General features: G+C 46.0%; 20 protein-coding genes, 3 long non-coding RNA genes and 1 other non-coding gene across 55 annotated transcripts in view; 12 read left to right on the top strand and 12 right to left on the bottom strand.

Moving 5' to 3' along the window:
• Positions 1-5,511, bottom strand: part of MCTS1 (MCTS1 re-initiation and release factor) — a 6,574-nt gene extending 1,063 nt beyond the window's left edge. Inside the window, exons 1-6 of one of the 3 annotated variants that reach the window (XR_012624604.1) lie at positions 5,353-5,511; positions 4,392-4,544; positions 3,549-3,646; positions 2,310-2,476; positions 1,616-1,688; positions 1,247-1,324 (exon numbers count right to left, since the gene is read on the bottom strand). Coding sequence is in view for 2 of the 3 variants with exons in the window: in XM_074835234.1 (XP_074691335.1) it covers positions 1,653-1,688; positions 2,310-2,476; positions 3,549-3,646; positions 4,392-4,544; positions 5,353-5,363 (465 nt within the window). In the remaining variant the exon portion in view is untranslated. The remainder of the gene's footprint in view (positions 1-1,246; positions 1,325-1,615; positions 1,689-2,309; positions 2,477-3,548; positions 3,647-4,391; positions 4,545-5,352) is intronic. The other 2 variants (XM_074835234.1, XM_074835233.1) reach the window with 2 other exon arrangements.
• A 1,305-nt stretch (positions 5,512-6,816) lies between these two features.
• On the bottom strand, positions 6,817-10,126 carry LOC141927697 (uncharacterized). Its single transcript, XM_074834950.1, has 4 exons — positions 10,113-10,126; positions 9,791-9,855; positions 8,920-9,547; positions 6,817-8,636 (listed from the first exon to the last, which is right to left on the bottom strand). The coding sequence occupies exons 1-4, from the start codon at positions 10,124-10,126 to the stop codon at positions 8,492-8,494; spliced, it is 852 nt and encodes a 283-aa protein (XP_074691051.1). The 3' UTR covers positions 6,817-8,491.
• Positions 9,527-35,376, top strand: CUL4B (cullin 4B). Of its 5 annotated transcripts, none has more exons than XM_074835224.1 (20): positions 9,527-10,653; positions 13,317-13,432; positions 18,096-18,199; positions 19,122-19,191; positions 19,676-19,749; positions 20,790-20,952; positions 21,048-21,137; positions 21,421-21,503; positions 22,618-22,685; positions 23,831-23,949; positions 24,743-24,935; positions 25,947-26,051; positions 26,360-26,470; positions 27,228-27,313; positions 28,105-28,212; positions 28,470-28,583; positions 29,541-29,646; positions 29,729-29,901; positions 30,448-30,600; positions 31,796-35,376. In XM_074835224.1, the coding sequence occupies exons 1-20, from the start codon at positions 10,125-10,127 to the stop codon at positions 31,889-31,891; spliced, it is 2,661 nt and encodes an 886-aa protein (XP_074691325.1). In that variant the 5' UTR covers positions 9,527-10,124; the 3' UTR covers positions 31,892-35,376. The 5 variants fall into 5 exon arrangements, with proteins under 5 accessions (XP_074691325.1, XP_074691326.1, XP_074691327.1 ...); XM_074835225.1 differs by having other exon boundaries at positions 31,009-35,376; XM_074835226.1 differs by lacking the exons at positions 18,096-18,199; positions 19,122-19,191.
• A 1,639-nt stretch (positions 35,377-37,015) lies between these two features.
• Positions 37,016-39,699, bottom strand: LOC141927881 (uncharacterized). Of its 2 annotated transcripts, none has more exons than XR_012624605.1 (2): positions 39,391-39,699; positions 37,016-38,502 (listed from the first exon to the last, which is right to left on the bottom strand). It is a non-coding gene; the product is annotated as an uncharacterized LOC141927881 (long non-coding RNA). The 2 variants fall into 2 exon arrangements; XR_012624606.1 differs by lacking the exon at positions 39,391-39,699 and adding an exon at positions 39,090-39,373.
• Positions 39,700-44,786: 5,087 nt separating this feature from the next.
• On the top strand, positions 44,787-59,063 carry LAMP2 (lysosomal associated membrane protein 2). 2 transcript variants are annotated; one of them, XM_074835229.1, is made up of 9 exons: positions 44,787-45,082; positions 46,183-46,301; positions 46,826-47,039; positions 47,651-47,812; positions 48,607-48,824; positions 49,348-49,467; positions 49,740-49,818; positions 50,617-50,784; positions 58,368-59,063. In XM_074835229.1, exons 1-9 carry the CDS (start codon positions 44,947-44,949, stop codon positions 58,508-58,510), a joined length of 1,359 nt encoding a protein of 452 aa, XP_074691330.1. In that variant the 5' UTR covers positions 44,787-44,946; the 3' UTR covers positions 58,511-59,063. The 2 variants fall into 2 exon arrangements, with proteins under 2 accessions (XP_074691330.1, XP_074691331.1); XM_074835230.1 differs by lacking the exon at positions 58,368-59,063 and adding an exon at positions 52,026-54,370 and having other exon boundaries at positions 44,879-45,082.
• Positions 59,064-61,601: 2,538 nt separating this feature from the next.
• ATP1B4 (ATPase Na+/K+ transporting family member beta 4) lies at positions 61,602-72,681 on the bottom strand. The gene is made up of 8 exons (XM_074835231.1): positions 72,615-72,681; positions 69,723-69,885; positions 66,903-67,031; positions 65,968-66,072; positions 65,496-65,692; positions 64,816-64,872; positions 63,990-64,085; positions 61,602-63,075 (listed from the first exon to the last, which is right to left on the bottom strand). Exons 1-8 carry the CDS (start codon positions 72,675-72,677, stop codon positions 62,914-62,916), a joined length of 972 nt encoding a protein of 323 aa, XP_074691332.1. The 5' UTR covers positions 72,678-72,681; the 3' UTR covers positions 61,602-62,913.
• A 2,661-nt stretch (positions 72,682-75,342) lies between these two features.
• TMEM255A (transmembrane protein 255A) lies at positions 75,343-107,340 on the top strand. Of its 2 annotated transcripts, none has more exons than XM_074835222.1 (9): positions 75,343-75,481; positions 79,847-79,989; positions 84,419-84,481; positions 90,068-90,157; positions 92,052-92,114; positions 93,171-93,259; positions 98,059-98,218; positions 99,508-99,651; positions 104,636-107,340. In XM_074835222.1, exons 1-9 carry the CDS (start codon positions 75,424-75,426, stop codon positions 104,792-104,794), a joined length of 969 nt encoding a protein of 322 aa, XP_074691323.1. In that variant the 5' UTR covers positions 75,343-75,423; the 3' UTR covers positions 104,795-107,340. The 2 variants fall into 2 exon arrangements, with proteins under 2 accessions (XP_074691323.1, XP_074691322.1); XM_074835221.1 differs by having other exon boundaries at positions 98,056-98,218.
• Positions 107,341-108,624: 1,284 nt separating this feature from the next.
• Positions 108,625-119,441, bottom strand: ZBTB33 (zinc finger and BTB domain containing 33). Of its 4 annotated transcripts, none has more exons than XM_074835217.1 (2): positions 119,328-119,441; positions 108,625-113,353 (listed from the first exon to the last, which is right to left on the bottom strand). In XM_074835217.1, the coding sequence occupies exons 1-2, from the start codon at positions 119,353-119,355 to the stop codon at positions 111,312-111,314; spliced, it is 2,070 nt and encodes a 689-aa protein (XP_074691318.1). In that variant the 5' UTR covers positions 119,356-119,441; the 3' UTR covers positions 108,625-111,311. The 4 variants fall into 4 exon arrangements, with proteins under 4 accessions (XP_074691318.1, XP_074691321.1, XP_074691320.1 ...); XM_074835220.1 differs by lacking the exon at positions 119,328-119,441 and adding an exon at positions 115,328-115,402; XM_074835219.1 differs by lacking the exon at positions 119,328-119,441 and adding an exon at positions 114,648-114,784.
• Positions 115,876-116,310, top strand: LOC141927876 (uncharacterized). The gene is made up of 2 exons (XR_012624603.1): positions 115,876-115,974; positions 116,063-116,310. It is a non-coding gene; the product is annotated as an uncharacterized LOC141927876 (long non-coding RNA).
• A 133-nt stretch (positions 119,442-119,574) lies between the features above and the next one.
• On the top strand, positions 119,575-124,930 carry NKAP (NFKB activating protein). The gene is made up of 9 exons (XM_074835216.1): positions 119,575-119,855; positions 120,207-120,287; positions 120,693-120,766; positions 120,991-121,110; positions 121,570-121,615; positions 122,032-122,147; positions 122,297-122,372; positions 122,848-122,997; positions 123,643-124,930. The coding sequence occupies exons 1-9, from the start codon at positions 119,605-119,607 to the stop codon at positions 123,815-123,817; spliced, it is 1,089 nt and encodes a 362-aa protein (XP_074691317.1). The 5' UTR covers positions 119,575-119,604; the 3' UTR covers positions 123,818-124,930.
• Positions 124,931-130,281: 5,351 nt separating this feature from the next.
• On the bottom strand, positions 130,282-131,273 carry NDUFA1 (NADH:ubiquinone oxidoreductase subunit A1). The gene is made up of 3 exons (XM_074835213.1): positions 130,954-131,273; positions 130,691-130,780; positions 130,282-130,376 (listed from the first exon to the last, which is right to left on the bottom strand). The coding sequence occupies exons 1-3, from the start codon at positions 131,053-131,055 to the stop codon at positions 130,356-130,358; spliced, it is 213 nt and encodes a 70-aa protein (XP_074691314.1). The 5' UTR covers positions 131,056-131,273; the 3' UTR covers positions 130,282-130,355.
• Positions 131,274-131,436: 163 nt separating this feature from the next.
• On the top strand, positions 131,437-139,483 carry UPF3B (UPF3B regulator of nonsense mediated mRNA decay). The gene is made up of 10 exons (XM_074835211.1): positions 131,437-131,675; positions 131,870-131,976; positions 132,099-132,205; positions 133,705-133,803; positions 134,166-134,276; positions 134,983-135,026; positions 135,694-135,882; positions 136,378-136,529; positions 137,242-137,548; positions 138,402-139,483. The coding sequence occupies exons 1-10, from the start codon at positions 131,496-131,498 to the stop codon at positions 138,546-138,548; spliced, it is 1,443 nt and encodes a 480-aa protein (XP_074691312.1). The 5' UTR covers positions 131,437-131,495; the 3' UTR covers positions 138,549-139,483.
• Positions 139,484-139,531: 48 nt separating this feature from the next.
• RPL39 (ribosomal protein L39) lies at positions 139,532-142,038 on the top strand. Its single transcript, XM_074835215.1, has 3 exons — positions 139,532-139,665; positions 139,940-140,043; positions 141,696-142,038. Exons 1-3 carry the CDS (start codon positions 139,663-139,665, stop codon positions 141,742-141,744), a joined length of 156 nt encoding a protein of 51 aa, XP_074691316.1. The 5' UTR covers positions 139,532-139,662; the 3' UTR covers positions 141,745-142,038.
• LOC141928026 (small nucleolar RNA SNORA69) lies at positions 141,096-141,227 on the top strand. The gene has a single exon (XR_012624649.1). It is a non-coding gene; the product is annotated as a small nucleolar RNA SNORA69 (small nucleolar RNA).
• Positions 142,039-148,473: 6,435 nt separating the features above from the next.
• On the bottom strand, positions 148,474-150,138 carry SOWAHD (sosondowah ankyrin repeat domain family member D). The gene has a single exon (XM_074835212.1). It carries the CDS (start codon positions 150,032-150,034, stop codon positions 149,024-149,026), a length of 1,011 nt encoding a protein of 336 aa, XP_074691313.1. The 5' UTR covers positions 150,035-150,138; the 3' UTR covers positions 148,474-149,023.
• Positions 150,139-152,790: 2,652 nt separating this feature from the next.
• On the top strand, positions 152,791-184,942 carry SEPTIN6 (septin 6). 7 transcript variants are annotated; one of them, XM_074835204.1, is made up of 12 exons: positions 152,791-152,868; positions 159,548-159,662; positions 167,255-167,450; positions 168,571-168,757; positions 168,997-169,158; positions 174,869-174,965; positions 175,228-175,396; positions 175,900-176,032; positions 176,686-176,876; positions 177,442-177,661; positions 178,820-178,863; positions 181,343-182,440. In XM_074835204.1, the coding sequence occupies exons 1-10, from the start codon at positions 152,842-152,844 to the stop codon at positions 177,530-177,532; spliced, it is 1,368 nt and encodes a 455-aa protein (XP_074691305.1). In that variant the 5' UTR covers positions 152,791-152,841; the 3' UTR covers positions 177,533-177,661; positions 178,820-178,863; positions 181,343-182,440. The 7 variants fall into 7 exon arrangements, with proteins under 7 accessions (XP_074691305.1, XP_074691311.1, XP_074691307.1 ...); XM_074835210.1 differs by lacking the exon at positions 177,442-177,661; XM_074835206.1 differs by lacking the exon at positions 178,820-178,863.
• Positions 184,943-185,543: 601 nt separating this feature from the next.
• NKRF (NFKB repressing factor) lies at positions 185,544-194,858 on the top strand. Of its 2 annotated transcripts, XM_074835199.1 has the most exons (3): positions 185,544-186,066; positions 189,646-189,767; positions 191,912-194,858. In XM_074835199.1, exons 1-3 carry the CDS (start codon positions 185,861-185,863, stop codon positions 193,897-193,899), a joined length of 2,316 nt encoding a protein of 771 aa, XP_074691300.1. In that variant the 5' UTR covers positions 185,544-185,860; the 3' UTR covers positions 193,900-194,858. The 2 variants fall into 2 exon arrangements, with proteins under 2 accessions (XP_074691300.1, XP_074691301.1); XM_074835200.1 differs by lacking the exons at positions 185,544-186,066; positions 189,646-189,767 and adding an exon at positions 189,845-190,417.
• Positions 194,859-197,076: 2,218 nt separating this feature from the next.
• On the bottom strand, positions 197,077-206,297 carry UBE2A (ubiquitin conjugating enzyme E2 A). Of its 2 annotated transcripts, XM_074835201.1 has the most exons (6): positions 206,028-206,296; positions 205,647-205,727; positions 205,492-205,517; positions 200,044-200,133; positions 198,953-199,041; positions 197,077-198,527 (listed from the first exon to the last, which is right to left on the bottom strand). In XM_074835201.1, exons 1-6 carry the CDS (start codon positions 206,069-206,071, stop codon positions 198,399-198,401), a joined length of 459 nt encoding a protein of 152 aa, XP_074691302.1. In that variant the 5' UTR covers positions 206,072-206,296; the 3' UTR covers positions 197,077-198,398. The 2 variants fall into 2 exon arrangements, with proteins under 2 accessions (XP_074691302.1, XP_074691303.1); XM_074835202.1 differs by lacking the exon at positions 205,647-205,727 and having other exon boundaries at positions 206,028-206,297.
• Positions 206,298-207,876: 1,579 nt separating this feature from the next.
• STEEP1 (STING1 ER exit protein 1) lies at positions 207,877-211,636 on the top strand. Its single transcript, XM_074835198.1, has 7 exons — positions 207,877-208,060; positions 208,261-208,378; positions 208,551-208,592; positions 208,696-208,834; positions 209,363-209,452; positions 209,604-209,696; positions 210,452-211,636. The coding sequence occupies exons 1-7, from the start codon at positions 207,937-207,939 to the stop codon at positions 210,512-210,514; spliced, it is 669 nt and encodes a 222-aa protein (XP_074691299.1). The 5' UTR covers positions 207,877-207,936; the 3' UTR covers positions 210,515-211,636.
• A 6,617-nt stretch (positions 211,637-218,253) lies between these two features.
• On the bottom strand, positions 218,254-221,398 carry SLC25A5 (solute carrier family 25 member 5). 2 transcript variants are annotated; one of them, XM_074835196.1, is made up of 5 exons: positions 221,225-221,398; positions 220,123-220,274; positions 219,513-219,999; positions 219,260-219,400; positions 218,254-218,650 (listed from the first exon to the last, which is right to left on the bottom strand). In XM_074835196.1, the coding sequence occupies exons 1-5, from the start codon at positions 221,247-221,249 to the stop codon at positions 218,493-218,495; spliced, it is 963 nt and encodes a 320-aa protein (XP_074691297.1). In that variant the 5' UTR covers positions 221,250-221,398; the 3' UTR covers positions 218,254-218,492. The 2 variants fall into 2 exon arrangements, with proteins under 2 accessions (XP_074691297.1, XP_074691298.1); XM_074835197.1 differs by having other exon boundaries at positions 221,214-221,232.
• On the bottom strand, positions 221,113-242,579 carry SLC25A43 (solute carrier family 25 member 43). 6 transcript variants are annotated; one of them, XR_012624599.1, is made up of 6 exons: positions 242,242-242,575; positions 238,936-239,177; positions 237,766-237,938; positions 224,549-224,683; positions 223,171-223,450; positions 221,113-222,328 (listed from the first exon to the last, which is right to left on the bottom strand). XR_012624599.1 is itself a non-coding variant. In XM_074835195.1 (5 exons), exons 1-5 carry the CDS (start codon positions 242,511-242,513, stop codon positions 223,247-223,249), a joined length of 927 nt encoding a protein of 308 aa, XP_074691296.1. In that variant the 5' UTR covers positions 242,514-242,579; the 3' UTR covers positions 222,616-223,246. The 6 variants fall into 6 exon arrangements, 2 of the variants coding, with proteins under 2 accessions (XP_074691296.1, XP_074691294.1); XR_012624601.1 differs by having other exon boundaries at positions 221,113-221,280; XR_012624598.1 differs by having other exon boundaries at positions 222,921-223,450; positions 242,242-242,574.
• Positions 242,580-245,692: 3,113 nt separating this feature from the next.
• Positions 245,693-249,397, bottom strand: LOC141927863 (uncharacterized). Its single transcript, XR_012624602.1, has 3 exons — positions 249,170-249,397; positions 247,792-247,875; positions 245,693-246,563 (listed from the first exon to the last, which is right to left on the bottom strand). It is a non-coding gene; the product is annotated as an uncharacterized LOC141927863 (long non-coding RNA).
• A 542-nt stretch (positions 249,398-249,939) lies between these two features.
• On the top strand, positions 249,940-264,567 carry LOC141927858 (A-kinase anchor protein 17B-like). 6 transcript variants are annotated; one of them, XR_012624597.1, is made up of 7 exons: positions 251,206-251,299; positions 252,271-252,354; positions 255,033-255,155; positions 257,088-257,321; positions 258,581-260,096; positions 260,689-260,896; positions 262,703-264,567. XR_012624597.1 is itself a non-coding variant. In XM_074835189.1 (7 exons), the coding sequence occupies exons 5-7, from the start codon at positions 257,232-257,234 to the stop codon at positions 260,823-260,825; spliced, it is 1,743 nt and encodes a 580-aa protein (XP_074691290.1). In that variant the 5' UTR covers positions 251,206-251,299; positions 252,271-252,354; positions 254,567-254,772; positions 255,033-255,155; positions 257,088-257,231; the 3' UTR covers positions 260,826-262,639. The 6 variants fall into 6 exon arrangements, 5 of the variants coding, with proteins under 5 accessions (XP_074691289.1, XP_074691291.1, XP_074691292.1 ...); XM_074835189.1 differs by lacking the exon at positions 262,703-264,567 and adding an exon at positions 254,567-254,772 and having other exon boundaries at positions 260,689-262,639; XM_074835188.1 differs by lacking the exons at positions 251,206-251,299; positions 262,703-264,567 and adding an exon at positions 249,940-250,003 and having other exon boundaries at positions 260,689-262,639.
• Positions 264,565-271,167, bottom strand: PGRMC1 (progesterone receptor membrane component 1). The gene is made up of 3 exons (XM_074835192.1): positions 270,753-271,167; positions 268,656-268,811; positions 264,565-266,533 (listed from the first exon to the last, which is right to left on the bottom strand). The coding sequence occupies exons 1-3, from the start codon at positions 271,075-271,077 to the stop codon at positions 266,433-266,435; spliced, it is 582 nt and encodes a 193-aa protein (XP_074691293.1). The 5' UTR covers positions 271,078-271,167; the 3' UTR covers positions 264,565-266,432.
• Between the last annotated feature and the right edge of the window lie 4,120 nt (positions 271,168-275,287).

The raw sequence follows: 275,287 nt of genomic DNA, 5'->3' as shown, positions 1-275,287 counted from the left end.
CACAGTTTTCTAGTTTAAACAGTATCACACAAAAAAACAGGCTGCGTAGACCAGTATCATTTTGTTTTCCTCCCCAGTTCATGTTGCTTCTCACAGGAACAGGATATTCAGCTGCAAGGCTGCTGAATTTGAAATTCAGATTAGGAATACAGCTAATCTTGGTTTGCAGCAATCACAGCAGATCACTGCAGACGTAGGGCTGGGACAAAGGGAGCTATTCTTTCCACCTACTCCTGGTCTTTTGAAGGCACTACAAAGAATCCTGAGGGATATAACTCCTCGACAGCCACAGCAGGTCCAAATCCAGGTTGCTGCAGTCCCTTTCTATCCCCATCCTCTGTAACACACTCCCACCTCTCTCCCTTGTGCTTCCATTACAACTCAGGACCCAGCAGAGAAGATGATCCTCCTGAGAATTATCCCCACAAGAGTGACTTGCTTTCAAAAATCAGCTTCCTCACCCACAGAAGTGTTAGACAGGGCTGGAACCAACACAGCCCAAAGCTGCTAGGGCATCTTACGTCCTACTGCAAGACGTTACTGAACTTAAAGTGACAAAGTGGTTCAGCTACTTATTATTTAGCACTATCAGAATGCCAAGAATAACTTTCATTTCCATTTTCTGTCTCTTGCCCTTCTCAAATAGTTTTCAGTTGATGTTTAACCCCCAAACAGACCTCTACATTTCACAAGAAGCTCAGCAAAGCTAGTAAGCACATCAAGCAGGAATGCTGCATGCGGGTACAAGGTAGAGAGAAGGCCACAGAGGAAAGCCCAGCCAGACAACCAAGCACCAGCAGGACTTTAGTCTCTGCTGTCCCTGCAGACAAAAATCACTTCAACATCTTCAACCCCCTCCGATCCAAATTACATCTCTTGCCCAGCCCAGGTAGCAAGTACTCTATACAACTATATCTTTGTTCAGCAAGATCTCCGAGAAAGTGTGATCAGAGAGCAAGAAATACTGACATTCAGCAGTAGCACTAATGTTGTACATCTTAAAATCCATATTCGCATGAAAAGGACTATTTTGATTCCATCTGGTGAACAAATAAGTAGGGAAGATATTCCCTGGCTCTTCTTCTTCCCCTGAATATTAATCAACAAAATAAAAACTTAAAAAAATCTGTAGTTGAACATATGCTGCAACAGTGATGCAGGAACCTTGACAGTGGTGCTTAGATTCCAAACTAACATAGGAATAGTGACGTGGGACAGGTTATATTTCAACTTTTAACACACTTACATGTCCTCAGCTGACATCTTCATTACTCCCACACATAATGCATGTTGTTTTCCCTCTGCCATTATTGCCTACAAATTACTGCTAAGGAAAACAGATTTTTGTAAAACTATTTCAGAAAAGTAAAAGCAGTATGAGAAAACGACTGTCCAAAAAGTTTCAAAATCCCATGTTGAACTTTTACCCCTTTAGTAATTCTAAAGCTCTAGCTCTTAAAGATAAGCAAAACAATGCACTGCATTTAACAACTGAATCGCAGCCTGTAGAACAAAGCACGTATTTATGAACTTCAAACAGCAATTACAGAAAAAGATCTCCCACCACTACACTCCATTTCTTCCTTTGTGCCTAACACAGAGAAGATAATCTCACCCTTTCTGGAACAAAACTGCATGTTTGTGGGGCCATTTTAGATTCCAAGGTACAGAAGAATTGAGACACAAATCTAAAAAAACAGAAGTACTAAAGTCAGACATGGCCTTTTCAAAGCTTAGCAACATGTGCTGCTAACTGCTGATCTTTTCCTATAGCATCTAACTAACAACAAAAGCAGCACAGCTTAGTATTATTAATGCTGTATTTGCTCAGGCTTCCTTTCTCAGTAATATAACGAGGAATGAATTAGCATACTTTCCTCATTTTACATATGCTAATTTCATCAGACACATAGAGCAAGTCCTGACTACATCTTTCTAAATTCCCTAGGAACAGGAGCAAATTCTTCTATAGCTGAAGGAGATACAAGATTGATTAAGGAGGCAGGGGACAAATTACACTGTACCTCAACTATTTTTACAGTTCTGCATAAAATCACAAAGGAGCTCCACTTATCAGTTAGATTAATGGAACAGCATCCCACCCAACAGCACAGCAGGAATACTTATTTGGTTTGGAACATCACAGTAAGTAACAAAAGTTAAGAACAATTTTAACCTTGCCAATTAACATCTGAACCTCTGCAGCTCTTTTCAGATTACTAGTTATTCCATCAAATACCATTAAAATGCAAAGTAATTCAGATTACAATCAGCTGAGAACACAAGAACAGAAATTTAAGTCATCTCACAGCAAGCAGTAGTTCATAGTTAAAGAAGGATACAACAACAGTATCAACGGCAGCAGGGTAAAGTTTTGCTCCAGGAGACGTCAGGCCAGGGCACATTATATTAGCTCCACTTAGTACAAATTTAATGGCGCCTTTATCAACCTGCTGATGTGGTAGAATAAATGGGTCTAGGAGAGGAAAGATACAGCATTACAATTAATACGATAAAATGACAAAATGAGTAACTCATTATCAAGTCAGTTTAGATGGGGCAATTAGATCTACAGTGTGCTGCGAGGGTAGGAAGTTTGAAAAACAACTACCAGAGCTCCTGCTGGGCCATACTGTCCCGGAAGGGCACAAGTACTATTCTCCCAGACCACATCTTTTATCTGAGAACCAAAGGGCAACCCAACACCAGGCCTATGCCTCCTGCATACTCACACACCAAGTAACAGTTTTAACAAGTTTCCTAGCCAAAACAATCACATAAGAGCCCAAATACTAAGAGGTCTTAAATCCCTCAAATTACATGTATAACCTCTTACATGAAGAAGAAACAGTTTAATGTTAACAGGACAAAAAATGGCAAAGATGGACAATATTCATGAAGGATGTCAGTTCTTCAAGCCATCCTTCAACTGCATGCAGCTTCCTGAAGTATCTCAAACCAAGATTTGACTGAATAACATTTTCAGGGACACCTGCACTCATCCAAATCAGAGTAACACAATAAAGCAGAACAGTGAGAACAGCAAGAAAAATAATGAGAGTGTAAAAAGTAAAAAGCGTGCAGCATAAATTCTTACAGGAGACAAGTATACATTACATCATTAAACTCAGGATTAAACAATATTTTTCTAATAAGAACCTACAAGCATTTGGAAGGAAGCAAGAAGGCTTTAAACGAAGACCTGAAAGAACAAAGATGGGGCTAACAACAAGAAATTTAGATCTCTTAGGGAAAACTCTCTCAAGAATTTTTTTTGCAGATTTCCACAACTTAATTCTTAGAAAACAAAGTTCACATTGCTTAACATATAGCATTACAATAATTACGGGGAAAGCAACCCATATAGGCACCTGAAATAGCAAAGCAATAAATTACAGTTGAGAAGGCGTACTATACATTTAAGATCTATCCTGGAATATATATATGCATGGAAGTAGTAAATTCTTTTTGATTCGCTTCTAGAGAAGTCCTGTGGAATCACACGCTCACCCCTCTCTCCCCATCACTACCATCCTCAGGAAACTTACATTTGTGAAGCAACCTTAGTGTCGGGTAGAAAATCCCTTCTCTTTGTCTGAAGAACAGCAGTTCCCCATTCACAGTGAGGATTTCTATATGTTCATGACTGCAAGATTAAAAATAAAATTATTCCAATAACTACTTAACCCTTTTACAGTTTAAATATTTCACTTCAGAATCTGGTCTATCTTGGCATTTGAGAGTTAAGTCAGGCAATTAGCAGGAAAATTTAAAACTAAAAATACTATCTTCTTTTATAGCTTGTTCTCCAACACTGGTTTCCTACACACATCCTTTCCCTTTAAAAATAAGGAAAAAAAAAACTACAGACAAACATCCAGTTGTTCACAAAGTGCATGTCTTTGGGGTTTTTTAAAATGCAATAAAAAGAGTGAACAAGGAGAAGAAATCAACAAAAATATGCTACTCTCTATTTAAAAAAAAAAAAAAAAAGGAAAATAATCCACATAATATATGAAAGCCCCAAAATAGTAAAACAATGCTACTGGAAGCTATGCAAATAGAATGCTACTGGAAGCTATGTTTGAGCTTCCATATCCATAAAGCTGAATGCTTCCCTTCAACACCAGGCTGGTCCCTGGAGAGTCCCAAATGTTGCACATTTACTATCAGGCAGCATTTTTGCTTTCCTGAAACATCCTGCTAGCAGGCCTTCAAGAGCGTGATGAGCACATGCAAACTTTCTAGTTTGGCCATAACATGGACTATTACCTATTAAGAAATGATAGATGCTTTTCAAAAACAGTAGGTTCATCTACTATACAAAATAAACATATAAAGGAAGCAATCCTAGCATCTTGGAAGCAAAGTTTAAGAAAAAAGAAACTTACCATCTTACTATTTTGACTGGGTCTTTCTTTGGCATAATTTGGTTTAGCCATGGTTCAATAACAGGAAACTGGTCTATCAGCTGATTCTTAATACCTTTAATAACTGAAGTCTTCAGCTGGATGCAGTTTGATACATTCTCCTTTTCATCAAATCTGCCAAAAGAGTGTGTTTCAGAAGTGCACAATTTGCTGCCCAGAAGATGCCATATCTCAGCAGCATTTTTCAGAAATGTTTATAAATTTGCTGTAAAACCTTAGTAGTACTGCATCTGCCCAACTTTCAAATCTAGGATTTCATGAGGCTTAAATCTGTCCCCTGGGAACACTTGGGCTGGGGGAAAGCAGAGGGGTTCCCACTAGTAGGCTGGTTTAGTCCCTAAACATTATGTACATCCATGAAACATGTTTTTAGTCTCAGGGATACACCTTGGCACACAGCCTTATTGAATGATTCAACTTACAGAGCAGACTTTGCTGGTAACACTAACACCTACAGCCCTACTCAGATGTACTTACAGGAGTCCTTCACCTTTAGCGCAGGCTTACAAACTGCGCTTTTTACTACCCCAAAGTTCAGAGAAATTAATGACTCAGCTTGCTTTTTAGGTCTTTTCTTTTAAGAAGCGAGTGCCCAAGCAACCCAGGCCAGCGCGCCCCAAGGCAAAGCTGACGGCTGCGGGGCGGCGCTACCCCGAGGGCTGAGGGCGCACCCTGCGCCCCGAGGAGGCCGAGGCGGCCAGAGGGGCTGGCGGGGAGCGAGGCCGCCCGCTCTCGCGCTGCCCCAGCCCCCGAGCAGGGCCCGGCCGCGCCGGTCCCGCGAGCGCAGCACCGAGGCCGGGCCAGCAGGGCCGAGCCCCGGGGCAGAGGGGGCGCCGGGCCCATCCCAGCCCCCCTCCCCACAGCCCTCCCACCGTCCCCCAGCCCCGGCCTCACAGGCGCGGCGGGGCCCAGCCACACTCACTTCTTGAACATCCTGGGGGTGGTGGGCGCCGGGCAGACGAGGCGGGCGGGTGCCTGGGGCCGGCGGGCGGCGGCGCGGGCGCCCACAGCCTCCGCGCTCCCTCACACGAGGCTCCCGGCCCTCCCCTCAGCGCCAGCCGGAAGCGCCACGCACTTTACGGCCTGTCGCGCCGCTCCATAACAACGGAACGCGCATAGCGTCACGGGGGGGGGGGCGGCGCGCGGCGCCTCGGCGCATGCGCACGGGCGGCACCCAGCGGCCGCGGCGGCAGTTGAGCGGGCTTGTCCCGTCCCGTCCCGGGAGCCGCCGCGCCTCCGGACGGCTCTCCAGCCGCTTGCCCTGCCGCACGTCCGTCCTTCTTATCGCTCCCCTCGAAACCCCGCTGGTTTGGTCCCGTATCGCTGTTCTCGTGCGCCTGCCTCCCAACAGCGTGACGGCGTTCTGAGCTACAGAACTGCCAGGAAGGACAAACCCCAACGGCAAACCTGAAGGCATTTCTTAAAGTCAGCACGGCAGCTTCAAGGATTCGGGCTGACGAAGGACTTTCTGCCCGTCGCTTTCCAAGCCCCACGCAAACCCCCGTTTGTCAGAGCGCACCCACAGACGAGGCGCGGGGGAGCCGTTCCCGCCTTCTAACGCCCGGGGCTGCTCTGCCGCCGAACCGCTGCCCGTTGCGTTCGGTAGGCTCGCACAAGGGCTGGGTGCTTGTTACTGCAGACTTGCAGTTTTCCCAGGTGCTCTATCACTTCTGGTTAAAATAAATCCTTTAAAAGAAAATCAAAGTGCTAATAACTGCTAACGCCATTTAAACACAAAATATGTTTAGCAGGAAAAAATGCAGCCACCTTTAAGTTAGCAAGGCAGAAGCTATCCTCCTCCCACTTTCACAACAGGACACGAGACCCTGTCGATAGCGTTCTGAGAAAAAAAAAAAAAAAATGTTTCTTGTCAGACAGCAGATACGGGAGCCGGCCAGGGAATCGGTCAGAGGTGCGGGTGCCACATCCTTCCAGGTGGAGAAGGAGCAGAAGAAACCTGTGAAGATCCCAACCACCACGCAGAGAGATGGGTTCTGGTGAAGAGAGTTACACTACACAGCACTACACAGAATCAAACTAGGTTTTGTTTGGTGATGGCTGCAGGAATTGTATTAATAGAAAAACATAGAAAGAATTTACCATAGTGCTTTTTAACTCTTTGAAGAGCAGACATGCACGTTTTCTTTAGGCAGGTAGCAGCTATGTAAGCATACATAGAGGCGACTGCCCTATTTGTTTTTAGAGTAATGGAAATCTTACCACAGGCATGAAGGGGAGACAGCAGAGAACATAAAAGACCAGGTCATCACTTGTGCTAACTACCAAGTTCTTTTTTCTATACAAAATAATCAGCTTTGATACTATAACAACTAATTAAAACCTAATACTTAAGAGTTAACATCAGTCACACAAAGTAAAATCAAGCCTTTATACATGGTATCATTTATTCAAATAGTGAAACTTTTAAGACGGATAGGAATGAACTATGGCATATAAATATTCAGGCATTTAACTTATGAACACCACCTCCACCTACTTTGTAGCATCACTAAAAGTACTAAGCTATAATCAAGAATTCAGTTTTAACTGAAACAGTGACATTGCTCATGCCCAGATTAGAAAGTGAGAACAGGAGTTTGTCACGCCGACAAACTACTCCATACATTTTTTTTGCGCTCCTCAGAATAACTTCTATTAAATAATACTTTGCCAAGTAAATAATCCTTGCAGGTGTGCTCACATTTTTAAAATCTGTACTGAAAAAGTCATCATAGTCCCACCTCAAATGTTAGAAACATAAGGTAAACTTTTACCCTTGATGACCCCCAATAAATATGACACGTCTCACTAAAACCATCTGAATTGCTGGTTTCATGCTAGCCTAAAATAGCAAGATTAGTTTCAAATTTTCAAAAATGTCTTTTGTCAACAGGAAGCTCTTATCTCCATTCTTCTGCTACCTTAAAGCACCTGGACCACTGGCTCCCTTCAGGGTTCAGCTAACCTTGAGCATGGTCTCAGCATCTCCACCTTACCATCCACATGCTTTTTGTTGGTGTAGCTGCAAAGACTTCAAGGCCAGCTGACTGCTTACCCAATCTAAATCTGTTTGTACAAAGGATTTTTGAAGAAAGCCCCGAGCACCTAGACCGGAATTTTGTAATACAGCTCTCATTATTACTGTTCAGCCTCGCCACCAAAAAGCTGCAGACATTTGCTCTTGTTGCAGTGTCACTTTTAAGTAACAGCATTTTAAAAGCATGGTACCTGGGTAAGACTGACAAAGAGGCACGTTCAGCAAATGGCTTTACAACCCTCCAGCCCTGACACAAACCACCCCTCAGGATCATACACTAAATAGAAAGGATTTAGAATCTTTCCCCCCATATGTTGAAGCAGGCAAAGGGAAAAATCCATTGCACCTGGCTTCCTCCTGGGTCCCCAGCACTTTACCTTGCCTTCACCTGCTCTCCCGTGTATCCCAGACCATGACTGGTCAGGAGCTGCGTATTCTAACTGATGGGACACTGTCACTGACGCTTCCCCACCTGAATGACTGCATGGACAGGATAACCCTCCTGCTTCCCCAGGAAAAGGGACACTTAACTCACGTCTCCTCTTTCATAAATCCGATTGTCTTCACAAACCAAGAATCTGTAGAAATTTACAATCTCTTACATATCTACACCTAATTTGGCTTAAGTGAGCATGACATTTACCAGGAACAGAGGAAAACTTGACAGCATAATCATGTAAGTTTTACTCACTTAGCAAACATGTTTATTTCTGTTCCATCTGACCTGGAATGTAACTCATTAGTGCTTGGGAACTATACAACCTGTTCTAAAGCTAGTCAAAAACAGACTGAAGCTTTGGGTTTCTTTAATCTGGAAAAAGTACTTTTCTACACATCACTAGCATTACATTTCAGGCCTCAGGAGCTGTCTGCCAGTTACTCAAACAGAAAGTATGCTCCAGAAAAACCTCAGTAAAATTACATTCATATCTATATGAACCACAGTTTCTGTCAAGACAAGTTAGTGTATCTTTTTCTATCAAACACACAACTGCCAACAGCCTTCCCCCAAGGAACTCCACTGTCAGGAAGGCAGGTGTAAGCTCTCGGCTGAAGTCCTTGGAGAATCTCTTCTGGAACAAAAGCCATTGCTTGTTTTGTTACTTTTTCCGCAGCTATTTCTCAACAGTGATAGAATCATAACAACGCTCTTGGAGAGCTGATGTTTCCTTTGGTAATAGATACAGCAGCATCAAAAAAGAGCCACTAAAGGGCCACGATTTCTATTTTTGCTTCCAAACGTTTAAAGAAAACCCCACACCAACAACCTTTAGCCCAATGCAAGTCCATATATATTAAAATAATATTAAAAAGTTGACACTAAATGATTGTTTATAAATAAGAAAAATCATTTCCAAAATAAGCTGACAGGCCGAAGCCCTCAACTTGACGGCAGGCTCAGAGCCCAGAGTGCCCGAGTTCTAACTAAACCCCATTTGGTCCCACATTTACCTCAGCCGAAGTCCCCGCGGCAAGCGAAAAGCCGGGCTTCGGCCTTCTACGCGCCCCTGCGGGGTCGGCACCGACCTGCGCCGGCAGCCGAGGCCGGCAGGCGGCAGCCGAGGCCGCCCGGGCCCGGCCGCGCTAATGGACCGGGGAGCCACCCCCGGCAGCTGGGGGCAGGGCGGGACCGCGCCCTCCCGCGAGGGGGACGCCCCGCCCCCAAGTACGGGGCGCGGCGAGGGACGAGCCCAGCGCCCCCCGCCCGCCCGCGGCCCCCCGCCTCCTCCGCGCTCCCGGCAGGCGGAGGGCGGAGGCCACGCCCCCTCCCCGCACGACGCGCCCTGCGCCGGCGCGCGAAGGGGGGGGGTGAGGAGCGCGCCCGTTACGAGCGGCCGGCAACCATGATCACTTCCGGTGGGTCGGAGGGCAGCGGAAAGGAGCGGGGGGCGCCGGCGGGAGCAGGGCGCGCGGGCAGGGCCGCCGGGCTGGAGGTGGGGCCCGCCGCCTACCCGGGCTGCCTGGCCGCGCTTCCGGGCGGCCGCGCCCCAGCATGCACGGCGACCGGATGTGCCGCCATCTTTAGGCTCCCTCTCTGCCGTGTATTGACAATAACAAGCCCCGGGCCGGGCCGTCCCCCCTCAGGAAGCGCGAGCAGGAGGCAGAGAGGGGGGAGGCGGGAGCCCGAGGAGAGCGGGCTGTGGGGGGAGAGCGCGCCGGGCGGCGGCGAGGGAGCGGGAGGCGTGTGGGGCGAGGGGCTGGAGCCGAGGCGTGAGGGAGCCGCGCTCAGCCCTCCCCGCTGCTGCTCGGCGGAGACGAGGCGGCCGGAGCAGGAGGGGAGCGGAAGGAAAAGCTGGGGGAGCGGGCAGCCGTGGGGAAATACTGGTGTTGGAGAGAAGAATTGAAAAAAACTGGTGGGTGGCGAGAGGCAGGAACGGAGACGCTCCGCTGAGAAAGGAGTAAAAGCAGGAAAGCAGAGACAAACTACGACAAGAAACAAAGTAATAAAGAAAAGGGGAAGAGAGGAGAGAAGGTGATTCCTCCGAGAAAGAAGGCGGCGAAGGAGAGGGAATACGGAAGGACTCCACTGATGAGAGAGAGGAGTTGAAAGACACCCCCCCGAGAGACACCAAACAGAGACTGACTCTCAAACTCTCTCTCTCTTTGTCACACCACAAGGATTTGATGCCCCTCAGCCTGTTCACTTCTGTGTGTTCATGTTTCCCACAGGTTTCTCTTCCCCCAACCCCCCCGCTGCAGCCCAGGAGGTCAGACCTGCCACTGATGGTAATACCAGCAGCAGCTCCTCCTGCAAGAAGAGAAAGTTAAATAACAGCAGCAACAGCAATTCTGAAAGAGAAGAATTTGATTCCATTTCTTCCTGCGCCTCTTCTCCTTCCAAAAACACCTCCTCGTCATCTTCCTCTGTCATCACCACCTCCTCGTGCTCCTCCTCAGGGGTTGCCTCCTCTAACCATCACCTCCAGAAGAAGCTGCGTTTTGAGGACTCCGTGGATTTTATTGGACTCGATGTGAAGATGGCTGAAGAGTCGTCTTCCTCCTCTCCTGCTGCCTCTTCTCAACAGCAGCATCAACAACAGCTCAAAAATAAAAGCCTTTTAATTTCGTCTGTGGCTGTGGGGCACCATGCAAATGGCCTGACCAAAGCTGCCTCCTCTACTGTTTCCAGTTTCGCCAACAGTAAACCTGGCTCCGCTAAGAAATTAGTGATCAAGAACTTTAAAGGTAACAGGCCATAATTTGTCACACTATGGGGAGCTGACGTGCAACTTTGTGTTTTGTTTTCAACACAGAAACTGGTTGGCGTTCAAATAGCTCCAAGTTTTACAGGAAATGCTTTTCTGTGGTGAATGTTTCTATACTTACGGAAGGGGGAATAATGTTCTGTGATGCATACTTGCCCAGTCATGTACACATCCTGAGCTACAGTTTGTTGTTTGGGATTATTTTTCAGACTCCTTTCACTCCAGAGAAGGCCTTAACTTGTATGTTAGATGAGAGGTTTTAATACATAAGTATGTAAATCGCCTGTCTTCAAACTTTTAACGTTTGATACCTCTTTTCTAGTAATCCTGATTGAGGGCATAGTATATATTTTAACCCAGTTCATGATAAGTCTTTGCACGGAATGCATTTTTTTAAACTGGGCCTGAGTTTATATGTCTTGCCTCTATCCATGTTGTCTGTTTATAGATTAATCTGTCCGTGCTTAGTTTTAAATGTTGAAACTAAGGTGATTATCAGGCTCTTATGGCGGATTTCCTTTCTGGTTTCCCCACTTTCCTTTAAAGTAGGTAGTTCGGATTTTTGCTGAGTGTTTTCTTTGCAATATCCTTGCTGTAATTTTTATTATTTAACTCTTTAATGTCTTTTCTCTGTTTTAACATACTCTCACTTTACAAGCATATATTACCTTATAAATTCTTGAGTGTTGTTAGTAGAGACCAACTGAAGCAGAGAAATGAAACTTTTCTGCTGTGATGCTGCTTCATTTTCTAGCAAACAAAAATACAAATAAGTGTAGGCAGAAAGCTTAGCTAAAATTCTGTCTTTTTTCTCCTATAAAGACAGGGAAATCATGGACTTATTTCCTGCCTTTTGCTATCTTCTAAAATAGTCTGATACCTTGCTTTCTTGGGTTGTTTTTTTTTTCCCCATGTGTTTGGCGTTGGGAGGGGGGGATAGTACTGACATTACATTTAATTTCTAAATACACAATTGATACAAATGTTCTGTAGAGATATTGCAGAAGGTATGGGTTAGGTTTATTTTAGCCACTGTAATGTTTTACAGCAATTCATGATCATAGTGTTAATTTTGCTTTAGGGTCCTTCTAATTCTCAAACCTGTTCTCTGCCTATCAGGTCATCACCATTTACTTTGACTAATTATTTTCAAATTTATGCTTATGATGCATGATAGTGAGAAATGGCACTCTTCTGTTGCTTGTACACTGTTATCTTTAAGGGAAGTCAACTTTTCATGTTTAAAATATTTGTTAAATGTCATGAATTGCATGATGCTGTGATCATCATTCCGTATGAATTGGTATTTGAATCACTTAAAAAGGATGTCTCTAGAATCTGCCAGCTTTTGCTTTTTATTTCCTCTCAGATGTTAATCTGAATAGTAACCTTAAGATTATTGTCTTTATTTTGGTGTGATGGCAATAACATCCTTTGCAATTTAATTAACTTCCTAAAATCCAGAATCTTGGTATTTACTGCTGAGTAGCGTACTCGTTAGTTGCTAGTGAAAATAGGCAAGTCTTACTTGTAGTTAGCTGTTTCTCTAGTTTCTTACGATGCAGCTAATGTTGGGATATTGCCAATATTGTAGGGAAATGCTTGGGAGGACAAAAAAATTACTTCTCTCTTATTTCTAGAGAAATCATAAAGGTTCACAATTTGTTTTTTACCTTTAGGTATGTAAAAGTCAATTTTAATAAACTCTGGGCCGATTTCACCTGTTGGTGGCATGGATGTGCATGTGTCTTCCTAAATTTTCTCCTTCCTTCTCCATTTGGGAGTGTGCTTATTAGAACAAAAATAGTCATTTTAGCTAGTTAAGAGAACACACAATTTTAAAATAGGCCTGGTATTCTGAGGATTTGACTTGGGGAATCTCTTTTAGCCTGTTGTAAATGCTTTAGTTTTGTTGAAGATGCTGCATAGCAGGGCATCTCTAGAAAAGAGGCTGAAAAAAATCACAGCAAGAGACAAATCTGCAAAGCCTGAGCTGTTTGAACATTAAAAGAGGGCCTAACTCTAATAAATATCCACTGGCCAAACCCAAGAGAAACGTAAATGGAATACTTTAAATAGGAAGGTTTTCCTTGCAATCATAAAGCCTGTATTATAATTATGATATTTCCATGCGTGCTTCTTGAGGGTTTCTTTCCCACTGTTAATACAGACTAGAATTAATGAGCAGTAAATTTAAAAAATAAGTTATACACAATTCTGTATCTTTTAATCCATCATTTTCAGCTTTTATGTTCACTTTTCTTCAGCTGTGCTGTCCTGGTAGCGGAAAAAGAGTGTAATGAAGATGCAGATCATTCTTACTGGTTTTTAGCCTTTATCCCTTCTTGAGTTGCTCAGACACAGTATTGTGACTTTTATAAATCACACATGCTGATTGGGCTACAGATGCTGTGATGTGTATGTGAAGAGCAATGCTGAATTCTTACAATGTGTTACTATTTCAAATGTAAATAAGATACTGCTTTTACACGAATGCTTTCTTTTCATGTAAGTATAAATTAAAATCTAGAGCATCAGCCCACACCTCTTTCCACTCAAAGCTGCATTTGTAACTTCTATACAAGGTAAAATGTTCTTCTTTTTCTAAATACTTTCTCAAACTCTATATAATTTCTTTTAAAGATAAACCCAAATTGCCTGAAAACTACACAGATGAAACCTGGCAAAAACTGAAAGAAGCTGTAGAAGCTATCCAGAACAGTACTTCAATTAAGTACAATTTAGAGGAGCTCTATCAGGTAAGTGCTATAAGTAAAAGCGATGGGTAGGGCTTTTTGTTTTGTTGTTGGAGTTTTTGCTTAAAACACTTTTGATACAGTGCTAAGAATATGACATTTTGTTTGATAGCTGCTTTTGTCATTGAAAAACTTTTCATCGAATAGTTTCTTAAATTTTAAAATCATCAGCCAAAATTTCACAAGACTGAAGATTGAACTGGGAAATTTTTTAACTTGCCACAACATAATCCAAGGTATGGTTTCCCTTGCAACACTTGACAAGAATTAAATAAAGCAAGGAGCTGTGTTCCCTTTACTGTTTTGGGGTTTATGGTGTGTAGCTGCTAAAGGAGAAATATGAAATCCTAAAACAGTGGTGTTCAGGTAAAAGAAAAGAACATTTATATTAAAATATTATCCTTTTTCTGAAGACAGTATCTGTTCATGATTGAGAATCGTAAATCATTTAAAAACTGAAAATTTTAATTTGACTTCTTAAAAGTAAATAGAATACTATTTTTCTTCATTAAGTGTATTATTTTGGTTTGATTGTAATTTTTTATCATTCAACATTTTGTCTTTTCTGAGAATCAAAACATTCCCAGCAACAGCTCTGATTGTTTTGCCCTAAATGTTTTAGGAAGTGGTCAGACTTGAACTGCATTTCTGAACTTTTTTGTATAAGCTCCACTTCTGCTTTCTCAGCTGAATGTGTTAGGGAGACTTCTCCTCCTCACCTTTTCCCTGCTAACATTGTGGTACTTGCGGTTGTAGTGGCCTAGCAACAGCACTGCTTTAGCTAGGTATTAAGAAGCACTTATACTTTTTACTCTACTTTTAAAGCCTTTATTACCTGGTTAGTTGTTTGGTTTGTTTCTCTGTGTGTATATAGCCTTCTCTCCATCTCTATCTAGTGTCTTCTTCCCCTGCCCTCCCCTTTTCAATGAGAGTTGCATTTGGATATGACTGATTTCTGTGAAAAGTTGGGAAGAAAGATCTTGTTTGCACAAGGTTTGGGGACAGATTTAGGGAAGGGTAAATCGCCATTCCTTGTAGAACCAAGAACCTCATGGGCCAAATTCCTTAGTCCAGTGTGGTTTTAAGCTCATTATAATCTTTTATAACGTTCAATTACTCTAAAAATAGCTTTTTTACAGTTTGTCAGGATAAAACATAGTATTGTTAAAGTAGCAATAGTATTGTTACTTTTGCAAAACTTGGTGAAACAAATTGCAACCCACTGTTTGCTTGTGCTGTAAATTACTTTAAACTGCATAACAGCAAATAACTGTTAATTAAATACTTGAAGGATATCCAAAATTGTTTAAAAACACAAAGTTCTATTTAAAACCTTGCTTCTGCTTCACAGTTATCACTTAAATTTCTACTCACTTTTACCACAGGCTTAATTTAATGTTGCTTATGCTCAGAAAACTAAAAATATCCTTTTTTTGGTAAATCTCAATTTTAACACTCTTAGATACTTTTCAATGAAATAGAGTGCAATCAAGTATGAAATTTTTCTTTTTTTATAAATCTAAAAATAAATCTCTTGATTTAAAAATAGTAATAGGAATCACTAGTGTTTTTAAATGCTAACTAAACTAATGTCATTTCTGAACAGCTGCTTGGTAAATGGATCTCATGCCAAATATGCCTTGGCAGACACCATTATCCAAGCATAGAGGGGAATTGCAAAAGAGTCTGCAAAAGTTCTGCTGCACACCTCAAAATAAGATGCTTCTTTTTATTAATGGAGTTAAACTTCTTGAGTTTAGCTTAACTCTTGTCTGTATTGGAAAATCCCACTGAGAAAATAATTTGAGGCTTTATTTCTTTGTGGCACACTGGCTTCGTACTTGCTTTGTTCCTCCCCAACAAGAGAAAAGATACACATCTTTGAGTAGCTGAAGTGCTACAGAATTGAAAGCTGCTTTGGTAGAATAATTTTCCTTGGATTAGTACCAGGAAATACATATCTAGATCTTTGGTAGCAGATCCCTAGTTCAATTTTTTTTAATCAATCAGAGTTAAGTGATTCTGGAAAGTTCTGATTTTCTCTCATCAGAGCTGTTCAGGTTTTTTCCTACTTTTTCTCAGCACGCAATCCCAGGTGTGGATGCTGCAATCAAAAAAACCCAACCAAACAGACAAAAAAAACCTGAGAAAACAAAAGAACGTATGTTACACAAAGGAAATATGATGCTTCGCTTTTGGATGTTCTGACCATCTTCAGGGCACAGATTCCCTGATCAGAAAGCTTTATCCCATTAATTCAAAACAAAATAATTTTGTGAACTAGAGCCCCTAAAGTTGTTGGGAATTTTTGATACATTACAATTATTGTTGTGTAACACCAGTAATTAAATTTGCAAAGCATAATATTGCAGTAGCAGTGGTATGCTCCACAGAGCAAATCTTAGTAAAAGGTTTTGTATTCATGTGCTTAGAAAGTTTAATCTCCTTAAAAAAAAAAAACAGGCCAATTGAGCAGAATTCACAAAATTAAAACATTTCTATGGATGTTATCAATGAAGCTGCAGAAGTTTTGCACTTGACGGTCAAACACTCAATACTAGCAGACGTGTTTAACACTTTGGAATTTCTTAAATGCAAAAGCACAGCTTTATATGAACACTACATGTTAACTTACTTCACTAAGAGTTAATGGTATGCATTTGTCCGTCTACAGTGCAGAGGCTAATTCTTTTAAGGATTTGGATCAGCATGGTTAAATAGTACATGTTTTGATAGACAGCAGTTATGAAAACATCGGTAGTTGAGATGGATGAACTGACCAGAAGTACAGCAAAATGGCTGCTGGTGTCCTAGGCTGGTTAGGTAGCAGTGAGACTAACTCTGGTTGTGCAGGTAACTAGCAAGTTCTATCCAAAACATCCATCTCTCAGTTGGCTTCTCCAAAGTAAGTGGGGGGAAAAGAAGAAACCCATTTATTGCACTTGCTGAAGGTCTAATCAGACTCTTCAAGCATAGTGTTTTCCATCCTCTTTTTGTTCTGAAATTAAAGTAGCGGCTATTTTGTGTTTTGCTGCTTTTTCATTTAGAGCCTGACCCTGTGGGTACAATAGCAGAATAGAGTTGAGCAGTGTCCATAACCTCTTCTGAACAGTGAACTGTACAGTATGTTTTCCTATCACATCATTGTATTTGCTTGGGGTTTCTCAAGTTGTTAAGGCCGAGAGTTGAATTTGTTGCTATTTCCAAATATTAAGATATGTGCACTTCAGTGATAATTCTGGCTTTCCTAGTATCACTCAGACCTGTTTTAGTCTTAACTGGCACACTGACTCTCTTGCTATACCTGTTTGTTTCTGACAGTAAGCTTATGCAGGTTTTTTTCTTTTGTTGTTATTGATGTGTGGGTTGGTTTTGTTGTGGGGTTTTGGTTTTTTGTGGAGGTTTTTTTTGATTGCTTTTAACTGCTCTATGTCCTAGAGCCAGTATTAGCTGTAGTGTACTTGATCTAGAGAGTTGTTTACTGTTGATACTGAGAATGGTTACTGTTGATATCCTGGGATAAACTGAGGAACTCCTTGTTTAGCTGTTTTGATTGTTGCTGTGCTTTTAGTGGTGGCTGCTTACTGTTTGCTGGTGGCTTCTGTTTGAACTGCTGGCAAATATTCTGGGGGACTTCAGTGTAATGGCATAGATCTGCTCTGTGTACTTCTGAACTGCACTGTCCCTGCATGGTTGCCTGCAGTTGCTGGGGAACAAACTTGATCTTCCAGTCCTTTTTTTCCTATGAGTTGGTTGTACTGGCAACTGATGTATTTTCCATTAAGAAAATAAATATAATCAAGTGGCATTAGTTGAAAATCATATATACCTCTCCTCTTTAGTTTCTACAGATGTTTTACAGAGCAATGATATATTTTTGTCTTTCACCAATCAACAAAAAGTTGAAGTTGCTCAGTTGTGTTCCAAATCTGGCAACTGGTATAAATTTTGGAAAAGTCTGGACTTAGGAATGCTTGCTTGCTTGATCAGTCTCCAGGACATGTCCCCATGAAACTTATTTTCGCTTCTTGCTGTGAATCCCAGCAGCAGTTCTTCTAATAATTGATTATGGTCTAGAAATCTGAGATTTGACACTGTAAACATCTGGAATGTAGTCATACTACTAAAAATTGTTCAGGATTATAACTAAACTTATTCAGGCAAGGGGTTGATGGATGAAGAGAGAGATAAAATATGCATATATATGTACTTTTGTGTATGAGAGAAGCTTAATCAAGGAAAGGAGTGCAAAAGGAAATAACACTAGCAAAGCACAGCAGTTAATAAAATTAAGACCTTAAGTGTCTGCTTTGAAGTATGAAACCCAGCAAGCTGCTGGAACATATTAAACTAATATCCTTGTTCTTAGAGATGCAAGTCCTGAAGTTCCTTATGAGATATTGGTACTCCAACTGAAATTAATAAACTGTAAGCTGTTCAGGGCATGGCCTTCCCTTGTCTCTTATTACCATTATAGTGCCATATATAGTGCCATGTCTTTCTCTGGTGTCTTGCATGCAGCTGTTAACTATGTTACAATTAAAAGCTGGTAGATTGAGTGAGAAGCAGAATTCCATGGTTGTTCTGGGGTTTTTTCCCCTTTCCTTGTAAAACCGCATATAAGAATATAAACAGATTTCTTAGTATCTGTTTCTCTTTACTTCAGGCTGTTGAAAATCTCTGCTCCTACAAGATTTCTGCAAACTTGTACAAACAATTGAGACAGATCTGTGAAGACCACATTAAAGCACAAATTCACCAATTCAGAGAATATCCTTTTTTTAGCTGTTGACGATCCAAAACGTTTTTACCTGCCAGTATGTGGTGATGGATTTCTTTGACTAGTTCATGACACTAGGCCATGGTAATCTGAATTCCTAGTTTTTGCATAATTTGGTCTGTTTTCATTTTTTGTGGGACCTCAGAGAACACTACTAGTTCCTTTACGTCTATAACCATGTGAAAAGTCTGTGAGAAAGTTTCATTGGTATTTATGAAACACTTTGACATTTTACAAAAGTTCGTATTAGACCTACAGCAAAGCTTAAAAAGGCTATATTGGCTGTATCGCTTCAGGCTTTTTTATATGCTGAACTTGTCATGCTCAGGTAAACAGAAAAGTCTTCCAACAAGTACTTCTTGTTTTCTTTTTGAAAAGTGCTAGTGGTCTGGCAGTATACAATATTAGTGGTTCTGAGGATCAGAATGTTTTATTTTCAAAAGTTTTGAGTTGCATCAGATCAAGATCCTATTAAGTGGATATTAATTAGTACCAGAACTATATAATGAGCTAAATACAAGTTAAATTTCAAGGACGAAATATATCTCTTAAGGTCACCTCTTAACATGAGCTGAAATTATAATAATCTGTGTAGTCGTGGGCTCTTAAGTGTATTGTGGATCTTTGCTTTTTAAGGTATGGGGGTACCATTCCCCAGGGATGGGGGACTAGACAAAACATTCAAAAGTATTTAGATCCTTTTTTTTTAAACTGTTCAAAACATTGTGATTTCTCATTATTAACACAAGGACCCTCATTAGAAATAAACATGTTGCAAGAAGTTAACTGGTTCTTTTTCGGAGTAGGTGAGTTTGTTGTGCTCTCTTAAGTGTCTTCAAAACAATAATTATGTTGGTTCATTTAATTGCTAACACTACCTATTAATCATAATTTTCTTAATGATTTCTTCATGGATTCATTGGATAGTGTCCTTTTTCTAAAGAAAATAGACAAATGTTGGCAAGATCACTGCAGACAAATGGTAAGTTTTTTATCTTTTTAAAGAAAACCAGTTGCCTAGTCAGCCTATGTTTTGCTTAACTGTTCCTTTGCAAACATAGTATGCTTCTGAAATGTTGTCTTAAATTTATATAAGGCTTCTTCATGAAATACAACTGTAGTTTGTTAGAAATTGAGCCTTGAAAATACTTGTCTGTAGTGTGTTTCTTGACACATTGGTCTGATCTTGGGCACACACACCCCCAACTCCTAACTTGTTTCTATGCAAACCTTTCTCCTTTTATACCTGTTATAAAAGGAGCTATTCTTTTATACAGAAAAATGCTAAATGTCGCATTGATCATCTCGCTGAGATTGGCGGAATATTTTAAACAAATCAGTGCTGTCTAAGGAAGCGCTGCCTGAAACCTGTCAGTGGGATTTTTTTTGTTGTTGAGCATAATTTGTGTTGCTCTTCAATTTCAAGAGTAAAATGACTGTGGCTTTTTTATTCCTTCTCATAACAGATTATGATTAGAAGTATCTTTTTGTTCTTGGATCGAACTTACGTACTTCAGAATTCAATGCTGCCATCTATTTGGTAAGGGCACAAAGAATAACATTATGGGAGGTACATTTAAATTACTGCATATATCTTGCTGATTTTCAGGAGGTTTTTTAATATAAACTTTATAGTGACCAGTAAATGAGATGGTGAATGCATACATGCTTGTTGCAAAGGGAGCTTTCACTTTTAATTTATTTTCCATGAATTACAGTATTCTTCTAGAATTAGCTGTGATAGCAAATTTCAGCTAAGTAGATACCAACCTCCAGTTTGCACAGTTAAAGGAAAGAGCCTGTTCAACAAATGAAGTGTGAGGGTTTGAGTTGCCCAGTTATTGGCTTTAGCGTGCATAGTATTCAAAGTTCTGTAGGTACTTTTGAAGGAAAAAGTTACCTAAAATAAAAGCAAGTTACTCTCTTTTGGACTTCAACCTTCATGCCCTCTCCCCCTCCCAATATTGCAATAATTAGCAAATGCCCTACGGTGCCTTTGACACTACCTCAGTTACTTTGCCAGAGATTGAAGGAGTGGTGGAAGGAGGGCCTGGCTTTTCCTGCAAGTGCCCATACCCACAGTTACACATTCATGGGAGGTTTTAACTTGGATGCCCAAAGCAGAGATCCTTGTCTTTCACAGCATGGAGTTCTTCTAAGCTCTGCCTAAGAATTGGAGATTAGAAAGTGATAAAGAAAAAAGAATATTGTCCAACAGCTTAACCATGGAATTGGGACCCAGGGTGACATTATCCTTTTCTCGTGAAGGCTTGCTGTTCATTCGGTTTCCATCATCCTGCCAGCCAAGTGAAAAATAAAGATGCTGCAAAAGTTAGGTGGTTATTTAGGAAAAAATACGTGCTTTGGTCTTTAAAATCTGCAGCTTATGCTTTGTCATGGTTTATTTTAGTGTTTATGTGTTTGTTCATCTGAAGCGATTTTGGGGCAGAGGAATGAGGAACTTGAAGAATGCTAGTATTTATTGACCTCTCCATTTGATCTAGATCAAATTCTATTAATAGAGAATATTTGGGGTTGGTTCTTATGGAATTTATTGAACAGTCTTTATTTTCTTTTTAGGGATATGGGGCTAGAATTGTTCAGAACTCATATAATCAGTGATCAGAAGGTTCAGAACAAAACTATTGATGGCATTCTTCTGCTAATTGAGAGGGAAAGAAATGGTGAGGCTATTGATAGGAGTTTACTGCGAAGCCTTCTAAGCATGCTTTCTGACTTGCAGGTGAGTAAGCTTTTCACCTTTAAACCAGTGAACAGCTCAGATTCTTTAGTGCTCAGTAAGCTTGACCCTGGGTTGCTGTCATTTTGCTTCCCTAGATTTATCAAGACTCTTTCGAACATAGATTCTTGGAAGAGACTAACCGCCTGTATGCAGCAGAGGGACAGAGGCTTATGCAGGAACGAGAGGTATTTTGAATGTTTAACAATATTTGTTATGCCTAAGGACGAAACATTTCTCAGGGAGCAGAATTATTCCGCTGCCTTAGGCAGCGCACAGGGTAATAACATGACCTTTATGTTTTTTAGTACTCTGAAAAAGGAAATTCACATGCAGTTGCCTTCAGTCACAGTGCTAATAATTTCTGCTTAAAACTGGAGGTGCTCCTGCTGTCAGACCAGTACTGTCTATTTTTTTTTTTTCCCCTCTTGATTTTTTTAAATACATACAAAACTACTCTGGCATTTTCAGGTTCCAGAATATCTTCACCATGTCAACAAGCGCTTGGAAGAAGAAGCAGACAGGATAATCACTTATTTGGATCAGAGCACACAGTAAGTGCAATCTCTTTGCTTGGTATGGTTAGCTGTTTGGCTCTTCTGTTGAGGGCCTTCTAATAGCTACAGTTTATTTCAGTTATTGACTGACCATCAAATGCTTCTACTCCCACAATTCCTTGTTTACAGTGAAGCACTGTCTTGGCTCACACAGCTAATATCCTTTTCTTCTAAGCCACTAGCTCTGACATGAACATTGTTGGGCATTTGGTTGGAGAAAAATAGGCTGCCACCACCAGTCCAAATGTCTCTTTCTTGCTGAAATGCAATTAATCAGCTGTTGTCCCGCCTGAAAAAGATAGGACCCAGGATAGAGAATTCTCAAGCTAAAGGCTCTGAATATTTATATAAAAATATTTGCATATTCTTTATGGAGTCTGGGAAATTATTGACTAATGTCACTCTTCAATCTTTTCTACTTAGAGGCAGGACTTCCTCAAATACAGTCAAGTGGAGGTCATGACTGATAGGACAGGAGAAATGTTCTCCTAACATAAAGCCACAGCTGTCATGTCTGAGAGAAAATGTAGGTCACTAATACAACAAAACTCTTCGAGTAAGTGGTAGCAATTTCTTAAAGAGTAGGTACAGAGAATATCTCTGAGAGAAAGGTGTTCCATTGCTACCATCATACATTTTAATTTCCTTCCTCCTTCAGCTGTTAAAAACATTTACCTTGTTTAGTGGCTTCCTTCTTCTGCACCATTATTAGTGGCCAGCTCCCTGTTTTGTTTTAATACCTCTTGACTCATGAGGTCTCCTTGGTTTGTCTCCCAAGACATGAATTTCCTCCCACAAAACAGGAGAAGGTATATTCTTTGACAAACTTTTGCCCAATTTCTTCACTGATGAATCATTGTCCAGCTGCCTAGAGGTCATGTACAACAGACTTATTGTGTGAATTAAATCTTCAGTCAGCAAACAGAAAAAAAGATTGCTTACTGGGGAGGAAAAAGGATAAATATGTGTATAATCATTTTAGGTCCTTGGCCACAGATAATTAGAGCACTCCCAATGACAAGTGTAGTTAACATAATCTCAAAAAAAGGATTGGATTTAAAACTGTCAATAATGGAAAAAGGAAAAGTAATTCTAAACGTTTTTTCTATAGGAAGCCACTAATTGCTACTGTAGAAAAGCAACTTCTAGGTGAACATTTAACAGCCATTCTTCAGAAAGGTAATCTTTCTTCTTTATAGAAATGTTTCTAATTACTGCTTTGGGGCTTTCAATTCCTGTGCTGAAAAAGAAAGTGACAGATTCAGGTGCTGGGGCAGGACACAAGCTACATCATCCTTTAAGGCCCTTTGCTACTCGGTTCATGAAATACCACTGACCATTTTGCAAGAGGGCAAGTACCATTCTCCTTGTGAGAGGTAAGGAGATGCAATGCTGTCTTCAGATACACAGCAAAGCAAAAGGAAAGCTACAGTAGGGACTCTTGAGTTCAGTGTGTTAAATAGCTTTTTGAAGACTCCGAGGTAAAGGAGTAGCCTTCGAATTATGGCTGTACAACAAAGGGGAAACGTTGATTACTTGCTGCTCACAAAAAGCAGCTTGTTTTAAAAATTTAATAAAATTTGAGCAATGAAGTATGTTGCCTCAGTAATACAATAGTGTCTGTGGAGTCGTGACCCTCTGTTGTTCTGAGCGATAGTCTGGAAATAGATATGGGCGCAACAAGAGTTGAATAATAAAAGAAAATTACCACGTCCTTATTAGCCAGATTCTGGATGAAACAGGTATGTTAGCATCTTCCTGCACATCTGTAACAGACTCTTTATTGAGAGGAGTATCAAGTTTGCAATATTTACCCATCTACTTTCTTAGAGCATAGCTGTGGAGCATCAGACCTTCTCTGCCAAAAAGTTAGGAAGTAAAAGGTGAAGATATTTCTTGAAGCTGCTTGCCTTCAAACATCTGTAAAATTTATTTTACAGCCAGAATTGAGACTCAGAGCTCTGTCTTGCCAAGGAACCTTTCCTACAGATCAGTAGAGCATAAACTTTTCCAATGTTTAGGGAATAGTAAAGCAGAAGCAAGCGAAAGTGTTATGATAAGTATGTTGTGTAAAGTACGTGTAGCCTAAGATATCCAGTGCAATAACAAGGTTTTTAAGGTTTGAGTCAGTTCAGGTAGCCATTTTGTGTTTCTCTGTTAAATTAGTTAGCTTAAAAAAAAAACCCCACCCCAAAACAAACCCCCAAAACAATTGCTTGATAAAAAAAATACTAGTTTTGAAGAGGTCCCTTACTGTAACAGCATGGTGTGCTTTCTTTGGGTTACTCTGGTTTTAATTTCTATTTAAACTCTCTCATTTGCAGGTTTAAACCACCTTCTTGATGAAAACCGAATTCAAGACCTGTCTCTTCTATATCAATTGTTCAGTCGTGTGAGAGGTGGAGTACAGGTTCTCCTGCAGCACTGGATTGAGTACATAAAGGTACTGTTCCTAGACCTCTGGAGCAGATACCACTATTGTGTTGCTGGAGTTTATATATGGATATTTGAGTAATCTCTATAAACTATTGCATTCTTTCTAAGAATTAAAAACTACTTTCTTATCAACATATTTAATAGGCAGCTTTTGAAACTGTGCTAGGAAAAGTACAGTGACTGTTCTAGCCCTATCAAAGAAAATACTGAACATTCAGTTGAATTGTTGAACTCCAAATAAACACGGAGTTTTTATCTTGCTTATAGTTGTGGAGGACAACTGTATTTCTCCAATAGACATTTTGGTAATAGCAGAATGGTGACAGCTTAAAATTACCAACCACTTGAAGTTCAGAAAACAGTTGAATATCACTTAAGATGTTTCATCTTATTACTTAGTGAAAATGTTGTCACGGAAAGTATGGTTGTTGTGAAGGAACACTTTGTAACAGTATAGGAGTACTGTTAAATAAAAATGAGTTTAGTGGGAGCTTTACTGGTGTAAAACCCGAGGATAAAGATGTTTAAAAAGGATGTGTTAATTTTGTCATGTTTAAGTTTATTTCTTCAGACAAAAGTTCTGAATCTGTTCACTTGTTCACAGGTTGGTTTTGAATCAACATAAAAGATCTAAGAATGATTATATAGTGAATACTTCATAATGCTATTACTTCTATTGTATTAGTGGAACTAATATGAATACCAGAAACAAGACATTACAAAGATAACTTAGGCTTTTAGAAGTCTTGTCATTTAAATTCATTATTTAGGCTAATTGAAAGATATTTTTTATTTTGCAGGCGTTTGGTAGCACCATAGTAATTAATCCAGAAAAAGACAAAACCATGGTCCAAGAACTACTTGATTTTAAAGACAAAGTTGACCATATTATTGATGTTTGCTTTCTCAAGAATGAGAAGTTTGTAAATGCTATGAAAGAAGCCTTTGAAACATTCATTAACAAAAGACCAAATAAGCCAGCTGAACTCATAGGTATTTTTCTTCAGTTTCTTCCTGCGTGAGAGTTTGAGTGGGGGGGACAAGAGGGAGTTGCTGATGCAGCTTACAGATGGGATATGATGGAATTGTGCATTAAGACATTATGCATTGTCAAACTGGGAATTAGAAAAGTGAGAACATTAGAACTTGGGCATTCCAGCAATTGACTGGTGTCCAGATGTGAGAATACTGCTAATAATTTTACTTTTTCAGAAGCTTACATAACTGTGCCACCAACACATGTGCACAGAGCTATTAGGGGCTCTGCATATCTAGCTGTGTTTTAATATACAAAAGTGAAGAAACATGAGGATGCATTGTACCTCTCGTGTTACAGGAACACAACCTCTGTAGTTTGCAAAGAACGTTGTTTACAGATTTGTGCATTACAAGCCTGGCTCTCTGCACTTTTGAATAACTTAATCATTTCTCCATGCACTGAATAATACCTGTTTTGCAATCTGTTGTGCTGTTAGGCTTGTGGAGTAGAGCTTTCTGCCTGCCTTTTTTAAAATTAATTCACTAACTGTAATGGCTTACCAAACCATTTGAAATTAAAACAAACAGTAATCTGCTAGAGCAATTCCGCAATATAGTCAACACATTTAAATAACCAGTTTACATATTTTTCTTGTCTTTGTTATAGCCATGTCCATCTACAGCAATAGTGACTTTGTACTTTGAGATCATAATATAGACCAGGATTTTTTACATAAGCAAAATCTTTTTTAACATTATGTATGCTAATAAAGTTAAAATGCAGCAATTGCTTATCTCAAAAAAGATTAGACTGTAATGTTTTTATAACTTTGTAGTGTCTATGAAAATATATTAAGCTAGCTGTGATGAAACTGATTTGAAGGTGATTTCAAGATCCTTTACATTTCCAAAGCATTTCACCATATTAGATTTTTTCAATTTAAATTTTTTTTTAAAAAAATAAATCATTATTGCATTGTGATACTAAGCATATGCTAAACTTTCTATTCCTCAATGCACTTTTAGCTAAATACGTAGATTCAAAGCTTCGTGCAGGCAACAAAGAAGCTACTGATGAAGAACTTGAAAAAATGCTGGATAAAATTATGATCATATTTAGATTCATATATGGTAAGTATTGGGGTTTTTGTGGGGATACAGTTGTTTGATCAGTAACATAAAGGTACTTTGAAATAATTTCTGCAGTCTGTCTGCATTTTCAAGTGTTCATTCTCATAGATGCAGTTTGCTGGTGTAGTGCTGTTTAACTGGTTTGTGTGTTAAAATGCCAGTAGCAAGACCTGACTCAAAATCTGTGGAAATCTTAATGTGAAGGCCCTTGTTAGATTTACTGAGCTTTGAATGTGGGCCTCTTGTAGGTAATGTATGTTTAAAACATGCAATGATTTGTGATCACTGTCAAATCTCATCTCTCACAGGAAAAGATGTCTTTGAGGCCTTTTATAAAAAAGATCTAGCAAAGAGACTATTAGTTGGGAAGAGTGCATCAGTAGATGCTGAAAAATCTATGCTTTCCAAACTGAAACATGGTAAATATCTATGTATCTATCTATCAGCATGGTTTATTTTAAAAATAGTAATTTTAACGGGCCTTCCCAGAAGTGCTGTTTGTATTTCCCCTTTACATGAGGGCAAGAACCTCGTGTGCAATTCTTGGAATGACTGGTGGGTTTTGAGGAGGAGACTCATTTGCTTTTAGTTTTGTAATTGCAGCAGCAGTAGCCAGAACACAGGAGCTTAAAGTGCACAGTGTATCTTGGTCTGTGGGATAGAGTTGAGGTTCCCTGCTGAATAAATCTCTTGCTCAGAGAGCTTGAGGATGACTTCTGCTTGTTATCCGCTCTGTATAAGGTCTAAAACGTGCACCTGCCAGCTAGCAGTCTTCTACTCTGGTCTTCATAGTTTCGTGGGATAGTGTCTTGTGGTAGCAAGAGTAAGATTTTTAGAACCTGATGTTTTTCTGCCATCAAGAGACAGTTTGGCAGGCACCTGGTAGGGATTAGAATTGTTGTCTGAGTGACAGGTTGCCAGTGGAGTCCTAGGATGAACAGTCAATGTCCACATGGAAAAACAATTGGGTTGCAGAAAAGCTGCCACATTAAAATGTTTTCCCCCTCGTTTATAACCTTATTCTATATCTTAATTAGAATCCAGGTCTTTATGTGAGAACATATGCTGAAATAGGTCATCTTGCTTCAGACTGCATTCTGACATTTAGAATAATTACTCCATGGTGGTGAAAATAAACAAGATTCATTTTTAAGATTTACATTTTCTCTTTTATAGAATGTGGAGCTGCTTTCACCAGCAAACTTGAAGGAATGTTTAAAGATATGGAGCTTTCAAAAGACATAATGATACAATTTAAACAGGTACTGCAGGAAAGCCTGCCATGGTTCATTCATTTACTTGCCTTTTGAATTAGTTATTCTCAGAAAGCCTAACGAGAGGGTGCAGAATGTCTTCATTTCTGAACATTTCTATTGTAATTGAGTTAAATTCCTTTTGAATTATTTCAGTTGTCTGTACTGTTCTTTCACTACAGAGAAAATGACTTTGTAGATGATTGCTCTCAGAAGGAGTGGACGAAAGCCTAATTGGGAAAACAGTCTACTGAAAATCAGTTAGAATCTATTTCTTAATTCTGCTGTCTGTGTTTTTGAAAATTTTACTGAGTTTATTAATGGCTTTCCTGAACAACAAAGCAAAAAACCTCAAACAAGAAGTTTTTTTAAAAAAAAAAAAAACAACAACCCACCCACAGTAATAGAAGAAGAATTGTAAACTTGTAAAACATTTTAACACCACTGGCTTGTAAGTTTTTGCCCATTAGTTCTGGTGGTTCTATAATGTTTTGATTACAAGCAAATTTTACTATTCTTTCCTTCATTCTCACATAATTAGGTGCATCTTCCCATTAGCCTGATAAAACACTACTTTTGCTGTTTTCTTCCTGTATGGAAGTGCCTTTAGAACTTCAGAAAAGTGCTTTTTCTTATCCTAATTTTCTTGTGTGTAACTCACAGTTTATATAGCAAAGATGTCTTAAGGTCACTTGTCTTCTGGGCTCTTGTAATGCCTGTTCTAACTAACTTTTCAGTGCTAGCTGAAAGATGTTTAATAAACATTGCTTTATTTCAGTTTACTTTGTTTCTTTCTGCAGTATATGCAAAATCAGAATGTACCTGGCAACATTGAACTAACAGTGAATATTCTGACTATGGGTTATTGGCCAACCTACGTGCCTATGGAGGTCCATTTGCCCCCAGAGGTAACAAATACAGACATATTATACCAAGTATCAGCCTATCAGTAATGCATCTTGATACCAACTGCAGCTTGGTTTTGAATATGCATATAATCTCTAGGAAGAAATGCAGAACTGTCTTTTTTAAATCAAGTTTGTTTTCTTGCAGTTCCCTTCATCTTTCTAAGCCTTTATTTAAGGCTTATTTGATTGTGGGGGAGGGAAGGCTGCTTTTAAAGTAGCAATTGTGTTTTAGTGTGTTGGGTTTTTTCTTTTTTTAGATGGTAAAACTGCAGGAGATTTTCAAGACCTTTTATTTAGGAAAACACAGTGGTAGGAAACTTCAGTGGCAGTCAACACTAGGACACTGTGTACTAAAAGCAGAATTTAAAGAGGTAAGTGTATTGTTTCTCTTATTCCTGTTTTGCTGATTCCAAGTCTGGGCTGCACCTTAGGGATATATGGAGAAGCTTTTTTGTGTTGTGGTGGAAAACTTAGCACTGTTTTTGCAATTACTTCTAGTTTTTGACCTCTTGCTATCATTTCTGGAGTTGATAGTTTCAGATACAGATGTATTCGGGTCTAAGAAGATGCATCTGATTTCTGTATTGGTGGGGAAAAAAAAGTTATTGGTTACTGCTTGGGGAAAATATCCAGTGGGTTTAGTTCCATATTAAAAATGGCACTAATTTTTATACTGGGGAGAAAGAAAAAGGGGGCTGTGTTTCATAGATGACCTTCCTTCATCTGACAGCATGAAATATCTTTACAGTAAGCTTTTCACACTGAAATAAAGAAAAGCTTTGGATTGTACAAGAACACAACTGTTTTAAAGGACTTTCAGTACTATTTTTCAGAAAAATGTTAACGGTAAAATAAGTACTACCAAACTTGGTTATTTCAGAGATCCTATAGTTCCTAATACTGTGTTTCTTAAACTAATGTTTGTGTTACACTTTTAGTTAAAGGTCTTCCAAATTGTAATTTTAAGCACTCAGTGCTTTGAGATTTGTCTTGAGTAAGTTGATGCGTATCTTGAGTGAGTTTTGTCACTGGATATGATAGTCTAACCTTCTGGCCTCTAGTTTATTCTGCATTTCATAGTAAACCAAGGTGACTAGTAACTTTTATTCTTTCATATTCCCAAATGAATGAAATAACAATCACATCCTTTAAATGAAATAATTCACATACGAGTGACTTGTTCGTCACCCTGCCCACACCGCCCCCTCCCGCCACGCACCTCACCCCCACCCCACCCCCACCCCCCAAGAAAAAAACAATACCACAACAAAAACCCACACACAACAAAAAAACAGCCTAGTGATGTATATTAATTTCCTTTGTAACAGGGCAAAAAAGAACTTCAGGTCTCATTGTTCCAGACACTGGTGCTGCTCATGTTTAATGAAGGAGAGGAGTTCAGTTTAGAGGAGATAAAGCAAGCCACTGGGATAGGTTGGTATTGAACCTATCTGCTAACTACTTCCAAGTGTTTTTACTAAAAAAAAAAACCCTAAACAACTTGTTTCTGCTTTAGAGGATGGAGAGCTGAGAAGGACACTTCAATCTCTGGCTTGTGGCAAAGCCAGAGTACTGACTAAAAGCCCCAAAGGCAAAGATGTGGAAGACGGTGATAAATTCACATGTAATGATGATTTCAGACATAAGCTCTTCAGGATAAAGATCAACCAAATTCAGATGAAAGAAACGGTATATTCTTTTTTTATGCTCTGTGGTTCAGATCCTTGGGTTAAGTATCTTGTTGCCTGCCCATTTACAATGGTTTTTTCCTCTCGGGTGTAAGGTACATACTGATATCTTCGTAAAAGTTACAAGTATCATTTGGATGATACCACATACCTAACTATGCTGATTCAAATGTGTGCTTCCATACTAACTTAGACACTAGTGATGCTAGATGTCTCCGAAAAGGTTGTTTAAGAGAAGTTTCAGCTAGTGAATGTTCTTTTTGCCCTTGATCATTCCCTGGAACTTTACTGAATGGTTTGTGAACATAGAAACAAGTTCACAGTGAATTTTCACTCACAGCCATCCAATGAAAATCTGTGCAAAGATTTTAATTCCTTGTACAAGTGGTTTTTTTAATAGACAATTGGTCTTCATATTTGTAAAGGATTTGTGTCAAGTATTTGACATTTTACTGTCTTACACCGAGGATTGTCTTAGAGATACAAAGAATAATTGTTTTGACAGTTCTAGTATTCTCTTTAAAACTTTTCTAAATGGATCCTTCAGGTAGAGGAGCAGGCAAGCACTACAGAGAGAGTATTCCAGGACCGGCAATACCAGATTGACGCTGCAATTGTACGAATCATGAAAATGCGCAAGTCACTGAGTCATAACCTGCTTGTGTCAGAGGTCTACAACCAGCTTAAATTCCCAGTAAAGGTGTAGTACTGATTTTTCTTCTAAAATGTTATTACTTCTTTTTACATTCTTTGGCCTGTCCTCAGTTAAACAGTGCTTCTGTCTAAAACATACATCTTTTCACTATTAGGAGGGACAAATACTCACTTTCAGGAATTTTTAAAGTGTCAATTGCATTAATTTATCTGAATATTACCTCCGGCTTTTAGTAAGTTAATAAAACCTATTACCAAAAGCTTTCAGACACGGAGTCTGTTAGCAGTAATTGTGAAGCTAGCTCTCCTTGTATGCTGCTGTTCTTGCATTGAAGGTTCCTGGGGACGAGGGCAAAATTATTCAGATACGTAATGCAGAATTGGTTTTAATTCTTAATTTGGTTGATACTTTTTAATAAATTAGTAACCAATGAATGAACAATGTTTTTTCCAGACAGATTATATTGGTTAATGTGTGTATATATACATGCACACGCACATATATATGGAACGAAAATTAGATATTGGTGAATGTCTCAAAGCTAAAGAAGCCACCAGTTGCCATATAAAATGAGTAGTTTATTGTGTACACATGGAAATGGATTTTCCAATACAGTGATACATCTGAGTTCAAATATACAGTGCTTTCTATCACTGGAAGTGTAAAATAAAAGGTACTGCCACGTAATCCTGTTCTGTTACCATGTTAAGTTCCTGCAGAAATGTAAGTATTGCATAAACTGTAATTGGGCTTTGTGGGGTTTTACCAGATGATTTAAATTATTTTCCTCACTCCTTATCATGAGGCATTTTTATAAAGTCCTTCACCCAACAAAATCATAGGGCACCCAAACGGTCGCAAAACTCACTGGCATTGAGATAAAATGAAACTTGTACTGTCTTTTACCAGGTAAAAGTCAGAAATGGAAACACACTCGTGTGTAATGCATGAATTGCAGTTCTTTAAAGTAGAGTTCAGTTTAAACAGCAGCATCTTCCCCTACTGTAAAAAGTCTATGCTTAGCTGCAGGTGACAAGCTAATTTGTAACTTTCTCTTCAATCAATTACACATTGCAGACTTTAGAAGCTTTGATGCTTTAAGGGATTTTTTTCTTTTTAAACTGTGATTGCTGTTTCCTTGACTATCTTAAGCAGTATGGATATTTGACTTAAGTAGAAAGAAAGAACTGAGAAACATTAACTGCAAAGTAATAATGCTGACATCTGCTTTATTTTACAGCCTGCTGACCTTAAGAAGAGAATAGAATCCTTAATTGACAGGGACTACATGGAAAGAGATAAAGAAAACCCAAATCAGTACAACTATATTGCATAAACATATGTTGGCCTTTGTTTTACTGCACACTTGGTGTCATACACAGTTGCCAGTGGATAAACTAGCCTGTTGATCCCGTTAATTGACTTTTTATACTACCGATGATTGAATGAAAGCAGTGTAATGGAAAAGTATAGTAGAGTGGACTTCTTTCAGTGGTTAACATGCCCATTTAAAGAGTACTATTTACATTTTAAGAAGAATGCTGTTGAACTCTTTGCATGTTATTTAGTAAGATGTGCAGAAAGCTGAAAGAAAGTACCTGGTCTTTGTGATTCCATTTGTCTCTGGGTCTGAAGAGGAGTCCCTTGATATGACAGATGTCTTTCACACCTTTAAATGGAAACAGAAGGTTAATTAATATAAGAAAATAGCCTTTAAAATGCTTAAACTGCATGCAAACTTTTAATTTACTGTACAGAATGCATTTCAGTTAGTAACATACCATTGGTTTGGTTGATGCCCACACTTGGATTTTTCCCTTGAGGGAGGGAAAATGGGGAATATGCCAAGCTATGCTTATTGCTGATCTAATGGGAAATATTCTTGGTCACAGTTAAGACAAAATGGTACCAATATAAAATGATGTATAAAGTTTGCAGTGTGGGCATATATACTGTATATACAAACACCATTCTTAAATAACTGCTACAACAAAACAAGTTCAGATTAGATTTATATGGCTTGCCTATAAGACTTAGTGTTCACCTTTGGGAATTTTAAGCATAAAACAGCCATAATGGAAAAAGTGACAGTTTTTACTAGTCATGGGTAGGAGGCCTTCACCTCTTGGCAGCAATACTCTAGAAAAGAGAATCTATTTACAGATATCTATGAAAAAGCCACACTGTTCTTGTGGTAAAGCTGTAAGAACAAAAATTACAAATGGATTTTAATACTTGTTTTGCTTTGCAACATTCTAAACTTGAACTAACCTCAAGGTTTAGACAGGGCAGTTCTTCTAAGACTGCCCTGCTTTGGATTGCTTTAACTTAAAGCTTTAAGAACTCAGCCCTAGATGTGGCAGGCCTCCTAGAACCCAGAAGCCTACCTCTCATATAGAAAGTTAAGTATTGCTACAAGGCATCTAAAATATATTTTCTTAGATGACCAGAGAGCATTCTTTGCATCTTTATAAGACATGGGAGAATAAGTCACTTGAATGTAGAGCTTTGTTTCAACAAAATGCATTTTTTTATTGCTATAGCAGCATGTGCCAGGAATATATGGGAAAAAAAAAGTGTCATCAGAAAAGGTAACTCCTCCATGTAACAGTTCTTCCTTACCCAGCCAGGCTTTAGACCTACAATCAGCTGTGTTGCAGAGCACAATGAAAGACCTCATTCTCTTTCAGGCACTGATAGTCCTGGGGAATACCAGATATTTCTTGAAAGCAAGACGTTACTTTTGTTTAATGACAGTGTAACTTAGCTCTCTATGATCTATAACTTTTATCACTGTGATCCCACATTCAGGGGTGTGCATGTGTGAGAGAGGGAGAGTGTGAGTATGTGTGTGTATTTTGTATCTGACACATCCCATCCTTATTGCTTTTTTGATCTACTGTTTAATTCCGTATCTTCTCCAGCTGTGTTTTCTCTCAAGCTCTTTTTATATGCAACAGTCCTCAGCTGATAGATGAAGCAGATGGGTTTTTTTCTCCTACTAAATTATTTGCTGTCACCCTCTACTAACTGTCATACAGCTCTTTGTGATCTGCAGAAAATCTACCTTATGCTTTGACACTATTGCAGCATAACCACTGGTAGACATCCAGGACCACCCTTGCCTCTGTAAGAAAAATACTAACAGAGTTATCTGGTAAGAAACTTGAAGACTGCTCCTGCAAATCTTTAAGTATTAGTTTAAATAGAGATCCACTGGGGAGGAAAAAATGCCCCGCAAAAAACCTTCTGTATTTTGCATTCAATGTTCCTTTTTCTTGTATGTGTTTTGTATCTTTAGCCAATAAAAGATTCCTTTTAAAAAGGTGTTTTGGAGAAGGAGCATAAAACTTAACTCTTAACAGGAGATGATGAATATCATATTGAACTGGTTCCATTCAGTCTGTTGTAGCATATAAATCTAATACCACTACATGTTTAAAATACTTATTCTGGTAAAGTCCTCCCTCATTAGACAAGTGTGTTGCATTCAGTCAAACTAACCGGAAAGGTCAGAAGGTTTATTTTAATTCTTATCCCATCCGTTTCAGTAACTTAAATGCAGAAAGTACTATATAGAAAATGTCCTCAAATCTCATCAGACTTCCACAATCTGAGGCAGACCCTAAGCGGCAATCCAGTTAAAGCAACCCAAAGAATGGACTTTGAGAACCCTGGCTAGGCCGAGAGAGGGGGTGAGAGAGGGGAGGGGAGAAGGCTTTTCCTTCCTTTATCTTCACGGGTTTTCCCCAAGAACTTGTTCATCTCTTCTGCTAAGGTCTCACTCATTCCTGGGTAATGACAAAGCTGCAGCCAAGATTTATCGTCCAGCCGTACAACTCTGCAACTTCTTGCTGGGATCATGTGCCTGCCTATTGAGCCATATATATCTCTGTAAGAAAAAAATTAAAGTGGGCTTGGACCACAACTCATCTGGCTATAACACAGCTTGTCTGTTTGGCCACACATTTTTAATCTTGACTCTTGCATGCAGTTTATAGCACCTTGTTCATAAGAAATTGCAGTTTATTCTTAGAAATATATATTTTAGGTTTTTTAATCTTTATACCCATAAATGGACTATTTTTTTGTCTTGGCTGGTTTAAAAAGTGACCATTTGTTTAAATGCTGTAATTGCAAATGTGTTGTAAACGTTGTTTTGTTCTATAGTTTACACAAAGGTGCCAAAGTAAATAGTTAATAAAAAAAACAAACCCTAGCAAATTAAGTAAGTTGCTTTAGCTGTTCTTCATATTTTGGTCTCTGCTCTTCTTTTTTTTTTTTTTTTTTTGGTCAGCCTTTCATTTTCCCTAGACATATCATTTGCCCTAATGCTTTCTTTAAAAAAAAGTGCATCTAAAGAAATGTTCAAATACCACTTTTTTTAGTGATTTCATATAGTAGGAAGAATATTTTCTTTGAAATGTTACACTAAAATTGTAAGAGTACAGCAGCATTCAAAAATGTAATATACTTTTTGTATAACAGTTCTTCAGAGTATGTCTGGAGTGGGGGGAAAAAACTAACCCTGTTACTTTTCAGAAGCCTCTTCCCTCAGCTACCAGAATATGAAATCGTGCTTTTTCACTGCATCAAAAAATTATAGTTTATGCAGACTTGCAAACAGGGCATGTATCACCGTTGCATCCTTCGATGCAAAAAGCAGCAAAACCTTTTTTATGTTTCATAAGTCTGATATGGGTACAGAGAGTCTTTCTTAAGTTGGTAAATAATGTAAATACATGTCCTTTCAGAGAGTGAGTCTGTTATCTAGGTATTTTGTGTCATTTAATAAATATTAAACAGTTTTGTGTTGATAAACTCTTGTGTGTAAAATGCCTTCTTACTCAAAGTTCTGTATGTTGGGCTTACTAATGTTTGTGGCTTCTTTAAATTCTTTAGCTTGTGCTTTGATAGCAAAATACTTGTTTGCTACTTAAATATAATAAGTAGTTCCTTCTTCAGTCATTAAAATCCCTTGAGTTTTCTAAGTGGCTTCCATTCCTGAATTATTTTTTTTTACTAAGTCTTCTACAAGATTATTGGAGGGGAATATGAAATAAGCATCCTGACAAATTTTGAATCGGGATTAGAATGTGTAGGAGTGCCAGAAATGGTACAAAAATACCAAAGGTGGTGGCTTGTTGCTAGCAGGGGAGGCTACTCTCCTGCTGCATGATTATTCCTTGTTTCCCAGTACAGTTAGTAATTTTTTTTAATGGCTCTGGTATAATTATTGAAGTACAAAGGACAGGGCTGGACAGGGAATTTGCTTCTGTTATTGCTGATGGCCGACTGGGCCATTTCTTAATTTTTCTTCAGCTATTTGGAATCGTTGAACTAAATCCAAGCAGGGTTTGTCAGGAATAGCTTCAGCCCGGCCTTCCCCAGTGCAGGCGCTCTGAGGACTTAGCGGAGAGGGGAGGTGGAGTGTTTTGATTTTATTTTCTGAGCTCTGGAGGGGTGATTTGGCAACACAGATAGCTGTAGCAAAGCAAGTGCTGATCCTCCACACTGTTTTCTGTTGAAGGCTTGCTTGTACAGCAGGGAGGCTGACCTTGCACAGCATTGCTGTCATCACAAAATGTTTCTAGTGCGTGGTGGTTTTAAATAGGTAGGGTAAAGGTCTGCCACTAATACTGCTCAGGTGCTTGCTTTCTCTCATAGTTTGGAGGCATCTAAATGCATGGGATGGCTTTTCCACTAACAGTTTCTCTTTAAAGAAAATATGTCCTACTTCCTGCATTCACAATCCTACAGATTTTCGTTGCAAAAAAAAAAAAAAATCCTACAGAAGCAGATGGGTGTTTGGAGATTAGATCTATCTACTCAGAGAAAAATACCAGAGAGCAGTAAATACTTTTCATTTCTGTACTGTATCAAGTGTAATATATGTTACTGTACTTTCTCCTGATTTTGAGAGAAACTGGTGCCAAATCAAATTTAAGACAGTGGCTTTGGATTTACCTCCCCATCATGACCCCTTAAAGAGGCAAGAGCTTGTGGACATAGTGTGGCATTTAGAAAATGAGCATCTCAAAGCTTACTTGAGGGGTTGAGAGACACTGGACTTTGTGCAGAGGGTATCTTGTAAACTACGGAGTTAACTGGGAAGAGGAGCAATAGATGTTGATCAGCCTACAATGGAGCAGGTTTTTCTTCTGGTTAAGTAACTGCTTCCTGATACAAGGTCATCTTTAAAGTGACTCTTTCAATTTATCTTCCTGCTGCTTATGAGAAATGAGCACTAGGATATAAACAAAAGAAGAGAAGTAACTTTGAAAGTTAATTTTCTAAAATCAGTAAGACATTGCAGCAGTGTAGATAAACCCCTTCTCTTAAGCTTAGAAAAAGTAGTTCACATCCAGCAAATGCTAAATTTTTATTTTTTATGGATTTATGCACACTGGCCACCGTAACAGTGTCTGACCCCAGGACCCCAGAATGCCAAGTCCAAGTAAAGGTTTCCAATTAGTCTTTTATTAGCCCTTTGGTTACAGCTCGAGCTGGGTGCTTCCAGAGAGGGACCCCTACCCCAATTCACACCTCTCAATTACACCTGTACCACCCATCACCTGATCCCCAAATCCAGTCTCTTAATTCTGGTTGGCAGTCTCTTGATTTCTTACTGGTTTTCAGTGTTACTGTGCTGGCTTTCTTCTGAAGTTACTTCATTCTCTTGGAATTGTATCCTTGGTCCTTATCTTCTTCATTCCACTTGTATCTGCTGAATTCAGCAAGTTCTTTGTTAGCAGCATTAGTTTTATCAAAAGTTTGTGCTTGGTCAGCTCTTGCAGCCTAAGGCTTCAGCTACTTTAGCTGCTAATGCTAAGCCACTAATGCTCAACGAGACTATTCAGAATACAGTTAATCACATTTCTTCTATAATATTGGTGATGGTTCTTTAGCATACTCCTTAAGACAATCAGTTGACAGCTTGAAACACCTGTATTTCAGAGCTGGAGGAAAACAGGAATGTCACTGGGTACTTCTGTGTTTAAAATGCCTAAGTAATCTTCACTTGCTTTTGCTATGACATTTTGTCGTTTCAAAAAAGTGTTAAGTCTAGAGGTTTCTGCTCCATCTAATAATATTTTCAGTAATAAGAAAGTTGCAGTAACTGCCTTTCCAGTACATCCAACATTTAGATGCTTTATGCAATTAAGGCACACAGGGTGTTGGGCAGCAGACTCTGATAATGCCCAGGCCATTGCCGGGCTCAAGGGTTGCAATGCTTCTTTGCAAAGCTTAGCCACTATGACTTTGTAAATACAGAGGGGCTAGTATGACAGTAAATTGCATCTAAGATTATATGGAATGCATTTCTTTTTACCATTTGGAGTGGTATGTAGTTTTAATACAGCATGAAATATCAGTGCTGGATTATTAGCAAGATGTTCTTTTGATATGTAGCTTTTTTCCCTTCCCAGACCAAACTTCATGTGACATTGTCACAATGTATGTTCTGTTTTAGGCCTGTGTAGTCTCTGAAGTATATCTGAGAACAATTTGTTACCATGGTCAAAACCAGGTACCTATTTCAAAAGCAGTCCCTTAACTGTATCAAGAAAACCTTTCAGGTGGTGCTTGTCTGAGGCTCAAGCAAGGCTGCTCTACTAGTTTTCACTAAAGGCTGGGCAAGACACTGCAGCCCAAGTGTTGCTAGGTGTGTGCCAGGGAGGAGGTACAGCATTTGGGCATGAGATGGAAACAAAGATTGCAAACTACAGCCTCTGCAGGGGTGAGCTGGAACCTTGTCATGGTGCAGGTAAAGCTTGCATGTAGACTGCGGCCAGGGAGTAGGTCAGGCTCACTCCTCCCCAGAACTGGTTCTGCCACCAATGAAAAGGCTGCGATTCTGCTGCTTGCAGAGCTGGCCCCGGCTGTGTATCCCTTCAGTGTCTAACTTTTTATTCCTATGGTAGCAGCAGCTGCTTCAAATCCTAGCTGCAAAAGCACAAAGCAGACATACAACCTCAAACTCGAGAGAAATCATTCCCCAGAAGTTTTGTTGTTCAGAACAATGCACTGAACAGGCATTAGCTCAGAGTTTCCCAGACCTGGTTTCCTACCTCTGTCAGAGCTGGAAACTGTAGACTAATTACATATATCATTATTACATATACCATTTGTCCTGATGTGCTCTCTGTAAAAGGCATGTAATGTTACTGTAGGGCACAAGGGATCCTATAGCACTGAAATCCTGCAGTTAAACTATCCAGATCTGAAAATGACTGTAAAATAGAGTCTCCCTTCCAACACTGTACTTGAGATATAACTTCCTTTCCTGATGAAATTTCTCAGATAAAAGTTACAGTCAGCACATCTTTCATAAGAGTTGGAAGTGGGAGGTGCCTTGTATGCAGAGCCATTTTCACAAAATAATTTCTGCTTCGAAGCTGACAGATGTATCTCCAGCAAGTTAGCAATGTGTGTTGATAAAAACACAAAATTGAGAGTATTGACATTTTTCTACTTTGCTGTTACAAGCCCAAAGAATATGTTGAGTTGTCAGTCAAACAAGTTTTTCTCACCTCTAGTAGTAGTTTGGTGTGACTCACAAAATGCATAAATCTCATCTGCTGCCACATGTTAACCTGGCTGCTGAGTGCTCTAGTACATGTCACATCCAGCAGCAGCTGAAAATGCTTCTGAGCACAACAGGGTACCCCAACACCACTGGCACCACCTCACCCTCTATCCCGCAGCATCGAGGACGCCCGCGTGGGACAGCAGAGGAGCAGCTGCTGTACCAGCACCATGTCACAGCCCAGCTCCTGCCCCACTTTCACCTCCCCAGGCAGCCAGCGTATGATTAAATCAAGTTGCACGTACGTGAGTTATGTTTGTATAACAGGCTTGTGACGACATGCCACCGTCTGTGCCTTTGCTTCTTCCTGCAAAGCTGGGAAAGTGTTTTTCCAGCTGTGTGACAACACGGGATTTGAGAGGACTTTTGCAGGAAGTTTTGCAGCTGTTTACTGCAACCTGCGCTCTGATCTCTTCACCTCCCCACCACGGTTTCTTTTTTTGGCATTTCACGTGATTGCCCCAGTCTTGACTCAGCAGTTTCCTGCAGCAGCGTTTAATGGTTTGGTTTCCTACCACCACCTCCTCCAGAAACCCAGCAGCTCAGAAACACTGCCGTCTGCTCACAGCAATAGTGAACCACAGCTTTTGCCGTTTTAGAGAATAAGCGGGTTTTTTCAGAGCCAGCACAGCAGAGCTATCGGGAGTCATCCCTTTTCTACCACTGAGCAGGCTGGCATCGCAGCTGAAGCACCGCAGATGTCACACTGTGCTGGGCAACGTATGCTCTTCATTATGGTGTCCGGATCACAGCAAATCCTTGGTCCCCAGGCTACAAACTGGGGCTGCATGAGAAGGAGAACTCTGGTGAATCACTGTAACTCTCACACTTATTGGCACAGTCCCAAGAGGGTTCACCCCCCTCTGCCAGGTGAATCTGTGAACCTCCCTGGCCAGCATTAATCTCTTCCTCTTTCCATCCCTCCCACGTGAAATGGTACCAAATCATTCCTCTGCCTCCTGAAAAGAAATAATTGGTTCTGCTGTAATCTCATCCCTGGAAAAAATACAGAAAACGCCCTGTTGTTTGAAGAGACATCTAAAAGAATGACTAAAAATACATTGGAATGAAGTAGTGATTACTGCATGTCCTAGGTATGATCTCTTTCTTCTTTTTATCTCAAGCTGTGTCTTCTGCACCAGAGATCAGAAACTTTAAGTTTCTCAGTGCTTCATTAAACACTGGACACTTTGCTTCTGACCACACACATCCATCAATTCTTGCAAGTCCCAGGGTTAAGAAAAGTTTGATTACAGATATAATATCTAACCAGCTGAAACTGCCAAAGGATTCACAAAGGATTAAGCATACACTGGTCATCAAGAATATGATGTGAATGAAAGTCACAGAACAGCCTATGCATTTGAAATTAGGCATGAATTTATATTCCTTGATGAATAAAAGCTTTAAAAAGAAATCATAAGGTTTTGCATATTTGTTCTCAGTACATGTCAATACCTTCTTAAAGCTAATGACATGAGACTAAGTATAACATGCAGTAAAAATGTAACGCTGTACAGAAACATTACAGCCCTAATTTTCACATCCAGCAATAAACATAAGGGATGTCTTAGAAAACCAGGATCAGCTTGCCATCCACCAGTGGCTCCCAAAATCATGCCAAATGCAAAATCATTTCTCTCTAGGAAGCAAAAGGGTAAGGCATTTTCTCTGCACCATGGTAACAATCATTCACACTTCTATCATTAAAGGAAACAGCTGATCATATGAGTTTGATCTTACATTACTGAAGTCCAACTATCACATAAATCTTACCTTTCTTTAAGACTGCCACAATCAACAAAGAAATTACTCGTGATAAATAAGATGCAGTGGATATTTGTTAGAAGTTGAATCCTACAAGTAGTGAATATAATAGCTTTCCATGGAATTTAAGAGAAATCAGACATCTGGCCCAAATCAGTAATTTTTTTTTTTTAAGGAAAGCTGGAGGATTTCTTAAATGAGAGAGAAACAGAGTTTCATTTTGCTTCCTCCAGAGCTACAAAATGGAGATAGGCTTTGGGAACTGCCCCAAAATTCTCTATTTAGAGAGAATAGTGCCAAAACCAAGCTTCTGTCAGCTGGGCAAGAGGAGACTGCCACTGTGCTAATGCAAGAGCACATTGTTTCTGCCAGCCTTTTAACACATTCAGATGGCTGGAGCATGTGGGCTTTGCTGGGCAAACTTCATCCCGTGTGTGAATGCGAGGTGCCTGTACCAACTCCCTGCAGGTGGGATTTGATCCTTTGGTCTCCCCAAGGACACCACACAAGGGCTGAAACCCTTTGGGCAGCCTTTGTGGCTGCCTCGTCGCTTCCTGCGCTGTGGCTAGGGTCAGCCTTGATGTACACACACCACAGGCACATCAGTCTCTCCTGTGATATTCTGTGATAATGAAAATAAACCACCAGTTCACAGACTCTGAATACACACAAATTCATCTTTCTATTAAGCTACTCCTATAGCCAGTTTGGCATTGGCTTAACTGAAAGCAGGATAAGCCCATGCATTGTTTTTCCATAGCTCCAAGGGAGGAACTGTCCTCTCATTTATCTTGACTGATACAGCAAGCAAGAAGTAAACCTCTGAATAAAAAGTGCACCTGCTAGGATTACAGTAAAATGATATAATACCACAAAGTGCCCGCGGAAGGCAGTTATCTGACAGCAATGGAGATACAGGGAGGGCAAAGCAACCAGGTGCAAAGAAAGAAAGAGAATAATCTGTGTTCTGATACTAATGATGATATTTCTGGTGCAAAACAATGTATTTTTCATTATGCTAAATTATATAAACTATACTGTTCTTTTAATCCCACACCAGCTGCTACTTTTATTCTGTGTTATTAAACAGAAACGGATTTGCTTGTTATGATAGCTACCATTTGATTTAATTTACAGGCTTCACTGAATTGGCATACAGGAAACAAGGTAATCACTCTTCCTCTTATGGCTGCAGAACATCTAGTCATTTTACAGTCTATTTCCTATGTGGAAGTGAGAGATCAAAATATTCAGGATTCTCCACTCAGAACAAGGGGGTGTTTGAACATACTAATGTTTATACATAAAGCTACATGTCCTGAAGTAAATGTTCCATCTGATACGAAAGGTGACATTCCACCACACAAACTGCCTGGAACATACCAATAATTTTTTTCCTCCTCCAATTAATTAAAGCCTAATTCAATGTCTCTCTCCTAATAGTCAAATCCTCTTAATGTAATTGCTCCTAACTCCCTGAGAGATCATTTTTTTAAAACCAGGACTTTGCAATAAAACAGTGAAGCCTGAGGAAATGTAAAAAAGCCCCAGCAGCAGGGCTCTCCCCAGCCTCTGAAATGCCCCATTCTTTGTGGTGGAGCTGAGAAAGACGAAAGACTTGCTGTTTTCAGAATTTGTGGTTTCATCTGTGCTGCTGTTACTGGATGTTCCCCCACAGCCTGCAGCAAGTGCTGGCTCAGTTATTAAATATAAAGTTTATTTCTTCAGATAAGTTTTCAGTAAATTAAGCCCAAAGGCTAAATAAAAAATTACTCTAAGTATTTTGAAATAACATGAATTTTGGTATTCACACGTGTCCTGGTTTCAGCTGGGATAGAGTTAATTTCCTTCCTAGCAGCTGGTACAGTGCTGTGTTTTGGATTTAGTGTGAGAATAATGTTGATAACACACTGATGTTTAGTTGTCGCTAAGTAGGGCTTAGCCTAAGTCAAGGATTTTTCAGTTTCCCACGCGCTGCCAGCGAGCAGGTGCACAAGAATCTGGGAGGGAACATGGCCAGGAGAGCTGACCTGAACTAGCCACAGGGACATTTCATACCATAGACCATCACGCTCAGTACAGAAACAGGGGGGAGTTGGCTGGGGGCAGATCGCTGCTCGGGCATCGGTCAGCGGGTGGTGAGCAATTGCACTGGGCATTGCTCGTATTTGCTTGGGTTTTATTTCTCTCTCTCTTTTTTACTATATTCTTTTTCATTATTATTATTATTATATTATTATTGTTATTATATTATTTTTTATTTTATTTGTAGTTATTAAACCGGTCTTAACTCAACCCATGAGTTTTCCTTTTTTTTTTGATTCTCCTCCCCATCCCACTGGGAGGGGAGAGGAGTGAGCACATGGCTGCGTGGTGCTTAGTTGCTGGCTGGGGTTAAACCACGTCAACATGCAACGATGCTTAGACAGATGCATGTCTAGGTATGTAATATGCATGATAAGTCGGTTCTAGGTGCAGTTATTAAGCACAAAAAGAAATGCAGAGAAGCAGTGAACATGTCTGACCACGCAAGCATTTGTGTGTGGAACCCCCATTAGTACGATACGCTGGTTGCAGTGGTGGTCCTGACTTGTCAGGTTTGGTTTTGTGATACTCTTTGGAACAGTATGGTATTGCAAGTATACAACTGAGAGTATTTAACTGACATCTAATCACAAATTGCATTATTTCAACTTCCTCAAGACTTCCTCCTTTCCTGTCAACACCATCTACACTCCCACTGTCTCACTGTATTAGGTCAATGTGTTTTATTGTCATCTTCAAGAGCTTTCATTTTCTTCCCCCATGACTGGGCATGTCTCTTATTGCCTGATGATTCAAAACACTATTTGCAGTTCTCCCACAGCATTAGAAACAGGAATATGTTATTCCAGGAAAGCCCTTCCTCGCTGAGTCGAGAGTTCCTGCCTCCTCAGGCAGCTGAGCATCTGCCTGCCATTTTCCTTGCTGTCTCCCCTTTCTCTGCCAAGCCAGCCTTTCTTCCCCCACCCCAATCAATATCTCCAGGCTGCAATCCAACATCCATCCCATTTTATACCTCCTTCCAGTCTCAAATCCACCAGCTTTCCTGTCACCGCTGTCTTCTATCCCCCTCCACCCCGCTGGCTCTTTTCTCCCTCATTTGCACCAGGCAGCTGCTTTCTCCCACCTTCTTTCTGCCCCATGGTTTACATTTCAGCATCACTGAAAACGCAGCAAAGCGTCCCAATTCTCGGTGCTGGTGCCAACCCCCTCCCGCTTTGCAGAGGCCATGGCTGGAAGGGCTTCTGCCCAGTCACGGGGCAGGCACAGTCCCCCGGAGCGCCTGACACCAGCTCGGGTCTGCCCCGGGTGACGTGGGAGGATGGACGATGCCGGCAGCCGTGCCAGCCGGGGGGGACACCGAGGGGGACACCAGGGGGGACACCGGCGGACCACCGACGGCCACCCCGGCCCTCAGGCAGGGCCGCTGCCCCGGGGCGGCCTGCCCGGCCTCCCTGGCACCCCACGGCCGTGCTCAGCTGCTCCTGCACCGCGGGCTTAAATACTTGGGGCAATTTAGCCCACTTCTTGACCTTTTTATTTATTGTAAACATGGAAAACTTTTTTTTTTTTTTTTTTTTTTTTTTGCGGTGAAAGCCTTTATATTAAACTTCTTTGAACGCGTATTTCCTCTCAGCTTTTGCTCCTCAACCCGCAGTGGCCGCAGTAGCGACAGCCAAGGCTGCCCAAGGCCAAGGCCAGCCGCGGGTAACGCGCTCCCCCAGAGGCCCGCAGCGGCCGCACCGAGCAGGGGCTGGGGCTGGGGCTGGGACTGGGGCAGAGGCAGGGGCAGGGGCAGGGGCAGGGGCAGGGGCTGGGGCAGGGGCTGGGGCTGGCGCACGGTGCTGATGCCAGGGCCGGGGTCGGCCCCGCACCGACGCGCCCGCCCGAGGCGGTGCGGGGCGAGCGATCTGTCCGCGAGCCATCGAATCGAGACCCGGCGCGGCGATTGGCGGCGCGCGGGCGGCACCGCCCCTCCCCTCACATGACCGATGGCGAGGTTTTTATCGCGCCCGCTCGCCGCTGCTGCTCGCCCCTCGTTGCTTCTCGGTGTCCCTGTCGCCGGGAGCATGGGGCCGCGCTGTTCCGCCTCGTGCCTCCTCTTCCTCCTGCTGCTTGGCACCTCCGGTGAGCGGGGGCGACGGCTGTCCCAGGCCCGCGGGCGGGCGGCGGGCCTGCGGGCGGCCGGTGGCAGAGCGGGCGGGGGGGGGGGGGGGGGCAGGTGTCCCCGCGGCCGTGTGCCGCTCCGCCCCCCCTTCGCCCCCCCCGCCGCGCACGTGACGCGGCAGCGGGCGCGCGCGGGGTCGCGGCGGGCGGCGGGGCCCTCACAGGCCCGAGGCCGCCTCCGCCCGGCGGCCGCTCCCCCGGGCGGCCCCGCGCTGCCTCCCGCCGCGCTGTCACCCGCAGAAGGGGAGCGGGATGGGGGGGGCGAGGCCTGTCGCGCCGGCTTAGCGGGACCCTGTTGCTGGTGCCGCCGCCGGGATGGTTGCGCGGGGCGGCGGGGAGCCGGGCCGGGGCGTAGGCCGGGCGGCTGACGCGTGTGTCTGACCTGAGGGCCTGTCGGCCGGGGCAGCGCTGGCCCACCCGAGCAGCCCTCCCCAGGCGGGTGGTTGCCTGGGCGTGTGGATCTTGTGAGCCCTCCCCGCCGGCGGCCAGCTCGGAGCTCTGGGGGTCGACGCCCACAACAACGCACATCAAAACTGACAGTGGGGAAATCTCTCTGCTGAGATCCGCTGGGTTAAAAATCCAGCAACTGTAAAAAGTTATCTAAAAACGTAAAGAGAATTTAACATCTGTGTCTCTTGAGCCAGAAATTGTGGCAACAGTGAAGGCACCCCGATCTCATCTCTTAGAGGTCAACTTGAGTCATGCCACTGATGAAGCAGATAGGGTGGTAGGAAGACCCTGGTCTACAAGCAGTACGTTGGTTACGTGCTGTGCTTGTGCACTTCAGTTCGCTCAGTTTGTCACCAGAAAGCTAATGTTCATTTAGATTCTTTGTCAGGTAAATAGACTATAAAATGTTCTCCCAATTTTTATCTAGCTTTGGTAACTTCATGGTATGCTTCCTAGTTTTAATAATTTTTAGAGATCTGGCTACTCTTTCAGTGTCTGACATACTGAATCCAGTCCTGAAGTTTACTGCTTTGTAATGAGCTGTCCTCTTAAGTGGTTCTAGATAATGAAGTAAAAGCAATGCCTTAACAGCAAATAATCATATCTTACAGGTTTTTTCCAGTCCTATGCAGTGGAGGTAGATGTAAAGGATGCCTCTAATGCTACGTGCTTGTATGCAAAATGGATGATGAGATTCTTGATAAAATATGAAACAAACAATAGTGATTATGTAAGTATTTTGAGGTAATTGTTATTGGGAATTATTTTGTCCTGGGTAAAAGTTTTAAGTATACTTTTTTTACCTAGGGTGTTTGGCTCTTTACTTCTTTTGTTTAAACTAAGTCAGTTGTTATGAGTATTCCTAAATATTAATTTTAAAACAAAGCATATGTTCTCAATTAATAATAGAAATAACTAAAAGTGCCCCATTGCACTTACTTAAATGGCATACACAAAAACCACAAAGTTTGACCAGTATCAGTGTAGTAATGGTTTTATCCCAAATAGTAACTGTAAATTGCAGCTCAGCATGGTCCAGATTTACAGACAAGTTAGATTTGTACTTCTGTACTTGAATCTGATATGGCTCCTTTCCAAGTCAGATGTCAGGGAGCCTTTCTCATAATTTTGTAGAATAACCTAAAATAATCTCGCTCATCTTGTGTATGGTTCCATCTAACTCTAGCAGGTTTACAGTGTTGTCATGGGGAAGAACTATCTGTGAAAATATTTAAAATTACCCTTTTCTTCTAGAAAAACGCAGCCTTGAATTTGTCATCCAGCGTGACACACAATGGAAGCGTCTGTGGCAATGACACACAAGCTGCACTTCTGGCAGTACAGTTTGGAGAAGGTCACTCCTGGAGCATTAACTTTACAAAAAACAATGAAACTTACCAGGGGGACTTCATCACCTTTACCTACAACACCAATGATACTGCTGTATTTCCTGATGCGAAAAGAAAAGGTAATGTTCGGTGCAGAATCCTGCTTACAAAACAATCTCAGCCACAAGTGTCAGATCTCATGTACCTGACCGGTTGGCTTTTTCAAAGTTAGAAGGACTAATAATGTATGTAATGACTTCAGTGTCATCATATACTGCCTAACTGTTGTTCATCGTACCAGCCCACTGGATAAGAACACAGACTAGTTAGCTCCACTGAATGCCTCATTCCCTTAAGTGGAATGGAAGGGGCTGTTTGAACAGCCTTGGCGCTGATAGTAGATAACAGGCATCTGCAAGATTCGGTTTTACTGTGCACTACTTGACCTTCCACCTAGCAAAGCAATACAGTGTTAGGCTTTCCTTGTGTTAATACCTACTAATAATAGGATTTTTTTTCATAAAATAAAAACTTAAGTAAAAGGGTTCATCTTTCTAATGGTTCTGGAGCCTTGGTTACTTCTCTGCATTACTTAGCACTTCAGGTCAGGATATATAGGTAAAACATTCAAGAGAGGTTAGGATTGTTAATTAATTATTTCTTACTCTTTGTCTTATGACATAAAACATAACACTACCTATAAATGTTTTTGTAGTTCGTAAGGCATTAAAATATTTCTGCTTATTTGTAGGACCAATTACTATTGTTGTAAAGGATACTATGCGTCCAGTTCAACTGAATAACGTCTTCGTGTGTCATAATACTGACTCTTTTGAAGCAGAAAATGTAACACAGATTTTCTGGAATGTTACTGTGCAGGCTTTTGTTGAGAATGGCACAATCGGTAAAAAAGGTGAGCATTTCAGTTTGTGAATGACCTTTTTTGTATTGCACCATAGTGCAGGGAGCAAAGTCCCATAGTAAAAAGTTCACCAGTTCTAAGATGTGCTGTGTTGAGTAATATCCATGTAAATATCCTCTAGTACATCTTTCCTTGTTCCTGGACAAATAGATTAGTAGAATAGATTTAGTAGTGTATATAGTAAAGTAGATTGTTCTCATGCCAAGGTGGTAGTCTAATAAAGCGGGTATTCCAGTAATTGGGGTATTAAGAGTAAGCACTTCAGAATTACTGTTGCTGACTGGATCATTTGAGCTTCAAGATTTTTAGCTGACTGCTTTCCACTTTCAGTGGTAGCCTCTCCTGTTTCATGTAACTAGTCCAGAGTCTGTTGTCTCATCTCATAGCTCAGCTACTCAGGAGATGATCGCATCATCCTGCTATGCACAGCTTAATAGGGTTGCTTACTTTGTCTGCAGCAGATACATATCACACTTCTTATAACCACTTAGCTATCTTTGTCCGTGTGTTTCGCCTCCGTGTGTCGGAAGTAAGTAGTAGTGCATATGTTATGTGGATTTAAAACTGTGGGCATTACAGAATTTCTGAGAATAAATCGTAGCTGTAAATTGTTTGGAATACTGTGCCATAGTGCTGAGTTTGAGAATTCTGTCTTGGTGATTAGCAGACTCCCAATAAACCTAGAATTCAACAGAGGGAGTGGTGTCTGTATTGAACTGACCTCTGAGTCATAAGACTTTAGTAAAACTTCCAGCACTGAAATGGTGGTTAAAACTTCTTTTCAGAGTCTAGATGTCGTGCTGATACACCTACTTCTGCACCTACTGTTCCGCCTACTACCACCAATGTGACTACTGCATCTACCACCACTTTATCACCTGCTCCAACCACTGCTCCCAAACCTGTGGAGAATCCAGACACTGGAAACTATTCTCTGAAAAGTGGAAATAAAACTTGTCTTCTGGCTACTGTGGGGCTACAGCTGAATGTTTCCCAAGACAAGGTGCTTTTCTATTTTAGAAGAGTAGAAAGGTTGCTGTAATTTGGTATGAAATGTGAGTGCAGGGTATTTCCTTTGTACGCTGCTGGGTGTCCAGAACTGCTTCTAAGTATTGTACATAGCAGCTCTCTGACATCAGAATAGTTTTGTGGCATAATATCTAGCTTCAAAACCTTACATGGATTCAACATAACTCATTACTGGGAGTACCTCTAATATTAAAAGCCTGGAACTTTCTTGGCTTTTAAGGCTCTTGGTCCCTGCAGATCCTGTCTTTCCCCCCAGAGGGAGCCAAAGCTAACCAGTTGTGTTAGATCGACGAAGTAAGACTTCACTGGGCAATGTGTTTGCTTCACTGTTGCCAGCATGTAAACTGAACTCAAGTAGCCTTGGTTTGATAGTAGCCAGGCTCAGTCTTCCTGCTGTCATCTTCATGACAAGCTCTTCAAGCCTAAGACTGCTAGTGACAAACAGTGGATTGGTAATGGCAGCCGAATGTCTCTGACATGGTATGTCTGCATTTCAGCCTCTTCTGATCAACGTCAATCCAAAGACAACTAGTGCAGATGGTGCATGTGGTAACACAACAGCTACTCTGAAACTGAATGATGGAAATAGCACACTGATTAGTTTCACATTTGTTGTTGTAAGTAACTTCTTTTATTTTAAAGTAAGTTTCCACTTAAGCAGCATTGCATGATGATCACTCATAGTAAAATCCTTCTATCACTTGCTGGTGGCAGGCTGTTCCCATATAGGAAGTGGAACTGGCTAGCTGACTGCCTCACAAATGGACAGTTGGGTTAATTGTAGAAAATGTAAGACCATGGTAAATGTGTTAGCCTTTGTAAAGCATGTGTTCTTAAAGTTAAAAATGCAGAATTAAACACTGACAGTTGGTTCTTTCTTCTTAAACAGAAAAATGCAAGCGCAAGTATACAAAAATTTTATCTGAAAGAGGTGAATGTTACACTGCTCAACCGTCTGAATGGCTCTGGTAAGAAACAGTATCTGCCTTAAAGCAAGTGTCAGCTTTTCTTCAATGTCTGTTATCAAATACTTCTGACTTTTTTCTTTTCAGTGGTGTTCATGCTTACTGTTATTTCCTACTTTTAAGTTGGTAGGAACAAAAGTAATAAGCAGAAATGGCTGTAAGAGTTACTTTAAACAGCAGTGTGGGATCATTCTCTTTTCCTGAAACTTCTGCTAATGGGGTCTCTTACTTTGTGATAAACATATATAAATGAAGAGGGCTTCTTTAACTGTTTTCAGCAACATAATTTTTTGAGGTGTGACATACAGGTGTACCAACTCTAAAGCTTTTTTGTTTTAACTGAATCAGATGTTGTCTTTGGTTGAAGATGCTGCTGTATCTTCCAACCACTTCTACTTAAGTCTCATGGGGAAGAGGCCAGTCCTTCAAAAATTAAAGCATACCTTTTTCCAAATCAGAAGTATGGTGTTTTTTGAAAGTTGCTTGTCACAGGTACTGCAGTTAAAAGGGCACTAAAGTTAAAATGCTCGCCAGTCTGCAATGTTGGGATGAATGGAGGTACAAGGAAATCCTAACACCGTGTCTATATGGAGGACAGGTTACTGCTAAGTACTGTAATAACTACAGTGCCTGACTTCTTTTGGTTAAGCGGATCAACCACACTTCAGACTACTTGTTCTTCAGAGTTGAAAAGTTGGCCCCTCTAGATTCAGCTCCTTAGTCTTATGATTGTATTAGCAACTCTCTTATATTTAAAGTAGCCATGCAAATTTCCTTTTTTTTTTTTTCCCCTTTGTTTAGTCATTTCAAATGCAGATAACAACAATTTCAGCAAGTGGGATGCTTTCCTTGGTAGTTCTTATATGTGCCGAAAAGAACAAACTCTTGAGATTAATGAAAATCTTCAATTACATACTTTTAATCTATGGATTCAGCCATTCCTTGTGAAGGCAAATAAGTTCTCTACAGGTAAGAGTTTTTTTTGTTAATTCTTGCAATATTTTACTTGCTAAAAAGTACCAACATTGGGCACAAGCACTTTATTTTTGAAGTTTTTGTTCCATTGTTTCTTTTTTTTTTGTTGTAATTTTTTTTTACACGTGGAATGAAGAGAAGCTCTGAGATTCCCATTCCAGTTCAAGGAAAGCTTTGTTCTCACTTAAAAAATGCCTGCTACATATGTTGGTTCTCCTTCATAAAACTTGAAGGAGCTAGTGACACTGAAGAGCGACTTAGGCATTGTCTTGCAGAATAGGTTAGAAGTTATCTAGCATCATCTCGACATACAGCTTTTTGTAGCATAAATAAGAGAATGGGACAAAAGTTTAGCAGAAGTGGACTTTGGTAATACCGTTAGGTGTTTTGTTTCTTTTTACCTGTCTTTTTAAGGAACTTAGAACGTGTTAGGGGAAAAAATTAACTGATGGAGCTTCTTTCAGAAGCAGTCTTGGATATCCAGAACTAAAGAAAGATTCCAAAATGTTTGTTTGATGCATTATTCTGGTCTTGTTTGGGAAAAACTGGAGTGGCTTAAATGACCTCTTTCTTAATCTTTATTGTGACCTGGTCTTTGTACTTAATGATAATTCTTGCAGCACAGTCATACTAGACTAGTCTGTAGACAAATAGATTGGTACAGATTTTTGAACTTCTTTTTTTTAGGCAGAGGTAAGTTAACTCCCCAGATGTATGGAGGGTAAATGGTATTTGTCATAATATGTTCTAAAGAGTTAGAGTGCCATTTCACTCTGTAGTTCAAGTTGCAACTATCTTCCTTCCCTTAATTACAGTTACTGCATTTCTCTGTAACATGTCTCCATTCTGGGTAGTTTCTTGATACCAAATCTATGTCACTTAATGAGTAAAAGCACCAGACTTGCCTTAAGCATGAAATAGATAAGCCTGGTTCTGTCTTAGAAGTAGAAGAATGGCTACTCCCTTGTCTAAGTACAGATCCTATGCACATGAAGACTTGTACACCGTTAGCTTACTGTAGTTTTATCAGATGTTTCATGTGATTATGATGCTTAATATATGCTAGATGTACCCATGAAACCTCTGCCGTTCTTTCTGTCTTAGTTTAAAGATGTAATAATACTTGATTATTTTTTTTTAACACCTTCAGATTAGGGAAAACAGACTTTTATACCACACTTGGCAAGTATTCTGTCTTTATTTATTCCTTGTTGCAACCTTTTTCTCGTCTACAGCCGAGGAGTGTTCACTGGACGATGACAGCATTCTAATCCCAATTGTAGTTGGTGCTGCACTTGCTGGCTTGATTGCCATTATAGTGCTTGCTTACATAATTGGCAGAAGAAAAAGCTATGCCGGATATCAAACTTTGTGAATCTAAATGTGATTCCTGTTCTGATTTCACTCTAAACAAAGCAAGTGCAAGTTCTGAAGTCCAAAAAAGACACAAAACTTAAGAGTAATTACTAGCCACAGCTAACTGGAGTTGAGAAACAAAGAGAGAATGTTTATCTCAGATGAAGCAGAGCTACGTTTTTAGTTTTCCTGCTCAAAGACGACGACGTGGGTTTCATTACTGATTTGAAGATGTCACATATTGGATGAATTGCTAGGCTAAGGATTTTATCTTGTGAAAACCATAAAGTGTTTAGGATTTATTTCTGCTTTTTACAAGTTGTAGCCTGAAACAAGAACACATTCTAAACTGATGTGCATTGGGCAACTCCCAGAATAGCATAGAATTTGTACTTGCTTCTCTCCTCTGCGTTCCTTAGTGGTCATAATTGTGGGTTAAGCTGGCAGCATTAGTCACTATGACTTGTGTAGTATTTAACAAGGATTGTTCGATGCCCAGTAACAACTTTGTTTTTCATAGAGTTGAACTTCAGGCTGGTGATTAAGTGATCTTTTGAAGTGGCAGCAGTAACTTACTTAGCTTTGACAGAATTTGAGTAGTTAACTCCTGCCTTGGTGTAGTTTCAGGAATCATTCCTATACCCTGACTGTACAAACGAGTAGCCTATACTTGCCAAATGGTGGATATATAGGAAGACTTCAGTGCTGTTTCCAAATGCTTTTTAAAAAAAAAAAAAATTACTGTTAGGCACTGAATTCTTCATCACTTATTATACCTTGGCAATCGTCTAAAATACTCAACTGAGACAGAGTTCTGCTAAATTAATGCAAGCTTTTTTGCTGGCATCAGTTTAAAGGGAATAACCTTTCTAAATATTCCAGAACTTTAAAGTGCACTTAACTTTATATCATACTCTGCACAGAACTGGTCTGTCTTGTTGCTTTGAATGACCATTGTTTAAAGATGCTTTCATTTAATGAGCCAGTATCTGTTGTTGCAGCTTGAGCTGTCTTTAAATCTTCATCTTGAATGGTTCTCTGCCAGTCAAAATTCACATTATAACTGCCCGCCATTGGCATTCTGAATGTTTAATGTACTTTGTGTTTGATTGCTGTGTAGCATTTATTAATGTTAAGAATGCAAAAGCCAAACAAGTCTGAGATGGACCCACAACACCTGTTTTTCCTTGCTGTATGGAAAGGATAACTAGCTTAAAAAAATGCAGTGCAACTGGACTGTTCTTAAACTGCAGCTCTGTAGAGACTAACCCTTGCTGCACAACTTTCCTCTGGCCTCCTTGTGCTGTAATACGTAGTTCTTACTGCATGGAAAAAAGTCTTCTAGACTTTTAGGTAAGTGTGGCTTTTTTGCATATGTCATAACATGAGCTGCCTAAACTAGTTATTTAATGAACATAACTTTGTCTCCCCCTTTAGAATGAGTTTAGCCTGCATCAAAGCTGGTTTAGTGTTTTATTAGTATTTTCTAGGGTTATAGAGATGTCTGTGGCATGTTTGTATACAAATCATGAAATACACTTCTTTCAGTAATTTTTTTTTTGGGGGGGGAGGGTGGTTAAAAACAGTTTACTCCTGACACTAGCCAAGGAAGCCAGTATGGGTGGATAGTGCTTACTGTAGCTGGTAGCCTACAGCTTGAATTTTGCATCAGTTACTGAAATTCATTTTAATGAAAGTGGGGAACTACTATTAAGTTTAATCCTGAAACAGGCTTCAAGACTTACCATTTTAATAAAAAAAAAGTGGATCTAATGACTTTCTTATTATTATATTCTCAAAGGCAGAAGTTCATACAGATTTTTAGCATTTTTGTGACTGATGTTCAGTGGCACCAGTTACACGCGCATTTCTGTTAAGGAGTAGTTACCACACTGTATTCATCTGACCATGCAAACTTTAGAACTGTGCACGGTTTCCAAGTGACAATACAGAAGATTAGTGCAAACTTCTCCCAAAATTCAACAATACTAGAAGTATCTTTGCAAAAACCTGTAACTTAATATTAATTTGCAAGTATATTGTCTCAGACTAAAGTACTCCTAGACTGATGTGCAGATAACTGGTTCAAAAAACATCTAAGTTTCACCTGACTGCCTGTTGTTATAAAACCACTAGTTTTCCTGTATGTATTGCTCAGTAGGGAAATGTCAACCTGTTCAACATGTGCTCTAAATAATAAAGATTGTTCTATTTCTTAAGGAAACTTGTTCACATTTTTTAACCGATTTGAAAACAGACATCTTGTACTGTCTTTTTTTAAAGAAAATAAACTAAAATAGTAAGGTCAACTTCAGTCAGTCCATATCTGAGATTCTGGCTTCTAGCTGGTGAAGGAAGGGGCTCCTCAAAGAGTCTCTGTTGTCTGTGTCTTAATGCTTTGTTTTGCAGCACGTTCTGAAGTGTGTTTGGGTGCAACCCACTAGCAGAAGACAGCTTGGGAACTAATTGAGACACTGTACATCTGGTTCATCATTAGGAATTTGCTTGTAAACTTTTTTGTCAATTGTAGCTCCATCCTGACGAGTTGTTCTTGTGATTTGATTTTGCTGGCCATCTTACATTGGTGTACAGCTGTGAACAGTTCAGTTTCTTGCAGTCATCCTGGACAATGAAATCGGTGTCTACATTCAGCGAACATGGGAAGCGTTAGGGAGCCTTCTGGGGATTGGTTAGTAGCGTCATCCTCTATGGTAAAAGCTGGGTTGATCGTGGCTGTGCTGCCAGCTCTTCTGGTAATGGTACTGCTATATACTTTTTTTCCTGCATCAAGAGAGATGATAGTCTTCCCTTCACCATACCTCTTTCTGGCCTATCTTGTGAACTCTATGGTCATATGACAAGAGGAAAAAGTGTGGGCTACTCTTGTACCCTTTCTTCTTGATTCTAGCCTGCACTGCTTATATAATAGTTATGTTAAAGCTACCTTTTTATCTGCTACACAAAGTCAGAATAATGTTAACACCTTCCTGAAGTGTCAGCTGAAGCTTTTTTAGTGTGAAGAAAAATGCAAATATTTTAATAGGCTCTTGTTAAAGAGCTTAGCAGTGGGGTTCCTAATGATGTAAATCAGTCAAAATGAATTTAAACTCCAGTGGGACTGCAGGCATCAAATTCCTGTCAAATTGTGAGTACAAGTCAGTCTGCAAGAGTCTGATGAAACTTGGAACAAGCAGGAGTTACTGATATCCTGTAGTAAGTGTAAAGACTTTTTTTTTTTTGTCAAAGCATTACTGTTTTTACTGTAATCCTATCTCCAGTATTGTTGGAGACTTGCAGTGAGTAGCTAGACACTGGAAGGCTGGATTTTGTGGTGTACAGTAATGATAAATCTACAGTAAAATGCAGATACATGCTTTCCAAGAAAGTATATAATGGAATTATGACTGTTGTGATGTTTGAGAAGGGGAATTATTGCTATTATATTTTGGGGAGGGGAAGGAGGTCAGGGTTTTGTGGGGGACTATCTGATGTCCTGTTGGCGAAAGGCATAACTGTTTTAAATAATTGGAGGAAGAACATAGTATTAAATACTTCTATTTAAATGCATTTATTTTCAAACTTGCCCTTTTTCTATTTAGCTCAAGACCACAGCCTGGAGGTAGACAACTTCATGGCACTTGTAGCAGTAGGAGCAGGTTTGGGGGGATTAGTTGTCCTAGTACAGGTTGGCTTTGTTGGTTACAAGAAATGCTATAATGCTGGATACGAATAGTTTTAAAATGAGAAAGTTTAACTTTATTTAAAAAAAAAAAAAAAATATCTGAACTCAAAAGATGGTTTGCTTGCCAAGTCAGGCAAATGGTTTGTTAAAAACAAACCTGGTTAAGAAGTGATACAGCACGTATTGTTGTGGTTTATGTTTGAACCTAACAACTTAGAGCATGTTCTAGTTCATAATCAACTGATGAATTCATTTCAGTTCTTCCAAAATACTGCCCTTCTAATTTCAGAATATTACAGGCATGCAGTGGCATTATGTGAATCAAAATAGTTTTGTTCTGGTCTGTGGAAACAGCATTTAACTTGTGTGTTCTTGTGGATGTTGAATATTAATGGGTATAATATACCATAGACTGCGGTTTGTTTTGATTAGTATTGTCTGTGTCTTCTATACAGTTTACTAAATACTAAAATTGTGCTCAAAGATACCAAGATTTCTGATCTTTTAGCTTAATGATGCCATGCCAGTAGTCCTCAAAAGAAGCTTTTCCAGACAATGAACGCCTTTATTATTTTTTTTTAATTTGCCACAGCATTCTCTATTGCATAGCATATACCAATAAAAACAGGTTTGTTTTTAAGAAACATGGGTTGCATCTCATGATTGAAATTAAAAGGGAAGATAGCTTTTATACTGGGGCTAAAAATGTTGGGAGTCAAAATTTCTGATTATTTTGAATGGAGACACATTCAGCCAAATATGCCAAAAAAGCTATTCCTCCTGGGCGGAATATGGAGTCTGCTTGTGCTGTACAGTTACCAGGTTCTGCATTTGAAGACAGTTCTCTGAAGCTTCTAACCGTTGTACAGAGACAATATGTGGATAGATGTGTGCCAACAACAGTGGCAAACTGGAGAGAGGTAAAGGATGGAATGTTTCTGGTATGAAACTAAACCCTTTTTATCCTGGGAATCCTTGTACCAGTGCCATAGCGGGGTGTGTATTGCAGTGACCCCCTTTAAGGAAGAGAGGAAGGGAATTTCTGTCACTGCATGCTGGGCACCTCTGCCTTAGCAAATTCATTCATGTTTAGTGTTAATGACCCATTATCCAGCATGTAGTAGTTAAATTGTGTACGCTGATCTTCAGTGAACAAAGATGACTAAGCAAATGCAGTTATCTTTTTAAGATGCTTAAATACTTTCTCAGTAGTCAGAATATTTTGACATAGCTCAGTGCATAAGGTACATATTTCCTTTCCTCTTTTTTCCCTTTCAAGTGTTGCTCTATTTGGCAGTGGGTGCCCTCAGCTTGCCTGAGTTTAGTGTTTTCAGGTGCTGAACCTCCATGTGTTGTTTTCTTTCCTCTTAGCCAAAGGCTCTGTATAGCCTTTTGTGTGGACTGTAGTGAACTAAATCAAAAAAGTAAATTTCCCATAACCAAGGCTGATTCAGTTAGAGGCTCAAATGGTTTAAATATTCGCTTAAAACAGTAGCTAACTTTTGATAAAGCATTGAATGTATGCGTGACACTTACTCTGCTCTAATATAAGGTCAAGCAAAGAAGTTTTATAAGGAGCTCTGCTTTATTAAAAACATTTAAGTCAAGCACCCTTACAGTGTTGGAGCAGTGCACAGACATTGTATCATATCTCACTAAACCTCTCATGTTGACACCACACAGGTGGAGCTTGGCTCTCTTTACAAACGGGGGGGAAAAATGCCAAGCCCTGCCTCCGTGTCTAGGGTGTATCCCTGAGTTTGAAATCAGTTCCCAGTGTTTGCTAATCCTTGCATGAGTGTTTGTATCAGCAAGGAGTTCTCCGCATATTTTACAGCCTGTATATTAAAAACCACTGTAGCATTACAGCTGTCTCTTTTGTTTTTCTCCTATGTTGATTTCAGTTAAAGGCTGTATAGTTCTCAGCTGAAACTGATAACCCTTTTTTTGTATTTGGATTGAAAATAAATAAAGTTACCAACCCAAAGAGTTTTTCAGTGTTTTCCATTCAGTGCTTTCAGCATATGTGTCTTGGTTGTCTCTCGTAGTTTCTGCTTTGTTACGTGGTTTGCTGTCTGTTACTTCTCTTCGTGTCTGGAACCTAGAGAAGTGCTGGTGACTTGAGGGTTTGGCAAGTCACTCAGACAAGGAGTAATATACCAGTCTATACTAGTCTGTCTTTTTTTGTTGCTATATTGCTGTTAACTCTGAGGTGTGATCAGCTAATGTGTGCTCAGACTGCTGTTTTGTCCTCGCATTTCTAATCTGAGTCATCTGCTTGCTAGAGGAATGAAATTAAACATCAGATGGGAAGATGTTACCAATATAAATTATGTGTGTATTATATATGTTTAAAGAAATCAATCTTTCTATCACTTCTTTACTCCATACTGATTTTACTTTAGATGCATTATTGTATCTATAACAGTTTAAGTTCTCAAAAAGTCTTGTTTGCTCCTTGCTTTCTCTGGTTTCTAATGCTTGATTTCCTTTACTAATTTATTCTCCCTTGCTTTTTTTGTTTTTCTTCTTTCTGCAGCCGAAGAATGCTTTGCTGATTCTGACCTGAACTTTCTTATTCCCATCGCAGTGGGCATGGCACTTGGCTTCCTTATCATTCTTGTCTTTATATCTTATATCATTGGAAGAAGAAAAAGTCGTACTGGCTATCAGTCTGTATAATCTCTTAATTCTTCTCAGTTGCCACCTTCCCTGCTCTAGTCCTTTTCCCAGACTTCCCGATCTGTCCCCTTAAAAAGAAGACCAAATGAATTCATAGTTTGTTTATTTAAAATAAAAAACACACTTCATGACAGAATAACATGCCCTGAGTCTGAAGATGAGTTGCAGAATTACTTGAAGCTACTGTATGATTTTGGAGAAAGTAAGTGTTCTGAGAACCAGATGTGTGTCCGTGTGAGAAATGTGATTATTTTGAGTAAAGACCTCTCTAAAACTTGATTTCTGTTGTTTAATCCTTTTATACAAGAAAATTTTTAGTTGCATACAGCTTATCTCAGATAATGCTAAAGCTAAAAACCATTATTAAAGGTGTGAATGCTATGGGAAAATGAATACCAAGCTCTTAACAGACTTCTGTGGGGAACTTGGCATATGGCTGTTGTCTTTTTTCATTAGCAGCTTGTTCTTGTGAATCAGTCTGAATTTCCTGTTCCTTCTGAATGTAAAGGTAGTACCTGATCTCACTAATAAACTATCATAAGAAGAACGTCTGATTCTTCTAGTAAATTTGTTTAACATCAGTATGGAGAAGTTGACTTCTAATGTATGTTAAATAGCTTTGTACTAGCATGATGCCTTTAATGTCTTTATTCATGAAGATAAGGCTCAGTCCTGGAGAACTTTCACTACTTAGAAAAGCCAACAGTCTGCTAAAGGAAGTGTGTCCTGTGCTATTCTGTTTGACTGTGTTTTCCCTTTTGTTCTGAGCTCAATTGTGAAACAAGGGTGGGAGGCTGGAATCTCACCGGCTGCAGTTTGTCTCCACTTTTGATTCTGTGAACATAAAAGAAACTACACAGCGTTTCAGCACTGGTCAGTGTGAGGTTCAAGAGTATTTTGAGAGCTCTCAAAGACTAAGACGACAGATTGTTCAGAGATTCCTGCAGTTCCTTTGGACAGCTTTCCTGGGTTAACAGGGGATCGCTGAAAAGCTGTGATCTAGGAATGCAAGTGAAGGTATAAAACCATTCTGTTTTGATAGGATTAATCTGCTTTTAACCTCCTAATTATTGCTCTCTCTCAAATAATAGTTGAATAGTATAAGAGCACAAAATTTCTAGTATGAGGAATGCTGGTCATAAAGGAGAAATTAATATATATATGTAGTGAAGAAAGTGACTTCCAAAGGAATAGGAGCATCTGATTTGTTTGAAGATGCTTGCTTTGTTATTAATGCTGTACCTTTTGCAATTCTGTTTTATATCTAAACCGTACCAAAATAGAAGGTCGTTGTTTGTGGTTATGTTCACCTTCATTCCCACCAGGTTCATGTTGATAGGATGAAAGAAGCCTCGTGCTCTTTCAACCTCTTTGGTCCATCTTGCAGCTGGTGAACCCCGATTTCCAACTGTGGGACAGCTCAAGAGCTGCCAGGTCTGCAGTGAGCTACTGACGGCACACAAGCTTCTGTCCTCTGCAACAAGTGTTGCAACAACAAGCTGCTTTAATATTTAACCTCTTTGTGCATTGAGCCTGTATCTGTGTCGTAGGGAAAGCACCTTCTGTCATTCACATGCACAAAGGAGCTGGTCAACACTGATGTTACTAAGTTAACTCACAATAGCTATGTATTCAGGGAAGGGAGATTTCAGAAGAGTTAGTTTTGATGTTTGAGAAATACCTGTATGTTCAATTATTCTTGTTCTCACTGTGACCAAAGATAAGCTTTGCCCGAATCTGACAAAACTGATTTTTGTACCGCAGATGGGCTCTTGAGCCAAGTTGTCCTTTTTTTTTTTTTTTTTTTTAAGGAGTGTAATTTAATGCTGCTGAGTTGGACTGTGTGCTTTGCGTTTGGTTGTCTTGCTCTTTTGTCTTGTACTTTTGCTCTTGCAATACTTGATTTCCCTGCTGCAGTAGTAAATGGTGAATTATTTTGAGAATGGCAATTTTGAAGTAACACCTGCTTGTCAGAGTGTGTTGCTTCTCTGCTGCCAGCAGATGGATTCCATCCATGGTTTCATGCTCAGATTGCAGATCGAAGTATTTTGCATCACTTTTGCTAGGTTATTTTAGTAAAATATGGCAATTTCCTAAATGCACATATATATATTTTATATATACATATAAAGTATTATTTTGGGCTTCAATAGAAGTCAAAATTTGAGCCAGCACTTTAAGGTGGTTGTAGCATGAAGAGTGGTGTATACAATTCTCCAAATCTTGAAATGACTGTACAAATATTCCGAAAGCAGAATACGTGTCTGGAAAATAAAGTTACCTATGGTATTTATAAAGCTTTGTTTTAGTGTAAACAAACACTCATGCAATTTCTGAGAGCTTTTCAAACAGGATTGCCAATGTGACTGGATCTGGATGTTGGTGGGGAAACAGAAACTTTGGCTTCTAAGCTGCTCACATATCTACATCCCAATTAGTTGATCTGTCTTTGATTTGATCAAAGCATGGGTCCAGTGTCTGCTAAAGGACCAGCTGCTTCATAAATCCTTCCACTAGGCAGGTACAGATTAGATACAAAGTTTTGTCCTGTGGCTAGCTGGAGGGCTGTTAATTTCATGACCTGAAGCATAAGGGGTTTGGTTTCCTTTCAGAATCCTACAGAAATATAAATTTAAAAGAACTGTTTGTGTGTTTAACTTATTTCTGATGTCAAAGGAAGAGCCACTACCCCAGCAGCAGCATCTTTGGCAGAAGCCAGTTTGTGTTGATCAGAACATGCCCTTTCAGATGAGTTGTGCACGCAGAATGATCGGGTTGCCCTAGTTCTATCAGTGTCATATGAATAACCACATCCGAACAGAATTAGTTCCCAAACTACCTCTGCTTTAGGTTTTTAACCATTTTTAATAAGTAGTTTTTGCCCGATGGTTGTTTGTGATACTTAGTGTATGGTGGGTCTTACTGTACTGGGCTTCTGAACTCTTTGGCCCTAGAAGGTTAATCAAGTGCTCAAAATTCAAGGATCATGTTACATGCTGCTTTGACATTCAGTCCCTAACTGTCCAGCACAGGGAGCCAAAGTCCCAGACTGCATCTCTTACACCAGTGTTTTAAGAATGGTACCATAGAGTTAATTCTACTGTAGTAGCTTTATTCTTAATACAAAAAATGACTTCTTAGACTTATATAGATCAGGAAATGATGGCAGATGAAGTGCCTGGACTAGGATGTAGGACAAACATACCACAATGCTCTTGTTCAGTCAGTAATTTTAGTAAGTGTGCTTTCCAACTAGTACATTATCCTAAGGTGTCCTGTCCTGCTGTGTTCTCAGAGCTCATAACATGCAGAGTGTAGTTCATCTCTGTCAGATACGAAGGCTCTATGCTGACGGGCTGGGAAGGGTCAGGCTGTCCACCCAGCAGAGGTTGCTCAGGTTAGCAGCACCTTGCTCTGATGAGGGCGAGTGTGCTTCGTAGGTCTTTGAGGATGATAAATTGATGATTAATACCAGCATTGGCCCCTTACGATGAAACGACTAAGCCTTTCCTGCAGCGTTATAGCTGTGACCTCTCCGGAACAGGGAAGAACAGGCCGCAATATTTGGTGGGGTCTAACATATTTCACTGGCACTTCTGTGCCTGAACAGGGGAAGGAGGAGCCGTTGACCTGCAAACCATGACAGGGCGAGAAGAGCTCCTTTCACTTGTCCCTGCTTAATAGACTTGATGAGAATTCCTGGGGCAGAGAGAAGTACTGGAGTGAGGAGGAGGAGGAGGGAGAAATGCATTAATCTTCCCACTTCAGAAAGGAACAGTCAGAAAGGTTCAAGGGCAAATGATTTTCTACACGGCCTTTGCTCCAGCACCTTGGGTGTGCTGAACAATGCTGTGTAAAATGCTACAGTCAAGATGCTCCTGGAGCTGAAGATCCTAGGAGGCATTTTGAGTTCTGACATTTTCACTTTTTAACTGTGTCATTGCAGGTATAATCCAGAATTTTTGCTGTTTATTATTTTAACAAGAACAGTGCTAATAAACTACCCTCTTGTTAGCTTTTGCCTGAGAAATGCACATAAAACTGTGGTAAAGATTAAAATTTAAAGCCAGGAAAAATGCATTCCACAGGGGTCACTCGTAAAAGACCTTATGAAAATAGTGTTCAGATACCAGAGATTTTTATAAATCAAAACTGAAATGCTTTTGCAGGTTCTCTGCCCAGGAGATAACTTTTAATTTTTACTAATAATGATTTACATCAGATGATGAAAAATGTGGTTCCACGCTCCATTGCATCTCATTTGTTTCCTAACTATGAACAAAAATAAATTAACAAAAATCTCCATGTGCCTGTTTTTCCTAGCAGAAGAAATGCTGGCTTTATGCTTTAAAAAGGAAAAAGCCTCTGATTGACTTAAACTAAGTGCCCAGTGTTTGTAGTGGCTACTTTCCAATGTTGAGTGTGAAGATAATTCGGCCCAGGAAGCGGTCACTGTTAACATTGTTGATAATACCTTTCCCGTTCAGACTGCACTGAATAGGGACCACATAATTCTTCTTCACGTCTGTAAAGTGCATGGCCACCAGTGGGGATGTATAGTTGACCTGAAAAGAAGGGAGATTCAAGTGTAATTTTTAAGGGAGCGGAAAAGCAGGCAGCGCTTTCATGTTCAGTAAAAATCATTAGTAATTGGTTCACGGTTCCCAGGCATCTGAGTGCATTTGCCTGATGTCCATCATGGTTCCTGGGGATGCTGAAGCTGTGCCTGTGCCTCAGAGGGACAGGATCATGTCAGAGTTTTGCTCTGTACCATATCTCTTGGTTTGATTAGCCAGGACAAGCAACACTGCATAATGGGACTCTCAAATACTTTCTGCTGTTCTAAAACCTGACCTATAGCTTGTAATAAGAAATCTATGGTGTCCCTCGGATCTGTGTGCTCAGAGGACGTGCAGACGTGGTGTCTGGGGCGATTACTCATCCTTGGCCAGCAGCAGCATGACAATAGGAGTCTGGTGCCTACCTCATCTTCCCTTTCAGCTTTTGTTGTGAAGGTGCATTACCTCCTAACAGACCAAAGCAGTGCTGGCCAGCATGCTCAGAAAGAGCCACCAATGTAGGGCTGCTCTGTTTTGAGGCACCCAGCCTGAAGTGGCTTTGTCATAGCTTTGACAGAAGCCCCATCCTTTTCCTCTTGTGCCACCTAACCCCTGACTTCCCTAACACCCTGGGAAAATGCTGGCGTTAAGACCTTTTCCTGGGAGTTAGCAAAGCCACTCTTAGTCTCCAGATGATAAATGTAATCATTCCCATTGCTGGCAAAGGGGAACCGGAGTCCCCAAGGATTTCCCACAGTTTGTCAGAGACAGAAATAGAGTGCTGTAATCCCAGTGCCCATGGCCTCTCTCCTGCCTGCATCTGCCCAAAATAGCCAGAAAGCACATCTGTACTCTGTGCAGCAGCTCCTGCCTTCTCCTTCCCAAGGGGACGTAACAAAGATGCCAGAGTCCTTACTTACGTGTGTGAACTTGCCGTAGTAGGGATAATACATGAGGTCAAATGTCCCATTTCCAGGGTAGAAGTCCACTGATCTGAGATTGCTCTCATTGCCTTTCTGTGATTGCAAAAAGAGTAAAGGTATACACATAGCACATGGGACAGAAAATACAGCTCCCTTCAGGGGAAGGTGAAGGACCTTTAATACAGACATCTCTTGCAAATCCATGTCAGGGCTCGGCTGTGCCTGCCTGCCTGCCTGCCTGCACGCAGTGTGTTTGCTGGGAGAGCCAGCTGCTGCTGCACTGAGCCAGAAAATAACACTGCTATGAAGGCACAGGCAAGGGTTGCAGGACTTGCTGCTTGTCAATCCCTCCCTGTGGTTGCCAACTGCTTTATTGCTTTCTAAGGGTATGATCCAGCTGCTGCCCGGGCAGTGGGAGCCCTTCCTTCACCCCATTGCTTTTGGCTTGCAGGGTGCTCCCCAGGACCAAGTGTCCTGCAGAGCACGTGGGGATGGATGTGAGCAGCCCCTGCCTCTTCCCCTGCAGCTGCAGGCTCTAGCTGGCACCCCCACACCCAGCCCTGCCCGCAGGGGCTGAGCAGAGCACTGCTGCTGAGGCTGGCAGGAGCCGGCAGCGCTTGGAGGATGAGGGGCAGGGTGGGAAGCAGGAGACTGGTGGCCTCTGTCCTCAGCAGACTGGTCCCCACTTGCACCCAGAGGCATCAGCAGCGCTGGGTCTGTGAGTGTTTGGGGCTAAAACAAAGACAGATATCGGTGGGGTCCATCAGAGGGAGAGACTTGGCCTTCTACACACCACACTGCCGAGCACGAACAAAAGCAGTACCTGCACTTTGCAGTCTACGCTCACGGGGACCCCAGCACCAGGGCGATAGCCTATGATCTGCAAAAACAAAAGACATCCATGCTTGTATGAAATGCAGTGCCAAGCACATGCTGCCTCCCTTCTCAAGGGCTTAAGCTCCTCTACACGCCAGTCATGTTGCTCAGGACAGGAGTTTTGTGCCCCTAGAAGCAGGGTCTGCCACCACGTGCAGTGCAACTTGCCCAGGCCTGAGAGCAGAGACAGACCAGAGCGTCTAGAAAGCCCAGACTCCGTGGAGTAACACAGCCACTTCCCCACACATCCCCCCCAACATTTATTTTTGCAGCAGCATGCACTGAGCCACCATGCTATTAGAAGATTTCAGATAAACTTGATTCTATGAAAATTCCCATTATAAAGAGACTGGGGTCTGAGGTGTAGCCCTAAAGCTCAGTTCTGCCCACACAGGGGCCTGGCACAGGACCCTCCAAGCACTCAGGCCTCAGCAGTCAAATCGAGCAAGTTTTGTAGTGTTTCTTTTTTATGTTTTCTAGCGGGTATGAGCCAGCAGGTTTTGGGATTCTAGTTCCCTTTTTCCCTGGGCCTGAGAAGTGGAGGAGTTTCAGTCCCTGCCCTGTATGGTCTTTATGACACTGGGATGCACTGAAGGAAGGAATTAAGATGACTGGCTTTCTCTGTACCCGATTCATCTTCAGCAGGATGCAGGGCTGGCCTTTAGAGTAGCCAAACGTTGGGTCCTCAATGCCAGAGCAGTTCTGCAGTAGTGAGCGCTTGAACTGGCAGGCCTTCTTCTCCTCGCTTTCATTGCCCCCTTGGATGAAGTACTGTCCTGAGACACACTCAATATTCTTCTCCTCTTGAACTTTGTCATCATAAGCTGGTGGGGACCAAGAGACTTGTTAACGTTTCTTGAGACCTGCACAGACCGACACTCTCAGAGTACATCCACGTGTCAAGGGAGTTAGAAAGTCCCACTAGAAAGGCAAGGCTCCCTCCCACAGAAGTTTCCATGACCACCTTATGAGCCTTCCTTTCTAGATGGGGATCGTGAGATGCCAAGACCTGATCTGCACCCCAGGAGGAGACCCCTGCACCGTGTGCATGGATGCAAACAACTTGCCAACATGACTTCTGGGGTGCCGAGGAGCTTACCTGCTAGGAAGTGGTGCATGCTGTCCACGTAGGGTTGCCACGTGCTGGGCTGAGAGACGTTGAAGGCAATGGTGAACCCATTCAAGTACGGTCTGATCATTACTCCTGGAGAAGGAAATGGACCCTGTTAGAGCAGACATGGGTGGACTGGCCACAGGCTTGGGACGTGTGTTGCAGGAGCTGCTTGCACTGCGACTGGGCTTGGGGCTGGGCACAGGCACAAGAGCCTTAGCACCAGCTCACAAATAAACTCTTTCCTCAACCCGCTGATTTCTCACCTCCATTTCACACCCAGAGAACACCATGCACATCAAAATATCCCAGGAAACATGGGAGACCTGGAGGGTCTCAGCAACACTGCAGGGAAGAGACGGGCTTGGGGCTGCACATGGAAGCTGAGCAGTTCCCCATGCTCCCAGCCGTGCAGGCAGCTCTGGCAGGGAACAGGGTGAGGTGGTGTTGTGTTCCCCACCAACATGAAAATACAGGGAAAATGCTGCTTCTCTCATAGGGAAAGGAGTTTTTGAATGTTTTCTTGCATAAAAGCTACTTTTAATTTATATTTTATTTTGAAGATACAGAGTATAAAGGAGCAGCAACTGAAATGAATGGGCATCACCTATGAAATGCCTAAACTTACTCATTTACCTTGAGAATAATTAGCCTAATATTTAGCATAACTAGTATAACAATTAGTATAATTAGCATGAATGCTTCAAGTGGGGCTATTTAAGATGCCTGATCCTCTGCAAAGAACCTGCAGCCCTGTCAGTGCCCCGAGGTAAGTTCTAACACCTTGTGTTATGGAGGGCTGGTTGAGCTACAGCTCCAGCAGGGCTTCACCCCGGGTCCCTGCCAAGCGGTTTCGGTAGCCCTTTGCTGGGCAAGTGAGTGCCAGCAGAGGTGCCCAAGGCCAGGCTGGCTGGGGTACGTACCTGGTGGGGACACACGGTCCCGGTACCTAGGTGTGTAGGGGCTCAGCGTGAGCAGCATCACGTACAAGCAAAAGGCAAACATTCCTGCCAGGCACGAGTAGAAAATGAAGTAAAACAGGAAGATCAAGCCTGCAAAAGAGAGAGGGCGTGTTGCTGTCATCGCAACCAGAGCATGGTTTCCTCCGCAGCTCTGAGTCCGTCATGGAGGTGGGAGCTCGCAGCCCCACTCTGCACACAGACCCTGACATTTTTGGGTGCAGGACTCTCAGCCAGACACCCTCCCTGCCCAGCCCCAGGGCCAGGCAGCTGCTGTTTGGCTCTGTACCCATTTTGCTGCATGGCCCTTCCCAGACCTGGGTCAGGACCAGATCCACGTGTCCACCTGCCTCCTCTCTCTCCAACAGACAGACCTGACCTTGGCTCTTGCCCTTCCCACCCCCTCTAGGCATGGTAACACGCAAGGGCACCCAGTAGCTTCAGCACATACGAATTCCCGCTGGGGGCTGTGGGGTGATGCTCTTGCCCTGACTCCTGTTACCTGCGTGGCAGGGACCCCAGTGCTGGGACTGAAGCGAGCGGCATCGCTGGGGGCTGCGGCACCGCTGGCTGTTTCATAGCCCTGACGTCCAGGGAATGGGTTTGTTTTTCCTCTGGACCAGGCTGATGGCTGAGGATGTCTCAAGAGGCCACGGCCTATGAATAAAACCCAGCAACTCAGAAAGCAAAGTGAAGCCCTAACCCAAACATTTCCCAGGAGAAACGTGCCGGCAGCTCGGAGGGAGCCCTGGGAACGCAGATGTGCGCTCCTGCCGTGCTTCTGTCGGGGCCATGGTGCTGGGAACCACTGTGGGTCCCTGTCCTGCTGCGGGATGAGCTGGGGTGGATGGGACCATCACTGCTGCTGGCGGCACAGCAGGGACAATGTCCAGTCCTGTCACAATGCTGCTGGGACAGTGCCTCTGCACCAGCCTGGCGGGGCTGGAGCTGCTGCTGGGGTGCTGAGCCAATGTTTGTTGGGACACGGTGCTGCTACCATTCCTGTTCTTATGTTTCCTGCAACACAGCAGGAAACGTTGTCACCGGCAGAGCCGGGGGTGCAGCTTTTCCCAAGGGCTGGGGCCTCCAGCGCTGACCCTGTGGCCAGCTGACTCCCTGTATTTTGGCAGCGTGAGTCCCCTGAGCCCCCTGTCCCTGGGGACTGCCTTCAGGGCCAGCACGGAGGAGCAGCCCCAGGCTGGACAAACTCCCTCCTCCTCACCTGTGAGATGAGAGCGGGAAAGTTCAGCTCCATTCACCTCTAAATGCTCTAATTTTAGAAAAAATATTAATTTTCACAGTAGCTTCGCTGCCTCTCTCCTGTCCCCCTGTAGGGACATGTGAGCACACACGTGTGCAGCCGAGGGTGTGTGTGTCCACAGGGCAGCGGGGCTGTATAGCACACCACGATGCTCCCAGGGCACAGGAGAACACTGCACCCTCCCCGAGGCTGTATATAAACAACTTCCAGCAGTAGCCACGCAGGGCCATCCACACCAGCCTGAGCAAGTCCTCTCACAGGGCTTTTCTCAGCACCTAGCAGAGCCTCCAGAACCCCAAACCCACGTCGCTAAGGACTGTCACCCCCATACTGCTCCCACACTCCAGTCTGTACCTTCCCATCCAGCAAAAGAGCAGCAAGCCCGGGCTGCTTCCATGGCTGGCAAAGGGCACGGGGGGCAAATGCAGATTTCAAGGCTTGCCCCGGACTCGTGCTTGAGGGTTTTCAGACTCCTCCAGTGCTCATGGGCGGTTTGCTTTGTTTCTTCTGCCTGTCCCCACAGGCTTTGCAGGAGACCCAGAGCACTTGGTGGGGGCACAGGCAGGCTGTGGAGCTTGCGAGCATGTTGCCAGTGCCAGCTGCCAAGGACTGCAAACACTGAGCAGCAGCCACCGAGAATTTGTGGGCTTACACCAGTGAGGATGTGCACATGATACTGGTCTAAGGTTGGGGATTTTCACTCCACTGTGGTGTCTGTGTGCTGTCAGGAGAACAGAGCTGCAAAGGTCCACGGCATCATGTGTGCTGTGGCACCTTGGTCTTGGACTGAGCCTGAAGCAGTGCCTGCCCCGCAGCCACAGGCTGCACTTAACCACCCGGGGCATGTCCAGGCTCTGCAATAATTTTTGAAGGCCATGTGGATACAGATAAAATAGACAGGGTGCTCAAAACCCTCACTGGCACATCCCAGCCCACTGGCCCACTGTGGTAGCACACACAGGCTCTGCTGTGGGCACCATGTCATGCCCTGGGAAGCTGCGGGGTGACAGCGATGACCAGCCCTTCCCACCCCAGAGCCAGAGCGCACAAGCAAAGTGGGCTGCTTGGCCCCGCAGTGTGCACCCTCCCCAAAATGCCTGCCCCACAACACGGGCACTCTTCCCCCACCAACACTGACGACCCCAAAGCCATCTCCCCATGGGCTCCTGACTTACACCAGCAGGAGCCGGGTCACTGACGACAGCAGAGGTGTGTGTCTGTGGCAGACCGACCTGCAACCCCCATGCTTGCTCGGGCTCGGGCAGTACATGGTCTGGGCAGCCCAAAATCTTTGCTTTCACATTCTCAGTAAACACTAACATCCAGACCAAGGGTAACTTTCCAAAGGTTTTCTGCCTGTCCTCCTCACTAGTCCTTTATTGCGCTGGTTAGAAACACCTACCCTGAAAATGTGGGGTAGGGGTGGTCAGTCCAAGCTATTACAGACATTCACAGGCAAGTGCATCCACCATGAAGCAAAAAAGGCAATGATCCCTGAAAGCAGGACTCAAGCAAGGACCTACCCCAGCTCTTGGCCGTTCTCCCCAGGCATGTTCTCTCCTCCGGGTTCCACAGGAACATCTTCATCTCTCCAGCCAGGTCTGCCCAGGTTTTGCTCCCCATGTCTGCCTTGGTCTCGTCCTCCCCTCTGTCGGGATCCTGGACCTTCTCCTCATGCTTATTTTCCTGGAAAAGTTACAGAACACAACCCCCACACACAAGCTGAACATCTCATTGGCCAAAAATAAATGCAAAAGCACTTAATAGCTGGAAATGTTTCAAATTTCCATTTTCCCATCATCACTCTTGAGTTAAAGAGAGGCAGTTTTGGCTGTTCTGACTTGAGATCGCTTAGATCCCAGCATCCATTTTTCCATGACATGTACGACACTGCTGTCACAGTGGGTACTGTCTCTTTGTCCTGGCATTTACAGAAACTCATCTTTTACCACCTGCATGAACATGACCAAAGAAAACCTGTGAGCTGCAAGGGTTGGAGTTGTTCCCACGCTTCTTCAATGTCTCTGAGCTCAAGTGCACGTTTTCTGTGCTACCACAGATGACAGCAGGCAACATTATTTAAGAGTCATGCGGTTTGTTTTTCTTGGCATGTGAGCAAGTGTTTAGTCTTTGGAGAAATCCCTGTGTTGTTATTTTTTAATTACACTAAGTTCCAGGGAAAAGCATCTCTCCAGGTGGGGAGAGTTTGCTTTTTGCCTCGGCGGTGAAAACTCATTTTGTCTGGAGCTCGGGAACACAAATCTCTCTGTACCTGCACCTGGCCAAGAGCTGCTTGAGACAAGCCACAGCAGCCACCCCTAACGCCCCTTGAACCTGGGCAGGCTCTACATCTCCAAAAGCAGACAACAAGGTGGGAGAGGGTGCAGACCTTGCTTTGAGCTTGGGGCAGGGCTGAGCCAGGTGCCGCTGGGAGAAGGGGTGATGCTGAGATCTGGATGGGTTCATCGCCTCCCCACACTTTAACGTAAACGCTGCTGCAGGACTCAGCCACTCCCAGCTGTGTCAGGGCCGTGCACACGGGCCCCGGCCACGTTTCCCTGAGGCCACCATGCCCGCTGCAAGCACGGCATCACCGGCATGATCGCCCCGTGTCTGTGCTGAGGGCCACGGAAACCCACTGGCCACGGGCACCTGTTGGAGCCAGGGCCAACAAGCGAGAGATATTTACACCCCACGGGTTGTCCTGGAGGAGCCAGGAAGCAACCGCCAGCTTGGCAGAAAGTCTGGCTTGAAAACACCCTCCAATCAGGGGGGGGGATTAAACTCTGCTCAGACACAGAAATACTGCAAAACCGTGAGAAGGGGGAAGAGTACCAACCCCAAAGCGCAAATTCATGCCTTGGAGAGCCTGGGCAAGACCCAGGGGGGCTCTAAACCATCACCATCGCACTGATTGCCCTGATTGGACCCAGTTAAAGCCCCAGTGGGGCTCTTCTGGGAGCACGCCTGCGTCAGAGCACTGCTGCCGGCAAAATGCCCGCGGCCGCCCGCATAGCAAAGGCAATGCTTGGCCCAGGTCCCAGACCCTGGCTGAAGCCCTTCCTGAGCCAGCTCCTGCATGGCCACAGCCCTGTACCATGCAGGGCTGATGGAACCAGAGGATTTTGGAGTGGGAAAGCAGCAACCCCGGCTTGAGTCATCGACAGGGACATGAAAGAGGAGGTGTGGGGACTGCCGACTGCCAGGACACCCACACAGGAGCAAGTGATGGAAGAAGAGGAGGAGTTCTCCTTCCTCCTATTCTCCTCCCCATTAAATAAAAGACCTACCAGCAGCTGTTCTGGAAACATTTTCTCAGACTGCCAGAGCAGCAGGGACTGCTTGCAGGGACTCTGTACCGATGCTTAGCGAAAAGCCCCTTGGATTTCACACCAGCTGCAGCTGGGAGGCAGTGAGGACAGTGCATGGGCTGTATGCTGTATGCTGTATGCAGAGCCCTCACCTAGAAGCTGCTACTGATGCTTAGAGATGTGGGGAGACATGGGGACAGTCCCCCATGGGCGCTCACCCGGGGAACCCCACAGCTCTGCCCTGCAGAAGGCTTTTGCAAGGAGGGAAAAGTTTCCAGCTCTCCTGGCTCCATGCTGCTTATCCAGCGCTCGATGAAGGGTCCTGTTCCGCCGGCTGGGAGAGGCCATGGGGGCTCCGTGGCAGGATAGGAAGGCTAAGGGGGGCCCAGGTTCTCCCCATGGGCAGGGAAGTCTCTGTGGGGCAGCCAGACAGGACAGGATTACCTCACTGCCAGGTCCCTGGCAGAGGTCCTTGAGCTGGGGAGCTAGGTTAGGTCTGGAATGCAACCCATCACAGGTGTTTTATCTTTGCAGCCCAGGACTAGAGATGGTCTTGGAGCAGCCCTTTGCACCTGGACAAGGGGCAGGAGGAGCAGCAGGAGCCGGGGTAGGAGTGTACTAGGGCAGGGAGGGGACACAGCCACAGCGAGACCTGTTGGGACACTGGATGGCCCCAGGCTGCTGCCTGCCATGGCAGCTGGGGTGACGCCAGGCGTCAAAGCAAAGCTGGGGTTCATCCCTCGTGGGATCACACTGTGCTGACGGTTGTGGGTGCCCTGAGGGAGGTTAGGGACTTTCCCCCATCCTCACCCCAGACCAGGTCAGCTCTCAACAGTGGGTCCTCCTGCTGAAAGCCGGGTGTGCAGAGGATGGCCCATGCCCAGGTGTCCCCATCCCTCCTAGCCCCCCTCACTGCCCAGGACCACCAACCAGACCCCCTGCTGTCCCCTCCCCTCCCCATGCAAAGTGTTTACACTTTGCCTAAGGGATGAAGTAGCATTTCCTAAAGCAAAGTAGCTATATTTATCAGCCACAAAGCAGTTCCTTGGCAGCAGCCCCCGCCTCGCCTCTCGGAGGGTGGCCAGCAGCCCCCAAAAGACTCACCGCCTTCCAGTGGGAGCTCCTGTGCTGGTCTTCCATGCCCGCGGCGCTGGCGTTCCCCTCCATCCCTGGGTGGGAAGTGCAGAGAAACGTGAGCGTTAGCACCACAGGAGCCTGGGGCTGAGCCCAGCACCACCAGCCCCATCAGAGGTGCCACGTTGTCCTGGCTCTCAAGGACCCACAGGCACAGCTCCCTCCCCAACACAGCTCCCCAGCCCTGCAGCACCCCCCAAAAAGGCTGAGTGAGCACGGCTGCATCAAGACCTTTGCCTGTCTGCAGGGAACCACGCCGCTTCCCCTCCCTACCCTGCAGGACTTCAGCGTTCAGGAGTGGATCAAAAAATAACTTGCTTTCCTAAGAGGGGTGAGCTCAACGCAACAGGATCCCATCCCAAGCCCCCTGGCATCTGGTGCCCTTTGCAGCACCCTCGCAGCATCCTGCCCTGCGCCCAAGTTCCCATCAGTGCCAGCCAGGACCCTACATGGGGAAGCCGGGCTCTCTGCCCCAGGGAGATCGTGTAACTGTTAATAAACATTAGCAAATTGCTAGGGCTTTTGGTGGCTGCATGTGTCTGTCAATATGTGCTTGTCAGTCACGGCAGGGCCGCTGTTAATGCTTGCAAAATCTCTTTTGCAGTGAAGGGGTAGTGCGAGGGGCAGATCTATATTTATTCCTTCGAACTGAGACAGCAGCTAGGAGCACTCAGCGTCAGCTTCCCCATCCCAGCTGTAAGAGCCGGCCACCGCCACGGGGGCAAAATCCAGAGGGACATTTTGCTGTAACACCCTGCAGACTGGGGCCGGGGACTATCAGATTTTCCCCCACCAGTGAATTACAGGCACAAGATGGTGCACTAGGGGCACAGGGGGTGTGTGCTGGAGTCCCGCTGCTGCGAGGGGCTGGTGTGGTGGGAGTGCTGGGGGGCAGCGGGGGGACAGGGCACTGGTATCGGGCCAGACTCACCAAAACCCTGCACGTGCAGCAGTGCCTGGAACGGCTCCAGCAGTGTGATGGCAGCGTGCAAGGGCTGCCTGTCCCTGGCTGTGCCCCATGCAGCTCTGGAGGAACAGTGGGGCTTGTTTTACACCGTCTGTCCCAGCAGGAGCTCAGCACCATCCACCAGCTCATTCTCTTGACACATTTCCAACGGGGCCAGCAACCTGAGAGAGCCAGGCCCTGTTCAATGGTGAGGAAAGGCTGTCTTGCCCCAGGCATGGGGGCATTGGTCCGGGCTCCCACAGGGCTGCACTGCACCATGCAAGCAGGCAAAACACCATTTCTCCCTTCCCTCTCCTGAGCATGGCTGAAAGCCGCTCACCGGCTGTGCTAATAAATGGGCACAGCGGGAAGGAAAGAGGTCTGGCAGCTGCCTCAGTCTGTGCCGAGTTGGCCAGGGCTGCTGCATGCCTGCTGTCGGGTATGCAGGCAGGGCTGGCTCGGTCCCGGTGCCTGCCTGCAGCCAGGCCCGTTGGCAAGAGGGCATGCGGGCAGCCGTGCTCACAGCGGACTCTCCCTGGCCAGGCTGGAGCCTCAGGGCCAGAGAGTTGCCTGTCCAAAGCTCATGAGCTGGGATGAGACACAGGGATTTAACGCGGCCTGGGTAATGGGGGGGGGCACCAGCATCTTCCCAAGGGCACATGCGCCCCAGTCACAGCAGTTGTGCTGCCAGACAGCCCGGCCCTGGCACAAGCAGAGGAGGCAGCCAAGACCCATCCCCTCCATCACTGGGATGGAGTGGGGGCAACTGAGCCAGCCCCACTGCCTGGTGAGGCACAGACAGTGAGCACAGGGCTCCTCTAGTTCATCCGAGGTAAATAACCGCTGTTTTCTCTGGAGGTGATGCATTCTTTGCCATTAATTGATCTGGGCATTTGTAACTTGCCTCTTGCACCGCTGTCAGTGTACGCTTTCTCTTTTCTCCTGGGAGAAGCTGGTAATTAGGCTCTTATCCAATAAAAGTGTGGGGTTTTTTGAAGCAGAGATAGGATTAGTTTCTTTTAACTTGATGAAATATGCTTTGGCTTGAAATAATTACATGATTTGCACTTAGCACTTCTCAGCCCAGGGCATTAAAGTGATTTACAAGCAATTATGAAGCCTGCTGGGAAGATGCTTTTATCCCCATTTTACAGACACAGTATGGAAAACAGAGGTGGAGGGCCTGTCCCCGTTCCTTGGCCAGAGATGCGGGGAGCCTGCGGGGTCTCCTGGGAGCGCTGCCTCCGTGGGACGGGGCACAGGCAGCAGCAGGCACGGCCACCGGAGCAGCGATCTCAGAGCACCGACAAGTACAAAACCGGGCCAGTGGCCTCAGCGGGGCGGTTGCCACCAGCACCACTCTGGGGCTCAGCGCTGCAGGGAGGAAGGAGATGGGGAGGACGGGGGGGACAGAGGGGTGCCAGGGAGATGCGGGGTGAAGGGCAGCACGGCCTGGAGCTGCGGGGGTGCCCAGGGGAAGGATGGGGAGAGCGCAGAGGAGACCCTACCCCAGGGAGGCGCCGAGCCCCTGCGGCCGGGCTGCTGGCGACCGCGGGGGGCTCCAAGGCCGGGACCCCCCCGGAGATGCCCCCCTAGGGCACAGGCACACTGCGCTGCTGCCCGCGGACGGGGTGAGCAGCACCCCCGGCTCGGGGCCGGGCCCTCCCCGCCGAGAGCCGGGGCCGCGGCGCCGGGCGGGGGCAGGGGCGGGGCGGCCCCGCCGCTCCCTCCCCAGCGCGCAGGCGCGGCGGGGCCGCTGCCGGGGCTCTGTCCGCCGCCGTGGCCCGGCGGGCTGCGGCGGGGAGCGCCGGTGGCGGCGGCGGCAGCAGCAGCATGCGGCAGTCCCTGACTCAGCAGCGCCCGGGCGGCGTTGCGCTGCCCGACTCCGTGGGTGAGTGTCGCGGCGGGGGGGGGGCCCCGCCGGGCCGGGAGGATGCGCCGCGCTGCGCGGGGGCCGGGGGCGCGCGGCCATTTTGGGCGGTGGGTCCTCGGGGGCGCCGCCGCCCCAGCCGGACCGTCCCCCTCCCTCCCCACCACCCGCCCCGCCGGGGCGCCCGCCGCCTCCCCCGGCCCCGCTCCCCTGCGCGCCCCGCCGCCGTTCAGGCGCGGTTTCAGCCGCAGAGGGACGGTCCGTCTCCCCCCGCCCCGGTGCGGGGCCGCGGCAGAGCCCCCCCCCGCCCCCCCGCCGTGGGGCGGTTCGCTGCCCGGGCGGAGGCAGCCCCCGGGTCGCGCAGCATGCTCGGGCGCGGGGAGGGGGTGCGCGCCCGCGGCCCTGGCCGCGCTCCCCATCTCCCCGGGGAGGGCAGAGGGTCCCTCGCGCCGCTCCGCGCCCGCTGATCGTGGCCGCTTGCCCACCCGAGCAGGGGATGAGCCACCCGGCCAGAGGCCAGCGGAGTCCACTCCCCTGCGCCTGCCAGCAGGGCCCCGAATTCGAGTGCGGTGCGGGTCACGGCTCGCTCAGTAACGGTTTTTTAGCCGAGAAGTGGAACAAAAGGAGGAGGGCTGGGATGAAGAGCGGCTCGGTGCGCTTTGCCCCCCCCGTTCCCCTAGGGTAAAAGTTAAAGCTTGGACTACTTTGCGCTTATTCTTTGTTTGTGGCTTTTCCCCCCCCAAAGAACAAGATGGAGAAGTCGTTGCGGTTTCTGTGCCATCTTGTCTATTTTCTTCTGATAATCAGAAAAATCTTAAGTAAATCAGGAGCTGTACAAAGATAGGTATTATTGCAAACTTTTAAAGTAATCTGGAAAAACCTGCTACATCCTTGGTTTTAGAGTGTGCTTATACATGGCAGCTATAAGAGGAGGATGTTTCCAGGGCTTAAAATAAAAATGGTCTTTCTGAAGCCTGTCCACATTCTGAGTGCCATTTTAGCAAAAGAAATAGCCAGACTATAGATAGCACTAGTTTCTTTACACCTTCCTCACAGAGTTAAACACGGTGTTTCAAACCACCACAACACTGCAAGTTTGGAAGTGTCTAATGTGGATAAATCACAGAGAAAAGGCTATCACTGTTTCTTAAATGCAGAGATAGCAAAGCTGTCGTAGCTCCGCTTCTGTGTGTGAAGCTGTACCAAGCTCGGCAGTGAAGAGAAAAATGATGTAGTGGGGAATACTTTAGTCAAAAATTAATGTGGAGACGATTTTGCCAGGGCAGCCCTTTAGCAGCTATCAGTGGAGATACTGTGTATGAGCCCATGTATGCTGAAGCAGCGACAAGCATCTTTACAGAAGTACAAAATCACTTTCTCAATATACACGTAACAAAATGTGTTTTCAGAGAAAGGAAAAATGGAATTAGTGCCCCAGTACATGACTGAAGTGGAGGTAATCACATTATCTCTTCAATTTCACATCTCTCTCTAATATCAAGTTAAAAGGATTATGGTTGGTTTTGTCAGGACTTGGAATAAAAGCATTTTGGTGTTTGGTTGGTTGGTTTTTAATCTTATGAGGAATATTGAAAGCTTTCGTAAGTTTTCCAGTTGGAAACCTTTTGTTACGCTTCTGTGTTGGGTGTTGGTGTGTGCCTGTTGTGAGCTGGGAAACAATGTAGAAATGCAAGAGTGGAAAACATGGTGGTTCTGAAACAAGTCCAGAATCCATAAACACTGTTTCAAGCCGCTGCTTTTAGAGTGTTTTCCTGCAGAAATGCTGTTACAAAATACTCTGGTTTTGAGGAAAAGAGCACATTTTGCAGGTTTTTTCATTGTAACTTTTGGAAGCATCTCTGGTGGAACTGCAGGAATATCCTTTGCGTGTGTAAATGCTGTGCTCACGTACCCACAACGCTCACTCAGGTGTGCTCTGCAGGGTGGTTTTGCACAGCACACAAACATCTGCACACACACAGCCTAACTGTAAAGAGTTTAAGCTGTGTAAGGAACATATGGCTGGTTTTACTTACCTTCTGCTCACTTGCCAGCCAAACTGTAGCAGTAATCAAATTTTGGTTATCTACCATGTGTGTAAGCAAGACAGGTTCACTCTCTCCTTTCAGAACTAATCTATGTGAGAAGTAGCAATTTTTTCTCCACTTCCCAAAGTTTTGTTCAGCTAAACCTTTGGTCCCAGTACTTTGGAATTTTAAGATGTTTATGTGACACTTGTATTTAAACGATTATATTCAAATTGGAGCATGGCACAAGCTATAGTATTTGGGAGGCAATAGGTACAGAATGACCTGATATCTTAATGAATTTTAAATGTTTTAGAAGTCTTAGATTTTGTATTATTGATTTATTTGGCAGATTTAGCAGAATAAAAAGCTTATCCCCAAATGCAACCTGCAGCAAACAGTTGGGTACCTTTATCTCCATCCTGTAAAAAATAGCATGAAAAACTTAAGGATCACTGATAAAAGATCCAGCCTGGATCTTAGGGTTCTCTAGAAGTTATTTAATTTTATTTTGTTTGGAATTAGTAACTGTCTAGCTGTTCATTCCAGCTAAGGACTAGCTAGCTGTCAGGCTCCTTGCTCTTAGACCCAGTGTTGTCCCAGTGGTGCAGCCACAGTTGTGCTCCAGGACATGAGCAGAAGGTTTGTGGGTGGAGACCTTTCCTTCCAGAGACACTGTTCAGTCAAAAAGGATGTTGCTTTTCTTTATAAACCTGTCTTGCCTTTCATCTCCTTGTGTTGGGTTTTTAAGCCCCAGGTTTAGGACTTGTCTGTGATTTCAAGTTCATCTGGTTGGTGTGAGTGAAATGATCCAGCCCCGTGCCCATGGCAGCCGTGCCAGCCCCGAGCATGGACCAGCACAGGGAGGGAGCGCTCCCACCAGCAGCACGGCTGGTGGGTCACCTTGGAGCAGCGGGGAGCTGCTGTGCTCTTCCCTGGGGAGAGCTGTCCCTGAAGAGGAAAGGAGATAATTTGTACCAGTGTGTGTCCGTATGGCTGCATCGGTATAGCTGTTAGGGTGAAAAGATCTCTCTAGCAGTGCTGCAAATATACACAGACCCTAAAGAAGGACCTCTGGGCATCTGGGGCGTATACCTTCAAGACAGAAAGCTGCTCAGCAAGGCCTGGTGTGCTCTTCTCTCTGGAGAATTTGGACAAGGAGGTTGTGCTTGACTTGGCTGAGTCTTTCCTCCTGGCCTTTCTGCAGGTGTCTTATCTCACCTCATACAGGCTGTCAGGGAGCCCCTGAACACCTCAGATGGGGGTTCCCAACATGGTTTGTATTAGGGAATACACTCAGCAATGGTGAAAGCAGCTCCTTGGTCTTGGGACATGTCCCTGCCCTTCTCTGAAACACTCTGAGAAGTGCTGATAGCATGCACATCACTTGGGAGCCTCTGCGCTGGGAAATACCTTTGCCTGCTCCCAGGGTTCATTGGAGAGCCCCAGGCTGCAGGGATGGGATTCTGGGTGGCCCCAGCAGCCCACAGGGAGCACAACAGGGGACTGTTACAGTCTGTTATCCTACCAGCCACTCTCACAGGTTCTGGGTTATGTCTACATAATGTATGAAATGTAATCAGAAGGACTGTTCCACAAAGTGATGTAAAGATGGCGGAGCACACGCTGAACAAACACACCTAAAGATGTTGCTGAGCGTAACATTGCAGCCAGCTTTCCTCTTGGCTGATGGAATCACTATTTTATATTTATGCTCATTTGGGAGATCTATAAATATACAAAAGAAAAAAAAAACATAATCAGGCAGCTGCAGATGAGTTTTACTAATCCACAAATTCATTATTCAAGCATCTAAAAATACCTAGTCCTTGCTGAAAGTAGAGGATGATACTACAGGAGGAGGAGAAGTGGCTGTTACTGGTGATGTCTCATTTGCATGGAAAATTGTGGATGCCTTATGATATGATTACAGCCAAGATTTTCCCCCTCAAAACAAGTGGCGTACAGTGTGGTTATTTAGCTTGATGTAAGTAGACAGATCAGAAAATATATAAATGCCTAATGGTAATATTTCTCATTAGTTCATTTGCCCCAGGCCAGAGGGGCTGGGAGGCTCCCGTGTATCCAAATAAGCTTTGCCAAGTTACAGTTCTTAAGGCTCTGTTCATCTACGTCAGAGCAATGATAAGTCAATGATAAGAAAATGTGAATTCAGATGCCCTAGTAATGCTTGATAGAGCATGTTAGTGAAGGTGAAAAGCAACAGCCGAACCCAAAAATATTCTCAAGTTAGAAGAAATTTCACCACGATGTGATTGATGGTGGGAGGAGAAGTTTGCGGTACTGTGACTGTCCCCAGATGGAATCAGCAAATTCTGTTGTGTATGTGTGTTTTTAGGGTCGTTCAATAGAAGAAAAAGAAATTCCCTCTACGTAACTGTGACTCTCCTCATTGTGTCAGTATTAATTCTAACGGTGGGCCTAGCTGCTACAACAAGAACCCAAAATGTGACTGTTGGAGGTTATTACCCAGGGGTTATTGTAAGTATAGAACTCCTAGGTAGGTCTAGAAAACTTATTGCCTACAAAGTCCCTTGTAATGCTGCGAATGTTATAAAGGGTGATCTTGTCCTGAATATTATGCTCAGCTACTTCATTGCCATTTGATTTATTTGTTTTATTATTATTTTGCACCTGCTGCTCATTCCCATGCAAAAATCCCATCCAAGTGGCAGCTTCCTCTGAGCTTAGGTAATAACATGCTTTTGAGCTAACAGTGAGACAGATAAATAGGTCTTATGTCAGTCAAAGCAACCTTAGAACTTCTTTGTTTGCATATATCACATTAACCCCGGACAGAAGTAAGGCAGAGAAGGGCCATCAGTGCCAAGAACAGTTGAGAGACCAGGTCTTGAAATACTGTTCATGTGAACTCGTGGTCACAAAGTTCACTTGCAGATTCGGAGTCCCTGAATGAGGAGAAGCACGTTAGCAATAGCTGTGGCAGCTTGCCAGGGGAGCATGCACATCAAAGCAGCTAGTACATCCATTTCTTCTTTTTGTTATCAACAGATGAAAATGGGCAAAGGACAATCTTGTAGCTTCAAATGGCTTAATTTAGAGAAGACCACTGGTGCCCAGCCTTCTTGCCAGTAGATATATAACCTCCTGCAGAAACATAAGGGGCAAGTACATCATGCCCCTCCCAGCATGAGCAGAGGTCTAACAAGCTGGAAAGCAAGTCCTGGTCTGTTCCTATGCGTGTCTGAGACATGCTCAAAAAGAAGCACAAAAAGGACTGAGCTGCAGCCAAATTAGGTGTCTTAGCAGGTTGAGCGTAAGTGCAGCCCCCCAGCTAGAGGCTCCTGGTGTAACAGCTGTGGAGTGCTGTGCCTTTAGGTTTGGAGCCTCCAAGTTGGAGGCTTAAAGCCAGTCCAGATAACTAGGTGGAGACTTGTTCCTGCCTTGTTGCGGTTTGATTTATTTGCCACATATTGCTGGTCTCAGGGAGGTTTATAGTTCTCTGTGGACAAGCTCTTCTGTGACTGAAGAAAGCCCCTTTACAGCCATTAGCATGGAACATTTGGCCTCTTCGGTTTAGGAGTGATTTTCTGGCTTGTCCCAGTAACTCTTGCATTTAGGCCTGATCTTTTTTTTTAAAGAGAAATATAGAAGGAAGGTGTTGAGAAAGGTGATAGGCTGGCTTCAAGCTCTCCGCACTTAGCCTACGCTCTGTCAGCCCGAGTTGAATCTCGTGCTTCAGAGCAGGTCCTGCAGACTGATGCAGATGGCTAGAGCCTGTTGTTCACATCCCCTTGACATCGCCCATGCTATTTGTGCTCCGGGAACGTCAGCATTGCTTACGCTTTTATAAGATTTGGTCTACTCAAGGAATTAATGAATTCCTGGACTCGGGAAGGGCGTTGAGTTACTTTATTCAGAGGCACCCTGACAGTTTGTGTTTGTCACCAAATTCCCCCTTTCAGTTCACTAATCCGCTGTGTGGAAATATGCAATGACCTCACCTCTCTCACTGCACAGAAAAACATTTCAGTGTGCTGCTGGATGCTTCAGCAGGTGCTTAAAATAGCTGATGTTTCGTAACAAGCTGGGATTTCTCCCTTTACTGTGGAAAAAGGGCTTGCTGTGGTGCATGAGTACTCGGTGAGTCGTCCCCAAGCAGGTGGCTTCCACAGCCCCAAAGAAGCAGCTCGTTGCAGGTCTTGTCATCCAGAACTTCACATGAATGCTAGGCCTGCGCACATCTCCGTCGGGGGTTTCTGTGCACCGTTAGTGGTGCACCACTGTTAGTCATACCCTGAGTGCCCTGCATTAGTAAGGAACAGATAGAGCCAGAAGTCTCTTTGTGTGCTGGGTGGCTTCTTCATGCATGGCCCAGATCCATGGATGGGATCTTCTCATGGGACATCAGATGTCTCATCACTGCCATGCCTAATGCACCCTTCTTTCCTCCTTTAACTTGTGTGTCTTGGGCAAACACCTCTTGTGCAAGGAGGAAACATGCAAAGAAGTGGTTGTCTGATATTGGGGATAATCTTCCCTGGTCTTTGCTCCAGAGGAAGGACAGATCTGGGCACTGGATATTCCACACATCAGTGGGATTTTATTTGGTTGGGGTTTTGTTGGGGTTTTTTTTGTTTTTTTTTTTTTCCCCAAACAGTGCAGTTTCTCATTGATGCAACTGGAGAAGCTGTAGCAGAGGGTCCCATGACATGTCCTGTAGCCAGGCTGCCTTTACCCTCCTCCATAACCACTGACACCTTCACGACTACATCTGTGAACACCCCCACTGTGCGTCTGTGGGAAATATCCTTGCCTGCGGCTGGATGCCTGAGCTGTAAGATATGTGTGTTGTCTCCAAGTTATACCAGGTTCCGACATCTGTGTAAATGACTGACCGTTCTCAGGCTTTGACTGGCAAACCTCTTCTGTAATGGTTCCTTGTCAAGCATGTTGGCCTGGGGCTTTACTCTGGAAAAGCACATTCATTTTGTGTCCTGTCCTCCTTTCAGACAGACATCCCAGAGGGCCCACCAGCAAATAAGTGATGCAAGTGATGCAGACTACTAAGATCTCTTTGCCCCATTCATAGAAGAACGAGTGGTTTTTCCATTAATGCAATGAGAATGCCCATTAATTAATGAGAATCCACTGATTTATTTGGTCTTCATCTGTTGGATGTACAGACTTGCTAATTTCTTTTTTTGGAATCATCTTAAATCATCTTAAGTATTTTACCTTATGGTTTGAGGCGGCTGTGAAACACCATGTGGACGTTCCTCTTAAATGTGTTGGATCAAGCTCAAAGGGCACAAAACGTTTTTCTTGAGCATTTGTCTTAGGTGTGTGTTGCCACACAACTTCCTTGCTGCTAAACATCACCAGACTGAAAATAGGGCCTGGATCCATGTTGCTGCTAATGCCTGGATCTCCCAGGTATTGGGCTTGAAACTGAGCTGTAAAACTCCAGTTACTTGGAGAAGGTGGGGGCTGTTGCTTGCCCAAGCTGAACAAAACAATAAGCCCAGAAGCACTGGCAGATCAGTTTGGGGCAGTTCAGCAGTGCCCCTGGCTCTCTGCCCTGCCTGCCTGCTGTCCCAGTGCTAAGCAGCACCTGGCTTTGTTGTGCTTCCTACCATGGCAGTTTGTCCCTGATGTGGGGACAACAGTCTCCGAGAGCTCAGAGTGCAGGGCAGGCAGCTGGGAAGCAGCAGTCTGATCGGCTGCTCCACTTTAATCTCTGCCGTTTGCGCCAGCAGCCCGTGCTGCCCGCGGCACTGCACCAAATGTTACTGGGCTTAAGCAGAGCAGGGAAAGATTTAAGCCCAACTTTTAGTCACATTTGCATCTGCTAATCTCTGCACGTGCCTCTGCTTGTTAGTATCGGATTTCTTAAACCTTTGTTTTCTATCCCTGGATCTTAAAATATCGATTCCACGTTAGTTGACTCATTCTTGAATCACTGCAGCTTGTCTTGTGCGTTATTCTGCGTCCTGAGGAGTTGGCCAGTTATTTGACATTCTCACCCGGATCTTCACTGCCCCCCTAGTCTATTGACTGGATTTGTACCTGTTTAATACGACCAGTCCAACTGTAGGACTCTTCCAGCATTTCTCATTTTGCCAACCCATAGAAGTGGAGTTGGATATGCTCTATATTGATCAAAGACCTTTCTTGGTGTGACACAGAAGTACTGCTGCATCTCCCCTCATAATCTGTGTTTCCTGGTTGAAGTCCCTGCTTCTGGCCTGGCTGAGGTGTGCTCTGGCCTAGAAACTTTTATTTAGTGTGATTAAATAGCTTAAGGCTATGGAGAAAGGACATGGAAAATCACACTCCTGGCTGACTTCACTGAGCTGAAGTAAGAACAGTGTTGTCAGTTATGGCAGCAAGAAAAGATGGTTTTGCTGGAGTATCTTATTCTGTTGGCTGGGCTGGTGTAAGCTCTTCTGGTAGAAGACCCTGCATCCTTACCCCTGGAAATGAGGGAGAAGCCAGCAGAAAACTGCTAAATCTTCCTGAGTATAATTCTTTCCTATTTCATACTTCACAGCAGGAAGCTCTCCAAGTTGAAAACTTAGGTGATTGATCACACCTTTGGTCCTGGAGATGCTAGTGATGTGGTCCTGCTAGGTTTGCGTCTGGAGGTAGGGTTGTTCCAAGACAGCAGTGTGTATCCTCATCCACCAGCCATTTCTCAGCATCACTGGGGAGGGGACGGAATTCAGAACTCATCCTTTTGGTTTCTACACATGCTTTTAGTGTCACGTAAGGGATACACTTCATAGTTCCTACTAGTGAGAGACTCCACTGATTCCTTGCTGAAGGAAGAGTACTCACACATCCGCAGTATGTTCTTTTGCTGCTTCTGGATTTAATTGTGTTCTGTCTATGTAAAATATGTTGGATATCATCCTGATCTAAATGCTAACAATATGTTGTTTTTCAGCTTGGTTTTGGGTCGTTTCTTGGAATAATTGGATCAAACTTAATAGAAAACAAAAGGCAAATGGTAAGTTCATTATAAGAACTTTTTTTAAAAAACGACAGTAATTCACATTTTGTATGTAAAGAGTATTACTGGTTTTCCTAACTCTTTCAGGGTTGTGTTGCATACCTCTTGAGGACTAGAGGTGGTTTCTGGCAGCCCAGGAGAACAAGGCTGTTAACCCAGATATTTGTAAATTAAAAAAAAAAAAAAAAAGGTCAAGGAAGCACAAAGTGACTACACACAGTCTCATTGAACACAGTGGGATTTTCTTAAAGGGCTTGAGACTGAGCGTTTGGAGTTTTCAGGAGAGTCAGTGCTTCACAGACTCATGCCCAGCGCTTACATAATATGGCAAATAACATATACATAATACATTTATTTTAAAAGATTTAAAATAAATTTGTAGAGGCTTGGGGCTCTGCAAAAATTGCTTTTGGCTGCTTTCTGTTCTAAGCAAAGTATAGAGAAGATGATCAAGCAGGTGGTGTAACAGCCAGCCCAGAGACTGGAGGTAAAAGCCCTTAGAGGGCCCAGCAGAAAGTCCTTCCTGAGGACAGGAGTGCTCAGAGCTCTCTACTCTAGGTATGTCTAGAGGATAATTCACTCAAGATACCGGCATGATGAAAAACATGAAGACTGGTGTAACTGAAAAGCAACCAGCTTCTCCGGTGTTGCTGATTAACACGCGTGTTGCTGGTCCTTGTCTCCAAACACATCTTCAGGTAGGAAGGAAAACCAAGAAACTTTGCATGCTGTACAGCAGCAGCTGGGGACCTGAGAAGCACAGAAGACACTGACTAGACCAGATGTGTGGACCACAGCGCTCTCTGGTTCCCTCCTCACACTGCAAGGAGGCTTTTGTGTGCTGGGGCTGGGCAGCCACTGTCTAGGCGGGTCTCTGGTGTCCCATCCCATGGGAGCAACATTCAGAAGAGAGCAGGTGGGCAGTGAACATGCAGATAGCACAAAGCAGATGAGACCGACACTGCTGATATGATACGATCACAACTGCGCTTGTGGGGGGGGGGTGTGTCTGTGCAGCGGGGGGACAGAGCTGGCCAAGGTTATCCCCTTTGGCAAGTACAGGAGAGTTGTGTGGTCTTGGCTGGGTCTCTGGTGACCCCTAAACGTGTCCTGCAGGTGCTGTTTCACAAACCCCTCATCTTCCTGCCTGTGCCTTAAGGTAGGGACTGTAGTGCTTGGAGGTGTCAGTAACAGGGCCTAGGGTGTGGGGAAGTCTTTTGGGAGAATTTAACAAAAGGTGCAGGTAGAGAGAGATCAAAAGAAGTTGGTACCTGATGTGGTCTCGGCAGGCTGTCGAGCTCAATCTTGCCTAGCCAGTTCTCTCTGCTTGCCGCGTGTGGCTGGCTAGAGGTAGCATGTGGGGAGGTACCGTCCAGCTCCTGGAGCACCCTGTGGGCGTTCCTACCTCCGCTTGGCTCTCCTGGGCGAGTGGCTGCAATCCCCCTCCTCAGCGGTTGCCCCGTGCTCTGGCAGCGAGATCTCTCTAGCCTTCCTCGCACGAGGTTGCACAGGGCCAAGGGGGGGATTGTGCTGTCCCTGCAGCCTGTCCCCCTGGCCCAGCGCTGTTGCCTGCTTTTGCAGGGATGGAGCTGCCTCCACGAGGGGCCTCAGGGATCAGGTTAGCAGGGTGTGCTGCTGGCCAAGGCTAAAGCATGTTTTCCAAGCTGCAGAGGGAGTTGGGAGAAATTCCTGCTTGTCCTAATCCACAGGCTTGGCTGGGCTGCCTTGCCCTCAGCTTTGCAAGTAGGGTGCTCCCTGCAGATCAGGAGGGAGAGGGTGAGGCAGGCCCTGTAGGAGAGGAAAACTGCCTTTCCCACAGTCGGGCAGTGTGCAGGGGAGGCGGGTTTCCCAGTGGATATTTTTTGTTGTTTTTACCCTGGCTCTGCAAGAGCAACATGTCCTGTTCTTTCTGTCCTAGCAGGTTTTCCAAGCCTCTTGCTCATCATGTATTAGCAGCACGTCAGGGTCTGGTTGAGCAATCACCACTTTATGCCAGTCCTGCGTTCTTCACAGGAGTGCCCATGAGTGACAGCGTGGCTCTGACTTGACTCTTATTTCTTTCTTCTAAAGAGCCCTGGGTAGCCCGTGTTTATTTTTTTCATCTCTGTCATTTCGTGTCCTAAAAAGCACACATGACCCAGCTTTGCGGGGATTACGTCACTGCTGCCTCTGTTGGCAGCTAGTGTGTCTCTGCTCTGACTGCAGAGAGGACATGCAGTAGCTGTCACTTATTGTCCCTGTGCTTTAGTCACATCTCCTCCTTGCCCAGGAGCACTTTACAGTGGCAGCTTCGTCCATTACATGTTTCCATAAAACCACTGGCAGTGCAGGGTGTTTTTTTTTTTTTTTAATCTTCTGTGAACTTCCCGGGTGTCCTAGTTTGCTAAAAGGCAGTCTTGGTGTTTGTTACGCAGTTGCTCCTCAGTGATGGCAGAAAGAGCTAAAAGCAACTTCTGCTGCCGTGTTCTTGTGCGTGTTTCTGTCCGTAAGCCGGCTGGGGAGCGTGAGGAGTCAAGCAAGCCAGTGGCTGGCGGGGAGAGCTAACCTGAAGCAGCACTCCTCACTTCTCTCCAGCCTGCTGACTGGAATAGACCTCTCCTGTTTTTCCCATCCAAGTGTATTGGCTTTCAAGCTGTGCGTCTGCACTTCCCACTTGTCAAAGTAAGGGAGAGCTTTCATCCCCCCAGGGAGGGCCAGCGGCACTGCCTGCCTGCCTGCCAGCACTGCCTGCCCGCCAGCGCTGCAGGCAGCTCTGACTTACACCCAAGCTGCCTGCTCAGCAGTTCTCAAATAAGGAGTCAGCGTTTTACGTGCCTTTGTGACAGTCATCTGCGCCATGGAAAAGTAATAACCGTCAGCTTCACAGCTCATGTGTTTCTGGACTGTGGCCTAAAGGGAACCTCAGCTCAGGACACTCCTGCTTCGTGGTTCCTGCGCTAGCTGAACGCAGTTTGTCTTTTCTTGTCCGAACGCGACCTGGTGCGGCTGACTTTGGCAGGAGTTAGATGGGCGAACACCAATCACTAATATCACACAGCTCTTGAGAAGGACTTCTGCTTGCTACAGTGACAGTATTGGCAACCCCAAATCAAAAATCTTCTTGGGAAATCATGAGATCAGTTGAAAACCATGGGATTCTTAAAATTAATTTGTATGGTTTTATTTCCTGTTTGATTATTGCAAATTCTCAGTGTTTGGTTTTCAGGCTTTTCTTTCTCCAGCTGAGAGAGAGGAAACTCTGTGTAAATAAAGTGGGCAAATCCATTTCTAACACCGGATGCTTATATTGTAGTAGGGATGTTATGAAAGTATCATCATTAACTTTGTATTATTTTAAATAACCATATTAGCTCCTATCTGCAAGCAGGGGTGACTGACAAATACCCTAATTGTCTATATTTAGTGTTTGGCTCACTTCCTGTCTCCAAGGGTCATGCTATCTAGGGAGAATATCCTCTTTCGTGTATGTATGAAATAAAGGACAGTACAGATAGGAACTAAACTTCCCTCAAAATAACCTAATCCATAAAACCTATTTCTCCCAGCGAGACTGTAAGAGGCTGTGCTTTCTCCCCTTGTGTGGTTTCACTGGTTGTGGTAGTGAAACAGTGTGACTGCTGTAATGGATAGTGCAAGTTATGGTCCAGGTGTGGAGATGGTGTGGGTCTGAGTGGGGAGGAAAGACTGGTGTTTATATCTGGCAGAAACAAGGTCCCAGCATAGGACGTGATCCTGGAAAACTTGTCACCTGCTGCCATCTGCAAGTACTCTGTGGCACAGCATCTAATACTCCAGTAACAGCTTGTTACTAGTGACCATGACTTGTTTGTATGGTCACTGGGTTAATTTCACAGTCTGCTCTATCTGCTGCTGCAGTTTTTATTTGCGGTAGGACAGCATACATCTTGAATACTTGCCTCATCTAGAAAACCATTTTATTTTCTCTCTGAAACTAACTGAAGTAAGCCAATTGTATAGGGACCGTTTCCACTGTCCAAGTGAGCCCTCCTGTATCTTCACTCATTGCTCAAACTGACCTGATCTGCATGCGGATGTTGCTGGAGGAACGTCTGTTTTCACTGGGGGAGGTTTTGGTAAAAGCAGTGTGATTAACCTAAAAATGCTGAGATACTTTAAAAACACATATAGGATCCTTCTGGCTTGTATTTGTCAAGAGGCATGGCTTGTCTTTCGCAGAACTGGATCTTCGTGCGGTGGCAGGAACCAAGGTTTTTGAGCAGACTTAGCACCTGGAGCTCTAAAAAACAATCCCCGTGTCAGGAGACCCCAGATACCTGTCAGTGCTGACCAAGCTAACTCTTATTTTTGTATTTGTGCTATTTGTGATTTTTACTATTGCTGAATGCTTCTGATGACCATAGCCACCTTTGTACTTGTGGAGAAGCAGTTTTTAACAGCTGCCAGCGACTGACACTTGAAGGCTGTGATTGCTGGAGTAGAAAACCACCAGGGAAAAACCCACTAAAGCTTTCAGTTCTTTAAATGGAAATACTGCTGTTCCCCAAGCTATGTCTTCCTGAACCTGTGTTTGAAGGCCACACTTGCCCTCCCACCCCAGTTCTGTCGATATCCCCCGTGTGCTTTGGCGAGGGGGATTGGGATCAGTATTGGGAGCTCTGTGTGTGATGAGCTGGTCTGGAGCCTGCTGGCAGCGACTGAGCTGGGAGCGAGGAGAGGGGTCGTGGCAGCACTCATGCCTGGTTCCCCCAGCTGAACACTGGCACTTCGGCAGAGGTGGTGTTTAAAGTGGCATAGTGGGAATAGAGACTTTGCTTCTCTTACCTGGGTTGGGGTTTGGTTATTTCTGGTTTACCTTCTGAATGCTTTTACCCTAATGGGCAGGATGGGGCCAGTGGAAGAGCATCAGACCTGTCTGACTTCCCTCCTTGAGCTGAAGGTGGAGATCTCTCTCCTTGCAGCTCCCCCAAGCCAGGGGGAGGCCCCATGGGCTGCGCTAGCCACAACCTGGCACCAAGGAGCCCAGCCAGGCTGCTGTGAGGGTGTACAACACCTATGACCTAGGTGGTCACCTGTCTTGGGGGGGTCTCATGGCTTTGTGCTTATGCATGCATGAAAGCATTGTTTCCTGAAGGTGCAGTCCCACCAGAGAGGTTTGCATACAGCAGTCTCCTGTGTCCTTACAGCCTGGGAGGCGCTCACAGGAGCAGTGAACAGTGCTCCAGGATGGGGAGAGAGAAGAAATCCCCCTCCTTTTTCTCCGGGGTGTAGTTAAGGACAGTAGCAGCCAGAAAAGGAGGTGTATCCTCAGCCTAAGTTTAGCACTTTGGAGTCACGGAAAAACTTGCATTACAATATCAAGTCCCCAGAGAACCAGTCTGGCACAAGGCTGCTACTCCTGCTGCCTTGCAGGAGCAGACGCTCTTCTTTGAGATGCACATCCCATTGCCTTCAATGAGACCCGTCTGTGCAGCCTGGGCAAACATTTGGGTCATTGATTGCTTGAGGGCTTATTGACTGTGGTTTACGTATCCTTGTGGAGAGGGCACGAAACGCTTGGTTGTGGAGAAGCAGATGATACTTTGCTTTGTTTTCCTTTCTCAGCTGGTTGCATCGATCGTCTTCATCAGCTTTGGTGTCATTGCTGCGTTCTGCTGTGCCATAGTAGACGGTGTCTTTGCTGCCAGACACATAGTAAGTGCTTCCAGGAAAACACAGGTCCTGCAATGCATTTACCCTAGGAAAACAAGTAATGGTGTCTGTAATCCCGTGTCAGGCCACATCAAATCCTGTAAATATGTCATGTGCTGAATGCTGTTTTAAGTCAAACTTTAGAAAAATGTATCAGTTTTTAAAAAATGTTTTGAAATTAGCAGCAAGCATTAAGATCTTAAAACTTTGTTTTACTTTTTGTGTGTCCTTTATGTGTTTACTGAGCTCAAAACTGTAAGATGTAATGTGAATTACAGCTGTTGCCTAGGACAGTATATGAGCAGTAACATCTATTGTATTTTAAATGTTAGCAGAGGTCGTTCTTAATGCTGATTGAACTACTGGATGTTGTAGAATGAAGCAATTTGATACGAAGCTCATTAAAGTGCTACAGTATAAACAGGAAGCACTTGCAGTAGGTTCTCAGTTTCCATTCAATGACTTAAAAAAATACGAGCTACTGCTGTCATGACCAATCCACTAGTACAGTGGGATGTGCAAAAGCTTCAGTTAGTACTATAGAAATGAAAAACCACAATTCCATTTCAACTTCCTATTTGGAATTTATAACTGCAAACAGATTTTTGCCCTGCAACTCTGCAGTTTGATGACTTTTTTTTTTTTTTAATTTTTGGCAAAATGGGACTAAAAAAACAGATTTGGGGTTTATTTCTGATCAGAATGGAAAGGAATTTCAGAAGATCAGAATTACCCATGAAGTGGAAACTCCCCATGTCAGCTGCTTGTTATTCTCCTTGTAAAGCCGGCTCCCCTTTCCTGCCCCTGAGCGTTCCAAAGGTAGAAAGACAGCTGGATGGCAGGGTTTGCTGGCAGAGCAAAGGGCAGTTCTGCTCAGCTGCGTGATAGGTCTCCAACTGTCTGGATGCAACCAGCAAGTCTTGGCCATCTCTCACCCCCCTTGTGAGGGCGTGTGAAGCATTAGCTTTGATAAAAAGGTGATGCTCCTTTGACTCCTGATCCTGGCTGTGTGGGTCTGAGCCTCACAGACTTGTTTTGAGATGTTTAGGTGCTGACCTCATGGGTTGGGTGATGGCATGAGCTGGCACGTCCTCCCGTCTGGCCCTGGGGATGTCAGCCTGTCTGAGGCAGCCAGAGCTGAGCAGTTGGCATAACAAGGGCTCTGGTTTCTGCTTCTTGATGAACAGACTTGCTTTTGGCCTCGCTTCACCCCCTAACAGTCAAAAAATGTCACGGTCTTGCTGGAGACGTGCTCCTGCCACACTAGCACATAACGTTCCCCTTATTGCCTGCCGCTGCCCTACCACCCCAAGCTGTGGATCAGATGCCCAGAGAGCAAGTCCAGCTGCTCCTAGGAAGGGTTTGCTGGTGTGACCACACATCCAGTGTTGCTTTCCCTGAGGTTTTGCCCTGGGGACCAGGCTGCCCCAAAGTGAGACATTAATGCATGTTTGCAGGCTGAGCCATTGGTAATCTTCCAGAGCTTTCCCACAAGTCACTCAAGAGCCCCAAAAGCCAACAATTTAATGAGAAATTGGTATGATTCAGCATGAAGAACCCTTGGAAACATGTCAGGCAGCCCTAGGATGTCTGGGGGTATGAGGAGTGAATCATTCAGTTCGGGGTGGCAGCCCTCACGCAAACCAGCCCAGCTAAAGAGCCTGCACCTCCTGTGCTAGCTGCAACAAATACGTGCCTCCAAGGACCAGGGTTAAACATCACCTGGGGCTCAGGGGGGCCGGGGTAGGGGGGCTGCTGTGGGTGGGGATGTTGCAGAACAGCCACTGTACTGAGGTGCTGATGCAAGAGCAGGATCTCCCTAAAGCCTAGTCCCCCGCACCAGCTAGCTGATTTTGATTTTGCTGCAGTGCTAAGCCTGGTGCTTTTTCGTCGGCAGGATCTGAGGCCACTGTACGCAGGGCGATGTCAGTACTACTCCAAGAGTACAACCCCACCTGAGGTGAGAGCGGGTTCAGCTGTGCTGTCTCCATGAAGGGGCTGGCTTCGTGGTGCAGGTGGAGGAACCTGCTGCCAGGCTGCTACTCCAGTGTCCCGGAGGTCTGCGAAGCAAGGAGGGGGTGGGAAGCTGGGCCTGGAGGAGGAGTGGGATGCTGGGAGGACTCGGGGAGTGGATTCTTCCATGCTCGGTGCTGCCACATGAGTGAAGGAGCAGGTGGAGAGGAGAGGATGGGGGCCAGGAAAACACACTGGTTTCTCTAATCTCCTGTAATGAATGTGCAGCTGAAGCAGGGTGGTAGGTTAAGAGTTCAGACATCAGTAATTTCTGTGGATACAGGCAACATATACCAGCCTCTGCAGCTGTGCTGTCTATTGTCTCTCCAAAGAGAAGCCCACTGGGGACGGATGCTCCTGCCACATACTGATAGTGTGTGTGGACATCTTTGACTGCCTTTGCTGTGCCCTGAGAGTCTCTGAGATTTCCTCGCTAGTTCCCAAGTAGTTTTGAATACCCATAATATTCCAAATTAAAATGCCTGCTTGAGGTGAAAAGTAAGTACTACCTAGTGGCATTGGTGGGGTCCATTTTTTCAGCCCAAAGACTGTCCATGTGAGCTTGGGTGTTACTACCCACAAGCAGGCAATTAACTGCTTCAGTCAGTTATTCACCAATATGGGAATCTTGCTCTCAGTTTGTGTCATGCTATTGACTACTCTTTGCTCTGAGTTGCTATGTGGTGAAGAGTGTTAGTTCAGCAAGGTCTTGGCTGCTTCTAAGAGTTGCACAGCCCCTTTCCTATGCAGGCATCTGCTTATCTATGACTTCCCCATGGTGAAAGGAAACACTGGTCTGTTCTAGTCTAGTGCGTCTTTATTCCAGTATAACTGTGTATCTTGTAGGAGCTGTGCTGCAAGATAAGGAAAGAAAAAGTCTGCCTGGGGCTAATCTGGAGATCAGTGCAAAATCTACATGTAGAGCAGGCCAAATAGCAGCAGAAACAGTGTTTGATGATTATGCTCTTATGTGCTTTATGTATTTTTTTCTGTATTCACACAGGCAATCTGTCACCCACAGCGCCGTGCACCCTGCACACCGAAAATAAAAACCAACACCTGCTTCTGCTGTGACCTGTACAACTGTGGAAAGTGAGTAAGCTAAAAATACCATTCCTGGCTGTGGGAAGGGCAAGCGTTGGTCATGCTGGTTTGCAGGTGTCTGAAGGGCCAGGAGCAAAGTATCTGTTCATGACAGCTGGTGTGGGAAGGGATCTTAAGCTGTGGTTGCTAGCCACAAGGACTCTCAGGCAAAAGATAACCAAGTTAAAGGGGTGTATGAAATACACTAAAGCCATACTAGCTATTGGGTGAGCATGCTCTGGGCCAGCCCAGCTGGAAAAATGAAGAGGGCAGGAGTTTCCGAGACTTCAGTGCTTGGTGCCTTCCCCAGTTTTTCCCTTGAGTGTCCCTTGTCCTAACACCTTCCTTCTCTGTTGGCACTGCTTGTTTTCTGGGTTTTATTTTGTTTTAGAAGATTGAAGATGTAAAAACTGGGACGCTGTTCCTCCTCACCTCATCACTGTTTCATTCCCCACCTTGCTAACAGGGAGGAGAGTTCGCAGGCTGGTGCCACCTGCATGTTCATAGATCAGTGCCCTTTCTGCCCAGTGAATATCTTTCATGGTCACAAGAGACTGGAAGGTGTACCAGCACTGTGCAAAGATGAGTCAGAAGGGTGGTTACCAATCAAGAACCACTGCATAGCAATCACACCATCATTACATCTGGCTCCTGTGCCTAAGACAATTTACAGCATGTGCTGCTTATATCATTTGGAGTGTCTAATGTGTGTCAGCAAGCAATTAATAAACTGATCTTTTTAGCGCTGGCTCTTGCCTAGGGCTGTTTCAGGCTTGGCATTTCTCACAGTACTTAGTTGGGCTGGCCCCCACTTAAATCATTGATTGTGGTAGAGGAAGATCAAAAGCTGCTGTTGGGAGAGGGTGGTTCCACATGCTGGGAAGGGTAATCCCTGGTCTCTGTAGGACTTTGTTTCTGTGGAAGCCACTGCAGAGGGGTGAAGCTCACACTTTCCTTTGACAGTTTACTTAACGTGATCCCTTGTTACTAGCTGAAGACAGCAATACACAGAGAATGGAATAGAAAAACTTTCAACTTTTCTGTTTGTTTTTGGGGGTTTTTTTCCCCCAGTCAGGCCACCTCTGACCTGTTTTACCCTCTCTGACATATCGGTTGTTACCATCTCAGTCTTGCTTAGTACCACACAAGTGTTCTGCACTGAGGAGGTGCTGGTTCTTTTGGTATCTCAGTAAGAAAGGCAAGGACACTTAAGGCTGGTGAGCTCACATACTATATAAAGGATGGAAAGTATAGAAAAAGTGACAGCAATCTTGCATCCTTCCTGATGCTGAGAACACTGGCTGTGGCAGCATTGGACGAGCCCCTTCCCATTAATAAGTACATGCTGTACTTATCTGTACAATGCTGAATGTTCTTGGTGGTACACCAAGGCTCGCTGAGAGCTTTACACTCACACATCTCCATAGGAACGAGCTCGCGCAAACAGCACATACAGGTTGTATTGTTAAAGGCAGTCACGGTATGTGCTGAGGTTATACAGAGGTCATGCAGGCTAACATACAGGTTTTTACAACCTGTGTTTGCACTCTGCCTCAGTTCTGCTTAAAATCCTTGTCTCCTTGCAGAATCACAGAATCATCTAGGTTGGAAAAGACCTTGAAGATCATCTAGTCCAACCATTAACCTCACTCTGACTGTTCCCAACTACACCATATCCCTAAGCGCTATGTCAACACGACTCTAAAACACCTCCAGGGGTGGGGACTCCCCCACTGCTTCCTAATATCTAGTCTAAACCTTCCCTGGCACAACTTGAGGCCATTCCCTCTTGTCCTATCGCTTATTACTTGGTTAAAGAGACTCATCCCCAGCTCTCTGCAACCTCCTTTCAGGTAGTTGTAGAGGGCGATGAGGTCTCCCCTCAGCCTCCTCTTCTCCAGACTAAACCCCCCCAGTTCCCTCAGCCGCTCCTCGTACGACATGTGCTCCAGACCCTGCACCAGCTCCGTTGCCCTTCTCTGGACACGCTCGAGTCATTCAATGTCCTTTTTGGAGTGAGGGGCCCAAAACTGAACACAGTCATCGAGGTGCGGCCTCACCAGTGCCGAGTACAGGGGTAAGATCCCTTCCCTGTCCCTGCTGGCCACACTGTTGCTGATACAAGCCAGGATGCCATTGGCCTTCTTGGCCACCTGGGCACACTGCTGGCTCATGTTCAGCTGGCTGTCAATCAACCCCCCCAGGTCCCTCTCTGACTGGCAGCTCTCCAGCCACTCCTCCCCAAGCCTGTAGCGCTGCTGGGGGTTGTTGTGGCCCAAGTGCAGCACCCGGCATTTGGCCTTATTGAAGCTCCTCCAGTTGGCCTTAGCCCATCGCTCCAGCCTGTCCAGGTCTCTCTGCAGAGCCTCCCTACCCTCGAGCAGATCAACACTCCCACCCAACTTGGTGTCATCTGCAAACTTACTGAGGGTGCACTCGATCCCCTCGTCTAGATCATCAATAAAGATGTTAAACAGGAGCGGCCCCAAAACCGAGCCCTGGGGGACACCACTCCTGACCGGCTGCCAACCGGATTTAACTCCGTTCACCACAACTCTTTGGGCCCAGCCACACAGTCAGTTTTTAAGCCAGCAAAGCGTGTGCCCATCCAACCCGCAAGCAGCCGGTTTTGCCAGGAGAATGCTGTGGGAAACAGTGTCAAAGGCCTTACTGAAGTCAAGGTAGACAACATCCACAGCCTTTCCCTCATCCAATAAGCAGGTTGCCCTGTCGTAGGAGGAGATCAGGTTTGTCAAGCAGGACCTGCCTTTCATAAACCCATGCTGACTGGGCCTGATCATCTGGTTGTCCCGCATGTGTTGTGTGATGGTACTCAGGATGAGCTGCTCCATCAGCTTCCCGGGCACTGAAGTCAAGCTGACAGGCCTGTAATTTCCCGGATCATCCTTCTGACCCTTCTTATAGATGGGTGTCACATTGGCCAATTTCCGATCTGTCAGGACCTCCCTGCTCAGCCAGGACTGCTGGGAAATGATGGAAAGTGGCTTGGCGAGCACCCCAGCCAGCTCCTTCAGCACCCTTGGGTGTATCCCATCCGGTCCCATAGACTTGTGTGTGTCTGTGTGATGCAGTAGGTCACTGACTATCTCCTCCTGGAATGCGGGGGGGTCGTTCCCCCAGTCTCTTCTGGCCGAGGAGGCTGGATTCCCTCAATACAGCTAGTATTAAAGACTGAGGCAAAGAAGGCATTAAGCACTTCAGCCTTTTCCTCATCACTTGTTACCATGCTTCCTCCTGTGTCTAGCAGGGGATGGATACTCTCCCTGGTCTTTCTTTTGCTGTTGAAGTACTTATAGAAACATTTCTTGTTATCTTTGACTGCTGAAGCCAGACTAATTTCCAGCTGGGCTTTAGACCTCCTGATTTCCGCCCTGCATAGCCTCACAGCATCTTTGTAATCATTGTGAGTGGCTAGTCCCTTCTTCTAAAGGCGGTAAACTCTCCTTTTCTCCCTGAGTTCCAGCCAAAGCTCCCTGTTCAGCCAGGGTGGTCTTCTCTGGTGCCGGTTTCTCTTACAGCGCCTGGGGACAGCCTGCTCCTGTGCCATTAAGCCTTTGTTCTTAAAAAGTGCCCAGCCTTCCTGGACCCCTATACCCTTCAGGACCGTCTCCCAAGGGATTCTGTCAAGCAGTTGCCTAAACAAGTCAAAGTCAACCCCTCGTTGCAGTGTCTTCAGCAGTGGCCTGCTACAACAAGATATGGAAAAAAGGAAAAGAAGAGACTGAAATTGAGTAATGAGGGAAGGAGGGTGGCTCTTCTGAAAGGGGGCAAGTTCCTGCAGGCCTTGCAGAGTCTGCTGGGGAGCTGAGCCTGTACCTCCTGCTTCTTGGCCTTAAATACAAACCTGTTCTTCCCCGTTTCCTCAAAGCCCTCGGGCAGTTTGAGCCTAACCTGATATATGAGCTGGGAGATAAGTCATCCATCAGCCCTTAGTATTGTTTGACTCCAATAAATATGTTTCCTTAAGGGAAATTTGCTGTACCCCCTACATCTGGTAAGCTATGCCAAAGGCCAGCCTATTCCCCCAAGCAGCAGTCGGAGAGAAGTCATTACTGAAGAATCTGACCTGCGAGACGCCAGCCTACATGTTGCAGGAGCCACTCTTCCCTTTCCAAAATAATGACCTAATTGGACTCGACCAAGTTTTCTCTATCTCTTTTCTGCCTGTGGAAAAGCTTAAAAATGTGAGCAGAAGGACCTCTCTCTGCCAGGGTTCCAGGGGTCCTGCAAGCCCATGCCGTATAAAGCTGCAAAGGTCAGGCAGCTGGAGCAGAGCTGCTAGTTGGACGTGCTTTGTGCCCCAGTGCTGGGGTGCCAGGCAGCCAGCTGTGCTGTCCTGTGCCCTTACAGCACCCAGCTGCTCGTGGGGCTGTGAGGAGCAGCCAGCACTGCCCCAAGGGGCAGCTGCTGCTCCTCGAGGCACAGACTGATTTCCCTGGGTAATTCCAAGACTGGTTTGTCCTTGGGAAGCCTCCAGGATCTCTGTGGAGATTGCAGATGATAGAAATAAGAGGCAGATTCAGACTCAAGGTCATTTGAGTATTTGCAGACCTTGCAGGACTTGTTTGTTTCACAACAGATCAAGCCGTTTTCTGCCGTTGTCATGCAGGGAGATCTCAGATGCCACAAGCATGGGATCTAGCAGGCTTTATCCCCACTTCCTCCATAGTTAGGTCCAGGGTATCATTAAATTGCAGAATGCATTTTACTGTCCAGCAGAAGTGCTTAGGCTTTATGATTTGCAGTGCATTTTTTTTATCATTATTATTGTTTTTCTAATCTAGCAGAGTAGAGATTTCTGGAGGCTACTATGAATACATTGATGTCAGCAGCTGCCAGGACATCATCCACCTTTACCACTTGCTTTGGTCGGCAACGATTCTGAACATAGTGGGGCTGTTCCTAGGGATCATTACAGCAGCGATACTTGGAGGCTTTAAAGACATGGTAAGATGGTACCAATTTCTCTGTGCATTAAATGAAACAAATCAGACAAATTGCCTTTTAAAAATAATCATGAAAACAGCTATTGGTATTTCAGTGCGAATGATCTGTGCATCACTGCAATCAGGCTGGAAAGAAGGGCATGAAATAACTGTAAGGAGAAAGTGGAAATGATTCACTTTTCTGATCTGGTGTCACCACCTGAACACAATTAGAAAAGATGAACAGAATTGGGAAACTGTATTTTCAAAAGGTGTTGGTAATACTGGGATGAATGAAAATAAGCTCTTTATTAAAAATTGATCTTCCTTTTCATAGCATTGACCTTCTACAAGGAAATGTGTGGTGGTTGTTCATGAATTGTTGATTTTATAGCAGTAGTAGGGTTCTGAGCTTTACAGACTGTTTAAGCAGCCATATTGGGCTGAAACTCCCCATCTAGTTTCTTCATGGTGCAGAATCCAAGAGGGTAAACTGGGGACCAAAACCAGATTGCAAACTTCAGATAATGAAAAAAATGCTGTTCTGATAATGTGAGCTTTGAAATACGTTCACTTAACCAGGCTGCCTGTTACCTTCCATACAGTTTTGTTCTGCAGAGGTCAAATCAATGGGGAAAACCAAACATTTGACAGATAAATTTGGGGTTTTTTTCAGTGTCTTGTGAATAATACAAAATGAGACACTCGGAAAAGAGCATTTGTTGTCCTGGCAATACATTTTTCTTACAAACAAATTTTGGGCCCTGCACTAAGGGTGCCTTATTTTAGAACTCTGAACTTTCCTACACTCTTTTCAGACTCCCCACGATCTTCCCAAACAAAACGGGAGACGCGTTCCCAGCTGTGCATCATGGCTTTTTGAGATTTGATCCACACCAGACAGCCTGTAAACCTCTGCAGAAATAGATGTATGGAAGTGTCTGTGAACAGCAGTACAGAGGAGTTGAAATACGTTGATCTCAAAATGCTCTGAATACCAGAGTAATCAGAATTAATGGATTCTTTCTCCTACTTGTGAAGGTGCAAGCTGAACAGTTGTTTTGTTTGAGTACTGGTGTGTACTGGGCTATTGCCAGCTTGTTCTGTGGCATCTGAGAGGAAACAATAGGTGCCTGAGGAATGAAATGACTTGCCTGCTGCCTAAGAGGGAACTGGATTGCCAGTTGCTAAGTCGACAGTTGAGCTCTAAAGACACACAGTGCTCTTTTAAATCATTTCTGCCTTCATTTAGCTGTCAGCTTTCTGTGACTTGGTTAGTAGCCTGAGATTCTCTTCTTTTTGTTTTAACAGACTCCTTCCCTCCCTACACTGAACTGTACGGTTGAAAATGCACACCCTTCAGTGTCCTACTACTCAAGGCCACAAGTGACATCTTACAACACCTACTACCACAGCACTCCTCACCTGCCTCCCTACTCCGCATATGACTTTCAGGTAGGAACATTACAGAAAGTTTTCTTGTTTAGCAGTAAGGTTAAATCCAGCCGGTCTGCAGGACTCTGGAGGCCTGTCTTTCCATCATTCACACAGTTTAATTTTCCTGTTCCTGCAGAGAATACCAAATCTTTCCTACTAGGCATTGGTCCTTGGCAGTGCTCTCTCTTACTAAGGCAGTGTTTTCCTGAAAGCTGTCCTTGAAGAGAAGGCAACAGAACCTGCTGCCTGCCTCCCCTGATGTTCACTGGTAGAGGCCACATTAAAAATAGGCATTGCCTCTGGCACCTGCAATGCTCTTGAGGATAGAGGCAAAGCGAGGCGTTGAGGTGCTGGTTTTTATTAGGCCAACTGCTATGTGTGAGAGAAGCAGATGAGCTTTTGGAACCAAGCTGTTTGGGCTCCTGAAGACACATACTGACTGAAAAGCTATTCTGTTACGGCTTTTTTTCCACACGCTTCAGCTGGTCTAAGAACGGTCCCTGCAAACATCACCTCTGCTGTAACGCATCCCTTCCTCTTCTGAGTTATGGAGCTGTGCCGTTGGAAGCGGTGATTTCGTGTGAACTTTGCTGTCAACTTCAGCTTTCATGTCTTGAAGAGGTGGACATTTCTTCCTCATCTCTTCTGTCAGGTTTTACCACAGTGTTGATGTTAACTTCACACATCATCCATTTTCTTTGCAACCATCAGGGCTGGAGACTTTTTTTAACAAGACCTTAAGGTCTTGGACATCAACTAAGAGGAGTGCTCTGTGATAGCCACCATCTCCCTCATCAGAGCCATGCATTAGAGGTACCATGAATCAAAACCTTTCTGGCTTTACTGCTACTGCCACTAGACAACACTGTCTCAGGGCTTCCTAGAAATATTTGAACACTTACATCAGGATTTCTAGGACTTACTTATACAGATTTGTGACTCATTTTTGAGATTAACACAACCTGAGACAGTCACTAGTGTTGTGTAACTTTTTGCAGTTACAAAAATGTTAACCTCAGCGCATACCAAACCAAGCTCTGCTGTGAAGTCCTCTTCTCCGCCACTCAGCTGGTACTAAGCGCTGTTTACTCAGGGTTTGTCTGTAGTGCAGCCACAGTACCAGCAGAGAGCTCAGCATGGGTGGATTTGCCCTGCTTTTCAACTAGAAGTACTGCTGGGGCTCTCCTAACACTCACAGCACAGCTGGACAGCTGAAAGTCTCTCTGTGTCTCATTGCTGTGAGCACAGGTGTTGGCTTAGGAGCCGGCACAAAAGCTGGGCATAAATCAAGGTAATCTAAACTTAAAATAGCCAAGTCTGTCTTTCAAATGCAATTCCAAGTGTGAGCCTTGCTTATCTTCCAGGGAACTTGAGGGCTTGTGTGGAAGCATTAGCTGAGGCCTCTGGCTGCGGAGACTCTCTGTTGCCTTGAGCCCTACTCTGACTCAAGCAGTGTCTGTACCACCCTGACACCTTCTCCCCTGTCATCCTACAGCACACAGAGCAAGCCCAGCCTTGCCTCTCAAATCCTTTTCAAAGGCTGCACTCCCTCTGGTGCAAGAATTGGCCAAGTCAGTGCTTCCCATTCACCCCACACAATTTTCACAGAGAAAAAAAAAAAAACAACACTCCAGAATTTCTAAGGAAGCCTGGTGCCCCTGCAAGAGCCTGGCTTTCACGCACAGCTCTAAAACAGCAGACCCAGCTCTCTGGTTTATGAAGGAGCACAAGCCAATGGGTGTTGCAGCAGCCACCGCTTATGCCATGGCTAATGACCCTCCACCCAGCTGGTTGTGGTGAGGAAGGCAGCAGGCCTTTGCAGTGGGCCATGACGGAAACCAGGCAGGAGGAAAGGGCCCCGGTGGAAGTAGTGCCAGTACCTTACTACTCACTGTGTGTGCTTGGTTGGGGGCAGTTTGGTGAGAAGTCTCAGTCCTGCAGCATTTTGACTTCTGCAGGCCCTGAGCCACGTTTGGCTCTGATGAGAGAACACAGGCAGGCAGTGGCCTTCTCTTTCACCCCCTGTCGGAAGAGGAATTGGTGCCATCTTCCCAGCTGCCGCCTTCGTTAACAAAGCCAGGCTGCTGCCTGCAGCCAGTGTGAGCCAGGCGTGCTTGCTGCCATGGCAGCTCTCCTCCAGGGCTGTGGCTGAGGCAGCCGGGCGCAGGCACTTTGTAATGGTGAAAGCCAGGGCTGTGTTTGCTAATGAGTGCAGGGGCCGTGTCACTGTGGCAGTGCCCTTCCAAATGTCTTTGCAGTCCAGGGGCTCCCACCCATTGGGCTTTAGGTGAACTGGGGCGTGATGGGAGAGCTGTTGCGTTGTTTGAAATGGGAATGGTTTGTATGGCTTTCTGTGAGGCCCTCAATGAGCAGGCCAGGCTTTCATGGTCTGTATATCTGCCTAATAAACTGTCACAGGTTGGTGTTAGGGGAGTGTCACGCCCCGTTCCCAAGCAAGTGCAAGTGTGGAGACAGTAATTCCCTCCTTCCTTAGAGCAGCACGCTTCACTGACCAGTAATAGTCAGGTGAGTCAGGCAGAGGAAAATCAAAAACAAATTTAAATAATCTCTTTCTTTATCCAATGTTCTTTAACAACTTAATAACACTCAATACGTATCAATCATATATAACGATATAGAAATTAAGAAGCCAAAGAAGAGGAGAAAAAAGAGAGAGAGAGCAGAGGTTAAAGAAAGATCATACAACCTGTCTGATGGTCAGGGCAGTAAGCAGCATGGGGTCTCAGGCTGGCTGGGGGGAATTGCAAAGAATGATTTTTGCCCCCCCGCCTTATATCTTACATTAATACGTAGTCATAGAGCATGTAGCCTTATGATAGGTTTCTTCAGCTCATCTACTTGCAGTGTCATAATGCATGTAAATTATAGATTGGGGGGGTGGTTGACACAGTACAGCATAACAACAGGGGAAAGGAAAACTCTGGTGGTTCAACAAACACTTTTAGTACCACGATTTTTAGGGAACTACTGAGTCTAGCTTTTGATCGCAAATTATTATGGTATAGCTTAATATAGATGATAGTTCCCAACTTGTTAATAGTGCAAGGCTAGTTCTGGAGTTGCTCAGGCTCTTGACATGAATCTAGGCTGTAGCTTGTGGTGACAGATAAGCACCGAAGGGAGTGACAGAGGCATTTTCTGCACAGCCGGGGCAGCTGTCAACAGATAGCAAGTGGCTACCCAGCCTCCACCTAGTCCCGCTCTCCATCACTGCACAGTGAGTGCATCCCCTTCTTCAGCAGATTGTTTACAACTGAGCTGAGCCTCACAGGGAGTGACACAAAAAAGGTACTGTTTGAAAACAACCTGCTGTTACTGTGGAGTCCGTCATCCCTCCACCCACCAAGGTGAAACCACATGGTCGCCTCTGACCTTGTACACAGTCACGGCTGCCTGCTGCTCGGCCTCGCGGCCCCTGGCACAGCTCCCTTGGCACACACTGCCGTGCCCCTTGCTGCACAGTGCAAATCCTCCTCATCTCCTGTCTCTGCTGGGGCGTTATGCCGGGCACATTTGGGGTTTGCAGTCCGTGCCCGCCACCGAAGGGTGGTGAAGGGGTGCGTGGTGCCTGCATGCCAGAGCAGAAGGGTGCTCTGCTCCAGCGTGCCGGCAGCGCAGCCGAGCGCCGTCCAACACTGCTCGCTCCGTGGGGCGCTTGTTCAGGTGGGCCAGATGGCCAACAGCAGCGCAGGGCCAGTGTGACTGTCAGGGATAAAATCACAGTGTATTAGTGGCCAGAGGAGCAAATGCAAGTGGCTGTATTTCATTGTCTATTTGGCCTGTTTCTGGACAGAACCGAGCCTGTGCACAGGTCTCTGACAGCGCCAGCAACATATGACTTGAGGCTTTAGATCTAAGGTATTTTTGATAGCACAGGTAATTTGGAGAGCAGAAATTAATCTTCAGGTGTACACAAATTTTGTTTCTCCACCTGTCATGGTTTAACCACAGCCAGCAGCTCAGCACCATGCAGCCGCTCGCTCACTCCTCCCTGCTTCCAGTGGGATGAGGAGGAAAACTGAAAAAAAAGTAACAGTCCTGGGTTGAGATAAGAATGGTTTAATAACTAGAAATAAAATAATGCAATATAATAATAATAGTAATGAAAAGGAATTTAATAAAAGAGAAATAAAACCCAAGCAAAGACGAGCAATGCCCAGTGCAATTGCTCACCACCCGCTGACCAATGCCCGAGCAGCGATCTGCCCCCAGCCAACTCCCCCCTGTTTCTGTACTGAGCGTGATGGTCTATGGTATGAAATGTCCCTGTGGCTAGTTCAGGTCAGCTCTGCTGGCCATGTTCCCTCCCAGATTCTTGTGCACCTGCTCGCTGGCAGTGCGTGGGAAACTGAAAAATCCTTAACTTAGGCTAAGCCCTACTTAGCGACAACTAAACATCAGTGTGTTATCAACATTATTGTCACACTAAATCCAAAACACAGCACTGTACCAGCTGCTAGGAAGGAAATTAACTATCCCAGCTGAAACCAGGACACCACCTTTTCAAGCTTTTTACTTACTGAAAGAATAAATTATTTAGTTATCATTAACTTCTGGGGGTCTTTTATTTGTAATGAAGAGAAGAAGTAACGTAAATAGAAATTATCTGCAGCCTGTTCATTGTTGCTAGTGGCTGATGTGTGAAACCCAAGATTTGAGAAAGACTCACCAGTTTTCAGTTGTCCAGCCTCTGTGAAATGCAGCAGGTACACAGAAGTGATGATAAAGAAAATTTTTTTTTTTTAAATAACTTTTTCAGTTTTAAGTCTAGGAAGTCTCATCATGCAAAACTGTTACTTACAGGCTGTGCTTACCTTGTATGTAACACGTTATTTGAATACTTATTTGTATGTACATAAGTTTTGCAGAAGTGAGCCCTGAAATGTTAATTTTGCCCTGCTCGGTAATGAAGTATTGCTTTGCTGTGGTCTGTTAAACTAAGAAGTGGTTACATTACAGCCTTCTTGCTGTCTCCCTGCAGCATTCCAGCGTGTTTCCAGCCTCCACTCCTTCTGGCCTCTCCGATGACCCCCAGTCAATGTCGCCATCTCCCAGCTATATGTGGTCCTCTAATGCACCGCCTCGTTACTCACCACCGTATTTTCCACCTTTTGAAAAGCCACCACCTTATACACCATAAAGAATGTGGAAAAGAAGAAAAAATATTTGCCATTGAAATAATTGTGAACATTTTGTAGTTATATTTTACTGTGGGAGGGAGCAGGAGGATAGATATAGAAGATAATTGTAAATACAAATATTAGATTGGACTGTTCTTTCTTGCGAGACTTATTTCAGAGGTTTAACAATGGAGTAGGTGGAAGGGGACATACTGCTGATGTTTTGCAGTGTCAGTGAATAGCAGGTGACCTAAATTCCAGCCTCCTTGTTTTACTACAAGGTTCATGTAGTCCTTGGTTTTTAATAAAGCGATACAACACAGATGATAGATTCTGGTCTGCCTTACTCCATCTTGTGCCAAGCTGAAGTAAGGGTGGCCAAGATCGATAGTTGCTGGAGAGTATCAGTCTGTTTAAGGTGAGGGTGCTTGCAGATTGCTTGACTTGATGCTTGTTTTGTTTGACCTTGGGGTTCCAGCTGCTGGGATTTTTTTGGGGCTGCAGAACCTAGCTCATGTCACTTGTTGGTTACAGCCTACGCCCTGGAAAAATCTTGGGGGGAACCACAGCAGTGTCTCTAACACTAATGAAAAGAGATAACAGATATTTTCGTATATGTCTAGCAAAACAATTGGAATATTGCTTTTTTGAGAGGGAAAGCTTTAATAGGCAAGCTGGTTTTATTTCAGGATGCTTTTTGAGATAGAAGGTGAAATGGAGTTGTCTCTCTCTGAAATCTGTGTAAGTAATGCTAAAGTCAAACAGTTTGGGTGGTTGCACTGCCTAAATCTTCCTTGTATTCCTACAAAGAGCATCAGGAACTGTCCACAAGTCACTGAAACAGTGCAGTGAAAACATTATTATTACTTTTTTTCCCCTTTTGTTTGGTTGGGAATTTTTTTTTAAGCTTGTACTTTTAACTTTTTTAATGGACCGAATCAGCACCCTGAATAAGCACTGTTTTAGTAGCTGTATTATGGGCTGCACATAAGGAATAGCCACTACTAGTTCTCCAAGATTTAAGTCTCACATGGGTAAGATTCAACACCCTGTAATATAGGATGAAACTGATAGGAATTTGCAATTATTGTTGTGACTTTCATTTAATCTTCAACTGATGACTGTGCTGATTGATCTAGATTCCAACAGATTTTGCATGCATCCTGCATAACAAAAGAAAGTCAGCTTTGTTATGTGACACACTGTCCTGTAAAGTGTGGTTCTACTCTGGGAAGTGATTTCAGATGACAGCATTCAGATCTGAGCTGCTCAACCTAAGCGTTCTCAGCTGCTTACTTCAGGGATAAAAATAAGTTATTGACATTTTACTCCCTTATTTCCTAAAGATGTAATTTCCTTGCCATCAGATTGTTGACCCTAATCCTCAGTTGTCTACCTTTACTTCCAACTGATGCAGACAAAAGGTACCTAAAAGCTAAATCTGGCTTTCAGAATCTAGAAGTGGAATACCTGCTAGGAGGGAAAAAAAAAAGAATATCCAGTTGGATTTTAAAGGGTGGCATCTCTCTACTTTTAATCTAAAAAAAAAATTAAATACTGTCTCATGGAAAACAAACACTGAAGTCTCTGATCTCACTTTTCAAAGTACACCCACACTATATAATGCTGTTTTTAATCCTATGCATTTGCAAAGCCTTTAGGCTAGGCTGTGTGTTAACCTTATCATTTCCACTGTCAAATACTAATCAGCATATTAATAAGCTAAAGGATGACACTTTATCCAGAAGCAAGTGTAACTTTTCTCTAGTAACAAAGAAAAATAAATGGCTGGAGAAGAGAATACAACTCATGGGATTTAAAGCAGTAGTGTATGCAGAACATATCCTGGTAATATTTTGTTTCACTATAGATTGTTGAAGTGCAGCTCCTATAAATTTGCATACTGGAAATAACTTTGTATACTAGGGCATCATCCATTTTATATTATATTTTCCTGAATTAAATCTTGATAAAGAGATCATGGGCAATTTCAAAATAGACAGTACTTCTCCTGATAAAACTCCCCACAAATCAGAAGGGCACATTAAGATCAAAAAACATTTTGTTGCTGCATTTTTCAAGTAAAAGCTAACAGTCCTGTCCCACTTCTGACAAACATACTCTACCATTTGTGCCTGTCAACTAAATAGGGCTAGGACTAGGGGACACTACAGGACAGGACTAAGAAACTCATGAGGGGAACATAACTTAGAGGGCAGAGAAACAATTAGGAAATGATTGTGTCATTGGTTTTGAGTTGACAAATACTAAACCTAGGAAATTATCCAAATTCTCATTTTTTTCTAAGGAATATTTAAGCAAAAATTACATTGCTGCTTTAAATTCACTTTAAAAGGACAAGTCCATTTTCACATTTAAAAAAGCACCGGTGGGATTTTCTGTTGAATGACTTCTTTCCTTCTGCTTGAGTAAAACTAAGCGTTTAATGTAAATGCAACATTCTGCACTGTATTCATCATTTCTTATGAGAATGTCAAGATTGTGACTCATATGTACCCTTTTATTACTTTACCAAAGTTAAATAAAATTGTGTGACTTTTGTAAACATTTATAAATTGCATCTGACATCTTAGCAACTTTCCTGTTTTATAAGCAGCTTTAATGTTGAGGAATTCCAATATAATAGCATTGTATGTTTAAAACAAAAAAAAAAAAAAAGAAAAACCATCCCCAAAACTGTATTTGCTATATTGGACACTGGTGTTTCTACCAGGATTAGCCAGACACACCTTTAAGTTCTGTATTTAAAAGCCCCGGGTGCCCCCACGCTTATAATTCTGCAGTTCTACCCCCATAACAGGGTGCCCTGACTTCAATCACTGTAAAGTCATTCTTGCTGAGTTTTTGCTTAACACCGAGGCAAGTAATCCAGTCAGTGAAGTGTCTCCTTTACTTACTTTCACGTTTACTGTATTACTTTGGGCCTAATTCTGTCCTGATGATGTCAGCTACTGTTGTTAGCAGAAGTAGGTGGAAGCCCTGTGCCAAGGAGATAAAGACATCATTTGATGTTACTTATTAAATTCCATTCCTTAACCTGTAATAAGAAGTTTACATAAAGTAACTGATTTTCTCCACATTAGCCACAATTCACCAACAATCTAACTCTTCCAAATCATAACTAGTCAGCAACCTGGTAAGAAGAGGAGCCCTAACTATGAGTTAGCTGAAATGCATTGCACTGGTCACTAGGTATGTTTTTCGTGATTTCTAGGTCATTTGCAGTGACAGCAGTAGTTGGATTGTTCCACAGCAGCCTGGCCTATTCTGAGAGTAAACGTTTATCACAACATTCAGCTCACAATACATGGTGGAGTTTTTTGGCTACTTTGCTTTCTTGGAAAGTGCTCAACTGAAGAAAAACCCCAACAAACAAACAAAAACACCCACCAAAAAACCTAAGTCCCGAATAAAAACACTTCACCCACACACACACAGGGGGTTCCCTGCTATTCCCAAAGACCTGGGAAAGGAAGCTACAGACTGTTGGTAATCTCACATATTAGGCTGTAGAAGCTGAGTTGTCATTAAAAAGAAACATGCTACACCCATCTTTAGAATTAAAACTTTTTTATTTTTGCCATAGAAAGCTCTACGAACTAATATCAAGTATTGATTAATGAAAAGTAGAACACAACTTTAAAAAGTATGTTAAGGAAAGACTGTACAACTATATACATTACAGATCTGGCAAAAATGATCAATGTTTCACATGAACAGTTGCTAGGCAATAGCTGTAGAAGTCAATGTTCAATGTATATAGTCACCAGCTTCCACATCTTTTTATAAGCTGCATGCCTTAACAGTACAAAATAAATAAGCAGTCAACTGTTATCTCAATATTTGTTTAATTCACATACTGGAATGCTATGGTATGAATCCCCAAAGAAACCATAGAGTGAGGATGCAGCCACCATTATCATATTTTGCAGCAGATCCGTTAATGTTTTTATATGCATATAAATGACTGTGAGGTGTGCTACCATACTCTGTTGCAATTTTTTTTTATATAAATGCTTTTTCAGATTCAATCTTTTTCTTCCATTACCCCAAAGCCAATTTCTTAATATTTACAAAAGGTTTTTAAGTTAAACTGGAAGCTAAGTGTTTACAAAAACAAACAAAACCACAAATATAAGTGCAATAGCCAGAAATCTAAATATAAAAGCTCATGGCCCCATAAAAAGTTTTAAAAGAATGGATTTAATATGTTTCCAAACCAATAAATACTGGAAGTGAAATTAAAAAAATGCTTTACATGACCTCTGGACTTTGGATATCAAAAATCACTTCCAAGGAAAACTGAAGACCCTGAGACACATGCAAGCACGAGTCTTCTAGCAAAAATAGTTACAAAGCCCTAATTTTCCAGTTTTCCTCCAAAAAAAGAGACCTTTAGTAGGCACAGTTTAATTTAAGGTTTTAAATATATCAGCAGCAAATATTGATAGCCATTATGTTTAATTATTACTGAATGTACACTTTGCAATGTACGCTTAATTCCAGATGTGTCATGTCAATAAAAATAACATTGTACTTTTCTTGTCAAAAAGTTAATGAAGTCTCAGTAGAGCACACAGCCAGCTATGTCAGAGCTACCTGTGCTAATACAGGCAATCAATACTTATGTCTTGTGAGGATTATGTTTGACTGCTGAAATGCCATCTCAGATACCATCCAACCTGTAACATTTGGAAGCATACCCCGTTATATTCAAAGGGGTCTGCACTGTGATCTGTAAATAATCGTGTATATCATGTTCTTGGCCTACAAAACAGAATTGCTGAGTGTTACATGTATAAGGTAAACAAATCCTCCTCTTTCTCCTGTCATTACTCATACAGATTTCTGGTACCCTTTTTCATAGTTCAAATTGTATTTGAACCATTTACCGTTTAAATGTCTTTCTGTCTAGAGTACTATGTCTAAAACCTTAACCTTGAAGGTCATAGGATCAAGACGCTTACTTAAAACATGAAAAAGAAAAGAAAAACCTTTAACTGTAATTTAAGCAATGAAAGGTTACGATAACTAACTAGTACTATGCACAACAATCTTTCTCAGTCGTCTCTAAAACTTGAGCAGTTTTCATATTACCATTTACAAAAATGTGACAAGTCACTAAATCTGAAGTGCTAAACTATGACTCCAGTAAACAGCCATTTTTCTCAGATCTACTGTTTCCTGTTCAAGTTGGACATCTAATTTATCTTCTAAGTGCCTAAACATGTACCAATTGCAAGGAGAAAAAAAAAAAGGACCATATAACAAACCCAAAATTGAAAATAGATGACAACTAGACAACTGCAGAGAAATGATACTTTGGATTATGGTGGATGGAGGGTATTTTCTGATTGTTGATTTAGTCCTCATGCTTCCACACCCTATAAATGGGGGAGGAAAAATCCAAATCCCCGTTTCACTTAAAGATCTACCCAAACAGGCATACAAGATGCTCAGCAGTCTCAGTGCTAAGCCGATACAGCACTTAGATTATTTCATAATTTTGAAAAATAAATTTCATAGCCTTCACCTAAAAAAAAAGTCCTACTTTTAAGTATCACTTTTTTTTAAAATACCAGACTGAAGGCCTCCTTCTTGAAGAGCAAAAAAAGGAACAGCACATTATTCCAAACAAAATACTGGCATCTTTTCCAGTACTATGAAAAACTAACATTATTCCTCAAGCTTTGAAAAGGCAAAATGATCTCCTTCCTAAGTGTACTAAGCTTCTTCACTATTGAGCTTTATGGGTTTGGGCTTTTTTTTTTTTTCCCCATTGCAAAAATAGTAAAATATAATGGTCCAGACCCTGAATACTCCACTCACCATACTGCCAAGTATAAATACAGTTTGTTCCAGTTAGCCCTAACTGAGTATCTCTTGTTGGCAAGACTATTTGCCTTAAGACAGATGATTCGTAGCACTTATAAAAGGAGAACCAAGATGCTAGTTCAAAAAGACACTACTCCGAACTACTGGATCGGTTATTTTGGAGCCCTGCAGTAATGCATTGTTCACAAAAATAAGTATGAGTTGTGGGATTTTTTTTTTTTTTTAAGTGGTTCCATATGCAAGAGACTACAATGAAAAGCTCTTAGTTTTCTTGGTTGTCTAAACAGAATTCAGCATTGAAGTGTTAACATGAAAAAAGGGTTTACATAGTAAGCATGGGTACAGGAAACACCTCAATTACTTTAGAAGAAAGATTTCTAGCTCTTCAGAGGAAATTGTTACCTTTTCAAGCTACAAATCCCCACGTTTTGATCAAAATTAACATACCAGAAAACCCTTGGAAATGTCTTATTCTCTATTCAAGTAAACTTTCAGATGAATCACTTCCACAGATCACTTGCAGCTACTAATGATCCATCTAAGTGCTACCATTTTATGTCTCAGTAGAAAAAGTTAACTTGTTTTCACTTTTAACATTTGATTTTACAGCAATTTTAACAATTCATTTAAAACAGCTGCAGTATTTCTGCAGTGAATCCTTTTTCCAGCATTTAATGCCTTTCAGTAAGATTCCGGTATTACAAACTCAAACTCAGTACTTCCCTCTGATGGATTTTGTTTAAAAATTGCTTCATTTCCCTGTGGAATGAAAATGTCATCCCAGGTAATCTGTTTGGCTGGAGGGTTAGATGTTGTTCCTTCAGTGCCATCCTTCCCCGTGCCAACACGATAAACAATTCCACCCTCATTTATTACTGGTATACTGCTTGAGTGATCAGTAATGTATGCATACTGTCTGATCTGCAAAGACCTGCAGGGATGCAGTCGATAAAGCTTGGTATCTCCGGAAGGGTCTTGGCTGTGCACTGATCTAATGTGGGAGGCTGTAATTTGGTAGTTGATGAAAGATTTGCCACAGGTCAAGCACTGGTACCTTCGCTCACCGGTGTGGTGAATTTCATGCTTCGTACGGTATTCTGCAAGAGGAAAAACTTTGTCACAGTATCGACATGGATACTTCTTCTCCCAGGAATGAACGTTAAAATGTCTCCGTAAACTGGTCAGACACGCATAGGATCTCTTACACACAATACAAATGTAATAGACTCTTCCGTCCACTATGAGCTCATAATGGTCATCGTGCTTTACTTTCATGCGTTTCCTGTTTGGAGAACCACCACCAGACGTTCTAGGTGTTTCATCAAGCTTGGCTTCGCCTTCCTCGGAATCGCCCTTTACAGGAATGACTATGTCATACGTATCCTCACCAATATTTGCATAAACCTTACAGCCTGTGGATAACCCTTCTATTTCAGTTGCTGTATCTAATGTTATGATTTTCTGTCCTTCTGCCACATGCTTTGGTGCTACACCTGTACTGAATTCCTTGTTGTTTCCAGTGAGGACATCTGAGATTTTTATTTTAAATTCTCCAGGTTTAGAAAATGGCTCTTGTGAAAATGTAACAACCTGTTTTTTCTGTACACCTGATCCCTCAGTGGTTGCTGCCTTGGGTATAGAAGGTTGCTGAACCAAAGAGCTACTGCTGACTGAACCAGGACTAGAAGAGCTAATGATATCAACATCATCTTCAACAACCTCTTCATCATCAACAGCAGTCGTTTCCACTTCAGTTAAGGAGCCATTATTCGATGGCTGCTGGTTCTCCTCAAGTAAATTAATTGTAGGGGTCACATGTGCTTGATGCGAGGAGCTGGCACTGAGCGATGAGTTAAGCAGAGGCTTATTTAGCACAATGATGTTAGGAGTCAAATGCTGCGGTGTTGCAGAGACAAGTGATTCGGCACTTGATTGTGTTTGTTTTGGGCTTAGCTGACTGGCAGATGAAGTGAGTTTTTGAGCTGCTGTGGTGCTCGTCAAATGGGGAGAGCCACCACTGCCACATGATTTTTGGTCAGAAACTCCAGCTGGACTTGGGCACGGCTGGTTCTGGGTTGCAGCATTTGTACCTTTAGAACATTCTTTTGGAGGAACAATTTCAGAGCAAAAAATTACATCATCATCCTCATCATCTGAATCACTCACTGTAATTTTTGTAGTCTCATATTCTATGCCATGTAAGGAGAATGACTGTGTTATAACTGGCATCCCATCCGTTATCTCTTGACTCTCTGGCCTTATTACAGGTACTTGTGTTTCAGCATCCTTTTGACCTGGACTAGAGGTTGAAGTTCCTGAAGCACCATCTTTGACCTCGCTTGGCATGTTTTTTCCTTCAGACGGAGGGATGCCCAGATCAGCTATGAATTTAACACCCAGCTGTTGCCCTGATTTAATCAGTTCATCAAGTAAATCAGATCGAATGCTGATTATTTTGGAACTGTAAATATAATTAAGAATTTCTGCAAAAATTTCTGCTCTTACAAAGCTCAGTTCAACCACTTGCCCAGCCACTGAAAAAAGCTGGTGAAAATAAGTGCTTGAGGCTGAAAGGATGTTTCTGTGAGCTCGAAATTTCCGGTCCTCCACGATGACAGTAACATCACAAAAAAGTCCGTGGCCACGCTGTTCATTCAAAGACTGAAGGAGCACACTAGAATACTGTGTGTCTGTTGCAGAAATCAGTTTTTTCCCCTCCATTCCTACAAAGAGCAAGTAAAAGGCATCAAATTAATAAAAATACAGATTTACGGTTTTAACTGCATGACAATGTTCCCATATTTACTGCTTATTCCTTCTTTTGAAAAAAACAAATCTGAGACACTTTCATAAGCTTATATGCTATAGCACTCTGCAAATTTGTTTCTTATTGTTATTTGTCCCTTCACCTTCTACACAAGGTATGTGCAATTCTGAATAGATCCTCTATTCTTACAAGGTGAGGAACAGAAAAACAACTGCTTATCTGATTCAATAGCAAATGAGGTAAATTTGAAAACCAGGAAGTTGCAAGATTCAGGTCCCTCAAAAGGCTTTAAACATTATTAGAGATTTCTTTCTAATTGTGAAAATATTCTGTAAATTGTTATGAGAAAGCCCGATTAACGTCCAGGATATTTATGGGCCAGACAACAAAATCTGTGCATCCATGTATTACCAGTCAACTGAGGTCAATGAAAATGCTACTGAAGTTCACTTCCTTGCCGAGAAAAATAAACTTTTTGGTTTTTTACACCTCCTCCTATAGTTGCAAGGTTGCTCTGTGTTGGAAACTGAGATACCGAGGCACCACCGTTAACAGAAATGATTTGTAAAGTCAAACTAATCCATCTATCGGCACTTCCCATTCGATGCCCACCACCAAGATGCAAAAACAAATCTTCAAAATATAAGAACAGCGAGTTAAAGGCTGTAAATCCGTAATTTTACTCGTGAAACTTTCTTTCCAGGCGCCTGGAAGGGCAGGACGAGATGAAGAGGCCGAGACCTCCGGCCGCCGAGCGCCGGCCCCCCCCGCCCCGATCCCGGCCGCGGAACGGCGGCGGCGGCTCCAGCCCATCTCGGTCTCCTCCGAGGCCACCGCTCGGCTCCCCCCGCACCCCCCGGTGAAGTTTACCATGAACACGAGCGTTCCGAGCCGCCGCCGCGGGGAGGGCACCGTCGCGGGAGGTGGTTGGCGGGCGGGCGGCCGCCGGGCCCTGCCGCGGGCTCCCCGGGCGGCGCAACAGCGGCCGGGCCGCCCCGCCTCAGCGAGACCGAGCGGCGGCGCTGGCAGGCGGCGGGCCCGGGGAGCGGCCCGGGGAGCGGCCCGGGGAGCGGCCCGGCGGCGGCAGCCGGGGCTGACGGGCGGCCCCTCCGCCTCCTCCGCGCGGCCAGGCCGTGCCCGCCGCCGCCACTTCCTGCTCGAGGCGAGGCGAGCGGAGCCGGCCCCCGCCGGCGGCGGGAGGGGGGAAGGCAGCCCACGGGGCGGAGGAGGAAGGCGAGGGGCCGCGTTACCTGCGCTCCCGCCGCCCTTCTCCGCACAACGGGCACCGGCCGCCGCCGCCGCCGCTCGCTCGGGCTCGGGCGCGGCCCCCGCTGCGCGGCCGCCAGGGGGCGCTGCCCGGCGCTGCCCTTCCCCTGCGGGCCGCCGCGCTCCGCCCGAGCGCGCTCGTCACCCTTCGGCTGCGCGACCCGAACGGCCTCGGGAACCTTCGGCCGCGGGGGCGGGGCGGGGCGGAGCGGGGCGGGCCGGGCCTCCGGCCGCCCCCAGCCGGGCCTCAGGCCGGGCCGTGCCGCGCTGTGCCTGCCGCCGGCTCCCCCGGGCCGGCCTCCTGCAGAGCCTCCCCCGCCGCGGCAGCGGTGTAGCGGCCTGAGGGGGTTGGCGGCTCCCAGGAGGCCCCAGACGTCGCCTGGGGCCGCCGCCCCCCCCCCCCCCCCCACCCTCCGCGCCGTCTCCCGCCCGCTCGGAGGCCGGTTACAGGCCCCGAGGCCCCGTGTGTTGGCCACTGGCAGGGGGGAAGCTCCGCACCTCGCCGCTCCCCGGCCCCGCTCCACCGGAGGCCTTGGGCAGCCCAGGGCCGAGCGCCCGGGCCTCGCTTGGGCCTTGACAGGTCATGCCTGGCTCCCGGCCAGCCCGCTCTCCTCGCCCCCGGCAACACCCGCACTAAGCCCCCGCCACCCGCCTCGTGTCTGACCGTGTGGGGTGAGGCTGTGCCGCCGCGATGGCAGCGGGCTACGTCCCGCTGCGGCTCATTTCCTTCCCGGGGGCAGAGCGGGCCGGCGCGGCGCTGCCAAGCGCTGACGCAGCGGGCACCTCCGCCCAACAGCGAGGCAATCTCCTGGAGCCTGAACCTCAACACCCACGCTCGCACTGCAGGATCATTTATTTTGTATTCTTTGCACCACAGTGGCACGTGTTAGACTCCACTAGGAGCTGTACAGACGTTAAAGCCTTTGACAAAATGCGGCTCTCGGCACATTCGACATGTGGTCATCAAAGTGACATAGCAACAATGTTCTCTTGGAAACTGCCGCTGTTCATAAATGCTCAAAGAGCACCAACATCATAAAAGATATTTTTCATCTTCAGTTACTGATCTGTTCCCTTTTTTTTTTTTTTTTTTCCTATGGATTTTGTGGACTTGAACTATGGGAGCTCTTGATTTTTCTTAAGATTCAAAAACTTTGCCAAGAACAAATGTCCTTCTCCCAAGTTCGACCAAATCCATTAACAAGCCACGGCCACTGGCACGAACAACTGCAATCCCTCACTGCATATATCAATCAGCAGCGAAATGGTTTATGAGCCCTTCTAGCAAGAAAATCACCTGCCACACTCCCTGTATTTGTATAGCTACTAGCAGAAGTGCCTTTTTGAAGCGAGCCTTCAGATCTGAAATGTTACAAAGCCAGTTTCTGTTTATTTATAGGTTTTTCCAGAGTTGAGTGAAGAAGAATAAATAACAGAAAAGAATAATCCGGGGAAAAGGTAGGCTTTTCTTCCTCCTATAACCCTTCAATTAAGTTTTCTCCTTTGATATAAGTTCTTAGTCATTTTTACACAGGTTACATTAAAATATTTCTATAATTGTTTTATTTCTTAATGTATAATCCAGTGTTCTTTTTTCTCCTCCACAAATGTCTGATGGTCCCAGTTAAACCATTTCTTAGCCTTTCATCCTTCAGCTTCAAGGAATTTTCTTCTCCTCGTTGCCTATCTCATTTCTAAATAATTAACAGGAGAATTTACAGATAAAGATGAGCACTGATTTGGAAGGAGCCCTGCTCCTGAAGCGTCATCAGGTCTAAAAAATCAGGTATGAACTGCTTACCCTTAGGGACAGAAATGCTGGCTAATTTAAAAGATGCTGGTCTAGCTGTGAGAGTTGCACCATCTCCTTGACTTTTACCTTTTTGCAGAAGCTCCTCTCTATGGCAGCTTCTTATATCAGATATAAAATCGGAACCCCACTGTCACCTTGCCATGGTCAGGACAGAACTAATGCTCTGACCAGCTTAAAAAATTTTACTGAAGCTGCCACTCTGTCCTCCTGCACCTGAATGCAGAATTTCAGTGTATTTTTTTTTTGTCTAGCATGCACCTCTTAGTTTTGGGGGTTGTTTTTTTTTCCTCTTTTATTTTTAGATAAGCCTAGAAAGTGTTTGGTGATTTGACTGACATAAAAACTTATGTAGTGACAAATTAAAGGAACCATTTTATCTAAGCTACTGACAAACCTCTAGAACATAGAACTAAACGTGGTGTTCTTGGAACTGAAAAAATAGATAAGAGACACAATAGCAACTTTTATTTTGATGCATAGAAGTGATCCAAAAAAACTCTGGGATGGAGGCTCTGAAAAGACGAAGTACAAATTTAAAGAAGTGATGTGTAGGCTTTTGTGAGAAGACAAAAAAGTACACAATTCAGTGACAAATTTTCAGTTAAGCAATTTTAAGAGCTCTCTTTTAAAAAATACAGTTTGCAGGAACAGAAAATTCTTTTAAAGACAAATCTGAGAGACAAAGAAGCGTTCTCTGTCATGAAAAAACATATTTTACATTAAAATAAATTAAATTTGATAAACAGGACAGTGAATTTCCCCTTAGGGCCTTCAGTAAAATCAAAATTCAACAGTTATCCTAGCTAAGACTACTTTTAGGGACAGAAATAGTATTCCACTGTGGAATTTCAAATAAAACACCACTGCTTCTGAAGGACTCTAAAATACTAAATTCCACCGTTTGTGCTTCAAGGAATTTTTAGAGAGTATTTTGTCTGTCAATCCCATTGTGTAAAGCCTCAGAATCACAGAATCACAGAATCACCTAGGTTGGAAAGGACCTTGAAGATCATCTAGTCCAACCGTTAACCTAACACTGACAGTTCCCAACTACACCATATAACCGAATTTAAAGTCCAGTGATACTTTTTATTGACATTAGTAGTTGTAGATGCTGTTAGGTTCTGTATATATGTGCATTGCATAACCTGTGTGTAAAAATACGTCAGATCACTTTACCATATTAGCACCACTTTACAGTACAAGTAACAGAGGTGCAGAGCACTCCTGAGAGGTAGATGTTTTAGCCACCATTTTGCCAAGACAGACCCTCGGATACAGACGTGAGTGGCCTTATCACAAGAGCTGCCTCGCCGCAGCCGGAGGCCGGCAGCCAGCTGTGCCGAGCGCTGCGGTGCCCAGTGCCTCCGAAACGCCCCGGCTCTCCGCCGCCCTGCCGGCCCACGTCAGCACACAGTGAACCCGGGCTCCAGTGCACAGCGCGCTGCCGCCGGACGCGTTTCAGGGTCTTCTACCCCTTTTCTGGGGCAGCCCTGAGCCCTGGCTGTGGGGGATCCCAGGGGAGAAGCTAGGGAAGGCCACGTGCCCTCAGGAAGGCCTCAGGGGTACTTGCCACCTGGACAGGTCCCTACATTACGTGTCTGGCCCAGCAGCTTCCATCTCTCTCGAGGGTTGGTGGCATGACCTGCTGTAACCAGTGCTGGGTGTACACAGTGGCCTGGACTTCTTCTGGGGACATCTGACTTCACATACCACAGGGGTAAATGAACTCGGGCAGCCTGTGAGGAGAGCGTGGATATGGGCTGCTAAGTCTCAGGATCGCTCTAGGTTTCAGGTTCTTCCTGAGACTGGCAGCTCAGAGCGACAAAGTCACTGAGCCTTAATTGATGCAGTACAGATTCAGCTGGCAAAACCAGAGCCACTGCAGACTTCCAGCTGTCTCATTCAAATGACCCTACCGCCAAATAAAACAACAGCCTTTTAAAAGATAGCCTTCTCTACTTCAATGAGGCAAGCAGTAGTCCCTGACACTCAAAATATTCAGTGCCCCACAGCAGGGAGATGCCAGGCTGCCCTCGGACAGACACAGGATATGGTTACACCATACACATATGCAAACCACTGGTAACATCTTTTCCGTCCCCTGTTCTGCATGCGGTTACATGCATGCAAGATAATAATAATTTAAATAGGCTTCCTCCTGCTTACAGATTTTTTTATGCTGCGTATGATAGGCTTGGGAACTGAAATAGAGTTTCATTTGTGAAAAAGACACCGACATACTCAGACATCTTAACCAGCCAGTGTAAACCAGCACAGGCTTTTCGGGATGAAGCAGCCGTCCAAATTGCCCCATTTACGCTGAGCTCACAGGAGCCCAGCAATGTTAGGCTGCACTTCCCAGGGCAGAGCAGAAATTAGGGTTTTTTTAAAGAAAGCATAGGTGCAAGGTGCTCAAACCCTCAAGGACAGCGAGCGTCTTAAAACATAATTTGTGTCATTATCTCCCCACGTGCTGCTGTTTCGGGTGCTCCTTACGTGCTGCCACCGAGAACCGTGACAGGCCGGTCTGGGAGGTGCCGTATTTGTTCCGTTCCAACAGCCGGCCGTGAAGCTGCCGGGCGGCGCTGGGCCCCCGCGCCCGCAGCCCCGTGGGGTCCGGGCCAGGGTGAGTAACGGGGACTCCCCGCCGGTGCCCTCCCGGGCGGCGGGGCCGGGCCGTGAGCTGTCCCGCCGGGCAGTGCTGCTCCCGGGCCGCCCTGGACAGCTCCCGGCCGCGGCCCCGCGCCCCCGCCTCCCCGCCGGTGTCCGCGGAGCGGGGCGGGGCCGGGCCCGCGCCGCCGCCGCCGCCCGCCGCCGCCTCCCGCCGCCGCCGCCCGCGCCGCCTTACCTGGCACCGCCGCTGCCCGCACGTCCATGCTGCCGGGCGGCCGCTGGCGGGGGCTGGCCCGCCGCCGGCAGCACAAAGGGAGCCGCCGCCGGGAACGCCGCCGCGGCGCCGCGTTGCCGCCCGGGCGGGTGGGGCGGTGCGCCCCGCGGGCGGGGCCGCGCCGCTCCCGCCCCGCCGCCGCCGCCTCCTGCCCCCGCCCGGGCGGGTCGGCCGCCGGAAGCCGTGCGCCGCCCGGAAGCGGCTCCTCCTCCTCCGCCGCCGCGGCCGCCCCGCCGCCATGGCGCCGGCGTCGCGTTCTCGCAGCCCGCCGGCCGCCAGCCCCGAGCGCCGCGGCCGCCGCTCGCGCTCCCGGTCCCGCTCCCGCGAACGCAACGGCCTGAAGCGGCCGAGCCACCGGCGGAGCCGCAGCTGGTCCCGCTCCCGCGAGCGCACCCCCGGCGGGCCGCGCTCCGCCGCGCACCACGGCCACCACCACAAGGCCTGGCCCGAGTACTACGAGAAGGAGAAGGAGGAGATCCTGCGGCAGAGGTGAGCGCGGCCCCGGGCCGCCCCTGCCCGCCGCCTCCCCCCCTCCTCCTCCGCTCGGGGGAACCGGCCGGGCCCGCTGCCGTGCTGCCTCCTTCCCGGCCCGGCGGCCCCTTTCCCCTGGGGCCGGGGGCCGCCCAGACGGGACGGGCCGGGGCTGGAAGGGTGCTAACACCCGTTACCCGCCGGTCCTCCGCGGTGGGCGGCCGTTTCCTTCCGGCCTCCCGGGCCGCTGGTTGTTTCTTCTTACTGTAGCAGTTTTAGGCGGTTGGACACGGTAACAGGTATCCGGCTTAAAATGTTTGTGTGCTGGGTGGGACACGCTGGGCTCACTGACAGTGCCTTGCCTTACAGGAGACTCAATGAGAGAGAGAGAATTGGAGAACTGGGGGCGCCTGAAGTCTGGGGACTGTCACCAAAGGTTCCTGACCCCGAGTAAGCCGTATTCTTTCTTCTTTCCTTCTGGTTTTTATGACAGTGATAATATGTCCGTTTAAGTTACAAACATGTTTTATGCCCTACAAAAATGTTTTATGCCTTACAAAAATGTTCTTTTGCCACGGTTCACGTCGTGTCAGTTCATTTCTGAATCAACACAACGAGATTATTACTTTTTTTTTTTCCCCAAAAATAATTCCAATGCAATTACGCAAGATACGATTTATTATAGGTCAGGTGACTTTTGTGTTGTGGTTCTGAAAGCAGTTCCCATGCTGCAAATTAGCTGTTTGTTTATTGCAAGTATTGACTCAAAATCTGCAAGCATTTGGTCATATGCATACCTTTGATCTTGAATACCACAAAATAGTTTTTAAATAGCACACTTTTATTTTTATGCAGTTCCGATGAGCATACACCGGTAGAAGATGAAGAGGCAAAATCTAAGAGTAGTTCTTCAGATTCCAGCTCAGAAGGTATTTTGTGTTGCTTACACAGCTTGTTTTTGCAAATAGGAAGCTACCAAAGTCCAGAACCTGCTGTTGTTGCTTGCAAGAGGTTCACTGACTTTGATGGGTGGAAGTGAGTGTGGTGAGCTCCAGCTCAAAGGAGAGTGTTGGCTTGGGAAGATCAGGAAATAACATTTGGAGCTCGATGATCTTTGTCTGTTCTCTAATGTTATCTTTTTAAAACATTCTAGAGGAAAAAAAGAAGAAGAAGAAGAAAAGAAAGAAGAAAAAGCGGAAGGTATCCAAAAGAAAACGCAGAAAACATTCTGAGGACAGCGACAGCGAGTCGGAGTCTGAGCAGAACTCCAGCGGTAAGAAAAGAGGGTCTTGGCCAACGTGCGTGGTGCGAGAGCTCTCTTTTTGCTCCTCTGAATGCAAAGCGACGCTTCTGGCTTTTGTTGTGCACTTGCAGTGTTCTGAAATTAGAGAGCTGCAGCATCCGTTGGTATTCTTGCCTTTCACCATCTTGCTGCCTTTGCAGTGCCTTTTTCTCGAGTGCTTGCAGGCCGGCCTCAGGAAATAGGATTTTTGAATTTAGCATCCATTGGGTGTCTCATGCCAGAGATGTGTTCGATGTATTTTCATATTGAACAGTACTGCAGGTAGCGTTCTACTAATACTTTCTCAGTATTATTTTGTACCTAAACAAATCATGTCTGAGAAGCTGTGTACTAAGGCATTCTGGTGGGAGAAATTAGTTATTCACCATGCAGTAAACTCCTTAGTTATAGCTAATCATCTTTTTGATATATATACTTTCTTTTTTTCAGATGAAGATAAAAAGAAAAGCAAGAAGAAGAAAAAGAAGAACAGAAAGTAAGTTCCCAGGTGGCTGTGTGTAATTCTACCTGCTTTTGACCAGAGGGCAGCACTACTTTCTTAGCAAGTGGTGAGGAAGGCTGAGCACTCTTGTAATTAGGGCTATAAATGCTGTCAAATAATCTTAATTTGATGGATTTTCCTTAAATCTACAGAACCATGCAGCATAGAGGACTCACTGTGAACGTAGGGCGCCACTTTCTAATGCTATATGAAAGGCATAACAGTGTGTGTATTGTCTTTGTTTTGCTGTAAGGCGTTTGCTATGAATCAACAACAATCTGTATGCAGACAGCCAGTCTTCCCATAGGTGGAAGTTGCCTTGAGAAACTAGTGGCTTGAGTATAATTCCAAGCATTTTCTTTCATCTTAAATTTTGGTAAATAACATGTCTATCTTTAACTTTATCACAGGAAGAAGTATAAGAAGAAGAAAAATAAGAAGAGCAGGAAGGAATCCAGTGATTCCAGTAGTGAAGATTCTGATGACGAAACATTTCAAGGGGAAGATCTCTGGATTGAGAGATCAAGTAGGTTCTCCTGACTTTAAACTCGGATTGAAACTTCTTGGTGTCCTTTTTGTGAATTCTTTGTTAGGTGTTGCTGACCTGTGTAACTCTTCTGATAACAAAGAACAACGGGCACAGTGTTAATCTTCCTCATCATTTGATTGTTGCAGAAAATACAGAAGCTGATAGCTTGATTGGACCAGAAGCTCCCAAAACTCATGCATCTCAGGATGATAGGCCTTTGAAGTGAGTAGCCAGCTCTAACAGTACTTTGATCAAATCAAGTAAATCAAGTCTGAAGGTTACTGTTCAGAAGGGCTGTTATAACAATATGGCATGCATCAGAGAGAAATGCTGTGCCAGAAACTCAGACAGAAGTGGTCGTGCTGCTAGCCTTTACGCTGGCCTGAATTCAGGTAGAAGAGTCTGGTTTATGCTTTTTAGCCTTAATTCCTAGAAAATCAACTGTAAGATGCCATTATTCTAATGCTCAGCAGTATAGTGTCTTCATTACTGTTTCATCAGAATGGATTCAACTGGTAATTTAAGATGTTGTTGCTAGTGTTAGCCATAAGGAGGAAACAGACCAATATGTGGGAAAGAATAAGGAAGTGATTAAAAATGCAGCTGTAGCAAGTAATGAACAGGGAAGCTGGATGTTTAGCTCAGGCTCTCTCTATCTGAGACTGATCGAAATCACCACTTTTGTGTTTTTATGAAGCTATGGACATGCCCTCTTGCCTGGTGAAGGTGCAGCAATGGCAGAGTACGTAAAAGCAGGAAAACGTATACCCCGGAGAGGTGAAATCGGCTTGACCAGTGAAGAGATAGCGTCGTTTGAGAGCTCTGGCTATGTCATGAGTGGCAGCAGGTATGGTTTTGATGGTGGTAATGGTTCAGTGACATTTTCAAGAGCTGCTTCCTCTGTTGGCCTGTTGGAAGGCTGCTTCCGAGTTCTAGTTAAAAACATGGAAAAGAAGGTGCTCTGTGTGCTTGCAATAATGTACTCTAAACTCCCTATTGCTATAGATAGATGGAGAGGTTTTTAAGGACACTTTCTCCTCAAGACTAAAAATTCTTTCCAGGTAATACACTTCTAATGATCTTGTATTTCAAATCAGGAGGTGCTTGTGTCAGGTGGCTCCAAGGTGATGTGTTTGGACAGCAGTGGTGATGTGCTGGCTCTTTAATAGGAGACAAATCAAAGTGTGAGAGGTTGGCTGCACTTTTCTCTCTGAGTCCAACAGGAATTTCACTTAAGTTTTGGTGAGCCAGCAGCTGACACCCTGGGGGCAGATGGGGCTTCTGGCTGACTGCCTGAGAGCAGACACCCCCAGAAGTCTGTATCTTGCTCTGCCATGCTCCTTCCTGGAAAGGTTTGTGTGCAGTTTGGGTCCTCTAGTGTAGGTATCTCTATAAGCCCCTCAAAACATTCAGGCCAGTTGATGGATGGAAGCTGTAACGGGGCATTACATCCCTCTGCCCATGCTGATGTACACAATGTTCTCCTCCACAGACATCGCCGTATGGAAGCTGTGCGTCTGCGTAAAGAGAACCAGATCTACAGCGCAGATGAAAAGAGAGCTCTGGCTTCCTTCAACCAGGAGGAGAGGAGGAAACGAGAGAATAAGATCCTTGCAAGCTTTCGAGAGATGGTCTACAGAAAGACTAAAGGCAAAGAAGAAAAATAATTCTTTCTTTGAACTGTACACCATAGATTCTACCAAGCAGCAGCTACCCTGTTCCAGTCATGATTTGAAAAAAGCTGCAAGTGCTGCGGTGCTTTTCACCCAACAGGGCCAAGCCTCAGGAGTGGATTACTTGTATCAAAGAGACAGAGTTTCTTTTGTCACATTTTCTTGGGTGAGGTGTTCACCGTCTACAAGGAATCCCTGTAAAGTGAAAGGCTGCAAGGCAGGGAAGGCAGGAACAGGCAGGGAAGATTAGAGGTGGCAATGTTCTGTGCTTGCTTTGAATCAGACAAGCAGGATTTCCTGTGAGGGCTTTGTTACCTGATGCTGATAAGTGCAATTTTCCATTTATTTTGGTTAATGAGGTAGATTTGCCATCAGAAGCAAGCTACTAGTAACAGTAGCAAAAATGAAGGAACTCCTAAGTTCCTGTTTTAAGATCGAAGACTGTCCACTTAGGTATTTTTTCATAAGTCTTTTAGATTTATTTTTTTCTCAAAACAGTTGAGTTTGATTTGTGGTTCAAACTAGACTTGTAAATAGAAATGACTTTGTAATTTAATACAGATGGGCTTCAGTTACTTTAAAGCAAGCAGATGGCAATTGGGGTATAAAGTAACAGTAATAGGGTCTAATCTTCAATCCACCAAGCCTGTGGTGAAGAATTAAGTTGCTTGCTTCTTTTTCTCCTATGTTATACATAGGTATCAGAGCAGTGGGGTGCAGTGATTGGAACCCCTGGATGTATACAGGTGGTAACAAGGATGTATCGTTCGATTTATTTGAAATTTCTTTGTCTATGGAAGTGTTCTAGATTAAAACCTTATTTTAACTCCTGGGGTATTTTAAGTTAGTCTGTTTCAGCAGCCTTACATGGCTTCCTTTAAACTCTACTCAGAGGCCTACTCCGGGTAGTGCTTCTATGGTGGTTATCTTTGATTCAACTGGACATTTCCAAACATGCCCCCCTTAACCTTCTTTTTCTCAAATGCTTTTAAAAACAAAGTGTTTTCTAGAGGGTTGTTTTGTTTGCCTAAATCTCTGTGTTGTAGTTTTGGCAGCAGAGATGTCTTGTATGTTTGTATAAAGAAAAATAAAAGTCCTGTAATGTTTTCCCTGGAGTTCTGCAGACCTGGTGTTCGCAAACAGCAAGTCCTGCCCAGCTGCCTCTTCCCGTTTACACTCTGGAACCTGGTTCCGTCCTGCCGTACCTGCCCATACCCACAAGGGACTGTCATGTAGAGCCAGCTGCCAGGTCAGGCCGTACTTGATTTTGTACACATTTAATGCTTTTTAAGTATCCACAAAGTAGAAATGCTAATAAGGAAGAGCCATTCTTTCTTCATTGTGTTTATTTGATTCTCCACAAAATACCAGCAGAGCATTGGTGATGGTGAATTGGAGATGTTCATTAGAAAGTCTGTCTTTCCATGAGTGTTACTTTATTTTCAGTGTTGTCCTTAAGCCTCTTTTCTCTAAACTGACACTCTTCTGGCCTGGAGGATGGAGTAAGAGGGTAAATGGTAAGAATAATACTGAGTCCAAGTTTGGCCAGCTGAGAGCTGGCCTTTATTCACAGGGCAAGCCTGTCTGCTGAAAAAAAGAACATCACCTAGACAGGTGTAAACCCAGGACAAATTCATTACAGAGAAGGGAGGTGTTCATGGGGTGGCGTGAAGCTAATGATAAACAGGGTTGTTTGGTTTTACGTAGCAAGATTTTGGCAGCTTCCTCCGCCTCTCTGCTATTGCTGCAAACTTACGTCAAGGTCCCTCTTTGGTTTTGGCATGAAAAAGCTTGTAGAACCTCCCAAGTTGTGTCAGTGGTGGAAGAGTAATAATATTTGCGTGTGAATCAGCCTGCTGGGCTCCAGAGTGAAGAATACCTCCACAGGCAAGGTCTGCAAGGGAGGAGACACAGGGCAGAGTTCACATACAAAACCTCAAAAAGCACGCATTTTAATTAGGTGAGAGCTACTATCTGCTTCTTCAAAAATAACCTCTGTATTTGTACAACGTTTCTCATGGATTAGAATAGTTTTGGTTTAAAGCCTCTGTGAGTGTTGTCTTGTGAAGGCAAAGACTGGTATGTTACAATTTTAAGTTTGTGATAGGATATAAGATTTCTGACTGGTGGCTATGGGCTGTTGTGCTGCTTTTGACTGGGGTAGAGTTCATTTTCTTCTTAGTAGCTGGTATGGGGCTGTGGTTTGGGTTTGTGCTGACAGCAGTGTTGATAGCACAGGGATGTTTTCGTTACCGCTGGGCAGCGCTGACACAGAGTCAAGGCCTTTTCTGCTCCTCACCCCACCCCACCAGCGAGGAGGCTGGGGGTGCACAAGGAGCTGGGAGGGGGCACAGCTGGGACAGCTGACCCCAACTGACCCAAGGGATATTCCAGCCATGGCTGTGTTGTGGAGGTGGAAGGGGATTTGCCATGTGTTGCTTCCTCTGAGTGTCTGGCTGCAGCAGCTGGTTCAGCCCGTCCTTCCCTCCCTGCTACAGTGCAGATGTCACAGCAGCTGCTCTGCTGTCAGACCTGCATGCAACTCCCTCTATGGAATCTTCATTCAGAGCCTTCTCCAAGGCAGTTATTTTGCCACTGAACAAAAGATAATTATGTTTACTAGACTTATAGTTTGCCCCAAACCACCTTTTCCAGAGCAATGTTATTAGTATGTTGTTAAATGGTAAAAGCTGGGTTTGTGTGCCTGGTGCCCCGACTTTGCTACCTGAAGTTTGGGAAGCAAAAGCAGAGACAAAACACTGTCAGTTCTTCAAATACAACCACCTCAACAGAGTTTCTTTTCACAGACACTGTTCAAGACTAGATTGCCTAGCGATCTTTTGGTTTGGAAATTACAGCTATTACTGGGCTTTGAGAAACGTGGGCAGCCAGAAGCCATGGGGGAGCCTGGTGTCCGTGAGCTGTGCTGTCAGGGCTTCATTCTGTGCCTCTTGTTCAGCACCCGCAAGCCCAGTGCTAACTTCCCTTTCCAGCGCCAAGGACTGTGCATACTTACTTTAGAGCAGAAATACAGCTTGCAATGAACTAGCTTTTTCGTTGTCCTGTCCCTCCCTAAACCTTTGGGACAAACTCCCCTCTGCCGCAAACCTCTCCTGCTGAGAGGCCTGTCTGGGGGTGACTCTGTGTGTGCCTAATGAAAAGGTCAAAAGGGGCAAATGCTGTGAACTGTGGCTTTAGCCCTCTTTTGAGTTCTGGCCTTCAGGATGAAAGGCTGCCTCACGGAATACCACCTCCTGACTTGTTCCAGCATCCATCCTGGCGCGTGCTTACTGTGCCCCGTTGACACAGTATTGAATTTTTTCAGGGTGTCCAGGGTGTTTATCTGTGTAGTGCTCTGCGAGGGGCGGTGCTGCTGATGTCCCCCGGCGTGGGCCGGTGCTGCACCGAGGAACTTGGTCTGCTCTGACCCCAGCAGACCTTAGCGAAATAAGGATTTAAATCTGGGGCTCCCAGTAGGTTAGTGCCCGAACTGCGCATCTTCTCTTCTCCCTTGCTGTGCCTCCAAATCCAGCTTTCACAGCACCGCAGGCGTTTAATTATTCCTTGGTCACTGCTGACCTCAGTAATTGTCTGAAAAACTTCTGAGAGGAAAAACTGTCTTTAAGCCATTTTTAAAAAGTGCTTTCTTCACTTCTCCAAGCCTCAGGGACTTTGCTAGCTCTTCCTTAACAGCCTGTTGGGGGAGATGGCAAGTTAGGAGTGTATTTTTGTTGTTTTCACATCAGGGAGATGTGAAATTCTTTTGGCAATGCATTACAAATACACTGGAGTGGTCCTCTGTGCTCAGTAGTGGTGATTTGTGCTATTTGTTCTTAGAGGAATTTCATCCTTAACTTCTCTTTTCTTTGGTAGTAATTGGCTATCAGCTGTACTTAAATATCCCAAAAATCGAGTGGGACAGAGATCCCCAAATAGCTATGTCATTATTTATGCTGTTAAAAATAGCAGAGTCCTTGTTTAATGTCCGCTAGCTGTACCGAATCATGGGAAGTCATCATGTTCACTGAGGTGCTGACAGGATGAGGGCTCAAGTTTTATTTTGGAAGAACTATTTCTGGTAAAAAAAAAAAAAAAAAAAAAAAAAAAAAAAGCCCTATATTTGAAAGAGTTTGTGGGGAATAAATGCCATAGTCTCCATTTAGGGCTACTCCGTTTGACACGCCTGGCGTGTTCCAGGCTAATCAAAGGCTGTAGATCCCTGTGCCGCTCCTCAGCTCACTGCTCAAGTCTTTCTCCTGGTCCTGCGCTGAAGTGAACCTCGACCTGCTCCAGGGCCCCTTGGCGCTTTTGGCAGACTGCAGGAGGGTACGATACTGTTCTCTGATGGCATCTGCATCCTTGCTTTTCACTCTGACAGTGGTGACCCAGGGTGGGTTGGTTGTCACCGGGTCTGTCACCGCATGCCTTAGCGGAGCGGTTCGCCTGGTGGTTGCTCTGCACGAGCCCCTCGCACCCTCTGGGTGCTGCTCGCTGTGACTGTGCCCGGTCGGGAGCTCGGGTGTTCCCTGCTGGCCAAGGGGAGGGAGAATTTGCGTAGGGAGTGCTCCGTCCCGCCTCGAACAGTTCTCTGTTCCTGGCGAGGTGAGAGATTCTCATACTTGTTCAGTAAATGTGCTGGGCAGCAATGGAAGGTCTGCATCCTCCCCCCAGTTATTGATTTTTATGCAAATGCACAAGTATTGATAACCTCTGTTTTGCATCCTAATCACAACAGTTATTTCCAGGTACAGGTTATGGGCTTGCTTTTGCCAAATTGTCATCTATACAGTGTAAAATTGAAACCTCCTGATGGAGGCATTTTTGATTAAATGTAGACTAGGACTTTCGAGCTTGCAGACTGGTCATGTGGTTTAGGAAGGATTCTAGTCAGAGCTCCCACCATGGACTGAAGATCTCAGCCTGTGTTTTCAGGCCTGGCAGTGAAGGAGTAGTCTGAATCCCAATTCAGGGTAATCATAGAATCATTTAGGTTGGAAAAGACCTTTAAGATTGAGTCCAACCGTAAACCTAACACTGCCAAGTCCATCATTAAACCATGTCCCTAAGGGCCATGTCTACCTGTCTTTTAAATACCTCTGGGGATGGTGACTCGACCACTTCCCTAGGCAGCCTGTGCCACTGCTTGACAGCCCTTTTGGGGTTAATGTGTCCAAGGAGATGAATTCTCTCATAAACCCAGCAATATGTGAAGCATTAAATATGTACATAACTCTCATTAACCACAAACAATTATATCTGCAACTGAAATGATGATGAGCCCAAAGCAACAGACATTAAGGCAGGAAGTACAGCATGAGCAATACTGGTGTACTGGGTTTGCTTGGCAAGGTTTTGGTAGTGGGGGGTTACAGGGGTGGTCTCTGTGAGAAGCTGCCAGAAGCTTCCCTGTGTCCAACAGAGCCAATGCCAGCCGACTCCAAGATGGACCCGCCGCTGGCCAAGGCCGAGCCCATCAGTGATGGTGGTAGCAACTCTGGGATAACAGATTTAAGAAGAGGGGAAAACTGCTGGGCAACAGCAGCCAGAATACGTGAGAGAAACAACCCTGCAGACACTGAGGTGAGTGAAGGAGGGGGGAGGAGGTGCTCCAGGCGCCGGAGCAGAGATTCCCCTGCAGCCCATGGTGCAGCTCATGGTGAGGCAGCTGTGCCCTGCACCCAGGGAGCTCCACAGGGGAGCAGACACCCACCTGCAGCCCGGGGGAGACCCCATGCTGGAGCAGGGGGATGTGCCTGAAGGAGGCTGTGACCCCCTGGGAGGCCTGTGCTGGAGCAGGCTCCTGGCAGGAGCTGTGGCCCCGTGGAGAGAGGAGCCCACGCTGGAGCAGGTTTGCTGGCAGCACTTGTGACCCCGTGGGGGACCCACGCTGGAGCAGCCTGTGCCTGAAGGGCTGCAGCCTGGGGGAGGGACCCACGCTGGGGCAGTTTGTGAAGAGCTCCAGCCCCTGGGAAGGACTCATGTTGGAGAAGTTCACAAAGGGCTGTCTCCTGTGGGAGAGACCCCACGCTGGAACAGGGGAAGAGTGTGAGGAGTCCTCCTGCTGAGGAGGGAGGAGCGGCAGAGACAGCGGGTGATGAACTGACCACAGCCCCCATTGCCCATCCCCCTGTGCTGCTGGGGGGGAGGAGGTACAGAAAGTGGGAGTGAAGTTGAGCCCAGGAAGAAGGGAGGCGTGGGGGGAAGGTGTGTTAAGATTTTGTTTTTATTGCTCACTATCCTGCTCTGAATCGATTGGCAATAATTTCCCTGAGTTGGGTCTGTCAGGTTACCTGTGATGGTAATTGGTGAGTGATCTCTCCCTGTCCTTACCTTGACCCACAAGCCTTTTGTTACACATTCTCTCTCCTGCCCAGATGAGGATGGGAGTGATAGCGTGGCTTGGTGAACACCTGGCATCCAGGCAGGGTCAACCCACCACAGCAACACAGATACAAGGGTTGAATACGTGTATATCTTTATTGAAGAGTTAAATCATTTTATATAGATGTGGATTCTTCAAAGTACCACCACCTTAGTCTATGTTCTCCAGACCCTGAAAAAGAAAAAGTAACAGCTGTATCTGCACCATGCTTGTCACTAACTTACAAGAGGGCATAGCTGAAAATGCAGCTTTTAAACTATGCTTAAGTACCCAAGTCATAATTAAAAAGAGAAAAAAAAGTAAAACGCCCATCCCCACAGACAGGCCAGCTGCAGGTACTGAGCTTGCTCTGACAGCCCCGGGAGCGACCAGTGGCCACCTCAGAGGCCGTGGGAGCCCCCAGCCCAGAGCTCGGGGATGGGGGGGAGCCGCTCATGGCTCCCGGTTCCCCGCAGCGGTACCTGCCCCAGGCCCCGAGCACCTGCCTTGGAGACGTAGTACTTGTTGACACCCGACAGCCGCCTGTCTCTTTCCATCAGGGTCCACTGGTAGGGGTAGCGGGCGACCCTCTTCTCCTGCGGGCCCACACAGCGCTGCCTGTTACGGCCCCGCGAGAAGGGATCCCAGGGGAAGAGATCCCGGGGGGGGGAAGGGGGGGCCCGGGGAAAGGGGGGGTCCGGGGCCGCGGGCAGGGCCGCCGCGGGTTGGGGTGGGGGTTGGCGGCCCGGTCGCCCCGCCCCGCGCTGACCTTGCCGCCGTTGCACCAGCGGTGCATGTAGAGGGTGCAGAGGCCGGGGATGCTGAGGCAGATGCCCATGACGGCCATACCGGGCAGGATCTCGTACCACATCCCGCCGCTGCCGCGCTGCCCTCACCCACCGCCGCGCCGGGCTCCCTGCGGGCACTCCCGGCCTGCCCCGCGCGCCGTCCCGGCCTGCCCCGCGCCGCCGCCACTACCGAGGCAAGCCCGGGGAGGGGGGAGCGACCGCGCTGCTGGGGGCCGCGCCTCGGCAGTGTCGGGGCAGGACACGAGGCGTGGGCCCCGCCCCTGCCCGCCCGGCCCCGGCGGCTGACTCCGCCGTGTGCCGGGATCCGCGGGCCCCGCCGGGCGCCTGCCGGGAGCCGTAGTCCGGCGGGGCCCGGGGCCTGCCGGGAGCCGTAGTCCGGCGGGGCCGCGGCGCGGAGGCCTCGGCCGAGGGCGCGGCTCGTGGCCCTTTAAGGCGCAGTCGCGCGAGAGGCGCGGCGGCCAATGGGCGCGCGGGGGCGCGCGACGCTGTCCCGCGGCCCGGGATGAAGGAGGACAAGGAAAACGCCAGGCCCAAGGAGCGGCGCGGGCCCGCCGTCGGGCCGGGGGCCCTGCTGGGGACGGGCACCGGGGCCGCGACCGCCGCCGGCACGGACGGCAGGGCCGGCGGCGCCGACCTCGACCGCCTCGAGCGGCCCAAGGACAAGAAGGAGACGCTCAGCAAGGTGGGGCCTGCGCGCCGCTCGGTGGGGGCCCCTCCCACCCGCGGTAACGGGCCTCGCGCGGCGGCGGCTGCAGGGGGAGAGCTGGGGCGGGAGCTGGGGCCGCCCCGGGACGGTGGCGGGGTGGGGGGCGTGCGGCGGCAGCGACTTCTTCCCCGGCGGTGCGGGCCGCCCTGACCGCCGTCGCCGTGCCGCAGGTGGTGATCCGGCGGCTGCCGCCCAGCCTGACGAAGGAGCAGCTGGAGGAGCATCTCCAGCCCCTGCCCGAGCACGACTATTTCGAGTTCTTCGCCAACGACTCCAGGTAGGGCCGCCGCCACCCCCCCCCCGGGCGGCTCCCGAGAGCGGCCGCTGCCGCTGGCCCGGTCCCGAGGGGCGGCACCGCCGCCTCGTCAGCCTGGCTCTCTCGGTCCTGTCTTTCTGCAGCTTGTACCCTCACATGTTCTCGAGAGCCTACATCAACTTTAAAAACCAGGAAGACATAGTCCTCTTCAGGGATCGCTTTGACGGCTATGTTTTTGTCGATCACAAAGGCAAGTGAACGGTGCTCGGTGGAATGTTTGTGCCTTCCCCGGTGGGGGTGCAGCGTGCTAGCTGACTTTTAGAGGGATGGGTGTGATCAGCCTTAACGTGCCGCTTCCGATTTGTCTGGTTTTAGTGCCTTGAATAAGTCTCAGGCGGTATTTCAGAGAGCAAAGAAAACGTGCTTTGTGGAAACTAATCTAAATTGATTTTGCGTATTTCTAAATTAATTTTGTTTAAAACCCAGTTAAGTGTAGACCGCAGTAGTAGCGGTATCAATATAAAGCCAGTTACTGTGTTACTGAGGTTAATACTTGCATTGTCATACCTGAGTATAAAGTCTGAAAACTGAAACTGGGTAGGTGGTGTCGCTGTTCAAACTAAATGAAGCTAAGGTTACTGATGCCACCCTCTGATGCTCCCCTCGCTTGTTTTGTACACTTCAGTGTGACTTTTTTTTTGGTCAGTTTTTAATTCCGCTTATTACTTGTTCCAGTTTACAACCGAGTGATCCAGCTTGATTCAGTAAGAGGAACAGCTTGTTCCTTGCAGTTTAAGTTGTGAAAGTGACCGCTCTCTGGAGACATTAATCTGTAGGAAGCAAATATTTTGTTTAATTCATTGGTTAAACATCCAAGTATTTAGTCACTGCTTATCTGTTTTCTAAATACACCTTAGGTATTCAATACATCTCATGTTTTTAAATTTTGCATTTCAAAACTGTTTGCATTGGGTAGCACTAAAAGTTGTTAGTCTCTCATTGATAGATGTGTAATTTAGCAAAAGCTTTAACCAGAGTCTTCCTGTAGGTTTCAGTAGGCTAAGGATTTCACCTTGAACTTTGTTTCAGGTACATGTGTCTTACATTTCATCCAGCCAGGTGTTCTTTGTGACATAAAGCTCTGTCCACAAGATTCTTCCTTATTTCAGAGGGTTGCATGACAAGGTTCTAATAACACCTAGATCTTTTAAATAAGCCAATTTGCAGTGTAACAGCATGCTGTATTTGTCATACCCAACAGCAGTATTGGATTTATGCAGCCATAAATGTGGCGTTCTTGTCAGAAGATAAAGCCTGCTGTAACGTGTTGCATTCTATTGTGTTTTGCCAAAAATTGAGACTCGCCTCTGTTGCATTAACTTAAAATATTCTCTTCTACTTGCACAGGGAATGCGTAGTCTGTAGGATGAGGATATTATGTGGTGCAGTGTAGCTGAGGTGTCTGAACTGACAGTTATGGGCAGTCTTAGATCTAGTGTTTCTGTTTTGTTGTGAATCTGAATTTGCATCATGAGAGTGTTTAGTTCATGAATTCTGCTGTCTCTAAAATGTTTTTTTTAATTAAATGGCTTTCAAAATATAAGATTTTTTTTGTGCTGTCCAAGTAGTCTCTCTAGTATTGCATATTTCGCATGAGGCTTATCTTCCTGCTTTAGACATGGATGATATACTCTACTTTATATCTGTTCCATCTCTGTTTTAATGTATTTTTCCTTCTCCTCTTAACAGGTCAGGAATATGCTGCCATAGTTGAATTTGCACCTTTCCAAAAAGCTGCAAAAAAGAAGAGTAAGAAAAAGGATGCCAAAACTGGAACTATTGAAGATGGTATAACAGCTACCTAGCTTGTTTTGCATGCGTAGACTTGAAAGTTCTAGCAGCAATTTGAATGTAGTATTTTTACTGTGACACTGTAGTTTACCAATAGAATGTTTGCTTAATTATATGTGAAGCTTATCGGTGCTGCTTTATCAGCTGCAAATCTGTTAAATGTGATTGTCCTAGACAAACATAATGCGGCAGCTCATTTGAGAGCTGCCAATCTTTGAAAAGGTGATACATAAACAACACAATTTATGCAAATCTAACCCAGATTTCTAGCAGTGTGCAGTGCAAATTCTTTTCAAGCTACAGTATATCTCTTTTTTCCTTTTTTTAATTTTTTTTCCCCCCTTTCCCTTCCTCTATAGATCCAGAGTACAAGAAGTTTTTGGAAAGTTACAGTGCAGATGATGAAAAATTAACTTCCACTCCAGAAACTTTGTTGGAGGAAATAGAGGCAAGAAACAAAGAGCTAATAGGTATGGAAATCTATGTACTTTAGTCACATTTTCCTAGAGCACAAAGAAATGTATGTGGTATAATTTGAAGCTGTGATTTGTCAACCTTGAGGAGATGGAATTCTTTTGTGTGCTTGCTTGGTATTTGTTAAACCTTTAGGCTAATATTATTCAGTGTATTTTATTTTGTTCCCATGCTCTAAATTCTTCTCTAGGTTTAAGTTTTATATGATAACCTTCCTTCCTGTTTTAAGCTGCTAGTCAGATGTTTGTTAGCCAGACTAGGCCATGGAGTGGCTGCATTTCATTGAGACGCAGTGATGTTTAATGCAAAATGCTGTGAACAGTGGTGTTCCATGCAGGCACAAGTTAAGAGATACTGTGGTTGGGTAAAGTGCCACCAAAATGACCAGAATGCTCTTTTTAAGCATGTTACGGGTATCTCTTTCAAAGCGAGAGAATCTGGGAAAAGCCTAGTGCAGACTGTATATCCCTTTACATATAAGTGTATTGGATATCATATTAGTGTCCTAAAGAAGTTTATAGAACCCTAATAGTTGCCACTGTTCAGGGATAGGATTGGAATACTTCACTGCTGTATCACCATGCATGAGAGGAAATAGGCTGGATAATCCCAAAGGCTTCTTCATTTCATATAGGGTTTTGTTGTAGGTATTGCAGTATTGAATAAGGCAAATTGTTTACATTTGTTTTATATATTCTCTAGCTAAAAAGACTACTCCTTTATTGAACTTCTTGAAAAATAAACAGGTAAGACTTGTCTCCAGAATCTTCTTGTTGCTTGCAAGTACAATTTGCTCATTTAAATCATGGGTGTGTACGTTGTGATGTATATATTGATATGTTTCCGCCCTTCCTTTTGAAGAAGCTGCTTTTGACCCAATTTCCTTGTGAACATCTGGTTCATGTATTTTAAACTACTAGAACGCTGGCCTTGGTGGGAACGGTGCTGCTTTGTGAGCATTGTGGTCACAGCTGAACGTCTCTTGTGGCACTGCCAAACCACATTCCATTTTAATGCTTTCATTTTTAAATGCAGTTATGGCTGAAGTCCTTGTAGATCATCTTTCTCCTAGCACATAATCTCATTTTAACTTTTAGCGATGGAGAAAATCACAGGCAGGGCAGATTTAGTTAAAATTAGAATGATAAAGGCTGAGGCTAGTTTTGTGGTTCTTTTTTTTTAAGACAGTACAAATCAAGGTTTATGAGTGAGAAAAAAATATGCTGCTGTAACATGTTCAGGTTCACAACAGAGCAATAGAGACAACAGGACTTGTTTTATAGTAGGGGCAGTTTTGAGGCGAGTTATTTGGTGATGAAATACTTATCGCTTTGTGGCAGTGGTATCTTGTTAGGCTTAAAGAGATGTTTTCTAGTGTGGAATTACACTGTTTCTCTTTGCTTTTCAACACAGAGACTGAGAGAAGAAAAAAGAGAGGAGAGGAGGAGGAGAGAATTGGAAAGAAAAAGACAAAGAGAAGAAGAAAGAAGAAAATGGAAAGAGGAGGAGAGAAGGAAGAGAAAAGAAGCAGAAAAACTGAAGAAAGTAGACAGATGCCCAGAAAAAGAAAGAGACAGATCAAAAGAAGAACCAAAGATTAAGGTCTAGAACAGTTCTTTATTATAAACTGTTACATTCCCTTTCCCCTGTTATCTGTATATCAGTCTCTCCAAATGTGCTTTGAGTATTGTGTGAAGAATCACATGAGTTTGGTGTTAGTAAATTACCAGTTTTTTGTAATATTCAGTATTAGGCATTGTAAAGGTTTACATGCTGTAATGCTTCATAGTAATATTTAAAGCTTTTGTCATGTGACTGTTGTACATGCTGTGGTAAAGAGAACTGTGAATTTACTATGGAATGGAGACTATTTTTAAGCTTTCTAAAATGGCCTGTTTTAGGAGAAAAATCCTAGTCTGCTGCGTGGATTATGCTTACTCATACACTCCAGCTTTTAGAAATATTACAATTTGCAGTAATATTACTTTAATGTTTATTTCTTACTGGACTGTGGTTCCTTTGATGCAGTTTCGGTGTTGTGCCAGACAATATGTATTAGAGTGAGCTTTTTAGTTGAGACTTCTGTTTTCTTTGTAGCTACTTAAGAAGCCTGAAAAAGATGAAAAAGACTTGGAGAAAAAAGAAAAATCCAAGAAACTGGAAAAAGAGACTCTGAGGGAGGAAAAAAATGCGAGTAGTGCATCTGCCAAACGATCTGATGGGGAGACAAAAGAAGAGAAGGCAAAAAAGTATTCTAGTACTTGCTATAAATATATATATGTATATATAACTTGTTTCCTGATCATACTGAGGTTTAGGCCGCTCTGCTCTGCCATGACCATGTTTTGAAATTCCTTTCAAATTATGTTTCTGATATAAAGCATGGGATGTGTTCTTTGTGGCAACGTGCATCCCTGTGATTACAGAAAGCCATGTGAATTACCTGACAGTTCTTCACTAGTGGACAAATTTTAATATCTTTGCAACTCGCTGTAGGAACTCCGCAAAAGAAGCCCGGGTGTAGGGGACCTGCAGCAGGCTGTGAGCACTGTCCTTGCAATGAGAGAATTCCAGCCATGGCAAGAGGAGAGGTGTACTCCAGTTAGTCCCTCTAAGTCTTGTAAAAGGTCAAAGTGGAAAGTGCAGTTCTCAACAGCTCTGTGATCTGTTCAAGGTTCAGTTCTGCCATGTGAGAAATAGCAATAAGACAGGGAAATTCAGGTGTTTGCCAAAGCCAGAGGAGTCTCAGCCAGCTATGTCAACAGAAGGCTAGGAAATGCTAGTAGTCAGTGTCATCTCTGGTTCTCGTGCATGACTCAGGTTATTACAGCTTCCCAAAAGCTCCCTAGAACCTACCAGTGTGTCGTCTTCGTATTGCAAATTTACACCAGTGTTACATTGATCTCCCAGCTCTGTTTGATGAATCTTTTGAGCTTAATTTTCAGTTTTGTTTTCATACAGATCAGAAGATGAGTGTGTAAAGGACTACAGGGACCGAGATAGAGATTTTGAAAGAGACAGAGAATATGAGAGAGCACAGAGGGAGAAACAGAGACGCCAAGAAGAGGAGCGTCGGAGGCAGAGCGAGCGCTTTGAGAAGCTTTTTAGAAGAAGAGAGGAAGAGGTGAAAAAGGAGAGAGACTTAATCAGAGAAAAGGGAAAGAAAAGTGATCTTACAGACTTTACCAGCAGCATGGACAAATCTGAGAAAGTAACCAAAGACGATAAAAAAGAGGATACAATTAAGAGGGATCGTATCAGAAACAAGGTGCTGGATTTCTTTAAATTCATGTGTTGATTCATAGGGACCAGTTTGTGGGTTTTAGGATAAAAGCACTTCAGGGGAAGAACCATGTGGTTTCTCTGTTGAAACTTTTCCCTATTCTGGTAACAAACTCCGCCATTGCTATAGAGTTTGCCCATTTGTCCAATAAACTTTGCTAAACTGTTCGTGATATTTCTTGTCACTGTTCAGAAATTAAGCCAAGATACCATAGGCTAAATTATAAAGGTGCTGATCCCTTTTCATTTGTTGATTTATGCGATAGACTGGATCTTTTAAGGTGTTGGTAGAGCATCAGCAATCTACCTGTGTCTCTGCTGATGCTGTACGTGCCTGAAAATACATCTCAAAGTAGGAGTGTGATTGAACAGGTTCCTCTAAAACAGAGACAAGACTGCTACATGCAGAATATGGCAGAAAGTCTCCTGTGGACTCAAGAAAACATGTCTTGAGTTTAGTTTTATATACTCTGCAAATCTGTTTTGCAGCATCACTATGTGAGCTTTTCATGTCACTTAAGGCATTGGGTACAAATGAAGAAGTTCTGACGTTTGCCTCTGTTCTGAGAGAGGGTGAGCTGAACTTGTCTCAAAAAGAAACTCTTTACAAATAACGTCAACTATGTGCACTGTTCTTTGTGGCTTGAACAGGGATGTTGCCTTACACCAGACAACCTTGATTTGAGACAGTTGAAGTTACATTGCCACCACGGTGGAATAGTTTAACTTGGAACACCTTGAAAAGTTTGAATTTGAGCCATTTCTAGTATCATTGATGCCATAATAACCGTGATAGCATGGGGCTGTGAAAGAGTCTAAATAGTTTTGATTTATTTCAGGATCGTCCAGCTATGCAGCTGTACCAGCCAGGAGCCCGAAGCCGAAGCAGATTGTGTCAGTATGAAGACAGTGCTGTGAAGCCCGCAGATCAGGTTGCGGATAAGAAACAAGAGCGTGAGATCAGTAATACGAAGGAAGAGGAGTGACTAGCATGCAAGCCTTATGTGTTCTGACTGTCTGTGCAGCCAAAGAGCATGTACTACGCAATCCAGAAGTGCCTTCGAAGCAAAGAAGGAACAAGGGAAGAAAAGGGGGCATTGTGCTGTTGGATGTTTCTGGTTAAAGAACCTCAGTTGTAGATTTGGAATTTGAAATGTGTTCTCATTGTATTTTCAGTTATTTGAATTTATTTTCCCAGCATCTAACTACAACAGAGAAGAGAATCTTTGCAAAGTAGAGAGACTTTATGGCCTTAAGTATGATAATAAATGAGTCATGTGGTCAGGAGGAGACGACACCTGGATCTGAAGCCAGAGCTTTACCGTAGAGCGATCGGAGCTGCTGTTTGATGCACTTAAGCAGAGCAAGCTTGAAGTTGCCTGGAGTTATCATAGGTGTTGCTGTGTTGTGTGGTGCTCCTGCCTGAGGCAGCAATAGCTAAATTACGTCAGTGTAGCACTGAGACAGGTACGCAGGCTGGGGCTGTTGAGGTACCAGTGAACAGGAGCCGTCTGGCACGTAAAGAGGAGAACACCTGGCATTGCAGGAACGATGGTGGGGAGGGAGAGACCTTCCTCTTCAGTGGTTCTCTGGATAAAGTAACTAAGTTGGAGTGTATGAATAAGCTGGCTTAATATTGGAATACTTCTTGACAAATTCTCATGTAAAGTCTACCTACACTGAAATGCTTATTTTCGGTCACGTGTAGCTGGTTTGAGCATCCTGTTCTTTTCCAGCATTCTCCCTTCTTTAGAGTGAAACGTTTCTGAACTCCTGCCCTCGGTACTGCTTCATCTTCCCTCATAACTTGAAGTATTGTTTTACAGCCCAGAAAGAGACTTCACCAGTAGCAGCTCCTCCTAAGCTAGCGAATTTTAGCCATAGCTATTTTGTACTAAACCCAATAAACTCGCAGAAACTCGTGGTGCCGCCGCCGTCCCTCACTGAGCTGCGTCTGCCCCGGGGCGGGCCCGCCGCGCCACCAGGGGGCGCTGTGGCCCCGGAGCCCGCGCCGCCGCCGCCGCCTCTCTCGCCGCTTCCCCCCGCCCTTTCCGCCTCGTCCGCCGCCGCCATCGCCGGGACGCCGGGCAGCTCCGCGCCATGGTGAGACCATCGGCCGCCATCCGCCGCCCTGCCGCGACGCCCCGAGCCCTCTCGCCGCCGCCGGCTGGCTGGGGATTCCCGGCAGGCAGGCCGCGCGGGAGGGCCCCGGGTGCAGCTTTCCCGGCCCCGGCTCGCCGAGGCCTTGCGGCCCAGCGGCCGCCTCACGGCGCGGGGCGGCGGGGCCGGTGCCTTGCTCGGCGGGGCCTCCCGCCCGCTGCGAGCCGGGGGCTGTGCGGGCCTGCCGTGCGGGACTAACGGCTGCTCTCTCTTCCAGTCGTCTCACAAGACGTTCAAGATCAAACGCTTCCTTGCTAAGAAGCAGAAGCAGAACCGGCCAATCCCGCAATGGATTCGCATGAAAACGGGCAATAAGATCAGGTAATGAGATCGGCTGTTGCTTTCTGAGGAACTGCAGCACCCCATCGGGCTGCCAGTGCGGTGTGGACTGGAGTCAGAAGCTGATTCTGTAAAAGCATTTATGCAAGCAGAAGTGCAGTTCTGTGGCCGTGAGGACTGTACAGGCATCCTGCTGCAGATACGGAACTCCAGCGGACCCTGTCAGCCCGCTGGGTCTGCTCGAGGCGGTGTGGGGCTGCCACGCCATTTCCTTCCCTGGCAGTGCGGTTCATTCCAGTGCTGTTAGGTGATGGCACGTTCGATTATATTCCGGAATTTTTACCCTAGTAACCTCTCTGCTTTGACGTTCCCCTTCCCAACACCTCTCCCCTCTCACAGCTGTCCCTCTGGGTTCCTGCATTTTCAAGGAACAGCACCTTACTGAGCGTGGGTGTTCGAGAGACAGAAGATCGTGCGTAAGGGAGCAAAGGGCCTGTTGGGTCTATAGGAGATAAAATGGATAGTATAAGATCCTGGGCACGTGACTGCAGAATTAATTTGCAACGGTTCCTTTTCCTTTGCCTGTAGTGTTTATTTTCAAGCATTGTATCTAGGAAAATACAATGAGAATACCGCAGAATACTAGGTAAATGTGAGGCCTGCACAAGGTGGTGCATATCTGAGCCCTCTGATTTCAAAGCTTCAACCAGTACAGTTCAGTCACTCGTGCTGTGCAGCTCGCTTTTTATCTCATACGCCCCTCTCTAGACTTTTTAAGGGAATAGGATTCTTGCTCCCAGATCACTTTTTGTCCTAAGTAGTGAGGAAAGTGACTGTAGCAGTTGCTGGCTCAGGCAGTGAAACAGCACAGAATTGCCAGGTGCTGTTCCTGTTACTTCTGACTTGTTTCTGTCTAGAAAAAAATGTTGTGCACCCCAGACTGTGCTCCAGTCTTCCAGATACTGACTTATAAAGGAGTTTTGTTTTAGCTAAATTGCAGTACTTTGGAATACTTTATCATGGGGCAAAATCCTGAACTTCTGTCTTGCGGCGCTTCAGTACGTCGGTCATTAGTTTTATCCAAACCGTGTGCTAAAGCAGGCTGCAATTGCAGTGCTTCATTCTGTGGGAGCACTGCCATTTTCCTGCTGAGAGTAACCCTGTTAATGCTGTCTTCGGTTTTGCCTATATGGTGGTGAAACCGTTTGTTCTTAACATGTACAAGTACATACTGATAAATAAATATACTTTCCTGGAAGAGGGCTTTTCCATACACTGCTTTCATATTTTGAACAAAAATGATACTTTTTGTGTTAGGCTACGAACTACATTCAAGAGGTAGTTTTCATTCTCACAATCTGGACAATCAATGCAAGAGCACAGGTCTTGTCTCCAAAAGAGGAGGTAGGATATTCACACGGCAGTGCCCATGCATCTCTGCAGGCATCTTGATCTCTCTGAAGTTTAGGTTCTGTTGCAGTAATGTGCTACTTGGTTAGTGAATTAAGAAAGTAAGCAGAGATGGAAATTTTTAAAAATAAGTACACAGCTGATTATTGTTGGCAGCTTGCCACCATAGCACATAGGAAAGATTTCAGTCCTTTACTGTTGAGCTAATTCAAGGTGGTTTCAGTCCACTTTTCATCCTCAAATGTGTATATGTGCTTTGCTAATTTACACTGCTTCTGTCTTAGGTACAACTCCAAAAGGAGACACTGGAGAAGGACCAAACTGGGCTTGTAAGAGAGACTGTCTCCTGGGAACTCTAATTAAACACTTGTCTTTCTGCATCAGATTGGTACACCCCACATGCTGTTCGGCGATCCCCAAATGATTCCTTGTGTAGTGTTGGACTGCAATCCCCAGTGTTTGGGGTTTTTTTATAAGCTAGTCTGGGTTATTGATGTTAACTGGGAAAATCTTGAAGTAATTTGCATCTGAAACATGAAGACTGTGTTCTATTAGTGTTCTTTCTTTCAGGCATTTTCATGAGTATTGCCAGTGTACAGGCTTACTAATAAATACAAACCTGAATGACTTGGTTGAAATTATTTCGTGTATATATATGGTAGAATAGTAACAGAATGAAAAGTAACAATACTGTGAATATAATCTCACTTAGTGTGAGAAACCTTGTTGGCTCTTTTCAGATAGAGTAGGCTGTGTCTTCCTTTTCACTTACTGTAAACCTCTGAGAGCAAAGTGTAACAGTTTTTTAAAGAAAAGGGGTAAAAATCAGAACTGATTTTAGAGGAGGTAATTTGAAGAAATTTTTTTATCAGACAAATAAATAGTTAAAGTCTTTTAGAGGTAGGTTTGAAAAAGCCAGACTTCACTTTGATCCATAGTCTACCATGGCTACACTAGCTGGAGCGTCAGCCTCTTATTACTTAACCTCAGGGAAGACTCTAGAATATAGTTCTGGTAGATTTGTGAAATGTTACTAAGAAAAGTAAGCAGCATTGTCGGAATGTGCGAAAGATGTGTCTGTGTAGCTGCTGGCGGCGTTTCATGGGGCTGGAGAGCAAAGCACACTGAAAATGCTCTGGAGTTAGGTGGCTTCCTGTTCAGGGTGTGCTGTGGTAGGTGAGGGGGATCCAAACTAAAAACCTCTTGCTAAACCAAGTCAGTCTCCAGTTACCACCCTCTCTTACATTATGCTTACACGTTGGATGCATCTGTGTTCCCTATGGCTGGCTCCTGTCACAGCTGCAGGTTCTCTGTTCCACCGTTAGTTCCCACATGGCCCTTTTGACCATCCAGGGTAGACCACGTAGTACAGTGTAGCTAGGCCTGTGTGTCAGTCAGATCGCTTATTTTTTTTTTTATTAGTGGAAGAGCATGTCCCAACTGAAGTGTTGAACAGTGCAAATGATGGCGTTGTCGTACTGGGCAAGTGCTGATACATGAAGCTGAGAATAATCAGTGATACTTGAATACCAAGACTAACTGTCCTGCACCTGAGCAGCTGGCGAGGCTGCCCCTGGACACCCACCTGAGTCAGCTGTGGGTGGCTCCTTGTGAACCTCCCGCCTTTGGTAGCCGAGGATGGCGGCTTCTTGCCCCGTGTGCGTCTGGCCCCTGCAGCACCGGGAGCTGCTCTTGGGTAGGATGTGGGGCAGCGCAGCCCTTTGGAGCCTGGGAGGAAGATCCTGGCTAGGAGTGGGTGCGATGGAGTAATCAGATGAAAGTTTCACTTTAGGAGGTAGGAAAGGAGAAGGGAAGAATACAGCAAGGCACTGGATCTCCTGCAAAAGGCGATACTCCTATAGACTGTAGTACATAATGTCTGCATGTTCCCTAGAGTAACAATCTTCTGAGTTTTGTTTGGAGCTCTGTGTTGGCTTCGTCAAGTTGATGCCAGCCACGGGTGCAGCTTATTTAAAACATCCTCAGCAGAAGGGTAGTAACTCAAGATGCTGCTCAAAGGAAGAGTTAGCAGCTATTTAAAAAGGGAGAGAGGAAAGAAGGGATTAAACCCCTCAGAGCAGTCAGCAGTCCAGCTCCCCGATGCTGGCACTCTCCACTGGGGCCTGTGAAACATCACCTTTTCACTGCAGGGAAGGGGAGGAGGCGGCTGTGGCTCAGCACCGCGTCCTGCGTGGCTGCTGCTCCTTTCCTTTCTGCAGTGCAGACCTGGGGTAGGTGCTCTCATCACCGGAAAACGCTGAAGGTGTGAGCCTGTTCTCAGACGTGGCTACAGCAAAGCCCATCCTGACGCCAAGGGCTGTGAAGTGCTCTGGTGCTGTTTCCTGGGTTCAGCCTGCTGTGGTGGCTCAGGTCCTGGGTGGCAGCTTCCTGAGGAAGCTTCAGGCTGCCACACCTTCTGTGTTGCTTTTCATGTTGAAGGTAAATACATTTATCTCCTTCCTGTTAAAATTTGTAGTAAATAATGCTGAGCAGCAGCATATGCCAAGTGTGTGCAAATGCATAACTGTATTGGGTTTGCCTGGTAAGGTTTTGGTAGTGGGGGACTACAGGGGTGGTCTCTGTGAGAAGCTGCCAGAAGCTTCCCTGTGTCCAACAGAGCCAATGCCAGCTGGCTCCAAGATGGACCCGCCGTTGGCCAAGGCCGAGCCCATCAGTGATGGTGGTACCAACTCCGGGATGACATATTTAAGAAGGGGAAAAACTGCTGGGCAACAGCAGCTGGGAGAGAGAAGAGAAAAAACCCTGCAGAGCCCAAGTGAGTGAAGAAGGAGGGGGAGGAGGTGCTCCAGGTGCCAGAGCAGAGGTTCCCCTGCAGCCTGTGGTGCAGCCCATGGTGAGGCAGCTGTGCCCTGCACCCAGGGAGCTCCACGGGGGAGCAGACACCCACCTGCAGCCCTGGGGGACCCCACGCTGGAGCAGGGGGATGTACACGAAGGGGGCAGCCTTGCTAGAGGTTTCTGTGAGCGCAGGAGAGCAAGGCTGGGATTTTTACCAACTTCAGAGGTATCTTCAAGTTTCTTTTCCTGTCTGGTAAGAGTCTAGTTTCTACTTCGTTATCGGGGGGAAGCAGTAAGTTGCTGCAACAGGAACACAGCAAACAGCATTGCCAAAGATGTTCAACAGACGCCCACATGCTGCAAACACTTTCACCCCCATGTTTTTTAAATCTCTTCTGTGCTCTTCTCTTTGAAGCAAGTGTTTAGGAAATAGCAGCACTGCTGAGGATCGAAGATCAGCCCTGGAGCCCTGTGAAACGCCCCCCCGCCTCTCCCCATCACCACTGCTGGCAGGCAAAGCGGCTCGCAGAGTTCCTCTAATTGTGTCTATGAGGACCTGGCTGAGGAGGAAAAAAGTAATTTTATGAACTTGAGAATGGAAGGAGACAGTTTTCTCCATGGGATTTGTGGGAAAGCTTTCCTGAGCAATAGATTGAACTATTTATTACTATTTATTAGATAGTCTCCCTATTACTATCATTACTGTGCTATTTTTATTAGATGGAAGCAGCATCTACCAAGGAGCTGCTTTAGAAAATAACCCCTTGTATTATTTTTTCCCTATTTGACTGAATCTGCTTTTCAAATTGGACATTAAGAGATAGCACGAAATAAATTTAGAACAAATTAAAATTGGGTTAAAATCAATCTTCCGCAGAACCTTAACCAACACAAATACCTCTGAGTTTGAATGATTTCTGTTGTTCCTGTGGCAGCTGTCTTTGCCCTCTCCTCCCCTGTGAGAGTTGCAGGGGGGATCAGATATCTCTGCAGAGCTGGGCTAACACACGATAACTGAGACAGAAACATTAAAGAAAAAAATTAAATAATTTGCATATTCTAGTCCATTAATTTTGGTGGATATGCTTTTGTTTTCCGAGAAGCATAGTGAGAGCTGACTGTATATTTGAGGAATATTTTTTAAACGTGTTTGTATTTCCAAACCAACTGCCCCTCTGTAGGTATGAAAATAAATGGCGCAAGACAGAGGGGTGGGTCACTGTCATTGGCATGGTGTTTGGGGCAGACACGGCGTACAGCAGCAGAAAGGGTACTGCGATTTGAAGATCCTTTTTTTTGCTCTGTGGAGAGGAACCCTTGCAGGGCAGGCAAGGCAGGGGGTGGCGTTGATGAGTATGTTGTAACACCACCCAGAGAAGCAGGGTCTTGCTCCTTCTGAAGTGCCTGCCTAATTTGCCTCAGAGTAGAACACAGCTTCAAACCCACGACCAAAAGATGGGGGGAAAAGCAACCTTTAGGGGGTTTTGGTTAGCTGTCAAGGGGAGGCAAGTACAAAAAATCATTTAGTCATAAAGGGTAGCATTTGCCAGTTAAATTTCACTTTCAAATGGAACATTGAAGTCCATGTTTCCTGGTGGAGCATGACTAAGCTGCAGGTACAAATGCCAAGGAAACAGCTCCTTCAAGGAAACTCTAATTCCACTGTTTACTCTACACCTTACCAGATGAGGATGTAAGAGCAGTCCCCACACCCTCTCCCCGACAGCATGCTGCTGCAAAAGGGTGACGGAGGGATAATAGGTCAAAAAATACTTTGTCAGACATGCACCCATCGGTCTTTATCAACAGTATTTTGGTTACCAGAACTAAAAGTCGCAGGTGTTTTGACATCAGTGCTTTTCATGGAGTTTGTGCTGGTGTGACCAGACTCATTAGAAATCACCCTGCTGTCCCATGGCATGGATGTGGCCAGAGAAGTTCTGGAAGGAGCTATGTTGCCATAGTCTTTAATCTGTTAGAGCATTACAAAACTGGGGTAGATCAGGCATTAAATACATTCCCGGTCTGTTTTGTATGTCTCTGCTGCTGACTTCAGTGATTAAAAAGATGTCCAGACATATCTATGTGTCCACCCAGTCACCTGGACTGGACACTATCCAGTCACTGGATCACTATCTACTCACCCGGAGGCTGTTCTTCCATGTGTCGTCCACTGCAGACCAGGCTATTCTGGTGTCTGAGCAGCACTTCAGAGCACAATCTGAATATAAATGGGGTTTGCTGAGGTCTGTGAAACCCACAGGCTTAAGTTCCCCTGAGGGAGATACCCATGTAACTTTCTGCATTGAGGTGTAAATTCACCAGCGCAGCCAGGCCAGAGATCATCTAGAGCGCCTCGGTCATCTCTGCAGACCCCCAGAAATGCAGCTGGAAAGAAACTGTGGCTCCCCTTGGAAGCGAGGGGTCTCCACAAGGGCTGTCGCTCTGCGATGGGGAACAGAAACTCCCCAGTTGCTGTCTGAGAGTCACTTCTCAAATGGGACTGCTATTTAAGGTGGTAGAAATGGTCTCATGATGATGAAAAAGAGGAAGGAGCAGTTGTTTTTCTGAAGCTATTTTGATGCAGCTCTGGCCTTCGAGAATGTGAAAAGCAAGTTGAAATCAGCTGGTCAATGCTCCATTTGGTGAACAAAACACAAAGAAGTGACCAGAGGCTTTGCCCTTTTAATGCAGTTATCAGTACATACATGTGGGGTTATACAGCTGTAGGGATGTTTCTCAAGAGTTTCATTTTTGAGCACGACCTCAGTAGCCACAAAGACAATCTCACAGTCTTCATACCTTTTCCATGGTTTTGAGCAATGAATCATCTTTACAGAGCTGCTTCTAGATTCCAGTCCCTGTGGGAGCCACCCCATGCCACCCCACTGGGCATCCCTCCTGCCTCCTCCGCTCCGGCCCCCATCCCCAGTGGGGCTGAGTGTCTTGGGGGTCCCCACAGAAGGGCTGCCTGGGGGACTTGCCTTGCACTTTGAAAGACTTCTCTGGGCCTGGCCTCCTCTGGCAAAGTGGGCACTCCAGCTCGTACTTTACTGAGAAACAGCGTTATCTGTCATAAACAAACAGCAACCCAGAGGAGGCACATGTGGCAGAGATCTGGGGATCTCAGAGGCAGCTGGAAAGTGTTTGCAGCTCGGTGGCATGGTCTGCTTGTCTGTACCCGCTCTCCCTGCCGGCAGAGAAGCATACATAAAGAAGTGTTGGGGGGGATTGTTTCTGAAGCCGTAGTTGTTCCTCCATCGCCAGCCTAGTGCCAGGCCTCTGGCATCTCAGGGTATGGATGTGAAATATTTGATTATATTCTGCCGGTGTCTCTGTCCAGCCACCTAAGGCGCCATGACCAGTCCAACCTCCCAGTGTTGCTGGGAGCCAGGGCGGTGCTGATGGCCTCATTTTACAGGTGGGAGAACCAAGTCACAGAGCTGCTGCATGACCCACCTACGGTCACACGCAAAGTCTGCTGGCAGCCCAGGATGGGCAGCCCAAACGTCCACCCCCGGCCCCCAGCATGGGACACCACCTCCCACAGTGGGTCAGCACTCCCCCATGGGTATGCAGGGTGTCGGAGAAGCAGCTCCCTGCAGCGGGGCCAGCACGTGAGCCCCCACCACGGGGCTCTGATGAGCTGCGGCAAGGAGTCCCCATCAGCAGGGGCAGGGACAAAACCCCCTCTGGGGACAGGCAGTTTTTTGGAAGGGCTGTCCCCAGGCAGTGCTCCTGATGGCTGTGGTTGCCCCCCACACACCGGCACAGCCCCAAAAGACCACGCGAGGCCCCGGGTGGCCGTGGTGCCCCTGTGCAGGGGTGAAGTGCTAAGGCTTGGACAATAGGCCCAAGCCAGAGTTGACCTATAGATGAATCCTGTATATTTTATAACTGATAAGCATTGTGCTAATAGGTATTATACTAAGTTATAGCAAACCAACTATTCTGATGTAAAAGGTGGGAGTATTGAAGCCTGAGCAACAGGCCCAGAACCAAAACTACTAACCCAGTATGTAGTCATTAGTGAAATATACATAGAAGATGTAGCTTAAACATCATAAAACATGTCTATCTTGAATGTATCCTTCTTTGTGTGTGTGAGCAAGATAACAGGGCCACAGAGACAGTTGTCTGGCCCTGTGACCTGGTGTGTGACCTTGCTCATAAATCAACTAGATAAGCAGGGAAACTCCTTAGCTTCTCCCCTGAGCCCTGGCCAGGCTCTGGGGGAACCTAATGTGAGATGGAAACCAGATATTTCCGCTTAAAACAAAGGTGCCAGCTATTCTGGCTTGCTGATTTTTAGGTATATAAGGCTGGACCCGCTTACAGCGACTTTGGAAGCCTCACCTATGGGTGGACGCACCGCGTAGGACTTCCCACGTGCCGGGACAGGCTCTCCAAATCCTCGCTGTAACCGGGGCTGCCCAGCGCCTGCGGGTCTGGATGATGGTAACGTATGCAAGTGGTGATGGATCTTTCTTAATCACTGTTCTCTCTCTCAGGTAGTAATGATTTGATGCATTACCCTGTATTTTCCTGTTTGTTTAAGTGCACTATTCTGTCTTTTCTTACTGTATGTTTTCTGTATTATTCTGTTATATTATTGAGTTATTTCTAGTAAAATACACCTGCTCTTTTTACTTTGGTGTCAGAGTTTAATTGATATCGCTAATCAGCAAAACAAGGGGCTTAATCCCCGCTTGACCAAGATTTCAAGTGCTGGCCCTCGCCAAGTTCCCAGCTCCCTGCAGCCTCTTACAGCTGCTATTCAGCATGGGTTTGCAGGCGAATGGGCCAGGAGATCTTCAGCGCTCTTGGAAGAAAGTAAATGCCTGTCTGACAAAGTTCCGGAGCGTTGACAGACTCCAGGAGCTCTGGGCTTTCCCCTCGGTCCCAGAGTCCACACAGTCCCGCCCTGCCCTGGCCTCTCTGGATGACTTACAGTTGTTGTTGGTGTTGTGAGAGCGCAGCTGGACCAAGTCCTCCTCCAAGGCCCCTGCCAGCTCCTTCAGCTCCCTGGAGGTGTCTGCCCTAAGATACTGCCAAGCCTTGCGCCCACTGTGGTCCCTGCGGCTGGTGTCTGCCCCGTAAGCTCCCACCAGCACTTTGATGAGCAGCTCGTGTCCTTGCATGGCAGCCAGGTGCAAGGGGGTGAACCCGCCGCTGGCCGAGGGGATGTTCATGTTGACGGGATAGCCCTTCTTCTGGGCGTGGGAGATGACCTGGATGAAGCTCTCATAGTGGCCATGCTTGGCAAGCCAGTGGAGAGCGGTGAAGCCCGTCACAAAGTCTTTCCTGGTCAGCAGGCTGGGATCCAGGTCCAGCAGCCTTGCGATGTTGTCCGCATCACCCTGTGCCGCCGTCAGCAGCCACTCGTGCTCCAGGGGATCCAGGGCAAAAGACAGCACCTCGGGGCTCTGCTCGGGCTTCTGCTCTTGGTGCGGCCCTGCAAGGACACTGCTGCTGTTGGATGTCTTCTGAGCGGTGGCAAACCGCACAGTGCTGCTGGGGCTATTGCTCTGCAGGAGGATTTCCTTCAGCTCCTTCCTCCGGGTACTGCCGGGGCCGACGGAGAGCCTGCCCGCAGTCCTACCCCAGCTCCCCAGACCCTGGCTGCCCCGGCCGACACTCCTGCTGGTGTCCATCTTCTGCAGTGGATGGAAACGCTCCCTGCTCCCCGTGGCAGCCGGCCAGAGATGGGAGCTGCGGGCTAGGCTCCCCACTTGTGGCCGGGCGGCTTCCAGGAGGGCGAACGTCCGGGCGATGCCAGCTACCTTCTTCTCCGCCGAGCCCTGCTCCCGCTCCCGCCGAGCCATGGCTGTGCCTCCCACGGGGCTGGCCGGCAGCCCGCTCCCCGGCAGGGCACAGCTCGCAGCTCGCGCTCCCCAACTCTCACCCCACACTTCCTGCCCTGGCTTAAGCAAAGGAGGAACCGACTCTGCAGGGCGGGAGGGCACGCCGGGCACGGCAGCGGATCCACGGCACTGTCGCACTGCCGGGGCGGTGCAGGCGACCTTTGGTCACGCCGTGTCCATGGTTGCCGCCGGTGCTGGGCACGGCCACAGCCACGTGCTGTCTGCCCCCCCCGGGCCCCACTCGGTTGTGATGTCACAGGGGGAGAGCGGGAGGGTGTGCGGGGCCCCAGGGGGCATGTGGCACTGCTGGGGCGGGTGGAGGGGGGGCCCAGACAGCCCGATGCTGGTGTTACAGAAGAAATTTGATTAACATTATTCCTCTCTGAATAGTCTCGTTGAGCATTAGTGGCTTAGCATTAGCAGCTAAAGTAGCTGAAGCCTTAGGCCACAAGAGCTGAACAAGGGTAAACTTTTGGTAAAGCTAATGCTGCTAACAAAGAACTCGCTGAATTCAGATATGAGCGGAATAAAGAAGATAACCAACGAGACAATTCCAAGAGAATGAAGTAACCTCAGAAGAAAGCCAGCACAGTAACACTGAAAACCAGTAAGAAATCAAGAGACCACTGACCACAATTAAGAGATTGGACTTGGGGATCAGGTGATGGGTGGTACAGGTGTAATTGAGAGGTGTGAATTGGGGTAGGGGTCCCTCTCTGGAAGCACCCAGCTCAAGCTGTAACCAAAGGGCTAATAAAAGACTAATTGGAAACCTTTACTTGGACTTGGCATTCTCAGCGGGATCCTGGGGTCGGACACTGTTATGGTAGCTGGCATCCGTAACACTGGTCCTGGGGGGACTTCCTCTGCCACTGGCTGCACCCCAAAGCCCTGGGTGCCTTGCCAAGGCACCTGCCTTACAGCCCCCCCCCAACTGCCCCCCACCACTGCAACGCTGCTCCTTGGTGCCGTGCTCAGGAAGGCCAAGGTTACTGCCCCAAGGGGGTACTTTCCCGGTGGCCTGTGGATCTCTGTGCTGTCAGGAAGACCCAGCCCAGGGCACTGTTTTGGGTCCCTTTCCCCCCAGTGTTTCATCTCAGTGGCATTTTGGCCTTCCTCTCTTCTGTGTTTCACTTCCCAGCAAGGCCCCATGGCCAGCATTATTGGCAGCTGCAGCCACCAGCAGTTTGTACCCTCATTTTGTTAGGAAACATCCCCCAGCCCCATTTCTCCCAAGGCCATTCTTATCCAGATACCCATAGCATGGCTGAACTGCCACCAGGTAGTTTTGCGGCTGGTCAGGCAGCTAAGAACCACGCCAGGCCCTTCAACCCTTTTTCTTTGCCTTCCCTAAGATTTAGCCCTGCTCTGACCTGCCCTGGGCTGGTCATCAGCCCTTGAGAGAGCTTTGCCTTTCTCCAACCACTTGGACCAGTTTTTCTGGGATGTGTGGGGAGCCGGCATCATCCCATAAAGCCCAAACGACTGGTGGTGAAAACATAATTGTCCCCTTGCTCCCTTTCTGGCACTGCCTGGTTTTGTCACTGGCTGTTGGTGGCTTCTGTGGGCTTAGGGAGGCAGAGAACTTGACCCACACAGCTGTGGGATCCTGGGGAACAGTTTAAAACACTCGTTGGGTGGTAGCTAGGCAAAACAAGGAGGGAAACGAGGTGCTGCTTTGGGGAAATGAAGGCACCAATGGTGCAAAGCAAAGTACCCATTCAGGGCCACCCTGGTCATGCCTGCCATAGGGACTGGTTGCACTGGCGTACTCTGACTGGGCTAAAACTGGGGTGCCAACCTTGGGGGCTTTACTCGGGGGTCCCAGGGGCTGGGAAAGTTATTTGCTTTGAGTAGGGACCCTCTCTTAGCCTTTGTTTGGGTAGGGATCCTCCCTTAGCCTTTTTTTGATGCTTGTGCTGGCATCAAATGAAGGGAAACCCCAAGTGGCACCAGCTACACCCTCAAAGCAGCAGATGGGCTTATCCAGCCCCTGCCCACCAGGCCGGGGAGCTGAGGCTGCACCGAAGGGCCAAGAGGGGCTGGGGAAGGGGCTGTACTGCCGCTGGAAAAGAAATCGGCCCAGCCGCCATCACTCCGGTTGCTGGGGGAGCACAACCCATCCCGATGGACCTCAGGGAGAGTGTGCAAAGCGCGCAGACATTTTAAATAGCAAGGGCTCTACTGAGGTGTCCCTCAGACCCTTAGACCCAGACGATGAACCCCAACCCAGCCTCAGCGCTGCACGGCTCTGCTCTAACCCGGCCGGGTGCGCGGCCCGTGTCACCGGGGGGCCGCAGGGCTGTCGGGCAGGGTCCGGGCGAGGGAACCCCTCACGCGCTGGGGCGGGCAGGGCGCGGCCGAGCTCCAGGCGGCGGCCCATCCGGGCCGGGGGGCTGGCGGAGCCGCTGGCCATGCGCCCGGGCCCCGCTCCCCGCGCCCTGTTCCCCGCGCCCCGCCACACTGCGGCCGCGGCCCCGCCCGCAGCTCGGGCTGCACCATCGCGGGCGGCCGCGGGGGGGGCTGGCAGCCCCGCGCCTCCCGGAGCGGGGCGGCGGCGGCGGGAGCGGCGGGAGCGGGAGCGGCGGGACCGAGCCGGGCGGGAGGGCGGCGGGGCGGGGCGGGGCGAAGGGGCGGTGGCGCGAGGGGCGCGGGGCTGGGCGGGGCCAGGTGCGCGGCGGGTCCCGTCCCCCCCCGCGCGGCGTCGCGGTGGGCGCGCCCGGAGCCTCCCGCCCGGCCGGGGCGGGCGCTGTGGCGGGTTCGCAGCGATGGCGGCGGCCGAGGTGGCGCGGCAGGTGGGAGCGGGCGCCGGGCGCCGGCGGCGGCGGCCTCGTGGGGGCCGGGCCCGGCCGGGGCGGCAGGCGGGAGCGTCTGGCACGGCTGGGGCGGCGGGCCGGGCCGGGTCACGAGGCGCCGGGCGGGGGGCGGGCTGCGGGGGCGCCGGCCTGGGGGGCTGCGGGGCTCGGCCCGGGGCGGTGGCGGCCTCCCGGGGCGGGGGGGTGTGTGTGTGGATGTCGGGGTTTGGGGGCAGCTCTGAGGGGAGCCAGGGTTACTTGGGGGCGGGAAGGTTTGGGGTGTGTCCCCCCCGCTGGCTGTGGGGTAGCAGCCCGCCCCGGCGACCTTGGGCTGCCCGCCCCGGGTGGGCCCGGGGGTCCTGCCCTGCCAGTCCTTCCGCCCCTGGGCCCCGCCGCGGCTGCAGAGGGACCCGCAGCGCGGGGCTGGCCGGACTGCCGAGATGGAGAGGCCTTATCCTGCACCCCCACCCTGTGCTGGGGGCCCCTGGCCAGGCCAGGGCGCGGTGGTGGTCCCTGTCTCTCCAGGGATGCTGCCCGCCTCCCGGAGAGACCGCCATCCCGCTCTCGGTAGTGCGTGCTGCGGCGGAGGGCGCCGCTCCGGCTCCGTGTGCCGCGGCGGAGTCGTGGGAGCCCGCGCCGGAGTCGTGGGAGCCCGCGCCGAGCCCCGGCACCGCATCCCCGCTGCGCTTTGTCCCCGCGGGCCCCCCCGCGGTGTCCCCCCGGCTGCCCTCGGGCACGGCCTCCGCTGCTCGCCCGCACCCCCGGCGCGGTGCAGAGCTCAGTGTGCCTGCGGAGAATTATCCAGAAGAGGGGCAGAGGGAGTTGAGCCACCTCTGCACTGGTTAGAGAAATGCTAAGGAGGCATCTGTAACGTGTTTGCATGTGGAAGCGTTTTGTCTGTGTTTTGATGGGCTTCCAACTTTCTTGTCCAGGCGTTAGTACAGAAATAATACTTGAGATGAATGCTTGCCGTTTCATCTTCAAAGCGGTAGGTTTTAGCATGGACCCAATCTTGTTGAGCGGGTAGATGTAGCCGTTCCTTGCCAGTTCGTGATGTTATTTCCTCTGGACATACCCATTGCCTTGTATGTGACTGCCAAGGTATGTAAAGTGACTCACTTGCTCCCCTGTCTTTTGAAGAAATTGAACGTTAGGCTTTCCTAAGGTAATGTACAGGAGTTTCAGACATCTGCTAGTGGCCTGGAATGAATTATGGTACGGCACAGCCTCTCTTCGGAGGCAAAGGGAAAGCCAGCTGTGAGATGGACATGAAATTAGTGTGCTGCAAATTGAAAATGTCTTTGCCCAGACAGACGACTTGTCAGCCCAGGTCTTGGGCATCCGGTCGTGGCCGTGGTTTGTGGAGCAGTCAGCCATAACATCCTGGTGATGCAGAGGGCTGCTCTCTGTGTGCTGCCGGGGTTAAACACGTGTGAGAGCTGGGGCTAGGTATGTGGGGGGGTTGGGGTCACCACCCTGCCTCTGTCCCAGTAAACCCTTGATCTAAATCCACGTTTATTGTGGAGATAGTCAGTGAAAACTCCCTCCTCCCTGGGTGGCCATGGCAGCCCCGTCACAGCTGAGCTGAGGCCCCTCTCCTGTCCTCTGCTGGCATGGAGGGTGCAGGATTTAAACGCTGAGACCCACAGGGGATGTGTCCACCCTGCTCTCTGTGGGTGGAGGGCAGGCAGAGGACCTGCTTGTTGGGCACTGTCTCTCACTCCCTGTAGTACAGGTCAGAAAAATCATTAAGACTGCTGATACAGATATGTGTTTTTTAACGGCTGGAGGAGACTTCTCCTGGGAACGTATCCAAACAGCGTGGTGTTTCTGCAGCCCTTTGACAGGGGCATAAAGAAATGTAATCTTAAGAGCTGTCACAATTTGAAATTTCGGAAGCACTTGACTGTTTGTGAATGTTGAATGGCTGAATGATGCAATGCTCCTGAAAAGAGGGTGGTCGATGGTCAGGAACTTTGGTGAGATGTTTCTTGCTTTCTGTGGTGGCTGATATGGAACTATTTCTCTCCCACTTTTCTGTTGTTTTTCTTTTATATGCATCCTGACAATTTGTTATCAGCTGAGCAAGGAGAAGAAATACAAAGTCTTTATCTACACTTTACATTCCTGCTTTGCATTTATCTCGTGGGGGATGTTTATACTGTCTGCTGGATAATTCATTGCATAAGAGAATTACACACTTGTACAAGTGAGAAGTAACTGGTAGAAGTGTTGCTCTAATTTGGTGTTTAATCAGAGCCAAATGCAGTCTGGGGATATGGATGCTATAACACCGAGGTCATGAGAAGGGATCTGATGTTGTTCTGGCTTAAAGATGATGTGAAAAACTGTGGTGTGGAAACCTGAATTCAGGTTCTGCCTTGCTTTGCGATTTGATGTTTGACTTCTTGTGCAAGAGTTGTCTCAGATATAGGGGTTAACCCACCAGGTCTCAGCATTATGGGGTGGCAGAGGGGCAGGGGAGCAGCTGCTATGAGCATCAGCAGTGGTGGTGGAGCTCTGAGCGTTGCTTGATTTGGTGTTTTTGAGGGATGGTGCTGTTGTGTTTGTTGTGATTTTTGGAAATACTCTGAAGGGAGTCTCCAAGGCCTCGGCGTTTGAAGTGATTCTTATCTGGGGAGAGGTGGGAAATTTTGTCAGAAGTACTAAATGTCAGCTGGCAGTGTCCTAAACAGAAGCACTCTTTTCAGTTAGGTGCAGAAGTAGTATTGTACTGCAGTTTTAGGAGTGTTTTCTTGTGCAGGCCTCGTTTGGACACTGGGTCCCTTGGGTTCAGAGCTGTAACATTCTTTATTTGCTGTGCTCTGCCTGAATATTGCCAAGTGGAGGCTTTTCCTTTGCCATGGTGTCCTTTTTCATTGTTCCTTTAGTCCAGGCCACCAGAAATTGTCCTGAATATGGAATGTTGACATTCACCATGAGCAGCACCATTGGGTGTCTCAGGGAGGATACTTTGCTTTATCTCCACAAAACGCTAACGGGCTCTCGGGGCTCCAAGGATGTCAGGAGGTGACAGCAGTGTACCTACTTGTCATGTAAAGCAGATCAAGACAGAGACACACATTCAGCAAGGTTTTCCTGTGATTGTTTTTTCATCCCAAGGACCCTGGAGTGATTCAAACACCTGGAGTCTAAATTGCCCATTTTATATAAACTAATATTTAATGTGCAGTGCTTTCAGGCTTGGGGTCGTTTATTATAACATCTTTATATTTTCCATATACTTCTGATAGTTCTCTGTAAGAATTAGAGTAGGCAGTGGTGCTTTCTGTGGCATGGAGAAGCCCTAACAAAAGGTGTGTGAATTCTCCAAAGACAGGGAAAAAATAAAAAAACCTCCCCAAGTTGGCTACTCCTTACTTTCACTCTGCAATAGCCCTGCCTGGTCATGCAGCAAGAGAGTGTGTTGCTCTTTTTGTTCTTTGAATCTTGTTTGTGGCAAACACTATTTGCTTCCTCCTGAGCAACAATAGCCCATTCTATCCTAGGGGGGGGTCACTCTGTGTATGTGGGGGAAAAAAAAAGGCATCTGGTATCTTGGTGTGGTGCCAGTGTTCACACTGGCTTCCCAGAGATCCCATCTTTGTCTTCGTTCCAAGAAGATGCTAAGTTTAAAATAGAGAGTACGGAAGGAGTCTTGGCCATCCAGCACTTACTGATGCTTGTGGAAAAAGCCTTCACACAGACAATAGTTAAGCCTTGCTTACCTTGTTGGTACCTCTTTATACGTTTTAAATTTGACCTGAAAGATTATTTTTGAAGATAAATAATGGAAGATAGCTCTTGAATACTTTTTCAGCAAAAAAGCTTTATAAGCTTAACATATTCTCCTTCAGTTTTGAACAAGGTAATCCAAAGCTACATTTACTGTACAGGCAGGATGACTAATCACTGTGTTCATATGTTGTTTCTGGTGATGCTGTTTATATATAGCTGCGTTCTGGATACAGAGACACCACTTGGTGCGTGAAGGCTTGTGACTTGGTGGATCAGATAGAAAGTGTTTCTTTTCTCTCCACAGGTTTGGTAATTGCTGACAACTTTCTGATGTGTGTCAAAACCAGTTTGACCTTAAAACATTATTTCTTTTCTTTTTTTTCACTGCATCTGATCTCTCGATGCCTTGGCCAAGCTTTAGATTTTTAGCCAGAGCAGCACAATATACCTCGTGGCTGCGTACTTAACCTGAAGGCTCAGCTGCAGTGACTGGAAATCAGATTTTGCAGTATTTGTTTCCTGGCCTGTAGCAAATGTGAAGTGTGGTTTAACTGCATTATAAAACCACAGGTGACTAGAAAAGCTACAGGAAATGACTTGCAGGCTGAATTCTGTGTGATGGTAAATGCCTCCTCTCAGCTGAGAGTGGCTTAACTTCTACTGTTTATTTTGTTCCATCTGGATCACACTTATATTTAGGGATGAGGAGAAGATTTGTTCTTAATGAGAGCCTACACTCCTGCCCACGCTTCCTGGGGAGAGTAGTGTTCAAACAGTCTTCCAATGGTGCAGTTTTAAGGCTGAGTATTAAAAATACACTTGATATTTCTCCTTCCCCAGGAGGAGTCTGCCTGTGGTTCTCTCATGCCTTTGCAGACACTGTCCACCCATCTTCTTCACTGGGGCTGTGGTCCTCTCAGTGCCGATCAAACACTGTCACGAGATACCCCAGTTTGTTTTGGTGGAAGCAGTTTAGGAGAGTTTAGGAATCTTGTCACAAAATCTGTGTGCCTGATGGTCTCCCTTTCTTCTGCTTTAGCTGGCTGTTTGTGAACTATTGGGCCTCAGAGCTGCATCCTCAGAAGGTGAAAACAGAATCTGCTGAGGAACTTGAGTGCCGTCCTATTGAACATGTCGTTTGGAGGCAAGGTGTTCAGGAATTAATAAAGCACCATATTTGGTGAACATCTTGGCAGGAAGAGTCATACTAATACACAAAATATGGCTAAGGGGAAACATATTTACACATCACAGGGTGGTAAATATGGTTAATGGCGGAAGTGTATTTGGAGCCTCATATCTGGGAAAAAAAAAACACACCAGCAAAAAGTAACAAGGCAAGTAATCATACTCTGACTGGCTACTGTAGTGAGTGCAGTCCTTGAGGATGTTTTTCTAGCTTAAAATACCAGTGCCATTAACAGAAGAGGGGAAACCAGTATGCCTGTCCCTATAAACAGGCTTTCAAGATACATGAAAACATGATTCTGAAAGAGTAAGTTAAAAATTACACCCTATAAACTCTTGCCTTTTGGCTGTAGTATTTCTTGCAAACTGATGATCTCCCTGAAAGGCCAGAGGGTGATTTCCTGTATTTGGCACTAAAATACATTGTTCAGAAAAGCCTTTGCTTTTGGGGGGGCTGCAGGAGGGGAACTAAACAGTACACACATATATGCGGGGTTACCACTGACTCTCCTTTTTGCATGATGCCATTTCTGAGGCTGAGCCTCTGCATGTGGTTTATTACTGTCTGCTGTGCAGGTTTGGAACCCGGAGTGCCTTGGTGTGCATAGGCCTTTGTGCAATGGCCAGGTGGAAATTTCTGACCCCTCTCCAGAAGCAAGTGGCCGTGCTGGGTGTGGAGCACAGCAGGAGCTGGAGCTCGGCCCTTCCGCTTCCCGGGGGAGAGGGGACGCCTGGCCAGGGAGACTCGGTTAGTGGTGTCTATGTGTCGGGCAGAGGAGAGGGCAGGGAAGTCCTTTGGGTGGCCTGGCAGGAGCAGCCTGTGCCCCCCAGCCAGCAGGTTTGGGTACCTCTGCTCCCAAACCCCCGTGCAGCCTCCCTTCTGACAGGGACGAGTGGTTAAGAGCAGCTCTGTTCTGGACACTTTCTCAGCTTTTTTTTTCCTGTTCAGTTCCTAGCTTTGAAAGATACACTCTGAAGTTCAGATAGCAACACTCAGAGCTGGAGAAGACCTGCTGCTTTGTGTGGTCTGGCCACCTGCCCGTGCAAGCATCTTGCTTGCAGCTTCCTTCAGTGATCCCTGATTCTGGTCTAATGGCCATTTTATAGCTTTGGACAGATTCCCGTTTGGAGTCTGGGATTTTTGTCTTCATAACAACATGGAAGATATTGCTGTGTTTGATAGCTTGAAGACTGTATCCTCTGCTGTTTCTTTGTTACAGCCCTCGAGCTTTGCAGAGGCAGTGTGTTTGGGTTGTCCAGTTACTAGATGTAGGTACAGTTTTCCTGTTTCTAGTTGGTTTCTATAATTGCAGCTGTGAATGTGGATTACATGTGAGTTACAATTCACATTAAGTGAATTGCAATAGGCTTAGAGGAGGCATCATTAATACATTCCTTTGCATAGGGGATTCTTTTTGTTTTCAGTATAAGGTGAGACTTGAGTGTCTATGTAATTTCTCAAGAAACAAAAGGTTTTGCTGCCTCTATTTCAGCAGCCGTGTTTGGGTAGGAGTTTTGCACAGTTTAATATTTTTTCTGACAGGGCTACCTTCTAATGTGCAGCAAATGAAACGTTCTATTTGTGCCGTCTGGATTTGTTTTGGAGAGGAGGGAAGTGTGCTGACATAATTTACAGTATACATGCAAATGTTTGCTTGGACTGTGCAGCTGATTCTACTTGGGAGGTCTTAAGGGTTTGTACAGATAAGTGTATTTTGCTTGAGAATGACACAACTATTTCATTGTATTTCAGGGTGAAGGCTGTCGTACTGTCCCTCTTTCCGGACACGTAGGATTTGACAGTTTGCCTGACCAGCTGGTTAATAAGTCAGTTAATCATGGGTTTTGTTTCAACATCCTGTGTGTGGGTGAGTATTTCCATTTTGGGAAGTTCTCTTGCTGAAAAGGGTTTTTCTGCAGCTGGATGTAGCTTGTAGGTGACAGCATTAACAAGGTAGCTTTGATTTAAATTTCCCCAACTGTTCTGTCTATTTTCAGTAACAAGATTTAATGGTGCCCTAGGAAATCCCTGCTGGGGTTATGCAGTATGTCTTTCTACCAAGCAGTGAACCATAGAAATAAAATGCCTTAAATACCAGGCTTTTATTACGATCTTTATTTTCCTGGTATGTTTAAATTTCATGTTTTTAAAAGAAAATAGGTACTCATGCCAGAGAACTTTGTTCTGAGGTCTTGTTTGGTTAGGCATTGAATTATTATAATAATTATTTTAACAAAATACCAGTCATGCTTCTCTTAAATCACTAAAAGCTATTTTTTTCTCCTCCCTTCAGTGCATACTTGAATTAATATAGTGTCTGGCGAAGCCTTAGCTGGTCAGGCAATTATCCAAGCTGCCTTGTGGTATGGATCTCGGCTGGGGCCTGCTACTGTAGTAAGCCTTGGAGTCTGTCCCTGCAGCCTCTGCCCATCTCACAGGTCTTCCCCAGGGTTAGGATCCCAAATGGTCCCTCCTCAGAGGCACTCCTAGGTAACACAAGTAAAATCTTGTATGGCTTTGGTACAGTAGTTTGGTAAGGTGGATAAGGAAATTAATAATAGAGAATTAATAACTGTCTGATAGGACAATTATTTTGGTTTACTGGTGCTGGTGCCCTGCCTCTGGGAGCAGGAGGTTATTGTGTGGCCATGGCTGCTCAGAGTAGGTCCTGTCTGCAGATGCTCCCAGCAGTGCCCGGCGTGACAGAGGGGAGAGCTTATCCACAGCTGCAGCTCTTCCCTCTGGGGACTCATCTTAGCTGGTGGTCAGCTCTACACCTGCACGAAGGTTGTCTGTCCCCTCCTGTGAGAGATCCAGCTCATGGTATAGACCTGGACAGGGTTAAGTCTGAGATGAGAGGAGTAGGGCAAGGAGAGGGGAGCTCCCTCCCTGTTAAATGGAGCTGAGAAAAAAACTTTCCCTGACAATGGCATTGCTGTGAGATGATAAACTTTGCTGACAAGTGGAGGTCACTGTCAGACTGAGTCACTAGGTGATTTCCACAGTACGTGAATGTGATGTGACCTAGTGAAACTCTTGTCCCGAAGACTGAAGTCTTAAAGTATTTCCTTTTGCACTTACCGAGCTGCTGTGGATTTTTTTTCTACAAGTTACAGGTGTAGCAGTGGATGCCTCCTGTGGTTATATGTTCACTTTGAGATGTGGAGAGGAGCTGAATGCCTCTGCTCTCCTCTTTGCAGGACAGAAATAGGATGCATTAATCACTTGTTGATCTGAATAACAAGGACTCGCCAAGATCAATGCACATTAGTTATTAATGTCAGTCTTTTGTGAAGAGTAATAACACAGACATGATCAATCTTGAAATAAAGAAGCTTTATAGGAAAATTTAATAAGCTTCATTAGAAAAAGATCTGTAAATCTTGAGTTGAGGAGGTCAGGCTTTAAAATGTCTTTTAAGAGTTGTCTGGTGCCTCTGTTAACTTGTGGTAACAAAGTTAAACTCTTAAACATCCTGGAGAAAGAAAATGACAAGTCCCAGAGTCCATCTGTCATTCTGTTGGGTCTCACTTGTACAGCAGGAGTTTGGGGTGAAAAGTTGAAAGAACAGGGAGCAACTCAGAATTGAAGCCAACAAAACAACAAACAGATTAACTGATCCTGTAGTCAGGCCACTAAGCATGATAGAAAGGCACTTCATTGCCCCCCATTTTTAAGCTGTGTGTGGGATCTGTTGGAGGAAAAAATCTAATGACAATTTTGCTCTGCGCCATGCTGGATCTGAGCCACCAGTTCCTCCAGCTCCTGGTGAAGGAGCCAAGGAAATCTTCAGAAATGCCTCTCTGCAGCACGTCCAGAGTGGTGCAATTTTTAGCTCTTCTCATGCTGAAAGCTGTCTCCCCTTTGAGACGAGAGCCAAAGATAGAATAAATGAGCAAACCTCATACAAAGTTAGGGGTTGTGGATGGTTTCTCTGATACTTTATTCCTCAGCACAACCATTTTATTCCTAAAGCTTCTGTGATAAAATGTTAGTTGCCTCTTAGTTCAGTGCAAAGGCTGGAGAAGTATTTAATGGCAGAGACCTGTGCTGACTGTATTTCTCAGCAAGATGGAGTAAAGAAAGAGGAAGAATAAATAGGCTGACTTTTTTTAATGTAAACTTTCTCAGTTTTGGCCAGGGTAGGTTACACGTGCATTAAACTAGTATCCCATTATAAGCAGGAGCTTCCCCCTTCCTCTCTCCCTGGATTTGCAGGGGATTTGTTCTAACCAGCCTATTCAGTGCAACAAGAAATGACTGTTTTGTGGCAGAAATACCTTCTCTTTTCCCAGGGGCTATACCACAACTGCTTGAGGTCTCTCACTCCAAACGAGTGAGCCCCTTGGCATGCAGAAGCTCTCACCGGCTGGGGTCAGGAGGGATGTACACAGTTTTCCTCGTGCAGAGCTGCGGTGCCTGCTCTCCAGCAGTCAGCTTTCTGTGGGGTGATGAGCTGTACAGCCTGAAAGTTGCCCAGTGGTTGGTTTTGTGGTCACTGGTGCAACCAGCTGAGGAGAGAACAGGGTTCCACCAATCAAAAAGCCATCAGTCTCCTCAGCCCTCTCCTACTCCCTTGCCGCTGGCCCTCTGGGGCGGATGGTGGCAGCTGGGAGCCGGGTAGTCCTCTGAGGTGCTTCAGCATCTTTTGTGAGCCCATGTTGCTCCTGTTGTCCCCGCAGCCCAGCCTTTGTCTTGCGATGGGTGAATCATGCGGCATCTTTGTACGCCTATCAGATGGCAAGAACTATTTTTTCCTCTCTGAGAGATGGCCTTACTAGGCTGATCTGCCTCAGGGCTTGTCTCAACAAACCTGCTACATTGGATTAGTTCCCATTTCTTCACGTGAAAGGGCTGTGCATGTGTGTACGTTTTCTTTAAGACTGAATTATGTGATACCTGGAGCCATGGTTGTTGATCTTGTGAAGGACAGGTGTTGTTCCCTCATGAAAGAGCACTCTTGTGAAAGCTGCTCCATGCCTTTGAACGGGGAAATACTCCAAGGACTCCTCTGTCCTCCCACAGAGTTGATTGAGGATGGTATGACTGGGGCCTCTTAAATCCTGAGTGATGTGGAGAAGGGGGCCAGCAAGCAGTTGTTTGTTGTTTCACTTAACATGTACTAGGGAAAAGCAAAATAAATCGCCAAGCACAAAAAAGGAGGTACAGCTTTTGTGGTGTATAATTCAGCTTACTGCTGCGGAGTGCTTAGGATGCCAAAATTACTGTGCAAGGAAGAAGCCGCGAAGGTACATTCAGCACAAAGATACCCATTTTGGTTTGGGAAGCTCCCAGCTTCCCAAGGGAAAGGAGCATTTGCTGTGGGTGCAGCTTCTTTAGTTCTTCCACCATAGCTGCTGGCCAGTGTCAGAGACAGGTGTGGCAGCACCTCACCTCCACCTCTCACCTCATCTCCATCACACCCAGAAGAGGTGGTGTTGGGTAGCCCTCATGTCGCTTGCCTGCACAGCGTGACGTGTCGCTTTGCAGTACTGATGGCCAGATCATGCACTCCCTGCAGCACTGGTGCTTGCTGTCTTTTGGTGGGGGCTCTGCTTGGTCACCCGCTGGAGAGCCCCAGAGTGAGAGCGGCGTCCTGGCCAGGTGCCCCTCCAGGGCATCTCTCTGGAGTAGCTGAAGGGAGAAGAGCGGCGCTTGTCCCAACTGTGTTTACAAGCGGTGCCACTGCTCCGTCACTGCAGGATTTGATGAACTGTTTCCATAGAGCACTGAAGACACTGCGTGCATGTGAGCTTGGAGCAGGGAGCGTGTCTCAGGAGATGCAGGGAGCCCGGCACAGTGTCTCTAGCCTGGCAGGCTGGCAGGTGTTAAGAGTGGATGGTGCCTTCTGGGCACTGGTGTAGGGATGCTGTGTGTCCAGAGCTTGACTGCTGTGGTGTCTCTCACCTTTTTTTTTTTTTTTAAATCTCTGAGAATTATCAGGCTTAACAGCAAAAATTCATCCCGTGATGCTTTAAAGGCACAACGCTACAGCTTTTCAATAGCTGTAGGAGTTACCCAGTGCAAAACTCTTAACAGTAAAGGTCACCCTCCCTGCCCTGTCTTCCCCACAGCACTTTGTCAGCCCTGCTTCAGGAGAGTAGACCACTGCCGAGTTGCATAATCTTAAATACAGTTTTGGAGATCAAATCACATGTGTGCCTATAAGCCTGACATCAGGAAATAATCTCCCTGCCAAGGACGCCTCTCACTTGGTTTGCATACACCGCTGCTTTTTCCACGGTAACTCTGCCTCCCCTAATCCCCATTCATCGTCTCTGCTTTTTGGAGAAGATTCCAGCGCTGTCGCTGGAACAAGCACAGACTACTTGTCCTTTTCATCAGACCATCTGTTCCATCTGGACTCCTGTCCTTACAAGAAGCAGTTGGCACCATTTACATCTTCCAGCCAGCAGAAAGTTGCCTCTGTGTGAGGCAGAAACTCCCAGGAGATTCAGAAATCCTCTCTTCTGTCATTTTGCCCTTCAAAGTAGCACTGCTCCCTAGCTCTGGTCATATTTAACACAGCGAAGCACTTTATTATTGACATCTTCAATCTTCCACCATCTCATGTCACTCCATCAGTGTTAACGTCATGTTTCTTTTAGCTGAGATAGTCTTTTCTCTCTCCTCCATCCTCTTCCCTGGCAGGCTTTAATGCTGTGCCCTGTCAGTGGGGTTACACTGTGTGGGCACGGGTGTATCTGCTGGCTGAAGGTCATTTCTGGTTTGCAGACTTCACGTTTGAGATGCCATGTTACTGGCTGGGTGTTTTGTGTTTTAACATGAAGCAGGTGTTCGGATGGGCAACTTGCACCTATGGAAAAATGCCTTACCAAGTTCTGATCTTCCCCTTCCAAAAGGAAAACCTCAGTGTGTGAATTCAAAGTTGCTTTTGCTGGCCCTGTGTAGCTGGCATGAGATGGAGTATAAAAGCATTTTCTGTCTTGAAAATTTGCCTGCATCTCTTAGCACTTCTCCTGGCCCCTCTGACAGTTAAAGTCACTCCTGCTGGAAACAACACATTAGATTGATTTAAAGTAGGCAATGATCAGCAGGTTCAGAACGTGTTTAAACAATAGTCTTTGACTTATGTGAACACCTTTCCTCCTAAAGGAGGAGGGAGGCAGAAAGGGGAGGTGGCTTACAGGGTGTTTTGTCTGCCCGGAAGCCAGCATGATTTACAGGTGACCTTAAGCATCCGCTGCAGAGAGCAGTTCCCTGCCCTGGTTGCTGCTGCTGCTCCTCCCCTGTCACCCTGTCCTGCAGCTCTGGGGGCTCGGGGCACAGACTGCTGGATCCAACCCTGCTCTGGGGCCCACCAGGCTGTGGGACAGAGAACGTGGGGCAGTGGCACAGGAGGAGGCTTTGCAGGCTGGTGTGTGGACGATGCTCCTGCACCCCAGGGCTGCGAGCTCCCCTGTCCTGAGATGCCCCATCAGGGATCCTGGCATTTGCAGGCAAGTAGCCAACCCCCTGCTCTGTCCCACCCATCCCTTGGCAGGGGCTCTGGAAATGCTGCAGCCTTCTCAGGCTGTTTAGATTTTTCTTTTTTTATGCTGCTGTTTTCCTGGAATCCCTGAGAAAGGCCTGGCAGGTTGTGCAGGCTGTCTGCTGTTAACTCTGAAAATCCCTGTCCAAACTGTGGCAATGCTCTGGTCTGCTGTGCTTTGTGCACCTGCTCCCTGTTTGGGGAAAATGGTACCCCAGAAGCTCAGACTATGAGATTTCAAGTCAATGAAGGGCTTGCTGTGGTCAGCCATGAGTCTTCTGGATGGTCCAGCTCATTTTTCCAGTGACAGAGATAACCTTGTACTTTGCTGGGTCCCACTCCCTTCCTCATGCCGGTGCACTCCGGTCGGCGGTAGATACGGCTGATGCATTGATGTAGCAGAAGGGATTGCAGCAACGTCAGCTTCTGGTGCTGACTCCCTGTTCTCCCCTTCGAATTGCAGACGAGGTTGGTGTGAAGAGCAGCTGGACTTGTGGCTGTTATGGCCGTAGCTGGCATCAGTGGGTGATGGAGCACAAGCTCTTAGCTGGCTCCCAGGCAGCTCTGCAGCTCAAGGTGTGCATTGACTTTCAAATGTTAATGAATCTTGCTGCCTCTGGAAGGATACTTGACACTTGATCATGGCAATCTGAGACCACTCAGTTCCCCGAGCAGTGGATGTTTGCCCTGCCCTGCCTGTCATGTACTTCAGCTGTGAGTGCAAGAAGTCCCTTCTGAGGCCAGGAGAAAAGAATTTGCCTGCTCACAGGGGTGAGGCTCAGAGATTTGGACGGGGGAGGATGGGGAGGAGTTTCCCCTTGTTGAATTGGGCACTTCATGCAAGTTTGGATCTGTTGCAGAGCTCTAAACCTACAAAAATAAGAAGCTCTTTTCTTCTGAGCAAAGCAGGAAAATGATGAAGTCGTCTTGGTCGGGAGCTGAGGGCTCGGGGAGAGGGAGGAAGGCTGCTGCAGCCAGACACAGTCTCCCTGTGGTCCCACAGCGGGCTGGAGGAGCAGCTTTCACAGTGGGTGGGGTTCGGCCAGCTCTTGAAGTTTCAGCAAAACCAGCTGGGCAGCTCAGAAATTGCCATTTCCCCAACACAACAGCCCTCGCAAGGCAGCAAACCAGACTGCTTAGTGGTTTAGCACAAAGTCAGATCCTTTGAGCTCGGAAAGCTGGCTCCATTGTCAGAGTGTGGTAAGGGAGGCTCCCCTGTGCAATGAGTGCACGGAGGGATTTGTTTTGTTCTTCCTGGGATGTATCTAAAAGACTGGTCTCTGGGATTTGTCTTCCTTCCAGACAAGGAAATAATTCCCCATTGATAGATGGAATCCAAATAACAGTTCAATGCTGCAGAACTTTTGGAAGCAGCTTTTAGAGTATTGTAGCTTGTGTAGCCCCTAAGGTATGGAAACCAGATATTACAGAAAATGTCCCCTTCCAGTCTAGAAGGCTGATCCCCCAACTCAATCTGTTGTGGGTACAAGAAACCAACTGTACAACTTGCTGTAGAACTGGAACCAACTCTCAGTGTTTCTGCACAGAAGGAGGCTATTTCAGTGGTTGCTTATTAGAAGCATGTTGATCTGGAGCATCTTTTTTTGGAAATGGCAATGAGCCCCGTTCCCTCTGACACTTTTTAATGAAAACAGCATCTTCTCCTCTTCTGTAGTGTAGTTGTGGGTTTATGTAGTATCTGAACGATGCTTTCCCCTTTGCCTTTTCACCTCTTTCTTTTCATCTCTATTTTCTAACAATTTTAATGGCCATTAGACTGTGAAATGTAATTTTCCCGGAATACAGACCTCCCATTGTACATGGCTTTCTGCTTGCCAGACGATCCCTTTGGAGCATGAGATCTGCTTTCATCTGCTACAATTTCACCCCTGTTAATGTTTGGAAGCTGAAAGGCCAAGCCATGTTAATATTCAACAGAACATTTCAACTGTCTTTTTCTCCAATAGGGGAAACTGGCCTTGGTAAGTCCACCCTCATGGACACACTTTTCAACACTAAGTTTGAAGGTGACCCAGCATCTCACTCACAGCCTGGGGTCCAGCTGAAATCCAATACCTATGACCTTCAGGAGAGCAACGTCAACCTCAAACTGACTATTGTGAGCACAGTGGGCTTTGGAGATCAGATCAATAAAGAGGACAGGTGAGTGAAGAGGGAGAGAGGCTTTATCATGACCTGGTTTTCTCATGCAGATTCTCTCCCTGAGTCCTAGTTGGGCCAGACTGGGCTGTAAAGTTTTCCTCCTTCCTTCTTATGGTTTGTCTTTGTTGTCTCTTTGGGACAGGACAGGTAGAAGAGAGGACAGAGGCTGAGGTGTGTCAGCACTGCTCCAGCTATCAAAGCAGCTTTTCTCGTGCTGTCAGAGGAATATTTGCCTTGCTGGCAGCCTTCTGCCCAAATTAATCTGTTGGGGAGCTCCAGGGTATCTGTGCTGCTTTTCTTGTGCTGTGCTGACCACAAGCTGCCAACCAAACCTCTAGCGTGGTCTAGTGACCACTTGGCTTAACAGCCACTTCTGTCAGGCTCTTCCGTGTTGCCAAAGCAAGCACGATAAATGTGCAGTGAGATACCCTGGGGAAGTATCTCTGGCAGCTCACGTCCCAGTGTGGCTGGAGCGTGGCCGTTAAGGCATGTGCCATTCCACCAGACTGTCTCCAAGGTGCATCTTCACAGAGGCAATGCAGATGGGAATTGTTTTGTTGAGGGTCTGTCTGTTAGATTTTCTTTTTAGTTTTAAGATGCACTGATGTCCTTTACACTGTGAGTCTGACAGGCTCTGTATTCAGACGGCCTTGAAAGGGAGTTGCAGGGATTTCCTGCCCCAGAGCACTGGGCAAAGGTAGCGCTGGATGGAGATGTATCTTCCACCGGCAGGACCCGGGGCTGTGAGAGCAGCAAGCTGTCCTGTCCCTCAGTGGAAGCAAGGTCTACATTCACACTACTACTGTGTCTCCATTATCCTTCCTTTTAAAAGTCTCTCACCCTCACATTTCAAACTATGAGAGTGCACTTTCCCTGGAGAGGATGGCGTGTCTCCTGTCCTCTGCTGAATCTCCAGGACTGTGTTTTGTCAAACAGGCTGGTGTAGCGCAACTTTAAAATTTCTTACGGGTGGGCAGGAAGGGAGATTGAGAGAATTGGTCTTGGGAAGTGAAATTTAACAAGCGGCTTGTTTCTTAAAAAAGGAGTACTGTCTGTTTACCTTTCTGACTGCAAGATGTCCAACACTTTTTTTTTTTTTTTCCCCTTCCTTCCACCAAAGCTATAAGCCCATTGTTGAGTTCATTGATGCTCAGTTTGAAGCCTACTTGCAAGAAGAACTGAAGATAAAAAGGGTCTTGCACAACTACCATGACACCCGGATCCATGCTTGCTTGTACTTCATTGCTCCGACAGGCCACTCTCTGAAATCCCTGGACTTGGTAACAATGAAGAAGCTTGACAGCAAGGTAGGCACGTTTAACTCTTACTGGGCAGGTTTGCTGTGTGCGTGGCGGAAAGGCTGCTGCCTTTCCAGAGAATATCTCCCCGCTTTGAAATACCCTTATGCTAGTGGAGATGACTGGGTTGGCAAATAAATCCTGTAGATCTATTGAGCACTTTTAAGTTTTTGTAAGTTGTATTGCAGACTTGGAAAAAACTCCCTGGAGCAAAGCTGAGGATTTCTTACCACTCTGTTCCTTTCTAGGTGAACATCATTCCCATCATTGCCAAATCTGATGCCATTTCCAAGAGTGAGCTGACCAAATTTAAAATTAAAATCACAAGCGAACTGGTCAGTAACGGGGTTCAGATCTACCAGTTCCCAACAGATGATGAATCAGTGGCGGAGATAAATGGGACAATGAATGTAAGTGACTCGGTGCTTCCTCCTCTCCCAGAACAGCACTGTCACTGTAGGGGTTGGTGGCCCATGTTGGGGTGCTTCTTAAATCTACCTTCCCTTTTATTTTGTGTCTTAAAACCAAAGGATTCCACAGGGATCCCATCCTTGTAGTGTCATCCCAGGCTAACAGAGCCTTGTGGCAGGCTACTTACTGCCTCTCTGGTGGGCTTTTCTAGTCAGAAAACAGACTGTCTTTTAACCTTTTCCTTGTCCTAATGCATAGCTTTTGAGGAACATGTAGGAAATCAGACAGATGGTGAGGCCTGGCTGTGCAGGACAAGGACAGGCCTGGGTTATGAATTAATCAGATGGGTATTACCCATCTGGTGTGAGGGGCAGGCTGTCTACAGACATCTACCACTCTGCTCCTCACCCCACGTTTTTCACACCAAATAGTTTTGCTTTCCTGGGCTGGTGTTTCCTGCAAAGCCCTGCCTCCACGGTGTCTCGTCTTGCTCATGGCTGTCCTTGCAGCAGAGCCCCTTCACCTGGCTGGCTCTGGGACTCCTGTCTGCACTGAGTAGCTGTTTTATTATTGATCAAGTTACTTAGCTACGTCCTTGGTCTGGTTTGCTTTTTGGCTCTGGTGCTGTTGGCCAGAACGGATGGGCAGGGAGATACAACGAGGCTGGTTAGAGCACTGGCTTCCCTGAGCTATATCCAAGTGCTGATGTGAGAAATAAAGCACAGGGGTGGGACCAGTGGCCCTCCTCTTCCCTAAACATCTGCTTTTGTCACTTTTGGAGTACATAAGAAAGGAAATGTGTGTGATGCTTCACTTCCCCCACATACTTCCCCAGCATCTAACCCTGATGCCCCCCCACCAGTGAACTTCCATGATCCTGTGGCAAGGAGTTAACCAGCAACGTGTGAAAAACAGTACACAACTTGGGCCAAACATGTCTCGAGGTGCCTGCAGGTGCCTCTTCTGGCTCTGGCATTCCCAGCATCATGGGTGCCTGTCTGCGGCTCCCTAAAGATGGAGGAAGCTGTCCTTTGGCACCTCTGACAGTACATCTGATCATGCTCTCATTTTCCAGAAAGGTTTTTACAGGAAGGGAAGTAGGGGAAGTTGCTTAACTGCTGCTGGTGAGGTACAGGTCCAGCTGATGTGCTTTTGTGTAGTCTTGATCTAATATTAATAGTTGTAGAGTGTTGTGGAGAGGCCTGAAAGAAACATGAAGTTTTTCCTAACACAAGAGCTGTCAGTGGTGGTTTCCTGGACAGAGTAGTTTTGTGATGGCATCTTTCTCAGTGCTTAGTGCTCTCACTATGTAGGAATACAGTTACTCCTGGAAATGAAGATGCAACATCGCTGAGTCCTCAAGGAACCAGAGGTGTGATGACAAAGGGAGAAGTCCTCTCCCCTTGGCCCTTCTGAGGGCCGAGGTAAACTTCTGCTCATCTTTCCTTTCAGCCATTTATTTACATGTCACCTGGGAGGGAATCGCTGTCTCAAGTCATAGATGTTCTGGGTTGTGTCAGCTGCTGCACAGAGAGATCAACTCTTTAAATCCCCCATTAAAGTGATATAAATCATAATTACCAGGTTTATAGAACTAAGCAGGCCAGAATCCGAATCTGATCAAGGCAGTTTTGCAGACCTGGAAAACTTGTATCCTAAGTGCTGATTTTATTAGTAACGTAAGACAAATCTGCTTATGCTTCAGGTCAGATGAACTTGTGGAGAGATTGAGACCAGTAGAAGAGTCAGGATGGGTTGGTTTAGGTTTGTGACTTAAATTACCAATTTTAGTCATATTTGAAATTGAGGAATGGGAAACTTTGATTTGAATCAGATGCCTTAACCTTTGTGTTTGTACTTCTCTACAGAAAGCTTCATTATCTTTGCCTGTTACAGATCAACACCTTTGAAAGGTTACAAATGCAGTCTTCATACTTAAGTAACGCTTCTTGCTGACTGGCAACTTCTCTGGATCAGTTACTTTTTTTTTTTCTTTTTTAATTAGAGAGAAAATTGAGACTGGTTTTAATGTTTTGCTCATAACCTGCATTAGTTGTCTTTCGCATGAAAAGTAAAATTAGGCTTTAAAATATGCAAACTCACTATTTCATATGCATTTTACTATATCCACTTGTGCTGGATGCATTTGAAATTTTTTTCCAGAGTATTTTGCAGTCCAAATTGGCTTACCAAACAGAGAAAATATTGTTTGATCTGGCAGGAATTGATTAACTGAAGGATTTAAAATCTGGGCCATCATAATCAGAAACAAAAGTATTTAACCATGAACAAAGGCATCAAGTGAAGTATTTAGAAAATAATCAGATTAAACTCTTCAGAACAAGATGCCTGATTTTCCTTGAAACAGATTTCGTCTTTTTGAGAACCCCACCAAGCATATATTTACAAGTTCAGAGAAAACACTGTCCAAAATTCTTTAGGTCTCTTCCCATCTGGATTTTATTCTTAAATAAGAAAAACAAGCTCTCCTATTCTTTCAACTCCCTATTGGCTTTTCCATTTTGAATGAATTAGTCTAATTACTGAAGAAAATATTCTCCCTGCACCTGCTAGTTAAATGAAACCACATGCAGCTACATGAGCTGTCCCACATGGTGGAAGCTGGAACTTCCTTGCTGATGGAAGAAGGAAATACCAGCACTTTTTCCCTGGCAAAGACAGCAGCTGACCAGTTGATACCAGTGGAGGAAGTGACTCTGCTGTTGAGTGTAAGCAGGCCCATGCACAGCTGAGGTTCAGGCTGTGCCTGTGTGGCCATAGCATGCCACTGTCTCAGGTTGCTCCTCCTGCTCCCATCGTTTGCCTTGTCCATAGGAAATCCCCTTACTTCACTCTCCCAGAGACCTCAATATGAAGCAAACAAAAAGCATTAATATCTGTGGGAGAAGCTGACCATGGGATGCTCCTCATGGACAGTCTGAAGAAGCCAACAGGGAGGTCTGGAAGTACTCACCCAGAAGGATGGGAAGAGGAGAGAAGTAGGCAGCTCCGGTGTGCTGTGGAGGAGAGGGTCACCAGTGGGGAGCACACTGCCACTAGCAAACATTCACCTGATCCTGTGTCCTGGAGGGGAAGCAGCTGCCCTGAAACCTCAGGTGCCACAGAACTGCAGTGGTTTTTCCTCTAGAAATAGCACTGTGTAGACCTGCAGAGAAGGCATTTGTGGGGTTTAGTACCTGGGACGTTCCAGAGTTTCCAGCAGTTGGACATAGGTACAGACCAGTTTCAGTGCATCCCGTAGTGAGGAGCTCAGCCAGTGCCTGGCAGTAGGCAGCATGTCCCGTTGGTGCGATGTCTCCAGTTCCTCCCAGAACAGCCAAAAGTGGCATGTGGCCCTTGCTCAGCCCTGGGGTCTCTGCTTGCCCCCTCCCCGGTCAGGCTGCCTGACAGTGGCTGCACAACAGGACACCATGGGACATGCAAGGCCTGTTTGCAGCCTGTGGAGAGGCAGTGACCTGCTCTGCAGGGACTGCTGACAGTTCTTCCTGACCCCATGTGCAGAAGTGTTTGTGGATAGTGCTGCTGCTTGTGTGTGGCCTGTCTTGAAAGGCAGGAAAAAATACAGCTTGTAGAAGCGAGGTGACAAATTATTCCTCTAAAAGCTGGCTACTACCACTCCTACAACTCCTGTTGAAGTACAGAGGCTGTTCAGTTGGGACAGCTTTGTTTCCTTCTCCTCCAGTGTTTTGTATCCCCTGCCCTTTGCAATTAGACAGCCTTCTGCTGAAAATTAGATTCCTTCAGCCTGGGAGACCACTTTCCTTTTTCTGCTGCTTGGCCTCTCCTGCTGGGAACTTACCCTGTGCAGAGCAGGCGCAGCTCCATGCTGGCCCGTGTCTCTCCAGGCACTGGCGTGTTGGTGTGGTTGCAAAGGTAACTTGACATGGAGAGCAACCCAGGAGGTCCCAGTGCACAGAGCCTTTACGTGGCTTGGGGTGGCCCCCTCAGGCTGACCACCAGCCCCGCTTACGCTGTGTGTGTCCCATGCAAGAGCTGGGAGGCCAGGGAATAAAAGCTGAAGAGCCCGTCTTTGTGAGTGCTTGCAGGCAGTTTTGCTGTATCTGCAGTTTGACTGTATGAACCACACTCCGAAAGCAGAAAACATCATCTCTGAAATCTTTGCTTGTACCAGCTGTCATGAACTTGTCCAAGTTTTCAGATAACCTGTGGAATTAAAACTTCACTACCTGCTCTTGAGAGCAATCCAGGGTCACTGTTGTTCCATATAGTTGGCTTTCTGGGGCCCTTTTAATTGCCCAGAACTCAGTGCACCTTAGAAGCTCTAACTAACAAATATCACTGCACAAAACTCAGCAGAAGGGGTGGGTGCAGGGAGCTGGCAACTTTATTTTTAAGTGCTGAAATGTTGCACTACTTCGCTCCTCGGCAGAATGTAGTGTAGTTCCCAGGAGCAAGTGGAGGTGGGGAGAGATCTCATTTATTGCACAACAGATAAATGCAACAAAGTATAATCGCAGTGTCTGGGGGGTTTGCTTGCCTGCCTGAGTTTGGGGAATGAGGGGAGCGTAATGTGAGGTCTTGTGAGCCCGGAGAGGTGTTGGGAGTGTTTCTATTCCAACTCTGCTGAGCTTGCACTGGGCAAATCTCTTCGTCTCTCTGCAGAAGGCAGAAAGTTTCTTTTTTACTAAGAAGTGACTATTTTTTATTTCTGAGTTTGACAAGCAGATCCCTCTTGTTCTTAGTCAGCCTTCAGGTACTTGTAACAACTGTACTCTGTGGAGTGTGCATCTGGGCTTGAAGAGTGTAACAAGGCACAGCTGAGTTAGCAGTACAGCTCTGCTGTCCCCAGGATCCCTCCCCATGGGTGTGATCCCTGGATTTGGCCTCCTTTGTCCTCTAGCTGTGCACCCACCTAGCAGTGGCTGTGCGTAGCATTAACATCATGAGCTTTTTATAAAGTCATTGGCACTCCTTTGGGTTTCTTCAGAACCAGTTTTGATAAAGGAGTGCTGTGGGACTTGGGAGAGGGGGTGCTGAGGGTGAGCCCAAACACAGCGGCAGGAAGTGTGGGGCACTATGGAGTGTTAGGATGGGGCAGGCTCAGCCCAGCCCCAGGGAATGCAGAGGTCCTTCCCAGCAAAGCCTGGGGCGGACCTCGGGGCATATGTGGATGGTGCAGGGAGTGTTCAGCCCTTCCTCACCTGGGGTGAAGCAGGCGGGGAGGAAAAAGCTGTTACTGTGGGGGTGAAGAGGGATTTTGATCTCATGATCTGCTAGAGCAAGTTGTCTTGTGCTCCAGTGTGAGCTGAGGGAGTGGTGGGGGGATAAAATAAAGAAGGCTCCGAGACCTCTTACTGCTTCTGTGCTTGTGCAGATGTTCTCCTCAGCCACGGCAAGCCCTCGGGACAGCACCGCAGTCAGAGCCACGCAGCACGTTGTTCGAGCTGTCATTCTGATGCTAGTCTTGCACTGGCTCACCTCACCTGAGACCCTGTGGCTGGGAGGATCAGCCAGGTAGAGGATATAGAGTGGTAGCACTAACAAGGTTTCCAAAAAAGGACCCTCCCTTCTCCCTCCTTGCCTTGGGCTAGTGGCCAGTGACTAGACTCCCTGAGATTAGTGTGTGCATAATGACTGTCTTGCTCAGTGGCTATGCTAATCTCTGTGTGCTGGCAAGTCAGCCAGAGTTGAGAGGGACTAACTTGGGTATCATTAAATGTGTTCCAGGCCCACTTGCCGTTTGCAGTGATCGGGAGCACAGAGGAGCTGAAAATAGGAAACAAAATGATGAAAGCTCGTCAGTACCCCTGGGGCACAGTGCAGGGTGAGTTGAGCCCTGGGATTTTCATGGTATGAATGATGACACTTCTTCCAGAAGACGGTGGGCTCTCATAAGAGGAGCAGGAGCCTGCTGGACTTTAGTATCTTACTGGGAGTTATCCTTTGTTAAGTCCTTGTGCAGGTCTATAGTGACAGTTTTCTCTGCTCAGAAGGGCTGTTAAACCTGTTGGAGGAGTAGACAGGTGGGGAATGTGGGAAGAGACCTCTGTTTCTGCCCCCATCTTACTCCTTATCATGTCTTATAGTGGAGAATGAAGCTCACTGTGACTTTGTGAAACTGCGGGAGATGCTGATCCGCGTGAACATGGAAGACCTTCGCGAACAGACCCACACACGCCACTATGAGCTGTACCGGCGATGTAAGCTGGAAGAGATGGGTTTCAAGGACACCGATCCAGACAGCAAACCCTTCAGGTGGGATCCCTGGAGGGGACAGGAGAGCTCAAGGGAGACATTTGTGGATGAACTGCGTGTGTGTGTATTTGTGTGTCCTTGAGATAGCCTGTAAAGAACCAATGTAGCAAGAAAACCTGCCAGGTCAGATAAATCCAGACTCCAGCAAAGGTGCTGGCTGAGTGAGGGAAGGTAAAAACACAGAGAGTGTGTGCAGGATTGACTGTGAAACTGCAAGTATAGGAGTAGAAATGTCTGTGCTGCAGAGATACAGCAGTGTCCCTCTGAACTAGTGTTTGTTGCCAGCTGGTCTCTTTGAATTGCCCAACATTTAGCATACAGAAAAGTGCAAGAGCTGCAGACCCCAGAAACGGTTGGATAAAGAAGACCTTGGGCACACGTGGGTGGGTGAGTAGCAAATGTGCTGTGGGCAAGCAATATTTGTGGTGAGGGCCTGACTTCAGAGACTTGGGGGAAGCAGAGTTTGTCCCAAGTCATATCACTGGACTTTCCTTTCCTTTTAGCTTACAAGAAACTTATGAAGCGAAAAGAAATGAGTTTCTGGGGGAACTGCAGAAAAAGGAAGAGGCAATGAGGCAAATGTTTGTCCAGAGGGTCAAGGAAAAAGAAGCAGAGCTGAAGGAGGCTGAAAAAGAGGTGAAGACTGCAGTACTTGTCTCTTCATGGTTGTGAGTGATAGAGCTGCTCCCGAGTAGGTAGCTGCTGCCAAAGCACTTTCTGCAGAGTGTGGTTTAGGACTTATTGAGAAGTCTAAAGTTTAACTTGGGGTCCTGAGAACATTAAATTGTTCATCCTGTAGGATAAAACTAGATCACAGTGCTTGTAGTGTACAACTTACTGCACCATGAAAGTGACATGGTCTTGATTCTGATGAAGAGTTGCAGTGTGGCAAAATTCAAGGAGAGAAATAGCCCCTGATATAAGCTTGTTATGTAAAAAGTATACCCATACAACTTCTTTAGCATTGTGAAAAATCCAGTAATTTACTGACCTTTAAAGAGGAATAAGGCAGAGACTCCTGGAAGTGGATTAATTTTTTTTTTACAATTGCATTCTCCCAATCCTCTATTATTAATCTGTGCAATGGTGCATCACTAGAACACTGCCTGGTTTGTAAGCTGTTGTGGAAGTAGACTGTTCCCTGCCCTTTGTCTAGGCAGCATCGACTCGGGGCTAGAAATGATGTAGAAACCAGCGGATCTTATGCAATCCTTCCATCTTTCTCTTTTCCTGTGAACAGAATTATCTGGTAGTGCTGGGTCATGCTCACCTCTCTCCTTTCGCTCTAGCTCCACGAAAAGTTTGATCGCCTGAAGAAGTTACATCAGGATGAAAAAAAGAAGCTAGAGGATAAGAAGAAGTCTCTGGATGATGAAGTAAATGCATTCAAACAAAGGAAAACAGCAGCTGAATTGCTCCAATCTCAGGCTCAGCAGGCTGGAGGATCGCAAACCCTTAAAAGAGATAAGGAAAGAAAAAAGTAAGTTGCTAACCCAGTGGTATTTTCTTTTTGGTAATGGTTCTCCTTTATGATTTTTCTGGGTGTTCGTATCTCTTTCCCAACCTATCCAGTCCTTATCAGGGGCATGTTTGCAGCCAGATTTAATCCCTAGTAAGGCTGAGCAGTAGCTGGAAGCATTTTACCTTTAGCAGTCATCCTGAAGAGCAGGGAGCAGTGCTAACCTCCCTCATTGCTTGCTGATAGCATGGGAGAGGCTGAACTTGTTTTTATTCCCCAAGATTCTGTGCTCCTCCCTTGGTCTGTCAGTATTTATAATGAAGTAGAACAATACTGGCTGCCAAGGCTAGGGTGTGTGGGTAGCAGGGATGTCCCGGTACCCCAGAGAGGAGCGTGTTCTGTCGCAAGGGTCTTATTTGTTTAGGTTGGGAAAAAGCTTACACTGTGGAAATTATTCAGGGAGACTAATAGTCATGAATTCTGGAATCTGCAAGATGTAAGGCAGCAAAATCAGGGGACAGGCCATACCTCCTTGTTAGTGCTAGTACTCTTCTCCAGCTCTAAATTGGCTTTTTGCCTTCCACAGGAATAGTGAGAGATACTGCATGGCTTTAGCAGGAGTTCTCCGTGCCAGGAACTGGTGTGACAGGATCCAGCCCCTCATCAGGGTCCTGTGATCTGGGCTGTCTGCAGTGGCCATGCCAGGCTCCTAATGCTATGCAGTTGCTCAAGAGCAACCAGCTGAACAGCTGAAACAGTCCTCCCGGCTCACCTAGCAGTGAGCAGTTTCTTTTCTTCTCACTGTGGTATGTTTCCCGAAACAGAATGCTGTGCCACCTTAGCCTGTGTACAAAGAGCAGTGTGCAGATAAACAAGGGTCTGCTTTCTATACCACTGCCATAATCCCCTCTCTGCACATCCCTGGGGCAAATCCAGAGTAAATCTTGCCTGTGCTATACAGTCTTAAGCACGTGGAGAAGTGCTGTTAATATGAACAATAAGGCATGTGCCCAAAGAGCTGACAGGACTGTTTGTCACAGAAGATATCCCTTAACTGCTAAGCTTGGAATCAAATGAGACAGGAGAGGAAAAACCCAATAGCCAGAACAAGATTCTGGTTTAGTCTTTTAGTTTTTAGCTGGAGCTGCTTCAGTGTCAACATTCTTTTGCGATGAGCAATTAGTGCTGCCCTTTTCTCACTTGTCCGTTCCTTTTTCCACTGTGTATTTTGATTTGCTCTTTTGAATTACCTTCGGGGGTTTTATTATCTTTCCACGCTGAGGAGCCTGAGACTGACTGGGGACAGACTTCTCTCCCCAGCCTGGACTGTGAGGAACACACAGCTGAGTTCTTTCTTGCTTAGAGCCCTCGGACATCTGCAGACTTCAGCCCTGAGATCAGTCGGGGTCAGGAGCGCAGAAAAGGGAGACAACATGCTCTATAGTATGAGCAATTAGTTGCTGTGGCCCAAGTTGCACTCTTGTTCCTAGAAGCAGTTCTGATCTGAGAAGAGCTCCTTGACACCAAGCACGTTCATATGGAAAAACATTGGTACCATCCTTGGCAGTTAAGGACACAGAAAGGCACAGAAAACTCCATGAAAGAGATAGATCAGTGCTTGAGTAAGGCTTGGGAAGGTGTTCAACCTCTCTCTCCTCCAGGAAGATAGCTGTGTTAGAAATGGTGCTGCTTTCTTTACTCTAACTTCTCCAATTGTCCTTAACAATTCATTTCAGTATTTAGATCATAAATATCTCTAACAATCCATGAATTTCACAAGCTGTAGCTTAATTGTATCTTGTTTACTAGTGGCTGGCAGTATACCAGCCTTTTTCTTTCCCAGGTGATTCTTTTAAACCCAAGCTCTGTAATTTGCACTAATCATGACTTGGTTTCTGTTGATTTTTTTATGTTGTTACATCATTGTCATCGTTATTAGCTCTTACATGTATGCTGTTTTACAGTTAGCTGCTGTTTGGCTGCATGGTGCATGAGGCACATTGTCCTGGTAAGCGTCATTAACTAATATAGACCTCACAGTGGGATCAGTTACAGTTCCTAAAAAAGCAGACCCTGTGCAAGTGCACAAGCCTATAAGTATTATCTCTCTCTTCCTCTGCTTTTACCCTTCTATACATGCTCTACCAGTCTCTCTCTACGTATGCAGTTGTAGAAAAAGGATGCAATGAAGTTTGTATTTAAAGGTTCTGCAAAGTAAAACACAGAGAGACTCAGTATTGGGACATGAAATGTAGGAAAATAAGGGTTAGGTCCTGTTCCTTTTCAACCTTCCCAGCACTTTCTTGGCTCAGTTTTCTTTACTTCGTTTCCCTTAGAAATAAATTCTTTAATCATGTAGGCCATGTTGATACTATGGCAACAATTGCTATGGAGATGTGGTGCTGATGATAGAACCCAGCTAGCCATGAAAATGTCTTCTCCCTTTCTCTTCCTTCCCTCCCACCCCTCCAAGTTGTAGTGTTAACTTGTGGTTACAGTGCAGGTGAAGGTAGATGCAAGACAAGTTTCTATCCCCACCTTCACATATTAACAGATGGCAAAATCTGCCAGACGTAGAGCTTTCCATTGTCCCAAAGCACCAGAGAATCACCAAACCGTGTGCGTATGAGTGTGTGTATGTATGTATGAGGGGGCTCTAAAGAAGCTACTACCAAGTAACCAAACCTGCTAACTGATTATAGTCGATTGTCCAAAACCACAAGAGATGATGGACTGAGCATTTAGCAAATAATGAAGGCTCTGAAGATAGACTGAGAGACTTTATGACGTTTTTAAGTCAAATGGGTCACCCGTGGATTGGGTGTTCAGTTGTAGCAGACAGACACAGACCCACACTGCTGGGAGCCATGCCAAGTGTGCCCACGGTTAGGGTAAGGCTAGTGGTAGAAGAGGGCTGTATGGAAGCCTGCCAGAGCACTTTACCCCTGAATAAGGCCAGCATCTGAGTTTCCGAGGAGTTTTGCCAAGGTGTGGAGAGCTTCTGCTGGAGCAGAGCCCTGTCAGTGGTGTTACGCTGTGAGTCTGTCTGCTCTGCTCCCGTTGCTGTGATTCTGTCCAGAGTGTCTCTGCCTTCATGTAAGCAGGGATGTAAGGTGGCCACATAGTCATGGGCAGGCTTGTGGAACAGATAAGGTTGCCTGAAAGGGTTAACAAACCTGGCCATACGCAGGTGTCTGCAGTGTGAACTGCCAGCATCTATTGTAAAATGAAGGCTCATTTAGACAAAGTTGTGCAAGAAATGCACCTGCCTGGCAGGAGAGCAGCATCCTTATTAGGATTATTAGTTAAACTGCTAATGACAGTGAGTGTGTTTAATTGAGCCTTTTTAATTTGCTGTTGATTCTCTGGTGAGAGGAAGAAGAAAGTTCCCACAGGAATGCCAGTTGTCTTGACAGAGCAGCAGTACTCATTATCCAAGGGAAGGGTGGCAGCACCCCAGGCTGAGGTGCTCAGGTCTCTTGGAGAAGGAACCTGTCAGAACAGCACCACTTAACTATAAAACACCCTAAAAACTCAGCCTCGAGTCCACCCTTCCCTGCAGACAAAGCTAGGATTTACATTCTCTCCAGGATACAGTCCAAACTAACTTACGGTCTGCCCTTAAATAGGGAAAAGCTGATTCCAGGATTCCTTCACTCTTAGCTCCACCAAGGGAAATGGAAAAGCAAGTAAACATTACGCTGTCAGTGAGAGGCATTTGAATTTAATTTCAATGGGATGTTCCACTTAACAGAAGAGCTTCAGAAGGGTCTTGCACTGACTCGAACTGGAGCTTGCAGTTGTCTTGAGCAGTCCAATTGAATGAATGTCTCTGCTGCCAACGGTAACTGTAAAACAATGAAAAGAACAATTCTCTGCTTATCAGGCTCTGAATGTGGAAAAATAAGCTCAAAGAATAACAGTGTTCATTCTGGTGCTGAGTACGAAGGCACGGCTAAAGTGCAGTTAGAGTGAACATTACTGATTTCTGTTGGTTTTGGATTGCTTTTGGCAGTCCTCATAACTGTACACTGTTGTGTGCTGGGCTTTGAATCAAATTAAGTTCTTTGTTCCCGCTATACAAATGCAGACAGTGCCTTTTTCAATGGGCATTTGTCCTTGCTAAATTAAATATGTATATATGGTACTTTTCCAGAATTCAGAAAAATACTCTCCATATTGATCCATAAAGTATTGCAGGGCTCCACTGTTTTGCAAGGATACAAACAAGTCACAGTTGATGAGGCCTGTAGCTTGCAAAACTGTGGAAGGATTGTTTTAGAAAATAAATTTGGTTCATCCCACTGCTGAGTGTGTGTGTGTGTATGCATGTGTGCGTCTGCATAAAGCATGTTTTGTAATCAAATTAAACCTTATTAACGCTTAGCAACACTTCTTTTGTTGTGTGTGTTAGAAAACATATTCTTATTTTGGTTTTTGTCATTAATCCATAAAACCATTAATCTGCCTTTTTCTTTCATTTTCAGTTCGGGTTTCCTGTAGAACCTTTCCCTTCACACCAGAAGCGAATGCCCCCACATTCGGTTAACACGCAGCTATGCCATTGTGCCTGTTTGCTCACCTTTACTCATTGCTCCCTTCCTGCGCTCACCATTTTGTTTTAAGCAAGAGTCCGCACCCTTGGCTGTTCTGGGTTATGGTTGTTCTTGTGAAGAACTCGGCAGTAGCCCACGTGGAACTGGCAAGCGATGCTCGTTGCTGATACCTCTCCCCTCGGGGCAGCAGTGGGCTGCCGGGCGCGCGCAGGGCTAGTGTCCCCTCTTCTCAGTTGCTCGGCTCTTTGTCTCTCCCTCCATTTTGTGTGAGGGCTGCATGGTAAGAGAGCGCAGCTGCTTGGTGGTGTGTGTTTCGCCCCCATCGTGGGACCGCTGCGAATGCAACCCGGTGCTGCCATGGGGTGGGACGTGCTGTCTCAAGAGACTGGCTGCCCTCTTCCCTTTTTTAATTTGCTGTATCTAACCCCCCGTTATCCCGCCCTGTGCTGCCGTGTGTGACTCAATTTTAAAGGACTTTTTGCAAAACCTGACATCCTCACAGGCGTGGGCCTGAGTCCAGACCTCTAGTCCCCAGGCTTGGGGGATTCTCAAACTTGGATCCACGGTTTGCAACTAAGTGTTCTCTGAATGCTGCAGGGGTCACGAAGGATCTCTTGCCTTGTCTCCCTCTCAGTGTGCTGGCCTGGATGCACATCCTGGATCCAGTCTCAGGGAAAGCTGGTCACCTTGCTGTACATATCAGTGTTTGTGAAGAAAGACCATGATGTTTCTTTTGACTTTCTTCTCAGTGATTCCAACAACTTCTGGTTTTAATGCAAAAAGTATTACCTTTTTTTTTATTTGGCATCTGTTTAGAAGTGTACAGATGCTGGCAGGTTGCTTCTCATATTTTCTATACAGCAAAAGCCTTGTTTTACGGCAAGATTTGCACTAAAAAGGAGGGTGTTTTGCTCACCGGGGCCGGGAGTTCACCCTGGCCAAGTGCAACTGTGGTTTGCCCACAGGTGTCTTCTCTGTGTATTTCTGGATGAGTTTTGTTTTTAAATAAAGACTTCATCAGACAGTGAATTCTGGTTAACATTTACTTCTTTTGTTTTTTGTTTTCTTTGCCCTTCTTTTACAGTAACCCATGGCTCTGTACTGAGTAATTACCCCTGAATACAATGGGCTGGAATGGACCTTCATTTACTTGTTAAATCGGAGGGTCTAATAAAACGTGACAGCATTTCAGCTGTGACCTTTCCATGGTGTTACCCTTGCTCTCTCCTATATCCTCATTGTGATTCTGTCTTTACTATGTACTGGTGGTTATTGCTTTTATTAAACAATGTAAAATTAGTCCTAAACAAGGTTTTGGATGCTGCAACTTTAAATCCTACAATCTTTTTTTTTTCCCTACAATTAATGGATTCCCCTTTCTCCTGGTCCCTCTCCCCAGATGAATAAGGGATGTGGGAATAAGTTCTGTGAGTTATTTTTGCTGGCGAAATAACAACGCAGTTTAAATGTATTTATTGGTGACGTTAAAATGACAACACCACCTTAGGTTAATTATCGCATAGTTGAGAGATAAAAAAACCTCTTTTCTCTTTATACTTGGTGTCATTTTCATGACATCATCTATCTCTTTTTATTTGCTTTTATTTTTTCTTTTGCTAATTCATGCTACCTGAAGACTAGCATGTAATCCTCATTTCCATTTCAGCCTTGCTTGTTGTGACTCTGATCCTTCAGTCGCGCTGTGTGCAGGCTAAGGTCTCTGTGTGGGGGTGAATCCACACGTCCTGACCCTGCTGAAAGATCAGGATGCATGCTGCCAAATAGTTTCAACAAAACCCCTTCAAATCCTGGGTTTTTGGAAGATAAGCACACCTTAGACCTAGCTGTGATAGCTAATGCTGGTTTTAGTGCAAGCTGCTGCTGAGAATTTTACCAGAAAGGTAGTCTGGATGATGCTAAAGCCTCACAAACAGTTTCTGCATAAAACATGTTAGTCTGGCCAGCTGCTCGTGGCAGCAGCAAACCTTATGCAGTAACCCAGATCCGACAGCGGTCTGGCCTCTGTTTCCAGCAGTTAAGGCAGTTAAAACTCTTGATTGCAATGTATTTTCTCAGGTATTCTGTTTCACCATAAATACAATTTTATTTCCCATACAAGTCTTTGACTGGTTTGTGGTTTGGTTTTTTTTTAAGCAAGTTAAAATAATTTGAGTATTTACTGCCTCCTCTACTGTCAAATGTTGGCCTGATCCCAAAACCAGTCAACATCAGTCTGTCAATGATTTCTAGATTATCTGCTAAAAGAACCATTTAATGTGGCTTTTTTTAAACATATTGCAGGTCACTGGCTGTTCTTCCTTGACGTTTGCCTTATTAGAATGTTATTTAAAGATATGTAAACTCTTTTTAAAGACTTTAAAGAAAAAAGGTTTTTACTTGTGTGTTTTCCTTGAAGTAGTTGAGGTACCACAAGGAGGTTCCATCTCTCCTGTCAGCTGTTTTCGTGTTGCATCTCTTTTTCCTGCTTTTTGAAAGTCTTTCTCTTTTTTGCTAATCTTCTGTTTTTTCTCTTTTTTCCCTTTTCTCTCTCTGTAGCTTTTTTTAATCTGTCTTCGCCAGCTGCACTGGGTCTGAGGGAGAAGACTGCCACTTCTAGAAGAGTTTAAGGGTCTTATGTCTGGGGAGGGGGGGAAACAAATCTTCAGTGTTAGTGTCTTGGAAAGAAGCTCTTTTACTGACTTGCATGGTATCTAAAATTGAAGTGTCTTGTAATTTGTGTGACAAGACAGGGTCATACAGGGGAACTGGTTTACCTGGAATTTTGAAGAGCAACAGAAATGTCATGTTTGGACTAACGATGTAGCGAATACATTTTCAAACATTGTTATGGGCATATTTTTTTTTCTAATTTTGTCTTTAATAATATAAATGTCATGGGCTTCCATGAGGTGTTGAAGCCTAAGGAATATTTTCAATAAGCTGTTGATGATTGGTTTTGGAAACTGTGCATTCAGAGTAAAAGGAAATAGGAACATGGTGCAATTTGCTCTGTTGGCAGCCACAAAATATTTAATTTTAACAAAGAAATAAAGTAAGAACAACTGTGTGTTTTCATTGGTGTCCTCCTGTGTCTCCCCACCTTATTAAATAAGCTCCATTAGCTGGTGGATGTGGCTTGAGTGGTACTTTTTTTTTTTTTTTTTCCCTCCTCTTGGTCTTAAAAGTTAGAAAAAGTTTAGCAGTAGCAGGAGGGAGAGGCGATGCTGGCAGCTGGTATAATAGCGCTCCATCCAAATCCCCCGTGAGTAGGGTGCAGTGTCCTTAGAGCGTGCTGGAGCCAGCCCTCGCGCCTCTCGCGCCTCCGTCCTGCCCTGCTCCGCTCCCTGCATGCTGCTCCCAGCTGGGATCTTCTCTCCCCCCTCCCGCTTTTGTGTCCTTTTTACAAATGGAAGTGCGTGAGAACTGCACCGAGTTCTATATTTACATGACAAACATTGCAGAACCAGCACTGTTTAGGCTGATACCTTTCTAACTTTAATGTAAATTTTAAATAAAAAATACGAAAGCCTGCATGCGTGCTGTCGTGTTTGCTGCTCCCGCGTCCAGCCCGGGGCTGAAGGGCTTCGCAGGAGAAGGTGAGCTTGCTGGGATCTGCCAGGTGCTGGGCCCGGCGTGTCGAAGGGCTTTAGATGGTCCCTGAAAAGAAAGAAATCGCAGCCCGCTTAGGCCGGGTGAGCAGTTTTGACGGCGGTTTCCCGCCCTCCGGGGCAGAGCATCCCCGCTGCCCTGTCTCCCCCTCCTGGCGCTGCGGGCAGAGCCCCGCGGCCCGCTGACGGCGACTGCTCCGGGCGGTGCGCGGCCGGGGGAGGCGGGACGGGACGGGAAAGGCCTCTGGCTCCTCCAGCCCGGCGGGGAGGAGCTGCTGGGGCGGCCCCCCGAGGCGGTCCTGCGGGCTCGGGGCAGGGCCGGGGGTTGGCCGGCCTCGGGGGGAGGCTGCGGCCCGGCCTCTCCAGCCCCCGGTCCTGCCCCGGAGGCCCCGCCCTGCCCAGGCCCGCCCCGCCGCCAGGGGGCGCTGTGGGGACGAGCCGCCCGGCCGGCGGCGGCGGCAGCTTCCCGCGGAGTCTCGCGCGCTCGTGACGCGCGGCCACGTGACGCGGCGCCGGCCGGGCCGCTCCGCGCGAGTGAGGGGAGGGAGGGAGAGCTCCCGCCGCACCGGCACTTGGGGGGGGACGCGGCGGACCGGGCCGGGCCGGGCCGGGCCGGGGGCCGGAGCGGGGGACCGAGGCCGGGCCGGGCTACTGAGGCCGGGCCGGCGCTCCCCGGCGGCCCGTAGCGAGCCGCGGCCTGGTCCGCACGTGGGGCCTGGTCCCCTCCGGCACGCCCGGGCCGCTTCCGCCGCCGTGCGCGCCTGTGCCCGGCGGCTCGGCACCCACCGGCGGGGACGGCCCCCTCGGCGTCGCAGGATCGTCCGCTGAGCCGCCGCCCGCCATGCCGCCGCCGGAGCCGGAGCGGGTGCCCGAGCCGGTGCCCGAGTCGGTGCTGGAGCAGTGGCGGCAGTACAACGAGACCGAGCGGCAGTGGGGGCTGCGCCGCCGCTTCATCCTCCGGCACCTCCACGGCTACCCCGGTGCCGCCATCGACCAGCTCCTCTCGCTCTCCGTCCTCTGGACCAACCACGTCTTCATGGGCTGCAGGTGAGGCCCGGCGGGACATCCCCGGCACCGGGCTGCCGCCGCGGGGCGGGGGGGGCGGGGGTCGCAGCGACTGGGCCTGAGGCGGCCGCCCGGGGTGGCGGTGGTGGGCCCCGGCCGCTGGCCCCGCTCCCTGCCGGGGTCTGGCGGTGGCTGTCAGCCGCGGGTGCCCCAGCGGGTTCAGGAGGGTCCCCTTGGGGCGGCCGAGGCACCGCGGAGGCGGCCCGGTCTGCTGGCAGGAGTCGGGTTTGGAGCCGCCGCCTGGAGCGGGGCCGGGCAGCCCCCGGCGTCGGGCGGGGAGAAGGAGCTCCGGGTCCCTCCGGCCGCTCCGCTCCCAGGGGCTCCCGGCGCTGCTCGGCTGAGCCTCGGCCCCAGCTGCCTTTTAGAAAGTAACCCCAGAGGAGCCGGGATGGAAGCGGCTGGTGCGGGAGAAGCATTCTTCGCTCGAATGTGCGTGTGTTCGTATGTGGAGGGGAGCAAGCTGCTGAAAAAGTACGTGTGTGTTTTGAAAGTAGTTCTTGATGTCCCACCCCTGAGGAGTCGTTAAGCTTGTGGTATTGTGCTTTGTAATTTGAGAAGAAAGTATTCCTCTAAGCATGAAGCAGCCTATACCGTCCCCTTAAAGCTCAGTTTTTCTGAGAGAAATAGGCCTGGTGAGTGGAAGAGGTTTGCTTCCATCAGGGTTAGTGTTCACGTGCAGAAACCACCGTACCGTAAGGGCAAGGCTGTGGAGATCTGCAGGAACGTCACCCACGGCCTGACTGACGCTCCTGATGTTGTGATTATTTTTAACTGGACACAAGGCTTTAAAGACAGAAGCAACTGCTTAACGACTAACTGCAGCAAACTGTGCAGTGACAGAGGACCTTGTAAACACTGAAGGGCATATAGTTTGACTTTTATTGATGTTACTACCCCAGAGCCTTGCTGGGGAATATTTTGTGTTATTTGTACAGAGCCAAGTCAATGTCTTTAAGTGTAGATCTGCATGTTTTCTTATTTCTTTCTGGTCCAAGTACTAAACTGTTCTGCGCTGCAAGCACCAAAGTTGAACGTAGTTTTAAAACAGCTTCAAATTCCAAAGCTTGAGTAGTATGTTAAAATTGAACATATTTTCTTAAGATAAAGTCTGTTTTGTCCATTAGCTCATCTTACAGTGTTTATGTGCTGTCTTAATGGAGGGCCTTCTTTGTGATAGTGCTTTTGGGAATCAGTGCGGTAATACAGGGTGCTGATAACAGAAGTGAAGAACTACGTGGCAAGATCTCAAATCCTAAAAAATGGTGCCATTTAAGCCTGTAAGTGCATGTACTTTCCCTGATGAACATCTCTATATGCAACTCTCAGGAGAGACATGAGGATAGGTTTAGGCATGATGCTGTGCAGAGCCATCATCAGTGAGGATGTCTCCCCAAAGCTGGTGTTGTGCACGAACGTGAACACCCCACACAGGCACAGCAAATGCGCTGGGCTGTTAAAATGCAATTGGCAGCTTCACTTAGAGCTGTCTGGGGAAGGGAGGGGACCCACAGCTTTCACTGGAACTGTGGAACTGCCTTTTGCTGCTTGGGAAGAGCTGTTGCTGCTGTATCAAGTGAATAACTTAAAAAGTTCAGGGAATTTTTGTTGTTCTCTGAAGTTTGTTGGTTGGATTTTGGTTTGGGTTGGGGTTTTTTGTTTTTTGTTTTCTTCTGTTGATCACTTGCTAGCTGAAGACAACCTGTTTGACAGAGTAAATACAGATCTGTCTCTGCTGATGAAAACTGAGGGAGTGTTCTGCTGGGGGATGATCTGGAGAATGTCCAGAAGGCTTAGAAAACATGGTCTGTGAGGAAGCAGTTAAGTAACAGGATTCATTTAGTCTAGGGATGGATAAGAGAAGATGCATGTGTTCTCAGATATGTTAAAGGTGGCTGCAAAATATGGGGGGAAGCATAATGCTCCAGAGCTACTGGGATCAGGATAAGAGGTAACATATTTGAGTCACACCAGGGAGACTTCAGCTAGGCACTGGAGGCATGGCATTCCTCTGCCTCCATGTACAGTCTCTACAACTTGAGATTTCTAAGGCCCTGTTAGACAAACACATGTTGGGGGTGGTTGATCTTCCCCTGGGCAGAAATCTGAGCCCCAGACATCTCCATCCTTTGTGAAGAAGAGTGACACGCACACGTCAATTCTAACGCTGTTCTTGCACCCTGCTGGAAAAGGGCATCATTCTTCATGTTCCCATCAGAGGTAATGTACTCTTCTCCCTGTAAGCCAGAGAGAGGAACAGAGATTCCCACCCCACTCCCTTCTGGCTGCAGGAGGATGAGGTATCGCCACTGTCCACCTCCCTTTGATCCCTCTTGGCATCGTCTTCCCGTGCAGAGTTCTGCTGCCTCTCTGCTGGGGGCTGAGCGGTGCTGGGTACCTGCTGGTGAAGCAGGGCCTGTGCTGGGGAGTGTTCAGAGTTATCACCCAGTGATTTAAGTGGATCTAACTTCTGCCTGGCCCTCTGCATCAGGAACAGGAAGGGCATTTCCTGAGTGGAGAGCAAGTAGATTTTCAGAGCCCTTGGAAGTATTTAAAAGCTGGTGCAAGTTATTGCAACACTAGTTGTTGGGTCAGCTGGGGGCTCCTGTCCATGGGCAGTGACCTGATGCTTTTTGACCTTTGAAGGTGAGCACACCACGGAACAGGTGCAAGATTGCTTTTTCTCCTTTCTGAACCACAGCGTGAAGCTGTCAGAGGCTGGTTCCAGGTCATGTTTGTAGGTTCTCCTTGGTTAGGAAGGTTTGGGCTTTTTTCTTGTTCAGCTTCAGCGTGCAAATGGCTTGAAAACATGTGATGGATCCCCAGAGCAATGGAAAACTGAGCTGGTCGGGGATGTAAGGCCAGGAGGGAAGGGGCTGTCCAGTGCGTGTCCTGCCTCTGTGGAGCTGTGAGTGTGCTGCTGCGGGGCCAGGGTTTGCACAGAGCTGGCTACAGCCACCTCACCGCTGCCATGGCTCAGGGATTTAAAATGCTTCAGTTACAGCTACCAGGCTAGAAATTAGTATGGCTTTTTAAAGAGTGGTCAATAAAGGCTGAGCAGGGCCTTTGTCATCTGACATCCGCGATTTCAGTATTGGTGACGTGTGGTGTGTGGCTGCTGACCCAGACAAGACTTCAGTGCCAGTCGGTCGCTCCTGTGCTTAGTTCACTGACACTGCAATGCCCATGGGGACAACCCCTTCCCCATGTCCCCGGGTTCCTTAATGTCCCTAGTAGCTCTGCCAAATGTTATATTTCGATAGATAATGTATTTAAGTTTAAAACACTCAGTTTGGTGGCTGCACGATTTGTTGTTCACGAGTGGGTTCACTTAGAGCCAGGTAGCCTGTTTGCTGGTGTGCAGGCCGTCTGCCGGCACTGAGCTGCCTCAGCTCCTGGGTTAATACTCCAGAAAAATCAGGGGGAACGTCTCCCCTGCACCAGGTACCGTGTGGCTCAGGCAGCTTTGGTTCTTGTTTTGCATAATAAAAGCTTGTGTGTGCCTGTGTTTGTGTTGCCCCCGTGGGACCAGTTCTAAAGTGGTTTCCTGTTGAATCCACACAGATATGGCTTGCAGGTCATGGAGAAGGTTCTCAAGATGGCTGAAGGCATCGATATCGGGGAAATGAGGACATACGAGTTGGTCCCTAGCAGGAAGCTAAAAAGATACCACTCTCCATCTGACAGTGAGTATATCTGCCTGCATGTCTCCTGGTCGCTGTCGGGTGGGCATTAGTGGGAGCGTGGGGAGAGCAGCGTGAGCCAGCACGGCAAACTGAAGAGAAATCACCGGGATGTACTCTGCTAGACTGCGGTGTTTTCCCTCCTCTGCCACGTTGTGGGGTGTACGTAATTCATGTAAAGTTCTCTTTTTGCTTAAGAAAATACAATTTTTCATTGAAATTACCAGGTAGGTGATTTTCCCTAGTCATAGTCTTGGGGAATTGAATCTATGTAATGAAGTATCTGTCTGCCCTTCTTCACTGTGGTGAGGGGTGACGTTCTGACCTGAGAAGGGATTATACACCTGCATGGAGACGTGGAGTTCAGCTTCGTGATTTTGAGTTGCAGCCGGTCTGGAGCACTGAGGGGTGGTGGTGGGATTAATTTATTCTTTTTTTTTCTCCCTACCGTGCCTGGAAGAGTCCTGCATGTGTCAGCCCAGTCCTGTGGTCTCGGGGGTCAACGTTCCAGCTGTAGCTTTTCCTGTGGAGGAAACGCCGCAGGCATAGAGGGCTGGCAGTTCAATGGCTCCGTCTGCTGGCTCCTCTCCAGCACCTTGGGAGCGCCCTGCCCTCTGCGGAGCGAGGGATGGGAGAATCGGTCATGTGTGCAGGTGCAGGTTGTGGATGTGAGCAGGCAGGCCCTTGCTTTGTGAGGCAGCATCAGTCCGTAGTTTGGCTGTTTAAAGTACAAATGGTCAGACAGCACAGGACTCCTCTAGGGTTGGATATAATCCCTAGCTCTGGCAAAGTTTCTTCTGTTACTTTGACACCCAGCAATCTTTCTGTGCTTCCATGGGCCAGCTGCAAAACTGAGGAAATTACTACTTGTCTCCCATGTTTTGTCTGTCTCTCAGGCAGCAGCTCTGAGGGGAAGGGTTCTCTACTGCGTGTTGCACAGACAGCATAAAGAGCTGTTCTGCTGGTGAGAGCCTTTAGATGCTGCTGCAGTGCAATCATCAGGATACCAAACCGATCAAAAAATTTAAACCTTGCCATAATTCATCAAAACTGGTGACTGAAGGATTTAACACATGTATAAGAGCTTTGTCGCCTGATTTAAATGTGAAGGCCTGTTTATGCTGTATGTGAAGTGGTTTCTTCATCTGCAATGAACTAGGCTATGATAAATAACGTTAAGGTAGGGTGATGTCTAGACAGATGTGTTTCCTGACCTATATTACGATTGCATACATTGGCACTGGATTAGGCAGCTCATTCCAAGGCGCTGAGGTGGCCTTTTGCTCCTCTCATGAAATGACATGCATGTACCACTTTGGCGTGTGGGGGCTAAATCTTTCACCAGAGAAGTCTTGTATAACCATCTTTTAGATGTGACGTATTTGCTTATCAGCTATTTGATCCTCACTTTCTGCAGTAGCTGTGCGTATCAGGATATTCTGCCTCATTTGCATTTCTTCTGGTTAAGAAACAAGAGGTCTGTCTACCAGTAATGTGTAATGGGCCCCCTCAGCCGCTGCAGCTGTCGCCTGAGGCTCGGGCAGATTTCTCCATGTTTGGTGTCTTTTAGCCAAGGGTAGTTATATTTACAGAAAATATGCTTCTATTAACACTGTCATTAACAGCCCTGCGTGTTTTGGAAAGGAGGGTTCAGTATCACTGTGTTCCTCCATTAGATGAGAAGACCTGAAGACAGAGTAGTTTATCATCTGAGATCATCCCGCAACCCTGCAGCAGAGTCAGAGCTGAGGCTCTAGTCCCGCTCTGGTGTTCCGTCTTACTGGCTGTAGTTTTTACTTGTTTTAGTAGCTTTGAATGGATTAACTTCAGAAATTACTGGCTGGGTTCAGTGGGCAGTGTTGGGGAGCAGAGCAAGTGATTTGGACCTAAAATCCATGTAACTAAATACATAATTTTTGCATGGTAGTTGTGGAGCTGGAAATACTGCGTAGTGACCCACACAAGAATGAATGGTCTTATTTGATCAATTGTGAACGTCTTCAGAAGGAAACCTTTTGGTTTGTAGCTAAGAAGTAGGAATCCTGTGTTCAGAGCCTGCAGGCTTCTCCTGGAGGTCACTCTGTGAAAACACTGTCTCCCTGTCATAGCACATATTGATAATCTTGTCCTCTTCTTCCACCCCATAGGTCCAGAGCTGGAAGAGATTCCTGAGCCACCCAAAAAGATGGTCCCCAGGTTCCGGGTGCGACCACGTTTTGAACCCATACACTTTGTCACCAGTGCTGAGAAGGATGACAAGAAGGAAGAATCTCTGGATAACCAAATGCAGGAGGTGAACCAGGAGGCAAATACGAACAGCATAGTGCAGCCACCTGAAAACTGTACAAATTCTTTTGTGAGTGCACGGGAGGTGGATCCCCAGCTCTCCAACTCAGCTGGGTTTGGCTTTGCAGGCCAGGCAGCAGCAGCCAAGAAGGCTGTGAATAGCATGGACTCTACTGCAAGCAGCGTGTTGCAGGTTTCTGTTTCTCCTTCGACTGTCCAGTCTGCATCAGAGACTTTCCCTCCGTCAGCTATAATGCTGAAGCAGAGTTTTATTGAGAAACTGTCAGCAGCTATCTGGAAAAATCTTGCTAACCCAGATGCAAACACTGGGACTGATAAAATTAACTATACGTATCTTTTGACACGTTCAATTCAGGCATGCAAGACAAATCCTGAATATATTTATGTTCCTCTGAAAGAAATCGCCCCTGCTGACCTCCCCAAGAGCAGGAAACTTCTAACAGATGGCTTCGCTTGTGAAGTGCGGTGTCAGAACGTCTACCTGACCACCGGTTACGCCGGCAGCAAAAACGGATCCAGGGATCGAGCCGCGGAGCTGGCGGTCAGGCTGCTGAAGAACTCTGTGGAAGTTCGAGTCGTTCAGCGGAAGTTCAGGCACACCTATCACGAAGACTTGGTGGTGTGTGAGGCAGGCGTGAGTCGCCCAGATTTCCCTCCTGCTCTTAAACCTCACGAGGAGTTTGTAGTTGCCAACAGGGACTGTGTCCCGATGCAGCCTGGTACTGAATCTGTGAAAGGTTCCACGAATACCAGCAAACACTGGACTAGTTTTGTCCTCACGGAGAATGCCAGCGACGCAATAGGAATACTTAACAATTCTGCCTCATATAACAAAATGTCTGTTGAATATAAATACGAATTAATGCCCAACCGCTCGTGGCGTTGTCAAGTGTATCTCCAAGATCACTGCCTAGCCGAGGGATTTGGCACTAAAAAGACCAGCAAACACGCGGCAGCTGAGGAGGCCTTGAAGATTCTGCAGAAGATGCAGTCAAATATAACTACCATCAAAGTGACCCAGGTTCAGAAAGTGGGCTGCTCATCGCGGGGCTCCGGGAGGAAGAAGGACCTGAAGGACCTGGTGATTTATGAGAACTCCAATAATCCAGTGTGTACGCTGAACGACACCGCCCAGTTCAACAAGATGACGGTGGAGTATGTCTTTGAGAGGATGACTGGCATGCGGTGGAAGTGCAAGGTGCTGCTTGAAGATGAATTCATTGCAGAAGCAGTTGGAGTGAAGAAATCTGTCAAGCATGAGGCAGCAGAGGAAGCCGTGAAAATCCTCAAAAAGACTCAGCCAACTGTTGTTAATAACCTGAAGAAAGGCACCATCGAAGATGTCATCTCCAGAAATGAGATTCGGGGTCGCTCAGCAGAAGAGGCTTTCAAACAGAAGATCAAAGAAGATAACATTGGGAATCAAATTTTAAGAAAGATGGGCTGGACAGGCGGTGGCCTAGGGAAAGACGGTGAAGGAATTAGAGAGCCTATCTCGGTGAAGGAGCAGTTTAAAAGGGAGGGACTTGGGCTTGATGTAGAAAGGGTGAACAAAATCGCTAAAAGAGATATTGAAGAGATCATTCGAAACTATGCACGCTCAGAAAGTCACATTGACTTGACTTTCTCTAGAGAACTGACCATGGATGAGCGGAAGCAGATACATCAGATTGCCCAAAAATATGGTCTTAAAAGTAAATCTCATGGGCAGGGGCACAACAGATACTTGGTGGTGAGCAGGAAGCGGCGCAAGGAGGATCTGTTGGACCAGCTGAAGCAAGAAGGCCAGGTTGGGCATTACGAGCTTATTATGCCTCAGGCAAAGTGAGGTTAGGTGTCCCACGTCACCACAGACTGAGCTTCCTAGATACTCGATTAAAGAAAGAGATGCTGCATTTTTCTTGTTGTTGGTTATATTAACGTTGAAGTCTTTTACTTCGTTAATATAATTTCAAAAATGTTGTTAGACATTTAGAACTGACCAAGTTCTGTTCAAGTATATTAGCACAACCCAAAAGCAGTAGTGCTGTTACTGTATGTGTCTTTGATATTACTTGTTCCTCCACATTTTAATAGTTTTGTAATAGCAAAAACACATGTCCAACGAGAATGAATTTGACATCATTTAAAATTATAGTTCCCTTATTCTTCTTGACCAAGGAAGGAAAAAAAAATGCCTTTTTTTTAAAAAAAAAAAAAAAAATAAAAAGCAAAGGAAATGCAGTCTGGAGGAATAGACCTGTATGTAAAGTTGGTATTAATGACAATAAAAATAAAACTTTATTTCTGGAAAAAAAAAGGATTTGTCACACTTTGTATAAAAAAAAATGTGTGAAAACTGCATTTATTCTTGAGAAATATATAGAGGTCTTGTCTCCACTGTGTATGTATGTAGAAAGATGTCCTTAACCTGTTTAACAATACAGTTTTATTCATAGATTTCTACATTGAGTCTCCCATACTGAGAATTCCCGAAAGCACCTTAATTGTCACTGTATTGGACCGAGATAATTCCAGTGCATTTTTACCTTGGAGCACTGCTTGACATGTGCAAATACCATGGTGAAGTGTGAAATATAAGAACTGGAGGTAAACGCAGAGCCCACGCTCAAAGATGCTCGTGTAGCTTGTGGGGACTGTTATATAACTTATTTTTTTACTTTGAACATAAGCTCTTTAATCCTGAGCAAAGTCAAACCTGTGCCTAATGATGTCTCTGCTCCATTACTGTACCTGTGCTTGTGTCTGTCAGGCGCGAAGCCCAAGTAAACTTTGTGGTGTTGCTCTGGCGTGTGGTGTGAGTGCGGCGTCTCTCCAGGGCGGGCAGGCGCTGCTGGGAGCCCGGGGCGCTTCTCTCCTTGCTGGGGGGAGCAGGTCCCCCCCTCCGCCGGGATCGTACCGCAGGTGCTGGTGCTGCGTGAGCCTGGCAGGAACGCTGGCTTCCCGCGGGGAGAGCGCAGAGGTTGGGGATGGCCCTGGGGAGAGCCCAGCGTGAGCCGTGCCTGGGGACGCGGGCTGTTTCTGTCAGCAGCCGGGCCTTGCTGCTGATGAGTCTTTAGCGTGAAGCCAGTCTTCATGAAATATTTTTTTTTGTCTGTTCTGTTGCCTTGCGTCTCAGCTATCACTTTTGGTTTTCTGCTGCCTATATTTGCTGCTCCATCTTTTTACATCATCCTCTAGCTTTTTTTTCCCACCTCCTGTTCTGTTTTCTTTTTAAATACTCTCAGTGCTGAGGAGTGGGTGACTGACCGACTGATGAGGTGGAGTATCCTGGTGATGTGCAGTCAGAGGCACTTTCGTCCCCACAGTTATGGGAAGGAAGAGGCTGCCCTGGCAGGTAAGACTTGCTCGGGAAGAAGAGAACGAGCGTTCCCTCCTCTCTTTGCCTGGATGGCTGCAGCCCACCTTCTAGCTCGGACTTCTGAAATAAAAGCGTGCTGCTGCTGTCTTCGTAGAAAAATAATCTGACAATTCTAAAAGTATGTTGGTTTTTTGGTTTTGTTGGGGTTTTGTGTGCGTTATTCCCTCTCTACTTCTGAATTCTGCTCTCAAGAACACTGGGCTCTAGCAGATGGTGATGTAGGAGTGGAAGAAGCCTGGTACTTTCTAGGGAGATATTCCTGCAGGCAGGAGCGCAGCCCCCCTCCCCAACTTGGACATGCAGCAGGTCTTCAAAGCCTGGTGCTGCTGCGAAGGCAGCCGGGGCCCCGCGGCGGTGTTGGGGCAAGAGGTGCCTCGGCAGGGGCAGGTGCCAGCGTGTGGCTGTGACCCTCGCCCCCCCCCCCAGCTTTGCCGCGTGCGGGACCTGCCCGTTGCCTTCCAGCTCAGGTGGTGGCTGTAGGTTTGGGTGGCCGGGGTGGCCTGGCTGAGCTAAGGCACTGCCAGCCTCCCCGCTGCGGTGCGTTCGTGGAGCCGTAAGCGGTTTACAATTCAGTCAGTGGATGAAGTCTGTACCCCAGAGGGGTGTAAAGGTGAGATTTCCCCCCACACACACACTGCTCTGTGCTGCTCTTGTTTCTGGCTGCCTTAAGAGTCCACTCTTTTTTTTTTTTTTAGCAACCACCAAGACAAATACGAAATGGAGGGACTGATGCGCTGGCCTCTGTGGCAGTAGGACTTGGCCCCTTCAGAAAGGGTTCTGCTGGCAGCAGCCTGCAGGAGCCCTCCCAGCTGGGATGGGGCAGCAGCTCAGATACTCTGGGTTGGTGTCTCCATCCCAGTTGGAGCTGGAGTGGTGGTCTGGGCTCTGTAACATAGTTGGAGCAACTAAGGTGCTTGTTGCTTGACTGGCTCTGACAGGGGCCAGGCTCACCCAGGGAGCGCTCGAGGAGCACCCACCCCTAGGTGAGGCAGAGGTGCTGTCCCTTCCCTGTGCGCACCCAGGAGCGGGGCAGCTCTCACCCGGGGGCTGTGAGGACACTGTCCTTCAGAAGGAGCCCCTGTAACTTGGTGGGAGTGCAGTGGAGCGAGGCTGTGCCATGTAAGACAAAAGGCCTGTTCAGCAGTGGGAGCTGTGGGTGCAGCAGGTACAAAGGCCAGTTTAATTTTTTAAAAGAGCCTGGCCACTTCCATCTTCATTACAGAATTAAGCAGCAGTACCAGCTTCTGTTATGTGTCAGCCACTTAAAATCCTGTTCTTCCCCTCGTAAGACAGGAGGAAAATAAACATGCTTCCTCTACCAATTCATTACTGAGCCCATTAAGTTGCTGTAACTCATTATCACAGGCTCCTTTTTGTCAACAGTTCACGCTGAGGCCTGACACAGTGCTGCAGCTCCTGCAGGCACTGGTTTCACTAAGGCTCATGTCTGTCAGTCCTGGCCTGTCTCCTCCTTTGCCCCTCACACTGCCGTGCCTGGCTGGGAGGGCCAAGTCCACCACCCCCTGCCCTGGCGGGCACTGCTGCTGCCCTGGGCAGGAACAATGTCACTGTCCTGCTGTAAGGGGCCACCTGGGGCCTGATCCCGCCCCAGGCTCCACCAAAATAACCACAGTTATACACCTCTTGCCTATTTATACAATAAGCACTAAGGTTACACTTTATTTACAAGTTTTGAAAAATGTACAGTTTCTTACATGGGTTACTTGTGCAAAGTTAAACTTCTCAACTAACAGACCAATGTGCACACAAAAGACACTGGAACAGTGGACAACACAACTGTAGGTCTCATCCCACACTGCTGCTTTAAGGTACTGTATCCAAATGTACAAACTTAGCCTTACAAAAAAAGTGAGTCTGGACTTACAAATGTTTTTTCAGAGTTGAAAAAATATTTTCATAAAACTGAAGGGAAACTAACTCAAGCATGCAGCAGTAGCTCACACAAACCCCACGGTAATCTACAAAGAGCAGAAACTGCAGAGACCCAAGTGCCTACCCCCTACTTCATTCAACCTTTCCACGAGGCACAGCCGGATCCCAAAGAACTTCTTATCTTTCTCAGCTAAAGATAAGGGGCAGGAGAAGGACACTGAAGGGGAGTAATTCCACCACTGGAACACTTCAGGTTTTACCTCTTCCTTGATGTGGAAGGTCTGCGCTCAGAGTACCACAGCTCTACCTGGTTTTGTCCAGTAATGCCTCAGTGACAGGACTATAGAAACATATTGAAGCAGTCTCTGTAGGCATGTCCTTTAAAATAAAAATTAAAAAAAAGGGGGGGGTTGTTTCTCAGCCTAAGCAAAGATCAAAGTACCACAACTGTAGTGATTTATGTATATCTGTACATAAATCTTGTGTGTGAAGTGCAGCGGTAACTAGCATTCCACGGTCTTACTAAATATCTGAATTGGAATCAATTTGAGAGTTGTTTTTTCTCCATGAGCAAGGAGTTGCTAAACCAATACAAAAGGGAAACGAGGTTACTTCTTCACTCAGTACTTACAAATGCAGTGGGGTCTAAACCAATAGTAGAGGTAAATGACCAGCCTGGACACATCAGCACTTTAGTTAATATCAGTTAAAAAATGTGTATGTATATAAACATCCCTTTTATCAAGCTACACATAAGCATCACTGTGTATAACACAATTACAATTAAAAGCTTAGTGTACACTACAGAAATGCACAATACTGCCCTAAGACTGGAGAGGGACCACAGGAAATGAATTCGGCATCAGTAACTCTTTTGCAAGTAACCCAAGTACAGAACATTTGACTTCAAAGTGGGTGCTTTCTGATGTCCAAGGAGAAGAAGCTTCAGCAAGGGAGGGTGGCAACAGCACAACAGCTATTCTGCTTGCAAAGTAAATGCTAGGAGGAAAAAGATGACTCAGACACTTTGTTTATTTCCTCATCAACAGAGTGTTCATTTGCATCATCCTGGGTCAACAGTCACGCCAGCTCTGTTCTACTATTGCAGAAACCCGTTTTTCATATTCCCGCTTATTCTCTTGGTATAGCTGAGCTGCCTGGCTGTTTGCTGGACTGTTAGGATTTGGCTCATCCAATAGAGACTGTGCAAAGAGAAAAAGATTCTTAGGCACTCGAAAGCATGCATAGTTTTCCGACATATTCCTTAAACTATCCGCACAAGCTAGCGAGCAGAGGTTAATCTAGCTACAGGTACGGCACGCTGCGGTATTCCAGCTGCGAGTGACGGGAAGCTTTCGCCATCAGTCTCACTCTTGGCAGCGCAGGCGACTGCTGAACCGATGGCAGTGCCATCGCTGGGTGGGTGGGTCCCTTCAGCCACCGCCTGCGGTCACTGGCCGCTCCCTTTACACCTGGGAAGCATTCACACTTTAGCAAATCCCAAGGTATAGTGGCTATACTGCCTAGCAGGAGGGGAGGAAAAAAAAAAAAAAAAAAGTGTTTCCTGAGCTGTTTTTGTCAAAGCATCCTGATTGCATTCTGCCTTTTCATGCAGAGTTCTTTTTACCTGTATGGATGTTAAGATGGAGGAGACATCATAAGTAGGACTCCAACGATTCTGAAGAATATCCAGACATATACTACCATCTGCATAGACTAGAAAAGGTTCAAGAAGAATGGCTTAAAACAGAAGTTGTACAGCTACTCGGTTTTTATCTAGCACTACCTCATGCTGAAAACTGACAAACACCGCAGAAGTCAATACCGTCTGGCAGACTTAAGTCCAGCAAACAGGCCTGTAGGCAGGAAGAGGTGAAGCTTGTCACCCACAGCTGTCTGAGGTACTTAAAGTCAACTGCTGCTTATTCTTCAACATCAAGCTTCTCTACAAGATTGCAACTACCACTATGGAAAACCATGAATAGATTTTTAAGGCAAAAGAATTTAAGCTACCCACAAGTGAACCAAATAAAGAACACAAGCAAAAAGCTGTTTACACATAAGATTTCCCCTGAAAGTATCTACCACAGACAGTGTCTAGTCACCTTTCTGACAGCACCTCGAGAGGAACCTTCCCTCCGTGCACTTTACCCACACACACACTTACTACACTGGAAAGTTTCCAGTTTTTCTTCACAAAGCTAATACTTGTTTGGAGGCAAGGCACACATCTCCAACCTCTAATTACCAAGGGGATTACTGAAACAATCTTACTATCACTGGCTGTAGTTAGAAACTAGCACTACATTTCAAGGTGTAGCATTCTTACAGGCATTTTTGGGAAGTAAAGTGATGAAAGACAACTGCATTCAGCACTGTCACTACACTCGTATGCACTACGTATAGACAAAAGCCCAGGGCACTGCTGTTTAAGTACAAAATACTCTTCTGTGAGGTTTAACAACAGGCAGCTGAGAGAGAAGAGCATCTCATCAACACTGTGCTGTAACACCTGAAAGGTAAGAGGCTCCTTTCATTTCAAGCCTGAGCACTGCTCACATATTCATCTTTACCAAAACTACACAGAACCACACTGCAATTTTGGTAGCTTAATAGATAGTGGAAACTTTTATAATAAATAGACCCTTTTCTACAGCACTATAGCATGCTATATATTAAAAAAAAAAAAAAAAAAGCAAGCATTGTGTAAGTACTTACCATTTGGATGAAACATTTTCGAGACAAATCTAACAGTAGGTGGCTTATTCGGATATTCTTCTGTGAATTCTATTGTAAGTTTGAAAGTTCCTGGAGTTGAGAGAGAGAGATAAGTAACCTTTATTCAGAATGAATTTACACAGGGGATGAGTAAGTAGTATCCCTCCACAAACACAAACCGGTACTACTCTGCTCATACATGCATGCTGGAGAGGGAATATAGATCGCTCAGTCCTACAGTGATTCTTCTACTCTCTTTGGAGTTAATCATTAACTCTGAAGTCCCAGACAGTACTGGTACAAGACTATCTCCCATGACTGACTTTTACTGCCAAAACCACCACCCCAACCAAAAGGTTTGTGTAAGGAAATAAATCTGTCCTTGAGGTTTTCTTCCACAAAGCCTAATCCCAGTGCACTGTGAAAACAACACACATTGGTGTACAACCAGCCGTGTAACAGGCCATGATTGAGTAAGTCCTAGAGACTGGGATATGCTATCATGCCAAGGACCTCCTTATTTCCTCCCTGTTTAAATTTCAAGAAAATACATTTTTATCAACGACTGTGAAGTAATTAGGTCTTATTGTAGAAAAGTAGTATTGAAAACAGCATCCAAATCAGACACCTTAAAATAAAAATCGGATCATTTACTTCACATTAACTACTCTTCCTTTGAGAAAGACTAATCAAGCGGAAACAGAAAACCGTGTAGTCCCAATCCAATCATTTTAACAGCCTGCACCAACATAAGTTATCTTGGCCCTTCTCCTCAGGCTATGACAATCCGAGAATAAGAAGTCTGTCAACTAAGCTGCATACATATGGGTCCAGGGGACTAAGCACTGCTGGCAATTCCAATCAGTAGCTGAGGAACGCTGCGCACTCAACTTCACAACAGGGAAGAGTCTCTTTACCATGCTGTGGCCTCAGACCAGCCAAGTGGGAGGCAGTTTATGGAGTTCCTGGGTCTGTCCAGAGAGACGTATCTGAAGCACCTTCATATAAATATACAGCCCTCCCGTAAAAGGAACGTACCTTACAGCAACAGCTCTAACACCTGCCGGCGCGGACACGGTACCTTTTTTGAAAAGGCATTCTTACGTATCACTGACAGGTTTTTTTCCCCCCTCAACACTCAGTGCCCAAATTAAAACTCAGGGGCTCAGATATAAAGCTCATCCTTGCTTCCTACTGTGAGGGAGTTTTCCAGCACTAATATAATTAATGTATTCCTTTGTTTGGCTGGCAAATATGTACCAACAACTGGTAGCCAGAGAAGAGATTTTTTCAACCCTTTTCCTGTTTTTCAGATCAGCAAGGACCTGCAGTGTTTCTAAGGGACTCCTTCCTTTATAAGGAGATAAATTATGATGTTGAGTTGCAAGAAATGAAGGTCACTGCTGTGACGTCCCAGTTTGCATATGAAGACACAGTACAGATGCTTCACAGCTATCTGAACAGCAGTGGGAAGTCCAAACATCCTAAAAATAATTTTTTACATGTTTGTTTTTTATTAGTAGCCTAACAGCATAAGAGCAGAGAGCCCCCAGCATGCTATCTTACTGTAAAACAAAAGGAACAAAAGTAGCATAGTTAAGATTGTTCAAATTAGCAGAAGCCTGCAGTGGGGCTTTCAAGCTTTACCCCAGCTAATCCAGAGGCACAGAGACAGATCCAAGATCAGTTTGAAAGCCAAGTTAGTAACAACTTCTACCAGCTGCGAGCATCAGCTCAGGACTACCCCTCCTCCCTACACAGTGACAATCCCAAGCAACACTGGCCCTTTGGAATCAAACGCTTAGAGATTTGATTCTAAATCTTAAGAGATTCCCAGCTCTCCCTGCCCCAGTTCTGGTTCTCAGTAGCCTCCTTATGAGGTAGGAAAGCAGGCATTTTCTTCTGTGGAAGAGTGACTAAGCAAGCAGTAGGCTGAAAACTGAGCACAAACCATCAAATAGTAGAGTTCAACAAGCATACTTGAGAAAATGAATGCTATTCCAGAACACTGACTGAAGTGGGAGCAGAGGGGATAGATAAGATGGCCAAAAATCAGTAACATGGGCAGTTTGGTCTCAGAATCCATTTAAAACTGCTGAAAGAAAGGGAAGCTATCTGTCCCACCAGGGACAGGGCAGCATTACTTTTAACACAAATCTGAGCGAGCGGCTAGACAGTTTCCAGCTGAAGCATCTACCTACTCAAATTTCCAAGTTAAGACCCAGAGTGGCAACGGCTCTTTGAAAGGGCTCCACAGTACACAACACCTCGCTGTTGAGCTTTATTAAAGGACAGATCCAGAGATCCAGTGAAGCAAAGTCCAAAGGTCACTCCCACTGAAAGCCCACACAAGTGAAGCAGGTATCACGACACACACTGCTGGGGATGAGGCCTTCAGCATCCAGTCTGTTGCTAATTTTATAGGTTTCAACTGGTATTCCTTGCAACTTACCCTAGACAGCCAATTTTAAAATTGTCATTCATTTCATTATTCATATCAGGATCATCACTGATCTTAAGAGAACATTCCCTTTTTCTCTCTTGTATTTACCTTGTTGATCTGTTTATTCTGCTTCGGGATGTGAAACTCTGGCATGGCTAACAGGGAGGCTTCTCCATGGCCTGTACGCTGGCCTGAGTGTCCCCCACCAGAGCAGTGCCCAGGGCCCTGCCAGGCCCTCCTCGCTGCAAGGAGCGAGGGCAGCCCCCTCTATTCCTCTGTCCATAAAGCAGGGACGATCTCTTCCTCTCCCGCATGAGGATACAGAATCCGTGTTCTGTAAGCAAGGAACAAACCCTACAGAAGGCAAACGCCTTGCTCTCTCTGTTCAAGCCTCCTGCACACTCACAGCAAGGCAGGAGACTGCAACAGCTGTGTTACTTAACCCTCTCCAAGCCAGGAATCCTGCACTAACCATAGTATCACCATCCAGCTTCAGAGAACAGGTCTGAAGGACTGGGAGAGCCTGGGTTTCTATCCCTGTGACAGCACTACCACTTCAGATGCCACACACATAGATTCTTAGAAATATGGTGAAGGGCAGGGTAAATATCCCCAGGGTCCTACTGCAGACACCTGCAATCGAGTCCTCTTAAACCAGAAGATGGAAGTTATGCTGCTGATCTAAATTAGTAGTTGCTCCTAGGCCGAGTCAGCCTGCGCACTGAGTTGTGAAAACACCCTCTGAAGTCTGGGGGTGGAGGGGAGGGAGGGTTGTTAGCCGCATTATGCTGCACAGCAAGTAAACAAACGTGTTTGAACTTAAGGTTTTCAGTTCAGACAAAGCCAAAAATCTCGGAAGCTGAGACTGGAGAAGGGTCTCACCAGAATGAGTATAAAGAACAGGGATTCTCATGATGTTGAAGTTATTGCACCTCTAGTTCAACCAAAAAAAAAAAAATTCACAGGCTACTTTCACAAGAACTAAGGTATCTTAAGTCTTACAGTATCACCAAGAAGTGACAGAGCCTAAAGACAACAAATCAAAGCGACTTCTGAAGAACACTGCCCTGCAAAGGCTTCCTGGAAAGGATTAGAGCTCCAGCGTACCTTTGTCTTGCACAGGCCTGCACAGTTACCATACAAGCCCAAACTAACAGCTCAATACCGTTAAATAAAAATTCCCTTAATTTTACCTACATTATGCTAAACTGCATCTGAACTGTGCTACTCCACCTGCTTAATGGAAAAGCGCAGTTGAGGCACCAATCCACCCATATCTCTAGGCACCACTTAGTATTTTGTTATCTAGCACAATGTAAGATACGTCCCAGAGAAAAGGAGATAAGCATATCCTACAACGCAAGACATATCTGTTTTCCTGCGCGCATACTGTGAAAACACACACTTTGCTATGAAAAGAGCAATCCATCTCTCACCGAGATTATATTATTAGATCAAGCAAAGCAGTAGGACAGCAGCAGCAGACTCAAGCATCTGTTTGAACTTCAAACTGCTGTGAGTGCAACATGTCCTAAGTGTTTGAGATAAAGACACAGTGCTGCCACAGTGGAAAGCACAGAGGAAATCAGTACATCAGGGCTCTCAAAAGCAGCCTGCAACTAAATGGAAATATATGGAAAAAAGCCCTTATAGCATCTGTTAACCCCACACTGAGCTCGAAGAGCCTGAACATAGAAACAACCTGCATTTTAGCACACTGCAAGGAGACAGCTTTCTGCTCCAAACAGTGAATCACGCTATTAATGGCAGTGCACCAAGAACCTAAGCAGCTCCAGCAACCCTCACAGAAGTTTAAGAGAGCCTTCTTTAAGGTTTACAAGACGAGAAAACAGAACAGATTTAGTCTATCTGTTCTATTATGTAATACGGCATACTTAAGTTCTAAACATTAGACTTCTGAAGCAGCTACTATAGCAAGTTTCAGAATTAATCCAATATATTTTAAAAAAAGTAACTGGAGTCTTTGGAGTTTTCTCAGGCCTGAAATATTTAAAATCTTCAAATTCTTTACAGAAAAAAAAAAATCTGCAATTTACAGGCATGCCCACAGGTGTTACCTCCAAGGATAAACAGAGACAAAGGAGTTAGCCAAGAACAACATAAGAGTTAAGGAATTTTTCCTATGCTTTTGTCATGAGTCATGGAGATCCAGGATTAATTATAGCCTGCACTGAAAGCATAAAAAAAAAAAAAAGCATCACTGATTTCAGTTAGACAGTATTTCATGTCTAACAAGTTTTCACAAAGATGCTAGAGTATTCATACAGCATCAGTAAAGCTATAAAAGACAGTAAGGCCAGAGAGAAACTGCTAGGACACAGGTGTGTTACAAGCATCTATTTAGTCAGCTTTTAAAGTTAAAAAGTCCTTTTAATCTTTAACCCTGAATGATACCAATTGTAGCAGAGTGAAGTAGGTGCCAAGGAAAAAAACAACAAAAAAAATCTGTTCTGAACTTCCTCAAACATTCAGCCCATTTCCTACTTCAGCTGACTCACGTTGGGACTTAGTCGCAAAACACTTCCAGCATCAGAAAAAACAGAACTCAAATCAAACTACAACGGTTCTATGCCAGGTTTTTGACAGTATTCCAAATATGAGTGTCCCTAAAAACACAATCCAGGGTTCAACAGCAAAGCTTGGAGATCCTTAAAACAGTATGTTAAATTAGGCTTAGGATAGTCAGATTTAGCGATTACAAGAAAGCCCCTATAAACTAATTTGTAGGTTTCTGTCAGTCAACATAGCAATCTAAATCTACAACACTTTCTTGGAGTACGATTAAAAATAAATAAAGAAAGATAGATTCAGGTAAGTCCAGCATAGGGTTGTGTGGTCAGGTGAATATGCACCCATGTCCCTTCTCCATCCCCGAGCCCACACCTGTTGCAAAGTCCACGGCAGTGACACACCAAGGCCGTGTCAAACTGCAGCAGTCTGTCCCGAGAAAGCCAAACCCCAGGCCCACACGTAGCCGCACTTACCGTCCTCGAAAGGGGTCCCCTCAGGCCTAAAGGAGGGAAGAAGCAGAGCACAGCGTTACGCCGCGGGCAGCCCAGCTCCGACCCCCCCCAGGAGGCAGCGCGGCGGCGGCCCCCGCGGCCTGCCGCCCCCAGCCCCCCGCCCCCGGCCGACTCACCCGAAGATGACGGCGTTCCACACCATGATGTTGTTCTCGGAGGGGGCCCCGCTCACCCCGGCCGGGGGATCCTCCTGCAGCCTACGGGGCACAGGGAGGGCTGAGGCACCGGCCCCGCCGCCCCCCCCACCTCCGGCGCCCCTCGCGCGGCCGGCGGCCGCCCCTGCGCACTTCGCGTAACCCAGGCAGGTAGCTCCACGCCCCTGCGCAAACAGCGTAACCCGCAGGCAGGCAGCGCCGACCGGCGCTACGCAATCAGCGGAGCGCGCCCTACCCCGCCGCCATGTTGTGCTGCCCCCCTCCTCCCCCGGTAGAGCCGGGCCCTTCGTCCTCCTCCCGCCCGCCGCCCCCCGCCTCCCCTCGGCCGGCGGCCTCGGTTACCTCTTGAAGTCCCGCATGAGGCGCCTACGGGCCGGAGTGGACATGGCGGGCGCAGGGTTATAGATCACTCATACACTGTCAGAGGGAGGACGGGGCGCCCAGAGACGGCGGCGGCGACAGCGAGCTCCAACTGAGGCACCAGCAGCGCTGACGAACAGGAGCGATCGCGGCCTCTACCACTGAGGCGGCGGGGGGAGCCCTGGGCCGAACCGACTCCTGCGCCGGCTGCCGGGCGATCCCGGGATGTACCAACGGCGCGGGGAGAGGGGGCGGAGCCGGATGTCGCTGAGTCCCCAGCGCAGCATCTACCACCGCAGCGCGGGGGCGAGGGGCGGTGCCCCAGGCCGGGGGCTGTACCAACGGCTGCGGCGGGCGGGGGGAGACGTGGCCTGTGACGCCACGGAGGGCGGGCGGGCGGCCGGGGGAGCCGCCTTCTCCCTTAGCGGCGGCGGGAGCGGCTGGACCCGCCCCGGGCGCCGAGGCGGCGGCGGGCAGCGACGGGCGGCTGCGGCCCAGCGGCGGAGGGTGCGCGGCGCTCGTACCGGCAGGAGTGTTCCTGCCCCTTCCCCCCGGCCGCCGCTCGCTGCCTCCCTGCGGTGGGGTGGGGGAGGACATGGGAATGGTAAAAGAGAGAAAACTTGTGGGTTGAGATAAAGACAGGTAAAGCAAAAGCCGCGCACACAAGCAAAGCAAACCAAGGAATCCGTTCACCCCTTGCCATGGGCAGGCAGGTGCTCGGCCATCCCCAGAGAAGCAGGGCTCCACGGTGGCTTGGGGAGACAAACACCGTCACTCCCAGCGTCCCCCCTTCCCCCTTCTTCCCCCAGCTCTATATGCTGAGCATGATGCCACATGGCCTGGGATGTCCCTGGGGTCAGTTGGGGTCAGCTGTCCCCGCTGTGCCCCCTCCCAGCTCCTTGTGCACCCCCAGCCTCCTCGCTGGTGGGGCGGGGTGAGGAGCAGAAAAGGCCTTGACTCTGTGTCAGCGCTGCCCAGCGGTAACGAAAACATGCCTGTGCTATCAACACTGCTGTCAGCACAAACCCAAACCACAGCCCCATACTGTGAAGAAAATGAACTCTACCCCAGCCAAAACCAGCACAACCTGCTATGCTGCATTTTCTGCTTCCAAGGGAAAATAATCTGTTTTCTACCTTTTTTAATAGCCTTTGAGGGTAAAGAATTTCTGCTGTAGTCTGAAGTAGACTGGATAGGCCCCATTTTTCCACTTCTCCTCACTTGTAACTTCATGTAAGATAGCCACATGGGCAGGTGGCTTCAGAAGAAGACACGGGAGGAAGACCTGCTGCCTTTCACAGAAGTTGAAAGAAAATAATTAGAAAATTGCTTTCATGGCTGCACTGAAAATCTCCTGTTCTTGACCTTTCCTGCTCTTAGCCAGCCTATGCAACAAGAAACAGATGAGCTCTTGGTGCCTGTCAAGAGGAGGCTTTGTTCAGTGCCCTGCCTTTGGGGACACCAGCAGCCCCACCGGCCAGCCCCGAGGGAGGCACGGGCAGTTGGACACAGCTGCCCCGAAGTGGGTGTGAAGGGAAATGGTGTCACCGTCTCGCCGTTCCCCTCGGTCCGGAGCCCCTCTGTGCCGAGTCCGGCCCAGGTTGTTTGTTAAGAGAAATGATGTAAGGCCCGAGTGTCGCCGTTGTGATTTGTGTTGAATGCGCGACCTTACTGTGCCATGCTGGGCTTGGAAGCGGGGTGCCTTTAACCCCGCGGGTGCACACCGGCACCCCCCGCTTCCCCTTTGAGGAGAAACGACCGCCTCCGGAGGACCGGCGGCGAGAGCCGAGGCAGACCCGCCGCGGCTCACGCTCAGCGGGCGGAGCCGCCGCTGCGGCGGGGCGGGGGGGGGAGGCCGGGCCCGTGGGGAGGGAGGCCGGGCCCCGGCGCCATGCCGAAGGTGGTGTCTCGCTCCGTCGTCTGCTCCGACACCCGTGACCGCGAGGAGTACGACGATGGGGAGAAACCGCTTCACGTCTACTACTGCCTGTGCGGGCAGATGGTGCTGGTGCTGGGTGAGCGGAGGGGGCAGGCCGCGGGCGGCGGGGGCAGGCCGTGGGGGCAGGCCGCGGGCGGCGGGGGTAGGCCGCGGGCGGCGGGGGTAGGCCGCGGGCGGCCGGGGTAGGCCGCGGGCCCGGCGGCGCGGAGGGCCCGGGTAGGCGGCGGGTGTCCATCCCGGCCCCGCCGCCATCCCGGCCCCGCCGCTGCCCCGCAGACTGCCAGCTGGAGAAGCTGCCGATGCGGCCGCGGGACCGCGCCCGGGTGATGGACGCCGCCAAGCACGCCCACAAGTTCTGCAACGCGGAGGAGGAGGAGAGCGTCTTCCTGCGCAGGTGGGCCGCGGCCGGGCCCCGGCCTCCGCCCCCCGCCCCTCTGAGAGCCCCTCCGCGGCCCAGGGAAGGGGCTGCCGTGCTCTGGCCTTGCCTCACCCGGCTGGGGCCCACCAGCCAGGCACCAGTGCCCGCTGTCTGCGCCCTCCTCTCAAGCTCTCCCTCTCTCCCCCAGACCAGAAGGCATAGAGCGACAGTTCAGGAAGAAGTGTGGCAAGTGAGTGACTGCGGTGGCTCTTTAGTGACTTCTAGAGTCTGTGAGGTAACCGTAGGAAGCCAGAATCTGGGTTTCCTCACAGCTCCATGTGTTTCTGTTCTAGATGTGGACTGCTGCTCTTTTATCAACACCAACAGAAAAATGCTCCCGTGACATTCATTGTTGATGGTGCTGTGGTCAAATTTGGCCAGGGTTTTGGGAAAACAAACATATATACTCAGAAACAAGAACCTCCCAAAAAGGTAATCTGCTTTAGAGAAGTAAAAAGGCTTTCTCTGCTTTTCAAAAAGGTGTGGTGCGTAAAATCACTTAATAGCAGGGGCAAAGGAGAGAAAAAAGAAGGAAAAGGACCTCTAAATGATAACTCAGTTTGGGGTCTTCTCCCTGTCTGCCTTAAGTTTTCCTTTACAGAGGTCACTGCAGCTTGGAGACCTAGCACTAAAGGGTAAAAAAAAATAAACGTGGAAATCTAGACTGTGCCTGATGTTTAGGCTCAGTCACCAGAAAGTTTCCATTTTTAAGTAGGTCAGATTCGTAGTCTGCACAGTGATTCTGAAAGTCTGGCTTATCTATTATGTATCAGTGAGTTTGCTTCTGATAGTGACAGCTCTAAGCCCAGAAATTAGTGGGAATAATTCTCCTTTGCCACCGATGGAGTTCAGGTAATCTTAATGACTTGCATGAGAAGCTTCAAAAGCTTTGGAGGGGGAAGTGGTCCCTCGAGGAACCACTGTGGCAAGGTTTAACAAAATACTCTGCTCCTCACCCAGGTGATGATGACCAAACGGACCAAAGACATGGGCAAGTTCAGTTCTGTCACAGTCTCCACAATTGATGAAGAGGAGGAGGAGATTGAAGCGGTGAGTTTTGTCTGCCCTCGGTGGCGGACACGTCTGACCTGGGCAGCTGTCTCAGACACTGATCAGAGCCAGAGATCGTCTCACCATTTGGGTGAGCTGGTGTTACTTTGGGGTTTGCTGCTGCAAAGTAGTGACATTGTATGTGTTTCAGAGGGAGATTGCAGACTCCTACGCACAGAATGCAAAAGTGATTGAGAAACAGCTGGAACGCAAAGGCATGAGCAAGAGAAGGCTCCAGGAATTGGTGAGTGTTTTCTTTGGTGTTGAACATGAATCCCTAAGATCTGTTGGCTTTGTACACGAAAGGTATCTCGCAGATTGGGCTGCAAGTATAGAGGGGTCCTGGTACAGCCATAGGTAACTTGCAGCTTTGTGAGGATGACTTTTACTTTACAGGTTTTATAGAGATACTCTAGTCCTGAACTTAAAATTGTATGCAGTTACTTATAGAGCTAATTGACAAGCAGCCAGCAGAGCTTTTGCAGGGAGAATTTCCATGACCTGTTGGACAAGGAAAAAGGGAGAGGGAAACAAGACTGTGGCTTTGCCAACCGGGGCACCACTAATACTGTGCGCTCAAGCCTGCTTAGCCGAGCAGGTCTTTGCCGTGAGGCGTCAGGGCAAGCTAAGGGCCTTGTGGAGGACCTGCCAGCTCAGCTGCTACCAGAAGGGTCACTTGAAGAATTAATGGCAAGAACATCACAGAACATCTTACCTGCTATGACAGCAGAGTAGTAGATGGGAAGGGGGGGAAAATGTGCAGCTTCCACCTGAGGATAGAAAGTATGAAATCGTCTTCTGTGCAGTTAGTCTTGGTCTTTTTATGTTTTTAAGGGTGGCCCTCGTTTTGTACCTCAGGGGAGGAGGGAGTCAGCAAAGAACTTGAGCTGCTCTTGCTGCTGGTGCGAAAAGCTTGTGGTGGTCAACCAAACCCCATTGGAGCACTGAAGGGAAATGTATCCAGACATTACTTCATTCTATCTTTATTTTCTTAACCAGGCTGAGTTGGAAGCCAAGAAAGCCAAGATGAAAGGAACCCTGATTGATAATCAGTTCAAATGAAACACTGCTTGTCTGCTGGGTATTCAGAGACAGGAGAAAGCTACCAGGAGCTATCACAGATCTGTCGACAAAGCAGAAGTAACAGACAACGGTTCAAGGGCAATGTGCTGCAACAAGCTTGGAGGATGAGTACCTCTCTGTCATAAGTGATACTCTGATACCGATTTTAATAACTCCAGTGGCACTGGAGACTTTGCTGAAACTGCAGTTCTCTACAGGCCCAGTGTTACTAGCAAGCTGTTCCAGCCAGAATATTTACTTTTGGGAAAAATCTTTGCTGGGAGCCTTCCTGACTTCAGTGCACCTTTTAGATACCTCTCTTTTTATTTTGGTAGTTTCCAAATGTGTAAGACTTCCATAAATGTATTGGACCAATAGGCCAACTGTACAACAAAGAAATTGTTACAAAAGTAAGCTCTGTGCCTGTTGTTCCTTTTGTTATTTTAAATGTGTCCAAACCGTGCAGCAGCCTGAGAGACATGCCATTCCAATGCAGTCTGGAATGACTTGGATGCGAGGCCTGGGGATCATGCTGCTGCTCACCCTGACCAGCAGACAGGCTGTCAAAGGTTGCCAGCACAGGCTTGGCTGCAGCTCTAAGTCTCAGCTCCTATTGAACATCAGAAAGCTGCAGTTGTACAGAATTACACTGTCCCAACAGATACTGCCTGATAGAAGAACATGAAATCCAACCCTGTTTTAAAGTACTGAAAACAAAACTGCCTGTATGTTATACCACTAATGAGTACAAATACATAGCTCGAAGCTACTGATAGGATTGGTGATCATTTAAAGTAAAATACAACTGCATGTCTGAACTAACCCATTCTGCAAAACAGCATCAGTATTTGGAGTTGTAAAATGTGAAGGAGAAGGAAAAATTGTTCTGAATGCACTGACCACTAAGGATAAAGACAACATTAAGAATTGGTGCATAAAGTACCTTGTTTGGAAAATAATATTTTGTGTCTCTTGCGTGATGTAGTAACAGCGCTGTATAGCCCATGGTTTTGTTGCTTTACTTGGGATTAAATACCATGTTATGGATTTGAACTAAAATACTTTTCCTAGGGTGTTCTTACTCTACTAAGTATTGTAAAATAAAGTGAGCAATGAACAAGATGCTTCATCTCCCACAATTATTATGGAAGACTTCCTATGATAAGAAAGATTTTTCCATCTGGCTTTATAACCCTGACTGGGAAAACCCAGGTCTGCTCAGGCTAAGCTTAGGCTTCCTTTCTTTGGGAAAATAAGGTGTAAGGCAGGGAATGAACTCTGCCCCAGAGCTGGCAGGCTGGGATGCATGCATCCGACAATTTAATGCCAGACTGGGTAAGCACATGTTCGTGTTAACTCAAGCAGTGCTGATGTGTTCACTGCTGATCAGCTGCTAATCTGAAGTCTATTTCCATAAGCCTAGGTCCAATTAAGCGATTACAAGGTGGCGTGTAATACTTGGGAAGGGCTGGAGGAATGAGTGAGTGCAACTCCGTTACACAAAACCCTTTTTCCAAGTGTGGTAGCACAGTCCAGCCAGGCGAGGGCCTCAGGGTTCCTCTGGGAGCAACGCAAGCCCCGAATAACCACAAGTTGGTCTCTGTAAAAATTCAAAAGTTTTTTTCCAAGCAGGAGTCAAAAACTTTGAAATTTGAAAACAGGTTTCGAACCAGGTGAGGTCTGCTGGGACGCAGACTTCTTAGTCTCCAGTTGTCACAAAGGATGAAGTACGGTCCTTCAAGTGACACCCAGAACAAATGCTGCCTCGGGGATGGTGTTAGGGTTAAGGTTAGGAGTGACAAAATGCGTGGCCTCAGCTGAGGTGAGGCTGTGAAGGGGCTGCTAGGCGGACTAGGACCAGCTTTGCAGTTTGGTGAGGCACAAAGAAAATTCTGTGAGTGTGCAGCTCAGCACAAGTTGTCCAAAGCAGCAGTTAGCAAATGCCGTCAACTTCCTCGGCTGCACGCCTCGAGCCTTGAGGCAGTACAGCACAAGCACTCCTCCGTTCTGGCTTTCAGAAGACCAGCCCATGTTCAGTCAGTGTTTTTCATTCTTGTCATTAGAGACCTGCCTAGTTCAGCTCAGGACTCATTCACAGTCCCAATCAGAAAGGGGAGTATGTGGTTTGTCACACTAGCAGTCCCTGAGATACCTCTCATACACACTGGGTGTGCAGTCAATGGCTGAAACAACTCCAACACAGACATCATTACGTATGTGTTTCTTACTGTAACTAGACCTAGTTCACAACAATTTAAATCAAGTTGGGTTTTTTATTTCTAGATCTAAATGAATTAAAAGATGTTATATGACTAGCCACAGGAAGCAGAGCACCTAGTTCAAACGCTTGATTAAATGTACTATTATAATAGCTAAAACTAGCCATTCTGAAGAGTTTCCCACACCCTGGTAGCAACTGGGTAATCTGCAGCAGTGTTCAGACCAAATAAAAGTCAGATTTTGTGTTACTGTAAAAGCTAACATTAGTTTTTTATAGATCTGTAAATATAGGTAGGTAGTAGACTGTTTGTTTAACTGAGCACTATAGTGTACATAAGAACTTTTCTGGATGCAGAGGTATTGCAAAGCAAAGTAGCGTGTAAAATAAAAGTGGAGGAGGGGATCTGTTCCAAAAATAATGCCACACATGGCCAGACTTACCTTGACTTGCTTCATGGCTTAGTCTAGTCCAGTTTCCAAGCACGTTTGCAAGAACCTAGTCTGAATTACCATGTCAGAACAGCTCCATCTGTAGCAATGCTGCCTTGTTCCCCGTAACCTGTAAAAAAACCCCACGCAGTTTATAAACACTGAAGAGAAGTAGTAACGGTGCATCTGACCTCATCGGTGTTAATCGCAGCTGTACCTGAGGAGCAACATGAGGCCCTCCCCGCCTGCCTCCCCGTACACAGCTGATGCCGTTACAGAGGCTCTGGGGTGCTGGATAATGTAAAGGCTTGTCCAGAAGCTGCTCTACAGCTTTATTGGCATTTATCTGCTGGGGCTCCGGGCAGGTTAATAGCTCAGAGGGAGCTGGGCTAAGGGAGCCTGGTAAGGGATGTCTCCCAGGGCAGGGTTGACGGGTGTTTTGGGGAGCTGTCCTGGCCCCGTAACCCTGCGCGTGGCATGAGGAAGATGTTCCCCCTCAGCACGGCTGCACAGGGCAGAAAGCTGCCTCCAAGGGAGCAAGTGCCAACGGTTCCCTTGCTTTGCACCCACGGCTGGTGCCTCGTGCCCCGCGATGTGCTGCGGAGAGCTGTGCAGGGCACTGTGGCCACCGCCCCACAGCGAGGGTCTGCCTGTGGGACACGGCAGCAGCGAGCCCCAGCTGGGATGCTCTCAGCTCCCCAGTTCCACATGCATCCCCCTCTCAGCCTCCAAATCTGAAGGCAAATATTTCTGGTCAGCTATTACAGCTCTCCTAGGGGTGTGCTCTGTGTTTCTGCAATTTCACCCAGTAGACTGGCATACAGATGGCTCACTCTGACTCCCTAGACTATTGCAATGAATATTAATAAATGCATACTAGCTTTTTTTTTTGGTGTGTGACAATGTGATCAGCTTGGGAACAGCACTGACTGATCAGCTTAAATCAAACTAGACTCAGCTTTTGCTGGTGTTATCCTGAAGAGCCCCACAGGTCCATGGGGCACTGCCACCTCCAGGCATTTAAAAATATAAAATAACAATTACGGGCTTGTTTAAAAGGCTGCAGGGCTGGGCTCTGAGGAATGGGGTGGGAAGCCTTGTAGCTCTCCGCTGGGGAGATCTTACAAACCTAGCTGGCCACAGCATGCTGGGTTTTTGGGTGGATTTCAAGGCACAAGTGGCCAATCTCTCTTTGCTTATCAGCCGGAAAAACACCACCCAATCGCTGCAGCCAGGGCTGTAACTCCTGTCGACTTCAGCAGGATCAGACAGCGACAACCAACAAACTCCTGGTGAGACAATACCTCCCAGAACCTCCCTGATGCTGTGGGTCTTGGTGTAGGTCTTGGCAGCTCCTGAGGGCTCAGTGTGCCTGAAGCTGCTTTCCCCAGAGCAGCTCGATATGGTGCCAGGGGTGCAGAAACAGTGATGTGTCCCCACCAGCTTTAACTCCTGCCCCACAGCCCGACACATGTGCTTTGGGCAGCTGACAGGGACACCTCGCATGGTTGGGCAGGGGCAGGATCGGTCCCGCAGGTGGTTTTAATATACCTACCCCACTGGGAACAACTGATTTTACCCTGTGCGACTCAAAGCATTGCATCTTCCCCTGCCCCTCTGCACCAGCTGCTGCTGGAGCAAGTGCAGGCAGCACATGGAAGATGCTGGGGCGATGCCTGGAGGACATGGACACAAGGGCAGGGGGACTCCTGGCTCCATCCAGAGCCCAGAGACACAGCCTGGGGTGGCTCAACAGCTGCTGAGGGGGATGGCGGGAGGGACAAGCCAGCACTGCGCTGGCCTTTTGCGAGTCAGGTCCTTGAGGCAGGACGCTCTCCACTACAAGGCCCAGCGAGACCCAGGCCCCACCCCCTGCAGCGAGAGGTGCAGTGTGTGCACTGGAGAAAGCTTTCAGACAAGCCCCTGTTTCCTCAGGAGCAGGTTAACTCCATGCAACACAACTGGTTTCTGCTGCTCCTCCTCCAGCCAAGGCATCTTGGCCCTGGGGCTCGGCTTTGCCACGCTCAGACCCTACACCGAGTGCTGGGCACAGCTTGGAAGAGGTCAGGCTTCAGTGGCACTTTGAAGGCAGGGATGTGAAGGTGGAAACATGAGGTAGGAACGTGGCCTGGTGCAGGCAGAACGAGCCTGGGGCTGCCCGCCTGCCTGCCAAAGCATACCTCAAGCCTCTGCTCTCTGCCTGTGCCAGGTGGATGAAGATCCCTGCTGCCTGCCCCTGTGTGCCTGCTCGCCCCTGTTCCTCTGCCATCCCTGGGACACCCCGGCCACGATGCTCCCCTGTCATCTCCACAGCTCAGCCTGAATGTGGGATGAGACGAGTGCTGGGGGACACTGCTGTCCTCCCTGGTCACTGCCTGGCCCTGCACCCATCTCCAGCAGAGGAGAGAGCAGGGAAGCTCAGCCATCACACCTCCCTCCTGCCCCCCGGGGCGAGCCCTAGAGCCCTGCTCCCATCTCTGTTGCCATTAGTGCCTCCCAAATGCCCCTCGGAAGAGGGTGGCTGCCCCTGCCTCGCCTTGCCTGGCACCCAAACCTCCAGGTGAAGGGTGGACCCTGCAGCCTCCAGCCCGGTTGGCGATGTCCCAGCCCCTAGGAGCTGGCAGGGAGCAAGGGCAACCCCATCCTGCAGCCCCCTGGCACCACAGCCAACCCAACCCAGGGGGGCTGGCGCGCACCGAGCCATTCCAAACATCCAGCACCGCTCGCCACCTGCCTCAGCCACTGACAAGTGTTTCATATGATCCCAGGCACAGCCGTGCTGCGTCAACAGCTCCTAAGCCTGAGATTTATGGCCACTGGGCAAGGGGCCAAGATGAAAGCAGCGTTACAGGCACTCGCCCACCCCTCCCCACCAGCAAAGGGGCCGGTATGCCGGGCCAGGCATGGCTCCCGTGGAGGAAATCATGACGTAAGAGATGTTCAGTACTCCCCACAAGAGTGTTTAAAAGGAAAACCCACCCCTGGCCCCGCCATCCTTGGAGCAGCACAGCATGGCAGACAAAACGCTTGTGTTGGAGGGACTGCACTCAGCTTGCTGCCTTGCCACTGGCTGACCCCAGTCCCTTTCCTGTGCCTCAGTTTCCCCACAAGAACAAAGCCCTTAACCCCTCTGTAACGTGCTCCTGCGGCAGGCAAAAGCAGCAGCTGAACCCCTTATTAACCCGCCTCCCCAGATAAAGCTGCTCCCAGGGGAGCTGCCAGGAGGAGGAGGTTAGATCCCCAGGGGGCTGCTGGCCCATGTTCCCCAGCAGCGGAACACAGGGAAAACCCATTGTGGGCTCTGCCCTGTGTCTACCACGCACCAGAGCTAAAAAAAGCTGTGAAACACACGCTTGGTTCCTGAGTCCCAAAGGCAGTAACTAGCATGGGTAGTTACAACCCATTTCACCCGGTGCCAGCCCTGCACCCCAAGCCCCGTGTGAAATGCTGTAGGTCTAAGGACTTAGAGGTCCCCCAGCTCAGCTCCTCTGCAGCCCGGCACAACAGCCCTGCTCAGCGCCTCTGTCACCCACTGCTGTGTAGAGGAAGAAATGACGGACTTACCTGTCTGTGCTAACAGCCCGGCCATGCCTCCCCTGCGGAGGAAAGTACGCCCCAAGCTCAGCAACAGCAGCATTTCAGAACAGCCCTTAAAATCCAAGAGAGCTTAACAGCAAGAGGCAATAAGAGATAAGAGCCCTTAGATAACTAGCTGTATTTGTGCAGCAGGAGAGGGCTGCTTGGTAAGGCTGCCCCATGGCACAGCCCCCTGCCAGGCTGCTGCCTGCTCTCCCCAGCACGCTGCCCACCACTTGTGGCATTGCTCTGCATCTCACGGGGAAACTTTCAGCCTGTTTTGTTTCCACAGCAGGCAGTGGGGGATCTTGCACCACAGGAGCCCAGGGGCATTTGAAAAGCATCAGCAAAGGCTCTTGGCTCAGCAGCATGGCATGAGACCATCTCCCATAATGAACGCAGATGCCCGTTCACAGGGCCCCAAGCGTGCCGACACCATCTGCGGTGGGACGGTGCTGCATGGTCATGCCTGACTGCCCCGTTTAGATTTCAGCAACAAAAACTACTGCCCTTTGCTACACAAGGCCTTGTTTAGCTGCCTCAGTGGTTGAGATTGGTTTCAGTGATCTGAGATCAACAGCTTCGAGCAGGCCTGGGCAGCCAGAAAGGACCAAAGGTGTGGGAGCAGTGAGAAAAGACTCGCTGACCTGAAGGGCAGAGGACAAAACATCCACTCACCTTCCCAGATCCCCAGGCAGCTTCACTGGGACCGCTCACAGACCCACAGAGATGTCTGGGTAAAGGCTAAACCATGCACATTGCTCAGTCTCGCAGTGTTTTCCCTAAATTACCCTGACAGCATGAAGGAATTTCCCCCTTCCCCCAGAATCTGGGGCTGAGACAAGCTTAACTTCCAGGGGTAAAGGATGAGCCTGGGGACACGTCTCCCTGCCTGGCAAGCACAGCCCTGGCACAGGAGCTGTCTGTGCTCAGCTACATCCCCACAGCACACCACCTCATGCTAGGGCAAGGCTAGCCAGGGGCTCTACTCTGGCTAGGTTTTAACATGTCCGAGCAGGTAGCTCAGTTTCTAAGCCACAGTATGTGGTGCCAGCTCTGCTCCTCCCGACAGCAGCAAATATCCCTTAAACATTTCTGCAGCCTCCCAGGCATTCAGCGCCATGGGGAGGGCTGTGCTTTGCAGTGTTTAAGCACTTGGCACCTTCCAAACAAGGTTTCATCAGCTCTGGGGAGCAGACAGTTCAGAGGCAGGACTGGTGGCACACAGCCTGTGCATCACCTCTAGTTACCGGGGTCTCGGGGAAGATCAGCTGGGTCAGAGCTGCCAGTCCCCATTCCAGCCCACACCACTGGTCTCCACTGGGGAGGAAACACTACACAACCTCCTCAGCAGCCTGCACTGTGTTTACCTGATGGAGGCCACAGGTAGTTAGTAGGTAGCAAGGCATGCAGGATGGAGGTGGTTTGTCTTTCTCCTTCTCTACGATCACTACAGAGACCCTCACCCGCCTCATGCTGCAGCTGCTGGAAGAACAAACATGAGATGAGGAAAGTTGGTTTCAGATTTTTATTTTTTTGTACTCTCTTTCAGCAGGAGTGACTGAAATAGAAACCATGGTGAGTCCCGTCAAGGGGGAGTAACTTGGTAGACAGGGCAGGCAGTCGCCGCTGCCCCGTGCCAATCTGTATAAACATCAGCCGTCACTGCTTAGTAACTAGATGGTTTTCAAACAAGTCCATGAACGGTCATAGACTACATACAATAACATGCCAGTTCACAACAGGGAACAACTTATGTGTACTTCTTGATTTCATCATACAGGACTAAGACAAAAGCACCACCCATTCCTCGGAGTACATTCGACCATGCACCTTTGAAAAACGCCTTGGAGCCCTCGTCCCGGGCAATCTTCCGCCAGCAGTCAATAGTGCCAGTGTACATTATGTCAGCTGCGGGAGACAGACAGCATTAGGAATCGGATGCCCGGGAGCCCCGACATCCAGGTCACAAATGGCCTAATATATCTGTCAGCTTCATAACTTCAAGTGCATCCCATTTCTTGACTGACTTTCTCCAGCATTAGCACATGAGAGGACAAGATCACCCAGGAGATACGCTGCTGCTGCTGCATTACCCCTAGGAGACACTGGAAGGACCAGTTCGAGCAGAAGGCAGCTAATGTTTGCTTTGACACCAACACTTCCAGACCCAAAAGCTATTGCACAGTCACTCAGGCTGTGGCTGAAACCAGGGGTGTCTCTTCTTGGCCCAGAGACACTAGTTTGCAACATCCTTGGGCTGTTCTGCTGCTTCCTACCTACTGACAGTATCTGACTCATGCACACCACCTTACAGGAGTGCTGCAGAGACTGACCCGCCTGTGCCCCTCGCCTGACATCTGCTTCTGCAGCCCCTCTCGCACCGGCGCGGTTTGCAAGAGGTGAGGATATCTACAGGGCTTGGTGAAAGCCAAGCCACTCTGCCTTCACCTCAGCTCCACCACCAACTGTTGATTCAGGGATGCCCAATACTTCCTCCCCGAGGAGATAGAAACTTACTTCCTTTACGTCCAGACTGCATCATCATGCGACGACGAACCGTATCGAAAGGGTAGGAGGTCAAACCAGCGACAGCAGTGACGGTCTGAGCGATCATCCAGCTGACGACGATGTGGGTGTTCTTTGGGTCCGGAAGCATGCCTGCAGGAGAGAGGTTCTGATGAGAACGGTGAGCCACCAGCATCTGCCGAAACGTGCAACAGGCCTGCTGCAGCCCAGCATCTCCCTTTTAGTGCCATTTTGGTCAACCTACCCTTCGCGGTGTCGTAGATGCCAAAGTAGGCGGCTCTGTAGATGATGATGCCCTGGACAGAGACATTGAAGCCCTGGTACAGGCCCCTGAGGCCATCCGACCGGAAGATTTTGACCAGGCAGTCACCGAGCCCCCTGAACTCCCGGTCAGCCCCCGCTTTACCCACATCCGCTGCCAGGCGGGTTCGGGCAAAGTCGAGGGGGTAGACGAAGCACAGGGAGGTAGCGCCGGCGGCACCCCCGGACGCCAAGTTACCGGCGAAATACCGCCAGAACTGGGTTCGCTTGTCCACGCCGCCCAGGAAGATCTGCTTGTACTTGTCCTTGAAGGCGAAGTTGAGGGCCTGGGTGGGGAAGTACCGGATCACATTGGCCAGGTTGCCGCGCCAGAAGGAGAGGACGCCCTGCTCCCGGGGGATGCGCACCACGCAGTCGATGATGCCCTTGTACTGCTTGTCGGCGGCGATCTGCTTGCTGGCGTGCTGCACCTGTGGGGGCCGAGACGCCGCCGTCAGCGCCGCGACCCCCCGCCCCGCTGCCCACCCCTCCGCCCCGTCCTTCCCCGGGCCTTGCGGCGACCTTGGGGCGGCCCCCGGCCCCCCGGCGCTCACCTGCAGCAGCAGCTTGACCCTCTCGATGGGGGCGACGGCGGTCTTGGAGATGGCGGCCGCCACCCCGCCGGCGAGGAAATCCTTGGCGAAGGACACGGCCGCATCGGTCATGGCGGGAGGCGGCGGCGGGCGAGGCGAGGCGGGAAGCGGCGCTGCGGGGGGGAGGGGGCGCCTGAAATGGCCGCCTTATATAGGGGCGGCGGCGGACACGTGGGCGGGGGCGCGCCGCGCCGCCGCGTCCCGCTCGCCCATTGGCTGCGGGAGGGGGGCGTGCCCGCCGCAGGGGGCGTGGCCGCCGCGGCAGGCAGCGGGGGGCACATGGCAGCCGAGCATCCCCCGCGGGGGTCGCGCCGCCGCACCCCCGGGGTCCAGCCAGCACCCCCGGGACGGGGAGGGGGTGTACCCCGCCAGACCCCCACCGCGGGGCGGCAGCAGGGTGGGAGCCGCCAGACCCGGCCGCACTCCCCGCCCCGGGCAGCCCCCGCGGCGGTGGCGGGGCCGTCCGTGCCCGCGCCGCCCCCCCCCAGCCCCTCCGCGCCATCCGGGAGGCGATACGGAACGGGGCAGGCAGCAGGACTGCGGTCTGGGCAGGAAAGGGGCGGGCTCTGAGTCTGCTTACCTTCAGACAAGTCTGAAGCGCAGCTGAGACCCCCCCCTCCTCCCAGAGCTCCACGTCCCGTTCGGGATCCCCCCGTCAGTCACCGGGCTGAGCCCCGCTGTGACGGGGTGCTCGGACAGACAGACAGACAGACACCCCCCGGCCCCCACCTCTGCTGCAGGGCTGCACCCAAATGTCACTCGAGTGACGGCCTCAGAGTTGTCTCTGCGGCTTAGGCTTGCCGGTGACTGGTTCTTCGTGATGGTACACCATCTTACACGTCAGTGATCCACCACTGCACCACTTGGTTTCGGTGCTGTCTTAAATATTTTAGCGTTACCTTTTGGGGGATTTCTCATGCACACATGTGATTACGCAAAGTAGAGGCTTGGTTGATAAAAGGTCAGTTAGGTGATTTATAAGTCGTAGGAGTACATTACAATACAAAGGTCTTATTAGCATATGAGAAACAAGTTAGAGGTAACTGACTCACTTGACTCTTACCGGGTTTGAAGAGCTGATCAGACATTCATATGGACCCATCACTCAATCTTTAAAATCTATTTAGAAATACAACATTAGTAAAAAACATACAGGTATGCTTGGACAAGGTTAAGGGCACTCTAGAAACCCGTTCCTCCCCAACACGCTCACAAGTCACATCTCCTTATTCATACACCACCAGTAAGTCTCAGTATTATTGCCTGCAGTGTGCAGATGGGGAAACTGAGGCACGGAGAAACATGTTCACTAGGCAGGTTCATTAGAACCAAAAGCACTTACAGCCTCAGTGTGATGCACGAGCTGCCAGAGCCGCTCTGTACCATCTTAATCTTTGCTATCGATGCTTGCAGCAGAACTGAGCAAGCCCATTAAGATACTGTAAGACCTTTGCTGTAGGGTACATCAGTGTTGAGTTCTAAGAGCAAGGCAGGCCTTACAACTATCCCAAACCTTTCTGCAAATCTCTCCCCACAGTCACAGACTGCTCCTGCATCAATCTGCCATTGCCTCATCCCACTATGACCTGGCTTAACCAAGCAGTTTCTGAGATTTACTGACTTCCACCCAGCAGGGACATAAACGGTACAAAAACACACACAAAAAGCTGTGTAAACCAGCAGGCAAATCCTGTGCAGAGCCCAGGGGGCTGCAGCCAGGGCAGGAGCATGGCTGGTGTGCACAGGCCTGACCGAGCTGCTGTGATTCCCACGCTGCCACAGCCCGAGGCTGGTGGGACACGCCGCAGAGGCAGAGCCGCCTTCCCATGCGGACACGAGGTTTAAGGTTTCTATCAGAAGGCACTAGGATGGGGCTGTTCCATAGCTGTACTTCTTCAAAGGAACTGGAGCAATGCCACAGGTCCTCAGGTATAATACCAAGATGACCTTTTATAGTCCAAAAGCTCCCTAGACTGGTCAGAGGCCTATCAATTGCATTGGCACTGGCAATAACCTAGTGGTCTTGCAGAGAGGTTCCAGTCTACAGAAACTGTCGGTGGCTCTTGGATCGCAGCTGTTAAAGACGAAAACTCACAGGCTGTGTGCACAGTGCTATCCTCCTGGCAAGCTCGGAGCAGCACTGTATGCCTGGGTCTGTGCACAGGAACTAAAAAATAGTTAAATATAAAAATTAGAGCTTTAAGAATACCGAAACAACAAGGCTCGTGGCTCTGAAAGACCTAACACATTTAAGAACGGCATTTTTCAGGAAATTATTTCAGTCAGAGAACTTCAGGAAAACTATTCTTCAAAGCCTGAAATAATTCACGCACATGGAGTAATGACATAGGAGAAAGGGGGGGAAGATTTTCTAGTACACACTTAAGTTTGTAAGATTGTCATTCCAGTGTATTCCAGTTCATTTTGCACATTACAGTTCTCTCTTAGCAAAAGCACGGTTTCAGCAGCATATTTTAATCTTTACACCAAATATTCATACAAAATTATTATTCTCAAGTAAGTCTCAAACACTGAAGAGTGGATTCTGGAGTGTGACTGAACTGAGACTAATTCTGCATACAGAGAATGCCATGTCCATAAAGCATCACTAAAAAAAAAGACCTTTCAGTAGAAATTCTTGCATGTTGTATGTATTCTACTCTGTTTATAACTTTTGGCTGATGCAGTATCTCAGATTACTTTAAAAAAATCCGTTTGAATGTTCTTAATATTTCTGAAGATACCATTTATAGTCTCACCTCAGTTCTCTTGCCTTTCTGCAAGTGGTTTTATCTCAAAATGGCTATTCAGTATCGAAAAGCACCTAGAATAATGTAATTTCAAGTTCCAACAGTATAGTGATTTCAAATTAGTTGCATCTCTCCTCTTCAGTATATGCTTGCTATTCATATTGTTTATATCCATTCAGCAAATGAGATACAAGATTTATTCATTCCTGGCACTGGTGTCTCAGAAGTAAAACCATGCAATCTGCCGAGATGCTGGTACCTGTAGTTCAGCAAGTCTTTCTTGCAAAGTTCCTTAAGAAAGGTAGCATGTATATCTTGTAACGGACACTCTGATGTCAGTTTTCAAGAGCTGATTTCCTTCGCTCAAAATTTTCCCTTCGGAGCAGCTTTAATTCTCTCAGTTCTTGTGGCTGTAAACTCTGGTCCACGCCAGGAGTTAGCTTGTAATTTAAAGGAGATTCAATATAACCATTTCTGTACAGACAGACCCGCTTGCAGAATTCAAAGGTGCTAAACATAACGCCAAAGTATGGGACAATCTGAGAAAATAAATTTTAAAAAAGCAACATAAGATACAAAAAGCAGTATTAGACTCACCAGTATCATCCTTAGCTTAGATGTTTTAAAAAAGGAAACTTCTAGGACTTCAAATCTGATCTGATCTGCTAATATAGCTGTGCTCATTTATATAAAATCAGAGTCTCACCTCAAACTAGGCTGGCACCTGCAGCATGCTAAAAGTAGGAGTTTATTATTGGTACATAACTAATTATAACAATATTGTGATGAACAAAGTCTGTGCTAGCCCATAGATTATCACAACCTGTCACCTAAGAAAATCCTAAGCAACCTCAGCAAATCCCGGGAGGAAATGTGGGATTTATTCTACATACAGCAGAGGGACTAAACAGTTTTTTTCTTTTGCCCCATGCAGAATCAGCAGCTCAGGTGCCATGTGGCTTTACACCAGCCAAGGTAGGGGCCAGGCACAGGCAGGCCATCACAATCAATCATGTTGTCACTCAATTACCACTCATTAGCTGACCTGTAGTACTCCATGTAGGTAATCCTCACCACAGCACTACAAAATGTATTTCTGTAAACTAAATTACCTTCTGTTTACGCTACTGTGATGTCGTTCATGCTTTCAACTCAGCAAGGGCTGTAGTAACGGATATGCATGCATTAAATAGCCAGTCGAAAGTACTACTTTTGACTTCTGGGGAAGTGGCTTACACAAGCGCAATTTTCTTTACAGCTTGGTACAACATGTCAAATTACTGGAGCTCAGTTGAGACATAGAACTTGTTCAGCTGTCGTAAGTGGATCACTTGCAATCTCCCATCCATACCCTACCTTATGTGTTAGCAGAACTCCCTTCTCTCAGGACATTCAAATGAACTTGAAAGCACTGACATCTAGAAGCCAAGCTTACATTAGGGAAAATACGACCAAACCAAGCTCCAAAGCTGGTTTATAACCTGCCTGAGGTTATAGTTGTTCTGTCACAGACTCTGTCATCTATAAGCTGCTAATAAGTACGGAGGCATGTCATAAGCTTTATAACCCAAACTGCCCCAAAGCGCGTCTTGATTACTTCAGGGTAGTCTTTGATTGGGATGAAAGCAAAACCTCACCTTGAGCAGACTGGGTGTGAGTCCACTCCAAAGTCCAAGCACACCTTTGTTCTTCACAGTTTGCCGGAAACAGTCAGCCATGCCGGTAAAATGGACATCAACTGCTCCATAGTGGGGAAGCCAAGGACTCTGGGCCTGTTCAAGAGACACCCAGGGGGATTTACAACAAGCAAAGGAAAACCAAAGTAATCAAAGATAATTACTTTCTCCATTCTGGTACATAAGCAACACTTAATGACAGGTTTCAGGAGACTGATCTGGATTCTTCCATCAACCCAAAACAATCACCTATTTTGCCTTGAAATACAGACTAAAAAGGGAGGGAATTGACTCTCTGATGGGTATAAAAGAGAGCAGTAATTTCACACAGCACTTTCTTTTCTGCCATGTCACTACTAGAAATAAATCCCACCCTTGTGAAGACAAACCATCCAAACCAGTTCTGCATAAGGCATCAGCCCCATGTCTGATGGCCACTCGGGTCTGGGGAGAGGTTGGGGTTAGGCAGCGGAGGAGGTGCTAGCTCGGGGCTAGCCCCAGATGCCACGCTGCCTTCCTGTAACACCAACCAAAACAGAAGAGTGCGCTGGCTGCTGAGACTGCCACCACACTGCAGTGAGAAGGGCAAACTGTACTGCGGGTTGAGTAGCATCAGCACAGCAGAAAGGGAAGACCGGAGGTTTCAGCTCAGGCTGTACAAGCCCACCAAGGGCTCTGAGTGAGCAGTTGGTGCCTGTGCTCCTGTATCTTCACTGCATGGTCAGTTGATTCAAACTGCTTAAAGTTAGCTTGGGACCATCCTGCTGGACTGCAGCTACACTTCCAACTGCAGTACAGACAGTGTCTGTTCACATGAAAGAAATGTAGTGGGTCATTTTTAACAGCAAAATCCTTCCTTCATTAATCTCCTATCATGTTAGCACAGACAGGATAACCTGACCTTGAATAATCCCATCTTCATCCATCTGTGCACATGCAGCCACGGGTTTGTTTTGCATTGGCAAATCAGTGTTTCACTCAAACACATGGCAAGTGCCACTTCTCAGTCAGGAGTGTGTGGGAACCCCAGGACACAGGCTGATGACTTATGCGTGCAAGCTGATCGCCACAGGGCAGAAGTTTCATAAAAATGGGACTTGTATAGTTAACTGATTGGTGAATATGGATATCATTATCCCCTCATTGATCTCAAACACCATGTGGTGTAGCACTTTTTCCCTCCTTGGCCAGACTAACTTACAGCTTCTCAAAGCTGCTAAGCCTATGACAAGCCTCTCATAAATTGACAAGTGGTGATGACATTTTTCTAGATGCCTCAGCTATAACATTTCAAATACTTGGCAACTTAAGATGCTGGGAATGGAAACAGATCAAAACTCATGCTCCAGGTATATAAGAGAAGTTGCTAATCAAATAGTTTTAATGCTGTTACATGCCCTTGCATTACTGGCAAGTCTACTGCTAAAATTTAGAAGCTAACAGAAAACCCCTAATCACACCACACACTAACTGCATAGTCTTCTTTTAAAAAAAAAAAAAATCACAGATGATTTTTTTTCCACTTTTTTTGTGCATGATTGAAATGCATACTTCTGATGGCAGGTAACAGGTAAAACCATACAGTTTCCTTTTGACAGGGCTTTGGGAGGTGATTCTGGGAAAGCACTTCACTGAGAAAGAAGGCAACAGGCTTCCACCACATCCTGATTTGTTATCTTCTGGATCACCTTTATCATGTCCTGGCTCTTTTACTCCAGACAAGAGTAGGGCCGAGGATTTAATCCATGGTCTTTTACACTTTAAGGAGGAGAGAACAGAGGCATTTGCTTCTCTCTGAACTTTCTCAACAGTGTACCTGATTTCTAAGAAAGGGCTCACACTTGTGGGGGAGAAAGTATTTCAACTGTTCTATTTCTTGTCCCCTTTGTGTCTACATTGGACTTGCTAACTCCATGGGGCTATAGCTGTTTCCATAATTCTTAACTGCAGTGCAAGCTTCCACAGCCTCCCTGTTCTAGGACTCAAGAAGCAGACACTATGGGATTTAGCTGCTGTGATTTTACAGTATTCCCAGCCCTGCCTTTGCAGGTAGTTCAAGGGTCATGCACACGTTCACTTATGCTCATTTGCTACAAGGAAGCCCACTTGGCTCTGTTAGTTAAGGGGTATAAGAGTTTCAAAAGCAATAGCTAAATCCAACAGTGAGAAAGAGAAAAATAACTTTCCAAGTCTTAATCCACACTACTTGAGAAACTCCCACACAAAGACTCTCATGACTGTACTGCGGAAGATGCTGAGTGCTGCAACTGAGACTTCAGGGACCAGTTCCACTAAGAATGGTGATATTAGCACCAGGGATGCTTAGAAGAGCACTCAAATGATGCAAGTAAACTTAAACAGAGTGAAATCCTTGTCTCTAAATTGGAGAGGCATGGATTTGATGGATGGACCACTCAGTGGATAAGGAATTGGCTGGATGGTCGCACTCAGAGTTGCGGTCAACAGCTCGATGTCCAAGTGGAGAGCAGTGACAAGTGGCGTCCTCAGGGGTCGGTGTTGGGACCGGTGCTGTTTAACATCTTTGTCAGTGACATGGGCAGTGGGATTGAGGCACCCTCAGCAAGTTCACCAACAACACCGAGCTGTGTGGTGCGGTCACACGCTGGAGGGAAGGGATGTGCCATCCAGAGGGACCTGGACAGGTGGGACCGTGTGAACCTCATGGAGTTCAACAAAGCCAAGTGCAAGGTCCTGCACATGGGTTGGGGCAAGCCCAAGCACAAATCCAGGCTGGGCGAGGAGTGGATTGAGAGCAGCCCTGCGGAGAAGGACTTGGGGGTATTGGTGGATGGAAAACTGACTGTGAGCCAGCAATGTGTGGTCACAGCCCAGAAAGCCAACTGTGTCCTGGGCTGCATCAAGACAAGTGTGGCCAGCAGGTCGAGAGAGGGGATTCTCCCCCTCCACTCTGCTCTCATGAACCCCCACCTGCAGTTCTGTGCCCAGCTCTGGGGCCCCCAACATCAGAAGGACATGGACCTGCTCGAGTGGGTCCAGAGGAGGCCACGAAGATGATCGGGGGGCTGGAGCACCTCCCCTGTGAGGACAGGCTGAGAGAGTTGGGGGTGTTCGGCCTGGAAAAGAGAAGGCTCTGACGAGACCCTATAGTGGCCTTCCTGTACTTACAGAGGGCTACAGGAAAGCTGGGGAGGGACTCTTGATCAGGGGGTGTAGGGATAGGATGAGGGGTAATGGCTTTAAACTGAAAGAGGGTAGATTTAGATTAGATATAAGGAAGAAATTCTTCCCTGTGAGGGTGGTGAGGCACTGGCACAGGTTGCCCAGAGAAGCTGTGGCTGCCCCCTCCCTGGAAGGGTTCAAGGCCAGGTTGGACGGGGCTTTGAGCAACCTGGTCTAGTGGAAGGTGTCCCTGCCCATGGCAGGGGGGTTGGAACTGGATGATCTTTAAGGTCCCTTCCAACCCAAAGCATTTATGATTATGAAAAATGCAACAGGAGAGCTGGATTCAAAACCCCGTTCTGCTTTCTGGACTGTCAATGACTTTCTACAAGCTTTTTTGGTAAAGAGAATTACAGGCAGCCAAGCAGTGAAGAGGGACAGGTTTCTAAAACACTTGAGGAAAGCAGGAATGCTGTTAACATGCAATTCCCTTCCTTTTTAAGTCCCTTGGCATGACCTGCCAGAACTAACTGCATGAGTTTGACTTAATGCCCTTCGTTACTGTATACATTGCAAAAGCACTTATCAAACGGTTTTGATTACAGTACTCCTGCCTACACCACCAAGACAGGCAACAAGTGCACTGCAGGTTCCAGTAAGGTTCTGCATGCAGTAAACACATCCAGAAGACAGTTAAAAAGGAACAGGTAAGTCAAACCCTCAGATTTCTAATTTGGCCGCAGACACTGACCTCTTAAGAGATTTACTGAAAGGTTATTTATAGTAACATTCACCACGGTTACAGCCGTTTTCAAGATTTCAGTCTGCAGGGTGAAGTATGCTTTGCCAGTCTTCCTGTGTTACAGAAGCAGTATGTTTCTAGGACCCTACACACAGTATTTAAATAACAATTGTCCACAGAATCTCAGAATCACCTACTGCAAAAGAAAATCTAAAAAATGTATCAGTGTGTAGTTAAAACTTCAGTGGTTTAGAACACAGCTAAACAAAGTTAAAATGTATTAATAAAAGAAAAAATTAGAAAGGCATTTCATTTGGCACTGTTTTTAATGAAAAAAACAGCTGTGGGTTTTGGGTAGTTCTGCATCATCTAAACATGTCTACAACACTGCAATCCTCACAAGCACCCTATGGCACCAAAGCCAGAAAATGGAAGTAACAAAATAGATCAAACTAGCTTCTCTACCTTTTTTGCAGAAACCTACATACGAATCAAACAGCTAATCTCATACCAACGAGATCAGGTTTATGACAGAGATGTTTCACACCATGCATCTCAAAGCAGATTGAATTCCTTCCTTTTGACACCCCTTGACACTATGGGCTGCAGCATGGAAACCTGTTTGTTATGAACATTTTTAAAGACTTCCTTCCCCCCCAGTTATGGGTGTCTCATACTGCAGAAGGCTGGAGATAACAGTACAGCTCACTGCGCTGATAACAGAGTGCCAAGTTGTTAGTCATAGCAGTAGCGGGGCTAAATTGCTAATCTTTTTACCTTTGATGGACAATGGGTTCTCTAAATGATTAGAGCACATCACATGCAGAACTGGCTCCATCTGCTCTCTCACAAACATGGTCTTTTTAGTATCCAGAGGCCACCAAGTCTACTAAGTCACTGTGATACATCCCCAAAGTTAGCACTCTGTTCTATCTTGACAATCTAAACCCAAGAGAGACATGTATTTAAAAAAACCACCAAACAACTACCTGCACTCACATTTTTTAATATAAACAAAATATTTAAATAAGGGTGAAGTGTCATGACAAAACTCAGGTTTACTGTTATTGTTACCTGAAGACTCTCAGACACCATCTCTCCCATTGTTTGCATCATGAGTTGACTGTCACAACAACACAGTCCCATTTTGGGAATTAATCTCACAGACCCTTATAAAGATTTCCCCTTCAATGACCTCCCCCAGCCCCTCTCCTCCTCTCTTCCTTTCAGGATTGAAGGATGGATGTTGTTCACCACAGCTGCAGTAGGAACCATGCCCATCAAAAGATCAATCACTTGAATCTTCTTATTTTTACTTTGGCTCACAGTAGCCACACAGACCAAGCTGGGATCACCAGGTCAGGAAATGGCAAACGCGGTGGTTAGGCCACTTGAGCCTGAGCCCAGAGCTGTGCAGGTGAAAAATTTCCACTTGCATTTTAGGACATTTTGGTTTGCAACTACCTGAATTTACATGTATCAGAGACTATTTGGAAATACTTCCCTCTCAGTTCATGCACTTTTCTCCCCCCTTCCCTGTTCTTAAGGTTTGTTGGTACAAAGATTTGTTATTTATTTTTTTGACTATGCAGTACTGTTAGCACAGAGTATGCAAGCTCAACTAACTGAATAGCTGCCATAGGTGGTATGCTACTCTGATGGTAAATATAGTAAAATTGCTTATTTATATCATTTCAACAGGTTCAGGTGTCCTACACTTCTGATCAATTAAAAAAAAAAAGTACACGAAGGCACTTTACAACACAGCTCAAGAGTTCACACTCTTAATCTGGAAGCTAAAATAAGAAGTCTTTGCAGCCTGGGTTAATAAGGACACATGCAACAGGCAAGTGTAACTGTAGTTCAAAGGAAACTGAAGGACAAAGATTGCAGTTTTCATTCAAGCTAATGCCACTACAGTCAACAGAAATTTCACTCAAGCGAAGGCTGAATGCTTGAAAGAGCATTTCATTCTACTCAAGCAAGAAAGAATTAAAATGTAAATAAGTATTAATATTGGGGGGAAAAGCATGCATTCTCTTGGGCTAATCAATCCTTTCTCCTGGAGGACAGCCTTACTTGGTACTCATTGTCTTTTCTGCATCAATGGTTTGGTAATGCTGACTTACCCCTGGCTGAAGTCCACCACAGGTATTCAGGCGTGTAAGAAGGTAAATGGTGACAACTATCAGGAGGCAGCTGGTTGCAGAGCAGCACAGGAGAGCAGCTGACCTCCAGCTTCCTGCACTTGAGGAACATGTTGTCCTTTCTGCTGTAACCTGAACTGGGGCCAAATCATCTCGCCTTTCTGAGAGCAACAGCACCAAACCAGCAAAACAATTTACCGCTTGCTCGAAAGTGTGACTCTTAGCTTTAAATACATTATCGCCAGTCCTGTCGTACCCTGAGGCTTCACGGTTTGTTGCAGAATCCCTCCTCTGCTACTGAACCTAAGCCTTCCCTGCTTTTAACACCTGCAGTATGAAGAAAGCTTTGATATAGAATGTAGAGGTCTTCTTCCTCAAGGCAGCGCAAGCCCCTAGCAGGAGCACCTCTGCATAGTTTCTGAATGCCTTGTGAAGGTTCAGCTCAATCCTTACAAATGGGTGCACCGTTTTCATGCACATTATCCCTAGTTAATTTATTGGTGCAAACACTTAGGCAGTCCAGCTTGGTCCCAACACTTCACACAGTGAATAGGAATGCTAGTTCCAGCATCTCCTGCTGTCTGTGTAGGAACTGAGGAGAAAATTAACATTTCACAGGATTGGGGCTTTACAGAGAACATATTTCCATTGGCCTTATGTTGATGAGGTAAGGAATTACACCAAATCAAAATAAAGCAGATATAAAAGAAGAGAGTGTCCATAAAGTTTAAGCTCCCGTTTATGGAGCATTTTGCATAATTAATCACCTTACATGTCACAGGCACATCATTCTAAACACAGACAAATGGATACAAGGCTCTCCTGTATAACTGATGCAAAAGTACTCATGTTAGGGGTAACAGTGGTAGCTGTCACTCTGGAGATATTACTGTCTCCCTGCTGAAAATTATGGCTGCAATAGTTGTGTGTGCACATCAGCGTACCCTAACCCGTGTGAGGCTGCGTCAGCTGGGTGAGCTTACCAAGTTTAAAAAGGTGGGCTGAGTTAACCTGTCTGGTTTGCTCCAAAGCAGATTAAAGAGCTCTCACTCATACCACACTGATCACAGAGCTGTGGAGGCTGTAAGAGGCCAGTGGCCATGCTCAGCTGGCACTACCAAATCTAGGACTGGGAGCATGGCAGCTGCTTCAGTATCTGGAAAAATAATTCCGAGAATTGCATTCTGCCCTCCCTCAGACCTCCTGCATTTCAAATGGGTACAGTGTGTTTTCCTGCTTTTCTTCGGCAGACTGCTGTGCTGCAGTGCTAAGCTACTGCTGTAATCCCCCCCAGAGCGAGTATTACATGCTTAGCACACCACAGCTCCTTGGTTAAAGGCCACCAGACGTAGCACGAGCTGTCACAAGGCAGAACTGACTGTTAGATCAGACCAGTCCTGCTTCCAATTCTTGATTTACGATTTTTCCCTCTTATCCATTTTTTCCACTGGCACTGTTCAGTGTTTCAACTTCACAGGCAGTCAGTCTTCGTGATTCTCTCCTGTAGAAGTCTGGGGATCTAAGAGAAATGCTTCTGAGGTTTGCTCAGATGCACAAAGGCTGATCTAGGCTGTTAGAGAAGGCAAAGCCCATGTTACGCTCGGTAGCTTTTTCCAAGCATTGTCTCAACCATTTACCGGACCAAGTACTTCCCAAAGCAGCAGGGCACTATTCTGCAACAGCCTCAGAGAAAGTGGTACAAAATATCTTCATAGCACCATCAATGAAACAATAAAAAAATGCTGGTAGCTCAAAGCAGTTAGACATAGGGGAAAAGGGCAGGAAGGAAGGGATTTTACCAACACCAGAATCTGACATCTATTACCTATTTGCTAATAATCAGAGGAGTCAGGCTGGTCCCAAGTTCAAGTACCACCCAGGCCATGGGGTCCTGGCTGATGCCTGAACCCCAGAAGCAAGGAAAAAGGGAGCATGAGATCACAGGAAGAAGTAAGAACTCACACTGCAGCCTTCCCCTCAGGTGAAATACTTTGGGAGTTTTCTCCCTATCCGTGCACTTGTTTTCACAAAACTTGAAGGAAGTTCTATCTCTGAAACCTCCATTCCTCTGTCAAGTTTAGTTGAAGTCGGACAGCAGGATCAAAACTTATTGGGGGCAAGGACAGACAGCTAGCAACTATATAAGCCTTACCTCCACAGAAAATCAGACTAGAAGTAGTAATATTGCTCCTTATTTGTTTCCACACTATGAAATTTACCACTTTGCGTGGCCAAATGGCTTCATCCCTGAAAATTTTCAAGGCTCAGGCTCCCATGCCGTTCGCTATTAAAGGGTCTCCCTGCACAAAGTCTGAGAGCACGTATGCTTTTGAGATGTCGTGTGAACCACATGACCCAAAAAAGGATTTCTTATTTTTAAACCAGGTCATGACTCCAATAACTTTCATATTCCCAGCTGACAAGAACACAGATCTTGCAAACAGCAGGAACACCACAGCTTGAGAGCTTTCAGAGGCTGCCATACCAGCACCAGTGACCATCTCCAATGACAGAGCGCTCTTTCCAAGTTACTCATGTTTAAGCAGCACAGGAGCACTGTCTCCTCATTTCAGCAGGGAGAAAGGGCTTTTCTAATGGACATTTACTAATCTTATTTTTCAAAGCTTTGTGTACAAACACTGGGTTCTTGCTAGACTGACTTTTACCATGCAGGGAACATAAGTTAGGGGACTGTTTTTAAATAAATACTTAAATAACAGTACTACTTTTAAAGAGAGACTTCAGTACCTCCTTTAACTGACTTCAGACTAGAAAATGGCCCACAGGGCACAAAATTGCATTTATCATAAACAGGTTACCTCACAAAGGGAATGACTGCTTAGTTTTCTCCAGGTTACTAAGAACTCATAGCATTTACATAATTTACAACAGATTTCACACTTGCTGAGCATCTTGTGTTCCAAAGAACCAAAAAAATCCCAACAAAAAAAAACCCCAAAACACCTTGCAGACCTACAGGCAGCTGAGGCCTAACTGATTCACTTTTGTCACTGAAAAGAGGCCACTTCTTGGGTGATGCATGACAACAGCCTACACTAACCAAGAACAGTGAGCCTGTTTGTTTATGGCAGTGGAGGGAATTCAAAGCCTGGATTTTAAAACAGAAAGATCATTACTGAACAATGCTTTCCCTGGAAAGATGTCTTCACAATTTGAGGATGCTGTGCAGTCAACACCAAAACTATGCTGAATCCTGCAGTATACTAGAAGTATGCTTATTCTGTGTAACTGTGTTAAAGTATCTGTGAAACGTCAGGGTCACCTTTGTGCATTTTGCGTAACAAAACTACCAAAGTCACAAGCCAATTTGAAACGAAGGCTGAGAAGCGCCAGCCAGGGGTATCTGAGCCTACCTCTGAGGGTCATGTGCACAGAGGGAAGTGCCAAACTTGGGTATTAGGTTTGCGCTGACCATTTGCATGTTTGTTGATCTTCAGTTCTACACATAGTCTGGGATCAGTGCCATTCTAATAATAATCTTCTGTATAGCATATAACAGCTCTAAATTCATCTTCCCTTACTGAAATGCCAGAGCTCAGTCCAATATGCACTTATGAAGGTCATCATAAGCAAAAAGATGATGTGCCAAAGTGGAAACATATTACCAGTGCTTCCCTTAGACCCAGACACATTCATAGGCCGGTATTTCCCTGCTTAAGGCAGCAAAAAAAAAAAAAAAAAGGAAAAAGAAGAAAAGTGTTCTTGTATGCAAGTCTGCAAGGTAAAAGTGCAGTACTTGAATATTGCTTAGATACTGGATTTAATAAAGGACATGATATTGTGAGGTAAGGAAGGAAAGCCAAGAATAACAGTCAGAAGGATATAAAGATCAGTAAGTTTTTGTTCAGAAACTGATGTAGCATAAGAGTGAGTCAGGAAAGCATATAGAACATCCCTTTGAAAAACCCTCTCCTTCACTAATCCCCTTTTACAGATGCACAACAAAAGCCATATTTCCATGCTGAAACATGCATACAGTACCTCTTAATTCTCTAACATGCCAATCAGGAGCAAAGTGAAAAAAGGAAGACAAAGGAATAAAATTAGGATAAGCACAACATAGAGGACTCACATATTCAGTAAGACTCATTCACATTAATTAACATTTCTTTTAAGAAAAACATTGAAGTATATTTAGCAAACACAGCATTTTTGGAAAAAAAAAAAAAAGTAAGCATGATAAAGATAATTCTAATAGCAGAGGGGGAAGAAGCCATGGTTACAGAGCAAATCTGACATCATAAATCATCACCAAAACAGAGGAAGAATTGTTCACTGACAGTCAGCTCCTACTCCCACAGATGTCAGCGACAAGCTGCTGACGTCAGATGTGTAGGATTCAAATATGTAAAATGAGAAAAGATGAAACAAAATTATTACAACTGAGATTAAAAACAGCACCTTATCCTTCCTCCCATAGCAGAGTTCATCTTCTAGTATGTGCAAACAATTCAAGAGTTGTCTAGATGAGGGGATGGACAGCGTTAACTCCTCCAAGACTCCCTAGAATGTCAGGTAAAGACCTGAACTGGATGTTCTGGTCTCAGGCTTGTGCTCCATCCCAGAATCAGAGAAGACAGCCTTGTGTCCTGGTTCCTCAGCTTCTGAAGCTCCTGAGACTGCCTTACAACTCCCTGGTTCCCCATCACCAACAGGTTCACTAGAAAAGTCTTCTTTGGCAATATACTACCTCTATCTGTCAGATCAGTGGGACAGAAGGGAACCTGATACCGACCTCCACAATGTGCTGGGTTCCTCTTCGTATATGAAACCAGCATTCATTGCTTCAAAACAAAGCCAGCATTTCCCTACATGCACAGCAGAGCACTCACACCAAGCCTGGGGTTAGCTGAAGGCTTTGGTACAGCCCTCTTTCTATCAGCTAGACAGGTGAATCACTGCACAGAGGCTGATCAGCCTATGATGTCTCAGAAAAACTGTGATCAGAAGCATCTGCTCCCCTGTTTTCTACAGAACACTGAAATGTCTTGAAGCTCTTTTTTCCCCTGCTTTATTCTCCCCCTTTCTAGGTCTAGGCATGATACCTTTTCTGGTGCTGTTCTAGACACTTCTCTCTTCTGACCACCATGCTGCAAATTGAACAGGCCAGCAAGTAAGCGCAAAGCAGAGCTGATCCCTGAAAAGTTGGCCCATACCCTGGTGCTAACTGTGAAAACCTCCTGGATGACCTTACATCAATTCCAGTGAGCTCTTAGTATCAGCTTGGGTGTGATTTTCAACAGGTCTCTTTTCTGGACAAGCCTCTGTGATTTATATCATTTCCAGTACCAAACAAATTATGGGCTTTCACACCTAGGCAGCTAGTTCTTCTGAAACACCTTTGCCTTCTCCCATGCCTTTAGAATAAATCACTGCACAGGAGGTGTTTCTCTAACCTTGGAAAATCACTATTCAGTTGCTGCAATGTATCTATGAGGAAAAAAAACCCTCTGTTGTTGAGTCTTTTTTCCGTCCAAAGTATTTTTAGCATATCCACTTCCTACATATTTAGGCAATAAATCCAGTTCCCTTCTTATTTCTAGAAGTGCCAATCAGATGTTTTAAGGATCCCTTTGGTGAAAGAGTACAGCCTAGCGGCAGGAAAATGAAAGATGGGCCTGTTCCGTTTCTCTACTTGCCTGTCAAGACAAAGTTTGACACAGAACTAACATCACTCCAGTTACAACTGAAAGTTACTTTTGAACTGGTTATGAAAACTGAATGTTCAAGTAACTGATGTATCAACAGAAAATATTAAAAGGGGAACAGCACAGTAAATGCCTTTCTTTTCTTTATTCTTTAGGGCAACACTATTGCTGTGAGCCTAAGGATATAAAGAAAAAGAGGACTCGTAAGGAATAATTGCTTTTCTTAGACCCACTGACACAGCTGCAAAAAATTATCAAGAGTCCATGCTCAGAATTTATTTCTCACCTGAGACATTTTATGAGATACCTCATGAAAGGGCTCAGCTTAAAGCTTGACTTCGGGACACATCAGCTACATGAGCTGGTCTAATAAAAGACATCACTTCTCCTGCTGAGGTCCTCTGTTATAAGATGGAGAGAGGGCAACAAAGGCTTCTGTGCTACTGGATATGAGCCCTGTCTGAAAAAGAGAACCTGGGGAGCTGGAGAGGGGAATTCACAGTTTCACTGACGTTTTCATCATCACCACAAGTCACTAGCTTGTGACTTACCACCCAGGCTACCGCTTGATGAAGGGGAAGGCCACACTAAATGACTGCTTTTTTATAAGATAACAAAAGCTTCCCACAAATCTGCAGTCCCATGAACTAGGCTGAAAGAACAAACTCATATGCCCCAGCCGGAGAGCTACCAGATGATGACAGCTATTCACTGTCACTCTACTGATGAAGTTCTAATGAAAAGTCAACATTATCAAATGAATTATGTCAGTGAGATGGCACCTGTGTGGTAGCAATTATTTTGTGGCTTTTTGGCTTTTTTTTTTTTTTTAGATCATTATTACTAAACTTTCAGGAGAAAGGATCAGCAAGATAATATAAAATGATATAGTAACTTGATATAGTAACTCTCATGTTGCTGATGTTCCAGGAAAGCAGCAGCACTAGCAACTGGGAAGTCACTTGTTAGCCAGAGGAATGAGAAATAAGAACAAGGATAGTTCTGACCCTTCAGACTTAATACCTGCTGTGCAAGTTTCTTGTGGTTGCCAGTACATAGGTCAGGCATAAATGGCAGACATGCAGACTCTGAAAATGAAATGGATCTCATTCGTCCTGCCTAACACCAAGGGGACTGAATGTCTGTATTTGACTGAAAGTCTGCCAATTCTGAACTGTGAGAGTCTGATGAAATTGCCATGAAAAAGAAAAGAAAGCAAGCTAGACACAGAGTCTGACAGTATACATACATCCCATGATGGTACTTCCTTAAAAGTGTAACCACACACTCGTAACAATATTTTCAGACTTCAAAAAAACCCTCAAAAAACCCAAACCAAGACAAAAATCAGCTAACCTAAACCAAAGTCTCTGTAGCCTACTGGTAAGAGAAATAAAGTGGCACTCATGATCATCTGGTTAGTCTTGTCCCAAGCTCCTGCAACAAGCACAAAGTACTTGTAACATGAATGCTCTGTACCTGCATCTTCCTCTTGACAGTCTCAAAGGGGAAAGAAAGCGTCTGTGCCACACCAGCTGCTACACAGCCATTTATGAAGTTCTGAAGAGGAGTGAAATGAACTATGGGTTCTCGCCAGATTTTGTCCAGATTGATGTAAACAAAGAATGAGCCCGCAGAAAATGGGACAGCACCTAGAAAGCAAACCAGACAGGTTTATATCAACAGACTCTATACTAAGAAAACAGAGCTGCTCATCACATAACCTAAAAAGATGGGATGAGCCGCTGCCAGTTTACACCTCACATTGCTCAAACCCGACCAATATTTTGAAGAACTTTACCTTTTAGTCACTGGTTTACCACCAAGAACCCATAATGTAGCATCTAGATGTGCTGATAGGGGCATATATTTACATATTAAAATGTGCACGTTGCCAGAATTAACTGCTCTAGTCTCATGAGAGGTCAGCTCTTTCTCCAGGTTATCTCTTTTGTGACAAGCTCTTACTCCAGTCCAACCCAAATGTAGCAGTTGCACAGGTAAACAGAGCCACCTCTTCAGCCAAGCCGATGAGGGATACTCCTGTTCTCTTTTACTTGCTTCATGGTCTCATCAATTTTATAGTGGGATTATACATTATTATCATTATAATGCATTTTTTATAATGCCATATTGTGAAAAAGTGTACTCAAAGTTAAATGGCATTTTTAAAAGCTATGGAGAGTAAATAAATAATTAAAAAGTCATTTAATGTAAAGAGAGAATATCACTAATCTTCACTTTTCACATCAGTTACACATTACTGCTCATGCTTGTTTCACTGACCAGCTAGGGAGACACTCTCACACCTAAATAGGAATTAGCAACACTGTGTGCATATATAATTTTTATTTATTTTAAGAGTTAAATAGTGGAAATCTTGCATCTGAGCACAACTAGATCTATAAAAGAAGGAAAAGAGTATTTTGTTGAACACTTAACCATACATAAAATGCTATGCACTTGTTCATAATTAGAAGCAATAAAGCTACAGCAGAGATAATCAGTACTGTCGTGCCTTGTAAATCTATATATCTTCTACAGAATAACATTACTATTTGGTTTTGAAATCAAGTGAGCAAATGAATGCACTACGTAGCTGCAATGAACACTGTGCAATGAACTGATTTCTCCCCATTACTATTTTACCTAATATAGCTGGTGAAACGCCTCGGTAGAGTGCAAGGAGTCCTTCTTGATGATAAATTTTGTAAAAAGCATGAAGAATTCCTTCATAAGATGGTTCCAGCCGGTTCTGCACGATAAGACGTGTTTTAATTACGTCAGTGGGGTAAGTCACGATGGTTGCAACCATGCCAGCCAGACTTCCTGCCATGATGGCTCTCCAGTGGGAAATATGACCCAACTCATCCGTGAAAAGGATAACAAGTCTAGAGTAAACACATAAAAGAGGTACTATTAATGACAGTATGAACAAAACACATGAAAAATTAAGGCAGATTATTCTTGATGTGATTTTTCTTCTGCCCACAAGCCCCTTCAGCAGCAGGAATTGAAACTTTAACATGCATTTCATCCAAGACCTTACTATATATAACATCAGACAAGCATCAGAACCTCTGTGAAACAGAACATGTGAATAGGCAAACACAAGCAGAGTCCAAACAACATGTCTAAGAGCCCAAAGCAATTTTGGGTAAATCCACGCTGCACAGAAGTGCAGAAATGCAAGTTATAGTTAACAACTATGTCAGGGACTGGAATATATAACTCTGCAAATGCAATTTGCTTTGATTTTAGTGTTACTGAGTTAAAATACTTCCAGTACCTGAAAGAGCTTTTTTAGAGGCAGCTTTCATAGCTCTACCTGCACCACAGTTCCCAGCACAGACTAAGCTCGCATAGCTTGAGTTGTGATACTGTGCTGGAGGTCCAGAGCACCAATTCAACAATGAAAAAATCTTCAGTGATACAGAGACTAATTGTTCAAATGATTTACTTGTTTGCTTTGCAAGAGACTTTTAAAGTAATTTTTGACTACAGAATCCTCATTTATATTTCCATCTACAGGATGAAAATTACCATGACTCAAAACATGTCTGCAAGAAATTCTCTGATCATCACTCATCAGTTAGAGATATTGGTCCCATCCCCCAGCCAAAATTAACATGTAAGAAGAAATACATAGATAACATCATCACAGGCCTTCTGAGAACAACTGAACCTTCCTCTGTTATGTATGTTGGGACAGAAAGATCCACAGGGATACCTCGCTAGAGAAGACTTATGTTCAGGCACTATTATGCTCAGGAGGTTAAGTCTAAATCTGAAATTTTGAAACCGAAGCACATAGTTTTCAAGGCTAACCTACAACTCATGCATCTGTGATGCACAGAAGGACTGTGTACGCAGGGCACTCCTACATCAAGGCGAGGCGTCATGGAGGCAGCAAGAAGCAAGTCAAAAGACTTGAGAGGAGAATCTTATCTGGAGGTAAACATTCTATTTTGGAAGAATTAACTAAACTGCCTAAACAGCAGATTTATATTTAATCTACACAGTGTTACCATGTCCAGAAGAAAATAATTTGCAAAAATTTACAAGTCATTGCTTGCTCAGTTGATGTTTTTTCACATGAGCATGCACCTTCTACTGCATGACAGATCCCTGCATCTACTTGCCTCCTGCCCTGGAGAGAGCCCAGAGCAGAAAGACTAGCTCAGCAGAAGCAAAAGGGCATAAACTTTTTTCCTGTGTGTCTTGTACAGTCCCTAAAGCAACACAGCCTGATTTTCCTGTGTGTGCACAAATGCGTGGGGAGGGCGTCTCTAGGCGCTACCCAGATAACATTTGAAACTGCCATGGAGAGTCTGTGCACAGTCATCGCAGACGGAGTGCAAAGTCAGCTCAACCCCCCCTTCCCCAGCCAGCTCCCCCTGCACTGCTGTTCCTGGGGCTGCTGCCTGTGCTCAGCCCTGCTCCTTCTGCAACTGGCATTACTCTTAAGTTACCCTGTAATATTTATCTTTTTGTGTTTCTTGCCTTTATAGACACCATTCTCCCACTAAAAAATCCATTAAAAAAATCCCCAAATAAGGTATCGAGAAATATGTTTTATTTATTTTCTTTTATTTAATACATTTTAAGAAATTTATTTAATAAATTTAGCTTTATTTAATTTCCTGGTAGCCTACCTCCACCTGTAATTCCCTGTGCAAACTAGAGACAAACTATAGCCTTGCAAAGGGAATACACTGTTTCAAGCTGAACAAAGAATGAAGTTAGTTATTTTGCTCAAAATCAACTGGGTTATACTGGTGCAACACACTGACTCTTCTGGGAACTTTAAATTACATTTAAATCACTGTTTCTGCCTTCCCACTGCCATTATCCCTCCCCTTGTTGGACCACGGTGTGCATTACAAGCAGAAGGACACAACAAAGCTGCCCAGTTCTAGGGTGCTTCATCTATCATGTCCTGAAAGGTGCAGGCGGAGCTGGGAGGATGACTCTTGCTCAGTCAGATGAAGGACAAACTGCAGCAGGCTGCACAGCGTCAGCCCGGGCGAGAGCCGCAGCGGGCCGGATTGGCCAGGGCGGGCTGAGCCCACGTTTCTCCCCACCCAGCGCAGCCCACGAACTGGAATAACCCATCGCCCAGCTGGGCGGAAATGTCAAGTGTGTACCATGCACCCAGCTGACCTTAATTAGAGAAAAAAAAAAAAAAAAAAAAGGAAGAAAGAAACCCAGCCTTTGAAGTGGCAAAACATGCTGGGACAGGCAAATAGTCAGGCACTCCTTTCAAAGGCTAAAAGATACTAAAAGGCAACAAAAGGGAATTGTAGGAAACCGTGCAGGTCAGCAGAGCTCAGCCAGCACTGCTCCGTGTTGATCCTGCTGCAGTCCTTCCAGTGCTTCCCTTAGTTTAATGTCCATTATCGAAAACACGATCTTAAAACAAAGTCACATATCAACTTCAAAACTGATCAAATTTGCGTAACTGCTGCATAACAAAGATTTGTATCATGAGTTTGTTATCGATACAGACAATATAAATATTTGAGAGCATATAAATGAATAAAATAAACGGGTTGCGAAGAACAGACGTCACAGCCACATTTGTAGGCAGCACTGCAACTTCATTTCTAAAGGAATCTGGCTGAGCAGAGGAGATTTAACAGACTATCAACGCTCCGCCATTTGAAGAACATCAGTGACTTTACAAGCAGTTGCTGGCGTAGCACCAGGCCCTGTGCGCTGAATGAACTAAATAAATGAAGTTATTAGCCGGGGTGCATGGCCCTGGGGAGAGGGGACACACACCCGCTAGCCATCGGCTGAGACAGAGACATGAAAGCGCCCCCACGGCCTGAGCTCTCCACCTCCACCCCCTCCTCTCCTGTGACGGGCACCAACGGCCGGAGCCGGGGCGCAGCCCTCCCGCGGAGCCCCGGCCGGCCGGGCCGGGGGTGGGGGCCGGGGCCGGTCGCTTACCGGCGGGAGGCGGCGAGCTGCAGGGCGCTGTAGGGGAAGAGGCGCAGGCAGGCGGTGAGGTTCCCCTTCCAGAGGGCCCGCACGCCCTCGGCGCGGCAGAGGCTGTGCCCGGCGCCGCGCAGCCCCCGCCGGCAGTGCCAGGTGCCCACCTGCGCCAGCACCGTCAGCAGCTCCAGCGGCGCCGTCAGGCTGAGGCTCAGCGCGCCCGCCAGCCCGGCGCAGCCCAGCCGCTGCAGGGCGGTCACCCGGCCGTCCCGCCGCCAGGTGGCCATGGCCCGGCCCGACCCGGCGGAGGGAACGGAGCGGAACGGCCCGGCCCGGCCCGGCCCGGCTCGGCTCGGCTCGGCTGGGCCCGGCCCGGCCCGGCGGGGCGCGGCCAGCGCGGGGGGCGGTGCCGCCTCGGCCGCCGGGGGGCGCTGTGGGACGGGGCCCCGCCCCCGGCCCCGCCCCGCCGTGCCCGGGCGGGCGGAGCGGCCGCCGATGCCGCCGTGCCCCGCCGTTTCTGCGCGGCCCGGGGCACCGTGCTCCCCGCGGCCGGGCCGGCGGCGCGGTGCGGTGTGCGCCCAGGCCGCCCGCTGCCACACGTCCCCGCCGCGAGCTGCCGCCGGCCGACCAGCCCCGGCGGGTCCGCGCAAGGGCGGGGAGCCCGGAGCGCTCGCTGCTCCTGCTCGGAGTTCAGTTCACACAGTACTGCGTGGTTTGTATTTCTGTGCCGTGACACGAGAAAAGCCCTCACAGCAGTGACCTGGGGGCGCTCGGCACGCCGCCCTTTGTCTTTAAAACTGAACCTATCTCGGCAGAGCTCAAACGCTTCCCGCGCCCCCAGCCAAACGCGCTGCGCTGCTCCCGGACGAGGGGCGCTGCGCCCGAGGCCTCCGCCTGGTGCTCAAAGCGCGTGAACATCATCAAACAGATTTACGAGGTCAATTAGTTCAGGCTTTGTTGATGCGCTACCAGAGAAAAGGGGGAAAAGCCGTGGGGAGGGGAGAGTAGAAAGTGGAAAGGGGGCGCAGGTGGTGACCAGGCTCTCTGGAGTGAGGAGGTACCGGGGAGTAAGAAGGCAGTAGCAGGGATTTGCTCCAAAACAGGATGTCTGCTCTTTTTCTTGTAATATTAAAAAACCAAGACTAAAACCAACAAATTGAAACTTTAATTAGTCCTTTCAGTACCTTTTTACAGCGCATCCAATAAAACAGTGTAAGAAGATGCCCCTTAGCCCACCTTTGGCAAGAATGCTCTGCTGCTGGTCCAACAGACCATTCCCAAATCAATAAAACAGCTAAAAGACATCTCTAGTTGCCAGGAACTCAACTATTTATGTATCTCCTTGGTGGGAAGAAAGTGGTTAATCACCAGGGAGGGGGAAAAACCTAACTATTTAAAGGAAAAATTCTAAACAAGGATAAATGGGTATAAACATCCTATACATTAACACTGCTTGGAAACAAAGACTTCTAACCATAAAAGGGTGATATTTCTTTTAGGGGTTTGCCTTTTTTGCATGTCTGCACAAGATAAACCTCAGATTAAGATTCTTCCTGAGCACAGGTTTTTCCATCCAGTCTTCTCATTTCCATTACTCATTTTTGGTCAAGTTTTTATGTACTTGTTCTGGCTGATAAAATGAATCAACAGATGACCTCAGCCCTCCACAGCACAATCTAACCCATGGAGAAGTTCAATAAAGTTCAACAAGGCCAAGTGTAAGGTCTTGCACCTGGGAAAACATAATCCAGGATTGCAGCACAGGCTGGGATCTGCCTGGCTGGGGAGCAGCTCTGTGGAAGGGACCTGGGGGTCCTGGTGGGCAACAAGCTCAAGTATGAGTGAACAGGGTGCTGCTGCCACAAAGAAAGTCAATGGGTGCTGGGCTGCATCAGCAAGGGCATCACCAGCAGAGATAAAGAAGTGATTATCCCACTCTACTCAGCGCTTCTCAGGTCACACCTGGAATACTGTGCTCAGTTTTGGTCCCCACTATACAAAAAAGCTGTGGACAGGCTGAGAGGGTCCAGAGAAGGGCCATAAAGACCATCAGGGGACTGGGAGCCTGGCCTGTGAGAAAAGGCTGAGAGAACTGCGTTTGTTCAGCCTTGGGAAGAGAAGGCTTAGGGGAGACCTTATCACTGTGTTCCAGTATTGAAAGGGTGGCTACAAAGCAGGTGGAGACTCCGTTTTCACAAGGAGTCACATGGAAAAGATGAGGGGTAATGCGTACAAGTTACTCCCGGGGAGATTCCACTTGGACACAAGAGGAAAATTTTTCACAATGAGAACAATCAGCCACTGGAAAATCTCCCCAGGGAAGTGGTGGATTCCCCAACACTGGACACTTCTAAGATTCAGCTGGACAGTGCTGGGCCATCTTGTCTAGATCGTGCTTTTGCCAAGAAAGGTTGGGCCAGGTGATCCTTGAGGTCCCTTCCAAGCTGGGATTCTGTGATTCTATGAAGATGGTGGTTGGTGTGAGTTTGTCTGTTGTTATTTTTCCTCCTGTGTAAAGGGGCCTTCCAAAATAAAACCAGCCATTAAAAAAAAGAAATATTTTTTTAAAATGGATGTTACTAGCAGGATCTAAGATTACTAAAAATAAATACTTTAAATTGCACCTTCTTCTCAACATTTCTGCCAGCCCAATCAAGTTTGTATTGTTTATGTCCTACTTAGTTTCCTATATCTCACAAGCTATCACTGCAAAAACAACCAGAACATGCGAATCCTCTGAAGGAACTGATTTCCTTTTGTCTCTTTTGTTGTTCAGACAAAAATATATTTTTATTACAGTTGGAGACTGAATTTCATTGCACATATATTTTATGCAGTCAAGTCCTTTGTAAACTATTCTGAACATAACTTTTATTTCCTAGAAGATTGCTGTGTATTTCTTTATACTTTGTATTGCATAGTTGTAGTTAATAAAGAACAATGTACACTGTCTTTAAAGTAGCTACTAGTTAATTCTTTAATCATTCCTACATTGGCATCATCCTGCATTACTACACACCTTTTAATCAATCATGTCATCTTTGAAATTTGCCTCAGACACCTCTGCAGTGAAAACATCAAGTTCTGGATTGGTTTTGGTGGTGTTGGTTTTGTTTTTAACTCTGCAAATAGTTTTGTCACTATCAATGAGTTTCTTCAAGATACTACAGTTGTGGCTAACATCAGAATCAGGCACAGCACTGAAATCCATCACATGCTGGTTTTATTAGTAAATGTGGTGTTGGAGCTTGCTGTCATTTCCTAAATTAAATTCCATTCTACTCTGACACTGTCTTCCTTGGGCATGTCATTACCTAACAAGAGTATGTTTAAAATCTCACAGGAAACTTGTGAGATCAGGGAGGGAGAATGAACAAAGCTGTCAAAGTGCCCACTTTTCTGCCCATGCTATCCCCACATACGAGTTAGAAAAGCTCTAAATTTAGCGCTGCTCTGAGGTGTTCAGTTGCCACTGCTTCCCGGGACATTTGCTGGAGACTCTGAGAGCACAACATGCTCTTGGTCCATTCCTTCACTGGTGGTGGTGGGAGAAGCTGCTCCAGCAAGCAGCTGGGTTGTCCTTATGACTGACAGTGAAAATTAGCAGATTTGCCTATGATAACCCGGGATGTCTGTGACCAAGCCAGAAATAGAACCTCGCACTCCCACTGCTGTGACTTAATCACAAGCCTGCCTTTCCATACTAAGAGCGATTCACAGTGCCAGCTGGCTTTGTCGGTTGTAAAGCAGACTTCAGAAAAAGGAAGCAACCAGGAAACTTCTTCAATCTCTGTGTCTATAACAAAAAGCTCACGCTAGAATTAGTGCCATTGATAGGCATTCTAAGCATAGCTCAGAAATGTTATAAAACAATTATATTAAGAAGGATTGTGTATTCTGTATAACTTATTATGTAATTTCTGTATAAATTATTTTATTTCCTCTGGCTGGACAGCTTATGTTCTGGAAAACTAACTTTCTTTAGAGCCACAACTTATCTGTTGGACTGAGAACTTTTTTCTTTTTTTTTTCTTTTTTTTTTTTTTTTTAAATGGCCTCTAAGCAAATCACCCACTTATATACAAAGTATTTCTGAGGTAACCTCGTTGTAGATTAAACCCATCATCATACAGGCTGATTAGAAAATCCTGACATGGAAGTTAAATGTGTTAAAAAACCACAAACCAAAACACTACCAGGTACTTTCTAAGGTCAACAAGTTTTCTGTGCAGCCAGCCAGTGGATGGCAGTATTCAACCCGTCGTTCAGTTGTTTCTGCCTAGAAAGTGGTTGTGTAGGTGAGCTGCTTCTCACTCAGTAACCGAACACATCAGCATCTAGAGAAAGAATATTTCAGCAGGTCACAAATCAGTTTCATGACCTGCAATGACAGCCATCTGCAGTAAACAAGGCTGTATTATTGTTATTTCTGAAACAAAACTATGCAATTTTCCTACTGTCCCTTGGAACAGGTCTCGGTGTTCTATTTCAAAATTAAATACAAGATGGAGGTTTGATTTTTCCTACAGACTGTAAAACCTAAGGGCAGGGAAATATATAGTCTCAATATGGAAAGTTACCTAGCTTTTAAATTACTTGAGCAGTATGTAACATCCAGACATAATTTCTGGAATGACGTTACCAAACCACAAGCAGAACCATAGCCAAGATTCTTACTTGCACGTACTTATACACGCTTCATGCCCAAAGCTTCTCCCAACCATCTTCCTCCTCAGCCTGTTCCTGAAGCTCCCAGAGAAAGCTTGTCTATGTGCACTGGTTGTCAGGCTTTAAATCAAACCCATTTGAAATGTAGGAGGTTATGACGTTGCAATCTCTGTGTAATGCTCCCGTGCATTAAAGTTGATTTACTTCAAATCCACTTTAGTTAAATGAGAATAAACCCAGAATCAATAAAAGTTGGCTCTACACAGTCCTTTGCACCAGTTTTGCCTAAACTTGTTTTCAAAGACATCACGTGACTTGTGCAGGCAGGGTTTCACCTTTCCTTGCTGTCCAGTTTTAAGAAGGAAGTTCTTGTAAGAGTAGAGCAAATCTGAGGTCTGCACAATCTAGGTAGGTAACAGATGGGATAAAGCCTAGAAAACTGCAGGTTGCAGAGAAAAGTGTAACTGTTCTGCAAGAGGGAAATGTGGGATAATTATGCCACTCGATCTCTTTCTAATGTCTCAGACGTATCTTTTGCACAAAACAAGATAGCTAATGCTGGCTCAAAATTATATGTGCAAAACAACCCTATTTTCTTGTTGCCTCTAGAAACACCAAATCCACTTCTGAAGCGAGGTGCTCAGTCTCCCATATTTTTTGTAGCAATGATTTCCATTGTTTCATTATTCACTGTGTAAAAGTGAATCAGTTTCTTTATCCACCATGTAAAAGTGAATCATCCTTTTATCGGTTTTGGATGTGGCACTTTTAATTAATATCACATGGCACCTCTTCTCAACATGAGAACATTGCCAGAGTGTTTGCCTTAACATCAGTTTTCCCTGTCTCCTTTGCCAGAAGAGTTACAATTTATGGTTCATTCACAGAGTAACTCACCATACTGCTCCAGCAACATGTGTGATCCTAGTAGGCAGGATATTCCACAACTGCAAAAGACCACAGTTTCTAGTAGTTTGCTCCCTGGAATGCAGAATACAAAATAGATTGTATTTACATGTACTTTGCTTAATTACAGGTAAGAAACTGTTTTTTTTTTTTCTGCAACCAGGGGGCACAATATGAGTTTTTTACTTATTTGTCAGTTAGTACCTCTGGTTGGGTTGGAACACATTGTGCTTAAAAAAGAAGACAGCATTCTTATGCCAGTCACAAGCCTAAGAAAATGAAATCAAAAGCCTCAAAACCACTGTGCTGGCAACAAGAAAATTACAGATATTTGTGGCAGAGTTTAACAGTGTTCAATATAAAAGAAAATTTAAACTCTATTAATTGTCACTTCATTATTACAAAATAATTGCCAATGAAATTAGAAAATGGAAATGTACTTTTTGTATAATTCCTCATAATAGGAAAAAAGAAAATATTAACAGCATTGTCTCCTAAATTAGTAGGAGTATATCTTCCTGTCTCTTATTTCTGTACCTCACTCGCAGATCTTGAAAAAAATAGCTTTGTATGGCTACATTAAACTTTTTATTTACAAGTTAAAGATTAAAGTTTCTGAACTTATTGCATCTTTGGAAAAGCAGCAGGTACGGAGTAGATGAATACAATAACCCTGCAGCTGTAAATTGAGCTCAAATTCCAGTTTGCCTGTTTGGGTAAGGAAGGATAAAGTCACGTAATTTAGAGACAGAATCTTTGAAATGTAACCTTTTGTACCATCAAAACACAATTTTATCTTTTAAGATAAAGAAAAATGCAAACAAATGTCAGTGTATAATAAACTCCTAGAAAACCTTCCTAATGCAAGGAGAACCAACACCTGTGGAGAAGGCAACTAGACCCAGAAAATGGTTGTAGGTAAAGTTAGTATCTTTATTATATCAACTTGTATAGTGAGAAAATGAAGACATGCTTTTTGGCAAAGTTGCAACAGAAACAGACTCTGGCACTAAATATACCTGTAACCATTGTTCTCAGGTTGTGTAACTGCACACATAGCAATTACACCATCTGAGAGAAGTGCTTGGTACACGCCTCTGCCTGCAGCCCTAGGCTTGTGTGCGTCCTACCATCATTAACCGTCGTAGTTACAACTGTACTAGCACAAGGGAAGAAATAAGGTGTCTGTTTTTAAGAAGGAGGACAACGGATATGAATGTACCATGTTTTACAGTTGTGTTTGGAAGATCGCAAGAGACAAAAAAAATCACTGAAAACTGAGGGAGTGTTTGAGTGAATGACTGCCCTAAATTGAATTCCCTTGGAGATCTTAAAGAACAAGCAAGTGCTGGGAAGTGTGGACATTTACCTTCAACAGCGTGCTGGTGAGGCGCTGACACCCTTGGGAGCTGCTCCGCCGCGGGGAGCTGACTGCCATACGGTACTAAGAGACGCCGGCACCACGTTTCCACTGGTTCAACACGTACAAGCTGGTACTAAACCAGGGAAAAGCTGGTACGAATCCTCACATGCACAACGCTCAGACGAAGCAGTGGTGGATGAGCCGCCTTTGCTAAAGGACAAAGAAAAAACATGGTATTGCATCACACCCCTGACTACGCCTTTGCACTGCCTAAGCGCGGCAACTTCTGAGGAAGTAACTCTGTTCGCTTTGAGGGTTTTTTAATACAACGCACACACACGACGGCCACAGGCCTAAGATGCCGGGCAGCTGGCGGGCACCAGCCGAGGGCGGGCATGCAGGATGGCCACAGGCCTCTGCAGTGGGGGCTCTCAGGGGCGAGAGCAGGGCAAGAAGCCACCGGGCGGGAAGACACGGCCCGGAGAGCCGCCAGCACCTCCTGGGGCTCGGCCCAGCCCCGCTTTGCGAATCGTTCCTCAAAAACACGCGTGAAATCCCCAAACACCACCCGGCCACCCCGCCCTGGGCCGCCCTGTTCCCGGGGCCTGGCCGCCACAAAATGGCCCCCCGTGGGTGCAGCGCCCCCCTCTCTGGGGTCGAGCCGGGCAGCCGGGCCCGGCCGCCGCCGCCGCCAGCTCAGCTCCGGTAGGCGGGAGGAGCGGGCGGTGCCGGGCCGCGCCCCAGAGGCGGGTCCCCGCGCCGCTGCCCAGCCTGCGCCGCGCTCCGCCCCGGGGTGGCGGCGGGAAGGGCGCGCGGCGACAGGCGGCCGCGGCCGGAGGGGTAAGGGGAGCCGGCCCGCTGCGGCCTGTGGGAGCGGGGCGCTGCCGGCGGAGGGCGTCCGCCGCTGCGGGAGGCGCTCCCGGGGTGGGGCGCGCGGCTGGGCTCGGTGCCCCGCTCCTTCGGGGGAAGCAGCCGCGGCTGTCGGAGGGCGCTGGGGGCTCCGGTGCCGGGAAGCGGCCGCGGCCGGAGGGCTGCCGCTCCCCGCCGTGCCGGCCGGGCCTGGCCCGCGCCCGCCGGGGCACCGAGGAGGGGGGTGGAGCGGTTCCCCGTAGCTCCGGTGGGGCTGCCCGGAGCCCGCGGCCCTGCCGGGACGGGCTGGCGGGGGTCGGGCTCGGCTCGGGCGGGCCGGCCCTCCCCTCCGGCTGCCGGGGCGGCGGCAGGTTCGGCCGGACGAGTGTCCCCCCCACCGCCGCCTCCCCTGGCCCGCGCGGTGGGCGCCGCGGGTCGCTGGGCCCGGGGCGTTTCCGGACCCGGCCGGCGTGCGGCCGCAGGGCCCGGGGGTGCCGGGGGGCGGCTGCCGGGCGCCGCGCTGCCGGGGCGGGAGAGCGCGTCGGGCCCTGCCTCTGCCTCCGTCCGCAGCTCCCGCCGCCAGCGCCTCTCGGGGCCCTGACCGCGGGGCTCCGGCCGGCCGGCGGTGCCTGCTGATCCCGCCGGGGCGCGGGCACCCCCCCCCCCGCTGAGCAGAGGCACCGCGGCCTCTCGGCAGTTGCGCCCATGGAGCTGGGGGTTGGCTTGCGGTTTTCTTTATCCCCACCTCAAAACACGCAGCGTGAAGTAGCGGCGCTGGGAGCATTAGCTTCGAAAGGCCCTTTTATTGCGATATTTGTGTGAGCAGCAGCGCCTCTGATCATCTCTGCTCTCCACTTAATTTTGTGCAGAGCAAGATGAAGAAACTAGTCCTGTCTGTTGAAAATCTATTTAAACCTCTTGTATAAACTTCTCCAAGTGACTCCGGTAAATGCTTTTCCCTGCATGATAAACTCTTTCTGCTACTATGGGTCAACACATACCCTTGCCACATTGCCATTTGCTCATAGGTGCTCTTGCATACCCACCTCTGCAGAATTAAGGTATTTCCTCTGCCTCGAGCTCTCCTTCGGAACCGCTCAGGGGCTGTGCTGTGCACGAGGGCAGGGAAGCCAACTGTCTGAAAAGTAACCTGGCAAAATACCTTGTTTTGTTTTGTTTTTTTCTCTAAGCTAGATCTCTTTCCTGACCCAGTTGATGGTATGGTCTCAGGAACAGTTGTGTTGGTCCAGGGCCTGGCAGGAGGGACCAGCTGGGAAACTGGGGATGGTAAGAGCTGTTTGAGCTAGCAGTACTGTGAGGAAACGTGAGGGGTGCCTTTGGATCAGATTATTCTCACTACTTGCATTTGCTCATATGGACTGTATGGGTGTTTCAGGTTAGATACTGCCAGGCTGTTAATGTTTCCCTAAAGTCTAATTTTGTTTTAAAGTATGAACTTGGCTGACACGTTTTAGGGCGTTTTAAGCTAATTTAGTCAATGTAAAAAGAACTGTGCAGATATTCAGAAAAATAATTTCAGAGTTACTGATTTATCCGCATTTTCTTGAAGGCTATGAAAGGGTTATTGTAGTACATTAGTAACAGCTTGGGTTTCTGTTGCAGTGTTGTGGGGAGCATGTTTAAGTGGTGATAGAAAGTAGGCTTAAAGGAGTCAATTTGCTGTGTATGACACTGATCAAATGAATACTGTGTGTGGGTTTGGGATTCATATGTTTTACACTGGAGAGTGTTCAACTATTGCAACAAAAGTTACTTGGGGGCTGGAGAAAGTGTATCGTGATGAGGGACTGTGAGAGAGCTCTCAAAGAGCTCAAGCTATGTATTTTATATAAGAAAGGTGACTGAGAGGCACCTGGATTATAGCATGTAAGAGGAAAAAAACCAAACCAACAGAAACCCACCACAGAACCACCTAGACACTAAAAGGATGTGAATCTAGTAGAGGAAGGCTTATGAAAAATCAATATCTGGAAGTGGCTTCTATTTCAAATCATGAGTGAGTAAGGAATGGAACAAACTGCCCGTGGGAAGTGGCAGGTTTTCATATCGTCATGTTTTCAAACCAGAGTCAGGTGCCTTCCTGGAAGAGATGCTTCAGCTCAATACAGTGCCAAGTTCTGTACTGTGTTGCTGGGGTAAAACTAAGGTGGAACACAGCACAGGCCAGAGTAAGTGATCCGATGGCCTTTGTGGTCCTGATGAGCTTGAATCTCTTCTAAAATACTGTATCATTTTAGGCCCCCGAGACATAAGAAGTTACTGGGTTTCACAGGAATTCCTCAGCAGAGCTGGGTATTGATCACAGATCTGTAGCATCCCAGGTCAGTATCTTGGTTCCTTTTCATGCATTTAAGTAGCATCTTTATTTTTATTTTGAGTATGTATCAGGGTTATCAGAACATGTGATCACAGAAGAAAGGCATGCAGGTAGCAAAGGACAGTTCAGCCTGCAGTTACTGTGGTAAACCTTAGTGCAAGGGCAAATGTGTTCCTGATGTTACAACCATGGCAGAGTGGCTAAAAGGAAATAATAATTTGGTAAAGGGGTTAAATGTCAAATTCCTTGTGATTTACCTGTTTGAACAGTTAAAGCTTAAAGTTAAGATAACAGTTTATTAATATGTCAGGGTTGATCCCAAAAGCCCAGTAAATAATTCTGTGCTTTGTACACAGTCATGTGATGAGAAATAAATTTCTGATGCTTGAAGAGCTCCTGGCCATGAAGAAGAGTGGGGAAGAGCAAGGGTAATGGTCTGCACTGGCAAACCACTATAGCTTAGTCAGCTCTATGAAGAGGCTTTTGCGCTTCCTTTTAGGTGACTTATTGTAGTAGTAGGAATATGGGTGCAGCCATGATGGTGTAAGGATATAAGTGAAGAGAGATTTGCAAGAATGGGATAATATCAGTTGGTTTAGTAGAAGATGTGAAACGGATCAAACTTTTGGGTACACCAGCTCTTCTTCAGGCTTGACTTTCATGTCTCCAGTTTTAACAGTGGTGTCCTGGATGTTTTACTGCTGTACCTTAAATCTTACTGTGATAGAAAAAATGTGGTTGTTACTTACATTATAGATAGCTTTAGGAAGCTCTTTATCTTAATGCATGGTGGGCAGAAAGGATTCTAGAGACTACTCACTTTTTCAGTTTTGTAGTAAGTACTTTGGGTGTATCTGCTTTGCTTATATGAGATGCTGAAGGTGTCTCTCTATATATATATGTGTACACACACACACACACGGCTGTATTCAGAGATTAATCCTGAGATATTCAGCCTTGCCTGACAAAGTTGTGGCTAATTCTGAGTGCATTTGGCAGCAGTTTCTTAACAGGAGCGATTCAGTGCTGCAGTCTGTGCTGTAGCTGCTGCTTCCAGAGATTCCTGTTTGTGGTGTTGTTTTTTTTTTTTTTAATTACACTAGCTTTTTCTTCAGTACATATGTGGGAATTTTTTCTTCATCGTTCTGAATAAAGTGTAGTCACCCTCTTTTATCAGACACCTTCTTGCACTGCACTTGTCTTCCCCTGTACATTCCTATATTGAAGGCAAACAGGTATTTTCCAGTAATGGCAATATAGTTTTTAACTTGTGACAACCATCTAACAGACCTTTTCATGTTGCTTCAGTGAAAGCTTGTATGTGGCACTCCTGCAGTTCTTTGTATATGTATCTTCTTTTATTTTCCCCTTCGGTTTAGTCTGTATTTATGTTAAAATGGTGGCTAAAAAGAAAGAAAAATATAGCATATGGACAGCATTAAAATATACTAACCTTTACTTGTTACTAGCTGCTGAGATTTTGTGGAAGAAATGGGCACAGATAGTGATTTGCCAACTTTTGCTCTTTTTTTCCTTGAAGTTAGGCCTGAGAAGTCCTTATTAACCAGTGGAAGCCTCTCTGTAAACTTTTTGGACACTTAAGCATGTGAGGGGGAAAAACCTTCTGAGTATCCTGTTTGTACTGGATATAGAGACACTGATATATAAAATTAATGTATCTGAACTTAAGTCCTTTAACAAAAAACCCCCGGCATTTCACTGTTTCGATTTCCTGAAAAATTGATGTGGGTAAGGTAAAAATTGTAAATATTTTTGGTGTGGTTGGCACTGAGACTGGGACAAGAGCTCAGAAGCTGGTGAGACTCTCTGAAAGATACTTGGTTTCTTATTGGTAAGCATTAAGTAGCTGCAGCAGCTGCCCTAATTTGGGTGGTTCTTGGCTAGTAAAGTGTACCCATTCCCCTCTTCTCTGTACCTTTTGCTTAAGGATGTTGCAGGATGAATCCATTTAAGTGCTATGCTTAGCGTGGCATTATAAAAGAAAACTTGCAATCTGTAAGCTTAATTTCAGCAGCCTAATAGCTTACTTCCATAAGTACTTATTAGGGTGTACCCTGTTTGATATTTTTTCCCAGCAGGTAATTTCTAAACTGTGATCTTAAAATACACCTTTGTGCTGGAAATAACACTTCATAGTATGTATTTTTTCAGTGTAGATAGACCTTGATGCAATTTGCTTGAGTGTTTTCTTTCAGTGTGCTCACATCTGGGCATTTGAAGCTGATTAAATGCAGCACACGTCAACAGAATTCATCAGTTTTCAAGGAAGCAAGCATCTTATCCAGAAGATGTTGCTCTAAGAGTCAGTGAACTCTAGTTTTGGCAGAACTGCACAAATCCTGCAACTAGGAATTCTCTGCTGAACATAGGAAGAGCATGTCGTGAATGGGTTTGGCCAAAGGTATGATGTTAGATTGTGAGTCCCTGATGTCACAGCAGGAGGAGACATTTGGGAGTGGGATGTTTGAGCTTGATTGACAACCCAGTGTGAACTTCTGAAGAGATGTTCTAGTATGCCAGGGTAGAGAGAGACATTCTCAGGAGCTTAGTAGTATTTTGGTAGTCACCTGGGGTCTCTCATCTGCTCAGCAGGTTGTCTGTGTTTGTATAAATACACAGCAAACTGGACTGCTAAGTCTGATTCTGCTTCTTCTGTGACAGGTGACTTTTGATACAACCAGACATTTTAGTGAAGGAGCCATAAGAAAGAGAAGCCTGGAAAGACTAAAGCTGCAAGAACAGGAGCACGTTCGAAAAAGGGGGAGAAAGAGAGGGGGTTGAAAGGTGAGAGTGTATTTTTAGAGAATGTCCCATTTTCTTGAGATTTGTTACACTATCTCATACCGAGTAAAATCCAGGAAGAGTGGCTACTGTAAAAATCCAGGCTTCGAGGAGACAGGAGTTGGATAACTTGAAGCAATACTATGTAGTTTTTCTGTGTTACTGCCAGAAAGAAAAGCCTCCTAATTCTGTGTGTAAGGCATCAGATGGATGGGTCTGGGTTATAAGAAAGGGTGGACTACAGACATCCTGAGGTCCCTTTCAGATTGTATTGTTCTGTGGGCCTGGAGTGAGATCAGAGAGCTGTTGCCTCAAATTGCTCTGAGGCTTGATTGCTTAAGGTTCTCATGTGGGCTTTTTGTATTGCTCTGTGCTGCAACATCACAAATTAACGTCTTTATGCCCTGAAGTAAATTTAATGTGATATACATTTCTAGGTGTCTCCCAGTTGGCTGGAAGGTCCAAAGCTAGAGATGAACACTTTTCCATCTTTCCCTCAACCCCTTTTTACATGTTACTTCTTTCATTGTCGTTATCTTCAGGGCAGTGTTCTTAAATTTTGTATATGAGTAATAGTAGTATATTGAAGTTTTAATTCTGTAGATAATGTATTTGGATGGCATCCTAAACTGTCACTAGTAATTAATCATTTTACACACCTTCATGTCTTAAAAAACCCCCACACTTAGAATGTGGAGCATAGCGACTCTAATGCTAGGTCTCTGAAAACATTGCTATGCTTCCATTGTTAATACTTTCTTATTCAAATACTTTTTAAAAATATATTTTTAAACACTTATTTGTGTGAATGTTTTTGTTCCTTGAATTTTCTGGAGTTTTCTGTGACGTGTCATGTTGGTTGTTTGGTAGATCTACTTTCTACAGGACAAGGTTTCCAAAAAATAGTGACAGCTTGTTGTGTTTTAACCCTGGGCAGCAACTAAGCCCCACACAGCTGCTCACTCCCTTCCCCCACTGTGGGATGGGGAAGGGCATTGGAAGGGTAGAAGTGAGAAGACTCGTGGGTTGAGATAAAGACAGTTTAACAGGTAAAGCAAAAGCCGCGCACACAAGCAAAGCAAACCAAGGAATCCGTTCACCCCTTGCCATGGGCAGGCAGGTGCTCGGCCATCCCCAGGGAAGCAGGGCTCCACGGTGGCTTGGGGAGACAAACGCCGTCACTCCCAGCGTCCCCCCTTCCCCCTTCTTCCCCCAGCTCTATATGCTGAGCATGATGCCACATGGCCTGGGATGTCCCTGGGGTCAGTTGGGGTCAGCTGTCCCTGCTGTGCCCCCTCCCAGCTCCTTGTGCACCCCCAGCCTCCTCGCTGGTGGGGTGGGGTGAGGAGCAGAAAAGGCCTTGACTCTGTGTCAGCGCTGCCCAGCGGTAACGAAAACATGCCTGTGCTATCAACACTGCTGTCAGCACAAACCCAAACCACAGCCCCATACCAGCTACTAGGAAGAAAATTAACTCTACCCCAGCCAAAACCAGCACACGTTTCAGCTGTAATTTATAGAACAGTGGAAATAGTCTTGTAACACCTCTTAAATGGGGCCCTCATGCTAATGTCCAGGGGAGATTTGTTCATTTAAGAATTAGATCCAAACAATTAGTCTCTAGTTGTGTCCTTGGAGACAATAGGTTATGTGACTCTGTCTTGGTAGTGCTTGTAAAGAAAACCCTAGAATACAAACCATTTGAAGAGACAAAGAACTTTCTAAACGTGTGCGTCAGTTGGATGCATGTCATCTATGTGCCATGTTTTTTAAACATGTTATTCTAACAAACAAGATTCCTTGTTAGCCACATGTGGATTCTTGGTGACTGGTTGATTATTATTATTAGCACTTCAAAGACTTGCATCCAATTCCCCAGGACTCAAAATGTAAGACAAGTGTCATCTAAATTGTCCCATATTGATAATTACCTAGAAAAAGACGTGATGAAAAGAAGTTCAAGAAAGAAAAAAGAAAGCTAAGCTCGAGAGGAGAGAAGAGAGGCAGATAGATGGAGATGAGAAACATCCCCCCAAGCAGCAGAAGGTACCAGCTGAAGAACAGCAGTGGCCAGAGAATATGCCTGAATGGGAAGAAAGGAAATCCCTGCTAGCTCAGAGAAGAGTGGAGTCTGTCAGACTGCTTACAGTGCTGTTAAACCGTGTGAAAGTAAGATTATTTTAAAACATATTTTAAATTTTGAAGACTGTTTATTAGAGCTTGAATAATTCACTAGACATTTGATGTCTTGATGCTGTGCAGAAGAATGCCTCAGGACTGACCGAACACTGTGAAGGCCTGAGGTCTAAGTCTTGTGACAATCTGCTCTCAATTGTCAGAGATGACAGTCTTGTCCCAAGAGCAAAGGTAGTGCATTTCCACCCAGAAACTTTCCCTTGTTCAAAGCCTTGTCATTACTGAGTAAAAATAGGGCTGGAAGGGCTGTATCAGCTCTATTAGACTTGATCCAGTGTTGCAAACAAGGAGTTTCGGGGTGGGGATGCAAATGAAGCAGTCAGTGCTTGTTTTGGTCTCAGGTCTGCAAGTGTCAGAATTAAATTGACAGGATTATGCCAGTTGCATTTCTAGCAGCCTCTTTTGTGGCCAGCGCTAAGCTATCAGTTTTATTTCAGCATGATTCAGCTAATGTCTTGAGAAAGTCAGCAGAGGAGGGATAAAAATTTGAGTGTTTTGTGCACAGATTAATGTTTGGAGGTTTATTTTAGTGCTTTGGGCTAAAAAAAAAGTTTTAAATGAAAACAGGGGTTTTCATTTCTCAGGGGTGCTAACATGGCTTTGTCTTCACTATTTGCTAAGTAAAAATTTGCTTGCAGCTTTTAACAAGTACATGTTTGCCCCAATCCTAATGTTAAAGATTTCTAAAGGACTATAATTTTCTAAGAGTTGAAGTCAGAGGCTACCCTTGCCATTCTGCGTGAGCTTTAGGGCCCCATAACATATGACATTGGTCACCTTAGTTATGAAGGTGGTGTGTTGAATAAACTGGTTTCACCACTTGGAAAGCTTTAGATTGGTTGTGTTTGGACCCATTTAAAACAATGTATAACAAAGTATTTATTCTAAATAAAATATTTTATCTACAAAAATATAGTAATTGCATGCAGTACTAGTTGTGACGCTGTGATCAAACAAAGAATAAATATTTCTTATGCAGTTGCAGTGAGATGAATTGATTGAAAAGATCACTTTCATATTGAGAGTGGAGCTTTCTGAGATGATGAAATATCTGTAGTTCTCACTTAGGGATACTGAGATTGTATGATTGAGCTCTGAACTAAGCCAGACTGATCCCTAACCTGTGTAATTCTTCTGACCATGGGACTGCTTGCTTAGGAGTTTGCAGTTTAGCACTCTTTATAGCGCTCAATAAATGTACATAATAATTTTCCTGATTTTTTTATTTGAAGGATTTTGCACAGTTGGCAAGTCAAAAAGTGGATCCTTCATTGGGCATAAGGAAGGATGATTCCTTTTCTGAAACAGCATTAAAAGGCTTACATCAGGAAGTGATTAACTCCCAATATACGCACAAAGAGTTGAAACATAAGGAAGAGTTTAAGTGCCCGTTAACCCAAAAAGGTGGCAGTTTACATAGTGAGGAAGGAGATGAGAGTAACTTCCGAGCATCTGCTTGTCACATAGTCAGGACGATTTTAAATGACCCCTGTACAGCCCCACGTTCTGACGGACTGCCTGACAGAGATGCGTACAACTCCTTTGGCTGTGGATCTTTACTGATTACAGTTACACAAGACTGTAGGGTCATCGAATCTCTCGATGGAAGGGACTACCCAACACTGAATGTAGTTCACGCGCAGACAGTGTCTGATGAAGATGGTTGCAGGAAGCAAAAGGTTTATGAGACTGATGAATTCATCCATTATTTACTAAACCACTATCAGACACCACGCTATGCACGTGTTTGCTTAGAGCCAAAACCCACTGTGAACAAGTCCTGGTGGAAGAGAGTGGTGTCTGATGATGATAGTGGTTTTGACGTCAGCTTGAGTAACAGACACGGTCAGCACTTCAGAGAAGTGAGTCCTGTCCAAAACCTCAACAAGAGGAATTGTAGTAGCGATGGTAACTGTAGACTGGTGATCACTGTTGGGGAACTTGAGTCATCAGACACAGTGTTAGAAAACAAGGCCTATGGGGGTAGGCTTGCAAAAAAGTTGGAAGTGCAGAGGAATGACTCCCTCCCTGTTGATAACTTACCACATGCTGAACCGAATCAGTCTTTGGATTGCACTGCTGTTGCTCATGATAATGAATTCAAACAAGAAGATGGTAGTGCTGAAGGTACCGTACCATACAAAACATGTAGATCTGCTTGCAGGTTAAAGGATTTGTTGGAAGAGATCGGTGATTCCGAGTACTTCAGAGAGGCATGTAGTGACTCAATGAAGAGAACAGGAAGAAGGTGTGAAGAAATTTACAGCGATTGTAATAAAGGGTGCTTGCCTGCAAGACCTGAGGAAAGAAAATTACTGGTTTACCTTAAAAATGTAACTCTGGAAGGTCAAGAGAAGGAAAGCAGCAAATGTAACTTCTGTTCTAATTCTGTCTATGAGGGCTTGGCAAGGCAATGTGAACATGAGCTTAAAAAGTCATGCAAGAGGTCTGTTAGTAAATTAAGACATGAAGGACAGAAAAGTGAGAGACAATCCAGGGAAGAGGAGAGAAATGCTCGCAAAATGAAGAAAAAGCGAAAAAAACTTTCTTCTAATCTTTTATCTGATGAATGTGGCTTTTCAGAGACGGACAGTTGTGTGCAGCTGGAGTCGCTCAGAAAGATACAAAGAAAATGTAAGAAAATGTTCCACAAAAAAGTGAAATTCAATGCACTTCACACCGCCATGGCAGTACCAGATGTTACCCCTCGTGATGGCTTACCACTTCAGGAGACCCTCCAGAGGACAGGTGAGAAACAGGGACACCAGAACTAAGGTGACTGACTTTGACACGTCTCTAGCAGGTGAGGTTAGTTGCCACAGTTCTTAGCAATGAATGGTAAGTGTTTTTTAAAAAGAGTTTTAAAAAGTGTAAACATGGTGTAAAAAAAGAGTGCGACTTCTCTGCAGTTAAAGGTTTGTTCAGTTTAGTTCAGAAACACTACACACAGCTGCAGCTGAAGAATAGTATTTGTCTATTTAATTGGATAGCAAAGTGTCTGTCATGGGCACGAGCAGATAGGTGGTTATTCTGTTAGTAACAACAGGTGTGCTAGCAACTCAAAATGCTTTAGACAACTAAAACATTGTTAGGCAACTCAGTATGTGGTACATCTGGGTTGGAAGTACTGTCTGAACTTAGTGAATTTATATACAGGTGGTCATCTGATCTCCATACAGGATTGCTACATTTCTGGCTATTGTTACACACAACCTTTCACAATTTTCAGTTTGTTGGTGGATACCTTACAGCTACCTCCCCATACCCTTCCCCTCCCTGCCCACCCCACCCTCCCCCCCCCAACTAATTTTAAGTAACTTTTTGATATACTTATCTGCAGGAGATGAAAGGAAATTAATGTTGAGAAGAGAGATGGATGCAGATGTCAGAGGATGCCCTCTATTTCCTCTTGAGATAATTCAGACAAACCCCTGCTCAGATACTTTCTGTGGAGCAGAGCCCAGAAGAGGATGCTGAACAGCTACTGTATAATAGCTCCTAAATTTTTACATAGGAGTGGGAGAAGAAAGCCCTTTGACAGTTAAAAGGTATATGAAATACTGGGGTTTTTTTGCTTAGGTAATTCCTTCGCTTAGAATATCTAACTGGTGTAGTGAGCCACAAAACTAGAATCTGTGTTTGCCTTTTGAGTAACAGAGGACCAAAACTTTCCCCAGCACCAGAAGAACTTTCACGGACCAGTTACTAAGGATTTGAAAGATCGAGATCGTGGAGTGTTATACTCTGATTAAATGTAGGGAATCATGTAAATAGCAAAGTTACAGTATTTAGTAGTAACGAGTCATTGGAAAAAAATCATAGCTATGTAAATCCTAGAGCAAGCATATGAAGTGCCTCCTCAATCAGATTGTTAAAATGATGGGACTGAAAGGTGTGGGGGACATTTATACTCAACTGTGGGAAGTAATAGATTTCCAAATATGAAAAAAATCCCATCTTCTGTAAAACCCACACTGGAAAAATGTGTTTTTCCTATTTACAATTCTAGAGGTGTTTCTGAAAACTTGCTGGTCTTTGGGAGGACGGATTTCGCTGAACTTGTGCTAGATGTAGTGCTTCCAGGAATCTGAATGATTGTCTAAGCAAAGCTCTGAATGTTAGATGGTGAAAGGGCAATGCTTGTCAGCCTGCTGACAGTCCCCATGTATACGCAGGTTGAAAATTTGTTCATGAGATTTTGAAGGCACAGGTAGTGAGATAGCTATTTAGTATGAGTTTGCTTACAAATAATTTCCGGAGGAATTGTGAAATGTTGTCAGGCTTGTGCTGCATGTAGATAAAAATGTGAAAACACAGTCTAGGAGCTTGAGTTATAGCCATATTTATGCAGCTGGCTGTATTTAGAAGACAGCCACAATTGCTTTTGGACAAAGTCCCTTAGCAAGATATCAAGGACCAGTTCTACTAAGTTCAATACACTGATTATTTCAGCTTTCCTTTTAGTATGCTTTATTTATTAACATGTCAATATACTAAGTTAATGTGATAATGTTGCCTTCATTACATAAAATCTTACCCATGTTCATAACTTCTGCTCCAATAAATAGTAATAAAAAAAAATTGTAATTGTTCATGGTAGATAGGTTCTCCCCCAGTGTTCAATACTGGCGATTCCTACAGGCTTTAAGCCAGGTTTTATGTCTTCTCTGTTCACATGTTCAGATGTTGAGTGCCTTTTCAGGGTCATGAATGACAAGCAGTTGCTACTCAAAAGTACTGTTAATCTATTACTTTTATCTAAAAAGATCTTATTTTCTTGACAGAAATATTTTCTGACTATTTTCGAGAACATTTATGCCCCTTTTAAGTCTCCTTTTTAGTATTTTATACAACTGTAATGAAGATCAGCTATTGTATTCGTTGACCATGTAAAATGTTTCGGTTGCACTGACGTGACATACCAAGGGTGTTTTTTCTCTATGCAATATTTGCGGATTAAAGATGACAAAACTTCTCCCTCTGTCAATCTATAGACAGTTGTGTGTCCATGAGTACCCATTTCCCATAAGACAGGCCTTTTGATTACAGGTGAGGAAGTATTTCTTTTTGGTAATCTGGGGGAGCAGGAACTAAAGATTTCCTTTGGTGTAAATTTCCAGTGTTTTATCAGCATGTTGTCACAATATTCAATATCAAATAAATACACCAGTTCTGTAATTGCTTCTTGCGTTCAACTATATTGATTGAAACTGGTAAAGCAAATCCTCTATCTCCAAGTCCTCATTTGTGTAAAACAATGTTAGTGAATAAAATATGCGTGCACTTAAAAATGTGAGACACCATTGTAATCTTCATCCTGAAACAGAACTTTTGTCTGTCTTATCTGTTTACAGGTGGCATTATTTAGAACCTGTTTACAGGTGGTGTAATATTAATTCCTTACATGTCCTATCGACACACTTAATTTGAGCCCCATCCTTTCATATACTGGACTGGTCAGTATAATTTTATTATCCTGAAGGCTAATCTTTAAAGATAGATACAACAGTTTGCTTTAAAACGTTTAAAATACATAGCTTTGTAGATTAAATTTCAGTAGTTGTAGGAATAAATGTCACATCTTGAGTGTGAAAGTTACAGAATGTTTAGACAACTAGAATATTTAATAGGTGAAAAGATGCATTACAAGCAGCATTTATATAGTTCAGCAACGGAAATCTAAAACATTGCTGGCGTAATTTCACAGCTTTCAGTTTGAGCCTGGCGTGTGGTGTTGTACTTGGTGTTTCAACAAGTTGTGGGTTTTTTTTATGGAAACACTATTTACTCTGACATGTATGAAGTAGGGCCCTGAGACTGCTGATCTTGCAATCAAATCTGACTTTCTGTGCAGAACTAATGAAAATGCATCCTAATAGAGCTAGTGAGAACAGAAGTCTTCTCAGGGGAGCTGTCTGAGCTAAGCTTTGTTGTTGGAAATACATTGCCTGTTGGTTGTACCTTGTGCTGAATGCTGAGGTCAGAATCCTACAGGCTGTTTTTAAAGCAGAAATACACAATGCCCATTATTACATCAGTCCATCTGCTTGAAATACAAGAATACAGCAATTAAGATAGAAAGCCCTTTCTTCTTAATCCAGAGATTCCAGGCAATCCATAGAAGCACCTCACCTTTTGTAAAACCCCTTACATAACTCGACATAAGCATTCATTACTGAACTTTCTTTGTTTAACTGAAAGAGCAGGAATTAAGAGCTAATAAAGATGATTAAGAGCAGGTAGGGTTCAGATAAAAGAGCATCTGAATTTTACAAAGCAGTTGACAGTATGCCAGAACTGGTTGGAAATGAGATGCTATTCAATTGTTTTGATTTGTCCCAGAGCTCCTCAAGTATGCCTTGGTGACACACCAGTAACAGTTCAGATGAGGGAGGTTGCTGATAGTCTCTGCTCTTAGTTGGTCATCGTGTCCTTCTTGGTTAATGTACAGTCCGATAAGCTACCTGGCACGGTTCTTGCTTAGTCATTGCAGCCAGTCTGCAACTATTGAAGGAAGGGATCAAGTTGCAAAGAACAGAGTAAAAAAGAAGCTAAAACCCATCCGTTTTCTCCAGCACTTTAGAAGAAAATAAAATGCGTGGCTGCTGCTTCATGAAACCACTGCTTTATGACTCACTTCTTCCCCTTTCACAATAAATTGTTTTCTCTGAAAAAGTAGTAGTCTTACTGAAGTGTAATACTTTTTTCCCAAGAGGCACAGATGTTTAATGTTAAGCTTTGTCTTGTGTTACTGAGAGATTTCTGTGTAGTTTTTATTACTGTTCTTTGTGATGCATCATGTTGTAATGTACAGATTAATACTTAAAATAGCATTCAGTTCCTCAGGATGTGTTATAGACTAACTTAAGAGTCAGATGGTTGGGTCTACTGAAGGGTAGGCTACAGCCTAGCCTAGTTCCACTACATGACAGCCTTCAAAAGCTCCGTCTTTTGCTCAGTGTTAACAATTACTTGGGCCTTTTTATGCCAAACTCATTTTTGCAACAGCAAAGCATATTATATAATGTGAACATGTTCTATATTTAATATTCTGTTATACTAACAGAACTGCATTTACCGGCATTCTGTTAGAACATATTATACTTGATCTATGTGTTGGATAATGTAAGACATGGGAGAAAGATAATATAAAACTTGAAACATTGGGGGAGGATTAAGTATCAGATTTAGTTGCAGTAAATAAAACCAAACACCATCATTATGCAAGAGTATTTTATTTTCTGCCTTAAATAAAAGCACATTTCTGATTTGAGGTAAACCATTAGTAGTAGTTTGCAAAGAGTATAAATGTCTCTAAAAATAAAATAGCAACACAAAGGTTGTGACAAGATTTACATTTGTTTCTAGACCTTCATTAGGTAGTTCATACAATACCACTTTATGTAAGCTATCTGGCTCAAACAACTGCACTCTTCATTTGAAGGCCCAGTATAACCCAAAGAAGATGACAGCGTTAGGACTGAGGGAAAGTCATTTGCTCTCACCACGAGTGGTCTCAGGCACTTTAACATGTTGTGTCAACTCGTTATGAAAGCTGCTGTTGTGCAATGCACTACTTCCGAACAATTTTCCCTAGTTTACACCTTCCCACTCGGGACTCAGTTCACCATTTTGGTCGTGTTGCCAAATTTGAAACAACTTGGCTGGACAGCTGAACCAGAGAAGCTAAATGGTGTGAACTATACCAGCCAGGCACCCGAGCAGAATCACCTGGACAAGAAACACGTTTATGAGTGGTCAGCAAGCCATTAGTTATCTCCATGGAATTTCTGAGAAGGTTTTGCAGAAGTGTTTTGGATGGTGAAGGAGCACATTTACATTTGTCCTTGGTCAAATCCATTTACCCAGCCCCCTCTGGTAGGAGAGTAGGTTACACAGTCAGAACAAACCTAGTGATTAACCACAGATGTGAGCAAAGAGAGCAAATAGGTAAAAAGCAATTCAAAGGTCAGGTCCTCGTGTATAGCGTTGCTGGTTATGCATGAGATTGTGCCGTTTCTTGTAATGGCAGCGTTCCAAAGCAACAAAGGCCTCAACACAGAAATGGCTTGCGCCATGTTATTTTATTCTGTACAGGAAACTTGTATAAGTTACATCGACCAGTAACATTCTTCTGCTAAAGCTGCGTGTACAAGAGCACTTGTTAATCATGCCATACCAGCAAGTCTTCTTTTTTAGGCCTAGGAATCAACAGCAGGTGATCTTCCCTGTTTAATTTCATTAAAATTCACAGAAGAGTTTTACCGAGAGGAAAAGTGAATGAATAGTAGTCCAGTCAAGTTACACTTCATGGTGTACCTGGTTTCTAGGGATGTCTAGTTACACTCAATATCTAAAACTCTGTAACACTTCAGATGTGCTTTAAAAGTAAACAAAGAATATTAATCCATGCATAATTATGCATGACTGAATGCATCAAGTATTCATCAGTCCTTAATAATTTCGTAAGTATCTAAAAGTGATTTAACCTCTCAAAAATTCTTGTGTTTTTTTAAAGCAGTTAGTGTTTCATCTGTAAGCCACTATGTAACTCCTTAAAAGCCAAATTATCTTATGCGATATTGAATTACAGTGCACCACAAATGAGTATGATGCTTCATGGACAAATAAAATATAGTCCCTTTTCTAAAGGAATTACAACCCGAGGCCCAGATCTTGCAGAAGTTAAAACAAGATTTAGTGGAATTTGTGTTGCATGTGTGAAATTACTCTTGTGCTTGCGTCCACAGTGCTAGGTTGTTAAAGAAAAACTGGATTTCAACCTACTCTGCACTAAATAGTGATAAAAGAGAAACAGTAAGAGTCCTTTATTGCCAAAATTGCAGTTTACTTTTGCACAGACGTTTTTTGTGCATACTTCAGATTACGCAGGTTTAAAGGAAGACATCTTAGACCTTTAGTAGTTTACCACTGAATTTGAAAAGGAAACCTTTGAAAAGAAACAATTCACTGTAACTCTGGACCTTTTGTAAGCATTGCTGATGTTGCAACTTGTAAAACAGAAGTGGAATGTTACAAATGATCCTTTATGATTCAAAATTAGATTGTTCCTCACTGCACTCTCTAGTCTTTCTTTGCATCCCGGGCATCTTTTTCTTCTTCATCAGAGTATACAGTGGGTTCCTCCCCTTCCTTCAGCAGTTTACCAACATGGTGATACTTAACTGGGGGAAAAAAAGAAAAGGAATCCAAGTCATTATTCTGTCCTGAAGATGTAGCTTTTTGTCTGTTTATGTCTGTTTCCTGAATTAACAAAATGCCTATACTATATTAAAACAGCTCTCAGGGACTTGTTCCAAGCACTGGGGGGAAGGAGAAAAGACAAAATCAAGTACCTGAACTATTAATGTTGTAGTAAGTGTAAGAAACATGCAGAGTGAATGTAACAATAATTCTTCTCCTATTGCCTAAGCCAAAAGATGAGTGAATGTAAAGACGCATGTAAACTGAGGGACTCATCCAGCTAAAGAAGCAGAATCCTGGATTAGATTATTTCTCTTGCCAGTGTCAAAGCTAGTTTTTCAACCAATGGCATTGTTAGAGTATGTTATGTATTATACCCACACGCACATACATATGTGCACACATGTATACAACTTTCAAGGGTTTTTATTTTTTGTAATATATGTTGAAAATATCCAATAGGACAGAAGAGGGATCCTTTCTCCCAAAGATAAAGACGGATCTGTTATCCGATTATGCAGCTAAGCTTCTGCCTTGTATCTCTTTTGAACATGTGAAAACGCCAAGATCATATATGTGTAAGAACTGAGAGCTGTGCAATGTTGCCCATCTGTCAACTTCAACAAAGCAGAGGATGCCTCCGACTACAGGTATTTCAGAATAGCGTTGTTATAATTAATAAGAATTGAAAGCAACTAATTGTCAAATTTACTAGAAACATAGGAATAGAAAGAGTGCAGTTCACTGTCAGTCCTGATGCCTAACTCTTGAAAAGGTAGAGTTACACACTAGTTTAAGTCATATACTTGGCAGTATAGTTCTGGTTTCTGTGACATACTTGTTAGCATAATAAAACAGCCATTCAGTGTGGCATGATTAACAGTCTTGATTAAGACAGGAAGAGCGCCAAAATACTAGGGGCACATCAGGTCAGAACTGGGATGTTCTAATGATGTTATGTAGAGGAAAGCTCCATTCTAGCTAGTGATAGTAAACCATTAATACTGAACACTAGATTTAAAAATAAAACCCATTTTATTTCCACTATACTACTTTTTTCCCATCATCTCTCTTCTCTCTCTCAAAAAAAAATTAATCAAGACAAACAACTGATACACTTATTTTTTGTCTTATCTGAGTAGAAATAATCCCGTTAATGTTCACTTGCTAAAAGGCATCATGAGATATGGAGGAATTATTTTTCATCAACAAGATCACAATAGGAAAAAAAAAAATCGTACCAGTGGGCATGCCCTGGTACAAGGTCGACATAGCAATTTCCATAAAACTGTGGTTTGAAGTTCCCCTGAGCAGCAAGTTGAGGCACAACACAAAACAGCTGGAATTGCCTTTTTAAAACTTCTAATACTAAGCATGGAAAAACAAGGCAACTATGAAAGTGACTTCCTTCTGTTCATTTTAGAACAAGCATCTCAAGTGTGCAAGTTGCCTTTGTTCCTCTGCCACTCTGGCCATCACTGGTAACGACCAGGCTGCTTGCAAGCCCAGAGGTGGCATTTGCCCATTCCCGATCACCTTCTGGGGTAGAAAGTCAGCTGGATATAGTTGTCTGTGAATCTGATAAAGCCACCACCAAGGCCATGCAGAATAAATTTATTTAGAGTAAAAAAAGTTATATCAAGAGCTCCAAGGGGAAAAGGCCTAGTTTAAACAGTCTTCAAAACTCAAAAAACCCAAGAAGTAATAATTCACATGTTATTCTTATTTCTGAGAAGCTGAAGGGGACATAATCATTTTTCAGAGCATTAAAATCTAATTGTCTCTACAGATGGTGTCTTAACTATATCAAAACCACGCTCTTAATTTCCAATTCCTGTCAACTTTTTGGGTGGTTTTACAGACCTTATCCTATGACAGAGTGCTTCCATCTTTCCTGTAGTTCTGTAAGGAGCAGAGGGAGGGAGAACACAGGAGAACCTGACATTTCTCTTAATTCATTTGAGTAACAGTAATTCTAGTAATAGTAACTGAGGTATTAATTCAAAGTAAGTTTTCAGACTGATGCTTCCAGCTGGTAACCATTGCTTCCCTTATCACATACTGGTTAGCTACTTCTTTGTAAATAGGTTTAAAATTGCTTACAAGTGAACTGTGACTCCCAGTCCCTCAAGGTCTCTTGCTGTGTAGCGTTGAGATCAGAGAGGTCATCATAGTCATCCTTCAGAGCCTCCTTATCCAGGCAGAAAGTGGCAAGACCTCGGGATGCATCTCTTCCAGCAAAAATCCCATACGGGCCGTCTTCAAAAGAAAAACATAAGCAGCATTAATAGAGAGGTAATGGATGCTGTATGATCTTCATGGATCAGAGTCCCCAGACTGAAACAGATGACGAGTTCCTACCCTGACCTGTGGGTCAGAGGTGCCTCAAACTTGTGAAATGTTTTTAAGTTTTATTCTACTTGGTAATAAGGGAAAACAGAGGAAGAGGACAAGAAACAAAACCATGGGAAGAGATACTGAGTTTGCTGAAACAACAGGACAATGAACCACACAACAGTGCATGGAACGTACAAACGGTAAGAATAAGCATACAAATTGGGAAGCACATCCTCAGAAAGAGGAACAGAGGAAGGATTTCTAAGTCTGAGGTGAAATGGAAGTTTTCTAAGAGATGCTCCTGACTTAAAGAGCTGAAAGGACGACTTGACAGAAAATGTGGTGGAGATACTAGAAGTTACCAGCTTGGGAGAAACATCTATGAAAACTTTCAAAATGCAAGATGAACTCAAATGACCAAAGCATGCAACTCACAGTAGATCAGAGATATCTTATCAAGACAGGCTATTGCTAAACTTCATTAATGATTAACTTGCTTGCATGACAAGCCGAAAATGGAGATATCGCATGTTGCAACTAGACATTGAAAGTTCTTTTTAAGGGAGCTTAAAGAACTTAGATGTGAACTCTGGTTACTGTAGAGAGCATGCCATCTTCCACACCTCACAGAGTGAGCTTTTTTCCTAAATTCATCAGAAGAATCTTACTTTTCCATGAAAATGAAAACCAAATTAGCCAGACACTGTGATGAACCATTCAACAATTACCAGACTAGATATAATGTCAAGGAAGGTAGCATCCAAAGCACAGTCTTTAAGTCAAGTGGCTTTTAGTTTGCACAAATACAAAACTGCACATCTAATGCAGCTGTACGTATCATCTTGACTGCTGCAGAATGCAAAGTTACAGTCCAGCATCATTCAGCAACAGTCTCCAGTCCATGTTTGGGCCAAAAGTATACAATCTCATCATGCTTCTAACTACGTGGTGTCTCCTGCACTATTCTCTGAGTAGCACGGGCAGCTCGCTACAGCAGCTACCAGCTGTCTGGACAGCTCAAGAGTGGTTATGCCAGACAGATCCTGGTACAAATTGGCAAGCCTCAGTGAGGCTTTTTAACAGAAGGCCTCTGTTAAAAATCAAAATCCTTGCTGTAGTGGAGGTGATTCAACTCTTACACCTGGGTGCACAAACCCCCACCCACCCCATAGCTAGCTGCTCTGTAAGCCTCTGCATAGCTGATTCAATCTTCCCATGTTTGAGAAAGCTGGTTTAATGGAAATTGGTAGGTATTTAGTAGAAGTATTATGCAATAGAGTGATGTCCACTACAGTTGGGAATGTAAACACTGAGAGAACACTTCTGCTGCCTGGCATCAGGCAAAGGCACCCGAGGCCACCGAAGCTGCCCAACCCCGCAGCGGCACAACCCCTTATGGTACGTGTAACCTGCCCTGGGAAAATAAAGACAATAACGAAGCCACGCGGGCTGGCAAAGCCAGAGTTTGTACAACTCCCTGCGCCTCACCCGGGGAGGCCGCTCTCCCCGCGCGGCGGGCGAGCTGCGCGCACCCTCCCGGGCGCCGAGAGCCGAATCCTTCCCAAATCTCCGGCTGGCGAGCGGGGCCGAGGCACGGGCAGCTCCGCCGCGGCCGGGAGGCGGGTCAGGCATCAACGCGGAACACGCCGATCCCCGCGCCGCAGGGGGGCAAATTCCCCCGCCAGCACCGGCCCGGCGGCGGGGCGCGGCCGGGCCCGACACCCCCCCCCCCCCTTCTCCCGGCGCCCGAGCAGGGGCTTGGGTGGGCGGCGGCGGCCGAGCAGCGGCCCCCGCGATCCCTCCGGCCGCATCCCGGGCACAAAGAGCCGGGGACTCCCGGGCTGGGCCCGCCCCGGCCCTCACCGGGCCCGTAGAACTTCCTGCCGCGGGTCACGTCGAAGACTTTGCCGTTGATGGCCATGAGGATGCGGGGGTCGCGCACCCCGTCGTAGGGCCGCAGCTGCGCCAGCGTGAAGTCCCGGCGCTTCATCTTGGGCAGCGGCGGCGGGTCCGCCTCGCCCGGCGGCGCCGCGGGCCGCTCGCCCCGCAGGATCTGGTAGAGCAGGAAGAGGCAGAGGCCCAGCAGGCTCAGGTTGAGCGGGGAGCCCACGATCTCCAGCAGCAGGCCGCCGCCGCCCCCCTCGGCCGCCGCCTCCTCGCCGGCCACCGCCACCTCCTCGCGAGCCATCGCGCTCGGCTGCGCTCCGGCACGGCGGGCTCCGGGGCGCGATGCGGCGGCAGGGAGGAGGCTCCGGCCCGCCTCAGCGCGCTGAGGGGGCGGGACGCGGCCGGCCGGCGGGCGGGCGGGCTGAGGAGGCGGCCCGGCCCGGAGGGGCCGGCGGCGGCGGGAGGAAGGGCGGGCCGAGGGCGGGCTGAGGCGGGGACGCGGCGCCGCTCGGCGTCTCGCCCGCCTCCGACGGTAGGTGGTGGTGTGAGCCCGGCGGTGGCGGTGTGAGCCCGGCCGTGGCGGAGACCCGCGGCCCGGCCCGCAGCTGAGGCGAGGACGGCTCCGCCGAGGGCGCCGCCGGCCGCCATTCCCCGCTGAGGCGGCAGCAGGTCAGGTCAGGCCGCTGCAGCAGCTCCGTGGCACACGGTTTGACAGAGATTTTGACAAAAATAACCTCGGAGTTGCGTTAGACCCGTGTCGGAGCCAGCCGGCCCCTTCCCTGCCTCGCTCCTCCAGTGCAAGGGCACATCTTCACCTTTCTGACCGGGCTGTGTATTTTTGGAGTGCTTACTGGCGATCGTGCCAAACTTAAAGTAGGAGAAAAGGGAGGAAATTGCCAGACTTATGGGTTTTTCCCATTCAGGTAATACCCCCTGGCCCTCAAAACCCACAGAAGCAGCAACCACAGGGTGCTGTTGTAACATGAAAAAGACAAGTGTCCAGTCGCGGACTTCTTTATTCAGGCTTCTTTTCAGTGGAAATTTTTGGGAAGTAAACCTTAAGATGAAGGAAGTACTGACTGGATGTATCTACTCGATATGGTTTTCACATGGAGCAGCTGGAGCCCTGAACAGAACTGAGTACTACTGGTGTCATCTGCTCCTTGGTGTCAGGTGTGAGAAAGCAGAAGTGATGTTTCGGGTTGAAGTAGTTGTGTCTGCAAATTGCATCCTCACTGTCCTTCAGAAAGAACACAAATGAACGCCCGGTCAGAATATCATCGTTCTCCTCCTCACAAGTGAGTAACGCCACTCGGGGTGCACACGGGGAGGAAATGCAGTGTGCCAGCCTGGGTCTTGCGTTGCAGCTTGGCGGTTCGTATCACTGCTTCAGTGGATGAAGGCTGCTTTTACCGAACCTATCGTTGGGACATTTAGTTAAATAAAATCGAAAGCAGTGCATTTAATTTACTTTCTAGTTCTCAGTGTTAGGTAAAATTTAACTCTGTGGGCCACCGGGGCTACTGATAAAGAGTGCCTTTTGGAATACATTGACGGCCTCTCAGTACTAAGGTGTTTAAACACCTTGGCTCTTGCAAGGTCGGGTGTTTGGTTCCACCTGCTGTCTGATTTGGGAAGCTCCTTGTTTATAGATCAGCATTTGGACCTTCATCTGTCCTTTCATGGTGTACGCTGACTTTGCTTCCACCTGCTGTGTAACTCGAAAAACTCATTGTTTCACTGATCTGATGACTGAGATTTGTATTTGGTAATAAAGTTAGGTCTGCGTTTTCACCTATTTAGGATACTAGACAAATCTCTGAAACTTTAGAATTATTCAAACTAGGAGCTGTATTACCCAGATGACAGTTCATTCTGCTCAGTGTAGATATGACACTATCACACTTCATTGTGTTGATATTACATTTTACAGGAAAAGATGTAGAAAAAAACAGCAATTTGGAGGGAGATTTTTCTTTCATGTTTTACAATACATTTTGTTCAAGAGAGAGGAAAAAACCCAAACTCCAAAACAACACCAACCCTGAATTTGACCATGAACCAGATGCTGAAGGGAGGGGAAAAGAAGCTCTGTTTATGCCTAGTATCCTAGAGGAACCATCCAAGGACAGTTCATTCTTAGATAAAGAGGGGCCAGGAACATTGCCAAGATTGATAGAATTTCAAGTTATCTGCCACACGAGCACTGGTACTGCAAGTTACAGCTGCCAAACTTCAAGCTCTTTTTTTACCTTGCAGCATATAAAAAAATATTCACAAGCCTCAGAATGCATCTTTCTTAAGAAAAAAATAAGAACAGTTATTTAGAAATAAATTGGCATAAATAAAATTATGGTACATCAGTCAGAATTATCAAAATCCATGAGCCCTTTGTTATACATTTCTTGCTAGCAAGCTTGGCAATTCCTTTAAAAGGAACAGAGGTTCTAGTCAGAATGGAGTTGGCCCCAGCTCCTGTTAAATACCACAGGCATTAGCTATGCTCCCACACAGGTTTTCCTCTCCATTCTATAGACAACAACATTTTCCTCCTTGAAACCCTCCTGATAACAACATCTACGAGATGGGTTGATAAAGCAGTTCTAATACAATGCTTTCTTCTTATTTATTGAAGAAAACATTGGAACTCAGATAACTTTCATATCCTTGCAAATCAGAGTAGTTCAAATAGTTTTAAAATATTCCTACTTGTTTTTTTGATAACCAGCATAAATCTGTTGGAGATGAAGCAAAATTAGCTCTACTACACCTCAGCATTCTTCTTACTGCTCTATCTCTACTTTGGAACTTGTCTGGTAGATTTAATGAATCTTTTGGAGCATATTTAATGCTTCTAAACAAAGTGTGCTTTGCCTAGGTTTCCTGTGATAACGCTTTACCTTGGCCGAGTACATGGGGACCGTTGTTGCCAAGCTGGTTTTAGCCCTCATGTTCTCTCATTGTTCCTTTGGAAGCCCTCCACAGGAATTCCTTTCTCTGACTTACCTGATTGACAATTTAAATTCAAACTATGACTGCAAGAAAGTTTTCAGAAGTTTGCAAAGATACCGATGCCTAATTTGCATTACCTGTGAGCAGATTCCCAGAGCTGCTGGTCACCTGAAACTATTGCTGGCTTTCATTTGATCTGCCAAGACCCAGCGTTTCTGAAGTACAGATGAGGTATCTCAGTCTTTGAGCTTACTGAGAACTGTTGATGAATAAAACCACTGGCAAGTTAGGTCTTTACTGTCCAGCCTAAAGTCTGATTTGCAACTCCCACCTGAGAATTTGAGAGACTTCAGTAATGTACCATAGGGTTGCCATTACAAACAGCTCGGAACACCATGCAGCAGCCATAGAGAGAAGTTTTTGCCTTGTGGTCCAATGGCTTCTTGGAATCTGTAGACTTCTCTAAGTAAAGAAACTAAAAAGCAAGTTTAAATGTGCCTTACAAGGACACAAGGAATTCAGGCCTTCTAGAGAGAGACAACATATTATATGAGACCATCCAATACATCTACATAGGCAGGCTCTATCGTACCTGCCTGCTTCTCACAGCTAGGGTAACACAGCTATTACTTTGCCCTCTTTTTAAAAAATATCTCTCTTTCTCTCTTTTTTTTTTTTTTTTTCCTCACCCTCCTGGTAATTTAACTTACTAACAAGGAAAAAGACAGGAATAATGAGATGCTGGAATCTCACTCTTCTTCTGCTGACTAGTGCCTATCTATGCCAACCCCTCCCTGAACTGCAGAGGTCCAGCAGGTCAAATGTACTCTTAAAGCTGGCAGCAGGCAGTATATTAAGCTGTTGCTAGAGTGGGTCTGTTCCAGGTGCAGAGCAGGCACCTGACCTAGGAATGCCCTGAATTACATCTAGTCCTCAGATCAAAAGCATAGACCATCTTTCTGCTGGACTTCCTTTTTTTAGTTTTTATTTCCATCTCTGGCACATTTCTGTTTATTTTTCAGTTGCATCTTCTGACTTTCTAGCTGTGCTCTTCATCCAGCTAAGTGCAAGAAGAAAGAACTTTGCAATGTGAAAATGATACTATGCTGAAGGCTATCAAGATCCTGTCATTCCTGGAGATATATGTGTAAACATCTGCAGCATAAAACAGCTCCAGATGGGAATTTTTACCAAGTTTTAGAAAATGTGTTAGAGAGGGGGGTTGGAAAGGCAGAGACTGCTCATGCTGGAGAATTGCTTTTCTTGGAAACATACTGATGTGAGCTTGCAACTAAAATCTCCTCCCCCCCCCATCTTACCCCTTGTTTGCTTGTCTCTTAGGCTGCCAGGACTACGGTTTTTGATTCAGTCATGCCGAATGGGACTGACAGTCACCGTGACAAGAAAGCTTGATTGGTCAAGTATGTATGGCAACTATGGTAGGAAGTTTTGGAGATGTCTTGTCTTTTAACTATAGATGAAAATCCGGGTGTGAATTCTCAATATGGGCTCTTTTTTTGAAAAGCAGCAGATGTCAAAAACAATCTGGACAAGCTGTA

This window comes from Strix aluco, chromosome 10 (assembly GCF_031877795.1).
Source record: "Strix aluco isolate bStrAlu1 chromosome 10, bStrAlu1.hap1, whole genome shotgun sequence".
NCBI classification, from domain to species: domain Eukaryota; kingdom Metazoa; phylum Chordata; class Aves; order Strigiformes; family Strigidae; genus Strix; species Strix aluco.
This window is presented reverse-complemented; position numbering and strand designations above follow the sequence as displayed.

Coding starts and splice junctions, on each gene's coding strand:
- TMEM255A (XM_074835221.1), top strand. CDS start 75,424: ATGCGGCAGTCCCTGACTCAGCAGCGCCCGGGCGGCGTTGCGCTGCCC. Junction 93,260..98,055: donor GACCTGTACAACTGTGGAAA/GTGAGTAAGCTA, acceptor TTTCTAATCTAG/CAGAGTAGAGATTTCTGGAG. Junction 98,219..99,507: donor TTGGAGGCTTTAAAGACATG/GTAAGATGGTAC, acceptor TTGTTTTAACAG/ACTCCTTCCCTCCCTACACT.
- SLC25A43 (XM_074835193.1), bottom strand. CDS start 242,513: ATGGCCACCTGGCGGCGGGACGGCCGGGTGACCGCCCTGCAGCGGCTG. Junction 224,684..237,765: donor CTGTCAAGAGGAAGATGCAG/GTACAGAGCATT, acceptor TCTCTTGAACAG/GCCCAGAGTCCTTGGCTTCC. Junction 223,451..224,548: donor TCACACCCAGTCTGCTCAAG/GTGAGGTTTTGC, acceptor TTATTTTCTCAG/ATTGTCCCATACTTTGGCGT.
- NKRF (XM_074835199.1), top strand. CDS start 185,861: ATGCCGCCGCCGGAGCCGGAGCGGGTGCCCGAGCCGGTGCCCGAGTCG. Junction 186,067..189,645: donor CACGTCTTCATGGGCTGCAG/GTGAGGCCCGGC, acceptor GAATCCACACAG/ATATGGCTTGCAGGTCATGG. Junction 189,768..191,911: donor ATACCACTCTCCATCTGACA/GTGAGTATATCT, acceptor TCCACCCCATAG/GTCCAGAGCTGGAAGAGATT.
- SEPTIN6 (XM_074835206.1), top strand. CDS start 152,842: ATGGCGGCGGCCGAGGTGGCGCGGCAG. Junction 176,033..176,685: donor TGAAGGAGGCTGAAAAAGAG/GTGAAGACTGCA, acceptor CTTTCGCTCTAG/CTCCACGAAAAGTTTGATCG. Junction 176,877..177,441: donor AGAGATAAGGAAAGAAAAAA/GTAAGTTGCTAA, acceptor TGCCTTCCACAG/GAATAGTGAGAGATACTGCA.
- NDUFA1 (XM_074835213.1), bottom strand. CDS start 131,055: ATGTGGTACGAGATCCTGCCCGGTATGGCCGTCATGGGCATCTGCCTC. Junction 130,781..130,953: donor GCTGGTGCAACGGCGGCAAG/GTCAGCGCGGGG, acceptor GTGGGCCCGCAG/GAGAAGAGGGTCGCCCGCTA. Junction 130,377..130,690: donor ACAAGTACTACGTCTCCAAG/GCAGGTGCTCGG, acceptor TTTCTTTTTCAG/GGTCTGGAGAACATAGACTA.
- NKAP (XM_074835216.1), top strand. CDS start 119,605: ATGGCGCCGGCGTCGCGTTCTCGCAGCCCGCCGGCCGCCAGCCCCGAG. Junction 120,767..120,990: donor TTCAGATTCCAGCTCAGAAG/GTATTTTGTGTT, acceptor AAAACATTCTAG/AGGAAAAAAAGAAGAAGAAG. Junction 122,998..123,642: donor TATGTCATGAGTGGCAGCAG/GTATGGTTTTGA, acceptor TCTCCTCCACAG/ACATCGCCGTATGGAAGCTG.
- LAMP2 (XM_074835229.1), top strand. CDS start 44,947: ATGGCGAGGTTTTTATCGCGCCCGCTCGCCGCTGCTGCTCGCCCCTCG. Junction 47,040..47,650: donor TCCTGATGCGAAAAGAAAAG/GTAATGTTCGGT, acceptor GCTTATTTGTAG/GACCAATTACTATTGTTGTA. Junction 47,813..48,606: donor TGGCACAATCGGTAAAAAAG/GTGAGCATTTCA, acceptor ACTTCTTTTCAG/AGTCTAGATGTCGTGCTGAT.
- LOC141927858 (XM_074835190.1), top strand. CDS start 257,232: ATGCCTGAATGGGAAGAAAGGAAATCCCTGCTAGCTCAGAGAAGAGTG. Junction 257,322..258,580: donor TGCTGTTAAACCGTGTGAAA/GTAAGATTATTT, acceptor TTTTATTTGAAG/GATTTTGCACAGTTGGCAAG. Junction 260,097..260,688: donor GGAGACCCTCCAGAGGACAG/GTGAGAAACAGG, acceptor ACTTATCTGCAG/GAGATGAAAGGAAATTAATG.
- UPF3B (XM_074835211.1), top strand. CDS start 131,496: ATGAAGGAGGACAAGGAAAACGCCAGGCCCAAGGAGCGGCGCGGGCCC. Junction 132,206..133,704: donor TGTTTTTGTCGATCACAAAG/GCAAGTGAACGG, acceptor TCCTCTTAACAG/GTCAGGAATATGCTGCCATA. Junction 134,277..134,982: donor AAGAAACAAAGAGCTAATAG/GTATGGAAATCT, acceptor TATATTCTCTAG/CTAAAAAGACTACTCCTTTA.
- SOWAHD (XM_074835212.1), bottom strand. CDS start 150,034: ATGGCTCGGCGGGAGCGGGAGCAGGGCTCGGCGGAGAAGAAGGTAGCT.
- LOC141927697 (XM_074834950.1), bottom strand. Junction 9,548..9,790: donor AATTCTTCTCTCCAACACCA/GTATTTCCCCAC, acceptor GCGCTTCCTGAG/GGGGGACGGCCCGGCCCGGG. Junction 8,637..8,919: donor CCGCGGGGACTTCGGCTGAG/GTAAATGTGGGA, acceptor CTATTACCAAAG/GAAACATCAGCTCTCCAAGA.
- ATP1B4 (XM_074835231.1), bottom strand. CDS start 72,677: ATGGAGGGGAACGCCAGCGCCGCGGGCATGGAAGACCAGCACAGGAGC. Junction 66,073..66,902: donor GGACCGTGTGTCCCCACCAG/GTACGTACCCCA, acceptor TTCCTTCTCCAG/GAGTAATGATCAGACCGTAC. Junction 64,873..65,495: donor TCCTGCTGAAGATGAATCGG/GTACAGAGAAAG, acceptor TTGTTTTTGCAG/ATCATAGGCTATCGCCCTGG.
- UBE2A (XM_074835201.1), bottom strand. CDS start 206,071: ATGTCCACTCCGGCCCGTAGGCGCCTCATGCGGGACTTCAAGAG. Junction 205,728..206,027: donor CTCATGCGGGACTTCAAGAG/GTAACCGAGGCC, acceptor TGTGCCCCGTAG/GCTGCAGGAGGATCCCCCGG. Junction 200,134..205,491: donor GGGGACCCCTTTCGAGGACG/GTAAGTGCGGCT, acceptor TCTCAACTCCAG/GAACTTTCAAACTTACAATA.
- STEEP1 (XM_074835198.1), top strand. CDS start 207,937: ATGCCGAAGGTGGTGTCTCGCTCCGTCGTCTGCTCCGACACCCGTGAC. Junction 208,061..208,260: donor GCAGATGGTGCTGGTGCTGG/GTGAGCGGAGGG, acceptor GCTGCCCCGCAG/ACTGCCAGCTGGAGAAGCTG. Junction 208,593..208,695: donor TTCAGGAAGAAGTGTGGCAA/GTGAGTGACTGC, acceptor TTTCTGTTCTAG/ATGTGGACTGCTGCTCTTTT.
- SLC25A5 (XM_074835196.1), bottom strand. CDS start 221,249: ATGTCTGATCAGCTCTTCAAACCCG. Junction 220,275..221,224: donor TGATCAGCTCTTCAAACCCG/GTAAGAGTCAAG, acceptor TCCCCCCCGCAG/CGCCGCTTCCCGCCTCGCCT. Junction 220,000..220,122: donor GGGTCAAGCTGCTGCTGCAG/GTGAGCGCCGGG, acceptor CGGCCCCCACAG/GTGCAGCACGCCAGCAAGCA.
- RPL39 (XM_074835215.1), top strand. Junction 140,044..141,695: donor AAAACGGGCAATAAGATCAG/GTAATGAGATCG, acceptor CTTCTGTCTTAG/GTACAACTCCAAAAGGAGAC.
- CUL4B (XM_074835224.1), top strand. CDS start 10,125: ATGTTTCCCACAGGTTTCTCTTCCCCCAACCCCCCCGCTGCAGCCCAG. Junction 28,584..29,540: donor TAAAAGCAGAATTTAAAGAG/GTAAGTGTATTG, acceptor CCTTTGTAACAG/GGCAAAAAAGAACTTCAGGT. Junction 30,601..31,795: donor AGCTTAAATTCCCAGTAAAG/GTGTAGTACTGA, acceptor TTTATTTTACAG/CCTGCTGACCTTAAGAAGAG.
- ZBTB33 (XM_074835217.1), bottom strand. CDS start 119,355: ATGGACGTGCGGGCAGCGGCGGTGCCAG. Junction 113,354..119,327: donor GCGGGCAGCGGCGGTGCCAG/GTAAGGCGGCGC, acceptor TGCTCTTTGTAG/GAATGGAGGGGAAAAAACTG.
- PGRMC1 (XM_074835192.1), bottom strand. CDS start 271,077: ATGGCTCGCGAGGAGGTGGCGGTGGCCGGCGAGGAGGCGGCGGCCGAG. Junction 268,812..270,752: donor CAGGAAGTTCTACGGGCCCG/GTGAGGGCCGGG, acceptor TTTCTTTTGAAG/ACGGCCCGTATGGGATTTTT. Junction 266,534..268,655: donor CTGGGAGTCACAGTTCACTT/GTAAGCAATTTT, acceptor TTTTTCCCCCAG/TTAAGTATCACCATGTTGGT.